Raw genomic sequence first — 288,358 nt, forward strand, 5'->3', positions numbered from 1 at the left:
TTGAAATAATTCATAATTTCTGCCTTTTTAACTCAAAAATGAGCCACAATTTCATTTAAATAAGTTCTATTAACCATCATTTTCAAATATATGACTACAATTTGTGGTAAAAAGTTGGAATGAAGTGGAATGTTTAACACAGAATTGGGTGATAATTTATATCGTTGCTTTATAAATAGTGAAACCATATAAAATTGACCCAGTAGGACAAATATTACACGGTCGAATGGGAAGACAACAGGAAGGTTAAAGGAAAGTGGAGATTATGTCATTATCAGTGTTATGTGACTGATTGAAAATGACAATAAACAATAAAATGTGATTTTTGCTGGAAAAAAAATTAAAGGGTAAAATAACAGATGTTTTCAATGAGTGGAGAAAGTTGTTTATCCTTTTTAATGATCAGACCTACAGTTAACACAGATCCACTATTTTTAACTGGTTGGTGAATCAGGGAAGAAAAATATAGAATTTGCGGGAGTAACAGCCCACACTTGAGTTGAATCTATGATTTGTCTGTCCGCTCTGATATGAAACTGCAGAGATGTTGTGATGCAGTATCAGAGCAGTATGATTAACTGCAGCGTCCAATCACTGACAGATTTCCAGAAAAGTCATGTGTCAGCAGGTCAAAGATTTCTGCAAAGGCTGGTCCCATATACCCTCAATCAAGTCTCCTCAGGGGACCCTTCCTCGCTCCTCCAGACAGAAATAAGTGTGATGGATCAGCATTTATGACGGCAGACCGGAACCGTTCTGAGTGGATCAAGTGAGGAGGTGATAGAGGAGTGAGGAACGATCGAGTTAGGGAACTGGCGTTTACCCCCAGAGCTCTCTCTTTTCTATATTGGTTCTACCCACCGCTGATCATGCCACACTTTCTCCTCAAGGCTTATGTAACACTTCTTTTTACACTTTCTAAAAAACACTGAAATATTCATGTCTATGTTTGGGAAAAGTTTACTATAGCAACCTTGTCTCAGTGGCACAGCAGCTCCTAGGTTTAGTTGCACGCGAGGAACAAAACTTTGCCATTACGAGGAAAAGAAATGTTAGAAAAACTTCCTTTGTACATCTCTCTTTCTTCCAGTTAATGTCCAAATGTCTTTATATAATCTTTTTTTGTTGATGTTAATATTTAAGTAGATTTTTTTAAGTATAATGCTTTAATTGCTGTTGTATTTTATGAAATTTAGTTTTTTCTGTAGCTGCATTTTATAGATGGATGGATGGATAGATATATGGATGGATAGATAGATAGATAGATAGATAGATAGATAGATAGATACATACATGGATGGATGGACTTTATTCATCCCCATAGAAATCCATGTACCCAATGGCTCATACACACATATGCATAAATAAATATAAGAACAAATAATATATACAAAAAAACGCCTAAAAGTAAAAAACAACAAAGTAAAATATGTAAGAAAATGATGTTAAGAGGAGGAAATATGGTTAATCTTATTGCAGTGCCATGTCACTGTCTGTGATGTAATCATTGTAAAGTCTAATGGAAATTGTATTGCTAAATTATATATAATCATTTTTTCATTTTGGATAAGGATATATTATGTTTGTCTTTCATGTTTCTTTTATTTTGTTATATCTCATGTGTTAATAGAATGAAATCAAATCACTCAAATCAACATTTTTGCACCTTCGGGCCTCCAAATACATATTTAGTCACACTGAATAGAAAGCATAGTATTTTTTCAGTACATCAGATATCTTATAAAACTGAGAAAGTGATGGTCATTCAGCACTGAGTGTAGATGTTCATGGTCGATCGCTCACAGAAATGGAAAGCCCAATCATCTGTTGTACTGCTGTGGACAGCAGCTCAGCCTCGCTCTGGCTCAGCCCATCATTGATTAGGTTGTTGACTGCTGACAGTCCCTGCAGATGATGCTCTTAAACAATATACTGTCTCACGTTAACACTGGAGTTATTCTTGTGCATGAAAACAATCCAAACCTTAAAAGCACCCACAGTAAAACGGGTGTATAGTGGAGTATGTTGGAGCTCTAATCTGAGAATAGATGAAATCTGCCTCAGGATTGGAAATGATGCAGCATATGTTCCCTCTGACCTTTCCCTCCTCTGACATTCTCCATTTAATATAAGATAAGATAATCCTTTATTAGTCCCACGATGGGGAAATCTACAGCATTACAGCAGCAGAAATGGATGGTGAAAATAGAAAGAGCGTCAATAAAAAATAAAAAAAGCAATTAATAATAAGTAAATAAACAAGCAATATGAGCAATATGAGCAACAAACTATAGTAAATATAAGAATAGAGACAATTAAACAGAGGGAATGCAAGATCAGAATGATAATAATATATCTCAGTGTGATGTTATCAATTATGAGTTAGGGCTGTGTGTGGTCTAATGTGAGCAGTGCTTATTTTATATTTGCCATAGACACAGCTTAAGTTGATAGGGTTACAGAGCATCTCATCATGTTTGTGTGATAATAAAAATAATAAAACTACATTCTTATTTATAGAGCACCTTTAACAATACTCAAAGACGCTTTACAGAATCAAAGACAATTAAAACAATAAAACCATACAGAATAAATGGATCTTGAGAAGTGATTTTAATTTGAAGAGGTCGATGCAGTCATGGAGAGATTTGGGGAGTGAGTTCCAAAGGGTGGGGGGCAGAAACTGAGAAGGCTCTGCCCCCCTAGATCCGGTGTCTGGTCCTGAGAGGGGGGGAAAAGTAGGTGCTTGCAAGGGTTTCTTCCGTAGACTGTATAAAAGAAATGGACGTAACATCCGTGACATCACCATTGGTTTGTGGACCGCCGCTTGGAAGCCAATAGTTTCGAATCTGGGCAGCGCCATCTTGAACATTTCAGGTGCATGCTGGGAAAAATAAAAACATGGGTTCTACTTATATGGGCATGAGGCGGGGCCATGGGCGGAGCGGGGAGGTTGCTATGGTTGCGAAGGCTGGATCTCAAGGACATTGGGCAATCAACCTGTCAATCATGCTTTATCGTCAAATATAAAATCAGGGAGGCCAAAATGTCACAAATGAACATCATACTGCATTGAAGAAGGCTTTAAACTAGCGATTGAGACCATAAACACATTTTGAAAACGTTTACTGAGGTTAGAAATCAAGTGAGAAGTTGGTGAATTCTCCATTGACTTGTATAGAGACGGAAGTCTGTTTGACACCAAAACGATTGCCTCCTGGTGGCCTTTTGATAGAATGCAGTTCTAAGTTACTTCCGCGTTGGCCTCATTTCAGAGGACTGGAACTCCCCGCCTGGTTTCTTCCCATTATCAAAAAACATGTATGATAGGTTAATTCTCTCTTGTGAGTGCCTATTATGAAGGCACTGACATAGATCTGGAGTTGGTCCAGGCGCTGCACAATGGTGGCCCACAGTACTTGGGATGGGTTAAATACAGATACTGAATTTGTGTGACTAATAAAGTGCCTTTGCACAAAGACGGAAAGAATAATGCTGAAATTCAATATCGCTTCAGAAACCCCAAAAATACTTGTTTGTTTTTAAATTGACATATGAAGACATGGAGTTATTGACAATAAAAAGAGGCTTGAGGGCTATTGTGATCTGGTGCTTCGACCTGTTATTTATCTGCTCTGCACTGTTTCATTCTGTTTACAGTATCTATTAGTCGTGAGCTTCTCAATCTCGTGGTTATGTGAAATTTCCTGCATGGAAGGTTTCCTGACATGGAGTTAATATCAGTAGCTTCAAATGAAATATTTAACCTCTCTGGTACAGTTGTTTAATAAAATCTGTGCTACAATGTTTCTAACACTGGAGTACAACTGTGGGTATTTTTTTATTATCTCATTGTGTCTGTCAATCACTAGCAGTTGAAGGACAGTGCTGCTCATGTTTTTTCTTTTTCTATTTTTCCAACATTTTAAATAATTGGTAAACTGCTAAAATATGCATGACTGAAGTGTATGTGATTAGCTAATTAGTTAAAGAATTCAGAGTTTGACTATGAGGACCAGCTGCATTACTGAAGATAGGTTTGGTTTTGGAGATCAATGTATATTTAAGACACACAGTTAAGCTTTAAGTAATGTATTATAATAATGGCAGCGCAAAACATACAAAACAGGACCTTCAACTTTTGGTGCTTTGGTTCCAAAGTGTGGACTTTTTGGTGAAGGTTCAGAAAAGTTCAGTTCATCCTATCACACTGCAGGCGATACAGACTATGATTCAATTAATTACAGTTCAACATAGAGGTTTGGAGGAACCATCAAAGCAAGAAGGTTGTTCTGAGTTCAAATCCATGTAGGAATAAAACCCAACAGAAAAAAAACAGACCAATAAAGGTCACGAGGAATAATTTCAATCATCTCAAAAGTTTGTAACTCAGTTTATTTTTCCACATAATTCCTTTCTTTCAAAGTAGTCGGTCAAACAAAACTATATTTTTACAGTCTTACCGACCACTCGAATTGATTTACAACACATGCCAACGTTCGCTCATCCACATACTGTACACTGATGGCAGAAGCAGCCATGTAAGGTGCCAAGCTGCTCATCAGGAGCGATACTGGGCTTCCTATCCAAAGCAGCCCACCATGTTTCTATCCTTATCCATTCACACACACACACACACACACACACACACACACACACACACACACACACACTGGAGCAATTTGGGGTTTAATGTCTTGCCCAAGGACAATTTGACATGCGGTCTGGAGCAGCCGGGCATCAAACCACTGACCCTCTGATTAGTGGATGACCTGCTCTACATCCTGAGCCTCCTGCCTCCTGCCCGGCTGATAATAACAGATAATTATTAACCCTCCTGTTGTCCTCAGGTCAAGGAAGGAAGGAAGGAATGAAGGAAGGGAGTAAAGCAGGATGGAAAGGAGGGAGGGAGGGAGGGAGGAAGGAAAGGAAGGAGGAAGAAAAGGAGGAAGGAAAGAAGCAAGGAAGGATGGAAGGAAGTGAAGAAAGAAGTATGGAAGGAGGGGAAAAACAAAGGAAAAATTAAAGAAAAAGGAAGGAAGGAAGGAAGGAAGGAAAGAAGGAAGGAACAGTCAAAGGAGAGGTGGGGTCAATTTGACCCAGGAGGATTAAGCACATAAATCAAAAATAAATACACAGACTGCATTACATGTTATCAACAGTTTATTTTCTTAAAGTATTTCCAGAAAGACTCCTCAAATCATCTGTATCCTATAAGAAGTATAAAAACTGTTAATACACTATAATGTAATTGTGAGCATATAGTGTTGCTGGAGTATAAACAGATAAAGGGTGATAATACAGTTGTTATAACAATTATTGTCAAATAAAGCTCATTAATAGACACTCAATGTACTTATATCTACTTTAAATTGTAATATAATGTTGTAAACCATTTATAACATGTCTATATACTGATTATAAATGCTAATGTGATTTCTTTTTCATCCAGATGGTTAGAGGAGATTCTGGATATGCCTCCAGTATAGCACTTTGTTATTTATGGTGCAGACAAACAGATGCTAAGCTCTCTGATTGAAAGTCCCAAACAATAAAACATTTGATTCATGGGTGTAGCAGAATATCTTCAAACATCTCAATATCGCAAGGTCTTCATAAGTGGGTGGTGTGTGCTCAGTTGTCATGGAGATAGACATGAACGCTTAGTAGCGTTTAGGATGTAATTCACAACTTCTCCTTCTGCTCTACATTGGCTTAAAGTTAGTTGGCAATAAGAAATTCCAATTATAGGTTACAACAGTTCTCTTCTGAACGTGAGTGTTACTGCATGTGTGAAAAGGCTGAAAACCCATTTCTCCTCCAGGGGGATTTTTTAAGGGAATAATATAAAACATAGAATTAGAGATCTGAGACTTAGTGACTCAGTTAAATAGAAAATTAAATAAAAATACATACTACTACTACTACTACTACTACTACTACTACTACTATAGTACTACTATTACTACTACTAATACTACTACAACTACTATTACTACTTTTACTATTACTACTACTACTACCAATACTGATAATAATAATGATAATATAATAATAATAATGATAAAAATACTATTACTACTACTACTACTACTACTACTACTACTACTACTACTACTACTACTACTACTACTACTACTACTACTACTACTACTACTACTAATAATAATAATAATAATAATAATAATAATAGGAAATAATGAAAGTAGATTTCTGTTATCCTATTCACATTGAATCAATTACTTCTCTCTTTTTGTAAAATGTCACTTAAAATAATTAATATACTGCTTTTCATAGACATTAGTCACAAAGTGCTTTATATAGGCAAGATAAAACATACAAAAAGACCATATAATATACATATATTCGGCTATATAAGTAATACAATAGATAAAATGCTGAAGCTTGGTGCCTACAGGTTACCCAATACCCAAACGCCTGTCTAAACAAATGTATTCTTAGCTGTTATTTTGTGTTTTTGCAGGCAGAACATCCCATAGTTTAAGTGCAGCGGCCTCAAAACCTCGATCACCACGGGTCCTAAGGCGAGTGCGTGGACCAGAAAGAAAATTTAGCATGTCTGACCTTAGAGAGTGAGCTGATGTGTAGCGGTATATAAGGTCTGCCACATATGCAGAAGCCTGAACGTGTAGTGCTTTTAAAGTAAGAATGAGAATTTTGAACTTAACCTTGTTTTATAATGGTTTTTCCAGATAGATAACTATTTTGCAGCTACTCACAACACAAACTACAAGAGCAGAGTTCCCATGAGAGACAGTATAAATGTTATTGGATGTAGTACTTCAGGACTGAAAGCCTGAAGTCAGTCATTCATTGGGGCTGAATCTGGCTGCGGTAAATTCCTTCTTGCTGTGTGGGGGGACGGGGAGTGAATTACATGTTAGTGTGGATACCATGAAATGGCTTATTGATTGCACTGAGGTGGGGTGATTAAAATTCATCAGTGGGGAAAAAGACACACAACAGCATCCACAGCAGACGTGGCGACAAAATGCTCGACCTGACCTTCCAGACGGTACATAAACTGTACATTTCAATCAATTGTTGTGGCAGTACTCATCTGTCAGTGGCAGCACCCAGGCTTGCATGATACCTGACAAAGAGACGGCCAGTGTGTGTGTGTGTGTATTGGATTTACGTGTGTGTGTATGTGTGTGTGGACGGGTGGATACATGCTGTGAGAACCCTGCCATGCTGAGATAAGACCTCTCTGCCTCAGCTATGGTAATGCCCCACTGATACCTATCTATTACCGTTGTGCAGTCCATCATCAATAACTTCCCATCTGGACTCAGATGTCAGATCCTGCAGATTCGGATAATGGATAATTTTGAATAACGATTTGAATTGTAATACACACTGGCCGAAGAAAGATACTGTCAAAACCTTAAGCCTCTTATCTTCTGTTTGTCCCCCAAACAATTCTTCACTTCTGGTGAAGAAGATATGGAGTTCATAGTTACTTTTAAGGTTAAAGGTACCTTTTGAAGTTTTGGAACAGTAGAAGAACTGTGGACAATGCTTTTAAGTTCTGGATGGAAAAAAAAACCCTGATTCATATAAGAATGGTGAATCTTATCTTCTACATTTCTGAATCGACTCACATATGGTAAAAATCGATTTTTGTAACGTTATTGAATGTAACTGAGAGAGCAGTGCAGCACCTGGACAGGCTGCATTCATCTTGTAGTTCATCTTCAAAAAAAAGGGCAATGGGCACATTTTGGATTCATTAGCCTCATATTTTGCTCTTGCAAGACAGAGGTGAAGTATTTTGTGAATACTTCATACACCATCTCCCTCAGACTAATGTTAGCGGGACACTGGACTCCAGGACTAACCAATGAGACTGGCTGACTTTTATGTTATTTCTGCAGACCTGTGCCCATACAGCGTTTTTTTTTTTTTCATCAGGACAGCTTTCCCTGATACTAACTGTGTAGCAGAGAGACTACTCTCCACTGCTGGAGTCATAACATCAATAACAACATAGTGGAGAGCTCTGCTTTATTTTAGATGTGAGATTCTAAAAATGATGCTCCCTTTTTATTTATTCAATTTTAGAATCGGTTTTGAATTGAGAATCTAATCTGAATTGAGTCATTAATTTGTACATTTTGTGAGCAGCTGACTGTTGAATATTAAAGTTTAAGTAGTAAACATAGGGGGAAAAAATAGAAAAACTATGAAATATAGCAATGAAGCAGTAGACAACATTTGATGTAGAGAAAATCTGAGTACAGATACAAATACAGACATTGTTGCCTCACAGCAAGTGATGGATAAGATACAGTATTTACTCTAGTATAAGACAGCCTTAAATGCAACTGTTGCTGTGGATGGTGTAAATTATACTGTCATGTTAGAATAATATGTTTTCCTTTAATGAAATATTATTTTCTTTTTAAAAATTGATTAATTCTATAGATGTGACAGAAGCTGTCCTCCCAAGAAAAAAACGACAAAATCAGATGTTTGAGCAAGTGCCCCAAAGTGACATGTTCACCTTCAACTGACAGAAGCCGCCTACAGCTGTCAAAGCAGTAATAACGTTAGCAAAGCAGAAAATCAGATGACGTTATTAAAAAGCAACAAAGTCCACAAATGGAGGAGATCGGGGTGATGGATGGGTCAACAAAACATAGGGCTTTCACATAGAGGATGGTCAATGCTTTCTGGTTTGCAACCACAAAACAACCTTGTCATGTTGTCAACACTGTTAAAAGATGACCATGATTTTCCCTTAGTGTCAACCACATTATCATTACTGTAACCATGATGATTGCAGTCTCCTAACCTAAAGGAAGTAGTCATTTGAACCCAAACCACAATGTCTCAATAAATGAGAAAAAAGAAAGGTTGCTGGTTTTTGTGTCTAACCAAACCGTAACCATAGCGCCATCACATCATGAAACATTTAGTTTTTAAAAGGGATTTGTAATGGTTTTGGATTGACATTTGCATCTGGAAGTGCTTTCATGTGTTCTGCAGCTTATGGATCAACAACATATTTTGTCATTTAAATTGGTGGACTGGTCAATATAGTATAGTGTAGATACACACCATCTCAAATCACATTTCACATCAGTCAAAGACTTGAATCTCCTTTTAATGTTGACTGACTAGAAAGCTGAAAGCGTGAATTCTTAACATGGCTTTCAACACCATGGGCAAAATATGTTTTTCACTCTCTTCTCTGCTGAGCAAAGAGAGGAATCCCCATCTGCCCCAGTGAAGCTGTTAAGTGGCCAGATGCTCTGTAACTGGGGTGATACTGGGCAGCTCTCCTCGTGTCTGCATGTGAATGAGTTTATTTGATACTGCTGCTTGAACTGAGCTAAAAATATCATTTTTGAGTCTGTTTGAGGCTCTAAGTAAGGGGGTAGAGTAACATGCCCCTATCCACCCACACATCTACACAAATCCACACAATATAAGAGACCTATGCGACCAGGCATTACTATGAGTCGTACTGTATGATGCATACTGTATGTGGTAGTAATTGATGAAGTGATTTTCATTCACTCAGCTTTGATAAACACTGACACATGTTGAAACATATTCTACGTCTTCTCTGAGGCTACAGCTGTCTTCGGTAATTCCCCTCTGGTCAAGGTGAAACACAACTACACAGACCTGCAGAAATTGATCAGTCTCTAGTCGTTGTATTTACTGTGCTGCTTTTTGACAATTTGATTGTCATTGATCAATCTGTCTGCACCTCAGTTGAGGTCGCAGCATTTGGGCATGTGACTGTATTGTGGCCAAATGGATCTGAAATTGATATTGATCTCCTGGTTTGCCCAAGAGTAGACATTATTCATTCGATAAGAAAGCAGAAAATATAGAGAAGGGTGAACAGAAGGTGAGGAGAGGTGAGTTATGCCATGGCAGTTTATTCTTTTTTTTTTTTGTCTATATGAATTTAATGATAAAGGACGGAAAGATACACAAACAAATGCAGACAAATAAAATTGCTTTTGTCACTGAAGATGACATTGCATTGACTTCAGATGTTACCCTGCGGAGTTTCTGACCTCTGATGGCACTTTGGAGAAGTTTCTTATGAGTGGAACCAGTTTTGCATAGTTTTTGATTCATATTTCAGCTCTGGATTCCCTTGATATCACCCCTGCAGCACTAATAGGGTATATTATATGTAGATCAGGCCCTATTGTACTTTATTTATATTTATATTCTAAGGTATTTCATTAACTTTGTGATGGAAGGAGGGTTGGCTGAATAGAAGACTATGACTCTGGCTGTCATGCAACTCTCTATGAATGATGATGACTGAGCAGAACCTTTATCATGGCTTTGTTAGATATGTTACAGAAAATCAGCAGATTACTGAGACTTTTTTCACCCTACTTAAAGTAACGATACCTGACATTCTGCCACTAGATGTCGCACTAAAGCACCAACATCTATGACCAAAACAAATGTGTGTTGTTAACTCAATGAAGTTACTCAATAAAATCTGACAACTCACGAGTTCGGATCAAAATTCTGTTACTGCATTGCCTATTTCTCCCCTCAAATGTTATTTTACATATTTTAGTGTACAGTTTAGCTGTTTTTTGAGAAAGTTTGCTGTCCTCGAGTCCTTGACTCGAGGACAACAGGAGGGTTAAATCTCTGCTCCATTCACCTTTACGACTCTATATCTTTACATAGCAAATTGTTGTTTGTTTGCTGATGTCCAGTGAGGCTCAGTGTCTTTTATTGCATCTATAATGTTGTTTTCACACTCAACAATCTCTACCAGCATCAGCAACCTGTAGCAGGAAACCCAAGCAGACAAAGCTGCTCCCATGTAGTATCTCTGTATTCACCAACTATAAATCCACCTTTATCCTAATCCCATTCCATCCCATTACCTCAACCAAAGACTACATCTTTACATTTTGTTGTGACATCTGTAAAATATGTTATTTGACATCTCTATCTGCAGAACTTATTGTTTGCCAGTATGATTACATATCCTTGTTTTAGCCATGACAATGACTTTTGTTGCCATGGTTAAAAGGAGGATGAGTTGGTCATATCTAACAATAACTGTTGGTAGGAAATAAGAAACAAACAGTTTGATGACTCACATATTCTCCCTTACCTCCACCCTGCAGCTGTCTTGAGGTGCTGCTAACATCACTTCCACCTCTTGCTGCTAGAGGTTGTGTAAGGCATAATGACAAATATTAAAAAGAACAATATATCTAAATATACCTAGCTATTAGATTTAGATTTAAATGTAATAAAATATAATCATATAAGATTTGTCTTATTCTTACATTCATTACACCTTGTAATAACCTTACAGATGCCCTCATACAGCTTCTTTTATCGCTGGCCCAGTTTGACCTGTCATAAATATGCACCTTGGCTGATTATATAACAAGTGGACAGGTCTAAGTACGTCAGTTCACACCTGGCTTTAGAATTTGTCTCCACTCTCGTCTCGAGTGACCACTTGTGCTCAGTTCCCTGCTCTATATGCAAATAAAAAACGTACATCATTTCCGTTTGCAAAGACCAAATATGGTGCAGAGGAGAGCAGGTGGGACTCAGCAGCCAGCCATTTATCTGTTAGGAGCAGATAAGGTCATCATTAAAATGAGAATAGTTGGTCCACCTTAATTGAGCCTGGTCCAGTTAGGCTAACTAACTTTGGAGATAACCCCCTTCACTTTAATCAGCAGGTGGCAATCAAGACACAATAACATGGCTTGGGTCTTGAGGAGCCACTACGTCATCATTGCACTGAAAAGTATGGTACTTAAATTAATGTCATTCCACCTCTGGTTGGTCCCTTAAGATGTTTAAGTAGACAAAACAGAGGTATAACCAAGTTAAATGATTGCATCCATGGCAATCAATAACCTCTTTAATACCAATAAGATTTTCAATTAGAGGGGTGAGGATAAGGCATAAGGGAGGCCCCATCACCATCACCCTTGACACACAGTCACACTGCCTCTTGTAAAATCAGAGCACAGTGTATTGGTTTGTGTACGGCCAGTAATACAGTGCATCAAGCTTTGGCCTTATAGAAAGAAGTTGTCCTGAAAGTCTTGTACACTGTCCTCTCGGCAGACAGCAGTTGTAATTAAAGGATCCATTTTTAACTCAAGTGCTTCACCGAGCAGCAAGAAGAAGTCATTGTCCTCTCAGCCTCATGCATTAACAATGAACGTCATCTGAGCGATAGGGAAGAAATGGGTGGCATCCTGAAGAATAAAATATCCAACCTATTTCTGTTGCAGTCAGCTGAAGCTCCTCTCTCTGTGCAAAGTCTACATGGACTTGTTTGTGCTCATAGACTTGTTCTCTACAGGATGCAAATGCTGAAATTATAGTATTTTCAAGTGCATAGATGCATATTTATGAACGATTAGGAAACAATAAACTTTGATGACACGGAAAATGTTTGTAACCCACATGCTGTGCTTTCTGTTTTCAACTTATTATATTTTTATTCTCCAGCACACCAATCACCTTTGACCAAAGTACAACCATTTAATATACTTTTCTCACCACAGAATGAGCAACAAAATAATGACAAATTATGTGTTTTGGGGGTTTTGGGGTAATTCCCGTAGTATAGCTGTGGAGGGATTTTGGTCAGAATTGAGCTTTCTCATGAAATAATAATCAGCCTGTCCTCCAAAAGAAAACAAGAGAGAGTTTAGTCTATATTAGGTGACAAATTTCAATATTAGGAGGTGGCAGTTTGGGTGAACCCCTTGGTCATTCGACTGATGATAATTTAGCTTCTTGAGGCAACAGTCAATATTTTGTGGTTTCCAGTGTAGCTAGCAGATATCTGGATAAGGGATATCTGGCCTAAGACTTCCTCTTTCCTGCACCTGTCATTGCTTATAGTCCCATTAGCAACTTGAGATGGCCCATACAGCATTATAAACTATAAACAGATTTTATACGCATATAAATTCAGATAGATAAATAAAAGAAGCTATTAAAAAGCTAAATCGCTGACAGGCATTATCTGCATGCAATCAAAGCCCAGTCAAAAGTGATCAAGTGATCATTTTAACCCAAACCATGATCTTTCGTGACTTTTATGCCTTAAAACTAACCAGACCTTAACCAGAACTCCACACCATTATTTTTTAACAGTGATTTCTAACAGTTTTGGACAGCTGCCCATAAAGGAAGCATGTTAGAAAATGCTCTTCTGGGTCATTCTGAAGTGCAAGGCACAATTGACCTATTTAGTAATTTAATTATGACAATGTGTTGAGAATGATGGCAATTAAAAGGTTGGAAATGATCTGACAAATGTTAAATGTTAAGAAGGTTAACAGGTCTCCCCTATTCCTCTGAGACAAATTTCCTGTCTGGCATGTACTCCCCTTCTATTTGTTTAATGGTTTGATGATATCAGAAAAAATAAAACCTGATTTTAACTGTGTCCTGTATGTGCATATGCTTTAGCAAGTATAAGAACAATCCACTTATTGCCAGTGTTTTCAGACCATTAGCATATGTCTTACTTTGCTTGTGTTTCTCCTTTTGGTCGCACTGAAATTGCACAATGACAAATAGTGTCTCCTTGGCACAATATTAAGCGTGTCTGCTCTAATTGCGAGATCTCAAGTGGCGAATGCCCCCATGATGATGGACTGTCTCGACTCCAAACCACTTGTCATCCATCCACATCCTGAAATGTAGTTTGGTAAATGTCTCCCGGCATTGCTGCTACGCTGCCAAGCTGTGTGCAGCAAAGATGATGTGCAAGCCATTGCTTTATCTGTTTAAATAAGAAACATTTGAATGGATTGAAAAGTACCTCAGTGACATTGCAGGGACATGAAAACCTATCAGCGTTTTCTAACACTGGACATTCTTCTTATACACATGCTATAGGAGGATGTGCAAAGGATAAGACAAAACACTACAGGAAACTGGACAAAACAAATCACTGCAAGCGTAAAGGACATCCAGTACAGAATTCCATCACAATGTTCACTCAGGCTGCATGATGTACAATAAGACTGTATAAGGCATGGTGAGCTGCCAGTAGTGCAATGAACCACAGCACAATAGTATGCTTGTAATAAGGTACAGAATGAATTGTAACCACATCCACAACATATACACACACTGACTGGATGCACTGACCAAAATATCCACCGGATACCAACAGCAGTACAGTACCATAGGGGTATAATGACGAGTCTGTGTCTGCACCCCTTAGCTTAAAAATATAATGTCTGTGCACCAGGGTGATGCTGGAGCTTGTGTTGCCAAACACCAGCGTGCCATTATCACTGCTTCCAGAGTGGCAGCGAGGCGGAGACATTTAGCAGGGTGTCAAACTCACTGGAGTCCTCCATCAAACAGCAGCGACCAGAATAAAGGCTCTGTCAGAAATACTGACAGCTGTAATATTTCACCTGGGCCTGGAAGCCATTCCATCAGCCAAAACACAGACGGAGAGAAATATTTCTTCTCTTTGCTCTCTCCCCTCCCCCCCACATGAATATATATGAATATTTTTGGGTTATTGCCTACACTGTTGTTTTCATTGTGTGTAATGTGGAGAAAGTTTGGAAAGCAATTTTCTTTTATGCTGCCTTTGAGGATGTCTGCAGTCTGGTGGCAGCAGAATAGATATATTTTCTCATTAGGTTGAGTGTTTTTTCTCTCCCATTTTAAATCATTATATTGATAAATAATAAAGTAATTTCAATTTTAGCTAATTGTGTCTGGCAAGAGAGGAAAGCATCTTCAGTGTATCACTCCACCTTCAGGATGTGGATGTTATCATTTTTCTATAAAGTTGTAGAAGGGCAGTTTTACAATTGCACAATAAAGAAAAGTATAGGAAGAACTTTTTAACATAATTTATTGCATCTGCTCAGAAGTAAGGGCACAACTGAATTTTTTAATCAATGCAAGTATATTCACATTAATGTCACGTTTCTTTTTCCATTGAATAGATTTATGATGGAGTTAATTGCTGCACCCGGTTACTCTTCACTGGACAGTTGCTCTCTAGGCATCACCCTCTCTAATTTCTGGTTTGAATATCACCTCTCAGCACCTTTTAATTGCGTGCACACTTCAGAAGAACAGTCTGAGGCAGCGTGACACTGGTGTCATGGCAGGAGCGAGATGCCACGGCTAAGGTCATAGATCATTCTTAATTGATGTCACAATCGCTGTACTTGATGTCACTCCTCGGCTCCTAACACCGTATCGCACATTTCTCCATAGTTGTCCACTGCAGTGAGTGTTTTATGATTATATGATTGTAATACACATCGACTGTATACGTCAATACAAATGCATGCAGCATGCCTCCTACCAATCTGTCAGTATCTTGTCAATATTTATAGCTCAATGGAGCCCTCTGTCATCAAAATGCAATGAAGACTGAAACCGTAATCTGTCATTTAGTACTGTCATTCTGATGGCAGGCTAATGGCTGCTGAAGACCTGCCACTGACCGAGAGGACCGGGAGAATACTAGCCTTATTTATATATGTCACTTAACCTTTAAATGACATTATAGGAGAGGCAGGTTTAGTTGCTTAGCACCTTTCAACAGTAAGGGAATTCAGGTCTTTACATCAAATATAAAATAAATTTGAATCTAATCTAATCTGAAATAAAAGCAAAAGGCCAAGCAGGCACCAGCAGCCATTAATCATAGAGTGTAGGCGGGAGTGAGCAGTTAAGATCTGTTGCACACCGCCTGTTTCTAGCCAGCATGTACACTGTGATACAAATGACTAAGAGAGGTTAATTTACATGAAACGTTATCATTCTCTCCTGGACATTTGTATCACAATACACCTGATGGCCACCTCCATTTATTTCCCCAGCATACTGATGGTGGACAGGTCCAGATGGAAAGCAGGAAACCTTTAGCCTCTTTCACACATAGCTCCTGGTAAATGACTTGGGTAACCTTTCAGGCAGTGATTTTCACCGTCTTAGGCCTTTTCACACATGCCTTGGGGTGCGGAGTGGAAGGGGGAGGTGCTGTCAAGAGAGAGAGAGAAAGAGAGAGAGAGGAAGTGGTTGTGTGACAGTGAGGCTGCCTTTATTTTATGATACAGATAAAAAGTGGTTTATGGATAGATAAAAGTCGAAATAATATGTTTTTTTTATTGGACAGTAAACAAACACAGTTATATCCTAATTCAACATCATACACCTAATTTATGCTGTGATTAGAAAGCAAATAGCTGAGGGGTACATGTCCCACAGGTTATAATCACACTGCCAAAAATCTACTGTGGTTGCAAATGATGTCGCACAAGATAGATAGCAGTTCCCACAGACACAAGATATTTCCACTTCACTCCACTTTTGCATAGTGGCAGGAAGTGGAGACACACCCTCCGACTTTATATATAGTGTATAGTCAGTACAGTAAAATTAATCAGACACCTATATGGTATAAAATTTGAGTATTAGACTAAAACAGACTTAAAAAAGGTGACGATATAAAATAGAATTCCCGTAATTATTAGTCATCACTGATTTGTTACCTTATTAGAGACTTTTTTCTGTCTTTCTCCTGTTCTCTCCACTAAATGAAGGACCTTTCATCCATCACAGCAGCAGCTTGGCAGAGTATTACTGCTCTACCTCCGGCTGCCTTTACTAATTAAAGAGCCTCGGTAATTGAACTTCCTTCTGACCCGGTCTCTTCATATGTTGGCATTGGCATGAGTTGAAGGGTAAAATAAAACAACACACATTTCCCACAGTAATAAGGTCACAAGAACTTACCCTCCTTGTACTTTTGATAGCTGCTGAAAGCCGAGCTTATTAGCAACTGTTGTCTCTTTGTCAGCGGTCGTCCCGTATGTTAGAGACAATGAAAGAGGCAGAGGGTGGAGGTGTGTGTTACTATGTTATGGATGTCTTTGTGTTACCTCGTCTGTACGTGTACAGACACGGTGAGACATCTCCGCCTGTTTCCTCACATTGTTTCCATCACAGCTAAGTGATAGTCAGGTCAGCATGTGAAGAGATGCCATCAACTGCTGGGCTCATACATATTCCCACTCACCTGACTGATGCACAGTAAGGCAGGCTGGATATTTGCAGGCCACATGCAGACACAGAGAGACTATCCCCAGTTTAGGAGGATAATTGCATTAGAAAAAGATTAATTTAGTTCCATCTCTATTGTGTCCCTAGAAAAAGACAAAAAAAACAAAAAACAAATCATTGATCCTCCCAAGAGCAAAGAGGAGAAGCTCATTCTTTAGGAATTTTGTCTGAGAAATGGCAAATTATTCTCTGGCAGAAGAGTAACCAATTCATAAGTGCATGGTTTATTAAACGTGTGAAATCCTGCTCTGCTTCTGACAAATACACACAACAATCACACTCTTGCATGTACATTATTGTGTCTGTGTCTGTGTGTGTCTTTCTGTGTGTGTGTGTGTGATGGATGAGTGGTTGTGTGTGTGAGAAAGTGCATAATTGAGTTTCACTTTGCCCTTGTTTGTCTTTTCATGATATAGGATCATTGGTTAAAATATCGAGAGCATCATTTCCCACATGGTAGCAAAGCCGTGCTGCGCTGTTTTAGGGCAAAGGCACCTTCAACAGGATTTGTATTCTGCATTCAAAGAGATTGACTCTAATCAAATGACATCATTGAGACATTTTTGTCCTCTCTTGGCCTTGACTAACTCTCCAAACATCATTTCATCCCATCAATGTCTACCATGTTTTATTGGGTAAAAGGTGGTGCCTCTGTTCAAAATGTAAGTGCAGAACAATATTCAATTATTTTTAAGCAATCTGTTCCCATACGTGTGCATAGACTAATATAATAATGTATTGTTCCACCTACCTGCTCAGGGACTACGGGCGGAAAATAGAAACTTACTAAAACCTGGTGCAATGCATTTCTCCATGTTTTATACAAGGTTAATGTTTTATTGTCCCTGTCTATTCTACAGAGGTTTAATGATTTAGAGTTTGTTTTTATTTACCACCTGCTAAACTAATAGAAATCAAAATCTAAAATCTACTTAAAATTACTCACCAATTCTGTGAAAAGGTGTTTTCAGAGAAAGTGCTACCTAGTTGAGATTCTTGGTGAGTTTAATTTTTAGTTAGGGATGGCTGTGGCTGTAACCTGTCACTCACTAATCAGAAGATCCGCAGTTCGATGGCCGGTTCCCCTAATTGCTCCCAAAGGCTGTACCATTGGGGTGTGTGTGTGTGTGTGTGTGTGTGTGTAATGAGCAGGTTGGCGCCTTGCATAGTAGCCTCTGCCATCAGTGTGTGAATGTGTATATGAATGGGTGAGTGTTGGCATGTTCTATAAAAGCAGTTGGAAGACTAGAGATTGGCTGTATAAAAGCAGCAGCATGTACTGTTAATTATCAGTTCCCAAATATATTGGTGTATATATATATATATGTATAGGTATTTTGTGTGATTTCTGTGTTTGCGCTGCCATGTTTGTGCCATATATTGCAGTATTGCTGCTCTGACATTTTAATTCTCCCCTCAGGGATTAATAAAGTAAATCTATCTATCTATTAATTTTCATACAAATGAAAAAATTCAAACTGAGCTGATAAAATGCAGTAAAAGCAGTACTCTCTACAGAATAGTTTAAAAAAAATCCCTGAGACAGACAGATGAATCAACGCACAGATGACTTTATTTATCCCAGAAGGGCAGCTTACCCACAAAACCTCAGGCAAGCAGCAACATGTCAGACAACAGATCGGCACATGGGCAACAAAGGAACATGGACAGCAAACACATTCTGGGCTGCCCTGTATATATATGCAGGCTACCCATATAGGCAGATACACTATGAAATGGGAATATGTTGCTCCAAACTGGATTTAAGTCATGCGTCTTTGCAGAAAAACAGTAGGTAACAGCAGCTGCAATCATTTTTGTGGATGGGGGTGAAGAATTTACTCACACACGCTCAGTGGACTGGATTGAAATAACTGTTCAGCACAGGGAATGTTAAAATCACCCCACCTACCCTAGAGAAATAAATCTAATCCAAGCAGGGTTTTGGTATGTGTGAAATAGTAAAAGTCACTTCAGACTACTGTACATCAGGAAACTCAAATTCTACCTCTTAAAAGCTGCACAAATGTTCTTTTAGGTGACTTAGGCAAAATCTGTGGCTGTTTCAGGGGGGCTAGAGGAACAATAATTCTCATTTTATGCTAAGAGACAGGAAAGCATGACCTTCACCATTAAGTTTCAATAAATGAATAAATGGAGCAACCCAATGGAGCCAACAAAATGATGAATTATTGAATTAGGAGTTTGGATCTTGGAGGTTTAAACCAAAAGCCTTATGAACATCACACACTGACAATGAACTATGTCTAAAATAGATATGTACAGCGAGACAGCTGAGTGAGTAGGCAATGGACAGAATCACAGGCAGCTAAATTTGCATGGTCCAAAGTGGATTAAATTCAGCAAGACTCACGCCAGACTCATGATTAAGCACATGCCAGAATCAGCTAGTGGATTCTGCAGCAGTGTGTAGCGTGGATGTAGTCTGGACGCACCACAAAACACAGCTGTGTGCTTAATGAGGTGTTTTATTCATGTAGAAATTTCAAAATTAGTTTTTATCTTCTCATTTTTTCTACTTTCACTTAAGCCAAAAGCTACTGTTGTTGTCTGCAGATGTGCTTTTTTATTGTAGTGTGGTGTGTAGTGCCACTAGATTTGAAATCCACAACACACTAGTGCTATATGACATGCATTAAGATCATACCTGTATTATATTCGGTATAAATCCACAATGGGTTGAACAGTGAATCAGTGTAAATCTTTGCATGTCAGGTGATTATCCTCCATTGTGGTCTTGTAGCCATCATAAAAAAGAATAAAAGACAAATACATTGACATTTATGACGTACAACCCTACCTATGCAATTATACTTTAAAAGGAAAATGCCTGGCAAATAGAATAGAGGTAAGCAATTTAGTGAAAACACTGCACTTTAAAGTCAAATTATATATTACTTAATATGCTCTGCAGTTGAAATGGTGGAGGACTGTGCTTCCTGTTTGTATTAGAAACATCAAATTTCACTTATAGTCAAATGTGTTTTACTATGAGTACTGTAAATACTGTACGTGACGGTCTGGATTATACGTTGTTCTTGTGCATTGTGTCATTTGTCATCCTCTGTAGGTTCATTAAAGTAACATTGCCACCACTAATATTTACAGGCCAATATTAAAACAAGCACCTTTTTTGATGAGCTTTAGGTCTCTGCTAGATTTCCTGTGGGAGTGAAGTATAATTCATTTAATTCAGGCAACCAGTCACTAGAACAATAACAATGAACTTAATGAACTGCTCCATATAATTAACCCTTACATACAGTTCATATTCTGACTCATAATTAGGCTCTATACGCTAATTCACTTTCATAAATTGCCTGTCACTAATTTATAGTCCAGAAGAACATTATATAGAATGAGATGAATTCAACAACATGTTTGGATGCTTAACCCTCCTGTTGTCCTTGAGTCAAGGAAGGAAGGGAGGAAGGAGGACGGAAAGGAGGGAGGAAGGAAGGAGGGAAGGAATGAAGGAAGTAAGGACAGGAGGGAGGAAGGAAGGGAGGAAGGAAGGACAGAGGAAAGAAGGAAGGAGGGAAGGAGATAGGAAAAGAAAGAGGAAGGAAGGAAGGGAGGAAGGTGGGGGGAGGAAAGAAAGAGTGAAGGAGGGATGGAGGAATGAGGGAAGGAAGGGAGGATGGAGGGACGGAGGAAGACAGGACAGAAGGAAGGAAGAAAGGGGAATGGAGGAAGGAAAGAAAGAGAGAAGAAGGGAGGGAGGAAGGACAGATGGAATGAAGGAAGGAAGGAAGGAAGGAAGGGATGAAGGGAGGAACAGTCAAAACAGACGGGGTCAGTTTGACCCGGGAGGACGACATGAAGGTTAATGAACAGGTCAAACTTGTACATTCACATATATATAAAAATGTATATCAGCTACACAAACATAAATGTATGTAATTGTAGTCTGAACAGTTTATAAGGTTCAAAGAACAAACACTTGATAGCAGTCATCATAATAAGTACATCATATGTTTTGCATTATATACAGTGTTGTCTCTCCTGATTCTCGTCTCTTTAACCTCTTTTTGATGAAGGTTAAGCAGCATACTGTGTGACGGAGATGAGTTACTGGTTATCAAACACTGTTATTATGTCCTATAATAATCCTCTTATCCGTCTGATATCATATTCCATCTCTTTGTCCTCTCCGTCAACACAAACTTTCAAACGCAGACTTTGATGGTGGTGTCAGTGCTCGATGCTTGATGCTGAATATAAACTTTGCTATACAGTATGTAGGAAGATATTTGGAGCAATGACTCATGTTACTTGTTTGGCGCACAGTTTGTCACAAGTGTGAAATGTAGGCACACAGACACACAGAGCGATATATAGAGCGGGGTTGATGTTTCAAAGGTTTACTGAGACAGACCAGCAGATTGTCACAACAGCACTGACAGTCCAACTCCACATAATAACTACACTGTCTGGCAGACTGAAATATCAGGAGACGTTTCCTATCATACCTCTTGCCACTTCATTGTTAGGTGGGCTTTCTGTTTTAAACTTGTAGTGTCTGTTCCCATCTAAAAATTTACTTTAGTGAGGCTGTGTAAATTTTTATGCTTTTGTCATTTTTAACAAATCCCATGAAAGCACCAAAGCAAAACGACAGCTGGGCTTTGCAGGGTTTTTTTTATGTTCAAACAGGAGTAAATAGTGCATTTCTTGGCTACTATTTTTAGCAGTGGATTAAAACACATTTGTTGCTCTAGTGAGTATTTACAGCGGCAGGGCCAGAGGCGTCATGCTGACTCAACTTGAGGGGGTACATGACCTCTCAAATGTTTGAGACTGGATGGCTTGAGAGACTGTTACATTCTGCTTTCATCGGCCTATATACTAATAATACAGTACATAAAATTGCCTTTCTGTATATTTTTATTCCACTAGTGTAGGCAGAAATCACTGTGTGTGTGTGTGTGTGTGTGTGTGTGTGTGTGTGTGTGTGTGTGTGTGTGTGTGTGTGTGTGTGTGTGCGCAGACTAAATCAGATGGGCCTATCCTGTCCAAGCACCAATCATATTAAATAGGTTTTGAAATGCATACTGTATGTTAACCAAAATAGACCTGAATGCACCACAGTTTAATAATCTGTTACCCCTATTCAAGCAACTGGAACATAGTGCTGGTGCTTGTGTTAGTTCACAGTCAGTTTAACTTGAGAAACAACCAAGATTTGCTTTTCCATGGCTTGAGATAGTTAGAGAGCCACATCATCAAAGTAACAACAATGAGGGACTACGTGTTTGTACAGCTGTTGCTCTTTTTAAAAAAATGACGGTTTGCATGGTTTTGTTATTTTGGTTGGTCGCGATAATCCTGCCCCCAGATTCTGACGTAAGCGGTTGGTTCTTCTACTCCAGGAAAGACTTGGTGCCACTCTGGAAAAAGTTTTTGTCTGTCGAAACCAGGCGGGGAGTTCTGGTCCTCTGAAATGAGGCCAACTTGGAAGTAACTTAGAACTGCATTCTATCAAAAGGCCACCAGGGGGCGACCGTCTCTATGCAAGTCAATGGAGGATTCACCAACTTCTCACTTGATTTCTAACCTCAGTAAACGTTTTCAAAATGTGTTTATGGTCTCAATCGCTAGTTTAAAGCCTTCTTCAATGCAGTATGATGTTCATTTGGGACATTTTGGCCTCCCTGATTTTATATTTGACGATAAAGCAGGGTATGCATTAGGGCGTGGCTACATCGTAATTGACAGGTTGATTGCCCAATGTCCTCGAGATCCAGCCCTCACAACCATAGCAACCTCCCCGCTCCGCCCATGGCCCCGCCTCATGCCCATATAAGTAGAATCCGTGTTTTTATTTTACCCAGCATGCACCTGAAATTTTCAAGATGGCGCTGCCCAGATTCGAAACTATTGGCTTCCGAGCAGCAGTCCACAAACCAATAGGTGATTTTACGGATGTAATGTCCATTTCTTTTATACAGTCTATGGTCGAAACAGGAAAACTTAAAAAATAAGCATTGGCCCCGAACCAGCACTGGAACTGCCTTGGTTATTGTTGTTGTTACAGGCACCATGACGAGTATTAACAGCATTGCAAACCCTTGCAAGGCAGCCACATATGCACAGCATACAAAGCTGACAGACGCAACAGTGTTGTTAAATGTTAAAATGTTAAAATTACATCTCAATATAACCTCCCCACACACACACACACACACAGATGGCAGACGCAGCAACATCAGCATAAAATCCAATTGTGCACCCAACAAAAACTACACCAGCTAGAAAACACTATCAGCATGCTAGCAGAACGGCTCAGCTGCGGCCGCAGAAGTCGTGTAGAATCACTGCAAGTTATGTCAAGTCAAGTCAAGTTTATTTATAAAGCACATTTAAAAACAATCTCAGTTGAACCAAAGTGCTGTACAGATTATGGCTGAGTTAACCACTGTGTGAGGTATGAAAACCCATCTCAGCTCACACCAGAAAGCAGTACGACTTTGAACGAGTTGTAAATTACTTAAAGCTTCAGAATCCCTCTGTTTAAAGTAACTATAGCATCTGTGACTTTAACTATAACCCAGAAGTCTTTTGCTATTATTAGCTGCTATATCATTGTTTTTGTATAAATTAATTTGCAGCACTGAACAGGAGATGGACATATAATATTACACATAATCAAGAGCTAATTAGTGTGAGTAAAAACAGCAGCTACATGTTTGTGGATTATCTTTATTCCATGTCAAATAATCAGTGGTGCTGCCTAGCTAACGTTACCCTGAGGTGAAAAGCATATTTGCCAACTTTTTCTTATTCAACATTGCTACTAAATAGAAAATCGTGTTAATAAGTGTCAATAGTTTGTTAATTAGTGACTGATAGGGGGCAATTTGATCTGAAACATAGATGGTAAAGTAACAACAAAGTAAATAACTACTTTATTTGATGTGAGTGTTTTATGCAGCCACAGAGCAGGATGGTGTATGTGTGACTGGCTCCAAATAAACCATAGCGTGTGTGTGTTCATGCTGATAAAGAAACATGTGACCCAGTGCAGCAGTGTGTCTCATTGATGTGGTTTTAGTAGTTTGGACAATAATGAAGCTTTAAAGCGGAAAGGAATAAGCTGTATCTAAGACTTCCATTATTGGGTTTAGAAACATATAGAGCATAGCTAGAGTTATCCTTCAACTTATGTCATTTGTAAGTGATCATGTATTTTCCATAACAACTGTCATGTGACTCAGACTTTTAAACTGTGTGTAAAATCAGCAAACTTCCCCTTTTTAGAGACCATTGTTTCTAATCTGCACTCAAATAGCAGCAGGAAAATAATTCATGCAAATTAATGCAACAAGATAAATACTGATGTTGACAATCGTTACTATTTGTGTGTGTGTGTGTGTGTGTGTGTGTGTGTGTGTGTGTGTGTGTGTAGGTAAGTTAAACAGAACAATGATGATTGATTGATTATTTAGGCTCCAGAAAATGACAATGACATCATACTTTATTTCACCCGACTGGTTAGTTTTGCTAGTTTGTGGAAACACAGGTGTCGACAGCATCAGTCTTTACATGCTGCACACCAGTACTTTGCCTCCTGCAGTGTGTGTTATGTCACAACAGCCCTCCAGACACCTGTTCTTTGTCTCCGATCAAAACAACACCGAGCTCCCATCAATAGATAGTTGTTGCACAGCCAGCTCCCCCAGAGAATTACCTGCTGAGTTTCCTATAAACACAGAGTCATGTACAGGTGAGGTCAGAGAGCAGATCTCACATACAGAGCTATAGCTTTATCCTACCGGGTAACTCCATTATGTAACACACATGCACACACACACACACACACATACACAGACTTCTGCTTCGATGTGGCTCAGCATCCAAGTCTGAACTCCCCCCTCCCCTTCAATCCCTCTCTTCACAGCCTCCAACGTAATTGTATTTATTAAATGTCAAGCAGTGAAATCACTCTTTTTTCCCGGCTGTAAAGAGGTCTCTCCGAATAGGACGTTCGGGGTTGCAACAGTGAGTCGGGGCAGCTCTAACCTCGATGGATGAGCGCCCAGGACACAGCCTGTAATTTAGATTTCATTACGATAGTGGTACAGGTACAGTAAGAAGGCAAGAAGGAGGTTTGGTGAAGGGAAAGATGGTGGTGGAAGATGGTAGAGGGGAAACCATGATGGATCACCTGGGGGAAAGCAATGCATGGTGGCGGCGGCGGCGAAGAGAGGGACCTAAAAAGAGGAGATGGTGGTAGCAGATAGTAACTGACAAGACTGGAATACAAAAAAGCAGGTGATAATGCAATGCAATACAGGTGAATGGGTTTGTCGAAGAGCCTCAGCAAAGGTGACTTGTTGAAGCTGACGTTAAGTACCGAAAATACCCCGAATGAACGGTTAGAGAAAATTAAAGGATATAGATGCTGGTGAAAATGGACAGCGAGCAGATGGCTGGAGAGGTTTCTGGGAAGGGTGCTGGTGAAGACCATTAGAGAGGCCAGTCGTCTGCTTTTAAAAAGAAAGTCCTTGCAAGAATAAGAATTACATAATCTTTTCTGTTCTGTGTCTCTTTGGCTTGTGACAGAGCTTTTAAAGAACAAGAGCAGTGGGATAGTAGGCATAACTGAACTGGTCAAAGTGTGTTAATATTCCAAATGGGTATTTAATAAGCTATGCAAAATAAGTCAAGAGAACAGTGAGGAGCATACGTTGAAATCCTATTAAAACTTTACCACTTCTTATCCCCTTTCCCTCTGATCTGTCAATCTGCACATCCTTACGCCTACTCCTCCATGTAATTTTTTTTTTTTTCAGATGCTAAAGGTCTTGGTGTCATCTCCCGCAGTCAGCTGTTAATTAGATGTTGTTAAGCTGTCCACTCTGCTGCCGCCTTATCAGCTAAATTGTCTTATTAATGAGCTTCAGCTTTTTAAATGATTTAGTTGTGACATTTTAAAGTTTTTTTTTTTTTTTTTGGATAAATTCCCACAGGAACGGTGGACAGTTTCCAACATCATAAGCTCACCCAGAATTAACAGTTTTAAGCCTATTGAATAGTCGTAATCACAAATCTGTTGCAAATAATTATATATATATATGGGAAGATAGAGTATTATTCTAGTAGTTTCAGGATCCTCTTATCACACATTTGTTTCAGTGAGCTACTATTGGTTTAGCCCAGTAGGTGCAGAAGGCTCTAAAATGGGTGGAAATGCAAGGTTTTAAAATTAAATTACATTTTGGCAACATTCCTATTAAGAAATATGTATTTTACTCTCATAATCATCATTCTGTAACTGTATATGATTTTTAGTTTGTTAGTTATTAAAGAGATAATTTCCAGCTTTGTATGGTTGCTAGGGTTAAGGTTGTCGTTGCTATGGTGGTTGCTATTTACGATGCTGTTGCTGAAACCAGTTTGAATCATTGTCTTTGTGTTGTGTAATTACCTGAGCTGTTATGCTATTCATGTTATTGTATGTTACTGTTTTAATGATATTCGTGTAGGTTTTAGAGCTTCAGAGATTAATTGGATTTGAGATCAATAATTGAAGCTTTGCAATTGCCTGACGAGGGAACCATTCATATTATTTTCTTTACTGTCACCATATTAAGGTTTTCTTTTAATAATATGTTTAACATTTCTCAATACAAAAACACACAACTGTCCTTGATAAATCAACAGTACTGTACCTTAGGTTCATGTTAAAGTTGTCAGTCTTAATTATTTCTCTTTCGATTTTGAAAAATAATTAATATATGTTATTTTGTTGAACTGGAAACTGGAAAAAACTACCATCCTAAAATCCCACTTCCGGAATAATAATGAAAATGTCTGAAAAAAATAAACTTCAGATAATTACTAATTTGGTTGTACTAAATATTTGATATATTCAGTAGATATATCTTATTATGATCCTATTTTACAACCCTACTTTGCAAACCAGAACTACAACTCTAGTGCTGATTTGTATCAAGCTGTTTGATGCGGCTGTAGGGATTTGTAGTTTTTCCTAGAATTGGAAGATATAATAATATAAAACTGAATTAAGAGTACATTTGAGAGTTTAAGGGGATAGTAAACATATCTGTGTATCAAATCTTATAAATATCTAATTGTTAAATGAGTGAAAAGTAATTTTAACCTTATTTTACACATAATTGATAGCACCCTCAGTGGTTGACTCTACTCACATGATAGCTGAGATCAAAAGCTCTCTGTAACAGTTGGTCTCATATCTGTTGCTCTTTTTGTCGCTGAATTTGAAGCCTTCAAACATACACTGAGGTCATGATTCAAAAGATCAGTACTTCAAAGCAGGAAGTAGACTGTTCATACTGACATATGTTAGTCTGCAGGGTGAGACCTTTCCAACGACTCAAACTTTAGAAACATTTAAATTTTCTCTTTTTTTAATGGACACAACAAACCTACCCCAGGCTTAGTTTCAGAGAGCACTTTGAATGCCCAGTATATAAAATAAGGCTTTTTTTGTTTGTTTGTTTGTTTGTTTGTTCGCTTGTTTTCCTTTTTTTAATTTTTTTTAAACATCTGTTTATTACATTTTGTTAGTTTTATAGAGAACAATACAGAACAAGTCACATATAGGTAATTATAATAGCAATAATAATGATCAAACAGAAATACAGTAGATATAAATAAATACAATTAACTGTGAGAAAAATAATAATAATAAAAAATAAATAAATAAAATTAACAAAACCAAAAAAAAAGATGAAAAAGAAAAAAAAACATAAATAAAAATAAAAAGAAACACAATTTGTTTTTCCTTTTACTGAAAATAGTGACCATACATTTATAAAAAATACATGAAAATGACAGAGATTGAATGAGGGTTGTGAAATATAAAGTCCAGTTTGATAACCCTGTCTTCATTCCAGCCATATGGCTATGGTACAAGATACACACACACACACACACTGCTGAAGGCACTGTGCCACAAATGTGCCTTCAGCAGCTACTTTGTAAGAAATGCGGCAGAAGAGCAGCTGGTATATATATATGTGTTTACATACATATACCTCAGCATGGGATATAATACCCTCGCTGAGCCGTGCATCATGCTATGCACACAGTATGCTTTGTTTACCTGGATGTGATGGAGGTGTGCTGGTGCTGAGCCTCTCATCTACAGAAAAGCTCTTTGTGTTTTTTTCTTTTGTATCCTTGCACCACTCCTTCCTTCCCTACAACACTGAAATCTCATCCAGCTGACAAAGGTAATGAAAAGTTCAAATCTAGTTGTGTAAAATTTTAAGTGCTGTTAACAAAGCATCACTAACCTCAGCGATGATGAATACAATGCATTTTCTTTGGCAGTTTCCCAATAAAAGCCACCCCATGGTTCAAGGCCTTTTAATGTGAAACAGTGGGAAATATTTTGGTTGTATTAGCAGCAACTTGTATTAGCATACCACTCTGCTAGAGGAGTCAGTGAACAGTGGGGTTAATATCAATTATGGGTAGATGTGTCTATGAATCCCCTTTGTGTGGGAGGGCTGTTTGAATCCCACACAGGAAAAGGTGACACTACTTGTAACTAGTATTAAACAACTCACTTGGAAACTGAAAACAATTACTGATAATAACACCTTCCTCATTATCATCATTATGTTACTTTCATTAGTTAACTCAGCTGTCAGCTCCATCAAAGTTCTTAATAACGCAACGCTGCATGTTTTCATTATTATAAAACAAAAACAACATATAAACATAGTATTAATGACAGTCTGTTAACTACATGCAGAGACCATACTGACTGACTATACTGATGTAAGGCGCTACATTTTGGCTTTGAAAATAAGATTTGTCCTGAACTGAAAAAGGACACATTGACATTGAAACACTTATATTGGAGAAAAAAAAAGCTGCACTGGCACTGAAACAAGTATTGGCAAGTTTAGCAACTGACCCTTTTGGCAATGGACAAGTATTTCAATATTTTCTATGATGATTTTCAATGTCAATCTTCAGATGTTTTCTTCTCAGTAAGACACGAGCACGGTGGCACCCTACTGTGTCTCTGATGTTCATATTATAATCCCCTTTTTTCCCCACTAGTTGTTTTCAAATACTGTAATAATGAAATTCACTTATAGACTCTGAAAGAAGATGCTACAATGAAAATGGTAGTTCTGGTTATTAAAAGCAGCTACAAGAGAAGAGTCATATGTCATGTGAGGTATATGCATCACTTATAGGCCATTTTTAAAATACATGAATAATTTCCATGTACTATTATCTGTTAAGTGCTTAATCTCATGTATGTTGAAGCCACACCACACACACATATACACAAACACATATTCTAACCCAACACACACACACACACACACACACACCACTCTCCTTCGATTTCTTCAACCTGTGATTATGTGTGCTGCTCTACCGCTCCGCTGCCCTCCAGTGCAGAACATGGGCCTTACCCCTCCCAAACAATGGCTGAGAATGTAAATCAACCAGTGTGCTGTTTCCTCTCCTAAAATCTGAACAATGATTACAATACACACTTGTTATTTACTTTTAAAACCCTGACAAGCAGTGAGACCCCCCCCCCCCCCCAGACACACACACACACACAAAAAACACCCCCAAAACACTTGAAATGCTGAATCTCACATGTCTGATACAGAGGTGTCTGTTTTGTGGGATGGATGTCATCATTAGGCTGACTCTGATTAAGTGACTCTTTTACCGTAATTACTGTAGTAACCACTTAGAGTATACAGTGAATTTTCCAATCATTTGTCCATGCTGAAAGGAAAACAGCTCCACCATTCACATACAGTACCCCCATCAAAGGTTTGGACAAGCTTTCCTATTGAAGTGAATGGAGAGGTGTGTCCAAACAGTTTGACTGGCGTTGTATGATTCAGATCAAACTGTCAGGTATCTCACAAGCACATTTAAAAGCTTTTTATATCAAATGAGGATGAATGAATGATTCATGGGCTGGATTCAAGGTTGCAATGCAGCGTTTTAACTGACATCAGACAATGTTTTTAATTCTCTTTTTTTTGTTGCAGTGATGCTTAAAAACATGACAGCTGCTAGAATATTAAATGTTGTGCCTCAGAAGTCTCCCGGGCCGTGCCATGCTGCATCCTTTCCTCATTGCTCACGTCAGGAAACGATCCGATTGAAGGCAAACGGATCAATATAACAATCCTTTACTACCTTTTTTTCCCAACAATCTTCTGATAGACCTCAATGGGTGAGAGGTGATAGCATCTAACAAGTAGCTAACAATACTGACTTTCTGAGACACTGCAGCTCTGCCCTGCAGTCAACTGAACGGCTATCCATCAGGAAGGGCTGTTTTCTCAGCTATGTTGTATATGCTGCTTTACTCCTACACAATGCTGCAAGACATTTGGATGTATAGCATGTAGTCTCCTTTTTCTCTTTTCTTCCTGTTCATCTCTTTTATTGTCTCCTCTCCTTTTCCTCATGTCTTTTTTTTTAAATTACAAAAACACTGACAGCGATTCCCCTCATTTCTTCCTTAACCTTTACATACTACTCAGGTTAAATTTGATCTATTTTGACATTTGAAAGCAATTGAAAAAAAACATAAATTACATTATTTAAGCCTGGAATGTATGACTTTTCATACAGTGGCTCAAAATTATTTATTTTGAACATAGAGGGTGTTAAAGGTTATCATAAAGCCAACCATCCTTCACATTCAGATAGCAGAGGATCATAATATAGTGTGATTATAATACAGTAGTGTCAAATCTAAAGAAAACAGGAAGAGAAAATACATTTGTAGTTCAAAATTTGGTATGACTAGTGTGTAAGAGTCCCATGTTTTTTGTTTTAACCTTCCTGTTGTCCTCAAGGAAGGACAGGAGGAAGGAAGAAAAGAAGGAAGGAGGAAAAGAGGAAGGAAGGATGGAGGAAAGGAAAGAAAGGAAGGAAGGAAGGAGGAAAAGAGGAAGGAATTTAGGAGAGAAGGAAAGGAGGAAGGAAAGGAGTAAAGGAATTTAAAGGAATTTAGGAGAGAAGGAAAGGAGGAAGGAAAGGAGTAAAGGAGTAAGGACGAAAAGAGGAAGGAATTTAGGAGAGAAGCAAGGGAGGAAGGAAGGAAGGAAGGAAGGAAAGAAGGAAAGGAGTAGGGAGGCAGGAAGGAAGGAAGGAAGGAAGGAAAGGAGTAGGGAGGGAGGAAGGAAGGAAGGAAGGAATGAAGGAAGGAAAGAAGGAAGGAAGGAAGCAAGGAAGGATGGACAGAGGAGGGAGCAAAGAAAGAGGGAGCAAAGAAAGAGGGAAGAAGGGAGGAAAGAAGGAACAGTCAAAACAGACGGTGTCAGTTTGACCCGGGAGGACGACACAAGGGTTAACATAACTGGCTGAATGTGATATTATACAATGATGATCTGCTAAAGCAAACAATCACTCACAAATCAGCTGATTAATCTTCATCTTCCTGGCGCTCTTGACATTTCCCACCGACCCGGACTGACATGTAAACTAAATTAGAAGCCATACCTGTACTGTAAGCCTCACACCGCAGCCTTATGAGGATAGGGATCTAAGAAGATGAAATTAAAAGAAGAATTGGAAGAAACCCGGCATGTGACCTTGAATAAATAAGCTCATTCTAAATATCGTCACTCGGAGGGCTGATATTCCCTCTGAAGGGTCTGGTAAAGGGTTTCTGCAGCTGCTGCTTCAGACACTGGCCCACTTAATGGCCACTGGTGACTTTCTATCTGGGCTATCATTGATCCCAAGGCAGTTGCAAGTTAATGTTTGAGCTAGCTTGGGGTAGCTTAAAGTCAGCTGTCTCTGGTTACTCTGATCTTCATCTGCAGTTTCTCTTTCTCTCTGTATCCCAAGGGCGGGAAAAGTTAGCAACTTTAATACATTCTGTGCTTGAGAAGAACATGCACACTTCTATATGCTCAAACTACTAATTCCTTAGAGGGATGTGTGTGTGTGTATGTGTGTGTGTGGAGGATTGTGGATTATGTCTATGGTTTTTAAAGACCAGGATTTTTGCAGTGGATAGGAGTCTTGAGTATAGTCTTGAATTTTGAATGTGAATATAGTCAGTCATCCAGGTCATGGTATATCCAGAGGGGCTAAGGCTGTGTTCAGTATCATGTTGAATTCCCACTAAGTCAAGGTCAGCTGCTTTTTCCGTGTCTTACATTACATCTACAATGAAAGTGTTTCCGCTGTTTTTCCAGTAGTTAGTCACATCCATCAGATCTGGTTTTTCTTTCTTTTTTGGGGGATACCAGTTTGAGTTTTGAGGCTAAGGGCTTTAAGGGCTTCTTGTTTGTGCTCACTTTTGTGTCGACTGTTTGCATGTGAGTGTACAGCATGCACCTTTAACCTTCGTGTTGTCCTCCCGGGTCAAATTGACCCACGTCTGTTTTGACTTTTCCTTCTTTCCTCCCTTCCTCCCTTCTTTCCCTTATTCCTTCCTTCTTTCCCTCATTCCTTCCTTCTTTCCTTCCTTCCTTCCTTACTCCATCCCCCTTTCTTCCTTCCTTCTTTCCTTCCCTCATTCCTCCCGTCCTTCTTTCCTTCCCTAATTCCTTCCTTCTGTCCTTGCTTCTGTCCTTCCCTTATTCCTTTCTTCCTTTCCTTCCTCCCTTCCTGCCTCCCTCCCTCCTTGCCTTCCTCCTACCTTCCTTCCTTTCCTTCCTCCTTTCCTTCCTTCTTCCTCCCTCCTTTCCTTCCTTTTTCCATCCTCCCTCCCTTCTTTCCTTCCTTCCTTCCTTCCTTCCTTCCTTCCTTCCTTTCCTTCCTTCCTTCCCTCCTTCCTTCCTTCCTTCATCCCTCCTTTCCTCCCTTCCTTCCTTGACTCCAGGACAACAGGAGGGTTAATTATACTCCTATTGAATTCCAATTGTCATTTTCAGACAGTTATATTGACCCGTTAATGCTGATTGTGTAGGATGTGTTTCATCCATCAAAAGCTGTCCTTGCACGCAGATCGAAAAAAAAATGATGCAATCTCGTGATTTTGATGCTAATGGTTATAGATGTCAAATGTTGAGCATAAAAAAACACAGATTGTGTGCAGTATGAGAAAAAAGCTGCAGCTTGTAGCCTGACAGTGTAATATTGTACAAAAGTAGATATTAGCATCCTTGTTTCCATTGGTCAGTGAGAACAATAGTGAACTCTGACCCCTGGATTTTGTGTCAGGTGATCATAATGAAACAGGAAATACATGATTGAATATTTGCAGGACCAAAAAGTGATGGTATCCTGCATTCATATCCATTTATTTACATATTTACAGCCGGTATTCCAAAGGCATCCCATCGTGCCATCACACTGTATGAATCAGGTTTTTGCTAATCACCTCAGAGACCACCAGCGTAGATACAATAACATACCCTCATGCTCTGCATAAGTCGTGTAGGATGACTTTACACAGTGCATGCTGCCTCGGCTTTTCTATAGTGGGAATGAAACATTGCCCCCAATGTCGAAGAACGCCTGGGGGCTTTCAGAGCCTTTTACTCCATAGCCAAACTCTTGCCTGGCTCTGTTGATCCATGACGCACAGAATGCAGAAACAAGCTTTTGAAAAGTGAGAATACTGAGTGTTTCAGCCTTGCTACATGAACGGATGAGACCGACAGTCTTTGATCAGAGAGGGAGGGCTGCAGCTTCTCGTTCCCCTCTCAATGAGCAAAGACCCACAGGCTGTATTGATTTTGAATAATGCTTTGTGTCTCCTCTAGCTGCATACATGCATAATTTGTCTTCATTATGTCTTGGGAAGAAGCATGTCTGTGTTTTTTTGCTTATATTTCCAGAGCAGGTTTGTTTTCAGAGGAAAAGGTCAGGATTACTGCAAGAAAGAAGGGAAATGTATTCAGTAAACTGCATTGCATAGTCGTTGGGATAGAGGTCTTGTTCTGTGTATCATTGTTGGCTCAAGCATTTAGATTGTTTCATTAATAATTTCACTGGAGGATATGATAGTAAATCTTTTGTTGGGAATTATTTAGCAAAATATTTACGAAGGTCGAGTCATGTCTCCTGTGTAAAGTTTAGTTTTAAGTGCTTGGCAACATTGACAGAAATATATCATCCAGACAGTTGTAGCTAATAAAATTTACCTGCAAAAATAAATGGCTGGTTTATTCTATATTTTTCTATATTGTTAAAAAAACGTCTGTTCTTTCTGACTTCCCTTTCCTCTCTGTGGCACTCAGCGCTGAGCCCATTGGTTCTTATTGATGTAACCCACATAGAGTTCACAGAGGACTCAAATATATTTTGGGCCAAGATCTAAGTTTGTAGGAGTGTTTGAAAGAGAGAAGGACACTCAATAAGAAACTGTAGGCACACAAGTATCTTTATCTTAAAATATATGGAAGACTATATGTAAGTTTCCTCTCTAAACCAACATAAACTCTGTTACTTACAATCATGGTTGTCCAGTTTCTATTTAGTAAACTCTTAACTATCACATATCTTATCCACTGATGTTAACTTTTTAGAAAGAGGCTTCAGAGTTTCTTAGAATGGAGAAAAACACTTCTTACTGTAAAAACTGTAATTTCTCGATGGACTTGACACCAGAATATATGGTATTGTGTTGAAATAGCTTGTATGAACCAATTGTGTTTGGACTTTATATCAAGACATTGATTCAAAGTCTAAAAAAACCTGACTCGCTCAACTCCTTTCTTTGTCACATCATTGTTGTCGTGTTTTGCTCTGTAGCACTGATCTGAACAGGTTTGATCATTAAATGTATCTGAAGCAACTTACTTTGTGGACCTTGAATTAAGGCATTCAACAACACTTCAGGTCACTTTTCAATACTTACTACACATTTCACTTGCAATGGAAGAAAATGTATCTGAAGTGGAACAGACTTCAGGATTCATTTAGTTCCTCTGGTTTAGCTTTTTAAAACATGGATTATGAATCTTAAACCTTGTAACCATGACAATGACTTGTTTCTCTTTAAATCAACAGTATAACAATATTATATCTCACATGATTATAATCAAGGTTATAGTTGAGCAGCATATACAGTGGTGCAATTGAAGTGCATAACATGACAGTACAAAAGTGCAAAAGGAAAGGAATCCAGCATCAAGGAATTGAGTTACAGCTCATATTTTATTGTTATCGTTGCAGAAATATGCTGCTTGAACTTGAGTTTTAACGCTTGCAGTATCACAGAAGTACATACAAGTTCAGAAGTTCATGTCAGCAAGGAAAATACAAGCTTTCTGTGTGGACAGATAACACTGACGCTAATATAGTTAGCCGCACTAGCCCAACTCACTTAGACACACCAAGACGCTGCCAAAAGAGATTAACTGCTGGTGCATAGGTCCTTCCTTGGATTTTGTTCTTTCATTTCACATAAGTGTTGTCTAAGGGTATGCTTAGCAACCATGCCAAAAATGATCTACTACCACTTGTTTTAGTTGAAGTAGTTTCTAACTCTAGCAGCACTTGTTTTACTTCCTGGAGGTGTGGGATTTATTTGCCCTACGCAATCCCAAGTCTGCGTTGCCTGATATAAACAATAATTACCAAGTTTGAGCAAAATAACTCTGACACAAACAGAAAATATTGGAAATAAAATAATATAATAGAGACCAACTCTCTACTGGGTAGCACTGAAGATGTGATTGGTAAGTTTCTCAGCTGAGATTAAAGTTGTAAATTCATGAGAAAAAAAACTTGGATATTCTCGGAGATTATAAAGTTGCATCTGTATCTCCTTATTCCTAAACCTGACTGAAAAGTACAATTTGATCAGTTCTTCCACAGCAGGCATAATGCATGACAAGGGGCAACTCTCCTGTGTTGCAAAGTGAAGCCATGTGATTGCTTGCTTGAAACTTTTAGGGTTTTTTTTGTTTTTTTTGTCGTGCATGTAACCCTCCTGTTGTCCTTGAGTCAAGGAAGGAAGGGAGAAAGAAGGAAAGAAAAGAGGGAGGAAGGGAGGAAGGGAGGGAGGGAGGAAGGAAGGGCTGAAGGAAGAAGGAAGGAAAGGAAGAAGGAAGGGAGGAAAGAAGGACGGAGGAAAGAAGGAAGGAAAAGAGGGAGGAAGGAAGGGAGGAAGGGCTGAAGGAAGAAGGAAGGAAAGGAGAGAAGGGAGGAAGGAAAGGAAAGATGGAGGGAAGGAAAGAAGGTAGGAAGGAAAGGAAGGAAGGAAGGCGGGAAAGGAGGGAGGAAGGAAGGAACAGTCAAAACAGACGGGGTCAATTTGACCCGGGAGGATGACACAAAGGTACATACATGGCTCTAACACATTGTCGTAACAAGGAGTTCTACAGCAAAGAGGAACAATAAATAGTATATCAGGCTCTGGATAAACACAACACTTCATGCTGTTGGTTTAAGTGTTTCAATAAGAAAAAACATGTTGATGTTGATATCCTCATGCCTGTCTAACAAGCGTGACTAATCTGTTACTCATCAGACAACTCCTTCAGATAATTTGAACCTGCTTGAGGGTTCAATCAGCTCAGTGCTGGTTAAAAATGGAAGATGAAGCCGAACCCATAACAGCTGATGCACCACTAGGACTTGGTACAACAGTATATTGTTATAATGAACTGTGAAATACTGGACTTTATTGATCCCTGTGGGTATAACTCTTGCTTTTCACTTCACCAGACAATCATAGTGTGTTGAGCTGTTTTGTGTAATAACGTGCTTCAGGATGAATGCCTGTAGGTCCGTTACTTGAATGTGCTCCTATGAGAACATGCTCCGGGCCTTAAATACACGGTTCTTACTGTACATCGATCATAGATAGCAGTGGCAGGAAATTGTGAGTATTTGAAATCTATACAGCATATGTTTGTGAACTAACAGCTTAATTTTGGATTATGGCATGAATCCCTTGGCTGCTGCTGTGTCTATAACCCTAAATAATAATAATATAGTAAAATACTTTGTCAGTGAAAATTAATAAAAAAAATAGATACGTAATAAACATTTTAAAAAGAAAATTATCAAATGTATCAAAAAAGTTAACAGCAATATAAAAGTCTAACAGATGTATTATGTGTATGATAATTACTGATTGAGTGAAAAGTCTTATTCAATGACCCACATGATTTATGTAATTATAAACTAAATAATCTGATTAGTAAAACAAACCTACAATAGTTTGTTTATTATCAGAAACTGATTTAGCTGTTGAAATGAACAACATTTCATTAACATTATGTCTTGGAGGTTAATCATTCCTGAAGGTTAAAAATGTAACAGATTTATTCAATAATTCACAACAATGACAAAATAATTGTAGCGGCTCCAAAGGCGAGTTTCCGCCATCAGCTAGCATGCTCTCTCAACACACACACACCTCACAGTTCGGAGCTCGTTCCTCTGACGATGTGTGAGCCCAACATTGAGAAGAGAGAGTAGCAGGAAGTGTAACATCACCAAAAAACCACAAGGTGGCACTGTAGGATTACAATGTCTTGTTAACACATAAAAACAACACTGTGTAGGAGAATATTAATGCAATTTATCAGACATTTAAAATAATAACATGAAAACATGTAGGCCAACATGCTGACATTTATTTTAAAAGTAAGCTAATCTAGCTCATGTTATAAAAATAACTTAACGTGAATATAACATCAACATTAAAGCTTTCACTAGATGTTTGCTAAATCTTATTGTGGTAATATTATCTGATGTTTAACCTGCTCGTCTCAAACTAAACCAGGTGAAAACTATTTTAGTGCATGAATGAGTGGATACAGCTTCAATAACGCCGATGCTAACGCTAACTATATGACAATTTGATTTACTGAGGAAAGTAAGGCAAGGCAGTTTTATTTATATAGAGCATTTCATACACAATGGCAACTCAATGTGAAAAATGAAAAACATACAATTTGAGAAACATTAAAACATGCAATTAACCCCCCCCCTTAATAAAAACAAAGTACAGAAAAATAGAAAGAGAGAAATAAAATGCTAGAATAGAGCATTAAATATAAGATTGCAGCATAAAATAATGATTAGCTTTAAAATCATTAAAAGGACATAGAGTGCAAATGAAAGATTAAAATGTAAAGTGCTTTAAAATAAAGAGCTCAATCATAAGCACAGGAGAAGAGAAGTGTTTTTAACCTGGATTTAAAAATGATTTCAGTTCTGCTGGTAGTTTGTTCCAGTTGTGTAAAAGCTGCTTCATCATGTTTAGTTTGAACTCTGGGCTCAACTATCTGACCTGAGTCAGTAGATCTCAGAGCTCTACTGGGTTTATATTCTACTAACATGTCATTCATGTATTCTGGACCTAAACCATTCAGTGATTTGTAGACCAGTAGCAGAACTTTAAAATCTATTCTATAGCTGACTGGGAGCCAGTGTAAAGACTTAAGAACTGGAGTAATGTGCTCTGATCTCTTTGTTCTGGTTCAAACTCGAGCTGCAGCGTTCTGAATGAAAGTAAGTCTGTTATTACAACAGAGGGATATTAGAGCAGTGTGTGAACGACTCCACTGTGATATAAACATGAAATCAATGCATCATGAAGCTTATATTTAATGAGAGAGATCTGAAATGTGTCCTAAGCAGACTGTAGATTTACAATAGCCAGATTAAGAGAAGAGTCTGTGGTGTATAATATAATATCATCTGCATACAAATGTACTGTGCATTACACTGTAGTGTGTCAGAGCTGATATTGTTTATATGTATTTAAATGGATGTAATCTCAGAAAGCTTATTAGACATACTAGCTGAAAATACAACAACCAAACTTTCATTTCTTTACTTCTTGTTGAATAAATCTAATTAAAATCAAAATGACTAAAAAGTGACAGAAACCAATATGCATCTATCAAAGACTACGGTGTGATTAATTCTAATATATAAACACGAGTAGTCCAACCTGGTGTGATCTTTGTCAGCTAAAATAAATAATTATTATTCATAACCGCATCTGAGAGTCTGAACTGGTGTCTCCTTCCTCCCCGTCTGGGAGACTCCCTCATTAAGGATGTAATTCAGCTCATCTGACACACCTCTTGATACCAACAAGCATAGTGGGATAACAGAAGAGTAATAAATGAATTACATTGACGGCAAAATGAATGACGTTGCAATGTCAGCAGTGGGGGGGCTTGTGTGCTGTGTAATGTGAGCTCTGGCGCGTAGCATTGAATTAATGAATTCATTTTCACTAGATAAAGCACAGCATGTTGCCTGGCGATGATTTAAGCTCGGAGCAGCTCAGTATGATGACATTCACCCTTAATCGAGTCAACTCTCTGCATTTATCCTTTACTAAATGATACAATCACACTTACTACTTTGATTCATGGTTTTAGATTCAAACATGTTAGACAAATTGTTTTATCTTAGTTCAGCTTGTCTTAACCTTCGTGTCATCCTCCTGGGTCAAATTGATGCCAACTGTTCCTTCTTTCCTTCCCTCCTTTCCTTCCTTCCTTCTTTCCTCTGTCCTTCTTTCTTGCTTTTCTCCCTTCCTCTTTTCCTTCCTCCCCCCTCCTCCCTTGTTTTCCTTTCCTTTCCTTTCCTTTCCTTCCTTCCTTCCTCCCTCATTTCCTTCCTTCTTCCTCCCTTCCTTCCTTCTTTCCTTCTTTCTTCCTCCATTCCTTCCTTCCTCCTTTCCTCCCTTCCTTCTTTCCTCTGTCCTTCTTTCCTTCCTTCCTTTCCTTTCTTCCTCTTTTCCTTCCTCCCTCCCTCCTTCCTTGTTTCTTCCCTCCGTCCCTCCCTCCCTGCTCCCTCCCGCCTTTCCTTCCTTCTTCCCCCCTTCCTTCCTCCCTTCCTTCCTCCTTTCCTTCCTTCTTCCTCCCTTCCTTCCTTCCTTCCTCCTCCTTTCTCCTTTCCTTCCTTCTTCCTGCTTCCCTTCCTTCTTCCTCCCTCTCTTCCTTCCTTCTTCCTCCTTTCCTTCCTTCTTCCTTCCTCCCTCCCTTCCGTCCTCCCTCCCTCCTTCCTTTCCTTCTTTCTTCCTCCCTTCCGTCCTTGACTCAAGGACAACAGGAGGGTTAAAGGAGTCATACAACAGTAATTATCAGCATGCACGTTCAATTGAACTTTACTTCAAGGCACTTATATGAGTTTATTTATATAGAACCTCTCATACAGGTTAATGTGATGTTCAAAGTGCTGATAATGAGACAGACAACATGTAGAAAAGGAATAAATATGATGCTTGTGTTGTCTCAACTCTCAGATGAATGTCGCTTTAGATCAAAGTGAAAAAGCTAAATGAAATTGTCAATTGTAAAAAATATTTGCATATTCATAGATTCTAAATTGTGTCAATGAGTGAGAGGGGAGAGAAGTTATTTTAAGGATTTTAACCCTCCTGTTGTTGAGGCAATGAAGGAAAGGAGGAAGAAGGAAGGAAAGGAGGGAGGAAAGAAGGAAGGACAGAGGAAAGAAGGAAGGAGGGAGGGTGAAAGGAAGAGAGGAAGGTAGGGGGGAGGAAAGAAAGAGTGAAGGAGGGAGGGAGGAAGGAAGGAAGGAAGGAATAAAGGGGGATGGAGGAAGGAAATGAGGAAGGGAGGAAAGAGAGGAAGGAAATGAAGAGAGAAGGAGGGAGGGAGGAAGGACAGATGGAAGGAAGGAAGGAAGGAAGGAAGGAAGGGAGGAAAGAAGGAACAGTCAAAACAGACTAGGTCAATTTGACCCGGGAGGACGACAGGAAGGTTAACAAAGTAATGGAACTTTTTTGGTGAAAGAAAAGGTTGCATCTGAACAACATGTCTTGGGGCGGACCTTTTATTTTAGTTTTTTTCATCTATTGGTGATTACGATGTAAAACACAGAAATGCCCTTTCTTCTTCTTTTGTTTCTTCTTCTTTTGTTTCTTCTTCTGTTTGTTCCGCTGTGTGATCAGTATTTTACTTAAGGTGATTGTGAAATATTCAGTAAAAATGATCCTTATTCTCACTGCGTTGTGTGATGAAAGTGGCTTCTGCTGGTCATTTTGTGTGTCTGATGTTTATGCACCTCAGGCAGATTGTTTGAAAAATTCAAATTGCAGAGAAAATCAATCATATTGAAGTCAGTATTCATACCAGTGGGATCCTCAAATTGGTGCTGATATGAAACTACTGACGACAAAAAAAGAACTGCGGCAAGAATTCAAAACAGGACCTCGCCTCTGTCTGCTTGAGCCAAACACACCATAAGATCAATAGATGCTTGGTTAATGCATATAATAAAGAAAATCATCTATTTCTAACAGCGAATACATCATCAGTGTAGCTGCAGTTTCTTTGTTTTTATCTGAAATAGATCACACTTGCTAAATGTAAATGTATAAGGGAGCTTTCAAATCCTTTCATGTAATGTTTTGGACTTTAATGAGGCTTCAGAGATCAATCAAAGAAATCAGCAAGTGTGAGCAGTATGTGTGCAGTATGGCTCGGAGGGAAGAAAAAAAACCCCAAAATACATTCACTATTTTCTATCAACATGATCTAGATTTATGAGTTATGATGGCTTTACTCTGCTTGTGATGTAAGAACTCAAACCTTTTAGTCAACATTGAAGGTTCAGCCTTGGAAAGATAAGACGGAGGTCCAATCAGACAGTAATAGTCATTTCCGAGTGACTTTGGCAGCCTGTCCTTATCAGAAAAACAACAATATAGGTCTGTAAATTGAGGCGGGCAGAAACAACCCCTACTTGGTAAGATGATTTTTGGCTCATTATGAGGACGTGGGTTGGGTGGATGGTGACATAGTTAGCTGGACTTTGCTGCAGGAGACTGCTGTTTGTTCCCTGTTTCCTACCGTGAGTGTCATGTTTCCAACCTCAAATTAACATTTTGGGTTTTTTTTTAAACCCTGTTATGTTGTGGTATTTACTGTTCACATGGACAACTTTAAGGAAGCAAATACTATATTTAAAGTGATTTAACCCAAACCATAACCTTTCTCGAACCTTAACCAAGTAGTTTTTGTGCCTAAACCTAACCAGAACTTAACCACACTTCTGGTTCGTCACACCATAAAACATTAGTATTATTTAGCAGTGATTTGTAACAGTTTTGGGAAGAGACATATTACTATGGGTCAATATGGAGTTCAGGTTACAAACAATCAAGACCGATTTACACCGGGTCCGTCAGCGGCGCTGATAGGAGCCACTATAATCAATGTGAGTGTTTCCACTGGGAGCGTCCCAGCAGCAGCTCTCTTCGCGCCGCAGCGCTATCAATCCGCATTTCTATTTTTGACGGAGCTCTTTCTAACTCAGGACAAGCTCAACAGAGCAGATTGCACCAGACAGGAAGTCAGACACAGAGTCGGCATAATAAAACTTCCATCTTTCAAAATAAAACAACCCGTGCAGCCTCCCAATCGTATTTCAGCAACAAACAGGAATAAAACAGATAAAGACTCCATCTAGCTACGTAGCTACTGACACATGACATAAGCACAAAAATCAAAGAAAATTACCAAATCAACTAAATATGAGCAAGTTAATCAAATCGGGCCATTTAGTTGTGCTGCTACTACAGTAATTATGGTAGACTAAAGGCACTCGTTTGGATTTGTTGGGCTGCCATAATTACTGTATTAACAGTGCAACTTCATTTTAAAAGGCAGCTTTCTCTCCCAGAGCTTCGCTGCCGTAACGCAGAGGACGGAGCTAAACCGTGGAGCAGCCGTTCCACGTCGCTGACAGACCCGGTGGAAATCCCCAGTCAGGGTTGGGAAGGTTATTTTGGAACAGATTATGAGTTACCATATTTAAAATGTAGTAACTATTTCAATTACTTAAAGTAATGTAATTTATTTGTGACATTACATATGATTACTTTTCTAATTTTCTAATGAATGTTTTCAGCTGTTAGGGTAAGTGTTCTCATTAAGCATCAAAAATCATGATTTATGATTTATAAGGGAGATCATTTCTTATAAAGCAACATTTATCTCTCATTGTAAAATGATGTTTGATGTTTGATGAATAAAGTGGGTTTAATTGGTACTGTGACTCCTTTTAAGCCCACATCATGATTTATTTACTAAATATTTAAAAAATATTGATTTTAAAGAATTAAAAACATGTTAAATATTAAAAAAAGAGGAAAAAAAACCCTCCTGAGTAAATCTTAAAGGTCTGACCTCCTTTGACCTCATCAGTAAGTGTAATGGATTACACTGACATTTATTTTGTAATTAAATTATATTACGCTGTTTCCTGTAAATGTGGTCTGTGCCCCATCTGTCCTAAATAAGACCCTGAAAACACTCATATATGCTGCATGGGGAATTCAAATAGACCTGTTAGACTGTAGTGTTTGTGAGTTGCTTTACATCAAGTGTGAAGCCTGTTGCACGAGTGAAATAAAGGAAGTATGTGTGAGACAGATGAGACACATCAGACCAGCCAAGGGAGGGGGGGGGGGGGTTGACTCGGCTATTTATTTATAATCCTGGGTGGTAATATTGCTCCTAGTCAGAAGTGGAAGCATTTGCTGTAATAATGTGATAGGCTGAATGCAGAGTTTCTCCAGCTAAGCCACAGTGGCACACAGTGGAGTTTGGTCATGAAACTTTCATCAGCAGCCCGGTGGCGTGGAGTTCCTGAATGTCTGCACTAAATTGCCCCAGGGTCATAAATACTTTATCAACAGCAGACACCTCAGCAAAACAACTCCCCAAGGCTCTCTTCCCCTCTCACTCTCTTTGTCCCTAGCTCTCTCCCACCTCTCCTCTCTCGCTCTCTTCCTCTCTTCCTCTCCTCCTCTCCACCCCCACACACTCTTTCACTGGCACTCCACAACTCTGCTTAGGTACTTTAAAGTATTTGACCCTCTCAAATGCACTATTTCTCTATAACTCACACATCACCTTACCAATACTACCTTAAATTGGGCTCTCATGTACAGTAATGTAGAGGCACATGCGTTTATGGCACTTCATTTTTAATGCGGTATATTCACCTACTATAAAACAAGGATCTTGTCTCCTTTTCTTTGACAATTTATTGAAAAAAAAACTAACATCAAAAGCTCCAAACCCTCACAAAACTCTACCTTGTATCTTGTAAAGCACCGTCTTTGATCTGGTGCCAGCGATTCAGTCTAGTCTGCTTAGTTTTAATACCGCAGCCTTTCTCACAGTACCATGCACGGTTGAGTTTGAAGCAGAACACCGAGAGTGGTATTCATTCAAAGAACCTCAGCAAGACCTTCAACAAGCTGGAGAACAAGTACACCTCTGAAAGCGTGAACGCCTGATGTGAATAGAAGAGAAATAATGTTCAGATCCTGCAGCTATCCTGCAATCACTGAAACTGGAAGTCTGCTGTAAAAGTAGAGACATGAAACCAGCTGTGAATATGCAGTAGATCATCATTTAACCCTCCTGTTGTCCTCGAGTCAAAGAAGGAAGGGAGGGAAGGAGGGAGGAAGGGAGGGAGGGAGGGAGGGAGGGAGGAAGGGAGGAAGGAAGGAAGGAAGGAAGGAAGGAAGGAAGGAAGGAAGGAAGGAAGGAAGGAAGGAATGAAGGAAAGAAGGAAGGAGGGAAGGAAGGAAGATGGAAGGAAAGGAGGAAGAAGGATGAAAAGGAGGAAGGAAGGAAGGAAAGGAGGAAGAAAGGGAGGAAGAAGGAAGGAAAGGAGGGAGGGAGGAAGGAAAAGAAAGGCGAAGGAAGGAAGGTAGGAGGGAGGGAGGGAGGAAGGAAGGAAGGAAAGAAGGAACAGTCAAAACAGATTTAATTTCTAGTTTTTTATGTGGGGGAAGCTACTGTATATGAAAACACTAAATAATGGTCCAATGTTTCATAAGACAATAGAAACTATTTCAACAAATAATATTAAATGTGAAGAATGAATATTTCTGACATATTGGATGAATATGTGTTGGATATATTTCCTTCATTGTATGTTAAGTTGATCAAATTTCGGCCTTTACTGATCTCAGGTATGAAAATGGGTGAAATTTGACCCTGAACAGTATATAAGAGTTACTTGATGTTACTTCTTGAGGCACAAAAACATCTTCTTTGTTTCTTTGGTGCATTAAAGCCACCAACTGTCTATCAGTGTGTGAAACTGTCATTAGGAATGTGTTCAGATGTGTGAGGTACAAATAAAACTGGAACCAACTCATAAAAGCATCACTCTATAAGCACTACGGAGGGATGTAGTGATGCGAGTACTGCACATAAATTCCCTGAGGTCCCTTTAACACCAACTAAAAGTACTGTTTTCTAAAAAAAAAAAAGTAGTTCAACTTCTCACCTTGTTGAGATGTAGAAGTGTACTCAACGGCTTGGATACACTCTGAAAACACTGTTTACAAGAGTAACAGTAACACATGAAGCTTTCTGTTAGCAATGAAACATTACTTTTCAGTCTGGTGTTACCTTTGAACCATTAAGACAAACTCATGGAGGCTATTTGAATGTCTCTCTATATATATATTTACCAGTAGCTTAGTTGAGTTATTTGCTGTGTACTGGGTGAGTGTCTCCAACAGGGAGTGTACAGTTCATTATCCAATGTTGGAAATGAGTAAATGTGTTGAACTGGATGACTCTCACTATTTAAAATATCTTCAAACTCTCCACAAAAATATACAAAAGCCCATGATGAGGTTATCTCACTTTGGATGAATAGCCAGAATCAGAAATCAGAAAAAACTCAGGACATAAAATGCCAGTTTCCTTCTTAAAGTAGGCTTAAGATGTAAAAAGTGAGTCAGGACACTCTGTGATGAGATGGATGATCATGCCAGGTGTGAAGGAACTGAAACTTTAACCTTCCTGTCGTTCTCCCGGGTCAAATTGACCCCCGTCTGTTTTGACTGTCCTCTCTTCCTTCCTTCTTTCCCTCATTCCTTCCTTCCTTCCTTCCTTCTTTCCTTACTCTATCCCTCTTTCTTCCTTCCTTCTTCCTCCTTTCCTTCCTTCCTCCTTTCCTTCCATCTTCCTTCCTTCCTTCCTCCTTTCCTTCCTTCCTTCCTCCTTTCCTTCCTTCTTCCTCCCTTCCTTCCTTGACTCAAGGACAACAGGAGGGTTAAGGATTAATCTCACATGTATCTGTGACTGATGAGGTATTTATAAATGATTTGTGCTTCAGAAGTTTGTTATTGAGATTCATTGTGAGGAAATTCTGTGACGGATCAGAATATGAACAGTATGTGAGGGTTAAATAAGTTAAAAGGGTAAAAACTTCATATGTGGTAACTTAATGTTTATCTTTATGTAGAGAACAATTCATGCTTTACATAGTCCAGCTTTTACTGCTAAATATGCATGTGAACAAAACTAAATGATGTAGGTCAAAGGTTAAAAGCAATGTCATGATATATTCTACACTCTTGTTGAAACAGGGGTTTGTAGCGTTGACCTTTTTAAACATGGACTGAAAGTATCACCATGTGTAAAAGTGCCAGCTAGAACAACGTATGCAACTTTTAAAGATGCTCCTGCAGTCTTAACCAACGTAGATATAACCTTTACCTTTTAGATGAAACAATCCACTCGAGGATATCAGATATATTCATCATCTAAGCCCATCCAATGCATCTATCACTCTCACTTCCAAATAGCCAAACTCCATTAGTCTCTCTCAAAAAGTGGTGCTCAGAAGCAAAGGTTAAGAGGAATTTATGCTAATGTGAGCTCCACTAATGCACTCACCACACCCACAAAGAATGAAACAGATTTTTTCTCTCTCTTTTTCTCTTTTTCACCTCAATATTCTGTCAGAACCAACTATTTCTTTTCTTTTAGACCACTCAATAGGTTTACTTTACAGTAATTTCACATATCTGACATTCGAAGGGTAGAAACAGGTCAAACATAAGATGTCCATATTTGAGATGAGAGAGAGATGTTTAAGTCTGACCTCAATATCAGTACCAAGGTCTTTAGCTGGCGTTTCTCCCAGTCCCCCTGATATATTTGACAGAGGATTGACTCTGTTGTGACTGTGTGGTGGAGAGTCAGAGTTATGCTTTATGGAGAGCTGATGTCTCATTTCAGGTTTTTAAAATGGTTATTAATATCAAGGCTGTGTTACAGAAAGAGCAACTGCCCCATGAACCCAGAGTGCCAGGGGCAAAGACTTTATGCTAATTAGTTTTGATGATCAGAGTCAAATATCTTAGAGAATTGCACAATATCTGCTGAGGCTGACCCTGCAGGATTAACTAATGTGGCCCTGTTTAGTAGATGTGACAAACTCCAGCATTTTAGACCTTATCATTTCGGTCGTTATGGTAATTTTAAACAATGCTATGGCATATGGGGGTACAGATTATGTTTAACCCTCCTGTTGTCCTCAGGTCAAGGAAGGACTTAAGGAGGAAAAGAGGAAGGAAGTAAGGAGAGAAGGAAGGGAGGAAAGAAGTAAGGAGGGAGGAAAGGAAGGAAGGAAGGAAAGGAGTAAGGATGAAAAGAGGAAGGAATTTAAGAGAGAAGGAAGGGAGGAAGGAAGGAAGCAAGGAATGAAGGAAGGAAAGGAATAAAGAGGGAGGGAAGGAAGGAAGGAAGGAAGGAAGGAAGAAAGGAAGGAAGGACGAAAGGAAGGAGCGAAAGGATTAATGAGGAAAAGATGAAGGAAGTAAGGAGAGAAGGAAGGAAGGAAGGAAGGAAGGAAGGAAGGAAGGAAGGAAAGAAAGAAAGAAAGGAGTAAGGAGGGAAGGAGGAAGGAAAGGAGAAAGGAGTAAGGATGGAAGGAGGAGGGAGCAAAGAAAGAGGGGAGGAGGGGAAGAAGGAAGGACAAATTAAACAAAGAGGGAAGAAGGAAAGAAAGAAGGAACAGTCAAAAGAGACGAGGTCAATTTGACCCGGGAGGACGACAGGAGGGTTAAAAAAAAAGGCCTGCTCATCACTCTCATACCCAGTGTGTAGTATTTCCCTTGCATGCAGAAGCTGGATGATATCAGACTTCAGGGTAATGTTAGCAGCTCCGGCTCCTTATTGGATTTGGGGAAGTTTAGACTCCAGCAACCTCAGCCAGTGTTATATGAGATAACGTTTTGCCCAACACTCCAGTGAGTCTTCGTCCTATACAAAACATTTCTCTTGTAATGTTAAAAGTGGAGACATTATCTTTGAAGTATGAACACATATGTAAGTTGGGACAATCTGATCTTATTTTTTCCTTATATTTCCAGGACTAACTAGCTATACAAGAACAATTATGTCTTGTCAATTATTGCTGTGTCTTTATCCAACTTTTCTTTTCTTTTTTTACCTAAGCAGCTTTAGCTCCAATCTTTTAGCACTACAGTATATAATGTATGTAGCCATCAAGTTAATATATAAGGTCCATTTTGCAGGATTCTCATTTTGATATTAGTATAATGGAAGCATTAAAAGGTCAGCTGGTCATGGCATTTTCAGCCAACTCTAACATTAGCTTAATTAGCATTCTAGCTACAACTTATATGATGTACTAGAACATTTAGCTTGGTTTTTGTTTGTCGTTGGCTAGACGTGATAAACCTTTTTTTCTGTCTTTGTCTGTATGAAATGAGTGACCCATTCTTTCACTCTTGTAAGTTTGCCAATGTTGTACTCTGTCTATCAGCCAGAAGTGAAAGCTTGACAGGTGTAACTTAGAGGATGCAGCTTAGCCACGGTCACTTACTTGTTTAATAGCATGTAGTTTGTCATAGTGAAAGACAACTGAACAACAGATTAGCATATATTAAAATATCACTATTTATTCTCTTGCCTCACTCAGGCTCAAAGGAACATAAAACACTTTCCTGGCCTTAACTGTAAACACGGTGAATGTTGTTTCTATTAATTTGAGTGAACCTGTAATCATTCAGTAGGAGCACAGAGGCTAAACTGCACTTCTTTCCTCTGGGACTTGTTCGAGGTTAATTTGGTTGTATTTGATATATAAAAACAGAAGCTCCAAGAATAAATGCTTTAACCTTCCTGTCATCCTCCCGGGTCAAATTGACCCCGTCTATTCTGACTGTTCCTTCCTTCCTTCCTTCCTTCCTTCCTTCCTTCCTTCCTTCTTTCCTTCCTTCCTTCATCCCTCCTTCTCTCTTTCTTCTCTGCCTTCTTTCCTTCCTCTCTCTTTCCTCACTTCCTTCCTCCAACCCCCTTCCTTCCTTCCTCCCCCTTCCTTCCTTCCTTCCTTCCTTCCTTCCTTCCTTCCTTCATCCTTTCCTTTCCTTCCCTCCCTTCCTTCCTTCCCCCCTTCTTTCCTTCCTCCCTGCTTTCCTTCCTTACTTCTTTCCTCCCTCCTTTCCTTCCTTCCATCTTCCTCCCTTCCTTCCTCCCTCCTTTCCTTCCTTCTTCCTCCCTTCCTTCCTTGACACGAGGACAACAGGAGGGTTAAAAACAGAACATGATATTCAGATATACATCCTAAATATATACAATACAAGAAAAAAAGAAGAACATCTCAGAGCAAGTATTTCTATTAGAGAAAAGTTGCTGTGGTAACTAAATTATGGGGTCTGCTTCTCATAATAATGCAGATGCAATAGCAGCGCTGAGTGGAGCCATAGGCAGACTTGGACAAACTTACTTCTCAAAGTGGATTGATTACTCTTGTCTACAAAATGGAGCACACAGATCAATTTGTGCCTTTATTATAATACACACTAGTTTTTCAGCACTGCTATGTTCTACTCATTTCAAATGTGATCTCCTCTCTCCCCCAAAGACAGGTGACAAATGAAAGAAATGTGAGTGCAGATGCTTCTAAACAGGGCAGGAGAGGCTCGCTGAAGGATTTAACAAGTATGGAAATGAAGTGATTCATATGCTGTATGTCCTTCACAGTCACCACATCACAACCCAAGGCTTTGGAGTGACATGTTTTAACCCTCCTGTCGTCCTCGAGAAGGGAGGAAGGAAGGAAGGAAGGAGGGAGGAAGTAAAGAAGGCAGGAGGAAGGGAGGAAAGGAAAGAAGGAAGGAAGGAAAGACGGACGGATGAAGGAAGGAAGGAGGGAGGAAGAAGGAAGGAAAATAATGAGGGAGGAAGGAAGGGAGGAAGTAGGGAGAAGGAAGGGGGAAGGAAGAAAGGAAGGAAATGAGGGAAGAAGGAAGGGGGGAAAGGAAGGAAAATAGGGAAGAAAGGAGGGAGGGAGGAAGGAAGGGAGGAAAGGAAAGAAGGAATCGAGGAAGGAAGGAAGGTAGGAGGGAGGAAGGAAAGAAGGCAGGAGGAAGGAAGGGAGGAAGTAGGGAGAAGGAAGGAGGGAAGAAGAAAGGAAGGAAATGAGGGAGGAAGGAAGGGAGGAAAGGAAGGAAAGACGGACGGACGGAGGAAAGAAGGAAGGAAGGAGGGAGGAAGAAGGAAGGCAGGAAAGGAGGGAGGGAGGGAGGGAGGAAGAAGGAAGGAAATTAGGGAAGAAGAAAGAAAGGAGGGAGGAGGGAAGGGAGGAAAGGAAAGAAGGCAGGAGGAAGGGAGGAAAGGAAATAAGGGAGGAAGGAAGGAAGGCAGGAGGGAGAGAGGAAGGGAGGAAAGGAAAGAAGGAAGGAAGGCAGGAGGGAGGAAGGGAGAGAGGGAGGAAGGAACAGTAAAAACAGACTGGGTCAATTTGACCCGGGAGGACGACACTAGGGTTAAACAATGCCCTCCACCTTTATCATCAAGACACCAAGTAGAGGGAATAGATTCACACTTGTCTTTGTTTGTATACACTGAATTCTGAAGTCTGGTTTGAAGTGTAATCAATATATTAGAGCTGATTTCAGAGAGTCATTTTCAGCAAATCTAAATAATGTTTGTGGTGAGTCCTTGAAGTGAGAAGTGAGCGCCTCCAGTGAAGACAGTATTAGTATAAAATGAAAATCATGCACTGCTGTCTTCTTCTTCTCTGTTTCAGCATAGATATGAGTAAGCATTGTATGCAAAAGCTGCTTTTCAATCCATCCTACATACTAAATCTAAACAAGTTTCTCAGTAGTCTGTTCACACTGGAAACAAGCCAAAATAAAGTGTACTCAAAACATTCAGGATGCATTCAATGTAGTTGAAAAGTTCAAATGTAGTTGTGTTAAAGCAGAATATATATGAATGGTCCAAGCAAACAAAATAGAATGAATAGCTATAGCCATAATAGTTGTCATTATAATAATATATATATATATATATTTAAGACTGAGGCTGTCGTCCTCCCGGGTCAAATTGACCCCGTCTCTTTTGACTGTTCCTTCTTTCCTCCCTTCCTTCCTCTTTCTTTAATTTTTCTTTCGTTCTTCCCCTCCTTCCATACTTCTTTCCTCCCTTCCTTCCTCCCTTCCTTCCATCCTTCCTTCCTCCTTTCCTCCCTCCCTCCCTACTCCTTTCCTCCCTCCCTTCCTTCCTTCCTTCCTTCCTTCCTTCCTTCCTTCCTCCCTTTCTCCCTCCCTCCCTGCCTCCTTCCTCTCTTCCTTCCTTCCTTCCTTCCTTCCTTCTCTCCTTCCTTCCTTCCTTCCTTCCTCCTTTCCTTGACCTGAGGACAACAGGAGGGTTAAAGCAGAAAATATATGAATGGTCCGAGTAAAAAAAATAGAATGAATAGCTATAGCCATAATGGTTGTCATTATAATACTATATATATATATATATATATATATATTATATATTTAAGACTGAGGCTGGTCTGTTTAATCCCAGGAACATTACTTTTATATAGGAATTTCTGTATATTGTAGATTTATATAATGAGATTGTTTATTGTATATTTTATTTTGTATTACTTCATCATTAAGGCTACTGGATCAATAAAGTTTACCTTATCTTACCTTAACTTATATTCATATATAATAAGATTAAATAAGTCGTCATCAGTGTAATGCAGTCTGCCTGGGATAAAATGGGTCCACCATGAACAGGAGCACAGCATATTAGTTATGTTAAGATGCCTGTGATGTGATTGTACCTGCTCACATGCATGCATACACAGTCAAGTGACATCTGAATATCTAAACCTCCTACCAGCCCCCCCTGGTCCTCCATGACCTGAACCCCCACAGCGCTGTGTTAACAGAGGGCAGGAAAAGGGGGGGCACGTTGCATTTCTAATTCCCAACCTTCCTCAGGGCTAAGTTGTTCCCATCCCTTAGAGGAATTTCCTTTCTTTAAAATGTTAATCTTTCTATCATCCAGTGTGTTTTAAGATAAGCTTTGAAATCTGAGATATTAAACCGTGTGCATATTTTCTGCTTTGCTATAAATGGATTACTATGTTACTGATGTTTGAATTCTTGCTACTTAAGTCTCAACTGTATATATTTATTATATAGTTTGGTGTCCAATATTGTAACTAATCCCAAAATAAAGCAACAATGGGGCAACACCACATCAAATACAGGATAGATTCCTCATCGTAATTGTATGGGTACATCTAGGGTTGAATTATATATCATATTACACATTTTCATGAAATATATATTAATTGAGTCTTCCCACTCATTTAATGTTTTTTCATGATCTTCTCTTTAATTATATTATATCTATACAATATTTCCTTTCATCCATGATAGGTCTCTGCTGTGTGGGCGGCATGCTAGTTGTTTTCTTGATGTTTTAGCTTTAGATAAGAAAACATTTTGCTTTGCTTTGTTTTTTTGTCACAGCTTGATTGCCACTACATGCCACACAAACTGCATGATTAAAACAGAAGAAGCAAGAAAACACTATAACATACAATAAAGAAGAGCATGCATTGCACACAGTTCATTTAGTTGCCTATTAAAAAAAAAAGTATTTGGAACTGGGACTCAACCACTTGTTCCTCTGATAGCCCACATGCTACTTGTTGATGCTTTGATGATAGTGTGTCCTCCTGTGTGGATGTGGTCAGCATGTGTGTTTAAGTTATTACATCTGAAATCCCGAAGAAGCTCTGTAATTCACCGCAAAAGTCAAACGCAGTTATAAAATATCGATCCTTGTCTGGCAGAGGTATTACACATTGAGACTTAATATGACAGCCTCCCATTTTGCTCCTGTGTTGACAATGTTGGCTTCAGTATGTGGGCTACCTCCTCCATAAAGTGACTCTGACCACAGAAAACATTGCTTTCTCATAAGCCCGCCGGTAAGTTTGATATAGCGTTTGGTTCACAGGTGTCATTTCACTGCTAAGCACTCCAAAGACCGATGCAATTGCATCCTTGCCCTGCACGTATTTAACAACCCACAGCGAACTGTGGTGAGCCGCGTTGAATCTCTTTTTATTGACCATTTAAGCTCCTCGCTTGAGGCCAAGTAAAAGCTCCTGTATAACAAAACAACAAGATTTTCTCCTAGAAAGCAGACGCCTCGCTGAGACTGTGGCCAGTGCTAAGAGGGTGATTAAAAAAAAAAGGCAGAGGTGGCTTGGTGTGTGTGTGTGTGTGTGTGTGTGTGTGTGTGTGTGTGTGTGTGTGTGTGCTCCTACGCAAGAAATTAAGATGAATGTGCAGCGGCGACTCTGAGTTTTCAGCACCGCGGACAGCTCCTGCAGGGCTCCAGGCTCAGAGACTGGTCGTGATGCAGGATTTCTGCGCATATATTAGAGAAAGTGTCACATTGTGCCTCTGACAGACTGCTGAGGCATACTGTAGAGACAATACACCTCATACTTCATCGGGTTCCCTTTTTTTTCTTTTTCTTGTCTTGATCCTGCAAACGCAACCCCCCACCCTCTTGGGAAACCATCACAAGACCACTTTAACACCCCTCCTCCTCCTCTTCCTCCTCTTCCTCTTCCTCCTCTTCCTCCCTGTTTTATATCCCAGCACTCTCTAAAATACAAGCATCACTGAGAGTACATGGGGAGAGAGTTATCTTGTCCACCACTTCCTCACCCAAAACCTACACGAGAAGTGGCGGGGTGGTAAAATGCGAGAGCACTTCGGCTTCTTCGGTTCAATAACGAGCATGTCCGAAACTCTCCTCCCTTTCCTCGGGGTGATGTGAACGCACAGGCTGCGTTGGCTTCTCGTCAGACGCTCCCCAAGACCTCGCAGAATTCAATCGTGACGGATTCGTCCCTCCGCTCCCACTCCTGTTTAAGATTCCGCAGTTGACAAGACGGAGCTTTTCCCAGCGCCGCATCCTCCCGTCTTCTGACTTATTTCACGGAAAACTGGAATCTGGTCGTTTTACCGGCGGAATCAACCAAGTTTATCATACGAGGAGTTTACAATGACCGCTACCAAGGAGCAGCCGAATCAGAGACAGAATCAGCCGCAGCAGGATGAGGTGGGCAATTGGCTTTTCTTTAGACTTGATCTGCAGGTTTCTTGCACTTTATCCATGTGAATTACGTCAAACTCTACGTGATAGAGGTCAGTTTATATGTCAATCACATGTAGCGTTATTCCCTTTGCTTAAAATGACTCTGGGAGGCATTTGTGGACACATACATGAAGTGAAATGTGTAAAACCACATTAGTTGCTTGGGTGTTTTGTGTTGCTTCTTGTTTCCATCAGCATCGGGGTTTCTGTACAGATGATGATGATGATGAGGCGGTGACTGTGGCGAAGGGGGCTGATTCAAGTTAGGCTGCACATGCCAATATTAAAACAATTACGCCGTCGCCAGCTGTACCTGGGAGCCCATTGTCAGCTGTCAAGACTGGGACACAGAAATCTTGAACGCCGTGGGCACATGCACTGTCAGTGGAGAGGAGAGAGGGGAGACTGCGCAGGGCACATTGTAATTCAGCCGTTGCCTCCTGTCAGCTGCCCTCGACACCTTGAAAGAGAACAGTCGTGGAAAATCACTTTGTAAGGGGGTGAAGAGGGGGGAGAAGGGGGGCACAGTGTATGCAGTTTCCCTACCCAGATACACTCTCCATGTCTTCATGACTGCACTCTGTCTCAAATACAGTCACCTTCAAACGCTCTCATTAGACTGTAGGGGTTAAATGTTCAGGTTTTTGGGGCACCTTTACACAGGTGGCGTTGCTCACTGCAATGTTCTCTTAAAGGATTCAGTAGAATGAGATCAGGGTCTTTTTCAGGACTGGTTTGTGTATCTTGACAACCATGCACTTGTGTCTGCACCAAACCCTTGAGCCTCGATCATCACTATCAATTATTAATTCCTCTTCTCTAAATGTTCTCACGGTTCCTTCAGGCACATGTAACCTCTGCTCAGTCAATGTGCTTTTCTGTTAGACCAAGACTCTAACTCTGTGAATGATAGAAATTGCATCTGTTTCACTCTGGGTCTTCCTCTGAGACATTGCCAAATATACTCTGGGTGCTCCTAATTGAATTCAGGCTTGTAGCCCTATTATTCTAAGAAATCAAAACCTCTGCCTCATAATTGAGTTTCTGTGCCTGAAATACTAGAAGGCCTCATGAGATGTGGCTGAAATATTATAGCTTGCAGTGTTCAATACCCTCTCCTCTATATTTAAAGCTCAGTGGACACTAATCAGTGGCCCTCGGGCCATTCTCAAGTCATGTTGTTGGTATTATGTGTGAGCAGTGTTCACTGATTTAATTAGTGATTATACTGTGTGATCAAAGCTGTGAGGAGCTGTTGATGCTGCCCGCTGTTGTTTCAGATATCTTGGATGTTTTTTATTTGTTTATTAAGCTGTTGGATGCCCTTTAAGCTGGAAAACAGCTCCAAAATAGTGTGAAAATAGTCTTCCAAACACACACACACACACACACACACACACACACACACACACACAAACACACATACACACTATATATACTGTATTCTGTAAAAGCCTTGGTGAATTTTTGATCATTTAATGTTGAGCAGTCAGTTAAAGTTATTGCGTAAGATTCACGTGGGGTGAGAGTGGTGCCTTAGCAGAGCCCGAGCTATTACTGTCCCAGGCTCAGTCAACCCACAGTCTGTATACATAGCTTTTTGGCAGGCTCTTAACTGACTTACTCTTCATCAAAGTTGCATGGCCATGCTAAGGGGAATTACAAAAGTGAAAAACAGTCACGGATCTTTAAATAATAGGTGAAGGAGAAAAGCGAACCCTGCACTGTTTGATTAACTGCGTGGTGGAGGACCAGTCCTTCTCTTTTACTAGTGTTGTTGCTTTGAATGTCTTTTTGTTTGTGCTGCAGTCAGTGAGGAAAGAAATGTGCGTGTCTTCCATAACTTTAAGGCAAAAATCCATAATTCTTCAGCTTTTAAGAAACTTTTGTCTAGTTAAGAATATTGTGGTTTGGTTGTTTGGTTTGCAGCTACCAGAAACATGCATTAAACATAACCTCCTATGGGTGGAACCAGTGGTAGTAAAGGATTACATCTGATTAATCTACTCCACAAAGATATTGTTTTTAATTTGTAACTAATAGCTTTATTAATTAGATATCTTATTAATAATATATACACCAGTTATTAACTATTGACATATGTATAACCCTTTGGTTGCCAGAATGTGAAAAATCTGTATCAGACACACTTTAGAGTATGTTTATGCATCCTAAAACATGTCTGGGAGAGATCTTTAATACATTGTTCATTAATAAGTGGACTGTGATCTAGATGCTTTATAGAAGAAGGAAGGTAAGCCAAAGGGAGGTTTATTTAATAATGGTTGATAACTGATATATAAGTCAACTATTTAACCATTTGTTACAACTTAGAAACTCTTTACCAAGGTGGACTCATTAGAAAGGGGTACCAGATATTCAATATTTAACCCTCCTGTTGTCCTCGAGTCAAGGAAGGAAGGGAAGGAGGGAGGGAGGGAGGAAGGAAGGGAGGGAGGAAGAAGGAAGGAAGGAAGAAAAGGAGGAAGGAAAGGAGGAAAGAAGTAAAGATGGAATGTCAGAGGGAGGGAGGAAACAAGGAAGGAGGGAGGGAGGGAGAAAGGAAAAGAGGAAGGGAGGAAAGAAGGACAGAGGAAAGAAGGAAGGAAGGAGGGAAGGAAAGAAGGAGGGAGGGAGGAAGGGAGGACACAAGGAAGGGAGAAAAGAGAGAGGAAGTAACGAAAGAGAGAAGGAGGGAGGAAAGAAGGAACAGTCAAAACAGACGGGGTCAATTTGACCCGGGAGGACGATACGAAGGTTAAATATATGATAAAAATATTCACATTTATCGACAATAGTATAGAAACATTGGCGGGCTGGAGGTTTCTGGGACAACTTTAGCTGCTTCTAAGGTGCATGGAGAAGGACACAAAGTCTGAAGGAAGTCAAAGCTCCAGCAACACTAGTGTAGAAGAACTTCAGTAGGAAAGGGAAAAAAGGAATAAAGGAAGATGCTGGCCAACATAACAAAACCCTTGAAAACAAGTAGATAAATATCTTTAATGTGACAACTCAGCACACTTTAATTATTACAACCCAGATGTAAATACACAGAAGTTTTCTTTGTCTCTATCGACAGTTGAAGAGTGTTTTTGTAACTTAAGTCAGCCACCTCTGAATGGGAGCGCTGATGCACTTTTGACAGTGAAACAGCACATTGGGGCCAATCCCTCTTTAGTTTCACTGAAAGAAAAACCTGAAAGCAAACTGACTCATTTGACATTGGCTGATCTCAAGCTGTGTCACTGCCTCCTGTAACCACAGACATAATACAAGCTGACTGAGACGTTGACCTCTCTGCGTTGACCTCGCGGCCGGCCCAGGCTCTGTGCAGTCAGTGGGGTGTATAGACTTACCACCTGGCCTGACAGAGTGTCCTCCTTTCGCTTTGTTAATGGAGCTGTTGTTATCTGTGCTTGGGACAAAAAAGGCAAAGCATTATAGGAGAAATGGATGCCTTCCTTATTTGTGAGTAAGGGTAGGTTTTCACAGGCTGTGATCCTCGGGCTCAGGAAACTGTAAATCACACTAGTGGAGAAAACGTCCATGCATGCTACTACTGCTGCTGCTGCTGCTATTGCTGCTGTTTCACATCGGCCTCATAGTGAGTTCAACAAAAGGGGATGAAGAAGGACAAGGAGACAGAAGAAAGGAAGGAGATTGTGAAGGAGAGATGAGATGAGTTGGAAATAAAAAGAGAGGGATCAGAGGTTGGTAGAAGTGGATGATTTAAAAATATGAAGGGAGAACCATGTGGGGGAACAAAAGCTTAATAGAGGTGGAGAACAGGTGAGGAGGAGGAGGGGAAAGGTGGGGAGACAGGAAGCACTAAAGTGTAAATGACCAATTGATTTAAAGAGGAACCAGAGGAAGAGGACATTGGAAGGGACAAAATAAAGTGAGAGGAAGATGTGTTAAGGTGAAGATGGATTCCAGTGATTCACAGATTGGGGAAGTGTGACGTAAATGACAAAACATAGAGGCAAACAGCTTTTTGTGGCTTCAATACTAAAGTCATTACTCTGCCAACAATGACTCATATGAGCATTTTCTGATCCACTCCCACCATGGTTAAGGTATCTTAGGTTTTAGAATGAGAAATATAAAAGTTCATTGGTATCCTGCACTGCTCTGTCGCTGCACTGTTTTGTCTCATTTAAATTTTATATGTTGTGAGGATGCCTTTTTATGTCTTATGTAAATAATTGAAAGAAACAACCAGTGCTCTTGGTTTTTTCCAGCTCAGTATCCTCAGCAATTACCTCCATATTGCACAACTCTGCACCTCACCTTTTTATATACACTTCTAACATTCAGTGTATATAGAGATAGACACAAAATAAGTTCCATTATTATGCTTCACAAAAAGTTCACAAACAGCAGTGCCTCGCCCAGATGGATGAAACATACTGAATGTGATCAATCTCAGTTCTCTAGGAGGTGATATAAGCAAGTTTAAAGCCAATCAGAGTGTTTCTATTACTGCAGTAGTAATCAAACATGTGCAACCTTTAATTTGCTCATGCAGGAAGGATGAAGAGAAAAGGTGACAAAGTTCAGCTGGAGCTTTGTTCAACTGGTCATTGTGATTGTTTTGAGGGAAACTGAACTCAAACCAAAGGGCTCAGCTTTCTCTTGTCATTTTATGTTATAGTGACCCTTGCTGAAATGCTCAGGTTAGGTCTGATTCCACTGCAAAACATACTGCTTTGGGGTATGTACAGTACTCTGTGTGGCCTCAAAAAATTCCTGGGTGGGGTTTGAGGTTGACATGGTGGAGATTGGGTATAGTTGCATTGCCTTGGTGACGTCACAGTCAAAACTGTTGCATAATGATTACACGATGATCAAAGCTGTTGCAGAATGATTACAGCACCTCCAGAGTTTGGTGGGTCCTATCAAGACCCGACTCTGTAATGGAGACAGAGGACCTAGTGAGAGGATGTTCCTGTAAATTTGACCCAAAACGTCCTTAAAGCTGCAGTTGGTAATTCTTATAAAAGTAACTTTTTGTCATATTTGCTAAGACTGTCACTATATAAAGACAGCATTACATGAAACTAGTAATCTGTAAAAAAAAAACAGGCTCATTTAGCCCCGCCTACTGCTCCTACTGCAAATTGCCAGAATTCACCGCGACCGGACAAAAAGAACCAATCGGAGCCAGAATTGTGTCTGATGGAGTGTCTGACAGCTGTCAATCACTGCTCACGCACACATGACCATCCCCCTTGCTCCTCACATGCCCCTCCCCCTTCCTCCTCAGCTCGGTCAAGCTCATATCTCTGAGTTTCTAGGTAAGGTATAGCCATGTGAAAGTCACTGTAAAGCGTTTTATATCTAGCTGTGTGGAGTGTAGTTCATGTATTACCGATCGCGTGCACATGGTCAAATGCACGTCAGCCTCCTCTGGGGGAGGGACTTTGGAGGCAGGGCAGGAGTGCAGCGGAGAGGGAGGGGAGGGATCTGAAAGTTGTACTTCTTCAAATTTGATGCTAAGTCCTCTCTCTCCTCAAAGTTACCAACTGCAGCTTTAATAGAAACAGGACTATTACTTGTATTGTGTTAAAGGGCATCATATCATCATGCTTTTTATGATTTTGTTACTTTCATTCTGTTAGGATGTTGGATGTTGTATATTAAACATGATCAAGACCTAAAACTCGAGGTGGACGTATACTTCCTACAAGTTGAAAGCTTAGTTTTAAAACCTCTATTTCCTCTTCGTGATGACATCAGATCTGTTCAGTCGTCTTTGTTTGAGATTATTTGATGATTTTTCACGTTGTCCACTTGTGTATTTCAGATTAGATTCTGGCTCAAATGTTAATGGATATATTTGAAAGGTTTCTATTTCGAATTAAGACTGAGAAAAATAAGTGAAATCCCACTACTATTGTTTCTTTATATAGCCTCCGGAGGCACCTGAGGTCTGAGACGCAGCTTGCAGAAACTGATCCATCAGAACAGAGTGGACTAATTGGGAGCGGGGGGCCTTTAAAAAGACAGGTGGACTGTTTTAGAAAGTGGCTGAACTGAGGGACTGCATAAAGGGCCACTATAAGATAATGAGTTTTTTTTCAAGTGTGAGTCATGCAAAGATATTCCAGTCGAGCCCCAGAATAAAAATACAGACCTGTAAATGTGCATAATGCTTCCCCTTGGAGAGATTTTGGGTGGCACACTTCATCATCCTACAGCAAAACATATTTTAAAATGTTGACCAAGGATTTTTTTTTTTTTTTTAAAAGAGATGTAATCCAATGTCACTATGCTTTTCTGATGGCAGGGTTGTGTTTTGTCTCATCAGGACAGTCTAAAGCCATGGCCGGTTGTGAATGAGAGTATTGATAATAGTGTTTTTTTATTTCCCTTTATTTATTGTGCGATTGAACTCATTGATTCCAGGCAGCGAGACAGATAAATATTTTATGAAAGAAAGGGCATGAGATGATTGGAATTTCAGGAGACAGAGCTGAAAACTGGCTGTAGGCTGGATGTTTGTTGTAAATACTCTAGCTGTCCATTTGAATGCAGGATTTGTTTGTATGAATGTGGCTTAAGGTCGTCCTAATAAACGTTCAGCCCACATCTGCACTCATCTCTGCCTGAATACTGAGGACACAGAGAAGAATATTGTTTCCTTATAACACAGTGAAATATCATTTGTACTCTGTGGACATGGAGCTCATATTTAGCTGTGGTTTGGATTTAGATATTTTAAAAATGCGTTGTCAGTCTCAACATTGAGTCAACTCCTTGTGCTTTCCGATTAAGCTGTACAAATCTTAGTTAAATGCATTGCTCAGAAAGTTCTCAACAGCACATTACTGACGGAGAGGAGATTGCTACTCGTCCACGTTGACTTTTCTGTCCAAATGATCCCAGCCTGGGTGGTGATTCACACTGGCGACCTTTGTGTCATAAGCTTTCCTCTGTATCCTGAGGCGAACGCTGCCCCAAATTAACCGACTCTGACACATGTTCTATCCTGGAAAGGATTAAAAGGCAATTACAAAGTTTGAGTCATCAGGTGTGACACAGACAGGGGACAGACTGCAGCCAGAGCTAAGAGATAACAGGAATTAGGAAGGAAGGAACAGTCAGTCTTTGTGTGTGTGTGTGTGTGTGTGTGTGTGAGAGAGTGTGTGTGTGTGTGTGTATGTGTGATAACAGTGGATAGCTTGTAAGTACATGTGCATGTGAAGAGAAAACATACAGCTCAGCTACTTTAATCCACTCACATTTCATAGTTTTAGTAGTAACCCCATGATATCTTCTATTGAGAACCATCTTCAGGACTTTTTGTACATGTACGCTCTCTGTAGATGTATTTTTTTTTTGTCTCAAAGTTGCTTCAGGCATCTTTCCTCAGCAAAAACATCAGCTCTAATTCTAATTGAGATGCCATAAATTTGCCTCAATTGCTCAGTTTGAAATTCAGGATGGATGGACTCTGGGACTCTGTCAGTGTGAACCTCTAAATGATCTCCTGGACATCAGCAACAACAAAGAAGAACAACACATTTCCCGAGAGGCTCCAGACTCACTGATGCATATCCTCCTTTTCTTGCATATTATTTTGGTATAGAACATCACAGACATGCAGACTGAAAATGAGCTTCCAGTTTACACCTTACATGTTACAATCCTCAACTTATGAAATTCAGATTTTTTCCGTTTGTACAGATACAGCGCATGACTACCGGCAAGTTTGAAGACACATGCTGTGCATATTTTATGATGGTGTTGAGCAAAGCGGACTAATTACCGTCAGCTCCTGTTGGTCTCATATTTACACAGTTATACTTTATATCCCATGTACTGTAGGCTACGGGCACGCAGTCTCCCAAATGTTGAACTGTTTTTAGTTTTTTAGGTATCATTAATATTGACAGGATAGCTCATGCCAGGGTTTTAATCACTGCTATAGTTCATCAGCTCGGTTCAGATGAAGTGCACGAGTGTTTCTGGCAAACAAGCTTTTCTGCACTTACAGGACTTATTGTAAGCAGTGAGAGCAGGAGGAGATCGATTTCACTCCCAGAGGGTTAGATAATCAAAGACTCATCTATCTATCTGTCTATCCATCCATCCATCCATCCATCCATTGTTCTATCTATCGTTCTATCTATCTATCTGTCTATCCATCTATCCATCCATCCATTCATCCATCTATCGTTCTATCTATTGTTCTATCTATCGTTCTATCTATCTATCGTCCTATATATCATTCTATCTATCGTTCTATCATTCTATCTATCTGTCTATCGCTCTATCTATCTGTCGTTCTTTCTATCTATCTATCTATCTATCTATCTATCTATCTATCTATCTATCTATCTATCTATCTATCTATCTATCTATCTATCTATCTATCTATCTATCTATCTATCTATCTATCTATCTATCTATCTATCTATCTATCTATCATTGTTCTTACAGTAGTTACTGTATGAACACATTACTTTTTTTATGTTCTTCTTTTTACGAACATTTCAAGTGGATTCACTTTTGCTTTTACCTCTAAATAAAATGCTTTAATCTGATGAACTGCTGGCTTGTTGACAGTCTGTCTGATTGTCTGACTGCTCGTGTTTCTTGACCCATTCCTCTTCACTGGAGCAATATCGCTCCGTTCTCAGATCTGCAGTTTCTTCAGTTTGATCATACTTTAATGCACGCTATCATGACATAAACCACAGAAACATCATCACTTAATGCTTGTGTAAGAATTTGTGCTCATGTTACTAATTCTGCTCTAGTGTCAGTATTAAGCTGTTCCAGGAGTTCAGTGCTGTGACATGTTAGGAACGATGTCAGAGATTTAAGACAATAAGCCACTTTCCTGCGACCTTGCAAACACTAACACTAAAATAAACAAGTGTTCTTCAATACAGAGAGTTTTTTTCATTTTGTTCAATTTCATTTCTCTATTCTGTTTATTATTTGACATTAAATCTAAATAATCACATCAGGTATCGGACACTTTTCTATTATATGTTTCTACATCAGTATCAGGAACTTATAAAACCAAAAAAATGTTTGCACCCACATAACACTTTAACAACTTAAGTAATGTTATTTAATCTAATGCTTCAAAACACTAGTGCAACATTCACCAGTGCTCATCGTGCAATCGATAACAGCTAATGCTAACAGCTCCTCTCAGCACCTACACATCTACCCACCCAGATGCTTCAAGACCATTACACTTTTTTTGACCATTTTTACCACTGACTACTGAGTCTATTCTGAACGCATTTTATTCACTAAAAGTTGTTTCGATTTCAAAATCCATTTGTCCTTACAGCCCATGTTCCACTCTGTCCTCTGGAAGCCATTTACATGAAATCAGCATTGTCAATGACCAGCTATTGGGGTTAAAGGTGAAGGCCACATTTCCAACCAATCAGAATATTACCTATCCTTAACATGGGTTAAAACTGCAGTTGGAGATATAAGATAGTGATTCAAGATTCAACATTCAAGATGCTTTATTTGTCAGTCATCATGTCAGACATGTGAGCGAGATATAGTAGTCAGGTCTCAGATACTAAAATAATTTAAATCTAATTTAAAAACAAGCTAAAACAGGCTAAAACATTATATACAGTGGTAAAGTGGTCAATGAAGTGGAGTGTGATCTTTAATGGGAAGCAGATGAACCAGCTGTTTCATAATTCAGACTTCAACAGGATCTGATAATGATGAATGAATAAGTTTCTTAACAAAGAAAATGAATTTCAAAATTTCAAATTTCAAATAACTTGAAAAGAAAAGAAAAAATACAAAAAAAGAGAGATGCTCATATGTCTTCCTGTTTTCCACCATACCCCAGCCCTTCAACCACAACAAACCACAACACCATCAAATCCATACTAATCAATGGAATTCCTCACTAATTACTATAACTCACAATATTATCACTAATGATGATGACACACCACTTTTTTTCTATTCACTCTCACATTGCCCTGAATCTTGTCATCCATAATATTTTAATTACCCAGACTAACACGCTTTTGTTGGTTTATTTTTCCATCCGCTATTCCACGAAGTCTATTCATCAGTCTGAAAACACTAACAGGTGAAGTACATCAGGCACGTAAGCGGGTTTTTCTACCTGCTACACAAAGTCCGTCTCAATCACTGCATGCATGTTGAGTTTTTACCAAGTGATAATGCAGTTGGTTATGCAGTATGTGGAAGCGTATGGTACATTGACTGTTACTGAATTAGCTACAATCATGGATACACATTGATGTGATTCATTTATTTTAATTAGTAATCAGAGAAAAAAACAGAGGGTTGGACTGCTATTTATTTTAATCAGTTTGTACTATGTAGTTTTTTACCTGTTGGAGGGCAGTATGTGTAGCTGCATGGAGAGAAAAAAAAAAACAATAGCCATGCAAAAATAGAGCTGAGCCGCATGACGCTTGCACGTGGCGGTGTAGCAGTTTCAGTTGATTATAATGGACGCGCTCTCTGCTGTGGCCATGCTGCGACAGACGTGACGCATCAGTGCTTGGTGTACTTTGGCCTCCAAATCATTTTATACCCTACAAACAACACTTCATTTGTCCTGAAAATGGCCGTGACTCACTCGAGATTGTGAGTGGAAGTAACTTAATCTCCTGACTAAATAACAATCTATTTTATATATAGCGCTAGATCACAACACAAGTTATCTCAAGGCTCTTTACACATAGAGCAAAGTCGAGATCATACTGTGTCATTTTATGAACTGGTATCCCTTTACTTAAGTCAAACCAGTCATTTATCATAGAGTAACCCAATAATTAAGTCAAATATCTTCTTTTTTTTTTTTAGAAATATGTTTATTGATTTTCAATGTAGAGAAAAAAGGAAAAAAAAAAGAAAAAGAAGAATACAGTACATCAAGCATTACAACGATATTTCATGGTCATAAAATGAGTATCTACTATAGACAGAATATAAAAGCAGAGAAAAATAAATAAATAACAATAATAATAGTAAAATAAATAGGTCAAGATCATACTCTTGTGAGGCTTTGTACAATAGCCAGTGTCTACGGGCTCACATTTTTAAGGTAATTCAGTACTGGGGGGTCCCATGTTTTATCAAACATACCCCCTCTGTCTTCATTGTAGAATTGTTTGACAATTCTCCCAACCATAAGTCATAAGTAGGCACAGAGTCCGTTTTCCACACTCGCAAAATCAACTTTTTAGCAGTCAAATATCTTTTACAACTGAATGATATCATGTCATTAAAACAAACACCCGTTTCCACAGTATTCTACATGATTTGATGTGTGGATGTATTAGATTAGATTAGATTATTTTAATTTGAATGTGTGAAAGAAAACAAAAACAACATATAAAATAGAAAGCACAATGTTCTCACTGAAAACAGAAAACATGATGCAACGCACTGTCAACCACATCCGAAAGGGAGTGGGAGGAAGTCAACACGTATTGAATCCCACCCCTATTTCTTAAATCCATGCTTGCTAGCTCCTAATTTAATTATTAATTCATAACATCCTCCAATTTCTTACTAATATATATTATATGTAATGTCAATAATTACATCTATATTTACTGTTATCAATATATAAATCATTGCTACATTTTTCCATTCATATATTCATATATACACATGCCCATATATACTAGGGCTGGGCCGATATGCTTTTGTGCCGATTCGATACTCTAACGATTTTTGGGTCCCGATTCGCGATTTTATATTTCAATTATTGTGATTTTCTTTCCTTAAACAAGAACAGGTTGAACCAAACACTTGATAATACATCATAAGTCATATTTACAAAAAACAATACACACATCATCATCATCAGTTTGTGAGATTTATTTTGTGCACCTGCCCTCACAAAAACCATTCTCATCCACCAACATCTTACAATAAACTAAACTGATACATTTAGCTGGTCTTTAGAAAAATAAATAAATAAATTAAAAAAATCACGATTAATATAAAAATCTAATTTTTGGCCCAGCCCTAATATATACATACACATTCACATATGTACACATACCTACTGTACATACATACAACATATATACAACATACATAACCACACATACAAACAACGGGCACCTGAGTCAGTTAAACACCTCCATCCCTGTACCTCATAAAAATCATTTCTTTATACCTCTTTTTAACCCAGCAAGTCGATGTCATACTGTGTAATATTATGAACTCGTGTCCCTGTACTTAAGTCAAACCAGTCATTTATCATAGAGTAACCCAATAATTAAGTCAAATATTCAACTGAATGATATTATGTCATAAAAAACACCTGTATTCTACATGATTTATTGATGTGTGGATGTATCAACGTGATGTTTTAGATCTGTGATCCAATACATCTCATCCGTGACTGTGGTCAGGACACAACAGGTGGACATGAACGCTGTGCTAACTGATTCATTAATGGCAATAAAGACTTCGCCCCTGGGTATGTAAGAGTCATGGTCTATCAGTTTAATTAAGACCTTTAAAAAAAAAAAGGTAATAGTTGTATTAACCTGTCTATGCACTTAAGTCATTATCTTTTTTTAATTTTTAATTTTTTTATTGAGACTCAGAGTTAATTTTTGCCCTTTCTATATTCTGTTGTCAAGACACCAACCTTCATAATCACCAAGGGGAAAGCCACTGTCAACATCACTGATGGAGAGACGATCAAATCAATTGCTGAGGCACACCTCTTCATCCGACTTCCAACTGTGCTGTCCTTCCCTCTCCACCTCTCCATCCCCACTAATTCCCTCTCAACTAGCAATTTTATAGCTCAGTGCCTGCTGAATCCTCCAATGTCACCCTATAGGTATAAGAAGCACACAGCACCACTTTTCAACCACACAGAGACAGACAATTTCCTGCCTTTCACACAGACTCATTCAACTCTGTGTCGATGAGCTCTTCTTTTTCAATAGCTGCTGTAGTCAGGTTCCCCCCCTTTTCCACTTTATTTCTCTTGATAAATAAGATGCATTTTTTGAATTGGGAGGAAATGGCTAGAATCTTATCCACAGCCTGCAGTGTAATTTGCCAGAGCGCATTCAACTGTGTCTAATTGCATTCAAATCAGAGATTTCACTGCAGGGGGAAAGACAAAGAGTTTGGCGCCCACCATGTAAATCATTTAAAACTGCATATAAATGTGCAGAGAGAATTCAGGTAAAAGCTGATTATCAGAATTCACTTTATTGTCTCATGTCCTTCACAGACTGTAGGTGGTTTGAGCTTAGACTTATCCACTATATAATTGTGTAATGTAGATAAATACATGTCATTAAATTCTATCTCGCTCTTTGTTTGTATAATAAAATCACACATTACTCCCTTATTCCACATCAGGGATTTCACCGTGGCGCCCATTAACATGCTTTAATACAAGAAATAATATTAAAATCTCTTTATGCAGCATTTAAACAATGTAACAATTGACAATATCTCTCTTTTATGGACTGCTTTTAGGATATTTTAAGACCACAGCTGTATAAAGTCCCTATATGAGCATTTGCATCATAGATTTTTGTCCACCTGTAATTCCCTGCTACTGATACACATTTAAAACTGATGTTTACTAAATCATCTCTTCCTCATGCTTCATATTTTTTCTTTCCCCGAGCAAGTCAACCTCACGGATACATTTGCATATTTTTTTTTTTTTTTTACCGAATGCAAATCCCACATCTGGGAAAAAGAATATAAAGTAATATTTCAATCAGGAGAGACTCAATTGAAGGAGAGAGGCTTAAAGAGTAATTAAGTTAAAAAATGTATTGGATGTAGTGTGCACAATAGGAAAAGCAGAAGAAATATATATGAGGAGTCTTTTGGGGATTAGACCCCATCCCATCGTGACATCTGAGGGGAGCGAGGTCGTGCCATGAAGCTGTGCAGGAATATTCCTCTGATGGAGTCTAGACACACTGGTGGTGAGGAAGATGTGAGAGCAGCTCAGTCGAAGGATTGCCCGCTGAATGCCCTCAGTCAGCTGATGAAGTTGGATGTAGGAGAGAAAGGAAAAAGAGGGCAAGAGAGTGTGAGATTGTAAATAAAGCATGAAGATAACCTTTCTGATTGGCTTAACTTCATAACTGCTTCCTCATGCACGTTTACGGACACTAAAACAGCCTCGATGTGAATCAATGCAACATTTACATGACGAGAAATATAAAAGCATCGGCATGTCTTGTAAAGTGCTGAATGTGTAAAGTATGAATGTTTCTGTCACCTCAGCTTAACCCTTACATACTGTTCAGGGTCACATTTGATCAATTTTTTACATTTAAGCGCTGTAAAAACACCATATACAAGTTTCTTTAAAGTGGACCTTTCCTATTGTGAGCCATAGTGTACAAAAACAGACATAAAATGCATCTTTTTTTAAATGTTTGTGCATCTGATACACATTTTTATATATGTAAAGTTTCACATTTGAGCTGTGTTTATTTAAAATAATTCAAAAATCAGCATTAAAACATGTTATATTCATCATATTGTATGAAATGTTCTCCTGGACCATAAAATAGTGATTATGAATGTATTTTTTTCCCATAATATTAATCAAACAAACCTTTATTAATAACTGATGGGGAATTTATAAATGTGAATTGATATAGAGACTAATTATGAGTTAGAATATAAACAGTATGTAAAGGGTTAATGTAAATAATGACATAAAGAGCTTGTATATAGCATATAGCAGCATATAAATAAGTGAATATATATGATTCACACATATAGGAGACATGCTTAACTCTACTTTGTTTATTTCATCTTTTCACATTATTTCTGAAGTTTGGTTAAAATGTTTACTGCTTTACATTTCGCTTCTTTGTTAGTTTGAGCTATTTAAATTTGTTCATCACAGGTGAAGACTGAACCAGCTCAGGGACATAGTGACTGATGGTTCAGGAGTATTTGTTTGATATGCAGAGATGCTTTTTTTATTTAATATGCCAGAAAATGTTACATGCATATCCCCAAGTAAGCGTACATGGCTATGGTTTTATCTAATACAACAAGGTGTATTTGTTTTTTTTCACCAGTATGTCCCCTAACAATTTTACTTCAAAAACAGATAAGAAGTGCTTTAGAGCTGCAGTTCTTTCCATGCACATTGCAATTTCCACTACTGAAAAAACTAATTTCTCTGACTAAAAGGACTGAAGGCTACAGTCCTTATGTTAGACTTTGTAACATATATAATGTGCAGAATCAGAAAGGCAGCAGGTAGAGATAATCTGAAGTTTTCCCTAAGCTTTTGTATGTGTGGATAATAACATGACCTTTATATATTTAAAAGGCTTGCAGTATCAAAATAAACTATGAAGTAAACATAAAAGCATTTTGTATTGAGATGTCCTCAATTCAAACTGAAGAGGTTAGTCGTCTCACACAGGGATCATTCAGGCTTTTGTACATTGAAGGCATCAGTGTCAAATATTAAGTTAAACAAGTCTGCATGTGTTAAAATAAGTGCTTCAACTTTCCATGCAGCTGTGGGTGAGAGTTTGCACATAATTAGGGATTTTTCTTTGTGAATATGTTTTTTAAAATGTGTGAAGCCATGGAGAGAAGAGATAAAGAAACCAGACAATTGGTGTATTTAGCAGTCTGCTCATTAAAAAACAGATTTCTTTACCTTTACTTTCTTTATTTATACCAGTCTTTCATTGGCAGCTTATGAAGTTGGAAGACATGAAGTATATGAAATATAAGGGATCCATCCCCAGCGACATCCCTCCCACCTCTTCCACCAACCCTGTATTGCTAATCTCAGCATGCATATTATTAAACGGTAATACCATTACTCTCGCTATGTGAGTCAACAACCTCGAGTATCTGAAACCAATATGGCAAGGACAGTGACTAATTGAAAATTATCTCACATGGACCAAAGGCCAATGGCGGTGTCCTTCAGGGCAAGGCTGATAATGCTAAATACAATAAGATGACAACATGTAGCTAAGCTTGCCATTTCCTATTAGCCAGTGGATCAATTTCAGATGTTAAGCCTCCAGACCGCAGCGTGGCTTTGGCTGTGGCTGTCAATGAATCACGAGGCAGAGAGAAATGGTATTTCATGGGTAAACAAAAATAAGCTCACACAGATGGCATTATTTTCTCTCTCTCTCTCTCTCTCTCTCTCCGACCTGCTGTCATTGTTAAAATGGCTCGGCTTCTGCTGAAATGCTGCTTGTCATTTGTCACGCTCTGTCCAAGGTCAGAGTCCAGGTGAGGGGTAAGCTCACAGCTCTATAAATAGCTTGACTCCACCGACGGTAGGCTTACTACACACACACACACACACACACACGCACAGTGCACAGTATGGGGGTAAGGTATAAGCTTATTAGCTGAGGTTTGATGAAGACGGCGGGTCTTAATCAAACATCTCAGAGGCACCATTAGCATGCTAATTTTACATAACGCCTCATCCTTCTCACTCTCTGCCTCTTTCAAATTAAATGTATGCCAGTATGTGTTTAGGCTTTAGATCATGCAGAGGCGGCATATTAAAGGCTAAAAATATGGATTATTTTTAACATTATACTAACAATAGATGTACTTTATCAGTCTATTTGTGTCACTCGACTGTATACGCATGCCTTCAAGTAAGCCTCCGCATTCCATAGATGATTATTGGGATCACCTGTAGCTTTCAAGCCGAGGGAAGTCGGAAACAAAGATAACATTCGGCAACAGTTGAAAGCACTGTGAAGATTAACGTGCAGCAGACAAGAGCTGTTTGAAACCACACTGAACATCTGTGGTGCTTTTTTTTATTACCGGCTGGGCTCGTTCATTGTCTCCAGCTGAGGGGGAAGGAGGAGGGAGAAGGGGGTGGCGGGGACTAACGGTGCACTTCCTTCAAAAGTAAAAAAAAAAAAAAAGTGTCATTTTGCTTGGAAATTTTTGTTACAGTGCCAGACAGCATCCACATTCCCAAACACGCTGTTAGTCAGGGAATTCAAACCTTTAATAAATGCTCACAGTAACGCTGCACAATGCCACACAATTACAACACAGTAGACGTCTCTCCTCGTGGGAAAGCGGTCTCACACTTTTGGACTCAACTGTATATACATGAGCCTATAATTATATACTATAAATATACATTTTCATTCTGAGCAATCAAGCAGAAATCAGCCCCCCACCTCCTGTTTCTCTCCACTTCTGCTTCCTCTGCGCTCTCATTATAGTCATCCTGTAATATTTTTTTTTTTTTACATTACATTGTTTTCTCTTTGTTTTGTGGGGCGTTCTTGCTATTTCAAAGACAGATGACGTGATTATAGAAAATGAGTTCTGTTGGCTTACAGCTAAGCCCTATGATTGCAGAGGGACCGATTTGCAGCAATCAGGGAAATTTTTCTCTATTGTCCTGTCGTCTGCTTTACTGCTTTATTCCTTCTAGACATTGATTATTGAAAATGTTATTGAGTCATTACTGTACTGCTATACTGTTAACACAAATAGTAGATAAATAGATTTCATGTGAGCAAATCATGCTTAATGGGCTGCTCTTCCAGTTTTAGTCATGGGGAGTAATATTCATCCTAAAATAACATCATGTAACCCTAATAATGTAATTAATCACCAGTTTATAACCATAGACTGTATAAAAGAAATGGACGTAACATCCGTGACATCACCCATTGGTTTGTGGACTGCTGCTCGGAAGCCAATAGTTTCGAATCTGGGCAGCGCCATCTTGAAAATTTCAGGTGCATGCTGGGAAAAATGAAAACACGGATTCTACTTGTATGGGCAAGAGGTGGGGCCATTGGCGGAGCGGGCAGGTTGCTATGGTTGCGAGGGCTGGATCTCGAGGACATTGGTCAATCAACCTGTCAATCACGACGTAGCCACGCCCTAATGCATACCCTGCTTTATCATCACATATAAAATCAGGGAGGCCAAAATTTCACAAATGAACATCATACTGCATTGAAGAAGGCTTTAAACTAGCGATTGAGACCATAAACACATTTTGAAGAATATGAAGAATAGAGCAACATGTTTGAATGATCGTTTTTGAATTTTGAACATTTACATATGCAAAACTGTTCATCAGCTGCACAATAATTTAAACATTTTTGTAAACCTTGGGTCACATTAGGAACTGTCTGGCTAAAAGAAATGTATATATGGCGTTTTTGCAACTCTCAAATGTAAAAAAAATGGTCATATTTGACCCTGAACAGTATGTTAGGGTTTAAATCTATCCATCCCAAGTCCCCTAACTTTATGGAAGTACCCTACTAATATTTCAGGACTATCTTTTTAAATGATCCATTCTTGTTCCAGAGAGATGCAATTAAACCAATTCAGAAGAGAAACTGTGCTTATTTCCTAAAATGCTAATCTGCTTTTGTGCACACCCTGAATATTCCTTTGTTCCCAGCAGTGGTGCCAGTCATGTGCTGCTAGTATTCACAGATCCACACCATCATCACATTTCACTGCCCCTCAATACTCTGCTCACACAAATGTGTCCTGCTATTTTCTGTGGTCTCCTGGACCTGATAAATAATTGATTCAGCTGATGGAGTGTGATAGTATTTGTTCCAGTGAGAGCCAGGTTAACATTACAGCCAGAATGAGTCAGTCTAATTAAAAGAAGGCTCTAATAGGCTGGTTTAAATGAATAAGTGATGAAATGGTTTATTTATGCAGGGGTGTAGTATTTCTTGAATGTCTTGCTGAGATTTAACAGAAGTATGATGTCCATTGATGCAATTCACACAAACGTTGTCCTCCGTGATGGTGACACTGTCCTCAGAATCAGCTGCACCTCAGAGAGCAGCCGAGCGGAGATCTATCACAAATTTACTGGACAAAAAAGTCGTTGTTTTCAAGTAATGGGGGAAAAAACATTGTGCACTGTAACTCTGTGTGTGAAAAATGGTCAAACTGGAGGCCTTGATCAATAAGACAACAAAACATATAGACACAGGGAGATTTTTATGATTTGAACAGCTGCTTGTGGGCATTATAATTCACTTTACCAGTGAAAACAAAAGGTTTTGGGGCACATGCCTCTCAGGGTCGGTACAGAGCGTTACATCAAACTAAATGGAAGCATCTTTCTTCCATAAAACGAATAAAAATCCCTTTGCAATACAACAATAATGCTTTTCAAAGTTGGTGGGCTTTAACAATATAGTAGTAGAAAGCTACTCAGTTATTAACCCTTTCATGCACAGTGGGCAGCTATACAGTATATGCATGGATTGTGATGGCATAGTTAGACACTAGTGCATCATCTCATACTACCTCACCTGCAGTAAAGTACCTTTTGGTTGTAAATCAGTTGATTATGTTATTATAATGGGATGTAATGTCATTTGATGCCTATAGAGAAATGAAATCATGCATGAAAGGGTTAATGTCATTTAAGAAATGACTGAAAATGCTTATCAGAAATCTATTTAAAGTGATAATTCTTAATTTTTGAAAATCTGTTTGTTTGCTGGCTTACAGAAAGTTAATTTAGAGACTTACTAGTTCCATCCCTGTGTGTTCATGTTTATCCCAGTTCAGCCTTTGAACAACTCATTAACCAGCAAGCTAGTCAAACAAGATTCAGCTGGATTTTCTTCAAAGTAATGAAAGTGTGCAAATTGTAGCAGAGTCACAGGGCTGTTGGTCTCCAGTAAGTAGCTCCAATGTATGACGACTTCTCATTGAACCACAATTTCTCATTTATGTAAGCCTAATGGTTTGACCTTGTTTCCAGTATTTGTCCTTATGTAAAATAAACACAGCGTTTCCTGAACTGAACCCACAGAGATAAAACGTATATCAATTATCCTGTCGAATTCCACTAACCAACATGTTTGAGTATTTTAACTTAAAACAGAATATTTTATTTTAAATATATCTGTTTTCTATGTGTTAATGTTTTAATTCACCACAGTTATCTTTTACTTTGGCAACCAGTGGGGATGGAAATTAGCTGTAACTATATCTGATACAATACATGTTTTGGACGTTGTCCCATTAAATAAACAATAGAATAAAAAAATAAATAATTATATAATAATTTTAATAAATATATATATATTAAACCAATTTGCCAATAATTTGCTACTTGTGCTCAGTCAGTGGATTGGTCCAGCTGGGTGAACCAGTTTGCTTTCCGGACCTTTTCTTACATTGACATTTCACTCTGACATTTAGATTAACGCAATTATGCAATCATTGACATGGTAACCTAGCACCTTTTAACAAAGACTGTTTGTCATGTGTCCAGCAGACATTATACATAGAGTGATGTGGTTGACAGCTGATCATTTCCACACATACTTACATTAGAATAACTGCTCAGATATCTACAGGTCTCCATTGTGTGATCTTGAATTATGCTAAAAAATCAGAAAGGATAATTTGTATTTAAAGATGCTTTACAATAGATCTTTTGTGCTTTTACTTTCACATACAAAAGAGTAAATGCTCTGGCTTTCTTGTTCCTGCTGTTGAAGCTGTCAGGAGTTTATTTATAACCCTGTGTGTCCCTTTGTGGCACAGACTTGCACCTTTTATGTGAAGTGAATTAACACATTTTGAAAATGAATGACATGTTGACATAAAATCAAAGGCAACCCCCCCCCCCAAAAAAAAACAAAACAAAAAACAACACAGTAGAGGAAAGAAAAAGTATGCTCTTACGGAACCAATTTCAGCAACACATCCTCATAATTAAATAACCACATAGGTCGATTGTACCAGGCACTCCAGGATGACCCACAGGAGTGTTTTCTAATATGCCGCATAATTAAACAACCACATAGATCGATTGTACTATGCACCCCTGCGCAACCCATACAGTGTTGTCTAATATGCTGCCATGCACTGCAGGATGACCTACAGTAAAGGAACATTCCCTAATTTGCTGCCTCTGTGGGTGCTTTTGGGAACTGTTACGAATCCCTGTTAAAAAAAAACACACACAGTGGAGGGAAATAAGTATTGAACACACAACATTTTTTTCAGTAAATATATTTCCAATGAGACTATTAACATAAAATGTTCACCAGACTTTGGTATTAACTAAAGAAATCCACACATATAAAGAAATCAAAACATTTGCACATTAATATAACATCATGCAAATTCATATAAGCTGGTTTAGTATATATTGAAAAGCTATAAAAAAGTTTTTTGTTACCAAGGTGTCACATAAGAGACATATGATAGAGCTCTCCCAAGACCTTGTAAAACATATCAATAGATCTGTTTAAAAGAATGAGCCGAAATCACAGCTGAGCACTACAGTCTTGAGTCGGCTGCTAGCTCGACGGCTAACTCGGCTGCTAGCTCGACGGCTAACTCAGCTAACTGGCTAACTGTATACTGTAGTACTTAGTAGTAGTAGTGTGCACTGAATGTATTTATACCTCTACAGCAGCAGGGGCGGGTCTATGCTAATCACGGCAACAGTGAATGCCACGGCAACCGTAGTTTTAGCTTTTAAAAACTCATGGTTGGAAACAGGAAGTGAACAGCAGTCTCTATCTATCACACCATTCACCCAACCTGCCTTCCCCAGTTATGGAAATTTGCCCCTCTGTATCAGCTTAACTGCACCCCTTCTTGCGGTCATAATTACTACACCTGTTAGATGGTATCTGTCACTCAAATGTAACTATAGGTTGTTTTTGCTCGCTGAAATTTTGACCCATATTGTGGTATTTCTGTTGTGGATGGGCTTAGTGTATGTTGTTATGTTGGATTTGGTCATACTAGTTGAGATAACATAATCATATTCATCATTTTTTGACTCTTTAAAGATTAAAATGTGCCTGAGGAAATAATGTTAATGTGAGATAGTAAAGGTTTTGGCTGTACTTTGTCTTTTTGTTTTGGTCTGTCATTGTGATTTAATGATTTTTGACTGAAATAATGCCTTCAGCACTTAGTGATTCAATTTAATAAAAGGCGTCAGAAAAAAGGCCATAGCCTGTCCTCTAGTCTACACAGAGTTAGTGAGAAATGTGCTGTATTTGCTCTGATGAGGGTCTAATGATTGTGATAAAACCCAGTTGCTGTCTCATTTCTTCTGATAGGCTATCCGTTTATCAGGGCCTTTTCTATGCTTTGACAGTCCTAATGATGGAAATGGAATAGACTCGGCGGGTCAAAATTCTCTTACTGATTCTATTATTGCACATAACCGAGTTAATAAATTTGAGGATGATTATTCAAAAGTGGCTAAATAGGAAATTGAGGGACAAAATTAGATTGAGAGAAAGCGGAAAAGAGAGAGGGAGAAAGAATCTCATGCATGGAGGCACAAGGGCAATTTAGAGTTTGCCGTCAGTTTTCAAGGACACGTCAGCCTTTTGTGGTATTAATGAAATGAGCAGCGGTCCAAGTCCTGATAACAGATCAGTCTTATGAGTCCAATGGGGGCCGTAGATGATGTAACGCTGCATCTGTGTAATGTGAGTCCACGGTCATGAGGACACGGAGCTTCTTTAATGTGTTTGAGAAGGTCCATATATTTCGAGGCATAATACTTGAGTTGTACTCTCATGTCGACTAGATAATTAATATTAAAAAAGCTAAAAGTCTGGTAGATTTGGGTTGTAGCTCAGGAACGTGCTCAGAAAATTTAAAGGAACGGAGACTTTTTAAGAAGGGCGTCCTTACACCAACTGTATAGACCTGATGTCTCCTGATGTTGGAAAGCGATATGATTTGCCCGATCACACAAATACACATAGTACACCTAGAATAACAATATCCAGTTTAATTAGGTTGTTAAAAGTGTATCTCTTTTTCATTAATGTAGAACTGCTTCAAGCTACTACTAGCACCTGCTTCAACACAAATCTAAGAACTAGATGTTGAGTATTTCAATAATGATTCACCTGTTTACTGAGTGCAGCCTTGAAGAACTATTTCCCATTGCTGCCTCTTTCAGCATTGTCACTGTAATATGCAACGCTCAATAAGATCATTATATCATTTACAAGACCGTTAACTTCTTTCCATGTGAATCAGATATAAACTACACTTGGAAAGGTCATACAGCTGCACAGTGGAAGAAAAGTAGTAGATAATAACTGACTACATTATACTTGAAGCTATAAGTCAATGTCATTTATTGCTGTGGATGTCTACATCATTGATTTTTGCATTATGATCTCTACCAATGCCACAAAACCACAAATTTGACCTAAAAAAAACTCCAAAACATGTACGTGTGTTTCATGATTTTCGTCAAGGCTAGTACTGGATGAGAAAAAAAGTCTACTTTCCAGCTGGATAGGTACTTACACAAGCTTTGACAAGATTGTGTGGTGTATGAATCCACTCTGGATGGTCTGTCAAACACACAAGAAGACTGACTGCTCCATTAACGTAGCATTAAGGCTTTAAGACGGCTCTCGGCTTTGGGAAATCACAGGAGTTCATAGGCAGAACATGTCACCCACATGAATGAACTGCAGTTGAAATTGAGAAAACACCGAAAAATGAGCAGTTACGATGACAACAGCAGTGTGTGACAGCGACAGTTTAGGTACCTAAAACAATAGCAGTAATCTGATAATTGGATTTCTTCATGTTCTGGAGGGGCGCTTCAGCCAAAAAGGGTAAAGGGGTAGCGTCTTGAGCTGCTTTACCCACTATGTGTGCATGTCCCATTTGCGGCTTTGTGGTATATGAGAAATAACTGGAGGTACTCTGGTCATAAAGAGCTCATCAGTCAGTAGATATGACATTTCTAGTCATATCTGTCAAATGATAAAAGTCAGCTAAACTGCTTTTAAACCACCACGTCAAGTGCTTAGCAAATGGTTTTCTGAATGTGAAAAATCGTAATGGGAAGTGATGACGGCTTCATTTTAAAAGCAGAAGCTAGCTCTAATTAGCTCATTTAGTCTCTCCTCACCCTCCAGCCAATCAAGGTATAGTAGTGGCCAGTAATCACTGCATTTCACCTGCAGGGTTTTGTGGGTAATTGAGGCCAGGAGGAGCTGCAGAAAGAAGAAATTTATAGGGGGGAGGCTTAATTCACCTTATCAGTGCCAGCAGATGTGGTGGAAGACCCAGTTTAAGACCCTCTAATACCCAGACTCAGAGATGAAGTTACAGCCCAAAGCTTCACAAACTCTCCTGGATAGCTATTTCACTGTTGATAATATCACACACAGTATTAGATAGCTCAAACCAAGCCTTTTTTGCAGCCAGTTTGACCGATTGAGCCCTTGAATGCAAATGCCTACTGTATTCCTTATCCTCTAAACATATAGCGGCATCTCTGTTTGAGGGTCATAACAAGCAGCACCTAACTCAGCTGCAGAAAAGTGTGGCTTCTCGCCCCCACGGAGAGTATGTGTTTTCCACAGGTCAGAAGGTATAATATGAAGGAAAGGTTGACCAAGCTGGCCAAGTTATGATTGAACCGAGCAAACACATTTCAGCTCCGAAACACAAACTTTTTTTTCCGAGCTTGCAGTGTGGCTCATGCAAAGCCTCTTCATTCCTTTTTTGTTGTGGGGGATTGAATTCAAAGCCTCTGTGCTGACCCATGTTAATACACACTGTGAGTAACAACACTGTATGTGTTTGAGCTGTGTACAGTATGTGAGCATCTGGATTGAGCTGCATTGTCATGTCTAAATATAAAGGATTCCTCACTTATATTTAGCTCTGGACAATCACAAACACTAGACATCTAGCTTCTTACATTTGATGTCAGCTATCATTGCATACATTCTCTACTTGCAGGGTGTTGGCAGCGTAATGGGTATCCTTCTGGAAGATGCTGTGAAATGGGAATATCTTCATGGTTGATCTTAGTTTATTCTGACAGTGACAAATAGTAAAGCAGAACCACTATGTAAATAAAACTGTCCGCTCCAGCTCCTCTCCCACAGGGAAACTGTACAAAAGGGGTGACAGTGGTCAAATGTTCAACATGGAATAAAACCACATATACAGCAAAACATGCCTGACAGTAACAAATAGTGAAGCAGAACATCCGTGTAAAAAAAAATGCTCCTGCCTACTCCAGCTCTTACATATACAAGAAAAGTAGTCAACTGTTATAAATAACTTGAAATCTATACATTGACAGGTAATAAAAGACAGAATTATATTGTTGGGAACACAAATTATGAGTAATTAAAAGTAATTGGATTAATTATGATAAAGTTACCCAACTCAAAATTGAATTGTACAAAAGTGGATTTTCTCTCTTGGAGGCCTTGCTAGTATGATATTAACTATAATCTGATCTGATTTTGTGTCATTAAATACACAAGAGGTTATTGTACACATGACCGGTTTGCAGTATTATAACCACAGACTGTATAAAAGAAATGGATGTAACATCCGTGACATCACCCATTGGTTTGTGGACTGCTGCTCAGAAGCCAATAGTTTCGAATCTAGAAAGCGCCATCTTGAAAATTTCAGGTGCATGCTGGGAAAAATAAAAACACGGATTCTATTTATATGGGCATGTGGCGGGGCTAACGGTGGAGCGGGGGAGGTTGCGATTGGTTACAAGGGCTGGATCTCGAGTACATTGGGCAATCAACCTGTCAATCACGACGTAGCCACGCCCTAATGCATACCCTGCTTTATCGTCAAATATAAAATCAGAGAGGCCAAAATTTCACAAATGAACATCATACTGCATTGAAGAAGGCTTTAAACTAGCGATTGAGACCATAAACACATTTTGAAAACAAGTGAGAAGTTGGTGAATTCTCCATTGACTTGTATAGAGACGGAAGTCCTTTTGACACCAAAACGGTCGCCCCCTGGTGGCCTTTTGCTAGAATGCAGTTCTAAGTTACTTCCACGTTGGCTTCATTTCAGAGGACCAGAACTCCCCGCCTGATTATAACTAATAGTTTGACAGCATTGTGTCTGTCAAACCCGGCCCTTATATAATTTTCTTATTCAGTTTGAAATGGATCATTTTGTTCCATCCTGTGTATCCTTTCATAATTAGTCTCTATTCCCGAATTTAAAACTACAAATGTATTTGGCAATCATGAACACAATAGCAGTGATTCTTAAACGGGTGATTAATCCTTCATTAATGTTTCAGAGAGCAGGCAGAGTGTATTGTTTAGGTTTGTTTATTGAGAAGAAACAGTCACAATCACGCTCTATTGTGGTCTCATATTACCTGATGAATTTCATTGAATATGGAGTGTGGAACCAGCTTTTTGAATGTGTCGGTAAAAACATACAGTATGCACTCTTTTTTCTTTATCCATCAAACTGCACAGTCATTACAGTCTTGTAGGTCCTGGCGTCGTCTCCAAAACATTTTCTGCTGCCATCCAGCCTGCAGACATGCTACTGGAGATCAACAGATTGTGTTGGCATCCTAACTCGCTGTCTCCTTACTCCACCAAATCACTTCATCCACTCTATCCACACCCTCAATGTAAAAAAATGGGGGAAATAATTTCTTTTTACACACTTTCAGTTGTCAAAATGTGTCAAATGACTACTACCAGTATCATGTACATCTAGCCCAGACTGGCCCTTTGTGTGATTTTATTCTTCATGAAAATATATCAGGCGAATATTTTTCTGCCCCCCTGTTCCCCTCTGATGTCCATGTTTCTCTTTCTCTACAGGACCTTGGTGGGGTCAGTCCTCCTCAGAGGAACTGGAAGGGCATTGCCATCGCTCTGCTGGTCATCCTGGTGGTTTGCTCCCTCATCACCATGTCAGTCATCCTCCTCACGCCAGGTAACACTCAGCTGTGATTGTGCTTTTTTATTTTAGTGTTTTAGTTTTGTTTGATTTAGTTTAGGAGTCACTGTTTTTAAAACCGTCTCCAACCCTGCAACAAAAACTACTAAATGTACAATGTGATTGATAAACAACCTCTATTAACATTTTTATATTATTCAATGGATGAAATAACTGTGAAGTAAAAGATGAAGCTCTTGTAGATTGTGTAACTTCCTCTGCCAGTTTGCTGCTCCCAGGTAACCAAGAAATAAATGAATGAAGTTGTAAGGATTTAGCAGCTCACCTCAACAAGAATAACACTGACAGTCTGAACATGTTGCAATTCTTAATTTCCTGGGGATGAAAAGATTATCCTTCACCTGAACTGGGTATATTGCAGCCTTCCTCTGAAATATTTGAAAAATATTGAAAGCTGAGGATGAGTAATATGCCAATTTGAGTTTTCAACTCTGCAAACAAAGAGATGTGGCTTTCCTCTACTACCTCTCTACAACAGAGGAATATGCCAAATTGAGTTTTCAACTCACTAAACAAAGAGCGGAGGCTTTTCTTCACCACCTCTCTCCACTGCTGATGTCTGGCTGGTGTCCAACTTAAAGCTACTCTAATCAATATTGTTAAATGTGCAATGGATCAAGTGACTGTGTAATGTGAAACGGGCCATTCATAGTGATGAACCCACCAAGAATTATCACAGAATCTGCAGTTTGCCTCAGCTCTGCATGTTATGGTTTATTGTTGATGGTTGATCGCTCTCATGAACCCTTTTTCTAGCTGGTGAATTCTCATTACCTGCCTAGCACAAAATAGTAGACAGTTAGAAAGCGCTAAAGACTCAGTAAATTTCCCTCGGGTGACCAAAACAGAGCAAAAAGTAAAGTGAATATTGGATTTGTACATTGGCAGATTGGCAGAAACTCCAAATGTCCACTCCTACTGGATGTGTGAATAAATGATCGTTCGCAAGCATGTTTGTTATATCATCTTTCCAGTTTTTCTCAGTTGCTTTGACTCAGTACTCGAGTGACAGTTGAAGTTGTCAAAACATGTTAAGGTTAAGTTTTTATAAGAGAAAGCATTCCTCATTCTGTCTTAACATTGATCAATGTTTTAGCACATTTATATAAATGATTTAATACAAATGTCTACAGTTTGAACAATTATTGCTGGTATATGTCTTGATCAAAATAGATTATGTATGTGTTTTACTCTCAAAAATATGTCAGAATTTGTCTTTGTGTAAGTAATGGCATTGCAGAATAGTCTATCTAATTGTAAAAATCTGTGGAGCCCAAGTGTCGTAAATTACTTTGATATGGAGTGGTCGTAAAGTCTGTTTAACTAATAAATTTGTTGCTGGGTGAAAGTCTAATTTCACTTATGAATGGGGTGTTTCTCACATCATAGATCAACCAATGACACGTGCTGTCCAGTTAGCTTACAGGTGTATGTCATGAGTAGAGGAATCGTAAAACACATTTATAGAGCTTGAGCACAATTTGTGATCATGGAGGCGCCTGTTCAGATAAACATTGGCTGGGGGCAACAGCTTGCCCATTGAAAGGGGAAAATAAAGGAGTAAGGATGTGTGGTGGAGTAGCGAAGGGAAGACAGCAGAATAGAGGAAGATGGAGAAGAGTGCAAAGACACAGATGTGTACCAGATGAAATGTGGCATCAATCATGACTTTACAACGGTAGAAGCTGATCACCAGATGCAATGCAGATGATTCACTTTGATACACAGTAGCAGTCAGTAATCATAACTGCAGTATAACACCTATACTCACTGTTTTACCAGCGATACAACACTCAAAACAATTTCTCGGACCTGTTAGACCCTGCTGACCTTTCACTTGGTGTCCCTATATCTTACAATATTGTTCAGTCCAGTTAATCGATCAGTATTCTTTGGCTCTTTTAATACTATGATATCCTCTGCACTTGCTTACAAAATTATGATAAAACACCCAGTGTTACTCAGTTGTAGGATCATCACAATCCACTGCCCATGCAGCCACACTCTCCCCTGGTGTATTCCACGGTTGGTTAGACTTTCATTGCCTCTATAAACAAACATGCTGTGTGGAGTTATCAAGGAAAGCCAATATGGCTGACATTCAAAATGACTTGGCCCTCATATTCTGCTCACGATCAGCAGCTGTCCTATTTAGAAGCAGCTTACAATTGGCTCGTTCTCTGTCTGCTAAAGGCATAACATTTCATAATTAAAAAAGAAACATTTCTAGGGGCAACATTGGGATAGCTTAAGGATTTTCTTGCCCAGTAATGATCATCTTAATGAATATGTGAAATGCCATTGTGGAAAAAATGCATTCTCATTCACATGTCTTTATGTGTCAGTGCAAGTGTCTTTATGTGGTGTTATTGTAGTTTGCCCCAATAGTTCATTTTAGTTATGCACAGGCTTTAGTAAATAATGAGCTGTATTAGTATGTTGTGACCACTAGGGGGAATTAATTTATTATTTTCTTACAAAATGGCTAATATATTGGCAACAATTGCTTATTTACATTACCATCTGCTTTGGATTCCACCAACTACAGAGAAAGTATAGTTAGTTTACTATAAGTCACTCTAAGGGGGGCATATATCTTTGTACCAAATGTCATGACCATCCAACCAAGACGAAACCGAGACATTTCATTCAACACCACACATGTCAACCTCATGGTGGAGCTGAATGTTGGGGAATAGCCAAAGTTAATTGGAGTCGCTCTATGGGAAACATGAGGGTCTGTACAAAATTTCATGGCAGTCTATCCGATAGAGATATAACAGTCTGGGCCAAAGCTGTGATCCAACAGACGGGTGGATAGAGCCACACCACAGGGTTAGGGTTAGACATAGCTAAAACTGTGTTTTTCATTTTCTGCACCACTTGTCCTGAGAACTGCACCTGCACTTACCAATCTGTGTTTTATGCATGGTCACATATCACCAGGATACTTTCTGTGACAGGGTTCAAACTCTTAAGGACTGACTTTATGTTTTTTTTGCTTTTTAAATGTTGTGCAGGCTAGAGGCAAATTGGTTTTCTAGATGACATTTTACTGTTTCACTAAAATATATATATTGCACAGCTTAATAATTCACGGTTTGTGTTTACAGCTGACAACCAAGCTGGAAGTGACACCAAACTGACTGTTGAAGACCTCTTTAAACCTGACTTCAAGGTCCATGACCCGGAGGCTAATTGGATCAATGGTGAGTTATTCACAACATCTACTGTTCCTGCTGGTTGGGTTTCTGTTAATCCCTCTATCAATACATGAGACTGTGTCTGGTACTGAAATAGTTTATATATACTTAAGAAAGCTAGATTTTTGTGATTCTATTTGCTAAGGAAGGTATTACAAGTAAATTGTTCTTATAAAGCTTATAAAGCTTCATTTCCTTTTATTAATCACATAGCTTTTACAAGGCTGTATTGTCTCTTCATTATTTTGAATGTTTCATGGAATGACAGAAATAGCTTAAATTAGGCATAGTCTTCATTACATTTGAATTAAACACTAATTCAAGTGACAGTATGGCAAACTGCCTACATTACCCGACCCCTACTTCTTGATGCTGTACATATATTTATATAAAATGCACCCTATTCTCTTACTTGACATTAATGACATCTCTATGAGTTTGGTGGCAAACAACAGCACATCTTTTGTTCGGTAAAAGGAAGGATGACATCTCTCTCTCTGCTATGTCTCCTGCTTTGTAAGTGAGGCTGACTATAACAGCCAGCAGACAGTGCTGTTTTAAACTAGGCTAGCTGATGTTTCACCCTAACCTTACCTTGCATCTAGTTATGCAAATTCAGATGGTGGGATTCATTTCCTCTCTCCTTATTTACATTGTATTGATTCCTTATTTGCCAGAAGGGGATCATATGTTAAGCCTGGGAGGCCTTGGTTTTGAAATAAGCCACATCAAGTGAAGTGCTAGTGAATCTGATTATGATTTGCTTATAGAAGGAGGGAGAAGATAGCATTACCTAGGAGGGGAAGGATGGGCAGTATTGTGGTATTCCCGTGTTCCTCTCTGTTGGTTTCCTTTCCTGCGGATTAGTGTATTTGTTTTGGCTTTCCTCTTGGTTGCCCATCGACTGCGTGACTCTCACTCCACGCCCGAGGGCAAGGGGGAGAGGCAAGGCCTTTCTGCCCATCAATATTTAATTCCCGGGTGACATTTTTCCACTATCTGCAAAACACCATCTCATTCCCTGAGTTGACCTCAGGCTAGACAGTGAGAGCACCAATGTTGTGCGATGAGGCAGTCAGAAAAGTCAGCTTTATAGGGTGGTTTGAGGATGGATGGGGCAAAATAGACCCCAGACAAATGGGAGAAGATAACAGACAGACAGGCGAGAGGAAAGATTGATCTGTAGGATTTAGAGCAAAAATTAGATTTTTTTCCCCCTAAATTTGAGGCTTTGGAGGATTTGGCTCGAAAGTGCTCAGTCTCTGTCTACACAGAGATAATCTGAACGGGTATATCATGTATTCTAATGAATAAATAAGTGCAAATGGGATGCAGGAGGATGTAATTTATCTCACACAGAGACATTTTAACAACTCATTCTCAAGATTACATTAGTTTTGTGACTGCAAAAAAAATGACAGCAAGTAAATACAATCCCAGATGTCACAACGATCTCTTATAATTACTTTATATTGCAGGTTGTGTGTGTATATATAATGTTTAATTTGTGTATTTTTGCAAAATATGTGTTTATCATTCAAATAATAACCAGATAGAATCCAATCATATATACCTGGAGATAAAAAAAATACGATAAAAAAGAAAAATAATTGATTATTGAATTATCTACTAATTTTATGAATGAGGGAAAACAAAATAATAAAAGGGAAACAAAAAATAATAAAATGATAATGAAAAACATGAAAATGAAAACTGTTGAATGTTATTCTCAGTGGGCTTATGGTCTGATTAAATATAAAAATGAGATCTGCTAGGAAAGCGCTCCTGTATTCAGCCTTAATTTTAAAAAAAGCACTTGCATCATAATGAGTTTGAACTAATTGATTTGAGTAGTCTAACTTTTCTACTGTGGTATCAATCAAATAACCAGACAGAAAATGAGCTTTTCCCTTCTTATTACTTAAATGTATGATGCTGGTAAATGTGCAATTTTAGCAAGAATTCAAAAGCAAAACTATTAATTTTACTCTGTCCATGTGCTCATTAAGTGGGTCATGAGTTCATATTTAAGGTCAATTGGTAACCATGTTAACTGTAATATCAGCACCCCTGTCTTCCTCCAAAATCTGAAAATCAAATAGCTAAAAATTGACTAATATACATTTTTGTTAAAAAGTCTGAGACTAAAGCTAGATCAAAATTAGGTGCCAACATGAACACTGCCATAGAACAATAAAATAGTAAATTGGTGACTTCAATTCATGCCTCGGTTAAACGAGCGCCAATTTAAAGTTCCACATGGACGGGTTGCTACAATCTGACATTACAACTAGACACTTAGTCAAATTGAGTGCATCATTACAGATTAAATTTGCTGCTAAAGAGCACCGTGATTCATCAGGTAAACACCTCAATTTCTCTGGTAATGGATCCAGCTTTTCACAAGACATTGTGTTTTTGCACCACCTCATCTCATCTTGAACACGGTGATGATGATGATGATGATGATGATGATGATGATGATGATGATGATGATGATGATGATGATGATGATGATGATGAGTATAACCTCCAATTATCTGTAGTTTTGGGGGTATGAATATGCATCTGTTGATTTGGCACATGCATCATTATATCAGTAATATCAGTCAGCTTTGCTACTAGACTATGAATGGAATTCGCATCTGCTCTGCCTTTTTGGGTTTGTGATATAATTTCTCACATACACAAATCTGCATAATTATTATCATTCTAATGTACATTAAAGGCATCAATTTACTGAATGTCACTCGCCCTGTAGGCCTGTCTGACATTTCTGCAGTATTGCATTGAAATTCATTGTTATTCTGATGTGGATATAGTTGTTATTGATGAGGATGTGTATGGAAATTATAGGAAGACATCTGTTTAATGTCAGGCACATGTGAAAAAAATGACATATATAGTCACTCCAGCTGTTGTGTGTGAGTGCAAGTGTGTGTGTGTGTGTGTGTGTGTGTGTGTGTGTGTGCAAGCTGGATTTGTGGGTGCGTGTGATAGAGAAAGTCACATTCAGCTGCTGCCGCATGTGATTCAAAGAGAGTCACTCTTCATCAGTATTGTTGCAGGCTCCCCTCGCAGGCTAGGCACACTCACTTTGTCAATGACAATCTGGTGAGAGACAGGCATCATATTGTGTTCACTCTGCCACATTTTGGGCAAAACAGCTCACTGTTTTTACTCTGCACTCAAGACAACATACAGTATAATCAGCTGTGACGGACTGAGTTATGAAGTAGGGGGGGGGGGGGGGGGGTGTCCAGCCTCAGATGATGTAATAGTCAGGACTCTAATGCAGCTTATCTCACCTAGTAAATGGTCGCATCGCTTAGTGATTAATGTTACACAACTGAATTTGCACTGCAATGTGTTCGAAGAATTAAACATTAGATGCTACTTTTACTAAAAAGAAAGCTGCAAAAGAAGCTAAGATGAGTCCTGGTAACCTGAACATGAACAGGTAGAATATCAAGTTGGACCCGACCAGCCTGGTGTGTGTGTGTGTGTGTGTGTGTGTGTGCATGTGTTTGTGTGTGTGTGTGTGTGTGTGTGTGTCGTGATTCTCCAGAGGCCTGGTGTTATTTTGAGCTAATTTAATGAAGGTAGACATAGTGAACAGCTGTGTATAATGGCACTTCTTCAGAGGCTGCAGATTTATCAACATATCAGTCCTGCTGCCTTAAAATGCTGCAGGGATTCTATTAACTAAAGGAGAAGTTTCTCATATAATATAAAGCAGCTGTGGACAGCAGACACTGTAAAATCATCCACATTCATTTATATATATTTTAAACATATTAAACCTATTGTTTCTGAGCTTATTTTGATTGGAGAGTGTTAACAGATAGTATTTAGTTTGCTCAATAAAGTGACAGTGGAGTGACTTTGCTCCAGAGACAGACCAACAACTCGCTTTGCACTGTCTATTTGTGCCTTTCCTTCTGGCAGTTGACTATGTATGCAGAGCTGTGCACCACAATACCACACAGACGGGCAAAGCAAACTTCAAGGTCAGGAAAATACCAAACTGTCCATGTGCTGTTTGCGCTGGTCGGTACACGATCATGAAAAATAAGCCCTAATGTTGTATATGGAGGTCAAATTATTTAAACTAGTCTGAACTGGCAGCTAAAATTGCCCTCTGCATTCTGATTATGATTGAATTTAAAAGTCTAACATGTCATAGTAGGCTTAGATATTATTGCTGAGACGTTACTACTTAATTACCACCTGAAAATGGAAGGACAAAATCTCATTGTTCCCTTTCTATTGCAGCGCCAGTAAGTATAATTAAAATGCAACATATCCAGTGAAACATAATCTTATCTTCCACCTCCCACCCACACCTGGGTACAGTACCTTTCATAACCAGTTTTAATATAAATGAACGACTAACATATCACACTGTAGATACATCACATTTCCTCTCCCATTTCTGATGCTGAAGCCTTAAACTGTGTTTAAAAAGCAGAAAGTGAACTCTAAAGAAAAGGTGATGGTGTGTAAGGTCAATACAAATATAAAGGTGGATGCTAACTTGAATTAAAAAAAGAGCTTAACACAAGGTTGCAGGATTCTTTATAAATGTATAGAGACAATAGGAAAAAGAGAAGAGTTATTGGTAAATGCTGAGATCAATGAGAGGTCAATCTGTCACACAAACACACAGTCAGACACGTTACACAAACACGGCTGGTGTGTACATTTCTTGGTAGATTGTACACAATGGGTGCAGAGGAGCATTGGTTTGTGGACTGCTGCTCGGAAGCCAATAGTTTCGAATCTGGGCAGCGCCATCTTGAAAATTTCAGGTGCATGCTGGGAAAAAAAACACAAATTCTACTTATAAGGGCATGAGGCGGAGCCATCAGCGGAGCAGGGAGGTTGCGATAGGTTGCGAGGGCTGGATCTCAAGGACATTGGGCAATCAACCTGTCAATCAGGACGTAGCCACGCCCCTAATGCATACCCTGCTTTATCGTCAAATATAAAATCAGGGAGGCCAAAATGTCACAAATGAACATCATACTGCATTGAAGAAGGCTTTAAACTAGCGATTGAGACCATAAACACATTTTGAAAACGTTTACTGAGGTTAGAAATCAAGTGAGAAGTTGGTGAATTCTCCATTGACTTGTATAGAGACGGAAGTCCTTTTGACACCAAAACGGTCGCCCCCTGGTGGCCTTTTGGTAGAATGCAGTTCCCCGCTTGGAAAAAACACGAACAAATCAGTGAATAAGGCAAGGCAAAATTTGCTTCATGTTCTGTCTGAACACAAATTCAGCCTTGTAAAGATCTGGCGGTGGACATTTGTGTTATTATTATTATTTAAAACTCATAAAGATTATTCAACAGGAGGCTTTTGCACTGTAGCATCCAGTAGAGTGTCAGCAGAACAAGCGCTACCTGAAATGATGATGATTGGTGATTTGTTTTTTAAGCTAAATATATTTCACCATGTCTATTCATTTATGAACCTATTCTTTAAGCAAATATATCTTGACATGTGAGGCCCAGACTATACAAATCATTGCATCACCTCAATAAATAGGCAGTCTCTGTAAATGTATTATAGAGCCTTTACTTGTTAATACTGTTTACCTCATACAAATGAACACTCAGCTTCATCAAATTGCCAGACAGCAGCATGGCCTGTCAATCCTCTTCATTCACTGCAATCAAATTCATCTTTTCATTTTTTATTACTACCTGAAAAACAGGCTTGTGTCTGACAGATTAATAAATCCCTGCCGGACACTGTATGAAATTATGCGAAAATGAAACTGCTGCCGTGAAGCTGCATCATGTAAATTAAGTGTTTGGGGAAAAAATGCTGTGCATCAACATGAGACATGAGGATTTTCATAATAGATAAACAACTACTATAATATCTCCCTAACACTATCTATTTCACAGTTAATGACTTTCTTAATGAAATATGCACTATTTTGCTAATAATTCTGAAATTATGTTTATTTGTTTTTGTACCTGCTGTTAAATAGTAAAGCTGCTTGCTTCCCATTGGGACTCATGTATTAAAGCAAGATAGTTGGTCAGTCTGTTAATGCATGTGTAAATATAGGAATTTATCTCATAGTACTACAGAATAATTCAACATACATTCAGGTGAAATAGATAAAGGTGAAATTCCAGTAGCAAAATGAAGTTGTTGATGATGCTTAGAGGTGTGAAAGCAGTAATGGGTGGCAACATCTGCTGAAGGACAGGCATGTCTTTAGCGAAGTGTTCATTATGATGATCAATGCATTCCTGTTATGGCCTAATTACTGACATTAAAGCCGACTAATGCTGGTTCAATTAATGGAAAAATCACAATTTTCATGTAACACATTATCTACTTCTACTCCCACATTCATGACCTGCAACATACCTGCTCATACTCTACAATACATGTTTAGTATTTGATCATTTTACTAATGTGCAGGTCTTCTACAAATACTGTTAATACATGTGAGAGTAAATGTCTTTTATAAATCCTGTGCCATGGAAACTGCCTCAATATCTAACATTACTTAACCCTCAGATACTGTTCATATTCTGACTAATAATTAGTCTCTACACCAATTCATATTCACAAATCCACAATCAGTCATTAATACATGTTTGATTAATCCTTTGGTTTGATTAAAAGACATTCACAATCACTATGTTATGGTCCAGGAGAGCATTTTATAGAATATGATAAATTTGCATATATAAAAAATGTGCAACAGCTGTACAAAAAATAAAAAATAAAAATATTTCCATTTTTGAATACTGTGGCTAAAATTGGGACACATCTGGCTAATGAAGAAATGGGAACAGTATGTAAGGGTTAACTGTCTCAAATATAAAAATGTAACTGGTTCCACTAGACTGAGATAATACTATACAATGAGATAAATAAATAAAGCATGCAGACTGAAATATATCAATCATTGTCTCAGAAACACTGTATTTTTACACATTACCAACTATTGATCAAAATTTTGTTCTGAATAGAGTCTGCATAGCTTCATGTCACGATGTATATGGCCCCAACAACTTCCACCAATCACAGGGTGGGAATATACGGCCTGACAGGTGAAACCCAGGACAAAAAATAGATGCTAGATACTCTTCATAAAAGCTTTCATTGTAAGAGAATGGAAAGAGTTGAAGTCGATTCAGATGAATATATCAACATTTTTATCAGCTCAGAACTTCTCTCATTTGGATTTTGGAGATGAAATCCAGCTGAAACTATACATATATCATTATGTGAGAAGTGAGGGTGACATATCTCCCGCATGAATAGTAGAAAATTATGCCCTTGAAATGAACCGTGCAGGTCTGCCGGGGCACAGGAAATGAGAACCATTCTCTCTGATGCTCATTTGTATCTGCACTAGAGACACGGCATGTAACGTCAAGATGAACTTTGCCACCAATGTTCCCCTCGGGTGAGCCACTTACCTTGGCTCACATGAGTGCACTGACACATCCCATTACTTTCTCTGTGGGGCAGTATTTGGTGAATCACTCTTTTTTTTTTCTCCAACGTCTTTTATGCTAAATTAAGAATTTGGCATGCCATATGAGGCTCCTGGTGAGGCTGCTAAGCTGCAGTAGGACGGAGTGTGGATACACTGTCACACTTGAAGAGAAGTTGCATGCTTGAGGGTATATTTCACGGATGTATGGACTAAAGATAGCATGCATATTTTCTTAATAAGTGTAATTGCGTGCCAACGCCAATAAACATGGTCTGATTTCAAGTTGATGTTTGTGTGCCAGCAGACTTGTTTTCTTCACCAGATGACTAATCACTGTGCTACTCAGTTCAGTAGGTCGTTTTGCGTTGTGCCATCAACCCACCTTGATTTTCTTTCATTTTCCTAATTAGTTACACGATCAAGCCAATTAGTCCCTATTCCCCTGCCACTCAGCATGGTGGCAATAGGAATAAAAGATCAGCTATGCTGAAGTCAGCTGACAATGATCTGCAAAGTGCTTTCCACATATGGATCGGTAGCAGGAAAACAGGGTCTTGAAAAACTAAATTATGTTCTTTTTAGACTGTTTTTCCACTTGCATGCCTTTTCAGCATCATTCTCAGAGGTTAATTAGGAATTGCAGGCTCTGGTGCCTCCCATTAATTAACATTAGAGACTCCCCAAGCTGTGCTGGGAACTGCTGCTGAAGCATCAGTGCAGTGAAAATGGTGTGTATACACATGCACGTGTGTGTTTGTTTCTGCAGACATGTAAATGTATGTGCATGCAGCACATACACACGTCTGTTAGAGCATGAAGGTTGTTAATAGCTGAATGCTGATGCTTGAAAGCAGCTGGACAGCTCTGGATACACAGACAGATGGACACACACTTGTAAATACTCTGTCTAGTCCTCCTCTTAAAGACAAAATATTCTGGTTGGCTCATTTATGTGATTTCTAGTGCCACCCAGCACTAAGTTGAGCCCTCAGCTAAGCCTTCCATATCTCACACTCTTCTCCATCTTCCATTAAGCTCCTGTTAGGCCATCTTATTTTTTGTAGCTTCTGACATGCCCATTATCACTGTTCTGAGCTGTGAGGGTCACTGATTAAAAGGAAGAGATTGAATTCCCCATTGATCTCCCTGTGCCCCAGCTCAATGTGTGATTTTCAAGAGAGACAGTAAGACATGAGCTAAGCCATTAGTGCACCAGAAGTCTAGTGCTTTGGGGCTGTTATCAAAACTACTAATTCTCAAATGCATTTACATAATAACCCACCATAAAAAAGTCTTACAAATAGCTACCAAAATAGAGCAATGCCCTGCCATTAAAACAGGTCTATCAGTGAGCTGTCATGTCACACTACCTGATGTTAAGGCTGGGGGAAAAAAAGTTGTCAGTTAAGTGGAGAAATTAAATGTCTGTCACACTCTGTGGAAAGAGCCCTTCTTGTCCTCTGTGTGAGTGAGGCAGGGTGAGTATATGACAGCTGAAAAAATAGTCCTTATCCATTGATTTCTCTCTAACAGAAAATGATACCATCAGTGTCAATCAACAACAGGAATCTTAACGTTGGGAGGAAAGTCAAACTCCCCCAGATTCTTTTTTTTATTATGTTGAACCATAAAGATAAACCACAGGCCACTTTCAATACACAGTGATATCTGTCTAACTCCATTTGGGTGATACTGAAATGTTGTATCAGCAGCCAAACAATACATAAAATGTGTTCAATAATCATTATATTGTAGTAATACATTATAAATCTGATGTGCACTATATGTGTCCATTGTGTCTCTTCTATCTATCTAAAGTAGCGACCCATGTGGTTTATCAGATTACACAAAATAACACTTAATTAACAAGCTTCATTTCAATATAACTGGAAAAAACTACTCTAAAAAACCTACTAGACCAATAATTGAAATGCTTTCACATTTCATATCATCAATCAGATTCCATTTGAATCTACTGGCTGCTATAGTGAGTGCTATGTAGTATATTTTACAAAATTAACCATAAATAACTGTTATGCTCTATTTGACATTAATCAATAAATACTGACCAATGTGGTTTGTCAGATTACAATTACAATTTTGGTACTTGCAAGAAGAGAAAAATATCAGCTCAGACTGACCCAATGATTTTCCTACATAATCATATATGCTGTACACAATCTCTCTTGTATCTCGGTGCTCTCTATTTTAGATCTCCAAATCACATTTTTAGCAATTATGTTGATGTCTTGTACTTGTTTTTATGTTTCCTTTTAAAAAAGAGCATCAGATGTATTTATTTATGTGAAAGGCTCTGTACATAATTTTTAAAAATCACCTGTGTGGGTGTATAACAGATGTGCACGGTGTTTGATATTAAAACATCACAAAATACCGAAATGCATTACAAGTCAAGTAGATTTTTTATTATATAGTATAGTCCAATATCATATATCACAAATATTCAGCATACAACACTCTCTATCTTTAGACCCTCGATTAAAAGGGAAAAACCTTTTTAATGAGGAAAGAAAAGATTACAACCATCTATTAAAGAAGTCAATTTCTTTCTGTATCCTACAACACTAAATTGTGCTTTTCTTATTAGATATCATCCTGACCCAACTGTTCTCTGAGCATAATCACCAAATTTAACACACCAATGAAACACACTGAAGCCCAGCACCCTTTTTTTCTTTTATGAAGGCTTTATGAAGATGGTTGTAACTGCTGTAAATCACTACATCTTGATACGTGCTCTGTAGTGCTGCTGTACATGGATAATAAGGCAGGGTATGTCTGGCCTAATGACGATGCAGTGTAATCGTTAACAGCCAGTCAGTGGGATTCCAGCGAGACAGAGTATTGATTGGCTCACACCTGGCCGTGGAGGGAAGACAGTGATGTATTGGTTGAAGGAGAGTAGCTGACAGATCTCAGCGGCAGGCCTGCAGTGGGTTAAAACCACCAGCCACAGCCCATTCACGCTGAGAGAGTACACAGCTCATTTAATGGCAACAAAAGAGGATTTCACATCCTAAAAAACTGCATGGTTACATATAACATATATTTCTGTTAATGTTAAAGGAGTGTTTATCAACTGAAAATACACAAGCTTTATTTTTATAATATTAACCCTCCTGTTGTCATCAGGTCAAGGAAGGAGAGAAGGAAGGAAAGGAGTAAGGAGGAAAAGAGGAAGGGAGTAAGGGGGGAAGGAAGGGAGGAAGGAAAGGAGGAAGGAGGGAAGGAGGGAAGGAAGGAAGGAAGGAAGGAAAGAAGGAAAGAAATAAAGTAGTAAGGAGGGAGGGAGGAAGGAAGGAGGAAGGATGAAAAGAGGAAGTAATTTAGGAGAGAAGGAAGGAAGGAAGGAAAGGAGTAAGGAGGGTGGGAGGGAAGAAAGGAGGAAGGAAGGAAGGAAGGAAGGAAAGAAAGGAGTACGAATGACAAGAGGAAGGAATTTATGAGAGAAGGAAGGAAGTAAGGAAGGAAGGAAGGAAGAAAGGAGGAAGGAAGGAAGGAAGGAAGGAAGGAAGGAAAGAAAGGAGTAAGGATGAAAAGAGGAAGTAATTTAGGAGAGAAGGAAAGAAAGGAGTAAGGAAAGAAAGGAGTAAGGAGGGAGGGAGGAAGGAAGGAGGAGAGAGCAAAGAAAGGAGGAAGGAGGGAAAATTAAAGAAGGAGGGAAGAAGGAAGGAAAGAAGGAACAGTCAAAAGAGACCGGGTCAATTTGACCCAGGAGGACGACAGGAGGGTTAAAACAATGAAATGAGAGTAATGGAGGAGCTTTATATACTTTTTCTTACTTTGTGGGTTGTTGTTTTTGTGGCTCGCTGCAGTGAAATGGATTCATGGCTCCAGGTTTGCTGCCTCTTAGTTGAGTGTAGGCCAGTTAAAAGCTATTTGTGGTGGGTAAGTACAGTGTCAAGCATTTTGTCTGATGGTGGAGAAAAGTACTGAGTTTATGTTCCTTTTTATTCTGATTTCCATCCAAAAAGTAGATGGGAGGCTTAAAAATTGCAGGTGCATCACAAATTAAAGTAAAACACAGTTTGCATCCAAATGCCAAATGATTTGGAGAGGAATAAATTAGACTTGGATGAATAAAACTGTCTCAAAAACACACATACCGCGTGGCCTTGATGGATTTTTCCATTCTGTCCCCAGTCACGAGGCATATTTAAAAATAATTTGACTGTGTCTCCTGAATAGATGATAAAGACTTGGGTACAGTATGTAGCAGAACTATTGAACAACTTTGTGATGAGTAATTTAAATTCCACTCTTTGACAAATTGGTTTGGCATCAGCTCCTTGTCCTTAGACACATTTTTATGAATAGAGAGAAATGTTACTTGCTGTTCATGTGATGCATACTGTATGTCTCTGCTGTGTTTCTGGCTGCTGTGAAGTACATCCATTGATTTTCTTACACAATTGTTGGCAGTTTGCGTTAGCTTGGCAGTCTTTGAGCTGTTTTATGTTTCTATGCATTTTGATAGACAGGTTTATTTTACTGTTGCTTACAATTGCTTAACCTTTGTGTCGTCCTCCCGGGTCAAATTGACCCCTTCTGTTTTGACTGTTCCTTCTTTCCTTCCTTCCTCCCTCCCTCCCTCCCTTCTTTCCTTCCTTCATTCTTTCCTTCCTCCATCCCCCTTTCTTCCTCCTTCCTTCCTTCCTTCCTTCCTTCTTTGCTTCCTTCATTCTTTCCTTCCTCCATCCCCCTTTCTTACTCCTTTATTCCTCTTTCCTTCCTTCATTCCTTCCTTCCTTCCTTCCTTCCTTCCTTCCTTCCTTCCTGCCTTCCTTCCTTTCTTCCTCCCTTCCTCTTTTCCTTTCTCCCTCCCTACTTCCTTCCTTCCTTCCTTCTTTCCTCCGTCCTTCCTTACTCCCTCCTTCCTACCATCCTTCCTTCCTCCTTTCCTTCCTTCCTTCCTTCCTTCCTTCCTTCCTTCCTTTCTCCCTTCCTTCCTTCCTTCCGCCTTTCCTTCCTTCTTTGTCCCTTCCATCCTTCCTACCTCCCTCCCTTCCTTCCTTCTTCCTCCCTTCCTTCCTTGACCCGAGGACAACAGTAGGGTTAAAAAAAAAAAGAGAAAAGACAGTGAACAGTGTTTGTGGAGGAAGAAAAGGAATTCCCAAAGCTGAGCATAATATTTTACAGGTTTCACAGAAGCTTTATGGAAATATACAACAGTAATGGACTTTTTTTTTTAAATATACACTGTTATACAATAAATAATAGTATATTTGTATCAGTGTAGCATTATACTGTATTTTATACTTAAGTATAGTATAGGTCTAATAAAAATAAATAAATAATTAATAGAATGAATAGAAACCAGTACATTTATACAAGTACAGTAATTGTATTTTCATTTATACAACATATCACACAGTCCATTATATAATATAGTATTACACAGAGCTGAAATAATTAGTCGATCAATTAATTATTTATATTTATGTAATTTATCAAGCAAAAACATCAAAACTCACTTAATTTACTGATCTTTGATGTTTTACATGAGTGTAAATTTAAATTCCTCTGATTGTGGACTGTGGAAATATTTAATTGGCATTTTTCACTATTTTTTGATACTTTATAGACTAAATAGAAATTTAATTAAAAAACAGTACACAGATGAAAAGAAAGATCATCATTAGTTGCAGCCCTAATATAAACTAGCATAGCACATTATCAAGTATTTCATGGTACTAATTTGACATTTGGTTCTTCTAGCTGTATTCTGTTGCGGTGTTAATGATCATTTTAGTGGATTACAACTTTGATTTAATTTGCATGGGTATGGCCGTCATTCCTATCGGATAAAATAACATTTCATTCACCAGGTCACTTGCTCAGATCTCGAAATGCAGCAGCCTCTGTAAAAATAAAGTCAGACTTGGCAAGAAACACAAACGATTAGGACCTGTCCATCGTAAACATCCATTACTTTTTACAGGATGACTTCCCATTTCAGCTTTGACCCGACACACTAGTTGTGCAATAAGGAATTATTGTTGACGTTACAGGTGCACTTACTTTCAGTTTTACATCAAAATATATTGGTCCCTTTGACTTTCTTGTTTCTGTGTTCTCTCATGCTATCAGAATAAATAACAGTAATGGAAACATTGAGGAAAAATAAGATGAAATAAACCAGAAATATCCTTAACCCTCCTTTTGTCCTCGAGTCAAGGGAGGAAGGAAAGGGAAAGGAGGGAGGGAAGAAAGAAGGAAGGAAAGGAGGGAGGAAGGAAGGGAGGAAAGGAAAGAAGGAAACGAGGAAGGACAGAGGAAAGAAGGAAGGAGGGAGGGAGGAAAGAAGGAAAGGAGGGAGGAAGGAAAGGAAGAAAGGAAAGAAGGAAGGGAGGAAGGACAGAAGAAACAAGGAAGGGGGAGGAAAGAAGGAGGGAGGGAGGAGAGAAGGACAGAAGGAAGGAAGAAAAGGGGATGGAGAGAGGAAAGAAGGAGGGAGGAAGGACAGAGGAAATAAGGAAGGTAGGAGGGAGGAAGGAAAGAAGGATGAAGGGAGGGAGAAAGGAAAAGAGGAAGGAAGAAAAGGGGATGGAGGAAAGAAGGAAGGGAAGGGAGGAAAGAAGGAACAGTCAAAACAGACGGGGTCAATTTGACCCCGGAGGACGACAGGAAGGTTAAAATGCTGAAAAAGGGTCTGAATAAGAATAAACATCGGGACACTGCTGAATCAACCAGCAGATATAGTTCTGACTCACCAGCCCTACACTTCCTGTCCCTGGTGTTCAAGTGTGTTGTCGACATACTGCAGTTGAAATCAGAGGCTGTAATAGAAGGACCATTAGACGGCCATTAACACATTCACAACAGTCCTTAACTTTACAAGCCACACTTGAACCAGTACTAGGCTTTGTGTTTGGTTGAGGTGTCTGTAAATGTGTTGTTTATTTCTTCCTGCTCTATCACACACTCTGTCCGTACATGTTTATTACATTTATTACATTTGATAGAGAGGAATATGTTTAAGTAGCATTGTTTTGTTCCTGCAAGGTTGTAAAAATAATAAGGGAGGGAAGGAAGGAAGGAAGGAAGGAAGGAAGGAAGGAAGGAAGGAAGGAAGGTTGACAAGAGGAAGGAATTTAGGAGAGAAGGAAGGAAGGAAGGAAGGAAAGAAGGAAGGAAAGGAGTAAGGATGACAAGAGGAAGGAATTTAAGAGAGAAGGAAGGAAGGAAGGAAGGACAGAAAGGAGTAAGGATGACAAGAGGAAGGAATTTAGGAGAGAAGGAAGGAAAGGAGTAAGGAGTGAGGGAGGGAGGGAGGAAAGGAGGAAGGAAGAAAGGAAGTAAGGAAAGGAGTAAGGTTGATAAGAGGAAGGAATTTAGGAGAGAAGGAAGGAAGGAAGGAAGGGAGGAAGAACAGAAGGAATGAAGGAAGCAAAGGAGTGAGGAGGGAGGGAGGGAGGGAGGGAGGGAAGGAGGGAGGGAGGAAGGAAGGAAAGGAGGAAGGAAGAAAGGAAGGAAGGAAAGGAGTAAGGTTGACATGAGGAAGGAATTTAGGAGAGAAGGAAGGAAGGAAGAAAGGAAGGAAGGAAGGAAGGAAAGGAGTACACACACACACACTCTGTCCATGTCCATTTTTATTACATTTGATAGAGAGGAATATGTAAGGTGGTGGTTTATAGTTGTGTCCCTGCAAGGTTGTAAACATAAAAGCTAATAACACTAATGTTATAAAATCACAAGTTTTCTAAAGACTGGGGAACCATTCATCATATTATTAATCTTCCGAGCTGATTATTCACCAATTTTACTTCCTTTTAAGATCCAATTTGAATCATTCATGCACACATCCGCTACCCACACACTCTCACATACAGTATATAGCAGAGCACATACTGTACATCACATTCAGAAAGAAATCAAAGAGTTTCACTTATTGAACTGCAAAAAATCTGCTTTTATATGCTTATATTCTTCTCTATTGTGAGGCAACATTGAGATTTGACTCTATAGAAAGAAGTCAGAGGCAGAAAATGAGAATGAGTACCTCTTTCTTTCTCCTTGTGCACAACTTTGTCCTTGAACAAGACACCGAGCCACCGACTATTTCAATGGAGATGCTTATTGCAGGCGTCGGCAGACAAATGTGGCAGTAATGGGAAACTCATTGTAAATGTGTATAAGTGTGTTGGTAAGGATTGTTCATAAACTGTGAGAATTACATTACGGCTCTTTCTACACAGCAAAGGAAAGAAATGTTTAGATATTTTTATGTTTCCTGCGTTTGTTAGCTTGAGTTTCATAAAGACAGTCAACACTGGTTTCTTTTAATTGTATGACGGTGATGTTTTCTAACCTTAATCACAATATTTCTCTCATGAAAGGTTGTTTTAGTTACGTAAATTTAACCACGCAGTAAAGATTATGTAACGCAACTTTAAAACTGAGAGCTTTTCTCTTTCCTCCCTCCCTCCCTCCCTCCCTCCCTCCTTCCTTCCTTCCTTCCTTCCTTCCTTCCTTCCTTCCTCTTTTCCTTTCTCCCTCCCTCCTCCCTTCCTTCCTTCCTCTTTTCCTTTCTCCCTCCCTCCTTCCTTCCTTCCTTCCTTCTTTCTTTCCTTCCTTCATCCCCCTTTCCCACTCCTTCCTTCCTTCCTTCCTTCCTTCCTTCCTTCCTTCCTTCCTTCCTTCCTTCCTTCCTTCCTTCTTTCCTTCATCCCCCTTTCTTCCTCCTTCCTTCCTTCCTTCCTACCGTATGACGGTGATGTTTTCTAACCTTAATCATAATATTTCTCTCATGAAAACTTGTTTTAGTTGCGTGAATTCAACCACGCAGTAAAGATCACACATGTCGAATTGTAAAATTATTTAACACAACTTTAAAACTGAGAGCTTTCTTGACTTTCTCCGTTGTCTCTAACAGCCTGTGGACTGATTTCTATGTGAAGGATCTGAGCTGGATGTGATATTTTTCCCTGAGTGCCTTCCCTCTCTCATGCTAACATCAACAAACAGCAACCAGCATAAGACACAACAAAACAAAAAAAGTGCTATCTGAATAGAAACACCCTGCAGATATTAGCTTTCCAGCTAATGAGACGGCTAGCTGCCTCCGTCTACCACAACACATTGCATAACAAAACACCCCCGCAATGACAAATTGCACACTCCTAAACAGACACACACACAGTTAAACATTATTTTCTGAACAAAGGATCAGAAAAAGAGCTCCAGACAGCAGAACATAACATAACTAAACCTCAGCCTGTTGCTCCCCGACCATAGTGTGTTGCTCCCTGGCTACAGCTCACTAAGCCTTATGCTGACCATACCAGTTGGTAAAAGTTGTCTTCTGGGTCAGGTCAGGTTAGGGCTGATTGATTAATGCGTATTTTTGCTAGTTGGGCACCAGGCAGCGGCCGCAGCGCAGCAGGAGCTTCTGTGTGTGTTTGTTTATGAGCGAGTACAGGCGCAAACATTCAGCGGGGGGGAAAGGGAGAGCTGACTGACTGAGTGAGAGATGATCTGCTCAAACATCATGCAAAACACAACATTAAAGATCTTTTTTTATGTAATTGTGAGAAGTGTAAATAAGGAAAAAGACACAATCTGCAATAGCCTTGTGCTGCAACAGAATGCTAACTACTGTCTATTTAACAGGCATCGCTGTCACTAATGGGAAATAATGTCTTATTATTTAATTCTCAGGTTGGAATACACTATAGTATTCACTTTTGTAACAGTCAACAGTGGGTCATTTTATATGGCGTTGTTTAGCTTTAGAGCACCCACTCCATCCGCACGGCAGGTGACCCCGGTTCGAATCCCGCACCGAGCAGTCCTATCCTGTGTGTCATTGCCCCTCTCTCTGCCTCCCATTTCCTGTCTCTCTCTACTAACCTGTACAATAAAGGGAACAAGGCCCAGAAATATACTTTAAAAAAAGCAATGTGTCATTTTATAAGGCACTGGCATTTCTTCCTTTAGTTGAATTAATTTCCTAATTTTTTTCAATATTTTGTTTTACATTTCCTGAACAAATCAAACCTTGCTTGACATTGACCACAATATACTCAATATACTCAATCCATGTCCCAGAGAGTCTTGGCCATGTTTTTTAGGTATTTTTCCTGGCTTGTTGGGGTCAAGTGATTGACAGCAAGCTAATCCTCATGTAATCCTCCAGGGATGCCAGCAATAAGAAATCCCATGTTCACACTGTGACATGCATGCTCTTTGCTCTTGCTCTCTCTCACAAAGTGTGAAATGCTTTCTTGTCTTATCAAAGGTCTTTGTATGGCAGAGGGGAACTCTCTGGATCTCAAGGTATTCTGAGAAATGAAAAGAAAGAAAAAATGAGAGAAATAATTTTTGTATTCCTGTTCCTGTAAATATCTTATTTTACTTTCACTGAAATAATAGTAATAATTTCTAGATCATCATAGAAAACGTGGACTAATATGTCTTGGTAAAGATAATGGAACAATTTATTCTCTGATGTTATCTGATGTGACTTCCCCTGCCAGCGCCTTTAGTATTTGTAATGAATATCTGTGTAATTCATGTCAATGTGGGCATGAATTTTGACGGTGGTCTTATATAAACACATTGTTTTTGAGTGAAAATGTTTTCGCACTGAAAGCAAAAAAATTATATATTTGAGAGTTAAAAAAAGTATTTTGAGAGATTTTTTTTTCTCAGAAATAATTTTTAAAATTTAAAATTTATATATTTTTATTTTCTATGATAAAATAAAAGTTTTCTCTGAAAACTTTTTTTAGTCTCAATTCAAATATTATTTTTTGGTGTTGGTTATTTTTATAATATTAACCCTCCTGTTGTCCTCAGGTCAAGGAAGGACAGAAGGAAGGAAGGAAAGGAGTAAGGAGGAAAAGAGGAAGTAATTTAGGAGAGAAGGAAGGAAGGAAGGAAGGAAGGAAAGAAAGCAGGAAGGAGGGGAAGAAGGAAGGAAAAATCTCTCAGATCATTTATTTTCTCGCATGTAATAAAGACACAAATCTAACTCTATAGTCTTACACATTAATATTTTGTTAAGTTGTGGGTCGGACAATATCCCAATATCTTCCAGGCATTCACAAGTTAATTCATTCATTCATTCAAGTTTTCTTTAAACTACTAAAGTAAAGTAGTTAAACTCATTTACAATGTTGTCGAGTAATATATAATAATCAAAGATCACGGTTTTGTGGTGGCCTGTTTGCTCAAAATGGTCCTACATCGACCCATAGACACCAGAGTATCTAGTTTTAGTGTATCCTGCAGTGTGTTCCATAAATCAGGGGCACAAAAGCCGAAGCCAGATCTGCCAAGTCTAGTCTGATCTCTAGGCACTCTGAGTGTAAGCCAGTCATTGGATCTTGTTCGATAAGGTCCAGAGGTCCATTCCAATAATGAAGTGATGTAATTTGGACAGTCTCCAATTATGTCTTTATATAGAAACAGATGCCAATGCAACTCACGTCCCTCTTCTGTAGAAGACCACCCGACCTTATTATATGAAATACAATGCTCAGTACCAGAACTGTCACTGGTGATAAATTTAATAGCTGAATGATAAACGGAGTCCAAGGGTTTAAGAGTGGAATCAGCCGCATGTCTATAATTACATATCCATAATACTACATAGACAAGAGCACTGCTTCAATGATATGATAGTTTCACTTGCCATAAGGAAGCAAGAAGTCCAGTTCAGGGCCGCTGTTCACCATTGGTGTATGCTGTATTTTGATATATGTCGTCTGAAATCCGTCTCGGTGACATAACTGCAAGGTAGATAAAAAAAAAAAAAAACTTGGCAAAACCCAATGAAGGTTTCATATTTAGTGTGATTTATTCCAGTTCAGTCAATTTTCAAGTCAGTGAAAGGTCATACTTAACAACAATTTGTCTGAAGGGAGTAAAAAAAAGTGCTGGAATCTCAGACTTCCAAGATTGATATTAAGGACTTACCATTAACATTATTCCTGTGGTTCAAAACAAATATGAAAATAAAGTAGTTAATGTCCTAAAAGTGTCCTTGGAGAAGACATTGTACCACTTAGTATGGATCTGTGGAGTATCAGTCGTGTGATTGTTGTGAATATCCTCTGTGCACACAAGCTGCACCCTCGTGTCATAAGGGCCAATGCATTATGGAGTGACATTCATATCCCATCTATAACCTCTACAACCCTGCCATAGGCCTGTGACATTTCACTTCATTAAGTCTCCAGTACTTATGATGCTCCGCCTCAGATACAGAGAGTCAGGGCCAGTGTGAAAGGACGACGGTTGATGATGAATTAAACATGGCATTCATGTTTAAATATAGATTCCTTGGGATAAAGACAGCTGTATGGTATCTCATCTCATTCCCCGACTGTCTTACATCCTCTGATATCATCACATGACTAATGACGGCTGGCGACCCACTGTACATTTTTAAGTTGATTGACAAGGCAAATATCTTCTAGGATAAGGCTGGCAATGTTCTCTCCATGTCTCTCGGTACTTTCTGTGCTGTCTGTGGCTATTAGCTCATCGGAAAGTACTGAGAGACAGACAGGCACATTGCTGGCTTTGATCTTTTCTTGGTATTTGTTGACAAAATGAAAGGCATACAGTTACATAAGCCCCAAAGCAATTAATGCTGAAGCTGCATTAATAGTTTTTGGCCACTTGGAGGAGAAGTATGAATAACATTGTCATATTATCACATTAGAAAGATAATATGGTGCTCCCCCACGAAATTTAGGGGGTCTTGATAGCATTTCTAATCTGTCATTGGGGATTTTAAACTCTGCCCTGATGAGTGTGGCTGACTTTAACTTTGTGATTATTGTGCGTGGATTTGATGTCAGATCAGCTGGTTGTACATTGTAGGTAACGCTTAACCCTCCTGTTGTCCTTGAGTCAAGGAAGAAAGGGAGGGAGGAAGGAGGGAGGGAAGAAGGAAAGGAGGGAGGAAAGATGAAAGGAGGGAGGAAAGAAGAAAGGATGGAGGAAGGAAAGAAGGAATGAAGGAGGGAGGAAGGAAAGGAGAGAGGAAGGAAAGGAGAGAGGAAAAAAGAAAGGAGGGAGGAAAGAAAGAGAGAAGGAGAGAAGGAAAGGAGGGAGGAAGAAAGAGAGCGAAGAAAGAGAGCGAAGAAAGAGAGCGACGTCCTCATAAAAAGAAAGAGAGAAGGAGGGAAGGAAGGAAAGGAGGGAAGGAGGAAGGAAAGGAGGGAGGGAGGAAGGGAAGGAGGGAGGAAAGAAGGAAGGAAAGGAGGGAGGGAGGGAGGAGAGAAGGAAAGAGGGAGAAAGGAAAGAGAGAAGGAAGAAAAGAGGAAGGAAAGAAGGAAAGAATGAACAGTCAAAATGGACGGGGTCAATTTGACCGAGGAGGACGACACAAGGGTTAAACAATGAGCTAAAATACATTCAAATGATACAAAGCTACTGCAGGAAGTAGGAAGTGTATTATCTTTTACAACTGCGATTTTTTAAAATATGGGGTAAAATATATTCTAGTGCGTGTTAATTCAAAGAACTGTCATAATGCCAGTCACACACACACAAACACACACACACATACACACACATTTGAGAGAAAGATGCCATCTAGTGACAGCATATTAAAAGAGATGCAGTGTGTGTGTGTGTGTTTGTGTGTGTTTGTGTATTTTGGGTTTTTTTTCTTACATGCTGACATCAAGTTTAGCGATCACATCTAGCAGTAATATTAGATGTGTTTACTGTCCTGGTTGCAGCTACAGGATTAACTGTAATATTGGCCCGCAAAATAACATATGTCATAAAATTAGAAGTGAAGAAAAAAAATGGGCTCCTGGAACTCCTTCCCTTATAAACATGGTTGTTTTTTTAATTAGGACATAATTAACACATTCAATAATGTGCACCATGGCAGTGACATTTGCTTTGCAATGCAAATGAGATGTGGATCATATTAGACTTGCCTGCAGAGCAGTCAATGAAAAGAAATTAATAAGAGGAGTCAATGAGCTGCATTAACTCAGGTCCATCTTTCAGCAGACTTTAAAATACGCTCACTCAGACCATACAAGATGTAGGCTGAAAACAGGACTCTAACTCATTATGTACTATAAAGCATGTCTGAGAAACCTTTAAGCACCCACTCTGCCACTTTAAGAAATAAATGGCAGTGCTTGCTACAAAATACAGAGGATGCTGGTTGAAGTGAGTCTGTGATGCGTGTCAATTACACCTGTCCGTCTGAAGAAAGTGGCTGCCATCGTTCTTGTTAAGTAAAACAGACGTTCAGAGTTCAGACTATACTACTACTTGTGTTTCTCACAATTCACTGGAAGAGAACAATAGCTGCAAAGATACTTACACGTGTAAGGCTTTTCTCAATTCTGCACCTCAGTGAGAACTGTTTCACTCTAATGATGGGTCAAGGATTATAATGATACTGAAATAAACACCAAACAGCATACTAATTAAAAAACAAAACGTTAAAGGCTGCTGGGTCTTACCTGAATTTAATGAGTCCCTTTCAAAACACTGCATGAGGTACAGTGAAAAAATATAACAATGCTACAGATAATACTAATTATTATTAATTATTATTATTCATTCTAGTAGTCTATGCTTTTTAATAGTTAGTTTTTTGTTTCTGCATTCTTACTGTTCTAATTTTGTTCTACTAATCATACAATTTGTGATTAATAGCATTGACATCGAGTGACATCTCATATTGCTCATAAGGTAGCAACTCCTACCTTTCTTGCATTTCACACAGCACTTTGAAAAAACTTGAGCAACAACCCCTCCTCCCTCCTATGCCCCCCCCCCCCCCCCCCCCCGCCACTCCCCCTCCGAAAACACGCATTACAATAAAATGTTCTGATATAGTTGTCTTTTTCCCCATGGGAGCGGCTGGTGGAAGCCGTGGCTCGCTTTTGTCGGTCATTGTCAGTCGATACTGTCTGTTTACGGGTCGGGGTGCGAGCACGATTACGTAATGCGGAAGGTCGCTTGGCCAATCATATCATTCGGACCGGATGATATAATTGGTCAGAGTTTTCATAGAATATTATGAGAATGGAATAATGATGAGTTTCTATGCCTGGTGGATCTCTCTAACATTTTAGAGTGCCATTACCTTATTAATAGTATTTTAACCTAAACAAAAAAATGTGTAAACATGTAACAAAGGTAAGGGTAGCTTTAACAGTTTATTTTGTATGAACCATTCCCTCAAGGTTGAGTCTATACTGAAATTCTTTAAGTGTAGTTTTGCATTTCATCATCTTGAATTACTGTCTTGTCGTCATTTAGCACAAAGCTTTTTGCTGCACACATGATGTTACACATGATGTAGTGAGTCCCGATGAGATGACCTAGTGATGAAAGACCTTGAGATAATGGAAATGTTCCTGTTAGAGCCACAGGGGAAGTGCAGGTTACAGACATAACTGCTGACTGTACAGAACAATGCAGCATCCAGGTGCAGACTGGGAGCCTGGAAAGGCACCTTTGAAGAGGACTGTGATTGTTCCCTAAAGTATAGCTTCAAGGGAAGGACTGGAACTGGTTTAGAAACATACATCTCAGGAGAATCCTGTGTGTTGTTCACTTGCTTTTCTTGTTGACAGTATTTCAGATGATGGTAATGATGAGGAAAAGATTAAGAGGTTCATGTGATGAGGAGGGAATGCATAGCAGGTTCCTCTTTCACATACCAGCATGTTTCATGAGCATATGCACCCAAGACTGTAGTTCATGCATTGCTCAATGGAGAGAAATTCCTGCTGCATCTCATTTTTAGCTTGCATGTCCAGTAGTGTAAGTGTCAGAAACTTGATGGGGTTGAAGTAGCTGCTCAGCACAGAGAAGAGGAGGCTCTAGAAACCAGGCATCCGTGTTCTTGCACTCATAAATTATCTGCAGTTCTGATAAAAATGAAGCATGTCATCATTAGCGTGTGGTGTGGGTGGACAGTTGAAATGAAATGGGCATATTAATCGTAATGGACAAGGCTAATGCAGTATCCTTCTGCATGAAAACCCCATGCAGCGCAAGAGTGTCTCATTTAACGTGTGCTGTACTGTATCTATCACTGAAGCAGAACTGAACTGTTTTAATACCAAAATAAATCCAAACCCACTGGCACATGACCCTTGGACAGTGTATACAACCCCAACAAGCTAATTACAATGATTCACATTGGCTTGTTAAATAATGCTCAGTAATTAATTAAATCTCCTTATTGATGATGTCTAAAAGGTTCCTGTTGTACAGAAGGTGTCGTGTTAATCTATCTCTTAATCTTCTAATCTAATCACATAATGTTGCCCATTTGTTTCTCTGTCAGGGGAAAAAAATTAGTTAGAGGCTGGAGGGATTGCAGGGGTGTGCTCTAATTTAAGGCACTTGTCTGTTTTTATTTTGTCAATCAAAGCACAATGGTGGATTCAGAGCAACATGAGGACATTATTGAATGCAGCTTGAGCTATCAGTGATCTCAGATATCATGATAGCTTAAGTAAAAATGGCAATGCCCTTCCTTTGTACTGTAATATACCACCTATTTTATAGATGAACCACTTCAAAGTACATAAATATGAGCTCTGAGCTTAATATTGTTAATAAATTGAAGTACAGAGAAGGAAAAGTCCCTTTTTTAATCAAAAGGTTCCAGGTCCTAAGGAACCACAGGAACATAACTCATCTACGGAACTACAAATTAAAAGTCCTTTATGTATGTCCGTGTTTGTGTAACCACCAGATATGAAGTTGTTTGATACAAATTAAGTGCTAGTAGTTGTAATTTGTGGTTATCAAAGTCTTATGTGTGATTGGGTGCAATGACTGGATACAAAGAGAAACAGCCAATTCTGGCAACCGAAAACTTTATAGCACCTGTCTCCCTAGTAGACAATCTGTTAAGCTGTCAAAACAATCTCACCATAAGTTTTGATGAACAGCTTTTCTGAAGCCTTTGATTGTTTCACATGATCTTCCTCAGCAGATGGAGCTTGTCCTGTTGTTACACTCACTCATTTGCATGTGTTTTACCCTTGAGGGGTCACATTGCATAGCTTAGACAGATAGTTAACACAAGACCCAGTCGGCTGTACTTCATTTTTATTTACTTTTGAAAATACTGTTATGTCAATTTTGAATTTCCCCCTCTGGGGATCAATAACCCTAAACCCTATATATCCTATGTCGAGCCTGATTTACTGGGGTTAGGCTGTATGATTGCAAGCACAAACACAATAATTCATGTTACACCGTTACAGTGAAATATCTGCAATAATATTACAACTCTTTTCTTCATCACAAGTTTCCAAATGAGGTAATTAACAGTTATCTTACGTAATTTATGAAGACCAACTAACATAAATAACTCTGGGGTTGCACTTAGCTTGCATGTGCACTGCTTGGCTGTGCTTTGTAGACAACAAAAAATAACATGGACATTAAAGCAATTTTGGGAGAATTTTTTAAGGGTGCAGTACTCAAATCTGCCTGTAGGTGTCACTAATTTACAGAGCAGCTTGTACTGTCTTTCTGGTGATTTCTCTTCATCTTGCTCTTTTGAGACTAGTTGGGTTAAAGTAAATCAATTGATATATTACAAGAAACAAGAACAGTACATTATACTGTACATAATGCTGTGCATCAGTATGTTGTGTAAATGACCATTTTTTTTTTTTTTTAAGTATATTTTTTGGGGCTTTTTGCCTTTATTGTACAGGTTAGTAGAGAGAGACAGGAAGTGGGAGGCAGAGAGGGGGGCAATGACATGCAGGATAGGAACGCTCGGTGCGGGATTCAAACCGAGGTCGCCTGCAGTGAGGACTGTAGCCTCAACACATGGGGCGGGGTGCTCTACCCACTGAGCTAAACACTGCCACGTGTAAATGACCATTAAGCGAAACTCTACACAATAGAACAATCTCCAGAACAGGGACTTTATGAGTTTAGAAACTATGGCAGAAAAACTAAATGTAAACCCTGGTTCCTCTGGTGGAGCCACATATAAGGGTCCTATAGGTTCCTGAAAAGGTTCCTTCAGTGAATAAAATATATTCTAGCCATTACCATCACTGACAATAGATTATACTTTTAAAAATGTAAAATGATGTCAAAAATGTTCAAAGTTTTAAGATGGGCATCAAAGTAGAGAGGTCATCTTGGTGTAACTTTATGTGAATTTGCTAATGTCACAGTGGAGTCAAAACTCCATTCAAACCATAATTATTATACTTTCTTTATCAGACAACACAAATCTAGCAAGAACATGGAAAAATGTGTTAAACTGAAATGTAAACTCTCCACATCACCACATGAAAACCTTGCGGGCCACAGGTGACTGATGCTCCATTTGAATGTGCAAACACTCCTTCCTCAAATGTGAGCTTGTTTGCCTTATTAACAGCTATCGCACCAAGTGGTTGTTGTATTTATAATGTTGTTGACACACAGCTCTAAATGAGCTCTTCATGTCATTAATGGTGTCATTAATCTTCTTTAGCAATTGGCCCCCCAGGGTTTCTTTATTCCACCAGTATTAGTAAAAATCTTCAACAGCCCAAACTATAATCCTACTAAGTTATCTTCTCATGTTATTTTACTGTTTGTCCTCATATACAGTGATCTCATAATTCTGTAGATTTGCTTATTTATGTTATGATGGAAACTCTGATTAGGTCATGTTTAAGTAACTCAATTGTGAATACATACATCAAGTTTCTAAATATTCATTATTTTCAAGTTATATTTTGACATCCATATTATGCCATCTGCTTTACATAATCATGTTTTTGTTATTGAGGTTTATATTAATAGGTAGATTCTTGATGTGTTGATGAAGAAGGAAACCACCGCTGACATGTCTCACTTGTACATTTGAAAGGTTTTATTACAAAAGAGAACAGTGTCAAACATCCAATCTTGAGAGACTCCTGGTCCCAATCTGAATCTCTCTCCCTACTCCAATTCTTACAACACTATATATAGTTCCTAAAAAACTCCACCTTCTAAACAAATGTCCAATCTGGAAAAACAGCCCCTGTCCCATCATTCATGACTTGTTTTAACACATGGTCAGTCTAAGGAAATAGCCTTTGTCCCGTCCTTTATGGCTAGCTGTAAACTTTAACTTAAGTAAACGTCTGTTCAAGTGACACAGGATGTCTTAAAATGTCACAGAACTGACGACCAAGGCAGAACAGACACCTCATTATACTTACCCTAACTCTACCCCAACAAAAGGCAGACAATATATTTATTCCTCTACATATAATGCAAGTGCTGATTCAAATTATTCTGATTTTTGCTCATCAACAAGAAACCTTAAATGTAGAAGCAGTGAACCACTGGTGCCATTTTTAATTAAACAGTGTGGTGCTAGCTGTAGCTGGCACTGAATCCTTACACTCCAGCAGATGTTACCATATTTACTCTCAGCATCTGCAGAACCAAGCACTTATGTTCTATCTTTAACAAGTTGGCTTTGAGCTTGACCAGCTGTGACATTTGGTGGAACCTTAGGGGCCACAGACACAGCGTTCAAGCATTACGCAACCTTGGCTAAATAATTTAGTATGTTCCATGCATATTACATTGTGCCCAGAGTTCCCATTTGCCCCCCAGACTTTCAGTTAGGCTAAAATTTGCTTCTCCCTGTTTTAAACCCCCACCTGCCTGTATTTAACAAACAGCAGGCAATACAGTCTGCTAAAATGGCTTAGGATTGTACACGCAATACCTTAAATATTGTAGTGAAGTTCATTTAGGATACATTTGTAGAAGAAGAACACAGAAGACATACTTGGATACACTATTTGAAAAGTAATATAAACAGGATTTAGTTGAAGGATTTGTCCAGATGACACTACACATTGTCGATTCTCTGCTATGGAATTCTAGATATACTGTATATGGTTTGCTATATGCTTAAAATTATGTTCACACGCAAACATACAACCCTTAAGTGATTATTGGAGATCTCAAGTCATGGGCATTAATATGCTGCTATATCAGCCTACACTTCTCTGAGAAGGGTTTCAGAACCTGACTCCAGGGATTTGCACCAGGTCTGCTCAGCTTAGAGTCTCTAGTAGTCACATCGATCTTGGATTATTCTGCAACTCTCAATTTATGTCCAATGTCAACATTTAGTGCAAGTATGTATTTCACAGAGGAGATTTAAATAAAATATATACATATATATATTGGCATTGGATGGAAATTATTAATTTAGGGTTCTGCAGATTTGCCAGTGGGTTCCGATAGGTTGCAAGGGCTGGATCTCGAGGACATTGGGCAATCAATCTGTCAATCAGGACGTAGCCACGCCCTAATGCATACCCTGCTTTATCCTCAAATATAAAATCAGTGAGGCCAAAATTTCACAAATGAACATCATACTGCATTGAAGAAGGCTTTAAACTAGCGATTGAATCCATAAACACATTTTGAAAACGTTTACTGAGGTTAGAAATGAAGTTACTTCCGCGTTGGCCTCATTTCAGAGGACTGGAACTCCCCGCCTGGTTGAAACAGGATTGTACCTTGTCTGATCTACTGCTACAAATTTGAAAGCATTGTTGTCTCAAATATCATTGAATGGTGCAGCATAAATATTTCCTTTGATTGGAACTAATAGGCCTGGTGCAAATCATGAAAACAGACATCAACATCAGTGTCCATTTCTCTTACCTGCAAAGAATTACAGTAAATACTAATGCAGCAATAGCAGTGACAATTTAAATCTCATATCTGCTGCCATAATCATCTCCTCAAGTGATCAAAAATAGGCATATGATTACAAAATGTATCACACTATTACTGGCTTCTATAGTTAGCATCGAATGCTGTTATTCTTTATTGCCGCCTCCAGCCAGTGGGCAGAATTAATCTTTTTATTTCCTGACAGTCATTGCAGTAATGTGGGCAGTAGACTCTGGAGCTGGACAGTTATAACCCAAGTAAATCGGGCATTTTCAAAGCAAAATTACAATGTGTCACATGGCTCACTAAGTACAAACACTGGATGGGAGATATCATTACCCCAGCTCCTTCAGGGAGTCCAGCATATGGCTGTTTACCAATTGATTGGGTATAAATACTCACTGGCAGAGAATTTCAAGGGATTAATGGTATTGGGGGTCTTACAGTTGCAGTGAAGTGGCAGATTTTTCAAAGCGTAAATGTTTTCCTCACCTTTTGGTATCCTTATGACAAGCTATGAGCTATTAGTGGCAATCACGCTGTGGAATGCCATTTTTGTGCCAATTGCTTGGCAACCCTCTTTGTAGACATGTTGGTGACATTTCTCCCCCCAAGCAAAATCTATAAAACATGTTCTTACATTGTTCATTACAATGGCAGCATATCCACATGTGACTGCCATGTGAATTATTTTCAGTAAACAGAGAGCTGTCACTGTACTGTGTGAGGTAAGCAGGGGGGGATAGTGGAGCAGCTCTAGCTTCGATATATGTTATGAGCAGCTAAACTGTCCGTGAAGCTTGCTACCAGTTCAATTAGGACCAGGGCAACAGACTAAGGAAATACAAAGTGTCCTCTCAAGCTGAAATAATGCTGTATATTAAGTGATTGTGTACCTCTCACATAAGGACCTAGCCTTTTCATTCACTGTACAACTCAACTGTCAGAGTGAGTGCAATCACAGATTTTTAAAGAGAAGAGGAAGGGCTGATCTCATCGGTCGACTCGTGACTAATGCCACCCTCAGCCACAAACACTGATAATGTATTCCTGGTAATTCCAACAAAAAAACTGTTTTGTCCACAATGTTCATGATGTGTCCATAGTGGTACCATCTTCAAAGAAGATCATCTTAAAAGGAGCTTTAATAGCCTTTAACTGCAGGGTTATCTCATATTTTTTGTGTCATATAATCAAGCGTTGTTAGGCCACCACAAAAGCTGCAGTGGTAAGCATGTGGCATGGACAGTGGCCATTATTTAATCTGCACACACCTAAATTTCAGAGTTAAGCCTGGCAGAAAAAAAGCAGAGACATTTCATTATTCATGGTGTTACAGAGGTAGGACATTACTTATACATTAGTCTTAGCTTGTTCTTTTTTAGCTGCAGACGTTCCATTATTTAAGGAGACAAGTGCAGAGCAGTGCAGAGACCCATGGTAATGTTCATGAATGAGTCCCCTTTGATCAGCTCTAAATATTAATCTTTCTCTCATAGGCACGAGCTGACTTGAGCTTTAGCACCACTGGACATTAGATGAAATGAAAGTTATTTTGATGCTTGCTTATAAAAGGACTTAATTGGAAACGCAACTTTTAGAGGCATGCTAGTCCTGTCAGTGATACCTCTTAGTGTTATTTACTTCTTTTATTATGAGTGGGCTATTTTACGTTATTACAACACAGCACATAATGAAAGTGATTAGCTCTCTACAGTATATCAAATTCTCTCAAACTCCCATTATTTGTCCATGTAGAAACTCGGAAATGAGAAGCTCAACAACAATTTAAGTGTCCCCAGGAAACTGTGCTTTGATAAAGATACCCTCAAATGAATGGAAACCTGCATGAAAGGAAAATCACAGTAAAACATGACAACATTAGCTCAACAAATGTAAAGATGCTTCTTCAGAAAATTATTATTTGGTTTGATGATTTGATTGATTTGATAGTTTTGTCCAAAGCATCACAATGACGATAAAAAGGAATTAATTATAAATGTTGATGATTGCATCAATCCAATGCTAATGCAAATTTAATTCTACTGTATTTCACATTGTTAACATTATAATTGATGTGACAGCAGCCTTTGCACATGTTTTTACAAGGACAATGACTGTGTGTACAGACAGTGAGTTCTGGCACGGCACTTCAGATTTATCATACATTCAATATACATCCTGCTGCCTTCACATGGCAGTAATGATTTACTCCCACCTGTGCGCTGTGCATATTGCACTCAACACCAAAACACCACAGAGACGGGCAAAGCAAATTTCAAGGTCAGTAAAATACCCAACTGTTACAGCACTGCTTTCGCTGGACATTGCCTTGCCATAAAAATAGGGCCCAAAATGTGTTTTTTCGTTGATAAGCATCTGTGTTTTTTTTGCTTCTATCACTTAGTTCTTTTTCAATAACCAAACCACAGCAGCAGCAACATTTGATAACGCCAAAAGAAACTTTGTGAATCATGGTGGAAGCAAGGGAAACCTATTCCTCAGGGTGCAGCGTGCCATCCAAACGCAACATTGCCAGCTGTTTGGGATTAGCCAGAGGATTTCTATAAATACAGCTGTGTTTACTTGTAAAGCTGTTCATCACTATATAACTCCCAGTGACACTGGATAAACCCAGAGAACCAGACATGACCCTCAAACCGCCTCTTATGTGGACCAAACATTAATGTCAAGCTGCTAGCATCCATTGCCTGCCTCCACTTTACCAGAAATCTCAATAAATAAAGAAGGACAGGGTTGTTGGGGTCTGTCTAACCACAGACCCTTGTTCCATTTCACCTCCCTCTCAATCACCACAGTGACAGATAAATAGACCACAGGATACAAATCTGAAGAAATGCTTGACTGAAATGTCTTCTTAACTGGGGAGCAGCAACTGAGTACCATAATGGATTCGAGTTACTGTTGCTCCAGTCTTATCACCTCCTCTTCAATATTTCATATACTGGTAGAACATACAATGATTGACAATTTATGTTCAGATATTTCTCCTGCAGACATTCACTAAAGACAACTTTGTTGAGATAAAGAGCTTATTAGAGCATCTGGTGCTTCGTTCATGCTTCCCAATCGCTGACTCATTATTTATGCTTGGTTCCCCCAAACAGCAGTGCCTTTTCTGCTTGATGTAATGGTATAATACTCTGCCATAAATAAGCAATTTTCTGATAAGTGTCTTCGACTGATCTATAGAAACATATGAATACAAGAGGACACAGTATACAGTATTTCCATTTTATAAACTCTGAAGAGCTGAATTCAAAAGTGCAGACATAAGTGTGACCTTATCTTTTGTACTCAATACATGCACTCTACAGTAAATATACACATATATACTCACATCTCTAGTGCATGGTTCTTGCTGTGGTATGATGTGTGAGAGTCAGATCCCTTATAGTACTAAATGAAACATTAGAACAAATGTGATAATACAAATAAAAAGTGTGAGATCAGGAGTTCTGGCTAATAATTTTGTTCCTTGGCAATATATTTATACCCACTGTCAGTCTGATATGATGACATCTATTACTGTGGCAGGTGCACACAGTCAGAAAGAATCTATCTATCTATCTATCTATCTATCTATCTATCTATCTATCTATCTATCTATCTATCTATCTATCTATCTATCTATCTATCTATCTATCTATCTATCTATCTATCTATCTATCTATCTATCTATCTATCTATCTATCTATCTATCTATCTATCTATCTATCTATCTATCTATCGCTAGATTTTTAAAAAATCATTTATCATCCTCATTTAATTTATATATTTAATTTAAAATAACTCATACAGTACAGCAACAATAAAAGAACAGTATGTATGATGTTGACATGTTCACTATCTTTCTTCAGAGTGTCAGCATGCTAACTTCAGCAAAGTCAACAGGACTGGGAAGTGGGAACCATAAGTACTTCTATGACATTTTAAAGAAGCCCATCCAATAATTGTTGAGGACCAGGAAATGGAGCAAAAATGCAAAGTGAAGGGAAAGCTGAACTTTAAAACTTTAAAAGAAAATCCCTCCTCTTGTAGAAGATAACACTGTTATTCATGCTCTGTAGCCAAAAGTCCTCCTATGTCCATTCTTGTCCTTATCAGTTTGTATTTTTGGTTGAAGCAGTGATTCATGCATGCTTGGCATTTTATTTCACTGTGGTTGTCATTGTGACCAAACTTGGTCAATGCTTCATTGTGGTTGCTTTTTTTGTAAAAGCTGCATTTTGCTCAAGCAGAACATGAAAATCTATATAAATAAATATTGATAGAAAAAGTAGTTTTATTGCACAATGTGAAACATGAGTAACACAAATAAGAAGACCTATAATTTGTGTGCATTTTCTACATTTTCTATATTTTTCTTCGAACCTGCTTTACACACACAGGACACAATGACAACAATAACTAAATAGCTCCAGAGCAGAGGTGGAGAATTAAGTACATTGCTCTAAGGAATATTGAGCATTAAGGGTCTGATTTACTAAAGGTCTGCGTGTGTAAAAACGTGTGCAAACTTGACATCACCTGCAAAAAAATGTGCAAGCTGATCTACTAACGCAGCGCACTGAGGTTTGCGTCTTTCAAATGTGCAAGATAATACACGCTGTTCATTTAGTATGTTTGCCATAATGAATGTAATATTAGTAGTTTACCGCAATGAATATTTAATATGGGTCGTTTCAACCCCAGTGTGCAAAATACAGGGAGGAGAAAATGCAAATATGTTATTTAGCACACGCATTGTGATTTACCAAACCTGAAGGTATTATTTCTGACGAAAACTGCGCCTATAAATTATACCTTTGAAGGGCAGGTATTAACCGGCTGTTACTATGGAGATGAGGAGACGGAGACACAATGACAGAATACGCACAGGACGGAGTTTTTCCACCTGTGTTAATAATTTTGGAGTGGAATATTCAGCATTGACTTCATCACTAATAATCTCCCATATGTGTTGTTTTTTTCTGGTAATATTAGTTTTTGTTATAACTCAATATATTAGTTAACCTCTTCCACTAGAACCTGATCACATCTCATTTTGCGCTTGCAGCTTTCTGCTCGTCCAAACTCTCCATTCAGACATATAACCCTAATTTAAATACTGCTGTCTCCACCCTGTTGCTCCTGTTTTCATTTACACAGTTATTCTTAGTAGATCACCTGCAAAATCTTAGTATTCTTCGATCTTAGTAAATCAGGCCCTAAGATTGTTAACTTGTATTAGTTGGACAGATTTTCTATGGTCTATCTTAATGGCTGCTATTTTGCTGTCCTTTTACTTGTGTGTACATGAATGTTTTTATGTATGCATGTATAATTTTTTCTGTACACTCTACACAAAGATACTGTTTTCTGTGATTATCCCCCTTTTCCATGGGAGGTGGGCTACGTCTCTTAATGTTTGACAACAACAACAAAGTCACACCAAGCCAATTCAACTTGGTACAAAAGATGTTTTCCTGGCTGTGCCACGCAATGCTCTTACCATCAAAACAGAACATGCAATGTTACCTAGAAGATGAAAAATGTAGGTCTTCTCTTTGTGTTTGTCTGGCTGTGAAACCTCACTTTTTATTCTCACAGTCTTGAGGCTTCCGAAATTCAATTTCCTTCTTACAGATGTTTTTTCTCTTTGTTCCCTCTGTTTCTATACACAGACTCTGAAGTTATCTACAGAAACACTGATGGCCACGTCATCAAGTTCAATATCCTCACAAACGAAACAGAGATTGTCTTGAAAAACACAACATTTGTAAGTAGATATAAGTCTTGCATAGTGTATCGTAATTTATCTCAATATAAATGCTGTCATAATAGTTATCATTGCAGACGGGCATTACCCCCTTACTGTCTGTCTGTTTATCTCTTTTCTTCTCTCTAGGTAAATTTCAATGTGGCCAAGTATTCTGTCTCCCCTGACCTGAAATATGTGCTCTTCGCCTATGATGTGAAACAGGTATGTTCCTGCATCATGAATGATTGTTCCTGCAGTAAGAAAAGACAGACCTTGTAATAACTTTTCATATCTCTGTTGTAGTAAGCCTGTCCACTATATACAATATACAGAAAATGTAATGGAGTGCACATATAGTCCTTAGAGACCCATGAATGAAATGTCACCATACGACTCTCTTTGTTTCTGTCTGTTTAGTTGGTTTTCATTTATAGTGGAAACCGCTCATAATGCTCATGTCTGTTTGGGTCAAATTGATCTCTATAAGAGTATAAGATTATCATAACCACCTTTAAAAAAAAATCTTTATCCTTCATGCAGATTACAATCTAGTTGACATTTATATTTTTATTACTTGAATATAAAGTAATTAAATGTGCACCTTTGTTATTTACTTAATTTTATTGACAGTTTCAAAATACACTACAGCTGTTTCAGACGCTTGTTTCATTGCTGCATCTACTTGGCTCATTCTTGGCAGTTTCTCATAAGATTCAAGGAGACTATGTTTTCCAAGTGAGAGAAAACAGCTTCATTTTTCTTCTTTTGTCTGTCATGATTTAAGTGTACACACAGCACCAGCCTATAGGCAGCAGGAGGCAGACTGGTTTCTGCAAGGCAATAATGGTGCTGCAGCCGCTAAGTATATGTTATACATATATCATTTTCCACATGTTGCAGACCTAAAATGCTGTAAGTGGACTACATTCTTACTGTAAGCACATTGTTTAACAGCATTTGTATAGGAGTGATTTTGTCGTCCATATAAGCCGTTGATCCTTGTACCCATGATCACTCTTAATGGTTTCCACGGTGGCTTCATTCTCGTTACTTAAATTTGCAAAGGTTGGACACTGTTGATGTGGACTATTCAAGTGTGAGCGGACAGTGAGGACAGAGAGCTTGGAGTGGAGTGATTGGTTTGCCAGTTCAAAAGAGGTACTTCTGCAGGGTAGCTTAATCTACAACTATGCATCATATTTTATTTGTTTGTTCTATCCACTACTTCTATAAGTAAGTAAAAAGTACAATTTTCCCTATGAATTTAGTGGAGTAAATATAGATATAAGCATTTAAATGGAGATGATCAAGTAAGGTAAAACATGATGCTTACTTGAGTAAATGTGTATGATTTTTATGATTTGATATCTACAGTTTTTGAATGCCTATCAATAAATCAAATTCAAAGCACATTCAAAAACAATATCAAGAATTCCATCAGAAGCATTGTTCCAGATCTGTGAATCACCACCATCATCCATCTCTTGATATAAATAGATATGGAGTTGTGAAGGCTGTTACCCTGCTGGAGAAGCAACTGATTCAATTAGAGCATTGCAAGCAAAATTAACAATCAGGATGTTATCTTCTTGTGCCAGAGGCAGAATCCATCAAAAATGGCAACAACGTGTGAACGAGATTGATGCAGCTATATATTGTGCCCCTATCTACAAGTTTACAATGCTTTGGGTATGGTAATTACCTTTAAAACAGAGGAAATAGTGAGGGGAGGAAAGGGAAGGATGAAGAGTGTACTGAATGAGGAAGAGGAGGGCAATTTCCCATACTGGCACCACACTGGCATTATATAGATTAAAAACTAATAATGGGTTAGCTTTTTGTTCACAGTGAACAGTAATGGCATAGGAAAAACAATAAGATAAAAATATATCTACAAGTTTACATTGCTTTGGGTATGGTAATTACATTAAAACAGAGGAAATAGTGACTGAGGAGAGGAAAGGGAAGGATGAAGAGTGTACTGAGTGAGGAAGAGGAGTGCTATTATGATTACAATGAAATTATAAATCAAACAGGGGGATGGGGGGGTCCACATCTTGAATTGACACATACTGTATCACTTTGATATACATAAAACAACAGAAATGTACTTTTAGCAACCACTACTGTGTCAATTAAAAATGTGTTTGCCCGGATGGAAATGTGACTATTGGCATGTTAACCCTTTCATGCATAATGGACAGCTATTTAAAAAGCTGTTTTCTCATATATGCAAGGACTTTGATGGCATTTTTGCACTTTAGTCACCACAGTGGACACAAGCACGTCATCCAATACACTACCAATTAATATACAGTCAACTTTTTGGGTTGTCATTCAGCTGATGTTATGTTAATCTGATGTAATGTAATTTGATGGGGGAAACAAATAAGCTAAAATTAGTCTTTCATGCATCCAAACTTTTTGGAAAGGGTTAGGGTTATGACAAGTCTGATTATCAAGCATATTCAGTTTCTTTCAGTATTCTTAGGGTTTCTTTCCATATCTTTCATCGTCAGTGATTAAATTTAATACACTAAAGTATGCTATTATGTTGTAAATGCCATACCATATTAAAATTTGGCACCAGCCAGAGTGTAAAATGATTTGAATAGCCTTTAGAAACTCATATCTGTCAAATTATATAGAATACGTCTCACCTCAGCTCACTGTGATACATGTACAGGTTACAAGGCTGTTCTGACACCTACGTCACTCACAGTACAGGGAGGTATGAGATCTGAGACCAAGCATACGTTTTGAGAGGAGCTATGAAGATGATTTTTCCATTTTTCCTCAATACTAACCCTTCCAACTTTCACTCAAATCTTATATTTGGTTGTAAGAAAAGACATCCCATGGATATTAAAACAAATCTACAGTGAAATGTATTGTCATGGTTGAGTAAATATCTACAGTCTACTAGTCCTTGTGTGCTTAATATAGTTTGATGAGGGCCTGGGTCAGAGGGTGATTAAAATTCCATTGTGGCCCATGTGCGACTGGCAGGTCACATTCATTCACTAATAGAGCACAGGGCAGGCGAGAACTATAATTACCAGCTTTCCATCAGAAAAGATTAGATGCAAAGGGAGATATGCAAATTGGACCCTCCACTCTGGAAGGGATCAACTGTGGGGATTAGTGGCGGGGCGATTAATCAGATCTGATTTGCATATTTTGCATGAAGGGTTAGACTTATAATTTGGAACAATGCAGCCAATAGCCACATGCTCAGTCCATTTTTAGCACAAGGTTATGTTAAAGGATGAATGGTATAGAAATTGTCCTGTTGATATGTTGGAAATTTTTAAACATATTTTTTCCTGCCGATGAACAAATCATTTTTGATGCGCAAACTCTTTATTTATATGCAGTTGTCTCATTCAGGCTCCTCCCTCTACTGCAGGGGTGGGGAACCTTTTTCATATCAAAGGCCATTTCAATTTTTATACAGTCCTCTGAGGGCCATACTATTATGAACACATAACTAGGGATGTGTTACTAAGCCTCATGATTGCTGTATTTCTAGACTCAACTAATTACGATGGCTGGAACTGTTTTTCTTTAGCGAGGCGTCTGCTGGCAGTGGCGATGATGCTACTCAAAGCTGGTTTTCCAAGTTTGAGTAAGTCAGTTTTTTGAGTGGAAGCAAGTCTTTGTAGAGTCAGTTTTGAAAAGAACTGCTCACAGCGATACGTTGTCCCAAACAGATATGCACACTTGTCATCCATGTCAATTATTCCGGCCCAATGCAATGACACATACATCACATGCTGTATTCACTGACCCTGACGTTGACTCGGACATAGGACATAGCCGTCTGTTTTTTCTCAGAAAACTAATGACTGGCGATATTTTTTTCCCCTGATTTTTTATTTATTCATATATGCATGTATGAAGATATGAAATATAAAAAATGCTCTACTGGACTGTATTGTGAACACTCTCCTCCATTCACATGCAATTAAATTAAATTTGGATGTACATACAGTAACAGACCAATTCAGACAATCAGGCCTATCGATTACATGAGCCTCTCACAGTATAAAAGGCAGCCTCATCCTTCCCTCAATGGCTAATTCTGGTCACTCACATTTCACTACCAAGGGCCACACCATTGACAAGATGCATTTAAATGATTTATTAAGGAAAGGAACAGTTGATGAGAAAGCTTCTTCTACCTGCTGACTGCATTGCAGGGAAGCAAAATCCAAGAGTGGAAGAGGAGGAGAGGGTTAGGCAGTACTGTATTTAAGGGATTACCAGAGGTGGAGCAGTTGTGGTTCGGTCCTGCTACTGAAACTTTGCCAAATAAGCTTCAATTAAACCTTTTAAACTGAACTAGACATTCAATGCACTGCTTCCACTATACAAGAAATGGTTTGTGTGATTTTGCTCCAAGGAAGATTGTAGTTGACTCTTTAGTATGGATGGAGATGAAAGACATGCACTTTGGCTTGTGAATCTTGTTTCAACAACATATGACTTGACTAAGATTTCATACAGTGAAACACAATGTTACCCACTCTTCCTGTAAATAACCAAACAATCAACCATCTCTGTCATTCACCAGATAGCACGACATGAAACAAGCAATCTTGAGCTTGACACCTGCACAACAAAGTACAATAATAACAGTTATTTTTAGGAAAAGAAATTACTTTTCTAATAGCTTCATGAGCTGAATGAAATAAACCTCCCCTGACACTTAGAGCCCAGTTTCAGCACCTTGCTGGAGATGAGACAGTGTTTTTTTTTTACTTATCTGTTTTTGGTTGTTTTGGTTCAAATATTACAATGTGTTTTTCTATTTTTCTATCAAGATATGAAGATATAGCAGTACACAATGTTCTGGACGTGTAGCCCGAAAGTGTTTTGTTTTCAGCAGCGATAATATTGTGTTTTGCTTAAACTTACTTCTTGAGAAATGGAAGAGAAGTATACTTTTTCATATAACATCAGGGTTTTAGCGCATCACTGAACCCACAGTAAATATATGACATTACAATACACTGTGGAAAACCCTGAATGTGTTGACTGCTGGCCTTAAACAGAGGATTGGAATAGCTACACAGCCATGGTCCTTGTCCAAAATAAAGAGACACATCCCCCCTTGGCAAGTTCAGCTGATCTAGCAGTGGAGGCAGAGAATCATCTGGAAGGCAAAAGGCTCGATTACTCTCAGGCCTCGAGCAGGAAGAAAAACAGTGTCAGGAGGAGACAGAGACAGAAAGTACATCACCTCTTTTGTGGCTGTGTCTCGTGATGTCTGCTGTCAGCTCCCATAAAATATGGATGTAGGAACAGGAAAGCGACGCACGTGAGCTGAAAGTATGAGAATCCCCTTTCACATTTCAAAGGCATTCAGGTCAGGTAGATTAGACATGAAGAGGATACGTAAACTTCTTCTACATTGTACTTACTGTCAACAAAGACCTAAACTAACAATGTGCTGTTATTTTTAGACTGAGCAGAGTGTTTTGTTGCCAGACAATCAGAGAAGACTACATGAAATTAGTGCAGTCAGCTAAGGGCGCTTTCACACGCACTAAACAATCCATTTGGACCAAAAGCTCTTCGTTCGGTTCATTTTCGTTGGTGTGAAAGCATCAATGGCACTCGGGTGTGCACTGAATCAAGCGGACCGAGACCCCCAAAAAGAGGTGGTCTTGATCCGCTTGACTCCGCACCAAATGCCGACCCACCGGAAGATGAGGGGAATGTCAGTCGGACCAATCTTGAGGTGTGAACAAGGACCACACGGCAGCCTGTATGCTACATAGTAATAATAATAATACATTTTATTTATAACACGCTTTTACAAGTGCTCAAAGACGCTTTACAAAGGACACAATTAAAATATAGAACAATGTGGAGTAACACACCACCAAACAATGTAGAAGGTTAAAAAAAGACATAAAATGAAAAGAACAAACAACGTAGAAGGTTAAAAAAAGAGGATAAAAGAACAGTTTACAGGTTAAACGACAGGTTAAAAAGGTGTGTTTTTAGGAGTGATTTGAAGGTATGGGGGTCTGTACAGTCTCTGATGGGTTTGGGGAGTGAATCCCAGAGGGTGGGGGCGGCAGCGGAGAAGGCTCTGTCCCCCCAAGTTCGATAGTAACAATTTTACTGCCTGGTGCGGACCAAATAATCGAACTAGTGGTGTGAAAGTGCCCTAAGAAATCATTTGGCACTTAGCCCCCCCCCCCCTACAACCACAAATTCTTGTTTTAAAGGTGTTAACATGGGTTTCTGAACTATTCTGCACCTACTCCAGATTTAGGTCTCTTAGATCCTAAGATCAGTTGCTTTTACCTGTTCCATTGAGGCTAGGCGGATAAAGCCAGGTTTATAGTAATGCATCAACTCAACTCCACGCTGTAGCCCCTCAGAGCCCTACGCCTCCGAAACACTGTAACTGCACGTCAAGGTGATGCAGACTACACACACTACAACATTCATGGCTTAAAGGAGGTCATGGCTTTGTAATCGCTGCCCCAAAGCTTCGGACTATTCTTCTGCTTTCAATCATTCCCCATTGATTCAAGGTGAAACTCAAGAATTGCATGTTTTCAGTTTTAAAAAAACATCATCATCAAGGGAGTTACAGTATTTCATCCATAAAGGCATTGATTTTATAATTCCATGCTTATGTGTCAGTAGTATTGAAGGAAACTAAAGTGCAGCTTCAAAATATGCTTAGCAGAACTGCTTCGTTAAATATTGGTTCAGTCAATTAAGTTCCATCATCAAGGCTATCAACCCTGCCAGCTTCCACCAAATGTTTCACAGCCAAGAAGCTTTTGTCCATCTCTCGAGTTACTCTGAAGGGATTAAATGTTCAGCACATTTTGCCATCATTTGTATCTCTGACTACATTTTGGTCATAAATAAAATACACACATTTGTCAGCTATTTCCAGCACTGTCAGCATCTACCACACAGGCTCCACTGAAACATCATAAATTATACAGACAAAATTAACAATTTACTACTTTACTTGTGTCATAAGAAAACTCAATTAACTGTTCTCTGATTTAATGAAAAACAAACTGTACTCATTGAGGACTGTTTACTTTGCTGCTAATGTTCTTAATCTTATCAACATTAGCGAGAGAGCTATGATTAAACTTGAAACCACTTATTCTCAGAGGGGACTGGAATCCATCCCGCTCAGCGAGGGGTGAAGCAGGGAACCATGTTCAACAAGTAGTGAGTCAGAGGGTTGTGAATTAAGTTTTGAGACAGAGATATTAAAGGAATACTTAGACATATCTGTGCAAATATGATGAAAATGAAGCAGCCAGCCTGAAATGACAAAATAGGCAAAACACAAACTACATTAATTAAGTCAAATGAAGTTCAGAGAGCACATTTAAAAAGAACTGGGGATGACAAGCATAGATAAAATGACATCAGTAGTAAAAGGCACAAACAATGACAGGCAATGATGAAAACACAAGGCAGTATCAAAGTATATGCACAAATGTCACAAATAAAACAGACTAACAGTTGTAAGACAAATGTTTAAATACGTAAATCAAATATTATAAAAAGGATTAAAGCCTTTAACCCTCGTGTCATCCTTCCGGGTCAAATTGACCCCGTCTGTTTTGACTCTTCCGTCCTTCCTTCCTTCCTTCCCTTTCTTTCCTTCCTCTCTCTTTCCCCCCTTCCTTCTTTCCTTCCTCCATCCCCCCTCCTTCCTTCCTTCCCCCTTCCCTCTTTCTTCTGTCCTTCTTTCCTTCCTTCCTCTTTTGCTTTCTCCCTCCCTCCTTCCTTCCTTCCTTCCTTGACTCGAGGACAACAGGAGGGTTAATCAAGATGGAGCTGTTAAACTCAACTATTACATGCAAACATCCTATTTAACCCTGAATGACCTTAACTTATTATACTGTTTAGATTTTTTTAAATGATTTTTTTTTTTTTTTTTTTTTTTGTAGAATGGATTATCCGTCTTTTGGAAAATGTGGTTATACATAAAAGAATGTGCTTATCTTCCCTTTGAATAACTTTAATTAATCCAGTCTTAGATGTCTTGATTTCCTAAAGAGAAGCAATTATCTGTTAGCTGTTTACTGTACGTTCATGTTGTATGGAAGTATCTGTCATAAGAGTCTTTACCTGTTGGCTAAAATTAGCAAAACGTATTAAAACTAAACTGAAAAGTGAAAACTATGTAAGTGTAACTGTCAAGGCTTCAAAGTAGATTTGAAGAATATGGTTAATATAAAATCATTTTTGGGGCCCTTATAGTGTTTATACACTGGCAGCATTTCCTTTCCTTCCTTCTTCCTTCCTTCCTCCCTCCTTTCCTTCCTTCCTTCCTCCCTCCTTTGCTTCCTTCATTCCTCCCACCTTCCTTCCTTCCTCCCTCCCTCCCTCCTTTTCTTTCCTTCCTTCCTCCCTCCCTCCTTTTCTTTCCTTCCTTCTTCCTTCCTTCCTCCCTCCTTTCCTTCCTTCCTTCCTTCCTCCCTCTCTCCTTTCCTTTCCTTCCTTCTTCCTTCCTTCCTCCCTCCTTTCCTTCCTTCCTTCCTTCCTCCCTCCCTCCTTCTTTCCTTCCTTCCTCCCTCCCTCCTTTCCTTCCTTCCCTCCTTCCTTCCTCCCTCTCATCCTTCCTTGACTCGAGGACAACAGGAGGGTTAAACCTACTGAAACATTCATTCTTGTGACTATGTTTAAACCTATCACACATGGGAGTCAGGGTGCGAACCTCAGTCTCCGTGCCAAGCTCCACCAATTTTATATATGCATGTCCCACCATCCACCCTGATCATGTCCTTACAACAGTATAAATGTAGCGCTTCATATATTAATTTGAAGACATAAACAAACATCGCCTGTGAACATAATCCAGACAGCAATTTTGTACTATGTACACATAGTAGACAAGGTTGCTTTAACTCATCTACAATACAATATGAACCAGGTCTCATGTCTCCTTCCATGGTTGTTATTACACCACTAAACAGCTTTTACTGTCTCCATTACACCTCACTTTTAGTATTTAATGTTTGATTTAGAAAGTCCTTACATCGTCTTTGTTTCTCTGTCTTTATTGAACGTATCATGCTTGTTCTCATCTTTTAATGTGCTTGAGGATTCGCTAAATGTTTAACAGCTCATGTGAATCCTTTTTGTCAGTCGGATGCCAAAACCTGTTGACGCTGCACAGTAATGTGTCATCAGCATGGGATATATCAGGATCCTGTATAGCATCAGAATATATCATGCATCACTGTGTTTTATGTAATTTAATAAGCATACTAAAGATTTTTATTTTTTATTATTATAGGCATTTTTTGACTGTGATCTAGGCCCTTATCCTTTGTTTAGACTTCAAGCAGGGCTTTAATGTGGGTATGTTGCAAACCCGAGCTTTGATCTGTGAATTGTACCATGAAGTCTGTGCTCGCAGTTAATCATAACCTGGAATGAAAAGAATAACAAAAGGACCTGGATATGCTCTCAAATGAGTAAACAAGTCTGCAGTTAATAACACACTTTGATCCCATGCAGGCTTTGAACCGATAAATTGTTTTATGTAACTCTGTACTTTATAGTTCATAACCTATACCAGTTATATTTAGTCGCTGTGTGTTTTAACTGGAGTGGAAGAGCATCCTGTTACAAGATGTTGGGGAAAGTTCTTGTGGCTTTACCTATCTGTAGGATTACATCTGGCTACATCTGTATCTAGGAGTGATTAAGCTTGATAACAGCTCATAATCTCTGTGACCACAGGCTTGTGTTTTTTAGCCTTGTAGACATCTTGTAATGCTCTTGTCAGTACAAATCCTTTCTGCCTGGTGACTGTTTTGTTTTCCCCGTGTATTTTATCATCCTTTACTCGTCATCTTTAGACATCTTTGTAGACCGTTAAATGTTACCTATTTGTTTTAACTTTTGTGTCGTCCTCCCCGGGTAAAATTGACCCCATCTGTTTTGACTGTTCCTTCTTTCCTCCCTATCTTCCTTCCTTCTGTCCTTCCTTCCTCCCTCCCTCCTTCTTTCTTTCCTTTCTTCCTTCCTCATGTCCTTTCCTTCCCCCTTCCTTCTTTCCTCCCTTTCTTTCTTCCTCCCTTCCTTCTTTTCTCCCTCCCTCCTTCTCTCTTCCTTTCCTCCCCCTACCTTCCACCCTTCCTTCTTTCCTCCCTCCCTCCTTCTTTCCTTCTTTATTTCCTCCATCTTTCCTCCCTCCTTTCCTTCCTTCTTCCTTCCTCACATCCTTCCCTCCTTCCCTTCCTACCTTCCATCCTTCCTTCTTCCATCCCTTCCTTCCTTCTTCCCTCCCTTCCTTCCTTCCTTCTTCCTTCTTCCCTCCGTCCCATCCTTCTTTCTTCCCTCCCTTCCTTCCTTCTTCCTCCTTTCCTTCCTTCCTTGACTCGAGGAACAACAGGAGGGTTAAATGCATATGTTCCTGTTCCATTTCCACTCAAGGGAAAAATAAAACATTTAAAAAGACAAAAAAAATAAAAATAAAATAGTGATTCACTTTGAGCTGTAAAGGCACAGAGGTGTGTGGGTTTGAAGTTGACTGATTTATCAGATTTTGAGTGACAACCTCCACTGTTTGCTTGTCAAGGCATACATGGATGGTTTGCTTGCACTTGTTCTGTATTTTTCTGCTGTGATGGCACACAAGCTTGTGTCTGTCTGTCAATACAGATATTGAAAAGCCCTTTTATTCTCCAGCTTTGTCTTGAAAAATTCTCAGAATAATGCCAATGGGGTAGAAATAAATAATTCAATATTCATATGTGATGAGTTCAGATTCCACAGTCCCACCTCCAACCTCAAATGCTTATTAAAGAACAAATGAGCAAAGTGAATGCGAGTGGGGAGTCACAGATGTAAGCATTGAAAACAAAAGGAAAAGCAGAGACAAAGCTATCTCTGCTGTCTCAGATGAGCTCACCTGGTATTTTAGAAAAAATACTGAATATCAAACTAATGTATGATTTTATGATGGAAAAACAGCACCTGCATCCGTAAACAGCACATTTGTATTCTGTATGTAAATACATTAAAGATGGGTCGTTTGAATGGTGGCTGTAGCAGCAGTGAATGATGACACCTGCTATTATAAATCAACATTTTTCCCATCATGCCAGCAGAGAACAAACAATATACTTTTGTGATTTTGCTGTTAAATTACAACACCTGTGTCCCTGACAGCTGCTGAATCCTCTTGGACATGTTTATTGCACTCCCACTGTAAAGTACATGCTGAATGTTATGAGACATATAAACAGCGGGGGAACAGCAAGGGTATAGTCAACACATCAGATGGAATTTGAAATCACACAGAAGTAAAACAAGCATTAAAAATATTACCTTTACATCCAGGAACTTCATATTAAAAAGCATAACGTATCATTTGAATATCAGTGTTTTTATTAGACCGTCATAGGAAGTGTTTCAAATAAGATATTTCAATATTAGAGGATTATGTATCAATGTAATTAAGTACCTTGACTTTTGGGGAATTTAAAACAATCCCTATGTGTTTGACACTGTGATTTGATCTTCCCAAAAACTTATAGTATGATAATATTAATAGATAATGTAATATTTAGTTACATATAGGTTGCGTTCAGACTGCAGGCAAATCTGATTCCTTCTCAAATCAGATTTTTAGGCCTGACTGTCCACACTGTTTTTAGCAAGTGTCCAAATCGGATTTGGCTCTGTTCAGACCAGGTTGCTGTGGCAACGTTGTCAGAGCGGAGGTGTTATCTAGCGTGTATTGTGTGATGTCATATAATTGCGACAGCGACAGGAACAACAAACTCTCGAGCTTCACTTGAACCGAGCCATCTCCTCAAAGATTAAGAATATGGTTTGGTTCTCTGTCCATGGACTGATGTTTACGTCCTCCGTCGCCTCCAGTGATATCACCTAGCAACAACAACTGGAATAAGCGCGGGTCGGGCATAGAGTGACGTAGCGTAGAGACGTAGAGAGACGTCACGGACAGTCAAATCCGATATGAGTGTTTGGACCTGTTCAGACTCAGACACATCTGTCCAAACTTCCTCCCAAAGGTGGTTTCAATCTAGTTTGCAAAAATCGGATTTCATGTGATTTATGACTGTTCAGACTTCATAAGAGACATCTGGTTCCAATCTAGATGGGCTAAAATTGGATTTTGGCTTGCAGTGTGAACGCAGCCATAGTTATATTTATATATTGTAATGAACAGTTTTATTAATTTCACACCCCGTTATGACATTTTGAAAGACCTCTGATAGTAGAAAAATAAAACATATACAATCTTCTGAAAGGACATTTTAAAGCATAGAGTTAGTTTACTATGCACCACCATTTTCATAGAAAGCCCAAAGTTGAACCAAGGAGTCGATGTCAAGAACAAGGGGCACATTAGTTGAGCCCCACAGTATTGGACGCCTGTCAATTAAGCCATCATGCATCCAAATGTTTAATCCTTTAAAGCCTTAATACCTTTTTAATGTGCAGCAACAATCATTTTCAAGATGGTCACAAACACATTAATAGACAAGTAGTGTACAGCGAGGTTGTTTGAGCTCATGAGCTGCCACCAGTTTCCTGAAGAGAAATCACAGTATTACATTTTCACATTACCTAGGTGCAAGACAGCATTAATGACAAAACTAGGAATGTTTGTACACTTACTCCAAAAATATGAAATCAGTGTAAACCACTGGGATGGAAACATTCGGTGTTGGTTCTCAGTGGGATCAGCAGTATTATCTCTTCAATAAATTCTCTTTTATAATGAAAAGTGTGATTTGTTACAGCTTGTTTTTGGGTTGTTTTTGTTTTTTTGGTATGTTTGGCCACCAGTTCTATCAATTGTGATGACATTGTGCTCACCAGAGTAATTACAGCAATCTCGAACAAGAGGATGACAAATACAAGTGGTCACATAATAGTTTTAAACAAACTAGCACTTTAGAAAGATTATTGAAGCCACTTTATTTTGAGGTTATATTTTTATTGAGTGCCTTGAAAATCTCCCAGTGCACGTAACTATGGCAGGTATGATTAGTGAAAGTTGATAAAAGAGGTTAGTCCCAAACTGTGATGGATGTTTACAGGAGACAAGTTATCATTTTATCATTTTCTCTTAGAATAAACTCAACTAACCTCGGGGTTCGCTTAAAACATCTATGATTGTCTGAGCATTTGTGTTTCTTCCCTCCCTCCTTTTTTCTTTCCTTTCTTTCTTCCTTCCTCCCTTCCTTCTTTTCTCACTCCCTCCCGCCTTCTCTCTTCCTTTCCTCCCCCTATCTCCCTCCCTTCCTTCTTTCCTCCCTCCCTCCTTCCTTCTGTCTTTCTTTCCTCCATCTTTCCTCCCTCCTTTCCTTCCTTCTTCCTTCCTTCCTTCCTTTCCTTCCTCCCTTCCATCCTTCCTTCTTCCCTCCCTTCCTTCTTTCTTCCTCCCTCCCTCCTTTCCTTCCTTCTTCCTTCCTTCCTTCCTTTCCTTCCTCCCTTCCATCCTTCCTTCTTCCCTCCCTTCTTTCCTTCTTCCCTCCCTTCCTTCCTTCTTCCCTCCCTTCCTTCCTTCTTCCTGTTTCTTGCAATTACTTTTATGAGTTTAGTGTGAAAACACAAACCAATGACCAGTGAAAATTGTAATAAACCATATTTTATGACGACTGGTTACAAATAGTATAGAGAATAGTTTGACCTCAATGGTACTCCAGAGGCTAATTAGATTAATATTTTTAGTTCTTAGGCAGAGTGTCAGATTTAATTATATTCTATGTATACGCTTTGCTTTGACAGGCTCTTTGACACAGGTATTTTTGTCTTCATCCTCCTACCCACGAGGAGCTGTGTGAGGGAGTAGCCTCGTCCATCCAGTGGTGTATTTCTGTACTCCGACAGGGCGATGTGTGGGTCTCTGAGTGGCTGGACTATTAACCATCAGGGGCTAAACCCAGATTCTCCTCCATAAAAAAAACCCCTGTATGAACATATTTCTAAATAGTGATTTTAATTATCCAGCCCATAACGTCATTGGAGAGAGTAGACAGGAGTCCAGGATGTCTTGTATTGAAAAGGTTTATTTATTTGATCAAGGAGAAGTGAATGAATGATCAGTACACGTTATGTTCGGATGCTTCCTTCAATTCTGAAGTTTCTGTCCTCCAGGGAAAGACTTTAAACCTCACAGATAATGCCACAGGTTGAGTCATGCCCAAATAAGGGCAGATCCATGGAGTCAGATGGCCCCCCACTCTGACCCTGGTTCTGAGGTTTCTTCCTGTTAAAAGGGAGTTTTTTCTTGCCACTGTTGCTCATGTGGGAATGTTGGGTCTCTTTAAAGTTAAAACCTGAAGAGTTCGATTTAGACCTGCTCTATGTGTAAAGTGCCTTGAGATAACTTTGTTATAATTTGGCGCTATACAAATACAGATTGATTGATTGATTGATCTACAGTACAATATACAGAATTTAGTCATTTGTCCTCCCTCCAACACTTTATCAAACCTCTGACTCCAGTTACCTCTACCCCATTCAGGGAAAACAGTCAAACACATATCTGACCTTGGCTGCTATAGCAACACTATCACAATGCCTCCTGTTTTCCCCAAAAGGATCAGACCCACTGCTTACCACTATCTCAAGGGGAGACAGTGTCTAAACCCAACATTTGGTGTGGCCTTGCTATGACCACAAAGCCTAGTTTGACCCAGTGCATATTAATGATGGAAAATTCCTTAACACATGTGAGGCCAACACATTACTTAAAAATGGAAGGAAGGGTTTGGATTTGATTTACAGTACAGTAATCTGCACATACTTACTACCATTATTACTGGGCCTACATGATGGACAAATCTAAGAACCAGTGAAACATGATACAATGGAAATTTGACAAAGGAATTGAAAGTGGCGAACTTCTCAATGTGACCGGGCAAACTGTCCATAATTTAATTGCAAAATCATTCGTGGTGGACCTTCTTGATACTTGACACCAACATTTATTTCCTAGTTAAATCTGACACCTCTCCTGTTTTGTTTGATAAGACAAAATATAGATTGGACATAAAACTGGCCTCAGGTGCTACAGTATCACTGTTTGTCGGACTACCAGATCAATAAAATATAAAACTTTTTGACTTTCTATCATGAAACTAAGCTAGTTTGGTATTGCTAGCCAAGTGGAGGCACAACTGCAAATGTTTTAGCTGAACACAGTACAATGCAAAGTAACCCTAACCCATGTTCATATAAATTGGAGCTCATACAGACATTTCAGCATGAGAGGATGTTTATGCCACTGCTTCACCTTAAACTCCTTTACTAGTAAAAAAAAAACTGTTTAGCATAGTAACCCCATCAGTTGATTGACAGAGACATGTCAGCCAATTAGACAGGTGTCTCCACGTATTTTCCCATAAACCCCCCCTCTCTCTCTGATTGCTCTTGGATCCCAGTGGTTTCTCTTTGGGCTTGAGGGTGTCGGTTTTAACTCCCAGCTGGTTGTGAATCTCTGCATTTCTGCACTTATCAGTTGTCTTCCATCGTCTGAATAGAGTTCATCAGGTACTACATGTCATGCATAAATCAACTTCAAAGCTGTAATGATGCTTTGCTCGTAGCACCACTTGACTTTGAAATCTCTTGATACTTAGAGTAGTAGTCCGCACACAGAAGATATTCTGCATTATTGAAATGGAGCAAATCCATTAAAACTTTTGATAACTCTGTCTCAGTGACTGCTGCGATGTTAAGGGCTCTCTTGGATTGTTATTTTCTGCACATTTCTGCACAATTTGTTTTGCCATTCCTCTGCCAAAACAGGATATATCTGGCTTGTTCATTACTATTCTCATATATGCTTCATAATTTTTCTCGAGCATCTCTTCTCTCCTCTTTGTAGGTACTACCAGTTTTGAATTTTTGAACTACGGTCCTTCAGATTATGTCACATCCTTTCTAAAAGTCCAGTACTTTTGTATTGACTTTTGTACTCCACTCTGCGACTCAAGCCATCCATCCTGTACTGCCTCTCTGACCAGTCTCACTCCCTCATCCTGTTCTGTTACATTTTTGAACTGCTGAAGCCTCTTTTCTGAATCAGGTAACTGAACTATCGATCACATCCTCTCACATCCTCCTGTCTGCTATTTGAGTGATCCTTCAGTATGGCTCTGCTTAATTCATCTGCAGTGTACTTTTTTTTCTTTTTTTTTTTTACCAGGCTTGTATCTGTAGGCTGTATTTTTGTAGTCTCATTAACATCTTCTGCAGCCTAGCTGGAGCTTTATGGAGTGAATTTGAAAACTGCCTCCAACAGTTTGTGATCCGACTTAACTTGAACATGTCTCACTTACAAGTATTGGTGAAAAATGTCATAGCCATATACAGTTGCTAGTAGCTCTTTTTTCAATGTCTGCATATCTTTCTTCATTGTCTGTTAGTGACCATGAGCTGTATGCCACTTATTGTCCTTCTTCCAAACCACCTGAGCCCGCATCCACTGACCGTGTGACAGGCTTTTCAACATCATAATACTTTAACACTGTTGTCTTATTCACAAGCTCTTTCAATCATGTGAAGCTCCTCAGTTGTTCACACTCCAAATGCCAGATGGTTTCTCCTTCCAGTGGCTTTCTGAGTAGTGCAGACACTTCTGAGAGATTTGGGATGAATTTTGCTCAGTACTGCAGCATCCTCCTGAATCTCTGTAGTGCTGATTTGTCCTTTGGCTCTGGCATTTCTTGTATTGCTGGCACTTTTCCCATGTCAGATTTCAATCCTTCGATGCTCAGCACAAGCCCTAAGTAGCTGATTTTACTGAGTCCAATTTTGCATTTGTCTCTGTTTAGTTTCAGGTTTATACATCTCAGTCAATCTAATAGCTTTGTCAACCTGTTTTCATGTGACTCTCTCAGTACGTTTACATGCAGCAAAGAATTCGAATTTCTGATCGTATCAGATAAAGACATGCATAAGACCGGATCACTTGTCTGAGTATACATGCCGTTCAGAGAATCAGATAAATGACCGGAGCATGGCTGACTCTGTTACACTATGTGACGCTGTAGCCCTCTCAACAAAGAGCCACTTCCCGTTGACCTCTACTTAACAGCAACAACAAACTATCTGACGGCATTCAAACAACGATGGCGTACGAGGAGATGGACGATGCTGCAGTAGTGTACATTTCGTGCATTATTTTCCTTCTAATAAAGCATATAAAAAGAACCCAACACCACTATTTAATACGACGTCTCCTTTCACTTCCAGGTGAAAGCTCCAGCAGAAATTCTCGAGCATGCGCAGAATGCAAAATCGGATTTAGATATGATCGCTGAGTATACATGGCGTTAAAATGCCGACTATGAACAAATTATCTAGGTGTTCTTATCCGATTTTGCTGCATGTTAACGTCCTATCTGTCTTTGCCCCACACAAGTATGCCATCCATCACATTCACAACTCCTTCCAGTCCTTCCAGATGCTGGGACAGTCACCTCTGAAACACATCTGGTGCTGATGAAATCCCTAAAGGAAGCTTTTTAAATGTGTACCTGTACCTTGGCTTGCATCTATAGCTGAAAACACATTTGCTTTTTAGCATCTCTGCAACAACTTCCTCCATTGTTTTCCAGAGTATAGTGCTCTCTCTCTTTGAATTGCTTTGTTTAAATCCTTTGAATCAAGGCATATCCTGAAGTGACCCACTCTATGGGACCTGTCTGGACCTAGGCTTTAGTTCTTTATCTGTCTCCTTGCAGGGCCACAGGGACCTTTTTGTTGGATGGATGAATCACTGCTACAATGTCTGGGTGTACTTGAATAAGGCGAACTCCATGAACACAGTGCAGTCATGTGAATAAATCCTCATATTCACTCAAAACGTTTTTTAGTCTAGACATCCTCTTAACCATCCTTAATTCAGCACTAGACATGCCTTTGCATCTTCCTTTATTACTTGGAAGTCCAAATCATTTCCTTTGTTCTTATATTGGCATTTAATATTGGTCTTCTGTTCTACAGGTTTCTCTTTTTGCCCAAAAAGCCCAATAATTTAAAGCATGATTTGTGATTATTTTATTCAGTTGGTCTCTCTTGAATATGACATTACAGTCAGCACTTGTATCAATCAATATTGTTGAGTTTCTGGTTGTTTATTTTCAGTTTTTCTTTCCACTTAACTTTGAGTGTTTACACATCCACTTTGTCCAGCTTGGTAATTTGATGCATTTCTATTTCTTGTTAAGTTCAATTGTGAATGAAAATGTCATGGCCACTTACTCTGTCACATATTATTCTTTGTATTTTCTGTCAGTTTTTTGTCTGCCGGTGGTTTGTGCTCATTTTTTGGCATTGTGGTTCTTTCAGTGACAATAGTTACAAGTTTGGACTTATGCAAGGCACTTTCTCCTATTCATACCCACATCTGCCACAGTCTGCTCTGGTTTCTCTTTCTTTGATGGTGCTTGTGGTCTCTAGAGAGTGAAAACACTGAATTACAGAAGATAGTGTCTAGCAGCTATAGCCTGGAGTTGATATCAGGAGTTTTGCTCTCTGAGTTAGTTTTGGTTTGTTTTTGACAAATTCCACTGACAGCCTCATATTTAATTTTTACTGCAGTAACAACAAGGTCCCTAGATAGCAAGTCTGAGTCAAAATACTACAAAATTAAGACAATAACAACATCTTGAGACCACTGCCTAGAATTAAGTCAGTGGTTTATGTAAACTTAAAACATTACAGAACTGGTAAAGCATTAACTGAATCATGTGACACCTACAGGCTATATTAATCAAGATAGTAACTAAATAAGGATTGTCACTTCGGTTTGCTTCCATTTGGCCAAAAATCTATTTTATATATTGCAATGCTAACAAATCTCTTATCAAAACCTTTTCTCCTCCTACTGTTTTTATTTTCTGGAGCCACATACTGTAGAAAACACTGAGATATAGCAGACTTTAATTTTAGTCAGTGCTTACCGCCCTTTTTCCCCCCCGACAGATTATCCCAGCTGCACCTAATTAACGTTAATCCTGTGATTGCGAAGGTGCTCTTTACAATGTTTCTCATCTGATTATCAGGTTGTATCTACAGGTTTAGTTTGGGCATTAATTAGACTGCTTGTCAAGACTTCTCAGCCAACAAAAGCTGAATACAGATTTAAATGAAATCATTACACATTCTTAATTTTTAACTTGTGGTGTTAAAAACTAAACCTAATGACATAGTGCAAGGGATTCAAATGTCAGTGGGGGTCAATATGTGCTATCAAAGATTTGTTATTATTATTTTTTTATATTAACCTTCAAAACCATAATTGTATTGTAATGTTTAAAATGTCAACCTTTTTTGTTTTATCATTGAGCCAACGACAAAGGTCAACATACCTGCGTGAGCTCTACACCTCATTTAATGGAGCATAGCTGAAAAGTTCATTTAAGGCCTGTGGAGAGTTTTTTTTTCTTTTCTATTTCATGGCCTAAAATCGGGAAGTTTCAACATGTCAGATTTTGAGAAATGCATCTCGATCACCTTGGGGAATTAGTTTTTTTTTACTCCCAGGCACAATAACACCTACAAATTTATATTGAGCACACTCAACCTCTGTGTCAACTGCAGTACATTCAGCATGCACTGAGAAGTTAGACTCTGCATAAAGTCGATATGAGTCACTTAGAGCTCTGTGGATCCCGTTCTCTCTAAACAGTAATTTACTCTCACTATCAACAAGAGTCTGTGATATTGATGTGCCAGTTATTGTTATGGGTCATGCGTGGATGCTCAGGCTGAAATCCAAAGTCTTAACCTTGTATTTGTATATTGTCTTTATAACTGCCATAAGCCTCTTTAACATGTTTTATTTCTTAGAATTATCTGTGGAGAAAAGAATAATAATATTATCTGTAAGGTTTTTAGATTCTACTTACAGTGGGACATAAACCTAGTAGTGCATGTAATATTTCACATTTAATGAATATGGCAGGAAATTTTTTGTTATTCTATTTATCTTATTGTCAACAAATCTCATGTGCAGAGCCAAACCAACAGTGAACTAAACCTACTTACAGGTATTGTGCTTTGTATCCAGACCCATCCAATTTCCATCCTCTATACACTTGTTTTATGCAAAGTGTTAAAATAAGGAAAATACAAGTATGTGACACCTTTACCGTGCCTACTCATGAGTTTACTGGCAGCTCAGTTTTGCAACATCTGGATTTAATGAAAAAAACTAACTAAACTAAACTAAATGAGCATTTCTTCTCATCCACATAGTCCAGATTTATCCCACACAATGAGGGTTGCCTGTTTATTTAGTAAAGAATGTGATTAATTTCAAAATATACCACATCCTCTTGTTAGAATGATAACATGGCTTGAATGTAAAAAGTCACCGGTCAAACTCAATGTTCATTCAGCACATGAATAAGAACCTGTTAAGTTAAAGACCATGTAAAGTGAATTCAGACATTTTCTTCTGAACACATTAAATAGGTCATAAATGTATTTCTAAAAAAGGTGTAAAAAGCATTTCAACCATTTAGATTTGAATTGTGGAGCTAGGCTTCACAAACTGTTTTTCAAGATTTCTGTGTTCAGGATTTAGTGGGTGGGTCTGAAAATCACTGCTGCATTACATAACAGGGCGGTGATTATCATAAACCCGCCCCTGCTGCTGTAGAGGTATAAATACATTCAGCACACACCACTAGTACTACAGTCTACAGTTAGCTGAACTAGCCGCTGAGTTAGCCGCCGAGCTAGCAGCTGAGTTAGCCGCTGAGCTAACAGCCGAGTTAGCAGCAGAAAGCTCTCAGATGTAGCGTCCATGTTTCGGATAGAGGTGGTGACTTTGATTGACAGGTGACACTTGGTAGGGGGCGGGGTTTCAAACGAACTCAGTGGCCACGCCCACAGCGTTTGGGAGCAGAGAAAGAGGCTGATTTTTACACAACTTTGAAGCCTAATTTCATATATTTGGCGATTTTTTGAATCATTCAAATTTGGCAGGGTGGTTAACAACACACTTTTCTGTGGTATGTCAAACTCAGAACACGTATTTATTCTTACTTTACATGGACTTTAATGAACTGAGTCGCCTGTGTCCTGAATCATTGCACTACACTTTGCTTATGTTTGTTTGTTTCTCAAACAAGGTCCACAGCAAAAAATCATTAATAACATGTTCTCTACAAAGCCTTGTGCACTCCAGGTGGCCCCAGGTTTTGCCGCAATAATGCTCAGTTTTATCCTCCACAAAGATGTTACAGACTGAGATTATCTATAAATCCTGTGATGTTTATATAAAGGATATGATGAAATATAACTCTGGGTTTTATACCTCTTCTGTTTGTACTTGTTCTTCTGTTCTTTACACAATGTGTGCCCAGCATGGTTAAAATATATTTTTCAGAAGACGTGATGAGTTCTGTTTTTTGTAAGATGTACAGCATTAACCGAGTGCAACAAGTTAAAGATGAAGTTTAGCCATGTTCTCTGCAGTTATGTGCAAAGACACCAGCAGGCACAACACAACTCATAAAAAGAGAAAGAAAAAGAAAAAGGCTTAGTCTCAGTTAGGCTGGAACACCTAAAAGGATGGTCCGAAAAACCCCATCTTGGACAGCACCTTCCAAAAATGATGCAGAGCACTTGTAGCCTTCAGTTTACCCCTTTAAGGTAGACCAGGGAGCACTTAAAACTCTCAATTGTTCCATTGGGGTGCCCAAAACTTATTGCTGTCATAGCCTGAGTAAAATGAAAAGGTGCTGCTGAAAGCCATTTATCCAGACTGTTTTTTTTCTGTACCTGTTTGGTGGGACACACATTGCTTTTTCTAGGGCAGCTTGTTTCTGAGAACATGCTTGGAGGTTTTAGATCATTTTTGAGCATATCTTGTGTGGCATACACTTAGGTAAAAGACCTCATACTGACCTTTCATGCTGAATGCACCAAAGTAGTCAGCTGTCAACATTTGTAGTCTGTGATGGATGTGATTTCAACAAAAGACTTGAGCAAATATGCTTCTTCTTCTTCTTCTTCATCTGCCTTTGAAAATCATCATTCTACACAGTACAAACATTTTCGCTGTGATTTTGTGCCCGTTCCTCTTCCGTTGATACCCACTTGATATACAGGGTAAGATCTTTTCCCAGCTTGGGAGATCAATCATGTTGGCTTGTTACTGTCGCTACTTTGGTGAAAGTGACAGTTATTCATCAATCTACGACTGATGTGTCTACAGCTCATTTTAACTCCTGTACAATCCATATCTCCTCTGGATATTTTGCAGCATTAAATCTACTTTTGTACACTTTTGATCATGGGTTTTGTACCACATTCAGCATTCATACGGTGGGACGGCAATTTGTGTCCTGTCATACAAGAGTTATGTTCACTTGTTCTTACATTAACCTCCTGAGATCTGAGGTTTTGTTTGGTACGCATTTTTAATCTCTCCTAGATATTCGGGATTAGTATGACCTGATGAGTACCGAAACTAAGCATCGCCTTTGAACAGGAAGTAGTTTTTGAACAAAAAATTATGTCCTGATATGGAGACAATGGATTTATTTTGCTGTATGAAACAATTCACCAGTGTATAAATGGGGCTGAGGTTCGAAATCAAGTGAGAAGTTGGTGAATTCTCCATTGACTTGTATTGAGACGGCAGAACTCCCTGCCTGGTAGAAACAAGCAGAAAAGTCAAAGTTAAACAAAGTGAAGTATAAGGTCCAGCAAACCCAAGATGTAATGTCGTCATTTGAGGATGCTGGGTTGCAGGAGGTACATTTTGATGATCACAACAAGTGTTTGACCCCACTGTTGCTCTTTTGGTCGAATTATTCTTCTGCCAAAAAAACTGCTTCAGGGAAAAATGTCAATAGGAAATTCTCATAATGACAGAACTCAAGTGCAAATTTGAGAAATCTTAATATTATCAGTACAGAATGCCATTGCAGGGAATTACCTTACAATAGATTCTTAGGCTCAGTACTATAGCCAAGTGTCATTTTCATGATGAAATGCTAAAATATGGCCTGTTTCTGTGCCCTCTCATCAACCACAGTCAGAGGTCTATTATCATGTCAGGCACAGCTTCTCCGGAGGGGGGTTCAGAAAGCTTTACATGCACCCCTCTGTCACTTTGAATGCCTCTCTCTCTGTCTCTGTGTCTCGTTCTCTCCTGGGCTTTCGGCACAGAGGCACTCGGCGATGATGGGTTTCTCAGATGGAATTAAAATGTCTCGTCCCACAGCTGTCACCCATGGAAATTGCATTGTCTACAGATTTTATCATTGAGAACAGCCAGCAGTCTGTTTTGTTTGATGCCTTTTTTCCTTTTTTGTCATGATGTCATTATCTGTGGTGCTGCTGCTTCTCTCGTTAATGTTTCAGTCATTTTTTAATCTTTCTCCCTGTGTCTTTATTTTGCTCCAGGTTTACCGCCACTCCTACATGGCCTCCTACAGTATCTACAATATTCACACACGGTAAGTCATTTTTGTCTTCTTCAGTAGTTGCTGTGAGGCAACCAGTGTGTGGTAAAAACATGTCATCTAGGAACAATCAAAACTGTGAGACAACCTGTTTTGCAGTTTTGTACAAGAAAGGGTAAAGCAGTAAAGGCCAAGTGTGATGAATGTAGTATTTTATCATTAATTTACATGTTGTGACATGCGTGGAGAACTGTGCTTTTCATTTCTTTTCCTTCCTCCAGATGTTAGCTGTCATGGATTATTGTAACACGCAGGCTAACCAAAGCTGTAGCCTCAGGGTCCCACATATGCAGAAGCCCCAGATTGGTTAGATCCTTTAAAAATGATCCATTTAGAGGATGCATTTATGGAAAATGGTAGGGCCTGATATCTGATATGGGGAAATGCCATCAGTTATAATGTGAATCCACTTTTAATTTGGAGATCAATTTATCTAGAAACTGCAAGGGGAAAAAATGTGTCTGCACCACTATTGAAACACCTTTTTCCAGCAGCAGCAGGGAGCTCACAGGGAGCAATCTGGAATATGACTTTCATAGTTAGGAAATTAACCTCTACGTTTCATGCACACATGCACACATCACATGCCTGCTGCTTTCACATCCCAAACATATAGGGAAAAAAGTACTTTCACAGTTGTTATTTCTAATGCACACAAATGAAATTTGCTAAGCACAATTAGAAACAACCTGAACAAAAGACAGTGATGCACATCATAACAAAAGGAAAATGCTCCAGAAAGGATTAGAGTTTTTTTCAACACTCTACTATAATGGCTGCATTATTTTAATTTGAATGGTGGGTCTGCGTCTGTATTAAAAGGCTATGTTCTGTTTATTTCACAGAAGGTAATTGCATGTGGGTTTATGTGTTTGCTATCTTTATTTGTGTGTTTCACTTCTGTGTGTATAGTGTGTGCCTTGTAAACAGTATTTCCAGCAGGATTGAGACCGGTCTGTGAATTACAATTATTATATGTGATGGAATTGGGCTCTACAAACCTGTTGTCATTTTTCTAGGGAGGTTTGGGAGCTGGACCCCCCTGAGGTGGCGAACTCTGTCCTGCAGTATGCTGCCTGGGGAGTGCAAGGCCAACAACTGGTGAGAACACACATGGATAAACAAAAATCAAACCTTCAGCCAACCTTTCTGCACAGACTTGGTTTGCCTACATCAGCTTTATTGCACTTCAGTGAAGGATACATTTGTTCATGCATTTAGTCATTTATCTCTTAAATGCTGAAACTAACCACAAGTAATTGTAAAAGCATTATTTTTCAAGGATGCAATAGTGACTGTTTTGAAAAACATTCAATTCATTGGCAACACATTGAATCAGGAGTAAACAATCCAAAGGTCACATTGTTTTCTTTCTTTTAATTAAATTGGTTTGCACACAAAACATTCAGCATCTCTATAATTTACCTCCAGCACATCTGATGTTATGGCCTTCAGTTTTTATGTTCAACAAACACTCTATAGAAAATACTGTCATTTGAAGGCTTTGTGATTGTGGAGCAAAGAAAATAAGAATTTATCTTCAGTTCCAGGACCTTGGATGAAATTATGTATGAAAACAAATACCATGGCACTTTTCATAATGTTGGAGATGTGTGTGTGTGTGTTTCTGCTTTTACTGCATGTGTGTATTTGAACTCTGAAGACACACTAAAACAATGCCCTGTTATGTGCTGTTTTCCATTGTAGTTTCCAGGTGTTTATAATTCAGAATTTCATGCTCAAATAATAATATACTCAGGTTTCACTTTTTAAGGCACCTAATTCGATGCTAATTCTTTCCCATCATACCTTTTTTTTTTATCTTCACTGAGCAGAAAGGGAGACTTCTTTGTTGACAGCTAAAACGCTAAAGCATAAGAGCTCCTTTGTCTATATTTGCAAATTTCAGCGTGGAATATTTGAGTATAAATCAAACACGACTCCATTAGGATGTCATTATGGTGATAAGGAGGTGTGCACTAGACAGATGTGAAGGCTTTCTAGTTCTCGAGTGGCATGCACAGTATCATTAGCCAGAAGTGCATCTTTTGAAACAATGACATTACGTGTGTTATGCAAATAAGGCTGTAAGTGAGCCTCATAGTAATTATTTGGGAATTTGTGTATTCTAATTAGGAAAATGCCAGAAAGTTGTGACTATAATGTGAAAAAATAGTTCTTCGTTCATCAACCACAAACTCTTAAGCAAAGCACTAGACACACATAGTAACATTTAATAGATCTAGCTGATCAGGATAACAACCTTTCCCAGTTCACAAAGTGGTCTTATTAGACCTTGTTTGAACTTCTTTGATCAGGAAAGTTCTGGTTATAGTTAACCCTTCTGTTGTCCTCGAGTCAAGGAAGGAAGGGATGAAGAAGGAAGGAAAGGAGGGAGGAAGGAAGGATGGAAGGGAGGGAGGAAGAAGGAAGGAAGGAAGCAGGAAGGAAAAGAGGGAGGGAGAAAGGAAAAGAGGAAGAGAGGAAGGAAGGAAGGAAGGAAAGAAGGACAGAGGAAGGTAGGGGGGGGGGAGAAAGAGAGAAGGAGGGGGGAAGGAGGAAGGAGAAGGAAGGAAGGAGGGAAGGAAAGAAGGGAGGAGGGAAGGAAAGAAGGGAAGAGGGAAGGAAAGAAGGAGGGAGGGAGGGAGGAAGGAAGGAAGGAAGGAAGGAAGGACAGAAGCTAGGAAGAAAGATGGATGGAGGAAGGAAAGAAGGAAGGAAGGAAAGAAAGAGAAAAGGAGGGAGGGAGGACAGATGGAAGGAAGGAAGGAAGGAAGGGAGGAAGGGAGGAAAGAAGGAACAGTCTAAATAGACGGGGTCAATTTGACCTTGGAAGATGACACGAAGGTTAATGTTTCACCAAGTGTGAATACTCCTTTATCTTTTTAATGCATTTATACTTCCAGTAACATTTAACTAGACATTTTTCATAGATATCCTACATTTGGATACTGTATGCATCTGTCTTATAAAGCACCTCACATATTACACAAGCATTAAATGAGGAATGTTATAATTATGTTGATTAATAAAGGCTGGTAATAGATACTATTTTATTCTTATTGTCAACATATCCCCATATCAGAACCACCAACAGACAAATTGATCGGACTAATGACTATTGCCTGTTTTCCTGAACATGGGCATTGTAGTTTATTCTGGGTCATTTCCACAAACATCATTTTCTAATTGCTATGTGGGTTTAAAAGATAAGCGTTAAGTAAAAGTTGTATTATTTTAAAACAAACTTGACAGGAGGAGATATGCACCTGTGCTGAATCTCTGACCCAGGTTTCCTAACAGCTGCTTTTCCTATCATCCTAGCTATCATCAACTGTGAAAATGAGAGAGAGGCTGGAGTAAAATATGGTGTTCATATATAGCAGTTGCTCAGTGAATGTGTCATCTCATCAGCCATGCAGGTGTCTGTATAGGTTCTTATCTAATATCAGGAGGTGAGCTCCAGTAGTCATGCAGCACTGTGCTTCATAGCATCCACCTCCATGTCTGACCACTGTGTTTAATTACAGGAATTATTGGATGAGTTGAGTTGTCTGTATAGCTGCTGCAGTGATAACCATCGCAAACTTTCTGTTGTTTGTGATACGGTTACCATTCCTCCAATGAATAGTACGGTTCCCGCTATTGTTTTTCATTGACCCTTAATGAATAATTGAGTGAGATGTGAGATTTTTCCAGGCACACACATTTTCAACTGAATCGCATTTCATGAAGGGAAAATTGAATGCAGGTGTGCATGCATGTGCACAGTTGTATAAATGAGTATAAAGTGTTTGGCGTTTGTCCATTTTGGCATAGATCTTGCACAGATTTTAAAATGTTGTTGCAAATACTCATGCACCAAATGTGTAATAGTCTGACTGAAAAATAGTGCTCCATCAAATGCACCATTTATCCTAGTTTGAGTAGCAATTTCTAAAAAGTACCCGGCTCTTTTTAGGAAAAGAGGTGCGACAGGAAAAGAGTTGTTTTTAAATGACATAAATGATGACTATTTGTGACCCGTTAAAGATTACAATCTTCAGTAGGAATCACTGGGCTTGGAGCTGAGTGACACAGACATGGTAGGAAAGTCAGACTGCATCAGAGACACACATTGATCCTTATATTGGATTTTTTCACAATTACAGAACCATACGAGCTTCTTAAATAACCATAAAAAATAAGAAAAATAATTAAACTGCTTTTATTTGAGAGTAGTTTTGTTTTAATACAGTTTTACGTTAAAGAAATGTCACAAAAAGGAAATGTAATTACTTTAGATAATTGAATCTTTGTCTTTGTAGTCATGAATCTTTGTAGTGGTATCGTGAAGAAATCAACAGCAATATTGATATTTTATATTAACACTGTCTGAATTTCTTATTTTCCTAGTCCACATTTCTATATTTTGATCAAACTTGGAATAATAAAACATCAAACGACTGATTTTTCTCATCTACATTTGTACTAAAGAGACAAACCATTTCACAAACTTCCTACTTGCAGATGGTGAAACTGAAATAAGTCGGCTGAAACTGTAAATAATTGTTTCTCTGAACGTTTTAGTACATGCACAAACTGCCTTCTGCACTGATGATATCTTGATGGCTTGAAGCCAGACAGCAGAAGGTCTTACTGACTGTGAGGTTGCGTGTGAGCATTCATAAATTAATGTTTTATATAAGATCACATGAGGCTACAGATTTCTGCCTTTTAGTAAGACGATCCATCTCAGACAGACGTTGCTCTGCGTAACACTAAGAGAAGAAGTCTGATGTTAGTTTGACCAGTTAAATTATAAGTTCAGCAATGTTTGTTTTTCTACAGCTAAATGTTGGTACTGTAGCACTACTTCCAATGAAAACTACCCACTTCCTCAGTTTGGTTTTTGATAACTCTGTAAGGTTTTCATGAACATTTATTAAATCACTACTGATAGTGATTTTAATTATCCAGCCCATACATCAATGGAGAGAGTAGACAGGAGTCCAGGATGTCTTACATTGAAAAGGTTTATTTACTTGATCAAGGAGAAGTGAATGAATGATCAATACACGTTATGTTCTGATGCTTCCTTCAATTCTGAAGCTTCTCTCCTCCGGGGAAAGACTTTAAACCACACAGATAATGCCACAGGTTGAGCCATGCCCAAATATGGGCAGATCCAACACATCTATAATATACAGAATTTAGTCTACTGGTCTACAGACATAACATTGCTTAGACCTCACTCAGGACCTTTGTCCTCCATCCAACACTATATCAAACCTCTGACTCCAGTTACCTTTACCCCATTCAGGGTAAACAGTCAAACACATATCTGACCTCAGCTGCTATAGCAACACTATCAGAGACATCGGAGGGAGTGTCTAAACCTATCATTTGGTGTGGCCTTGCTATGACCACAAAGCCTATATGACCCAGTGCATATTAATGATGGAAAATTTCCTAACAACTACTGTGCTATTTCTATCTTGTTTAACACACAGCAATGACCTGCACTTTGGATTTGCCTATTAAAGTATATCTAAATGTTTATCAGTGATCAAAGTGAGTAGAGCATTCAGTTTTGGGGATTTTAACTGACTGATCAGGTCTGAATTTGAAGAAGTGACAGATTTACTCCTACAAATACAGTTTATACTACAATAGAGTTAATCACCTGATCATTTACAGACACTGAGTTGCTCCTTTAATCCTAAAAGAACAGTTTGGATGTTTGAACAGATGTGTATTTTATATTGACAGTAGTAATCCAGTGGATGTCTGCTAAAGTTGTGAAGCTGGAAATCTGGGGTTATACTTCTTCATCATTTCTCTATAGCTTGCCATAACATTTAAGTCTTTGTGTGCTTTGTCCTGACAGATCTACATATTTGAAAATAACATCTACTACCAGTCAGATGTCAAGAGCAACTCCCTCAGGCTGACGTCCTCAGGGAAGGAAGGGGTCATCTTCAATGGGATTGCTGACTGGCTCTATGAAGGTACATATCAGCTTGTTAAAATATATATTTTCATATTGAGTCAAAGGGTAAAACTAGCCAAGTCTCGCATTTCTGACCTTTTCTTTTTAGCTGACCGTGCAGAAATCAACTCTGACAAACAGGAAGTCAATGTCAGATTACGAGCTGTGGGGAATCTGCATTATCGCTGTAGGTTTTAACCCTCCTGTTGTCCTCAAGTCAAGGAAGGAAGGGAGGGAGGAAGAAGGAAAGGAGGAAGGAAGGGAGGATGGATGGATGGATGGATGGAATGAAGGGAGGGAGGAAGAAGGAAGGAAAGGAGGAAGAAGGAAGGGAGGAAGGATGAAAAAGAGGGAGGAAGGATGGGAGGAAAGGAAAGGGAGGAAGGAAGGAAGGAAAGAAGGACAGAGGAAAGAAGGAAGGGAGGAAGGTAGGGGGGAGGAAAGAGAGAGAAGGAAGGACAGAAGGAAGGAAGAAAGGGAGATGGAAGGAAGAAAGGGGGATGGAGGAAGGAAAGAAGGAAGGATATAAGGAGGGAGGAAGGAAGGAAAGAAGGAAGGGAGGAAACAAGGAACAGTCAAAACAGACGGAGTCAATTTGGGGGAGAGGAAAGAAAGAGAGAGGAATGAAGGAAGGAAGGAAGGAACAAATGAAGGGAAGAAGGAGGGAGGAAGGAAGGACAGAAGGAAGGAAGAAAGAGGGATGAAGGAAGGAAAGAAGGAAGGGAGGAAAGAAGGGACAGTCAAAACAGACAGACGGGAGTAAATTTGACTCGGGAGGCCGACACAAAGCTTAAACACTGCAGAGGAACAATAATAATATCTAAGTTGATTTCAAAGCACTGACAGACTGTCTCATTAAAGTGAAAATGCCTGTTTATGTAATGTTTAGAAACATTACCTCATAAATGTCAGTGATTAAATATTCACTATGTGTGTTTTAGTACAGCTATCTTCCCACTGGGTGTGCTTTGAGTAAATACATGCTGTGTACATTTTGTAACTCTGGCCCATCTCTCAGGAGAAAAGATTATGTAAATCTCATAAAAAGGCAAGCAACCATAATAACTGCATGCTTGATGTGTCTTTTTTTTCTCTCTTTATCCTTAACTATACTTGTGAAGTACAATAATATAGCTATCACTGATGGTTGACCCCAAAATTAGAACATTTAAAACCTCTTTTGTAATATCAGCTCTTTTTTTTCTCTCATTTTTGTGTTTCATTCTGTATCTGAAGAGTGTTTTAACCATTAACATAGGAATACATTTTCTATGAAATTACAAATTGAATACATTTAAATATCTATTATCACTTACATTCAATGTGATATAAGCCGTAACCCATTTTAAACCCAGAATGAGACAGATCAGTATCATTAGCTGAATATGATATAATGTTAAAGATGTTATTAATGCCAATTCAGAAGATTGAGCTTTTTATAGTCAGTGTTATCACAAAAATGGAGATATATCTGAGAGTATTAAGGCAGATGAACTGCAATTTTACTGAGTTTCAAGCTTTTAGTGCAATTCACCATCTTTATTGTTTAAAACAACCCTAACCCTCTAATCAGTTTCTTTGTTCCTGTATATCATCTATATTTACCTCCAATACTAAGCTTAATTCATACTGCTGTATATCATACTAAATGTACTAAAGGTAACGCAGAGTAAAGCATGTGATCTTTGGTTTAATGCACAGTGTACACAGATAAAGTATACTGTGATTTAAAGGTGACATATCATGCTTTTTGTGATTTTCTTTTTCTTTTCTTTTATACTTTTATGTCCGAGATCTACGGTAAATATGGTCAAAGGTCCAACATTTTAGACCTCACTCCTAGTTGAATAAATGTAAATTGTAAAAATTACCTCTATGTACTTCCTTGTGATGACATCAGATTGTTTGCACATGCCCACAAATGACAAATCTGTTTCCTTTATTGCTAAAATTGTTGCTTATTCTGAAACTAATACAGGCTTATACATGTACAGAAGTATTTAAGAAGTTTCCATGTTGTTCTACTCTTGTGTGTTTATGTAGCATAATGAACTGCCGGACGCCGGGGCTTAAAGAGACAGGTGCTAAAACAACGTGTTACAGACATAGGCTGAACTGAGGGTCTGCATAAAGGGCTAGTATGATAAATCAGGAGTCTTTTTTTTACATATATAACAGTGGAGCCAAAGAATAAAAGCATTGACCTGGACATGTGCATATAATGTCCCTTTAAATCTGTTATGAGTAGAATTTGACAATATGTAAGTTTGGCGCTGTCCTAATGTTAGTGTCAAGAAAGGCATAATCTCAGCAAAAATGTACACATACTGCAGAATGACTGCATATGTTATGTTATGAGTCAGTAAAATTCCTGTTTATAGATTCTTACATCACATTAATGGTTCCTCACAAAAGAATGAAGCTAATTGTGTGTCTTCTTCTAATCAGAGGAGATCCTTCAGGCCCATGTGGCTCACTGGTGGTCACCTGACGGAGAGAGGTTGGCCTTCCTGGTGCTTAATGACAGTCTGGTGCCCAACATGGCTTTACCCCGCTTCACTGGCATGACATACCCCAAAGGAAAGCAGTACCCATACCCCAAGGTAAGTATTAGAAGATATACTGTACATCCTGTAAGATCTATGGCTGTATTTCCTGGCAAATATTAAGAGTAAATTGTTGTTTGACTTTTAGAAAAAGAAGAAACTCACAATAGGCGCTTTTCCACTACACAGTTCCAGCACGACTCGACTCGACTCAACTCGGTATTTTTTGCGTTTCCACTAGGGATAGTACCTGGTACCTGCTACTTTTTTAGTACCTGCTCTGCTGAGGTTCCAAGCGAGCCGAGCCGATACTAAATGTGACGTCAACAGACTGCCGGCCACTGATTGGTCAGAAGAGTTGTCGCTGGAAGAGTCATTAGCCGTCCCACACAAGAATCAAACCCACCATTTTTAAATACTGGCAACAGCGTTACAGCCATACGGCTCAGTGTTCTTGCTTTGTGTGTGACAGAAAGCCACATACCGCAGCAAGTACACCATCGCCTCCATGTCCTCCATTGTTTATGTGTTTGTGTCGCGTATAAAACAAAGTCACAGCAGTTTCGCGGAGCCGTTGCTATGACGACCCCACCCACGTTGAGTAGGTAACTTCTTGTAAAGGAAAAGGTCGTTCCTGGAACCGAGCCGAGTAGTGCTGGAACTGTGTAGTGGAAAAGCACCAAATAAACCAGTTAAATGGTTTTAATTGTTAAAGGGTTAGAAAGAGAGATCACCATTTCTCATGTTTGCTTAGCTTAGCATAAATACTGGAAGCAAGGTAAGACTAGCTAGCATGGCTCCATCCATATAGTGAAATAAAAAAACACCTTCTAAAGCTCATTATTTAACACTTGGTTTTTCTCAATTTATACCAGGCAAGTTATGGTTTTACATACATGCTGGAAGTAATTCTTGACAAATAAAGGGAGCTCCCTCAAGGCTTGTCTTCAGAGTGAGGTTTGATTTCATTCTGGTAATCTACACTGAGAAGTGCTGGGCATATAGACAATGTGTTGTTTGTCAAGAAATCGTTCCTGTACATAACGTCCACTGAAACCATATTGCTGTTTTTACACAACAACAACATACAAAGAAAATCTCCCAACAAAACTTTCAAAGAATAATCCAAAGGCAAATACTAATAGTGGAGAGGACAGTTACTTGTTCTCTGCTATATGTATTCTCACAGCATGGAGTATTGCACTTTTTATATTGTATTTTTCTTATTGCCCCATACTGTATGGTAACAATTTGATGTGAAGCAGAAAGCTGGAAAACAAACAGAACAGCCTCCCGGGTTTGTGTTAAGTATATATTGTATATCTTTATATGTAGTGGTTGGTGTAGAGCCATCTCTATCCACCGACGCCCGTTCTGAGAGACAGTACAGAAAAGGGAGGGAACCAATTTTCCCCCACTGACAGCAAAAATGTTGGCTAGCAGAAATAGCTCTTTCTGTTCTCTCTGTAGATCTTTGTATAGATCTCTCCTGCTGAATTATCATTTTAGGAAGCACACAGGAAATCAAAGTAGAATGAGCGGTTGTTGGTGAAAATGGCTTCACGACAAAAGGACATTACAACACAGAATAACAAACTTCATGAATGCAAGTCTCTAAAGCGCCTTTCACACATGCAGTCCATCCCGACAATGTAAAGAGATGGCAAACTGATTTGTACTGTAATTAAGGATTTGAAATTCACTCATCACTCCTGTTGATTAATGGGGCTCAGCAGGTGGACATGCTGCTCCATCTCTACAGTACGAGCATTTATTCACTGACAAATAGCTTAAACTGTACATACATTACTAGGGCCCTATAAAATCTGTCATATTTTTTCCCAAATTCCGTTTTTTCCATTTAAATTTTTGTGAATCCTGTTTTTTTTACCTTTTACTCTTATTTTACTAACACAAACAACAGTTCACCTGACACATAGAAGTCCTTCGGGTACTGCTCGGCTCTGTACTGAGGGGTTAGTCTCGAGTTTTCGAAGTTTTTTTCACCGATGAAGACAGAGCCGTGTTCAGCTGCTTTGCCATGCTTACATTGTTTTGAAGGGGGATGGCTCAGTGTGTGGAGGGGGCTTGTTGTGCCACCCAGATTTGCTTCCCTCTGTGCAGTTTTCCCCAGACATAGGTTCCTCTTCCACACGAAAACAGCATTTCAGTCAAATTATGTCAAATTCCGCGTTAAAAATAAATTCTGTTTTAATCTGCCAATTCTGCGATTCCGTGATTGTGGAAATCATAGGGCCCTATATTACACTTCACAGCTGGCTTTATACTGCATACATTCAATCTGGCAGTCACCATCACACACCTGCTTTCTCTTTCTTCACCACACTCCCTATGAACACCACCTTAACCTAACCTCCCCTGATCTCCACATACTCTGACTTCGCCATGATGAGTGTGAAAAGGTACAAGACTGAATGTTCCTGATTGTAGCTGCATGTGTGAATAGTGAAAATCACTATCACAGCCTGTTTGAAAGAGGTTGATCAGTGTAATTATATCTAAGGGAAAGGTGTCTTCTCAATTTATATGCAGAAAAATATTCAAATGAGACTCATGCCTGTTCTTTATGATAGTAACTTACAGTTGCTTCAGTGAAGTGTTTGTTTTATGCATCATGTTTAATCATCGCTCTTTTTCATGTCTGCTGAGTTTAGTTAAGGGGGAGAAAAAAATCCAGTTTCTGCATTACAATACGTGCATAATTGTCTAATTCTGTGTGCATTTTAAAGAGTTTAGAGAACCGCTTTCAATGAATTATTCATTCCAATTCAATTCATCGTTATGCAGCACTTAATAAGTCACACTTGCCATTTTTAGATTGTGTTTCATGAAGCATTTTCCACTGAAATGATTTGGAGCTTTTGTCTAAAGTCTGGACTGTTGATTCTGCATGCAGGCCGGCCAACCCAACCCAATGGTGAAGCTCTATGTAGTCAATCTTTACGGGCCGACGCACACGCTAGAGCTCATGCCTCCAGAGACCCTTAAACTACGGTGAGAAGAGCTGCTCTGCCGCTTGTTTTTCTAGGCTCTATTTTCACTGGTGTTTATTCTTATTCAACCATGTCCGTGTGCTACTAATCTACTCATTAAACTTGTTTAGTGACACACAGCACACTTGGATATTGTGTGCTATGGTAATTTCCGCCCCCACTATGTGATCTTCAATTTGTGCACATTTTCTTTTCAATAACTTGAGTGTTTTTATATATAATACTACATATTATATATTATAATCAACCTGCATGTGCTAGACTGATATAATATTAATCTACCGTCTTTGATGATAATGAAACTTGGAATAATGATTGTAATCATAATGTTTTTTCATAGGGAACATTATGTGACGATGGTGAAGTGGATCAGCAAGACAAAGACATGCGTCAGGTGGCTGAACCGAGCCCAAAATATCTCCATCCTGACTGTGTGTGACACCACCACTGGAGCCTGCGTCACGGTGTGTGTGTTAACCTCTCAACAACCAGTTTTCTCCTTTTATGTCTTTATAGTTGTTAAAAGCTGACAGCATTATATATATTCTTTATCAGCTTGTTACAGCTACAATGAAAAGCTTTTTATAGCTCCACTATTCTCAAATAACTGGACCTAATCCCTCTGACCACAACAACCATAGACACATTTCTAAGCTTCCCTTCATATAAAAAAAAAAAATAGAAAATATATTATAAATTGTTGGAAGTCTTGATCAATATTAACATTTTTGAGAAATGTCATTCAGCTTTCTAACAGGGGTGTAAAATATACATTGATCGACATTGATAAATTCATTCAATGAGCCAATAACATGGATGCAAAATGAAAACATTGATCAGACATCGATGCATGCGATCATCTTTAAGAGGTGCTTTTATTTTGAAATTCCCCTGGCATCTCTGTTACCTTTTTTACCTTGTTTTTAAAGAGAAGCAGAAATCCAGCTTCAATGTATAAAAACTTAATGTAATGTTTTCTTTTATTGGATTTGAACATTTTAAGGCTCAACATATCAAAATGTGGCTAGTTAACAGGAGGTCTGGTTTTATCAAAAACTAAGAGATAGTTTTATCATTTAAACATCTGGTTGAGCTAAAAAAAAAACCAAAGTGTGTTGCTTTTTGAGATTTGATATAAATGGAGGTCATTGTGTTAAATTAGCTTTGATATCGTCTAATATTGACCGCTGCCTCTTGAATTGAATCAAATAAAAATCATATCATGGCAGACTTTGTGATATTTCCATTTAATTAATATAATATCTTTTTGTGAAGAAATTTACCCTAGTTTCTAATGGCAACAAAGCACAGAGACCGCACCTGTTAGAGTTATCTGTGATATCTTGATGAAGTATATGGTGTGCCACAGGGCTCAATTCTAGGACCAATGTTATTTTATCTTTATTTACTCCCATTGGACTCCTAATTAACTACTATTAATAACTTAATTTTTTTGGCTTAAATAAAACTTGTAACTGATATTGGAACAAATTTTCCTGTGGTGTGCTCTTTCCATATTTGGAAGACACACAGAGCAGTGTCAACCCAGTAGTTGAACTGTGGGATTCAACAGGCCACTTTCCAGTTTTGTGGCTTCTGATTTGGTATGATTTGCATGAACAAACACGTCACCCAGCCAAGAGACAGCTTAGCTCAGGCCTGGACACAGATCCACTGCCAAAACTCTGGCTCTCGCTTATGCTTATCAGTTTGAAATGAGGGCTCAGACTAGGAATGCAGTCCCTAGTGACGTGTTAAAATAAACTGCAAAATAAGGGCTCCAATATGTGACAGATGATGAAAGATTGTGTTTGGAAAATATACCACAGAAGTGTTATCACAGAAAGATGGTTTACAAAATGTGAACAATATGAAACTTTTTGGAATATTTTGCTGACATAAAAGCAAACTTATGTTGTGAGAGATTGTGATTATACTGCATCTTATAATACTGCTCTGTTGCTCATTATTTTAAAGCCTCTGTATACCAACTAGAAGTAGAAGGTAGAACCAAGAAAGAAGAGGCTATAAAAGACTGGGAGGATTTTGATGAGTCACACAAATATCACATTTTTCTCTATCTGACTTTTTTTTCAGAGACTTGAAGAAAGCTCCGAGCTCTGGCTTTCCAAGCAGGTAAAGTTCTCTCCTCTCCACATGTCCAAATCTCCACTGTGATGTATTTACACTTGTTAATCCTCTCTATTTTTCAATATCTATCAAATAGGGGTGTGATGATACACTCAGCTCACGAGACGAGACACAATATTGGGTTCACGAGATTGAGACAAGATTTTAACTTTATTTTTAAGAAAACTTCAATGAAGAAATAAATGACTGTTCTATTATTTGAAATTCACAAAATGAAAATAATCCAGATGCATTTTGAATTTTTTTAATTAATCATCTTGTAATGAATCACTTCAGTTCTACTTTCTAAATATATAATTATCATATGCAGTATGCAGCACTGTAAGAGGTTTCCCCATATAGATAGATATTTTATAGATGGATAATTTTGGTATTAATGGAAATAACATAAATACGAAAGTTAGATACAATCACAAATCACAAAAAAGTACATTATAAAGAGTAGAAAAAATTCTAATATATATAAATATTGCTAATAAAAAACACAGAAATACAAGTAAATTGCACAAATCCTGTATCACATAAATACACAAGTAGAACAAAATATAAATAGTGTTATAATTTGGTGTGACTCATTTTACTTTTGGCATCATTAGGCTTCCATAGATGCGCTAGATTCCTCCACTGCTACTACCTCAGGCTCTCAGTGTAGAGACCTGAGGTTAACTTACTGCTGCTCCTCTCCTCATCTCATACTACTGTGAGATCTCCTCAGCAGGTAGAAGCTGTAACAAGCTTAATGATCCACACGTGACCTTATAAAATGAAGACATGACGTGCAAATGAGAGATAGAAAACCGATCGTCTTTTTTTTTCTTCTCTTATATATTATATATTATAGCTTCGCGAGACAACATTCACTTCATCGAGAAATATCGGCACGTTTTAGTCTCGCGAGATCTCGTCAAACCCTTACTATCAAATGATGTGACATGAGGCACAACTTCACCCATTTTCACTCTCTATATTTTGAGGGAATGATCTGTTCATCCCTCAAAATCCTGATGATGCAAACATCGACTGAACAGCAGCAAGAAGGACTCCTCCATGTCAACTCCTCAGATCAGTCTCCCCAGCAGATGTAACAGTATTTCCTGCTACTGCCTGGTCTCTATGTCGCCATCAATTAGAAGCAAACAACTAGAGCCTTCCTCTGACTTACAGAGAGAACTGATGAGTATATTGGGTGTGCAGCATATGACAAAATGCACAAAGAGAAACTGTCAGAGAAAAGGCCATTTAACGCCTTCTTCTGTCACAATATCTGATATGATTATTATTCCTTCAGCTGGATGTTTGCATATACGTCATTTTCACATTCATCTGCTGAAAGAGGAACATTTCTCTGTGCTTCGCATACATCTAAGTTTAAAGAAGTTAAGGATCTAAAGATGAAAAAAATCATACTCCACACTCCTAACCAATTAGAGGCAGCATATCACCAGAAAGTTGGGGTGTCCATTACGTTAGCAGCAAATCAATAGTGCTCTGATAGCTAGAAAACCAAGTAACAGGAACTTTGACAGCATACCAGAGCAATATTATTTCAATCCTAATGTTGAGCTAACATTTACTTTGAAATCTAACTTAGAAGAAGTAGTGTTACTTTTACAGTGACTCACCATCAACTTTAGATGTACAAAGTGGTAATACGAGACGAGACAGGACATCATGCTAACTCCAGTAGATATCTCTGCAACACAATACATATATGTCTATGAAATAAAGTCAAAACTCTTAGGCTGCGTTCACACTGCAAGCCAAAATCCGATTTTTAGCCCATCTAGATTGGAACCAGATGGCTCTTATGAAGTCTGAACAGTCATAAATCATATGAGATCCGATTTTTGCAAACCAGATTGAAACCACCTTTGGGAGGAAGTTTCAAATCACATTTGGACAGATGTGTCTGAGTCTGAACAGCTCCTCCGCTCTGACAACGTTACCACAGCAACCTGTCAGATTGGTCATTAATGTGGCCCAGTCTGAACAGAGCCAAATCTGATTTGGACACTTGCTAAATACAGTGTGGACAGTCAGGCCTAAAAGTCAGATTTGAGAAGGAATCAGATTTGAATCAGATTTGCCTGCAGTGTGAACACAGCCATATTTCTTCACATTCTGTTTATAATTTTAGTTATTTTTTAAATGATTTAATATAAAAGTCTTAAGGCGTACTCTGTGAGCATGATCTGTGATGTCATAACGTGTTTGGAGTCAATCACAGTCCAGTATGCAAATTACACATGTGTGATGAGGAAACTCAAAGCATAGATGTCTTTAAAATAACATAAAAAAATATATGTGAGTATGATTTGTGACGTTTCAACTAGTTTGGAGCCAAATATGGTCTATGATGCAAACTACACACATGTGATGTGGAAATTTGAAGGCTCCAGTGCACAAACACTGACATTTTTTAAATGAAAACTATTTGCATATTCATAGATTTGGCTTGAGGGAGAAAAAGGTAATTGAGCATTTTTCTGGAAAAACTCTATCAAAAGCCTATTATGAATCCAAGCAGGTTAAAAAAACACATCTTTTCATCAAGAAACTAATATTTTCTTCAGAACATCAGAAAAAAGTATATTATTAGCTTTGTCTAATGTTTACTTGCTAAGATTGAGTGTACTGTAGAATTTACTTGTTTGGTCAGCAGCCTCTTTTTTTGTGTAGAAATGTCAAGAGCGGCATGCACAATCAATATCCTGGCATCAGAGAAAGAACATAAGAGAAACAACACTGTACCACTTGTTCCATATATATATATTTTTTTATTTGTTTTCCAAAGGACAGAGTGTGGTTTACTGAGCTTTAGCATTTACTTAGAGAGTTGGAAAGTCTTGTAGGAGGCAGACGAGAGAAAGTTCTGGCAGGATTTGATCGTATAGCCCTGCAGCCGTACATGCTTGGCTGTATAGCGGTGGATAATGTGACAGTCTTGGCACATAGAAGCTTGCTGTCTTTGTTAAGGTGGTAATCTGCAAGATGCTCATTTACTGACAGAGACATTGTGATAGAGCAAGGAAAAAGGCCTTTTCTACAGGACTTTAATGTAAGATCCTCACATAAGACAGCAGAGATCTCAGAGGAAGGATGTACAGTATTACAGTGTGAGATATTTACTGTTTTACTGGTCATATATACTCACAAAATAAAGCTTTGCCTCATTCCACAGCAGGAATATGTGCCAATAGGATTTAAAATATTGAATGAGGTTATCCAAGATTTTTCGTTTCATTTGCAAGAGATCACGATGATTATCTGTTGATCAAGTTGTGGTGTTTAGATCCTTTACTTAAAGGATAAAGCTGGCCACTTTCTGTATTTTTCTTACTATCAACTGATCTCATGTTCAAAGCCAAGTCAACAATGAACAAGTATTGTATGTAGCCAAAATCTGTTATATTTTACTCCTCTGTGCCCTAGAGTGATCACGATAACTAGTCTAGAAATGGCTCCAAAGAGTAATAACAATAATAAAAATTAACTGTTGGTTGGTTCTGCACGTGAGATCTGTTGTAGGCTTTGTATCATTGAGGAGGGAAAGGAGGGAGGGAGGAAGGAAGGAAGGAAGGAAAGGAGGAAAGAAGGAAGGAATTAAAGGAATGAGGCAGGAAGGAAGGAAGGAAGGGAAGGACAGAGGAAAGAAGGAAGGAAGGTAGGAGGGAGGAAAGAAGGAAAGGAGGGATGAAGGAAGGAGGAAAGGAAAAGAGGAAGGAAGGAAGGAAGGAAAGAAGAAAGGGGGGAAGGCAAGAAGGAGGGAGGGAGGAAGGGTGGACAGAAGGAAGGAAGGAAAAAAGGGGGATGGAGGAAGGAAAGAAGGAAGGAAAGAAAGAGAGGAAGGGAGGAAAGAAGGAACAGTCAAAACAGATGGGGTCCATTTGACCCGGGAGGATGACACAAAGGTTAACTGCATAATATACTAATTAGTTTAATCTGTAATAATATCATATAGTTTATAAGATGATCATACTGTGTTTATGTTTGCTACAAAAGACAAACAACTGGCTTCACACAGGCTGAGTATTATTCCCTATCACAAGCAAACTGAGCCTTTATGTTAAAATCTTTGGAGTGAACCTTTAAGTACAGCGTTAGTTTCAGGTGTATTTGTGTCTCTTCTGACTATGTTAGAACTACACATTCCTCTTCCTGTAAAAGGGTTCAATCACCTCTACTGTCACATCAATCAGTATTCTTGACAATGGAGAAAATTGGTAGTTATTCATATGAAAATGTTGAAGATGAAAAACTGGCTCCACTGTGAAAGCTGTTTGAAACGTCTCTCATCCTCATTGTGAAACAGTTAAACATACAGCTTGTTTATGTTAACTGTATTCATATGTTGAGTCTCTGAAATACAACAGTAGGATACATAAAATCATACTTCACACCTTTTTTCACAGATGTTGTTTTTTAACCTTTGTGTCGTCCTCCCGGGTCAAATTGACCCTATCGGTTTTAACTGTTCTTTCTTGACTTCCTTCCTTCCTTCCTTCCTTCCTTCCTTCCTTCCTTCCTTCCTCCCTCCCTCCTTCTCTCTTTCTTTCCTTCATCTCTTTTTCCTCCCTTCTTTCTTTCCTTCCTCCATCCCCCTTTCTTCCTTCTTTCTGTTCTCCTTCCCTCCCTCCCTCCCTCCTTCTTTCCTTCCTTCCTTCCTTCCTTCCTTCCTTCCTTCCTCCCACCTTCCTCCCTTCCTTATTTCCTCTGTCCTTCTTTCCTTCCTTCCTCCCTCCTTTCATTCCTCTGTCCCTTCTTCCCTTCCCTCCTTCCTTCCTTCCTTCCTCCCTTCCTTCCCTCTTCCTCCCTCCCTTCCTTCCTTCTTCCTCCCTTCCTTCCTTGACTCGAGGACAACAGGAGGGTTAAATCAATGTTTATGTCCAGTGTCATTGGAGTTGATGCATCTTTGTTTTATTTCCTGCAGAACCAAGAACCTGTGTTCTCCAAAGACAGCAGCAGATTCTTCCTGACTGTCCCCGTCAAACAAGGAGGACGTGGAGAGTTTCATCACATCGCTATGTTCACCACACAGGTAAAGATCGAGTTCATAATCAAACCTTTTCTAAGCAAAATGAGTCAAGTTAAGTCTTTTATTCTTTATTCCTCTTTAGATAAATTCTGTGAATGGCCACAGCTTAATTAGAGCTGCTTTATTCAATGTGCAGCCAAGTGTATGCTGCTCTCAAATAATTTCACCAAAAAAAGGAGGAAATTATTCACAGCAGTCATTATTTGTCTTGCCGTTGTGTAATTAAAGTGTTGTCATATTCAGGAAGCATCTGATTTATAATACTTTCCTCCACACCAGTATAGACACAAAATACAATATTAACACCCTCCTGTCGTCCTCGTGAAGGAAGGAAGGGAGGGAGGGAGGGAGAGAGGAAGGAAAGAAGAAAGGAAGGAAGGAAGGAAAGGAGGGAGGAAGGGAGGAAAGGAAAGAAGGAAGGGATGAAGGAAGGAAGGACGGAGGAAAGAAGGAAGAAAGGTAGGAGGGAGGAAGGATGGACAGAAGGAAGGAAGAAAGGGGGAAGGGAGGAAGAAGGAAGGAAGGAAGGAAAGGAGGGAGGAAAGGAAAGAAGGAAGGAAGAAAAGGAGGGAGGAAAGGAACGGAGGGAGGGAGGAAAGGAAAGAAGGAAGGGAGGAAAGGAAAGAAATGAAAGAAGGAAGGGAGGAAACAAAAGGAGGAAGGAAAGGAAGGACGGAGTGAGGAAAGAAGGAAGGAGGAAGGAAGGAAAGGAGGGAGGAAAGGAAAGAAGGCAGGTAGGGAGGGAGGAAAGGAAAGAAGGCAGGGAGGAAAGGAAAGGAAGGAAGGAAGGAGGGAGGAAAGAAGGAAGGAGCGAGGAAGGAAGGAAGGAAAGGAGGAAGGAAAGAAAGAAGGAACAGTCAAAACAGACGGGGTCAATTTGACCCGGGAAGACGACACAAAGGTTAAAAAAAGAGCCTGTTTTCATCAACACAGATGATTCTGAACTTTCCCGCCTACATCCAAAGAAATCCACAAGTTGGATGTTGGTGAGATATGAAAATGAGAGAGTGGAGGCAGAGTGAGAACAATAAGTCTGACAGGTCAGAGTATGTTAGCTCCTACTCAAACCTGGCAGTGCTGTTTACCATCTGAAAGCAGCCACAGTAAGACATCTCATAACTAACAGCTTTAGGAGGTTCATTCAGAGATGCTGCTGTTTGTAGGCATTTCCTTTAGTCCCCAGCTGTGCTGCTTGTTGCTTGAGATGTGAGCTGTGTTGCTTTTCTTTTCTTTTGCTTGTGGCTTATGAATGTTTCTACACCTAACTGTTTTAGATCCTATCTACTACTCATTTCAGACTGCTGGATATTATCCTTACTTTTTCATAAAGGCTGATTGTCTTTTTTTTTATTGTTTTGAATAATCAGATGTGTTTATCAAAGGCATATGATACATAAAATTGACTCTGAAATGAAACACATCTGCACCTTGCCTTGTTTATTTGTGCATTTACTACAAATTCTGTAACCACAGCAATAAATAATTAAACACTATATACACTAGACCAGCCACCCTGACTTCCTCCCTAAAGGTGTATTCAGACTGAATACAAACCGCATTTGGTCCGTATAGTGATAATTTGTCCCAAACAGCCAATGTAACATCTGGCGCCATGGCAACAATCATACTGTATGTGTGGGTGAGGAATGTGTTTGTATGACGGTTTTGTGTAACAGCTCATGCTCCTTGTCACTGCTGTTAATGCTAATAGATAAAGATAAGGGTTCATTGTCTGTTTAAACATTTTCAATTTAAACCCTCAATACAAATTATTGAGATTTGTCAATAAGAGAATATCACTGATTGTCTTTGTGCAATCACACTGCATCTAAAACTTTCAGTCTGTATAAACCTGAAGAGTTTTTGCTGTTTATATCACAGTAAAGCTACTTCCATGTGTATTTACACATTACAAGAGGTTATATATAGTAAAACATACACATAGTCCCAGATATCTGAACAAATAACCAATAAAGTTGCTGATTTTTAAGTTAAAAAAAGCAAAAAGGTTATTAGAGCTGACCAAGTTCAAATAAATGACCCATATTTATCTTTTTTCTGTTCATCTCAGTTCAGAGCAGATCAAAACGAAGTCCGACATCTAACATCGGGGAACTGGGAGGTGACGAAGATCATTGCCTACGATGAAAACACTGACAACCTGTGAGTCTGCCGTCGTAAACAAGTTTTATGTTTCTAAATGAAAAACATGTTGCATCAGTTAGATTCCATCATTGGTAACTAGCTTTTTAATCCCTTTCTTTTTAATTTGCTGCGATAATACCACATTCACACTGTGTTACCAAAGAGTGTGATTTTGCTAATTTGAATGTGTAAATTTAACTAAAGCAAGAAAAGCAAAGACACGATGAAGATCAGCTTTTTTAATTTTTGCACATCCGTTTGATCTTGTTGTCTTGGTTTCTTCCCGACAGATATTTTCTCAGCACAGAAGGTTCATCACGAAGGCGGCAACTTTTCAGGTTTGTTTTGCCTTCAGTTATTATGCAGTATTTGATGTTGACAGCTGTTGTTCTTGTACTGCTTATATTGTAAAAGAAAAAAAAGACTTAATTAACTTTTCTGTTTTTGTTTTTGACCTTTTGTGTTTTTTGCAATATTCTCACAAGATAGTCTGTTATCTCTTTGATTTCATTATCAGTAGTCACGCCATGCTTGCTCAATATTTCTTTTGAGGGAAAATATCAGTGTATACATTTTAAACATACGCACATAAATGGATGGACTGGTATTAATTTATTAATATGAATTATTAACAATGCTAACATGTATTACCTATGTAGCCAAAGCCTGATGTTGCTTTATTTACAACATTGAACTCTATTTTCATCTAAAAAGTTATTAATATTAATGCATTTTGTGACAGATTCATTATAATTAACACAGCCATGTAGTTTATTCAATCAATTTGTAACCTGTTATCAGTCACACAACTTCCTGTTTACACTGATTTGCTACTTTGACAAGATGAAGGGAATAAAATACCATTTATTTTTTATTTTTTTAAAGATTTTGTTGGCATAGACGCCTTTATTAAGCAGTAGACAGACAAGAAACATGGGAGAGAGGGGGGGGGGGGGTGACATGCAGCAAAGGACCGCCGATCAGGATCTGAACCGGGGTCGGCTGGGTATATGGCATGCGCTCTAACCACTCGACCACCTGTGCGCCCTAAAATACCATTTATTATAGGCTTTTAATAGTTTTTGACAATTTGAAGAGTTTGGCTCAGAGGTGTAGCTTCTATCAGGCTGCAACTTCACAGGTGATACTTGTTAGTTGGACATTTTTATTGTTGGTTTTGGTCTCTTCAGGGACTTAAAATATAGGCAGCATTACTCTTCACAGCTCTGTTTTTACTTGGGAGGTTTGTTACGGCACTTTCCTAATTTATTATCTTCTCTCCTCAGTGTCAAAACTGTGGGTCTGTTCCCACGACGGTGTTTAACGTGTGAGCTAAACAAAGCTCACTGTCTCTACTTTGATGCTGCCATCAGCCCCACAAACCAGCACATTATTCTCCACTGTAAAGGTAGGTCATCAAATATCCACATTTAACTTCCAGGTTACAGCGGTGAGAGTATTTTAAGCTTATGTAATGTGACGTATATACCAAGTGAAATGGAATTTGAGGACAGGGTATAATTATGAGAGTGATTTCATAAAATGATTCAGGCGTTTCATTCGGTTGCTCAAAGGAAGGCATAATGTAGAAAAACTACAGCAGTTTGGAGGAGGAGACCACCCACTGTATAATTGTAGAGAACTTCACCAACACATCACTCACAATAATACATACATCAGGGAGAGATGAGTGCATCAGATTGCAGCCCCAGTCATTATTTCACTCTTTTAGCTGCTGAAACTGACAAGCTTTACATGAATAAGTCTATTAAGGCTGAATAAGGCTATTCTGTGTGCGGGATGAGTCATCAAAAGTATTCCATGGAGCATTTTTTTATCAAGACTTTCTTTGGAATGACCTACCTGAAGTTGGCACGCTGCTGACTTCCTCTTCATACTCAAGTTCCTCTATATAACTCATTTTCAGTGACTTGCTTTTAAACAATTATCTTTCTTTTTCCTTTCTTTGGTTAATAACATACATTGCATAGATTAGTGCTGACTGACAGTTGTAGAAGTGACGTCTTTCCAGAGGAATGCACTTTCTGTAGGCAATAAATGAATTTAAAACAAATCTATTTTGTCATGCAAAGGTTACACCTGCATCGAATTGCTTTCCTCTGTGAGATCCAGAAAATATGCAGATTTAAACATATATTCATATTGATGTGCACTAAACTTAACCCTTTGTAGGTGTGCTCAACCATTTGGGTCATGATATCTGGTCAAAAACAAAAACTATTTAACCCATTTAACTTTTTGGCCAATCTTTACCATTTGTATGAGGTATGTACTGCACAAAGAGACCATCAGATTGCTTTATGGTTGTTATAGATACAGGTTGTTCTATGGTTGTTATAGATACAGGTTGTTCTATGGTTGCTATAGATACAGGCCGTGCTTGTGTATAAATCAGGCGGGGAGTTCCGGTCCTCTGAAATGAGGCCAATGCGGAAGTAACTTAGAACTGCATTCTATCAAAAGGCCACCAAGGGGCGACCGTTTTGGTGTCAAAAGGACTTCCGTCTCTATACAAGTCAATGGAGAATTCACCAACTTCTCACTTGATTTCTAACCTCAGTAAACGTTTTCAAAATGTGTTTATGGTCTCAATCGCTAGTTTAAAGCCTTCTTCAATGCAGTATGATGTTCATTTGGGACATTTTGGCCTCCCTGATTTTATATTTGACGATAAAGCAGGGTATGCTTTAGGGCGTGGCTACGTCCTGATTGACAGGTTGATTGCCCAATGTCCTTGAGATCCAGCCCTCGCAACCATAGCAACCTCCCCGCTCCGCCAATGGCTCCGCCTCATGCCCATATAAGTAGAATCGTTTTTATTTTTCCCCGCATGCACCTGAAATTTTCAAGATGGCGCTGCCTAGATTCGAAACTATTGGCTTCCGAGCAGCAGTCCACAAACCAATAGGTTACGTCACGGATGTTACGTCCATTTCTTTTATACAGTCTATGCTTTAAACAAAGAACACAAATCGCTGCTGACATAAGTTTTGAAGTTGTACACGAACAGAATGAGTCTCTAACATGTTTTTTAAAAAGTTTTGAAGGGAAGTTATGAGGACTGTAAAACATCACATTTAGGGTCAATGAGAAAAAAAATCCATGTTTTATGCTATCATGGCCTCAATGCGGTAGGGAAGGCAAAACAACATTTTTTAAATAGCAATTCTTGGTGTGACCTACAAAGGGTTAAGATCAACTTAACTTTTACCTTTAAGTAAAAAAGGCCTTTACAATCAAAGACAACAAAACATCAAAAATTAGGATTATATTCACTTTTATGTTCCTGTTTTCTCTTTATTCAGCCATTGTCTTTGTTGTGGAGTCGAGGTCAATTGGCAGATGTCAGGGTTTGCCCGTCATAATTGGTCACCCTCTAACTATTCAATTCAATCAACCTTTAATCAGTTCCCAATGAGAGGCAAACAATTAGCCACTCTGTTTTGTATAATTACTTTTAGGTTGTATGATTGGGCAACGAGTAGCATATTTAATCGAGGGTAACTTCATATTGTTTGTGTTTTCAATTTATTTTGAGCAGATGAGAGTGCTTCATGCTCAGAGCTGCTTCAGCATTGGCGTGATGATTTATTGGACAATAACACTGTTCCCTTTCCCAAAAGCAATAAAAAGAAAAGAGAAAGCTTGTTGTCTTCAGAGGGTCCAAGTTCACATAACCTTGGCACGCTTATCCCGACACCTGTTTTCATCAAGAGCAACACAAGCCTTTTAATTCTACTCGTAAAATGCTTCTGAGTGGTTTAGTTTTCAAGCAGGTATACGTGCACATAATGAAACCATTTCTCTATGTGACACAAGCCATTGTTGTAAGGAACGCAAAGGTCAGAGCTAATACAGACAAACAGATAAGTGCGACAAAAGAAGTAAAGAAAGAGAGCTATGGTTTGTGTTTTAGTGTAAAGAAAGTGGAGTAGGTGGAATAGAGGTGGTGAGGTGAGTTTTGCATTTACAGTGGGAGTGATTCACTGAGCAAACCTGCCTTCCTATTAACCTCTCAGTAGGTATTTTGCCAAACGACATTCAAAAGATCTGACTTAATTTGACAATATGAAGCAATTAGGAGGGCAAAGTGAATAACCTTTAACCCCTAGTTGATACAGGTCTGATAGGGTAGGTGACAAGCTAAATGAAGAAAACTCTGCTGCTTGTATTTAACTTTTTCTTTTTGAGCTGCAGCCTCACATACATACTGTGTCTTATTATTATTTAATTTTAAAATGCCTCAGTTTCCACATGGTAATGTGTTAAATTATCCCTCAGTATTTATGCACAGCACACATAAGGATTACAGGATAATGTTGAAATTATACTTACAAGCTCCCCTTTTTTTCTCCCCTTTCAGGTCCTGGAGCACCCACTGTGATCTTACACAGCCTGAATAATTCAAGTAAGGACTCCATTTAGTCTCGTAGGAATGATGACTATGTGATGACCATTTTTTATCATTGTTGGCAGGGTGGCCTAGTTGTTAGCGAGTGTGTGTACAGACTGCGGCAGCACAGATGTCATAAACCACATGGTCCACCTGCTTCAGAGTGTTTGATCAAGACACTGCGGCCCACTCAGCTTTACAAAAACAAGCAGGAGAAATAAAAATCCTCGTTTACTGATTTTGCACTGCAGAGGTTGCAGAGAGTCACGTTAGTAGCAAGTTCTGACTTTATAAAAGGACTGTACTGTACTTGTATAGCGCTTTTCTAGTCTCTTTGACCACTCAAATCGCTTGTACACTGCACATCTCATTCACACACATTCATACACTGATGACAGGAGCCGCCAACCTGCTCATCAGGAGAGCAGACTAACCATTCATACGCATTCACACACCGTTGGCACAGCAACGGGAGCAATTTGGGGTTAAGTATCTTGCCCAAGGACACATCGACATGTGGACTGAAGGAGCCGCCAATCTTTGAAGAGGTGGACGACTGCTCTACCTCCACTACAAAAACTGAAAAAAATGTTCACATAAGGAAAACATGCACATATATAACATGTAGGAAAGGGACTCATACTGTACTTTTTGTGATTTTCTGTTATTTATATACTGTTATGATGTCAGATATTAATGATAAACATAGTCAAAGCCCCAAGATGTAAGGGTTAACATATGTAGAAATGTAGTTTTTCTTTTCATGGTTTGGTCTCAAGTGACCTGAAGTTGCCTGTGACACAGTTTCCGAAAGCTAGCCGGGCTTTAAAGAGACAGGGACTAATACAGCCTGTTTCAGACAGAGGCTGAACTGAGGAGCTGCATAAACAGCCAGTAAAAGATAAATAGTAATTTCAACTTTTTAAGCTGTAAATCAGATATTCAAGATATTCTAGTAGAACAGCAGAATAAAAATGTAGACTTAGAAATGTGCAGAATATAGTGCCTTTTATCTTGAGGTGTAACCTGCTACAGACACCACTTGCAGGAAAAGGCTGAGGTAACTTAAGGCAAAGCTAGAAAAATGTCTTTATACAGCAGTAGTCTCTCTTAAATTGCCGCCTGGTCTGTGACAGAGCCCATCCAGATCCGTGGTGGATCCTTAGTCTGTACTTGGTTGGTATTGATCCCTCTAAGTGATAGTGAGTGCTGCTATAATACCACTCAAAAGTTTTGACACAACTTCCAATTCCCTTGAATGAGAAAATGTGTCCAGACTTTAGACTGGACCTTTATATTGTGCTTTAATGCAGCCAAGTTTAAGATATTGCTGCTGACATTTACATATTTTTCTGTTTCTGTTATGAGACAATAAATGAAATACACTTAAAAACGTTGCTGCCACGGTGTTGATCAAATCACCAGCTTTATAATCCTGAAGTTTTTTAAAATCAGCATAAATAGATTAATGACAGCCATCGACTGGATCGACATTTTAATGAGTTTTTTGCAGAAATGACAGAAAGGTTGTCTTCTTAACTTCACAGCCACACAGTGACGACAGGCAGGCAGCCTATTAAACCTCTGTCACGTCCCCTCCTGCTCTCTGTAATCACGTACAGACATGCTGCGCTTTAACGACCTTTCAGATATGTGGGCTATTTAAATTAAGTGAGAAGACGTCTTTTTTAACTGTACATCATGTTTAATATTTCCACCACTTGGGCCACATTGTCAATAAAATACAAAAACTGTGTTAATCCAGTTTATAAAAAGGCAGTAAGCCTCTGATTCATTTGAAAAACAGAAAGACAGTTATATTAACACGGTGCAAAGTTGGTTTTCACTGAATATTCATCATTAATATTATTATATTTTTTTCATTTTTAATGAAATGAACACTGTGTTGGCAGGTCCAGACAAAAAATAATTTACCCTGCTGGAGATGAAGGCATAAAAGAGCTTCTCTAAATCCTGCTTGCACGTGAAATCTCTATTCTTGCTATTTAGAGCATTACTGTTAAATGAATGATTGCCTCAGTCTGATTGTTGAGTTTTTCTTTTTGAAACTCTCCAGCAGTGTTTAATGAAAAGACCTTATGAGCTATTCCTCATTCTAGGTTGTTTCTGGACAACAGGGGGGCTTACAAACTCACATTTCTTCCATCTGTTCTTTTCATCTTCCTCTTGCTATGAATATGGAGACACATGCTGTACAAACACACACACACACACACACACACTCACATGGTTGCTTTCACTCTTAGCACACACGTACACCTACCATGCAACACATGCCTCCTCTTGTTATCCATGCCTAGATGTCTATCAGTAGTTTTTTTTTTCCTCCCTCCAAAAAAAGTTAACAGCTGTGCCGCAGAAAAGCAAGCAATTTACCCAGGGTTATTTGGATAGACCCTCCATCCACAGCTGGGAACCCGAGCCCCCTGGCGGTTTCATAATGAGACGTCTATTGATTTTGGGGTTCCCATTAGAAATGCTGGATGAATTCCATTTCATTTAGTTGGTTTCTGAAATGGCTCGAATGGCAAAATGGCCAAATCAGAGAGCCATTGTTTATTGCGTGTGGAGAAAATAGCAGGACTCCTGTTTTTTGAGGCCAGGATGAACAAAACCGCTGTGTTTAAAAATGCCTTTTGTCAAACGAAACCTTTTCACTGTAACATTTTCATTCATCCAAAATTTAACAGTGCACCAAATTATTATTATTTTTCATTAAAAGGTCAGAAAACAAACTATATCCAGCATTTGTATTATTTTTTGTCAGTAAGGTGCTTTAAGGCCCATTTATACTCAACGTATTTCTGCACCAAACGGAGCAGTACCACCGGAAACCATGTGGGGGCAGTGTTGCTGTCACTACTCGATACGTAGCTCTAGTGAGAAACGAAGAAGAAATAACAAAGGTGGAACTTTTTGAGGAAAGGTTTTGCGAGTTAGTTAGAAACTTTAAACATATCGTTTATGTCTTTTATGCAAGAGGAACATTATTAATATCTCCTCCACAGTTGCCATGTTTGTTTTTTGAAGTTGTTGTTGTCATAAACTTTTGACTCTGCGCTGCCCCCTGGTGGATGTATTGGTTAACATCCATGCCAACGTAAAGGACGCATGGAAGTATGAGTGCAGTGACGGTAACATCGTTCGAGCATAAATGGGCCCTTATAAATCATTTTTTAAGTTATTTGGTTTCTGTATTACAATATAAACATTTATACCTGTTTTATTTATTTCCTGATGTAAAGTTTAATCATAAATAGATTAAATTTAGGAATGTGTTGAGCTCTGTAGCCATTAAATTGACCACAAAATGAGACAACCATAATCCATCTGACTCAAATCATATCCATCACACCTACACTTCCCATCTCATCTCATTATATCACTGGCTTGAAAAGACAAAGCCTCGTGTTATCACAAGTCATTTATATGCAGCAAACTTATTGTGGCGCTAATTTTCGGGACTCTTTCAACCTTTAACTGCATCTCCTTCATCTTTACAGATTACTACATCCTTGAGAACAACTCTTTGCTGAAGGCAGCTTTGAAGTATAAAAGGATCCAGCTGACTGACTTCAGAACTGTTGCGATGGAACATTTTGGTGAGAATAAAGTGTTGCTTTCTGTGCTGTTACTGTATATCAGGGATGAATTGATGATACATTTGCTTTTCTTTTGACAGATTTACCTTTGAAGATCTCCTACCCACCGGACTTCTCTGAGTCACGTCACTATGGACTACTGATGGTGGTGTATGTACCATTTTTATACATCAGTGATGAACATCGATACAGTGGATTATGTGTTTTGGAACCGACATAAAGTTGTTTATTTTGTACCATTCTTCTCCAAAAAGCAATTCAGGACAGATGATAGATGCCTTTTTAATGTGTGAGGCATGAAACTCTTAACATTTTGTCAATAGTGATATTTGCATGCAGAGCAACCATTTCCAGGCACCCTGTGGTTGACTCTTCCTCACTTGCATTTGAATAATAAACCACTTAAAGAAATTGAAAACGGAAAGAAAAATGTGTCTTTGTGGCACAATAACACATTTAAAAAGGATAAAGCTGGTGATATTCTGTAGATATTAACACAATATAGTTTATTTTTACTCAATTTTGCATACATCCTGCTGCTAGAATAGTCACTAGAACACTAAATGTGTATTAATCCACACAAGAAAATAGTTCCTTACAAGGCAATATTTCCTTCTGTATAAGTGACATTTCCTAAAAAGCTACAGGACCCAGATGTTTAAGAAATGTCTATGTATTTATTCAGCAAGAACCATTGGGCTTGGGGCTGAGTGCTACATGCAGAGTAGGGAAGATGGAAAGTATTACGGGTCAGATCAAGTCAAGTCGATATTTATTTGTACAGCCCATATCACAAATCACAAATTAGCCTCAGGGTTATTCAAAATCTCTACAGCAATACAACATCCTCTATATTTATATTCATGATTCAAATGGAAAAACAAGATGACACAAATGTCTAGATAAATTGAAAACAACATGAAGAATGCAATCAGAAGGGCATCAAGCAATGTCCAGGTACCGCCAAACAGATGTGACCTCCATCACCATGGAGACCTAAAACGAGGAAAGGCTAGAGGGGAGACAAAGAAGTTCGGAGCCACATTGTTGGTTTTGATATTTTCAAGGGATTCATGAGAAAAGGAAAATATTAAATAAAGCCAAACTTAGCCTTTAACCTTTGTGTCGTCCTCCCGGGTCAAATTGACCCCGTCTGTTTTGACTGTTCTTTCTTTCCTCCCTTTCTTCTTTCCTTCCTCCATCCCCCTTTCTTCCTTGCGTCTGACCTTCCTTCCTCTCGCCTTCTCTCTTTCCTCTCTTCCTCCCTCCCTCCTTCTTTCCTTCCCTCCTTCCTTCCTTCCTTCCTTCCTCCCTTCGTCTTTTCCCTTCTCCCTCCCTCTTTCCTTCTTCCTCCCTTCCTTCCTTGACTCGAGGACAACAGGAGGGTTAAAATGTAAAAACTAATCACTTATAACTTATGATATTTGCCCCTTTTTAACCTAAAACCAGGCCTCAGTAAGCCATTAAAAGGATTACTACATAAAACAACTACAAAACTTACAAGATCTGCAGTCATTGAAAATCACTTCCTTATTTTCCCTATCTCCTCTGTTGTGTTCAGTGACGGTTTCCCCGGTGATCAGGCTGTGAGTGACCACTACGCTGTCAGCTGGGACTCTGTGCTGGTCAGCTCTGATAACATCATCGTGGCTCGTCTGGACGGCCGAGGCAGCGGCTTCCAGGGTCAGAGGATCCTGCATGAGGTCCACCAGAGACTGGGGACTGTGGATGTTCAGGACCAGATCGCAGCAGTAGAGTACGTTGTCGGATTTTCCTAAACTTGTTTTTACCAGCTTGAACATTCAACATTGATTCAATCCTTTTTCTAAAACATATTCATATCACTTAAATAAGAGTTGATAACTATCACAGAATATCTACCTCGTCTTAATAAACAGCACACAGCCTGTGAAGCAGTTTGTTATTAAGTGAAAGTTAAAAGTAAAAATAATTGACGTTTACTACTGAAGCACTGTGTAGTTTTAGACTCTGTGGACACTTTGCTGGAAGTTAAAGTGAGTCATTTCATACATTTAACCTTTGTGTCGTCCTCCTGGGTCAAATTGACGCGTTCTGTTTTGACTGTTCCTTCTTTCCTTCCTCTCTCTTTCCTTCCTTCCTTCCTTCCTTCTTTCCTTCCTTCCCTCCCTCCTTCTCTCTTTCCTCCCCCCTTCCTCACTTCCTTCTTTCCTCTGTCCTTCTTTCCTTTGTCCTTCTTTCCTTCCTCCCTTCCTCTTTTCTTTTCTCCCTCACTCCTTCCTTCCTTCCTTCCTTCCTCCCTCCCTCCTACCTTCCTTCGTTGCTTCCTTCTTTCCTCTGTCCTTCTTTCTTTTCCTTCCTCCCTTCCTCCCTTCCTTCCTTCCTCCCTCCCTCCCCCCCTTCTTCCTTCCTTCCTTCCTTGACTCGAGGACAACAGGAGGGTTAATCTTATTTTTGACCTTAAACTAAAGACTTTTTACTTTCCTAAAGTGGCTCTTTGGATCATTCTGCTGTGTAATTCTCTTTCTCATGCTCACTAAACTTCAGCTCATCTGGAGATTACATCAACCTAAAACCGAATGTGCCTCATCAAACTACATGTGCTCATTACTTTGCGTTAATTAACAAATATTACTGAAATGATTAAAAGTTAGAGCCTCATCACAACAATCTTTGGCGTAATTTCTCTTCTCTTGCCAGATGATTTGCACACAAGCAGCTCTCCACTGATCCTCTTTAATGCCATCAGATGTAATTAGTGAAAGATTTCTGACACCACTGCTCCACTGCAAATATATATTAGAAAACAGAAGGGTGATATTAGGATGGAAATGTCACTCTTGCAATATTAAAATGCCCAGCTGTTTTGCAGCCATGTTTCAGATGTTATACACAAGTTTTTCTTCTGTAATATATGTATGTTTTTATTTTCCAGATACATGATGAAATTACCATATATTGATCAGACACGGATAGCAGTGTTTGGAAAGGTGAGTCTGTGTTCTCCTCTATAATTTGATGGGAAATTAATTCAATCTTGTGGTCAGAAAAAAATGCATCAATGCAGTCACAAATAAAAAGCTGGTTTCCTTCTTGCTGAATTGTTAAAAGCATGTAACGTATTGTTTTTATTCGTATTTTACTAAAGCGGTTCATTTGAGAGTTTCACCATATACTTTAGTTTAGTTTAGTTTATTTCCACATTAAAAGGAAAAAATATATATAATGCAAGAAAAGTAATGAGATTAACCCTCCTGTTGTCCTCAGGTCAAGGAAGGAAGGAAGGAAGGAAGGAAGGAAGGAAAGGAGTGGGGGGGGGGTAAGGAGAGAAGGAAAGGAGGAATGAGGAAGGAAGGAGGGAGGGAGGGAGGGAGGAAAAGAGGAAGTAAGTAAGGAGAGAAGGCAGGGAGGAAGGAAGTGAGGAAAGAAGTATGGAAGGAGGAGGGAGCAAAGAAAGAGGGAAGGAGGGGAAGAATTAAGGAAAAATTAAAGAAAGAGGGAGGAAGGAAAGAAGGAACAGTCAAAAGAGATGCATCAGCATTTGTTAAGTGGCTCTTCTATTGTAAAACATACAACATAAAAACAGTGGAATAAATGTATAATTAATGTACTTTGTGTTGTTTTTTTACGCAGGGTTACGGAGCCTACCTAACATTAATGATGCTCAAATCTACAGACAGTCTGTTCAAATGTGCATGTGCAATGTCACCAGTTACAGACTGGAAACTTTATGGTAAGTACAAAATCTGGCTATAAATCCAACATCATGCTGAATTTACATATGAATCTATCTTACATCAGTTACAGCTAAAACTTTGCTCTTTTCATATTTTCCATCTGGCAAGTCAAGTACAAGCAAAACACTGCAGTATAACATTTGATAGCATGTTTGTGTGGAGGCAGAGAGTGTAACTAAACATAGAAGTTTGCTCTCTGCTTTAATGTCAGTCTGTAAAAGTCTGTTTAGCTCTAACACAAATGTTGACTGTAAAGTGAAATAGGCTTTTTGGCAATAGAAAACCGTATTTGTCAGTAAGTACGAAACATCCTTTACACTCTTAAGATGACACTGAGGACCATTTCACCCGCACAAGGTGTTATTTCCTCTTCACTGAAAGCATTTCATCTGGGCTCAGGATGACAGGAGAGGCCACTTTGTTTAGGTACTTAGCTGCAGCTGAAGCTCCGTCTACCAGCGGCTCTGTTAAAGAATGTATCACTTCTCATTTGCACAGCATCAGCATTCTCTGAGAGATACCTTGGCATGCCATTACGGGATGACAGCAGATATCAGGTGCGTGTTTACCACCTCCCCTTGCTTGTTTGTCGTTGATCTTTGAAAGCCGCTTGCTGTAACATCACTGACACACCTACAGTTAAGCTCCCACAGTTACTGAATGTCGCTGCTATCAAAGTCAGAGGCAGCGATGCTTTGCCTTTTCTTGTGTTTTTTCATGCTCTGTAGGATTTTGTCACTCATCTTTCTTTGGTAACTGTGTGCACTGGTGTGTCAGATCACATGCCGGAGGTTTTTTTTTTTTTTTTTTAATATAAACTGCAGCAAAAGGGCTGCCAGGCTGTCTCAGACCTCCTGCACAGACAGGATTTTTAGCTATCAGAAGTGTTTTCCACAGTTCTGGCAAAGAGGCAGTGGGAATAAAACTGTTTTTTGAAAGCACAATTGTACACAACAAAATAAAGAAAAAAATGAGTCCTGAACAAGCAATTTAATATCTGGGTTTGATACACTGTGACTTTCCATGCTCTGTATACAGGCTTGATTTTTACATCATTTTCCTCACAATTAGTACAGATGATGATATTTTATCTTGAGGAAATCACTAATTGGATTGAATGACTGAGTGTGTGCATGTGTGAGTATGACTTAAGTCACATTTAGGGACACAAACTGGAATTAAGGCCAGTTAATTGGGGACACCTTGTGCAATTGGGGACAAAACACTGATTTTTGGGTCAGTGGTTAAGGTTTAGGGTTCGGTAAGTCTCCAGGAAATGAATGGACGTCTATGTAAATACCCCGATATGTGACTTAAGCAAACCTGTGTGTGTGTAATCAGGATATAAAGTCATTCATCTGATCACATTTGGTATCTTTTCATGGCCTTCCTCAATGCCAGTTGGCATATCTATTAATCTTTTATCTCTCCACTTATTTCTGATTTCCTCACAGTTTTCCAGTGTGCTGCAAAATGTTCACGCACTTAGGGAGCAGACACTGATGCTGGTGCACGGCACAGCAGATGGTAAGAGAAAATAAATTGTGATAAAATGAATATACTGTATCTGTGGTGCATCACTGCAGAGCACAAAGAAGCACACAATCCCAGAAGGTAATGAGCCAAATGGTTTTTAATCAAAAGATAAAAAGAAAGTGGGTTATCTAAATTGATGCAGGTGATGCATGTCGAATTTGTTGAGGTATTTCCATCCAGCCAAAACCTGATTGCCTCTTCTTTTTCCGGTACGGATTCAGGCTGCGTTTTGCTGACATGTTTCATTTCTTTATTCCCAGCCAATATCCACTTTCAGCATACTGCTGAGCTCGTCAAGAACCTTGTGAAAGTTGGAGCAAACTATTCAATGCAGGTGTGTATTATAGAGACAACAGCATGGCAAATACTCTATACTGTAATTGTAATTTGTAATGTATTTAAATTGTATGTACATTTTAAGTGCATTCCACTGCAACATATATAACATGATGTAAATAATTCAGATTTTGCTCCCAAATGCATTGTATCAGCTCAAACCTTCTGTTGAAACCAGACATTGCTTCATTTCCAGCAGTTCTTTAATTACTAATACTGCTTTTCACAGCACTGATCACATCATATAGAACTTGATCAGTATCCGTATCACAGTGTGCAAACATCTGCAGGCAGCAGGTGAGACGTGTTGATTGATCTGTAGCCTAAAAACTAGGAACTAAATTGAGTCCTCTGATCAATATGGAGGTTTAGTTCCCCGAGTTCCTCCAGCGGTCCTTGTTCCCCTGGGTTCCTGCAGTGGAAACACCTCACATGATTTCCATAATTCCTCCTGACCTTTTTAATAATTGCAGTGATATTTAAATGTGAGATGGTAACTTATTCCAGTTCTTTTTACACCGCAGAATGTACAGCAACACATATCCATCTTTTTGAACCATGTTGGCATTTCCATTACTCACCCATCCTAAAGGTGTGCTCAGACAGAAAGGAAAGCTATTTTTTTTTCTTTTTTTTTATATTTGCCTTGCCTCAGTCCTGTGAGTTTGTCTGCAGGATGTTTGTGTTTATTTGCCCCAAACAGCTGAAATACCAACTGTCCATTTGCTGTAAGCTAGCAACAGATGCACTGACGTGGGACACAAACTAGAATTAATTCCTCTGACTGAACCAAACTGAACCAGACTTTGTTTCTTTCTGTTATTTCCCTCCATTCTTCTCTCCATTTTCCTTTTGTGTCTGTACTTTATGAAGTAAGCTAGCTTCATAAGGCTCTGGGATACATGCTATTTTTTTCCCACTGCATTGACGTGTTGCATCACTTCACAAACGGCCAAATTAGAGCTGAATTGTGTCTTTCCTTTGACTTTTGACTTTGTATGAAGCTGCGCCATGTCAAAAAAATGTGCTTCATGTTCTGTCTGAACACAATGTAAAGATGTGAGCTGGAAACACTGCAGGAAAATAACCATCCTGATAAAAACTGGTGCAGTTCATCTCAAATAACTAAAGCCATTAGAATATTGCAAAAGATGCCGTCATCAAACAGACTCCTGCTGAAGCTGAAAGCTAGACGGATGGTTGACTCTTGTACCGAAAGTAAGTTGAATCATTAAAAGGTGCAGTATGTAGAATTTTAAAGGTGCAGTACGTACAGTTTTTTGGCATCTAATGGAATGAACTAGGCAGAAATGGAAAATAATTTTCATTAGTATGTTTAAATAGAGAATAAATACCTGAAACTAAGAATCCTGTTTTTGTTACCTTAGAATGAGCCCTTTATATCTACATAGGGAGTGGGTCCCTTTCCACGAAGGCGCCATGTTTCTACAATAAAGAGACGACAAACCAAAACACTGCCCTTCCTTGTTTTCTGCCAATTTTATATTAGACCATATGTTCTCCTACAGCCTTTGAAGAGAAGGGTGAGGGAGGCATATTTAAGGGTTCAACCTCACTACTAGATACCAGTAAATCCTACACACTGCACCTTTAAGTCCTATGGATGTTATGGGCACAGATGTGTATATCACACACCCCCATATATCTGCAAATAATAAAAACTTTCAAAACAGTTGGTACAAAATTCTTCACAGAGTATAGGAAGGCAAAAAAATTAAAAGCAAAACAACAAGTGACAAGAAATAAAATCACTGAAGCATCTAAGTAAAAAGTTATAAATAATTGCAGGCTATAACTTGAGGGCAGGAAAAGCCTTTTAGTACTAATGTGTTTTAAGAGGAGACCTGAATGTCTCTGGCAAAACCTGTACACTAATATCCATCCATTTTCCTTTGACCCACCAGATCTACCCAGATGAGGGTCATTTCCTGTCTCAGCAGAGCCGCCAGCATCTCTACGCCACACTGACCAGCTTCTACAGAGAGTGTCTGAAGGAGGAGTTACTACCGCTGCCTGACGACGAGGAGGAAGAGGAGGAGTAGGCTGGAGGCTTTGAGGGTCAGATCTTTGGCAGAGCTTGAAGAATTTTGCTCAAATCCGTCAAGGCCTTTAGCGTTTGGACCAAGTGTTTAGCCAGACATGGACACTGGGATAGAGCTGCTAATGCTCTTAAGATTGAGTGTGTGTGTATGTGTGTGTGTGTGAGAGAGAGAGAGAGCACTACAATGAGTGACTGTGTATGCTGGTGTATAAATGTGTTGAAAAGATAAGTAAAAAGGACACAGTTGACGACAGTGACACTTGCATTGCCGGGACTTGAGGCAGGAGTCGCCCTCTAGCATAAAGTCATTTCAGTTTTGGGACGCTCCGTTTCTCGGCAAAGCACACGGAAGACTGCCTCCATCTTTCGCCGGCTCTTTGGGCTGTAGTCATCCACACTTACCAAGTGCATGGTTCTTTTTTCCTTCCCCGCCCCCCCTCCCCCTCCCTTCTCGGCTTCACTCATAATGCCATGTTAGTCTCTTTTGTGGTAGCACTTGGGAAGAGAAGAAACACCGATGTATACTTTTGATCTCACCTCTACTTTGGTTGTTGTATTGTTGCACAAGAAAAATGCTCCGACCACCCGATTTAAAAAAAAAACAAACAAAAAAAAAAAACAACAATTACGTCACGCAAGTTCACCCCAACCAAGCCGATTCTGAATAAGTGCAATTCCTGCTGAAACCCTCTGCCATCACCCACCCTGAATGGAATAAAAAAAAAAGAAGTCTTTCTAGGGTAGACTTTGTTGTACAGGGGTCTTGTGTAGACATGTACAATGCCTTATGAGGTTCAACAATACTGTATTATTACTTGCTGGCAGTGGTAGTCATCCATTAGCAGTGTCATGTAAACCTATGTCAACTCAGGTCCTTCGAGACACAGCATTGCAGTCAGTTTAGTATCTGAACCAGTACAATACTATGTCAGCTGTATGGTCATGAATAAGTTATGAATTCTATATGAAGATTATGGATATTGGCCATACAGTCATTTCCGTTTCAGGCTACACTGCAAAAATTCTCCATCTTAATAGGTCATTTAACCTTGTTTTATAAAACATAATTAATGATGAAATCTGCAAAAATGCTGTGAGATCATTTTTAAAGGCATCTCCCTCTGATTCAAGAGCTTTCTAGAAGTCAAGAGAGATTCAGGATATCCTTGAATTTCAAGTAAAGAATAATTTAGCTGTATTGGAACTAAATGAAACTATAGATGTGTTAAGATGGACATTTTTACAGTGTCAGTAAGGTATTTGCATGTCTACAGGGAATGTGTCAAGTGTTGCCACATTTTGTACAGTACAATACAGCAGAGTGTGTACATAAATATATTTTTGAGATGTCAGATCTCATAGAAAGTTTAGTCTATGGGGATGGATTGATTTGACCTGGATGTCTTGTACTTTTTTTTTTTGTTGTTTTGTTTTTTTTTGTTTCTTTTCGGTTTTCCTTTCACCTGTTGATTTTCTTCTTAGGATGGATTTTGTAATGCTTGTTCTTGTTCTTTTTTCTTGCTGTTTTAAAAAAAAAGGGACAGGGCAGGGTTGGGGTGTTGGGGTTATTGTGATTGTCCTCTAGTGATGATTATAAATAAATAAAAAAAATATGAAAAACAATGTGTTATACTGATATATTATAAAACACACATTATAGCAGAGAACCAAATCTAGCACATTTCCCTACAGGATTAATTGTTTTACAGGATGAGTGATCCGATCATCTTAACACTTCAATTTAATGTTTCATTTGTTTCTTCACCTTGGGACTCACATTAAAGAGAGGAGGTAGTCTGTCATTGGCTTAGGACACCTATGTTAATGACTTAGCAGCCAGTTTAGTGTCGATCATCGCTGCACCAACACTGCGTGTCTGTGTGCATTAGTCACGGATGAGCAGATGTCTATTCTGCTGCCAGAGTTGATTCTGGTGTTTTTCATTAGCGCAGATGAGCCACTTATTCACATTTTCATCCTATGAAAAGTTTTTGTCTTGTGAAAAATATCAGGAGGAAAGAGAAAACTAATGAAAAGAAGATTAATGATGCTGAGGTTTTGTTACACAGCCATATACAGCATACAGTGAAATGATTGGTAGTGTGCTCCACTTACAGTACAACTACATTTGAATTTTCCTGTATATAGTGTATGTATGTGTATGAATGCATGCAGGTGACGTGATGGTTTCAATCAATCAGTCAATCAATTTATATAGCGACAAATCACAACAAAAGTCCATTCCACTATTCCACTGATCTACACATGTGGCTGAAATGCAGCAATACACCAACAAAATGTGTAGAAAAATCAGCTTTGCAATTCTTTATGGAGAAGGAAATGGGTTTGACATATTTATGAGACCTCAGGGATCCATATTGAGTTATAGGAGGCTGTTGTCAAAGCATTTATTTCAGTGATATGTTGGTGGTTGGAGCTCAGCAGGTGCAAGAAGTTTTGTTGTTATCAGGCAGGACTCTCAAGTTTCTATCTGCAAATACACAAAAAGGAAAAAGGGCTGATATTCCTTTTCTTCTCAGTGGAAACACAATATTTTAATAGAATTTCAGAATTAAGAAATGAGAAATTTATGCACTTGGTTCAAAGTTCAGAGATGAAAATTTCAAAAAAGGAGCCAGACTGACATGATGTTACTCTGCAAGTTGAGACCTTTCTAATGATTCATTTGGTTTACGACAAAGTTTGCCTAAACATAGCGTCATAGAAATGTGTGACATTATATAAGTACGGTCCATTTACATTATCATCTCTAAAAAAATCCCCCTACTTATTCACACTTTGAACCAAGTAGATAAATCCAAAAGTTTTCGGTTGACACTTGCCTAATGGGTCTGCTTAACCAAGACCTGGCCTAAAAGAGAGTTATTATTAGAATTATGTGTCAGCTGGTGTATTGCAAATTATTTTTTTTAAATTGAATGTTCGGGAGACCAAAGAGTTATTTATTTCAGAAAGAAGGAGGGCGTCTTCCCATTGATTTTTGAGGGTCAGCCTGCATGGACAGTAAATTAAACTGATAAAAGAACAGAGGGATTGTATTCAAGAAGGCTCTGTTTAGGCTATTCTTCTTGGATCCTTTGATATCAGCAAGAAGCTTCATGTTTTATATTTTTATATCAGGTAATCTTTAGCTACTGTCCTCTTCTATGTTGTGCTCTGCGGGGGCAGCAGCATCACTGCGGATGATAAAAACAGGATCAATAAGATGATCAGAAAGACCGGCTCAGTGATTGGCTTTACCCCAAAACTCACTTGAGGTCACCGAAAAAAAGAAGAAGGGCCAAACTAAATAACAATTCTGTGTTTGGAAAACTGGCTCAGAGGCTCATTCAGTGATGCTCAGTGTTCAGCTGTCTTTTGTCCAGCAGCAGTCAGATTTTTTAATAAACCCTTTTAGATGGGGTCTAGATCCATAGCACCTTTCAGCTGTTAGTTATGTCTCAAATTGCTTTTCAGAGCGTTATTTATTTGTTGTGTACTGTCTATATTGCTTGTTGTCTGTATGAGTTGATTTAGTGGTAGATATATTTCCCAACTGGATATTAATAAAACTGTCTAATAATCTAATGAATAATCTCAATTCATCTAATGAGAGAGTCCCTGTGGAAGTATGCAAAATGGTCTTTTGCCACTAGATGGTGCTGCGGTTAATTCAAATTATCAAATTTAGTTTAGTATAAACTAATTTAATTTAATTTTAATTTAATTTACACTTCAATTTCCAAGTATGGTGTCAATAAATAGTTCAATTACAAATGATGTTTATAGTGTGTATTGAGATACATGAACGTGACAAATGCCGTGATTGAATGAGGCAAAAGAATTGTAAAGTCTAGTTTGCTAACCCCGTCTTCGTCCCGTTTATAAGGCCATGGTACAACATTTGATGCAACTAACACTCCTGTTGTCTTACTGTCGACCATGCAACTTTTGTCTGTGCCAACTTCATTCCAACCTTATTTCCAGAAAACCCTAACCTTCACCCTTAAATGAAAGTATACCTACTTTTTGGGTTAAAATTGACCCAAGGACAACAGGAGGGTTAAGTGCAAATGCAGTAGGATTACTCTGTGTATTCAGGTGACTGGCACCAAAGCAACAGGCTACAAGTTATTTTCAGTGAAAGCTGGCGACATCATAGCTACAAAGTAATGCTCAAGACTTGTGACGCACTACAAATCAAAGCTCAGCTGGCCTCAACTTCAACTCAACTTCAGCGCTCCAATGATGCACTGAAGCGTCAACTAATCATTTTCACTCCTCCACTCTCTCTCTTTCTCCACAATTCCTCCAAGATTTCTGACACACAGCAGTATAGCTTTACTGCTACACTGTGGCACTTAAAGGAATAGTTCAACATTTTGGGAAATATGCCTAGCCTATTAGTTTTAATTGAGAGAGTTGAGTAGATCAGTATAATCTAGTATCTGTGTATAGAGTATGGAGCTGGAGTCAGGATGTGTTTAGCATAGCTTCTTTAAGTATTGTCATCACAGTGGACATAGATGAACAAAACTTGGTATATATATGTATCGTGTAAAGACGCACAAAAAAGTCTCTTGGACCCATATCCTCACAAGACAATATGGCTCAATAGCGCCCCCTATAAAATTTTAAAAAATTGAGCCCCTCTCTCTAGATTGACGTAGATGAACGAAATTTGGTACATATATGTATCATGTAAACGCACAAAAAAGTCTCTTGGACCCATATCCTCATTCCAACAGGAAGTCGGCCATTTTGAATTGAATTTGCAATTTTGGCACTGTTTGTTTCCATTTGACTTAGAAGATGCGTCGTGGCAAGTCTCGCTCAGTCGTGGCGGGGCGGGGGAGCTTGGGCCCGGTCATCGCTGCTTGCAGCTTTTATTTTATTTTATTTTTTCAAAGTTGGCATGTAGTACGAAATACACAGAGCAGACACTCATTGAGGTCTTCTCTTGGTGCATTGGGATCTATGCATAGGGCATGTAAATATGGTTAACCACAGCAAATAAGCATACTGTATATTCCTATATATTAAGTGTATGTGAATTTTCCAAAAGAGCCTCATCTAAATAACATGTGGCAGAGGTGGCCTGAAGGTTGGAGAAGCAAGCTTGTGACCCAAGGGTCGCCAGTTCAATCCCCCAGACTGGCAGGATGAATCGGATTGGGTAAAGTGAGGAAGCAGCACTTGCCCCTCCCTCATTATCACCGCTGAGATGCCCTTGAGCAAAGCCCTTAACCCCACCTGCTCCAGTGGAGCTGCTCAGTGGCCGGCAGATCAGACTGTGGATGTACTGGGCAGCTTCCAGATGTGAATATGTGAATATGATCAGGGCTCTAAAAGAGAGAACATTGCTCTCAGTAAATTTCCTCTGAATAAATAAAGGATAAAAATAAATGTTGCAGCAGTTTACAGCTTCAACGTGACAGAAATGACAAGACAATACCTTTTGAATGTGCTGTCCGTCACTGCTGCTTCGTCTAAACAGTTCACCATCAGCATGTACAAATCAAAATGTATGTGTTTCCAGATGACTTAACCCTCCTGTTGTCCTCAAGTCAAGGAAGGAAGGGAGGAAGAAGGAAGGAAGGAAAAGAGGGAGGAAGAAGAAAGGAAAGGAGGGAGGAAGAAGGAAGGAAAGAAGGGAGGAAGAAGGAAGGAAAGAAGGGAGAGAGGAAGGAAGGAAGGAAGGAAGGAAGGAAAAGAGGGAGGAAACGAAAGAAAGAAGGGAGGAAGGAAAGGAAGGAATGATGGAGGAAAGAAGGAAGGAAGGTAGGAGGGAGGAAGGAAGGAAAGAAAGAAGGACAGAGGAAAGAAAGAAGGGGGGATGAAAGAAAGAGAGAAGGAGGGAGAGAGGAAGGGAGGAAGGAAGGAAGGACAGAAGGAAGGAAGAAACGGGGATGGAGGGAGGAAAGACAAAAGAGAGGAAAGAGAGAAGGAGGGAGGACAGACGGAAGGAAGGAAAGAAGGAACAGCCAAAACAGACATGGTCATTTTGACCCGGGAGGACGACACAAAGGTTAATTTTATTGCTTCACCTTCTAATAACACCAAACAATGCACAACACAAATGTAAGGTTGAATTGTTCAATAATTTATTTCAGTTTACAAATTTAATAAATATACAAATGTCATCTACTGAGGATATAACGGACAATGTATATTATATATGTATGTGACCGAATCAGTTACAGTTTGAGTGCAGAAGTGTAAGCAGTAAGAGTGTTATGGTTGTTACTGTACAGCTTATTCAAGAAAAGGGGTTTGGTGATTAAACAGTAGCTATTACAGGAGTCTAGTTATGGACAAAGCACACTGTACAGCAAAGCCTGTAAATAATACAAAGTTTGTGTCTCCAGGTTGGGTTATTACAATGCTACACAAAACAGTTAAGAATCAGTTTGGTCATAAAACATTTAAAAAGAAACAAATCTGTGAAAAATGCATTCAACTAATCACGAAATACATAATTCAGTATTCAAAGTTTTTAGAAAGGTATCATTATATTGCTCTGAAACAATTACACAATAACTTCTGTTTTCTGTTGACTGAAATCTAATATTTTGTAATCATAAAAATATCATTCAATCCAGCATACAGTGGTATATTTGTGCCCCAAACAGGGTAGTTGCAGTTATTTAGAGCTCACAAAATAGCCCCTAATCACACTAAACACAAAGAAAAGAAAAATACAAGTTGTTTTGTTCCACATCAATAACCCTCAATGTATTTTTTTTTCTTACACCAAAAAAGGTTCACATTAATAGATTTCTTCACCCTCACCTGAATGTGAGTTTGATCACAAATTGGTCTGTGTAAGATGAGGACTCACTCAACCATTATAGAAGATTCACATGCATTCAAGTCCTGACAATGCTCTTCATCATCATCATCATCATTTCTTTTGGCATTTTGACAATGTTATGGACACTATGTTGACTCTTCATTTGGAATATAATGACTGTTATGAGGTAAAGGCACGTGCAAAAAAATGATTTGTGATATGACCCCCAAACATTTGCTATTGGGCGAATTTGTTTTGCTTGCAAGTAAATAGAATATTTCACAGTAGTTTACAGCCATCAGCAAAAATTATACTCTAAAAATGGAAAAATACAAGTCTCTTTGATTCCCTGACAGTTGTACTCTGTTCATGATACAAACATTACAATCCGACGCATTAGATTACAACAACAATACTACCATCTTTTCAAATTTGACATCTCAATCGTCACAATCTTGAAACCATCACGATTACTTGTAATTCCAAGCAGATGTAGTGCTACTTATCTTACATACTGTAGATTTTCACTAATGCTCTTGGGGGTGCTCTTACAAATAGCAGCCTTTGAGGAAAGCCTCTCTTTCTTGGCTCATGACAGCAGTTGCTACACTCTTTACAAAAAAACGGTCTCACTGCAGGAAGTTCGGCAGGCTAATCGTCGTCATCGTCGTCTTCAGAAGCCTCTGGATCGACAACCATCTCCTCCTGGAAGCAGAGCTTGAAGAAGGTGATCAATGAGTTTAGCATGTAGCGTTGGCTCTTGACAGAAGCGATATTGTGTCCTTCATCTGGGAAAATCTAGGCAAAGGAAAATATAAAACAAAGTTGAAATGCCACATTAAAAGGGGATGTACCATGTATATTTCAAGGTCTATGTTCAAGTTTTGGAAGTCTACTGTCATGTATATATGCATGATTTACAAAAAGCTCCTTATCCTTAGCTTTGGTCTCTTTGAACCCCTCTGAACTCTTATCTGAACAGACTAGAATTTCTGTCTCCCAATATTTCTTCAACTTAGATCTACAGTAAGTCAAGAAAAAGACCAGACTGTCCTGAGTGTGAAGTTTTCCACCTCTCTTAAACTCCACAAAAAGAAAACCATCACACCCTGATTGGCCAAGAGGAGAATGCACCCAGCTGCTCTTAATAACTATTCAGGAGCCAGTCCCCAAATCCTGCGCAACAGGTGATCTGAATAATCCTTCAATCAACTCAGAGGGATTTTGGCATTCAGCTACACGAATTTTGGAAAAGGGGAATGGTAGCAAGACCCAAGAATTGGTGACAGTTACAAGTAATGCACATTGCTACACTATAGTTTTTAGAAATAATGGTATTGACTCATTCATGATGGTGGTACGCCTACAGTAGAAGGCATACTGTACAATCATGACCTCCTCAACAAAATGAAACTATCTAATAACACTGTATTAAAGTTTGTACACTTCACTACTTCATAATTGGAGAAATGCATTAAAACTTTGAAACATTTGTGAACAAAATGATCCAGTTAATCAAAAAGTGCTCTTCAGACCCAGCTTTGTGAAAAGGTCTTAAGAGGCAATTCTTGGTTAGGAATGTTTAGTGCCATTAGGAGGACTGTTTGTGGTAAGATAAGACTCTCAGTGAATACAGCTTCAGATCTGTAAGGGTTGGGTTAAGGCCCATTTATGCTCAACGTTATGGGGGGGCAGTGTTGCTGTCACTACTCGATACGTAGCTCTAGTGAGACACGAAGAAGAAATAACAATGGAGGAACTTTTTGAGGAAAGGTTGTGCGAGTTGGTTAGAAACTTTAAACATATTGTTTTTGTCTTTTATGCAAGAGGAACATTATCAATATCTCTACGTATCGAGTAGTGACAGCAACACTGCCCCCCATGGTTTCCAGTGGTACTGCTCTGTTTGGTCCATATCCGTAAGCTTCATGGAAACGTGCAGAAATACGGACGAAATGAACGCAGAGCACGGACAGAAGGCTCCGTCCGTATCTGTATCCGTATTTAATGTTGAGCATAAATGGGCCTTTAGGGTTGTCAGGGGTTACGGTGGAATTCTTTCTTTTCAATGACTTTCAGCGGTTTAAGTTTTCACTTTGCTGCATTAATGTAGTCGATTAATAAAATTAAAATAAAATTAATTAATAGTTGTCGATCCTGACTTTATAGCTAAGATTATGTAGTGGTGCTACATGGCAAATGTTACCACCATGTATAAGTGATGCTTGGTGGGGGTTTTTTCCCTTAGGGGACAATAAAAGCAACTGAACTGAACTGAACTCAGACGTGCAGCAAACTTGAAACCTTCAACAAGGAAAAAGTCAGTGAAAGGATGCTTTTCAGCTCTGTCCTTTTTAATTATTTAAGCCAAAAGGGTAAGGAGGCTGTCTGTTTCAGCTACAGTATAAACACAACACCAAGGTCTCCTCTTATCAGGAAGGTTAAACGAATGGGCTTTCAGAGAAGAAATGGCAGCAGTCACCTGGAGAGTGTAGTTAACATTTGATGCGGACAGCAGTTTGACCAACTCAGCAGAGTGCTGGAAGTGAACAGTGGCTGAAAAAAGAAGAGATAATTAAAATGGATTCATCACACCCTAATTAACACAATAGCTACTCAGTCCATTACACTCACACAGTTGTAAATTCAATGAAACTTAATTGGTACCAATTGTTACCAACAGTACCGGGACATTGATATTTAGCAAGATGTAATATTGTGGCCTGTAATATAGTACAGGGAAGAGAGTGAAGACCAAGGCTGTGTTCGAAACTGCATACTACATACTACATACTTCTATACTACACACTACACACTAAACGACCATATAGTAAGCAGAGCGTTTACACTGTAGTAAACTACACGATAATCCACAATGCATTTCGTCCCTACCCGAGCTGAAATCATCAGGCTGAAGCTGATTTCATTTTAGCTCTAACTCTGTAAATAAACCACTTTATCCACATTTCTAACCTTTTCAGGAAGAAAGTAAAGTAGCCCTTTAGATTCACAATGTGACGCTAATTTGTCCAAATAACACCTGTTTAAAGTTTTGTTCCTGAGAATTCGGAGCCACTCAAGTTAGCCGTAGCGAGTAACACACTTCCTGTCATTTTCACAAAATAAAACATCCGTTACCTTTTATTATTAAGAAAACCATAACGATAGAATTGGTGCTTTTATTTTGAAAACAGGAAGCGAACATACCCTCGCTGTAGCTAACTTGAAACCTGCGAGGTGGGGATCTGTGACGTTTGTATTTTGGGTTTTTTTCAGAAGTTACATTGCATCTTGGGTAATGTGAGTGTGAGTAGTCAGCTCTTGATGCATACTCTGCATTTCTGGAGAATCTAGTAAACCATCCAGGAACTTCTCACATACTCTAAATCACATACTACGCAGTTGAAACACACTACATACTTCAAATGACGTCAGCGTTAGTACGAGTAGTAGGAAAGTATGTGGTTTCCAACAGACCCCAAGTGAAGATTTAAAACACCACCTTCAAATAGTACTGAAAATACTAACAAGTACAGAATCCTATAAATGCAGTAAATCCTTTACTATACATTGGCAGAGTGAAGAAAAATAGCAGCAATTCTATACAGATAATGGCTTTTTTTAATGCACATAGATTAAAAGTTACAATTTAGTGCTTCAGACCAGTCCTCTTATATGTTTTCAGTGTTTGGTTTGCAAATAAACCCTATTGCACACCTACATATCTGCCTTACTGTCTGTACCTATACTCACCATCTGCTGTGCCGTGGATAATAAGGAATTTCAGCGGAGTTGGTCCTGAGATGTTACGGAGCAGGCTGGAAATCTGGAGACATTAAAGAATTACCCTCCATAGAGAGAAACAGCAGCACATTTAATATCCCCCTTTACACACATACTTAAATAATGTGGGCTCTTATGTTCATGGGGATGAACAGAGAAAATCACATCTTTTTTCTTAACAAGATAATTTCCTATGGGTTCTTATAGTAGTTATTTTCAGTTATAGCCACAGAGGGAATTAAGTAACAGTACAGTAAGTGCTGTTGGTGCTAATGCAGTAAGTAGTAAAAATGAGGTGATTTATGTGGACATAGTAGAAACATTACAGGCTCTGTTTTTCTTGCAGAGTTATGGCTTTTGGGTATTTTCATGTGTTATGACTGGTCATTTGTTTTGGTCTGTTGTTTGTGTGCCCTGTGTTTTTCTTTTGATTTTTCCTGACAGGCAAATAGGGGTGTGCCATAACGTGACTAGGATTGGTGGGAAAGGTTCATGTCCTGGCCTGTGACTGGCTACAGCTGGGAGGCACCTGCTATAAAACAGCCAAGATGGCGGCCGTCTGGTGGCAGCCGGCAATTTCCCCGTCCTCCTCCTCCTCCTCTCCCAAACAGCCACGCTTTTGTTCTGTCTTGGTTTTTGAAAGTAGATATAGTTTAGATAGTTTATGTTGAGTGGTAGGGTGGACTGCCAGTTTTGTTAATCTTGTTTTCTCTTGTTTACTTAGTTAGGGAGTTAAGTTCTTGTCATTTGTTTCTTAGAGCAAGTTTCTTATTTTCTAGATAGGATTGTTTTATTTGTTATTTTGGCCTTGGTCCACCCTGAAGTTTCAGTTTTGTATTTCATGTAAATCTATAAATTTATTTATTGATTTGTGTAAATAAATTTTCCTTATACACACACTAATTTCGATTGTGGCTACTTGGGAATTGGGGAAGATTCTATTCAGGTTATACCTTAGGCACCCCTAGACTGGGGCATAATGCATGACTTTGAAATATATTTTGCCTTTCTGTTTTATTATTTGTATCCAACACTGAACACACCATGCACAGGTAGGAAGAAATGTGTAAATAGATGTAAAACTTGTTAATTTCAAATAAGGCAGCACAAAGTGAGTTTCTGATGCAAAGTCAATAGCCTAACACTTTGGTAATTCTTTCAAGTGCTAACTAATATCTAACAGTAACAAATGTATAGAGCATTGTGAAAGACCGACTGATTTCAGAGGTTTTTTGGCCATTGTAAATTCCCATTAACATCTTCCATAACGGTTTTATAGATATATATTATGGCCATGATTGATTTATTTTTAATTATTTCTACTTTGTTGCAGAGAAAGAGCAGATGACTCTTTTTTCCCATCAAAATGCATTGTTATGGCAATAACTTGTTATACCAGGAAAGGCAGAGGTATAATTAATCATATCAACAATTATGTATATGTCACAACTTGGGCCCTGGAGCAGTCAAACCTAAGTACAATGCAGCCATCATTAATATCATAATTAACAACTCTGCTTTTCCTGCTGAGACACGTCTAAATATTTGCTGTGAAAAAGGTTTGTTGGGGACTAAACATCATACCAGTTTCATATAAACTAACATTTCTAATAACTATTTATGGTTTTATTATTTATTTCTATTTTTTATTCTATTGTGTTTATATTCTATTCTAACAGTGAGCAACAGCATGTGACAGTTATGTATTCAGATTGTTGTGTTGCAGCATAAAATCAGCAATATTGGGGAATGACATGACTGAACTTTCAATATCTCTGCAAACATAAACCATAAAAGAAACCATCTGCCTCTAACTGCAGATTTGTGTGTGTGCGTGTGTGTGTGTGTGTGTGTGTGTGTGTGTGTGTGTTCAGATCTTGCCAATAGGCCCCATTCAGATGACAATAGTCTATTATAGTCTGGAAGAGATTTTGGATTGTTTTTTTTTACATGTCCAACTGCAATTGGCATAGCTGTTTCAGAGGTGGGAGGCCATTTTTCTAATTTAGATTCCACAGCATGCAGCCTTTTTGAACATGGCAACAAAGGGTCCATATAAAGATTGAAACTCCCAATTTATACACTACCTAATACTTTGTATTGATCATCGCACTGTCAATAAAATATGCCCACTTTATCTCATTTATATGTTGAATGTCATAATAAACTGTTTCATGTGTCAGGTCAGGAGTATAAACTGGATGAGTTCTGAACACTTTCAGATCAAACAGACAGAGTAATGAGACTGTACAGTAAGTGCTTTCTTCATATGAATAGATAATGTGAAAATAAAGGCATGTTCAAAGAGTTTTCATTCCAAATTGACCCCAGAAACCTTATAATAAACCACTGATATCAAGTCCTACTTGATATTTTTGATCCTCCTTCACTGGAGAGCCAAAGTATTTCTCACTGAAGGCAGACCCTTTATGAAAGATGAAAAGAAAACAGTTAATGGTGACATATTGTTCATGGTAAAAGTGCCACTGCCTTTTAACATTACTCCTTCAATTAACATTCCACATTGTGACAAATAGATATCGTTTGTTGCCTTCTTAGGTATGCGTTGTTGGATTAACCGGCTGGCAGAATGTCCTTGTCATGTTTTGAATGAGCTACAACTTCACAACCCTGTTATATTGTACTCATGTGTGATATTTCATTGCTGTGTGATTCTTGGTATCTTACCATATAGTCTCCAGTTTGTTATAGGAGCAACAGCAACGCCACATTTGAAAACAGAGCTGTAGGAGAGGACTAGGAGCGAGGTAAGGAAGCCTCCATATGCCTAAGGGGGAAAAATGCTTTAAAATAATGTTTATAAAAAATGTATCTGGTTATTTCTGTATTAGATACAAAGCCTAACTTACCTTTCCATAAACTCCAATTCTGTTGACATCAATATAAGGTAGTCTGATCAGGTGCCTGAAAAATTACAGTGAGTTACTTGACAAGTCATGTGAGAAATCTATATATACACATATATATATATTGCTAATTTAAGTAATTTGTGACATTGTTACACATAATTTGGTACTCAGACCAACTCCAACAAATGCCTTGTCAACTTGCCCTCCAATAACAAGCAGCAGGGCTAAAGTTTGAAGGGGTTTACAGGCCAGCAGCTAGTTAAGACTTAGAGCAGCACTTCAGAAATCCCATCCTCACATGAGGCTTATCAGTGGCTGGCTAGGCAGCTAACAAGATACAGGCTAAAGTCACAGGAATACAGTACAGAAATGCCTTGGTGACCCACAAGGTATACAGTTTTTAACCCTAGTATGATACAATAAACTCAATCATTTCCAGAAAACCTACTCCAGAACTGTGATCTGGTCCTGAACATCAACAGTCCCCAGTCTGTGGTGAACATCTTGCAGGATCGTCTGGCCCTGAAAGCCGCTGCCTCGGCCGTCCAGACGAGCCACGATAACGCTGTCAGCACTGACCAGCACAGAGTCCCAGGTGAGACCAAAGCGGTCATTCACCATCTGACCACCGGGGGTGCTGTCACTATAAAGAAATTACAATGAGTTTAGTCTATTTAGAAAACCAAGGATTCACACACACACACACACAAAACCAAAGCTACAACAACTACTAACTGATTATTTGCTTGCGTAATTTACAAAACCAAAAGTAAAGGTCAAACAGGAGTCATAAAAAATAAGCACATATATGTATTTGTATTTTATGACCGTTATCTGTAGAGGTTCCTAGCCAAAAACAGGAACATCTGGTTTAAGGCACAAATATTCTGTTTCATTCCTAAGAAATAGTCTCTTAGGTGTTTTCATTTAATAAATTGTTGAATCAAGGTCAAGGTCACTTTTATTGTCTCTCTCAGGAGAAGATTAACTTGGACAAAAGGAACTGCTGCAACAAGAACATTGCAATAAGAAAAATCATTTAAAAAACACAATAAATTAAAAAAAACACATGCGGAGATCTCAAACACACACACACACACACACACACACACACACACATACATACACAAACATACTGGAAATCATTCTGCATTGTTTAAAGCTACAGTATGAAGGTTTATTTCATATATATATATATCTTTAATTGAAATATGCCCCAAAGCGTATATTACTGTGAAGGCCTCTGTGACCCAGGCACATTGAACAGCCTTCAGTACAGAGATATGTCTTTCCTTAGTTTCATGCAATTATCACACTTCCAACCAATCAGGGGAGGTCAAAGTCAAGAGTGAGATCTCACAGCTGTCAATCAAAATATAAAAGAACTTCTAACCTACGACTTCTCTTGTATTAAAGCTCGAAACTAGTATTAGGTCTCATAATGGTTTGCTTTTGAGTCAAATTTTACAGAATTTGCATATGAAACAACATAACATGCATTAAGAAGTGCTCCTTTAACCCTCCTGTTGTCCTCGAGTCAAGGAAGGAAAGGTGAAAGGAAGGAGGAAGAAGGAAGGAAAGGAGGGAGGAAGGAAGGAAGGAAGGAAGGAAGGAAGGAAGGAAGGAAGGAAGGAAGGAAGGAAGGAAGGGAGGAAGAAAGAAGGAAAGAAGGAAAGAAAGGAGGAAGGAAGGGAGGAAGAAAGAAGGAAAGGAGGGAAGAAAGAAGGAAGGAGGGGGGGAAGGAAGGAAGGAAGAAAGGAAGGAAGGAAGGAAAGAGGAAAGGAGGAAGGAAGGAAAGGAGGAAGGAAGGAAGGAAGGAAGGAAGGAAGGAACGAACGAACGAAGGAAAGGAGGAAGGAAGAAAAGGAGGAAGGAAGGGAGAAAGGACGAAGGAAGAAAAGGAGGAAGGAAAGGAAGGAAGGAGGGAGGAAAGAAGGAATAGTCAAAACAGACGGGGTCAATTTGACCCGGGAGGACGACACAAAGGTTAAACTGAAAATGCATTTGAATATACATACAGCATCAGTAAAAGCGGGTACTCCTTGGTTTCATCAAAATCTATTGGCACCGTTAATTCCAGATGAAGTTCTGCAAAAAACAAGTCAACAGAATCTGCAGTCAGTAATACATTTCCTGCAACTTTAGTTTTTCCACAGTAACTCCTACACTTTAACATTCAGTTCACAGGCAGCATGTACATCTATCCTTCTGACTACATCAAAGCTCAACAGTGCAGCACAGCACCTTCATAAAAAACAAATGGCTGTGTTAATGAGTCATATCAAACAGACTGGAGAGGTAACACAGAGAACTGCTATTTTTTAGTTACTGGTTATAATACTTTTGCTTTGCTTTAGATCTTTAAATGCTTTCATATATCTCAGTAGAGAGCCAAAGACAACTGGACTTGCTGTGCAGTCTTGGAAAAATATTTTTGAGGATTCACCTAAGAAGCCCTAGTTTTGGGTTGATTTTTCTTCTTCTTTGTTTTTTAAGCCAATGTGAGTGATTCACCGTGATGTGATGTGAGAGTCATGAGATCACTGTGAGAGGTGTTAAGCACTGTCATTAGAGGATAAGTGAAAGTATCACTTATCAGTTCAATAAAGAGGTATGAGAAGTGAAGATGAAACCTTTTAAATGAGTGTCAGAATGTCTTTAAGGCTACAATGCAAGTCCAGTTGCCCTTGACTACGACTACAAGTGTACTATAACCTGAATGACCAGGCTGAAAAGGCAGCTTACATGAAAATAATGAAGTAAACATTGAGTTTTATGTGAAAATTAAGCCTGCAATTTCATTTATGTTTAACTTTGGATAAAAATGTGACTTTGTCCTTGCTTAAGAGGCCTTAAATATGTATCACATTGTCTCTCGTCTAGATCACAGTAGGGAAGTCATATTTTGAGCCATCCCCTCTAATTGAAAATGGACATACCGCATTTCTGATTCCAGGGCTTTCACCTCAAAAAGCTCTGCACCTGTTCACTCAGTTGTGTTCATGCTGAATTTCCAAGTCTGGTTTTTAGCACGCTTGACTGTCCTGTTCACATGCATATATAATGCTGCAGATGTTTTATGTAGAAAGTTGCACAACTGAATGTTAACCATCAACTCCCTGACTGCTACTCATTAACCTTCATGTCGTCCTCCCGAGTCAAATTGACCCCGTCCGTTTTGACTGTTCCTTCTTTCCTTCCTTCCTTCTTCTTTCCTCCCTCCTTCCTTTCCATCCTTCTTCCTTCCTTCTTCTTTCCCTCCTTCTCTCTTTCTTTCCTCCCTCCCTCCTTTCCTTCCTCCATCATTCCTTCCTCTTTTCCTTCCTTCCTTTCTTCCTTCCTTCCTCCCTCCCTCCTTTCGTTCCTTCTTTCCTTCTCTCTTTCTTCCCTCCCTCCTTTCCTTCCTTCTTCCCTCCTTCCTTCTTCCTTCCTCCCTCTCTCCTTTCCTTCCATCTTCCTTCCCTCCTTCCTCCCTCCTTTCCTTCCTTCCTTCCTTGACTCAAGGACAACAGGAGGGTTAACAAAGCAAAGAGACAATGAATTGGAATAAGTGGTGAACAATGAAGTCGATATAAGACAACTCTTAGTTATAACCCATAAGATTTTCAGTATTTATGGTAATGTTTGTGGTCTACATTATTCAGTATATTTATATCCAGTAACTACCTTTCTGTAAAGTAATTTCTTAGTGGTGTTTCTTAGAGTCCGCCATTCCTGCAGTAGTTTCTATGTGCAGCATGTAATCCAGCTGTAGTGTTTTATATTTCATCCTCACTGTTTAAATGTTCATTCCCCACCAGCCAAAACACAAGCTTTTATTGTGAAGTAGTTACAAGAAGTTTGGCTGCACTGTAAACAAACCTATGCTCCTCTATTTATATTTTATATTTCTGATGAAATAGATGCTCAAGGTGTTAAAATGTTGAAGAGAGACTTTGAAAATTGGAGTAACAGATTGATGCATTTAAAGTTTTATAATACTCACAGAGAGGATTTTTATGAGTCAGAAAAGTTATGGCACCAGCTTTTTTTTCACAACAATTGTAGTGTAAACAGTACAAATACAGTGTTGATGTTTGATTGGCCAATGCTGCACTCCTGCTGCAACAATGGACTGTGATCACGCTATGTCTGATTGATGGGAAGGACTTGTAAATGTTCATGTCTGACTAGTCAGGAAGGTTGTATAATAACTGAGTTGGTTGCATGAAGGTATATTAATAGATGGAGTTAAATTATATCCATTACATTTGGGTTAAATTACATTGGACGATGTACTTTGTCTGATGTGAAGTGTCCGTCTTTGCTCGGTTTTCAGGCACTTCCATATTATTAAGCGTCTAGTCTGATCTGACCTTTCACGAATGCCATTTACAAGTTGGAAACTCATAATAACGACAACTCCAATGTGACATGAACGTGGTCTTAAACCCTACTTATAGTGTTTCTACCATAGACTGTATAAAAGAAATGGACGTAACATGGACGTAACATGGACGTAACATGGACGTAACGTGGACTGCTGCTCGGAAGCCAATAGTTAGTTCTAGGCAGCAGCATCTTGAAAATTTCAGGTGTATGCTGGGAAAAATAAAAACACAGATTCTACTTATATGGGCATGAGGCGGAGCCATGGGCGGGGAGGTTGCTATGGTTGCAAGGGCTAGATCTCAAGGACATTGGGCAATCAACCTGTCAATCAGGACGTAGCCACGTCCTAATGCATACCCTGCTTTATCATCAAATATAAAATCAGGGAGGCCTAAATGTCCCAAATGAACATCATACTGCATTGAAGAAGGCTTTAAACTAGCGATTGAGACCATAAACACATTTTGAAAACGTTTACTGAGGTTAGAAATCAAGTGAGAAGTTGGTGAATTCTCCATTGACTTGTATAGAGACGGAAGTCCTTTTGACACCAAAACGGTTGCCCCCTGGTGGCCTTTTGATAGAATGCAGTCCTAAGTTACTTCTGCGTTGGCCTCATTTCAGAGGACCAGAACTCCCCGCCTGGTTTCTACAAGTAATTACAGGTATCGCCAAATTAAGCAGGATTAGAAAGATCATCACAAAACATAACTAAATATGTTGCATATTAATAGAGATGATTGCAATGTCATACCAAAGTTGTTGATTTGCAGAGTCCTTTTTTCCCATTTGGGTATTTTCCTGGTAATCAGAGCAAGTCTTAATACTGTGTTCTTCTCCAGAATCTTGTAGTCTGTTTGATGACAGAGGAAAAACAATTAGTTGAATAAAAGCAAAATTCACTCTAGCAACAAATACACATCACATAAACTTCATAAAATCCTGCATAGCTAATACATTTCAATGTTCTGAGAATTTATCATAATTAACAATAGTCATATTTGTTAGTTCCACAAGTCAATAGACCGTAAGTGCACTTAGATGTTTTGCCCAATCGAGGTCAAATTGTATGATGAGTAAAAATGTAAGAGAGGATTAATCAGCACACATCAGTCTGCAGACCTCGGGGAGTAGAGAATATGATCATTTACCTACTGCAGTGTCCCCAGACTCTGCTCTAAGTGCCTCAGATGCACACTCGACAACATGTTGAGCACTTAAAGCTTTAACCTTAATTGTATCCTCAGGTTCAGCTTTTTACAGTCTTAAGTAAAGCTCTGAATTTTACCTGAATGATTTAATTATACTGACTCAATCTCCAAACATTAGTGCACTTTTCATTGACTTTTCAGGTACTGGGGGCACACTCACACTCTAGAGAATTTAACTTCTACCCAAATGATAATAACACTCAACTGATGCAATTGGGCGAGATGAGGTAAAAAAAAAAAAAAAAAAAAAGTACATTTGTTTGTCTGTGGAAGTACTTACTATTCAAATCATTTAGTTTGTGAAGAGTAGTTTTGGGTATTCCAGGACCTGGTGGGAAAAAAGTGTAAAGCACATTTTACACACAGGGAAACTCAAGAGGCATCGCACCTAAAGAAGCTAAAGAAGAAAAAAGAGAAGGTGCAAAAAATACAATTTGTAATGGCAAACACAGTGGATATTTGTATTGTATCCTTTATTTGATGGCGCTTTTCCACTACACAGTTCCAGCACGACTCGACTTGACTTTTTTTTGCGTTTCCACTAGGGATAGTACCTGGTACCTGGTACTTTTTTAGTACCTGCTCTGCTGAGGTTCCAAGCGAGCCAAGCTGATACTAAATGTGACGTCATCAGACTGCCGGCCACTGATTGGTCAGAAGAGTTGTCGCTGGAAGAGTCATGAGCCGTCCCACGCAAGAATCAAACCTGCAATTTTTAAATACCGGCAACAGCGTTACAGCCATACGGCTCAATGTTGTTGCTTTGTGTGTGACAGAAAGCCACATACAGCAGCAAGTACACCATCGCCTCCATGTCCTCCATTGTTTGTGTGTTTGTGTCGCGTATAAAAAGAAGTCACGGCAGTTTCGAGGAGCGTTGCTATGACGACCCCGCCCACGTTGAGTAGGTACCCTTTTGTAATGGAAAAGGTCGATCCTGGAACCGTGTCGAGCCGAGTAGTGCTGGAACTGTGTAGTGGAAAAGCGCCATAAGTGATAAATGGCTGATTGCACCAGCTGTGTTTCCTTTTTATTTAAAGCTTAAATAAAAGCTTATCAAAAAAAAGTCTAGGGATTAGTATTGTAAATCTTATACACAAATGATCTCATTCTTGTTACAGTCAATGTGATAATAGACTGGAAACTATAGTCTGATTTCTGAGTTTTCTTCTGGTTCTGTTTTTCCTGTCAGATCTTTCCCTTGTGAGTTAAATACACTGTACGCTAGACTCTTATTCTGAAAAATAAATATTTCAGTGTGTAGTAGCCGTTGTTTTTCACATTCAATACTTTGACTCGACTCATCAAACATGAAGAAGAAGATCAAGATTGAGACCTCTCAAAGTAAAAATCATTACGATACAAAAGGTTATTAAATACTAAAATTATATTTCTAATAGCTGTTTAGAGACGATATGGTGTCTAAAATAACTATGAGCCAAGATTTTAAAAATAGAGCTGTGAAAAAGGGTGTGAAGGCAATTGAACTTTCGCAGCTCCTCAACATTTTGTGTTACTGGTGTGTCAAAGTGATCACATCATTTTTAGGAAGCCCTGCCATGAAGCACTCAGTCACGATGCTGCTGCCTTGGGTCGTAATGAGATGTTACCTCTGCAGTTGAGAAGGACGTGTTGATAGTTTGGGCTGAGCGTAGCGTCATAGTAGCTGCACTGTGATTTGAAGAGGGAGCAGGTGAGGCATTCTTTATGAAATGGATCCACAGTCGAGACCCTTTGTGAGAAGAACAACAAAAGGTTTCTGAAGACTACAGAAATTGCTTTGAGATCATTTCCAATATTTGAGATACAATGTGTTTCTAGCCTGAAGGCAATAGAAAAAAGAAAAAGAAAAAATGTGCCAAAATACAAAATAATAAAAGTATCAAGACTAACTCTGGTTTGCTTACAATATATTTGGTCATTAGTTATATTGATGTTATCATTACACAAGGTCAATATGGCATTAATGAAACATTCTCTACTCTAATACAGACATAAAAGATATATTTTAATATTTTTCAAAGACTGGTTTGACTATTTTAACCTTTATTCATAACAAAAAACAAAATTCAAACATGTTGCTTTTTCTTAATATTCTATAAATGAATGTCTCTTTACCATAAATAAATATAATACACTCTTCATTAAGGATTAACCCTCCTGTTGTCCTCAGGTCAAGAAAGAAAGGAAGGAAGGAAGGAAGGAAGGAAGGAAGGAAGGAAGGAAGGCAGGAGAGAAGGAAGGAAGTAAGGAGGAAGGGAGGGAGGGAGGGAGGAAGGAAGGAAGGAGAGAAGGAAGGGAAGAAGGAAGGAAGGAAGGAAGGAGAAAAGGAAGGAAGGAAGGAATAAGGAGGGAGGAAGGAAGGAAGTCAAGAAGCAAGGAAGGATGGAAGGAAGTGAGGAAAGAAGTTTGGAAGGAGGGGAAGAACGAAGGAATAATTAAAGAAAGAGGAAGGAAGGAAGGAAAGAAGGAACAGTCAAAAGAGATGGGGTCAATTTGACCCGGGAGGACGACAGGAGGGTTAATCAAACATTTATTAACGACTGATGGGGAGTTTATGAATGTGAATATGAATATAAACAGTATGTAAAGGGTTAAGAAATAAGCTTATTTCCTTTCTTGCTGACACTTAGATGAGAAGATTGAAAGCATCCTGATGTGTGTAGAGTTAATATGATGCTTACAGCCAGCAGGAAGTTAGTCTAGCTAATTAAATGCTCTGCTGAGGAGAAACAGGAGTGAAACAAATCTACCTAGCAGCACCTCTAATGCTAATTTATTGACACATTACATCGAGTTTGTTTAATGCATACAAAAACAAAAGTGTGAAAATGAGATGTCACGGTTCTAACACAAAGGGTTATGTGCTGGACTGTTGCCAGGCAACCAGTGGAGACTCTAGGAAATCACTATTTACTGCCCTGTCCTTCAGTCTGAAACGCTTAGTTAATTGGAATATTAACAGCTGATTATCTATAAATCCTTTTAGTTATTTTTTCAGTAAAAATGCATTTTCTGGTTCTGGCTTCTGAAATGTGATGATTTGCTGCTCTCAGTTGTAAATTAAATATATTTTATAATGAAAAAACTAACAAAACAAGTCATTTAAAGATATCACTTCAAAGAGGAGTTTTCACTATTATCTACTATTATTATATTTTATAGACTATCCAATTCATATATAATAATAATGATGATCACTATTACATATCTTATTACACATTTTCCTTCTTAAAACAGTTCCTTTAACCTTCCTGTCGTCCTCCCGGGTCAAATTGACCCCATCTCTTTTGACTGTTCCTTCTTTCCTTCCTTCCTTCTTTCCTTTCCTTCCTCTCTCCTTCTCTCTTTCTTTCCTTCCCCTACCTTCCTTCTTTCCTTCCTTCCTCCCTTCCTCTTTTCTTTTCTCCCTCCCTCCCGCCTACCTTCCTTCCTTCTTTCCTCCATCCATCCATCCTCCCTTCCTTCCTTCTTCCATCCTACCTTCCCTCCTTCCTTCCTTCCTCCCTCCTTTCCTTCCTTTCCTTTCCTCCTTTCCTTTCTTCTGCCTCCCTTCTTTCCTTCCTTCCTCCCTCCCTTGCTCTTTTCCTTTCTCCTTCCTACCTTCCTTCCTTCTTTCCTCCATGCATCCATCCTCCCTTCATTCCTCCCTCCCTCCTTTCCTTCCTTCTTCCATCCTCCCTTCCTTCCTTCTTCCTGTCCTTCCTTTCCTTTCCTTCCTTCTTCCTCCCTTCTTTCCTTCCTTGACTCAAAGACAACAGGAGGGTTAATACATGATGAAGCTTTTTTCCATATGTTACCTGTACAGTTGCCGTTGTGTTGCATCATCCTCTGTGCTCAGGAAATAACTGGAAAATATCGAATTATTATTTAGTCATTCCAGAGCTTTTTTAATTTATTCCATCATATTGTACGGCGTCAATACTTTAAAGTAAGTCAAACTTACATTGAGTTTGTGCTCTCATCATACGCCAGAATTTGAGAAACCTCCCAGCTTCCTGAGGTCAGGTGGCGGAGGTTGACCTCTTGACCGTCGGACTGAGAAGCACGAGACACAACAAGCGTGAAAACATGACCTCACATGACCTCACATGACCTCACAGTGTCTTAAAAGGGGTTTTGTAAACTTTTGTTCAATGTATTATCTTCTGCAGAAAGGGAATGAATGTGGTACTGTACAACACTGTACTCTCCTTAATGTATTCAATGTATTCTTAATTCTCCAGTGTTTTAGAGAATGGAGTAAGGATATAACTCAAAATGATGAGATTTTAAAATGGAATCGCAGCGGCAGTGTGAATAATTGGAAGCAATCTATTGAAGGCAGGACAGATGAAATGAAAGGACTAACTAAAAGACACACACACACACACACACACACACACACACACACACACACAAAAGAAGAATTTCGATAAAAGTCTGTAATAGTTTTACTTGGTTGGAGATCACGGTGATGTGGTTGAATGTCCCGCGGCCTCCTTGTTGTAAAGGCATAGTGATGAACAATGTTGTGCAATCCTTGGAAAACACTGGTTCTTCATTCTAGGAAAAAAAAAACAGAAACAGAAAAGATTGCCATAAACATTGCCATAAAACTGCTTAGACACAAGTAGTAGAAATACATAAAATTAAGTTATTAACATTGATAGCACTGTTAGGATGAATGAGAAATGGATCTGAGGCATTATTCTAATAGTTTCCAATGCAAAAGTATTTTAGGTATTTTAATGTGCCTTATATATATATATTTCACTTATTTTTTATTGATTTTAAGATTAATACACAGAAACAAGGTATAAACTTTTTCTTCACAAACATCTAAACACCAAAAGAAAAAAATATACCAATAACCAAGAATAAATTAGAAGAAAAAATATATATATAATAAAATAAAATAAAATAAATAAAAATAATAATAATAAAAAATAAGTAAATAAATAATAAATAAATAACTAAGAATAAATTAGAAGAAAAAATAAAATAAAATAAAATAAATAAAAATAATAATAATAATGAAGTAAATAAATAATAAATAAATAACCAAGAAGAAATTAAAAAAAATAAATAAATAAAAATAATAATTAAAAAAAGTAAATAAATAAGTCAATTTAAAAAAAGAATACATAAAAAAGAAAAAAGAAAAGAAAAAGTGGATAGGCAACAAAAACCAACTAACACAATGTCAAACAGACTATTAGATACAAGCCCTCATTTCAATTTTCCCTTGTTTCATTAATAAAGTATATTATTTAACAAGACGCTTCACTGTTTTCTGATCTAGTCCAGCTTTAAATTGCTACTGATGTTGTCTCTTTAAAGAAACTCAGCTTCATCCATATTTACTAGTTTTTTTAAATAATAAATTGAGTGTAATGTGTAATTCAAAAGCACTGATTCAAACAACACTCATGTCATACTCACCACTTTGCAGGCGGTGGCTGTTGTTTGAGTTTTTTTTATTCATTAATCACTTCCTATCACTTCTACTTTGCTACGTTTTTCTTTGTTGAGCGAGCATGAATGCAATTCAAAACTCTTCCTGCATTGATGTTTCACAATCAAAGCCTTCTAGTAGCTCAAAGAGTAGCCTATAATCCATCCCCTTTCTTCTTCTTTTTAATGCTTTTAATTAAAAAAACATTAGCAGGAAGTGTTGGGTTTCATTGACGGTAGCATAGCAGTGATCAAAATAAAATAAAAAAAGTCAAAGTGGAAGTGATTAGAGGTTAGAAAGAGAAAGTCAGAGCTGCAGATTAGTGACTGATTCGGTTTTATTTGGCATTAATAGGTGTCGTGCTTTTGAAATATACATGGTGCTGAGTTTCCTGTGTGAACCTTTGGAGCAGCAGGTAATTCCACCCAATTAATACTTTGTGGCTGCCTTATATTAGCTTCTCTCTACTTATGTGGATATTATTTGTGATTGGATTATTATTTCATTACCAGCTTTTTATATGAAGATTATGAACACACTGGCCTTTAAGACATAATGAAGCACTCACCTGCCGATCAAGCCACTTCTCTGATGTCATCACATGTTTCTAAATTGGAGAGAGCGAGTCAGTCCACATAACATATTAAAATGAATACATTTATTTCATTACATTCACTTGAAAAACAATGAAAACAGCCCTGTTTTTTTAAATTAAGACAAATTTCCCTGTTTTTCTGAATATTTTTTCTTGTTTTTCTGAGTTAACAAGATCATTTAAAACAGCAGACACTTTTCATTCCCTTCTTGAGAGCTTGATTTAATGGCCCGCTTGTTTAGTTTAATCTAGTTTTACTTTGTTTTGGGTTTACTTTGTTTTTATTAATAGTGTGGTGGGGGTGGGGGGTTAATTGTATGTTTTAATGTTTTAATGTGTTTTTCTGTTTTATGTAAAGCACATTGAGTTTCCATTGTGTATGAAATGCGCTATATAAATAAAACTGCCTTGCCTTGCCTTGAGACACTGAGAGATGCCCCAGTCTTTAAGTCATATAGATGGCATTGGCATTAGTTTATCTCATTCATTCAGGAAAACAGAGCTTTTCTTTTTTTTTTCAAGTGAATGCAATATGTTACCATGACGACACGTTTCTTACCTTTGTGCAGGTATCCGTGGTGACGTCACACAGTGAAAGAATCGACATATTCTGAGCTCGATTCACCCAACGCACAGTCAGCTTCTCCTGAGTCACCCATTTCACCAAAGTGATGTAATACTCACTAAGGAAACCAAAGCAGAGAGCAATTAACCAATACAGGCAGCCTGAATCAATATCATATCATTATTATTATCCAAAATTACTTTAAATGTTACCTCTTTTCAAAACTATCAGGAGGTCTCAGTTCAGTCGTTAGGGAGCTGCCATCCAGAGTGACCACATGGAGTCTGACGGTGGGATTAATTTGACCCATCTGGATCAAAGACAATACAGATAATCAATTAAATTCAATGAACAAGTAAACACGCTACACTTGTTTTCTATTTTTATATAATACCATCATCCTGAACATTAACAATAAGACTTAAGCAGAGAATATAATGAGAATATAAAACAAGCAGAGAGCAAACTATGATGCAGCCTCGGGGCAAGTCAGGCACTTTCCTCCGCTTAAGCCTAAGAATATAGAGCTCATTAGTCTTCATGACAGGGGAAATCTCAAAAATACAGCATGACCTATCACAAAGATGACAGCATCTATTCTGCACTTATGCTTGTTTAAATATATATATATATATAAATACTTCATTTTCTGATCTTTTGAAGTTAAAATAGCTTATTGGAAAAAGTCAATACTGCATCTTACATGACGGGAGCAATCTGATGGTGAAACACATGAAACTGCCAAATAAGGGACTGGTATACTATATAGCATTATCATTTCCTTGGCATTATTATATATTCAGCAATCAGTAATTAACCCTCCTGTCGTCCTCCTGGGTCAAATTGACCCTGTCTCTTTTTGACTGTTCCTTCTTCCCTCTTTCTTTAAATTTTTTCTTCCTTCTTCCCCTCCTCCCCTCTTTCTTTGCTCCCTCCTCCTTCCTTCCTTCCTTCCTTCCTTCCTCCTTTCTTCCCTCTCTTCTTACTCCTTTCTTTCCTTTCTTCTTTCCTTCCTCCTTTCCTTCCTTCCTCACTTCCTCCTTTCCTTCCTCCCTTCCTTCTTCCTCTCCTAAATTCCTTCCTCTTTTGTCCTTACTCCTTTCTTTCCTTCCTACCTTCCTTCCTTCCTTTCTTTCCTCCTTACTCTTTTCCTTCCTTCCCCCTTCCTTGACCTGAGGACATAATCCTACTTATTTACAAGCTGCTCTGCAACAATACAGCAGCCAAACTGTATCAAACATCTCCGATAAATGACTGTCGATCAGCTACCACAAAAAAAAGAACTTTTCCAAATAAATTCAAGAATTTATTTTGTTTCATGTTTCTAACCAAATTTAGTTAAGATTTGTAGAAATCAAGCAAAAACATACATTCATAATAATGATTCACTGATTAAATCTGAAAAATCTGTTAAATAAATCAGACTTTTTAGCTGTGGGTGATTTCAGATGGACTATGATAGAAATATTGAACCTCAGAATACATTTTCTAGTTAATGAGAAGTAGTCAAGCAATCATGTACCAAGAAGATTCTGGCTTATCACATACAGTGCTGACATACATATTAGTAGATAGTAGACAGTGCAGAAAATTGCAGTTCTCTAATTCATTTAATATATAACTTCAATTTATTGGCTATTATCTATAATTACATTTCTTAATTAAATAGTGTTCTATTTAATGTTCAAAATATCTCTGAATTATTGCTGCCTCCTTGAATTTGAGAGACATTTCCCCCGAAAATGCTTTCTTCATTAATGTGTTTTATTTGATATCTCAACAATTATCGGCCGGTTTGGCATGCAGATATTAATTTCTCCTCTCATCAGGTCAAAACTAATGTCATTACCAGCATCAACTGTACTTTAGGTTTCATGCTAATTAGCAGATTGCTAAACTAAGATGGTGAAAAATGGAAAACCTTAACCTCACATACAGTAGCTGCTAGTGTGACTGTAGATCCTGCAGAGGCATTAATATTAGCACAGTTTCTCCCTCTGAATCTGGATATTGCAGTGATGGTAAAACTAAGGGTGTATTCTCTAGTCTAGGGTATTCTCTTTACTGCATATTGACTCACAGATGACACATCCACTCAAATTTATCCCCATGACACCCAATATGTATCTCATAAAGCAATTAAATCCCTGCTTCATTCAGAGGTTGTAGTGTTACATCGCTGACCCCAATCAGTGATATAAGCAACATAATCAGTGTGTGTATGTGTGTGTATAGATTTTGCTGTGTAGGCAAGGCTACGATCAAGCACAGCTTCATTAATTTTATTATTTCCTATGAAGCCCCAACCCCCTCCCATCTATAAGTCTGAACCACCAAATGACCCTCCTACCACTAATTTTCATACAAACCCATCTTCCATCTAAGAGGTATTTGGTGCTCTAAAATATTCAATGGATGGGAACTAAAGCACGTCACATTTTCCTTTTTCCCTCCCAGTGCCACAGATATTTAAAAACTCTCCCTCTTCAAAAGGGAGCAAGTCAGCGTTAACATGAATTAAACAAGAAAAAGATTCACTAACCTTCGTGGTTAAGCTACAGCTGCAGATGTATTATTCATAGCACTGGTTTGATATAATAAAGCTGCAATAAAGGGAGGTGCATCCCATTGCAGGTGACAATAGATTCAGGTAGTAAGAAGTGTTGTGCATTATCAAGATGTTAGGAATAGACTTATTTCAACAGGAGAAGTGATTTTTTGTCAATGTTGTAGTGAGACAGCTCTTTATGGGATCCGTGATTGAGCTAAGCTGACCGGAAGATTACTGGATAATGATTTAGGGTTCAAAGTGCATTATTAAGGTTAAGATTATTAATATCCAAGAGGGAAATTGTGCACAAAAATATAACATACACAATAGAGAAAAACACACAGAAAGAAAGAGAAACAACATGATAGACACAAACTACACAGCACAGTACTGCAATGCTTATGATGTAAAAAGATTCAAAGTTCAATTTTTGAGAGGGCATAATGTTTTGTAATAGTACTTTTAATCAGCAAATCTTTAACTATCTGTAAATGCCACGCTAGTCAGCTTAGCTAATGAACGTTTACCCCGCTAGTCTGCTGATATACGTCAAGCCCGCTGGTCTGCTAATAAACGTTAGCCTCGCTAGCCGGATAATAAACGTTAGCCCCGCTAGCCGGCTAATAAACGCTAACCCCCGCTAGCCGGCTAATAAACGTTAGCCCCGCCCCCAGTCTGCAGACGTAATCGGTTCTTGCTTTAGACCAACAAAGAGTTGGTGCTTGCCCTGGCTCCCGTTCTGAGGCTCGGGGCTGGAGCTTTGGCCATGGAAAAGCAAAGAACTGGTGCTTAGTCAGGCTGTGGCTCCGAACCAGCACCAGCTCCAGCTCGGTGGAAAAGGGGTATAAGATTATCTTTCTTAGTGCCTATTATTTCATTGGCAAAATTCACAACACCTCTGAGCACTTTCAGCATCACCATGCCAACAGAAGAAGCAGAATGTCAATAAAAGTCTCAATAAAAGACTGACCTAAAATTAGAAAATCACAATTTTTGCATGTTATTTTCAGCTTAATATTTGAGCTTGTTTTGGGTCAAATTAATTCATTATCATTAAAATCACCAAATCCCACCTTTGGATAAGGGTACTCCGTCCCCCGGGGGTAGAGAGAGCCTGTGAAGCGGGGCAGGAACATGTTAGGGACCAGGGAGTCATTGATGGTGAGGTAGGCAAGTCTGGAGCTGTCAGGTGACCACCAGTGAGCCACTTGAGTGTTCAACACTTCCTCTGGAAAACCAGGAGAGGACAAATCAGAAAATATGGACTCAAGCTCATTAATTGCAATATGTATTTACATTGTTATTGTCAAATGCATTTCAGTTTGTAGTTAGGACATATGAAGAGTCAATATGTAAAGTAATGGCTGGTTAAATAATGAACTAAGTGAATAATGGATGGATGGGTTGTTGGATGTTTAGCTGGTTGATTGATTTATGAAAATAATATGTACTGCTCAGAATGTGTCAGTGTGAAAACATGACCTATAATGAACCTAAAATACAACAACCATCACAAAATACACTTTTAAATGATAAATTACAAGAGCTAGTATGAACATATAAAGGTAATGTACCAAACTTTTATATATTAGTACAATGATTATGAGTAGATAGTATGAATCATATCATATATAATATAGTATAATAGTGTAATCTGTATGTACAATCTGTACAGTGACATAAGTTCTATATAGACAAAACTGACTACAGAGCAAGGACACTGCTTTTTAAATGCTACATTTTCAGGTCTGACATGCATTGACTCAAGTAGAGCATTTCTTCCAAAGACTGTTAAATGTGATTCATGACCTACCACCTCCTCAGTTAATGTTTGCTTAGGTCAGGCAAACTCAAACTACTTGGTAAAGCTCACAGGCAAGTAATAGTCAAAGCCAGGGCTGCTAGATGTCCTTGTCAAGTAAACATACATTTAGCTTGTAGAATGCCAAATGTCTCATGCTTTGTTTCTTTGCAGGATGTCAGATACTGAATACTTCTTTTCAACCTCATCTATTCTGGGAGCTTTTTCTTACCCTCATACAGCCAATCTGCGATGCCATTGAAAATGATTCCCTCCTGTCCAGAAGATGTGAGCCTCCATGAGCTGCTCTGAACATCCGTTTGGTAGTAAATGTTGTTTTCAAATATGTATATCTGTGATGTGAAAGAAAATAAAGTCACCAATCATAATAAGTATTATACTATAAGTGTATACAGTTACTTCTATAAGAACATGTTCACGTCTACACACTTATATACATAATTGAAAAGAAATATACAATGCAACACTGATAGATAATATTAGCATGTTCTCACATTTCCATTTGTATTATAAGTGCAAGTGTGTTTAAAGATTGCATGTAGAAATTTGCATTTTCTGCAACCTACAAGGCTTTTGACACTGCTCTTGAAATGACAGCACTAGTATTATTATTAAATGACTGAGGTTATACAAATTGAGAAATCCTTGCCAACAGGTTGCACATGCTAACATGATAGTTGATAAAATATACTGTGGAGTGGCTCCTCTCTAATGACAACACGGACACGTATGCAGAAAGTGCTCCTGGGTAATGAACACTGCTACTGTCAGTGATGGTGTGAAACTCTGCTGTAGGGCTTCAGGGAGAACAGGTTCCTCCGAGGAAACATATAAATACTGAGGAAATGAGATAAATATGCTATCAAATGGTTAATTACTTTCAGTGTCTACACTGGAGGAAATAATGTACTAATTATTCAGAGCAATTATTCAGAGAGGATGCTATGAATTCAATGAATTATACATAACATAATGATATTAAATTAAATATTGATTGTCACCTTTCTGCATGCAGCAGATCCTCTCCATTGTAAATGACAAAACTCATAATTGAATTTAAGCTGCAGTTCATTAGGGCTGCAAATAATTATTTTTTTATTGATCTGATAATCTGCTTTTTATTCATCCCCCCCCCCCCCCCCCCCCCCAATAAACAACAGCCCAAAACTACGGATGCAAATTAGCAGCTTTGCTATAATACGGCATATTTACAGAGATGTTTTAATATCGATATCGATGTTCATCAATATGCACTGTCCCTATCCAAAAGTAAAGTATTTATTATTATTATTATTTATTATTATTAAATCTGCAGATGTTCATTTACAGTTATGTACGACAGAGAAAAGCACAGCTGGGCCCAGATACTTTTTGTCATTTTTACAGAAAAAATTAGTTACTCAATTATTAAAATTGTTGCAAATTATTATTTTTTAATCAACCAACAAACTGAACAAACAGAACCATTATAAATAAGTTCTGCATGTATGCACAATTAATGCGAATCAAAGTTTTTAAATCTGTGACATGACTGACCTTTAAAACCTTTACAACTTTTCTTTTGAGTGAGTTGTGCATTTTCATTATTTGAAACTGTGCCCATATTATTAATACATACACAGACAGTATATTATATATAAAGCATCTTCTTGTGTGATTGTTATTCATATTTATTTCAACCCAGTGCTGTAGCTGTAGAAAATATAATATTTATTGAGTCAAGAATTATTTCCAAGCTGTTTATTGCATGTGTTGATGAAGAGATGCATATTAGTGTTGTTGATTTTCTCGGTGGAATCGCCCACTGCAGACTGTGAGTATAATAAAGACTCAGTAGGTAATAGACTGTGGTAAGTTGCATTCAAGTCATTATGTTATTGTTTACTGGCTTGCTTGGGTAATTAAGAGAAAATATTTAAATAAAATCAACTCACTCATAACACAATACAACATTTTATTCCAGTGTTAAATTATTCACAACTGTTTAATAGAGTAAATGAAAGAAAATACATCCCAACCCTCTACTGTTCTTACCAGCTGCTGACCATGAACGCCCCATGAAGCAAACTGAAGGACTGAATCTGACACCTCTGGAGGATTCAGCTCTCGAACCTCTCTGATGCAAGAACATTGAAAAAGTAAAACACATCAGACCAGCAAGCTTTACATTAGCTTTCAAATCTCAGAACAGACACAAAAACTGTAAATAAGTGAGTAAGTATGCCAATAACAAGTCATTCTTATAGTTAACCCTCCTGTTGTCCTCGAGAAAGGAAGGTAACAAAAAGGGAGGAAGGAAGGTAACAAAGAGGGAGGGAGGGAGGAAGGAAGGAAGAAAGGGGGATGGAGGAAGGAAAGGAGGGAGGAAGGAAGGAAGGAAAGAAAGAAGGACAGAGAAAAGAAGGAAGGAAGGAAGGACAGAGGAAGGAAGGAAGGAAAGAAGGAAGGAAAGAAGGAAGGAGGGAAGGAAGGAAGGACAGAGGAAGGAAGGAAAGAAGGACAGAGGAAGGAAGGAAGGAAGGAAGGAAGGAAGGAAGGAAGGAACAGTCAAAGACGGGTTCAATTTGACGCGGGAGGACGACATGAAGGTTAAGTGCCCTTTAATCTTAAGTGCCTTTAACTGCAAACGCTTTGAACTCTTTGACATCTTTTTTATTGTAATTTGACTAAACTGTAATAGATATGATGCAAATCTTAAAATATTTTGTTCAAGTCTCATGTCACAGATCTGGTTACAGGACCATGAAATTAAAAAAGAAGCAGTTTCATCAGGAAAGGTTTTTTTTTTATTATCAATTTTTATTTTTGTTTACTCACCTTGTGTACAAGTTGTAGATCAGATATGATGCCAAGAAAGAGTGCTGGTAGACCTAAAAAGCAAAACAAAAGGAAAACAAGATCATGTTAACCTTTAATGAATACATTAATTATCAGTGCTTGTACAATACACAAAACATACAAATCCAACATTGTTAGAGTTAGTGATTATATTTTGTAATACATTTCATAGATGTGGAGAAAAAAAGATAATCAGAGTCATATTTTCCAAAATGTCTGTGAGTAAATGAGTATTCTAGTCCTGAGATGCTGTGAGTATAGTAGTATCATGTTATATTATGTGCTGGAGCAGCAGGTTGAGAGAAGCGAACGCCAACAGGTCAACAAACTGATCCCCGAGCTCTGTGACATTGTGGGGGAGGAACTGGACTCTCTGGTGTTCCTGTCAGAGAAGAGGATGCTCTCCAAGTTATAAATGTCATCTTGGATAATATCAAACAAAGAAGTGTATTCAGTGATGACTCATTCCACCAAGATGCACCACAGGAAGTCATTCCTGCCTGTGGCCATCAAATGTTGGACTTATTTCACCTCTCTCAGTAGCTTCATAACTCAACAATTTATTAGAATTTATATTTTTAACTGTGTAATAATGACTTAACAGTACAATAATATGTGCAATAATTCAATGTGCAATACTTGGGTGTATGTTTATACTGCATTAATACTATTTATACTGTATAGATCCCATTTCTCATAATAACAATGATAATTATTGTTATTTTTATCATTGCTATTATTAGTGTTATACAGTATGATGCATGTATTTTACATATCAATGTTATTAGCGCAAAACCCTATTTTATCTGTAAACCGACATGCATGGGGTGGCGAGGGCCCATTCATCGCTGCTTGCAGCTTTAATTTTCCTTATTTTTCTATTGCAATTATAGGTAACGTAACACTTTACAAAAAGTATTTACCAGGGAACAAATGAGGAATGAATGAGTTAGTTCTTCATTCATTCCTTTGTTACTACTCAACATTCAACCATTTATATATTGTGGAATAATACACATATATTTTTACATATTTATCATAAAGTCTCTATACTTATATTCTTATAAGCCTGTGTATTTCTATTCTGGAGTTTGAGCAACTGTTATTTGACCCAATTTCCCCTCAGAGATCCATAAAGTTTTTATCATTCTGAGAAAAGAATATAAACATACACATAGTGAGTGCTTAGTAACATCCCCTCAGGCACATATCACAGCTTGCAAACACTTTTTGTAGCCAGCTAAAAGTCTTTCGGTTCTTCTTGTATTTGGGATTTTCAGCCATCAATCCTGGCAAATGGCTTCTAGTTCTGCAATATTCTTGGGTCGCGTTGCATGCATAGCTCGTTTAGGATCTTCCCACAGATGTTCAATTATGTTTAAGTCTGGAGGACTGTGAAGGCCATTCCAAAACCTTCAGCTTGTGTCTCTTGAGGTAGTCTATGGTGGATTTTGAGGTATGCTTAGAATCATTATCCCGTTGTAGAAGTCATCCTCTTTTCAGCTTCAGTTTTTTTAACAGATGGCATATTGTTTGCTGGTATTCAGCTGAATCCATTCTTCCCTTCACCAGTGCAGTGTTGCCCGTGTCACTGGCTGCAACACAATCCCAAAGAATAATAGATCCACCCACATGTTTTAAAGTTGGCAAGGTGCTCTGTTCATAAAATGCTGCTCAATTCTTTTTTTCTTCAAACATACCTTTGCTGATGTTGGCCAAACAGTTCTATGTTAAATTCATCAGTCCATAATATTTGTTCCCAAAACACATCAGGCTTCTATAGACATTGGAATTTTTGATGAGGACACGGATACGGTTTTCTTCTACTGACTCTTCCATGAGGTATTTTGTACTCCTGCACATTATTTGTAGTTTTTGCTTTGCCTTTCTGACCAGCATTCAAGCAGTTCTGAGAGTTCTCTTGATCCTCCAGACCTCCACAGGTGCCCTAAACTGCCATCTCTTAATTACATTTCACAGCGTGGAAACTGCAAGATGACAATGCTTGTCTGTCATCTTGTAGCTTTCCTATGCATCGCAGGCATCGATAACTTTCATTTTCAGAGTCTTAGAGGAACCCATGGTTGCTGAGCGTTCGTAGAAGGATTGACGAGTCAGAGTGTTTGTAAAGCTTTGAAATTGACACCAGCTGATTTCCTAATGATAATTGCTGACATGCCTCAGGACTAATGAGCTGATTAAGGCCTGAGACGTTGTAAAAAGAATCTGAGACATTCATGTGTGTGTGTGTGTTCATAAAGTCTTGATAAAGTTCTGATGGCTGGCAGATAGAAGATGTTGCAAGATTGCAAATTGCTCCCGTTGCTGTGCCAAGGGTGTATGAATGAGCATGAATGATTAACTTCCTCCTGATGTGCAGGTTGGCACATTGGTAGTAGGTATGAATGTGTGTGAATGGGTGAGTGAGATGTAATGTAAATGGTAAATACTTTGAGTGGTTGTAAAGACTAGAAAGGTGTTATATACTGTAAGTACAGCCCATTTACCATTTAAAAGCAAGAGTATCCCCCTGTCCATTTGGAACCTCTTCAGTCTACTCAGGAAGAAGACTTTGCATCCTCAATACAGATTTAGTATGAGTTGACAACTTCAGGTACTCTGATGTGGACCCTGAAGAACTTGAATCTGTTGACAGTATGATTATGATAAAGCTCTTGTAGCCTCCTGAAATCTAACACCATCTACTCGGTCTTGCAGACGTTCAGATGGAGGATTTTGCTCTGATACCATGATGTCAGTTCTTATCTCCACTCTGTGACTCATCACTGATGGCGATGACGGTGTTGATGATGAAGAGAGCAACAAACAAGTGAATTGTCGTGTTAAAATGAAATGTTAACAATTTCCACTCTGTGATGCTACATAATAAACTACACTTCCCCACTTTTGAGCTTCCAATAATTTCCTTTGCTGGAAGAGTGATGCAATGATCACATAATATCCACTCACAAAGCTTCTGTTGTATGATTCATTGAGATTATGGTTCAATACCTGAGTGTCTCTGCATGCCAAACAGCTGGCGTATTAGCATAACAATATTACAGTAAGCTCACTCCAGATAAACACTGCAGGGCCACTTCAGTCCCCTAAACAAAAGATCAATTGTGCATGATATGCACTGCCTGGCTGATGTACTCTGCACGCTGCCTTCACTCCTAATTTGGACTTTCCTCTTCACCACACAATGGAAAATTCTCCAGCAAGGAAACAATGAAATGAAATAGTGACCTGACTCCTCTCCTTCCACCCCTTCAAAAAATATGTCAATAGTATTCAGCAGACACCACTCACAGGTGACAGCTTCGTGATGACTCCTTGATAAAGCTGTCAGTGATGGGTGACACATTTGAAGGGAGGGTGTTTGGTGATGTGGAGAGAGTAACAGACTATTTTAAAACAGCAGGGGTATGCTTGACTGTGGCATTCTCAGCAGACTGCATTACACAGCACTTATAAATAATCCCTCAATTTTGTTTTATCCATTTTAAAATACCAAATGGGTGGTATTTGCCACATTCTCACAATAGTACCAGATGGCATTTAAATTTAAATACAAAATTATACTTGGTGCTTTTCTCACATCCTTATGCTGTTAACCTCACTTATCAGATACATGACAGTTAAAACAAATACTAAGACAATGTGACTGTGGTTGAAACATGGCGTTGGAAGACTGAGAAAGTAGATGCGAGTAAAACATTGAAATATATGTCAGGGAAATGAAAAAACCCTGCATGGATTATGTTCTAAATGTCACAAACTATAGAGGAGTGCAGTGATATTTCCCTTAATATTGTAGGCATTGAAACTTGGAATGAGCTTTAAGAAACAGACATACTGTTTATTAGAAATGTCAAGTATGATTGCAGAACTGTAGAAAAACAAATTAAAACCCCTCAAAAATGCGTTTTGATATTTTAGCTTCACTGTGCAGAATGAAGTATATGCTGAGTTTGTTTCACACTCATCTACTAAAAAAAGAAAGTTTTAGTTTGGAGCCGATCAAGGTCCAATATTCAACTGGAAACTTGAAGCCTCCAGTGCACAAACACTGAGAGTGAATTTGAAATAAAATACATTTCCATTGCATGCATTGATTCTGTTAATTTTAATTTGGAGAATGAATAAAAGAAAAAAGGAAAAAGGGCATTTTAAGACAGTTTGTTTGTTACAGAAACAAAAAGGCAAAGAGGCTCAGGTCAAGCACTCTTAAAATGCTCAGTCTAAATTTGTTCCAGTGTTTTGTCTGTTGCTCTCAGTAAAACACACAGTTAAAGGAAAATACTGTTCCTTAAAGGTGAAATCATGAAGTATAACCATCTGAAAAGTACTGCATAGAAGCTTTTTTGGATTCGATACCATAGATGGAAAAATATGGATCAAGGTAAGGCTGTTTTCTGTCTTTTAAATATGACTGGCCTGGATATTACCTCAACTAGAGATCTGATGTCAAGGGTTTCATTTTAACTTTAGGTTGAAATGAAGGGACATTTTCTGTCAGCTGGTCAAAATAAACACTATGTATGTGCATTAGCTGCTTTTCTCTCTTTTCTTTTTCATATATAAGAAAAACAAACAAAAAAATAACTATATTGATTATGAATTAGCTAACATAACTTGTCTAAAACAGGACTTGCATCACAATGTTCTCTGACTTTAAACTGATATTTACATTTATTTTTTATTAATGAGAAATTGAGAGAAAAACTTGTAGGCACACATGTAGGCAACGTGCTGCTTAGTTAAACATCTTCAAACTTCACCTGAGAGTCTGTACCTATGTTTCTAATGTGTGTTCAGACTAGCGGTCACAAAGCATCAACAGTCTATAAGTCATTTCCGATGGGAGACGGTGACATGAAGCTACAAGCTGACAGCCAACACTTGCCACTGTGTGATGCGCTACAAATCAAATTTGAGGTGGCCTCAACCTTTTTTCTTTTTTTTTACCGCTCCAGTGATGCAGTGAAGTGTCAACCAGTCACAGGGTTTTTATTTCACCATTTCCTTTCCCCTTCCCACTTCCTCCACAATTCCTGTTCCTTTCCATCTAACAAAAAAGGAAGAAAAGATGACTCTTAATGTTATTGAGTTCCTTGTGCAATTTAACCTTTTTCACTTACACTTAAATGCAGTTGATGTCAGTGTGTGGCAGTCAGTTTATGTTATTTAACCCTCCTGTTGTCCTTGATTCAAGGAAGGAAGGGAGGGAGGAAGAAGGAAGGAAAAAAAGGAGGGAGGAAGGAAGGAGGGAGGAAGGAAAGTAGGAAGGAGGGAGGAAGGAAGGAAAGTAGGGAGGGAAGAAAGAGAGAAGGAGGGAAGGAAGAAGGAAGAAAAGGAGGGAGGAAAGAAAGAGAGAAGGAGGGAAGGAAGAAGGAAAGAAGAAGGAAGGACAGAAGGAAGGAAGGAAGGAAGGAAGGACAGAAGGAAGGACAGAAGGAAGGACAGAAGGAAGGAAGGAAGAGTCAAAACGGAAAGGGTCAATTTGACCCAGGAGGACGACACAAGGGTTAAGAATTTATACAGGAAGCTCTTTTAGATTTTATACCAACGAGCACAACACAGCTTTAAAATTGATCTTGAGTGTGAGGGAATTTACCTGTGCTTCCATACAGTGTGCTTATGTTTTGTGATGTTATGCCTACAGTATGAGGTTTATATAAGATTTATATAACATGTTTCAGAGGGCATGGAATGAACAAACCTTGTCCTTGGTTTTGAGCATTAGCGTTTTGAAAAGAGATGGGAGACACTTTCAAGGTTCCCCAATGCCAGTCTTTGATATGAAAGTAGACAGAGGCATAAAAGATGTCACCCTGACCTGCTTTTCTCCATGGCAGCATGCTAGTAATAAAGAAGTGCTCATATAAACAAATCTGAGAGCAAGAGTTTGTTACCTCATTTATTCATCAATCGGTTTGTAAAGTCCTGAGATGTTTTAGAGTCTTCAATTGACCATAAAATCATTTCAAATCAAGAAAAATGTGAATACAGCTGCAATAATCAGCAGCTCCTTTTGAGATCTGCAGAGATGGCTATACCAACTATAAAAAAAACCCAGAATAAGACCTATGAAAACCTTTGACGCAGAGGCAGTATGATTATGATAAATTCATAAGACAACGTGAGACAGTGGTGCAGGGGAAGGCCATTACTCTCCATAGATTCAGGTTGTCACTTTGATGATGAACACATCTGCTCTGTCCATCTAGGGAGGAGATAGCACCTCTAAAGTCTTGCTGTCTCAATCCCATCACAGAGCTTATTATCAAACCTGCTTAGTTCACTGCTGGCACCCACAGGTTCCCGCCGCCACGAAATTATAAAATGTACCAGCGGGGGAAGACGTGTAGCGTGCTCTGCAAAAAGAAATGTCTGTGATATGGGACATAAGAGCAGCAAATGGGTTTCCAGTGTGATAAATGAACAGTGTTACATTCCCTGTTATAACTACTTGCATGAAGCATAAAAAGGCCTCATGCAGTTTTTTTTCTTCTGCACAACAAAGTCACAGCTGCTAGTCTCTTTTCTCACAAAACCAGTAGGGAGTTGTGGAGAACAGGGCTCATGGGATGAATGTATACTTATGTGACAAACACTAAATATCATTTACTGCATCATGCTCTTGTTTCTACATGAAGTCTGCATACTGTAGACCTCCAGGGCTGAAGTTGAACTGGGCAGATGGGAGTGACAACACTTTATCAGGGTCATTTATATATGAAAATCAAGTCATTTTATTCAATGAGTTGTCTCTAATAGATAACATAGGGAAGCTAATTACTACACAAATCATCAATTAAGCAGCGATTGTCTATTTTTTTAATGTAATTGTGATTTTAAACTCTGATAATCCTCCTTGAAGCACATTAATGCATTCATTCATCTGCATTAATTTGCTCATTAAGAGGATTATCACAGAATGCACCTCTGGGTGTATTATTTCTCACAGGCTGTCCCAATTATGTTAAGTACAGAAATATTGATACTGCCAAATCAATGTGCTGTCTGTTATTTTTCTTTTAAATCATAGCTATGTAATAATTGCTTTAATGTACACACACACACACAAAATGTTACAAAGTTTGGTGCTAATTTGCAGAGCTGACTAACAAAGTGAACTGCAGCAATGTTTCTGTATTTCCTACAGATGATATTGAGGAAGCCCAAGAGCTGAGATCGCATTAAAATAAAGTGATGATTAATTAGGTCTACAGTATATGTCATCACCCTAAATGCTCGGTGGGACTGTGCAGAATACATTATTTAAAGCTGATTCAGAGCTCCACTGATGCAAGAAGTTGCTCAATTATTAAGTTGCTGCTGGCTTAGTCTCCAGGAATGTTGTTAACCTGATTATTTGAAGTAACCTAGTTTTTGGGTTGTTAACAGTAGGTGGTAGCAACATGGACAGTCCACCTGATTCAAACATGAATAACAACAGACTCACTTTGGGACCGGAGCCTAATCTGCCTTCCTACTTCTTCTTTTTTGATGCTGTATCCTCCATACTTTCTCATCTAAGCTCATACTGTTGCTTAACCCTCCTGTTGTCCTCAGGTCAAGGAAAAAAGGAAGGAAGGAAGGAAAGGAGTAAGGAGGGAGGGATGGAGGAAAAGAGGAAGGAAGGGAGGAGAGAAGGAAGGGATGAAGGAAAGGAGGAAGTGAGGAAGGAAGGAAGGAAGGAAGGAAGGAAGGAAGGAAGGAAGGAAGGAAGGAAGGAAGGAAGGAAGGAAGGAAGGAAGGAAGGAACAGTCAAAAGAGATGGGGTCAATTTGACCCGGTAGGACGACAGGAAGGTTAATATTGCAGTTATGTCCTGAATCCTGAATGTATCTTTAAAATGTACATTGGCAATTTATTTACTTAGTTTTCTCTAAAATAATTAACATTTTTATTGTTATGTTGAGAAAACTCAAATCTATGCTTACAAGTGACGACTCGTTTCATTTTCAATTAATCTGCAGGGTTTTTTTTCCTTAATTAGTTGATGAGTTGTTTTATTCATGAGATATCAATATATACGGAAAAATTGCTGTTATAATTTTCCCACAGCCCGAGGTGATGCCATCAAATATCTATTATTGTCCAATCAACACAAATATATTTCATTTACTATCATGTAAAACAAACAAACTAAAGCATCTCATTCTTACATTTGAGAAGCTTTAACCAGAAAATTTTGCTTTAAACAATTATAAAAAATACTATTTGATTAATTTGAGCACATTTATTCAAACCGCTTGTTTAAGGTTAGAGAAAGACTGCTCTCTTTCTTAAATATTGAAAGAATCAATTGTGACTTGAATCTCAAGAGAGTACCAGTTTACATTTTCAATATTTAATTAAAATCTCACTCTCTCTTAACCAAAGTGCTTTGGTAGCCTAAATTTAACAAATGATCACACTCCACTTTACAGATGGTAGCTGACAAACGCCCTCTCTATTCTGCAGTGTTAATGAGTTTTCCAGGATTGTGTGCACCGCTTGTTTCTATCTTTAGATCCACACCTTACAGGCCACAGTCCCTTATCTGCGCTCTGTGGCTGGATCACATATTTCAGCTGTGATGAGATTAACACAAAGGACAGAAAGAGTCAGCGATAGGCTTGATATAGGTTATAAAATAGTGGATATTTTTAGATACGGCTGCAGTGTTGCAGTATTCAAACAGAACATCATTAAATATGCACAAAAAGCTAAATTGTATCATGTAAAATGTACTGATGTGTTTCTTATATGTGGTTACACCTCAGTCTTGAATACAGAAACAACCAGTGGGGTTTGCTTTGTTATTAATTGTACAGTAATTAATGTTTTTATATTCAAAGGCTGTATGAAGTACATGAATAGTCAAACTTAAGTATATACAAAAAAAGGTCACAGCTCTAAAAACAAGCTTTCAATCACCATCAGAGCTTGAACAAGCCATTGTTAACTTAACATTTAGTTAAATGTGTCTTGTCAACTCCTGCTTTTTGATAATGTCATAAGAACTATAACAACACTGTCAGTAGTAGAGTTCAGTACAGCAGTTCACACACACACATCACAATAATTATGAGTTAAAGAAACTTAAAATTGCAGATATGATTGTTACAGGAGTAAAAAACTATTTTACTTCAAACTAGAAATTGTTTTTTTCTTCAACAAAATAAATCAGTGAATATCAACTAAATTACATTTTCCTCATTTATGAGCTGTCACAGTCCTAAATCAAATCACTGAATATTACGCATTGTGTGTAAAAGAAATTGCTAAATAAAAAAAAGCACCTGGAATAATTAAGCAAGGAAATTGTAAGCACAGGAGATGTCAGATGTGTGATGAATGCTGCTACATTATTTATTCAAATATTGTCGCTGTGCAGAAACAAGAAGAATATGAGGAGTAGAATCATTACGCATTTGTATTGTACTTGTCAAATTTTCATATTGGAATTGGTTCCCACACATAGATATATTTTAGGCAAAGATATTGAAAAACAGACAAAGAACAAAATTATTCCACAGGCTGAATCTTCTCACAACAACAGAAACGCTGAAATAGTGAAAATGTAAAGTGCTGTGGATCAGCAGTTGAGCACCAGCTTATATAGAGCTGATCGCTCTGATAATCTTGGTTGAGCGCACTCCCTCAACACACACAAACAATCCTCCATCGCGTTCCTCAACACTCTGTAAACACCATTTAAATGGTGAAGCTATTGTGGAGTGGCTGGACCACAACACAAAGCTCAGTGTTTGTTTCCTGATATTGTCATTATATAGTAAAACGTGCTGGGACTGTTGGGGGCTCCCAGTGCAAATCCCAAGCTAGGCCACCATGGAGATGTCCTAAATGGGCTACATGGATATTTTTTATCATTATTATACACATTATAATAGACAATATACATTAACATAATTGTTTCTGGATGTGGGAATGTAACCAGAAATGTACCATTCACTAAACTCCTCTGAACAATGATTATTTAATCACAGCGGAGCAACTACAACGAGGCACAACAGGCCTGTCAACCTTAGGATTTCTTCATATGCTGAAGCAGTGTGCAGGAGGCAGTAGTAAGAAAACACAAGAGCAAAAGTAAAAGTAATGGATTGAACTGTGCATTTGGCTGCTCTAATGCAAACTGCAAACATATGCATGTACAGCAGCTACAGTAGTAACCCAGTATCATGACCAAAGCCTGTAGCCTTGAGGTTTAAAACATTATATAGTGCTTTTAAAGGTTAGGTTAAAAAAATCTACATCACATTTAAGGCTAACAGTAGTAGGGTCTGTGTACATTCAAGCAAAACTCTACTTGCTTGCCAAACTTGTTAGCATCATATGCATGTTAGCACTGAGTGAGACAGTGTTAAGAACAACACAAACACATAAAATCAGTCAATTAAAAAAGTGTCTTTCAGTAGTAAGCATGCAAAAGAGCATCCTGATTTATAATACCTGGGCTAGCTAGCTATCATGCTACATCTACATCTTCCACATGGATCATCAGCTGCTGACTTTTTGCCAGGGACATACAACTTTAACCTTGATATTTTAGCATTATATCATATATGTATCAATTGAGTACATATTTAAAAATCCTCTGCAGAGTCCTCATTTTAAAATGACTCAGCTGGAGATGACGCTTTCAGCCAAGGCATTTATTAATTAGCTTGTTGGCTACAGCCGATAAAATCTGCTGGTGACAGTCATCATGTCAGCTGGCAAAAAAAACAACATTTGTCGGCCACTGATCCAAATATTACCAAACATTTCGAGTGGGGAAATATTCCACCGTTATTATTGTAACCTACATCTGTTCAGTGCTAGAACTGAAAGCTTGATAGGGTTAGAGAAGGTCAGGAGCAATAGGGGGCAGCAGGGAGTGATGACGACCCATGATGATCTGCCAATGAGCAGATTCAGAAAGTAAATGTGGTATGGCTAAATTAGGTGTCTGTTGTCTAGTGGGCTCTTGGCTTTGGCTGCAGGGAGTCAAGAGTAGCAGCCAACCCAATCCACGACACTTGGGTGCAGTGATGCAGTCATTTTTATTCTGTTGCCAACTCGTATCACAAGCCAGCCGAACCTCACCCATGAGACTTGGCTGGCTTGAAGGGCCAGTTCAAGAGTCTTGTGCTCTGGTGGTTGCAGCTGTGTATCGCAGCAGGGAGGATTAAAAGCTAAAAGTTTCTTCAAGGATAACCAGAAAGAAACAACCTGTACCAAGAGCAGTTGTGCAGTTGTGCAGTGGCAGCATTTAAAAAGTTAGCAGAGCAGAAAAAAGGTGTTCATAGTTTTGACTGGTTCACATTGTTTTTTCTAACGGTGTAAATATGTATAAATCAACTATTTTTGTCATTTTTTTTTACAATATATTCATGTGGGTATGTTATATATTTTAAACAGGAAGATCGTTTCAAATGAAAATATGTTTTTCTTCACTCTGTGTTTGTATTTTGCATTTACAGAATTAATATCCAACAAATGCTCCAAATTTCAACAACAAAAGGGCCCATTGTAATCCCCTTTGTAATCAGGTGCCTCTATCAGCAATAATTGGCAATAAAAACATAATTCGTCTGTGCTTTCCAAATTACTACTGTTAAAATATAATTATGTTTTATGGTGTGAGAACTTTGTGTTAAGGTCTTGGTTAGATTTAGGCTCCAATAAATAAATAAAACACTTGGTTAGTGTTTTGAAAAAAAATATGGTTTGGGTTAAAATCATCCCATAAAAAAGTGGTGTGGGTAAAGTCATCACTTCCTTAAAGTTAGTCATCCTTCATCGTCATGGCAACAGAGATTCACGATTGGAACTCATGATTGGAATCTAGGATCTAACTGGCAACCCAACCAGCCGCCTCTGATATCTGATATAGATGTCAAAAGAACTGCTATTAAGTGAAGTGGAGCAGGTGGACCTCAGTGCAGGAGGCCAAAGGCAGAGCAAGGCTGAAGAATAACTTGTGTATTTAAGCTTGAGTGCAGGCAGCAGAGCTAAACTACAACTGAACAAACAGAGCAGAACAACACAGAACAAAGGACTCAACCAGACTGAACCTGAAAAACAGGACTTAAACACAAACTCAATTAATGGAAAAACAAGACACAAGGGCAGGCTAGGAGTTGATTGGCTGGGGAAGACACAGGGAGCAGGGCAGGGTTAACGAGACTGATGCAGGGCAGGTCAAGATGGAAAAGCATGCAGAGGACACTGGAGGAAAAACTATGAGCAAACAGAAAACCAAAAACACAATCCCCTTATATAACCAATAAACCCATCTAAGAATATAGATACATAAATTTAAATACACAAGTACACTATAACCTGGAAACTCTTATTTACAATTTTATAATCATGCAGTTCTTCTCACATGGCACACAGAGGCTCTACATGCAAATAATTCAGATTTACATAAACAAATATTAACAAACTCGTTTTTTCATGACATATTGAGGTTGAGTTAAGGAGAGTCCAGCCATTGAACAAACAGCTGTCAGTCTCTGGATAAGAGCGTCTGCTAAATGTAAACACTGAAGACGTGTGAAATGAAGTGCCTGGTGTATAAATGGCTGCATCAAATTTCATGAGTAGTGTGAAGTAGGTCCTTCGACTACTGTCACTCAGTCCAGGGAAAAGGTCCAAAAGCATCTGGTGGGCTGGTGGAGGGACACAGAGCCAGACTTGGACAGACTGGGACAGGCCCATTAACTGTATCACTTCTCCAGGTCACAATTACAACGGCCACTAGATGGCGTTGACACCAGCTCAGGCAGACTGTGGGTTGTAATGTAATATACAATATAAAACCTTTTGCATTTGGTTAGTGATCATCATGATCAAGCTAACACATGCGTTAGTCTCATTTTATCCTTTAGTATATTAAACTGCCAAATTACAACCAAAACGCTCCTTAAACCATTGGCCTGATTGACTTCTGTGACAAGTGTTTTGTAGTGTAATTGCTAATGCACTAGCACGATGTCTTCAATAAACCAGGGTTGGGGTTATTCAACTGAGTCAATCTGCTGGATAAAGCTCTTAATTTTTAAGGTGACAAGTGAGATATAGAGTAGGATTGAACATAGAATCAGACCACACCAAAACACAGGAAAAAAACACTGATAATAATGATAATAACAATAATAAGAAGAATAATGATAAATATTATATTTCAAAGTAAGTAAATCCTGAGACATCTGAGTAACCTGTTTTATGAATATCATCTTAAATAGTTTAGAGTTTGTATTGTGGCTGACTGGAAACACAAGGATCACCAAATGCTTTGAGCTTGAAATATAAAAGAAACAAAGGCAGAAATGGCCATCTTTAATCCAAAATATTAAAAAGTTGGTGTAACCAGACGAAGAGCATTACTTGTAAGTCAGCACTCCTGTTTTCCCACCATTAAACTGTATGCTACAACTTATGAACATAGTATTAGTGACTGTGAGAGTAGAGTTCAACATTTTTATGCATAAATTCCCAGTTGCAACTCTGTACTCAGCTGGTTGGCATCCACAAGTCCTAGAAAGATGTATTTCTATCTACAGCACAAGGTTTCATTTAAAACAGTATTTTTCACCCAGCAACCTTATCTAAGAACTTGATAAAAATATTGAGGGGAGAGAAGAACATCTGACAAAAGTGTCATAATTTTGGCTTCCTATTGAATTGCTTTGAATTGTACAGGTGTTACATTCACCCCTGTGCCATCTGTCATTGTGCTATATTCTATTGAGAATTATTTTCTCTCACAGTGAAACATTCAATGCTCTCCAATGACTGAATAACTCTCATGTCTCTCATCTTAAATTGATAAAAAAGTGTTTTCACTTACTGGCAAGTGTTTTGCATTGATGGTTAAATAATGTGGAGCTCTCAAAAACCATGGCCATTAGGTTTCTCCTTTCACTGTTGGTTTTATTCTTCATTTTAGGAATCAAGTATAATTGTGTGTGCATATAAACACTCTTTTCAAGCATTCACCTTCGGAAATTAAATGCACTAGCACGCCCGCTCCCTATAGCTTTGCTTTTGATTCTGCTCAGTGTGCTTCAGTGAAATCATCAAGCAGAACAGATGTGTGTTTTAATTTGAGAGGCTGCTGCTTGTTGATGAAATGAAATGCAAGCCAAAGAAAAAGTTGAGCTAACTTGCACAATAATGAGGATACAAATACAAATAATTGAAGTGACACTAATTACAGTGCAGGGAAGGAAAGAAGCCTAATAAGCTTATTCAGACCCTTTTGTTTAAATAAATAAATTAATTAATACAATAAAATGGCATTTTTACTCATCAAAATGTATCAGAATAAGCAAACACACAGCACGAACACTATCTATGTTCAAAAATGTACAAATAACACATTTCATCATAGTTTATGGAGATACACTGAGATACATTACTCCATACACTTCACAGATACCTCGATCCCTTCTTCCTCTTTTTCTTGATCTTTCTTTTAATCTCTATCTCTTCACTTTACATGATATTTAAACATTGATATTACTAAATTTATATATCCATCCCAACATCATCTCATTGGGACAATTGGACATCCAGCATCATAGCAGTATGTGTTAACCCTCCTGTTGTCCTCAAGTCAAGGAAGGAAGGAAGGAAGGAAGGAAGGAAGGGAGGAAGGAGGGAAGGAAGGAAGGAAGGAAGGAAGGAAGGAAGGAAGGAAGGAAGGAAAGGACGAAGGAACGAAGGAAAGGAGTAAGGAGGAAAAGAGGAAAGAAGTAAGGAGAGAAGGAAGGAAAGGAGTAAGGAGGAAAAGAGGAAGAGAGTAAGAAGAGAAGGAAGGATAGAAAGGAGTAAGGAGGAAAAGAGGAAGAAAGTAAGGAGAGAAGTAAGGAAAGGAGTAAAGAGGAAAAGAGGAAGGGAGTAAGGAGAGAAGGAGGGAAGAAAGGAAGGAAGGAAGGAAGGAAGGAAGGAAGGAAGGAAGGAAGGAAGGAGCAAAGAATCAATGAATCAAAGAAAGAGGGGAAGGAGGGGAAGAACGAAGGAAAAAATAAAGAAAACGGAAGGGGTCAATTTGCCCCGGGAGGACGACAGGAGGGTTAAAGGGGAAAACATTCAAGACATTATTCTGCTCAAATGAATCATGTAGCTGAATTTAGTGTAGTTTTCATTTCTTTTGTTCACGATTAAGAGAGTGTGAGGTTATTATTTATCAGGCTGACAGATCCAGATGTTGCTAATATCAAGTGAGGTTGCGTGCAGAGATGAGCTTCTATTTTTAGACATGTAAACACCACAGCAACGACACTGTAGGCATCACATACATACAGTCCCTTTTATTTTTTACCATTACATCTCTGTGGCTCTGGAACTAAAGATGAGACAAGTGGTGGGTGGAAACCAACTCCATTTAATAACTGATTACCCCCAAAAAATACTACCCATTTTTGGCTGTGAAGTCAGCACATTGCTTATTCCCTTTCATTATGGCGCTCTGTGTGAGATAGAGGTGTCACTGCAGGACCTCCAGTGATTGATTTTCATCCCCATTGGCGGTAACCACTATCCACCTCAAAGAGTATTTCTTCATGTGAATCCATGTAAAAAGGTACAAAACTGTACTGCTACTTCCCTGCCTATGTGGAGGGCATGAAAGCAGAGCGTTTATTATATTGAGCTTATTATAGCAAAACTAGAAGCCTTGATCAGTCATTATATCATCTATAAGTTCACAGCATGTGGAACGCTACAGAAAGTATACTACAGTAGTTTAAATGAAAGTGACTTGAAGTGCAGGTGACATTCACGTGTGCTTGTCTCTGAGTCTGTGAAGATTGTTACATTTGTTTAACATTGAAGTGTATTTGTTCCATGAGAGGTTTGAGTGACAGACATCAAAAACACTCTCTAGGTGGATTTCCCTTTAGGCTCAGCCCAGGGCTAAACGCACTGGTAGAACTTCTAAAAAATAATAAGCAGACTGAGTGATAATAATGGGCTGTCAGACTGCACAAATAGCTCCTGTGATGCTCTGATACAATAAGTCCTCCAAATTAAACAACCAAATGTTGCAGGAACATCATTTGCCTGTGCTTTCCAAAGCTCTGTTAAATGATAATTATGTTTATGGTGTGTTATAACACTGTGGTTAAGGTCTGATTAGGTTTAAGCACAAAAAAACTAAGATCGTGATTTGGATTAAAATGATGATTTTATTAATGTTACAGAAGCAGGTGTGAGTTAAAGTTACTATGTCCTTAAGCTTCCTTCCTCCCTCCCTCCTTCCTTCTTTCCTCCGTCCTTCCTTCTTTCTTTTCTCCGTCCTTCCTTCCTTCCTTCCTTCTTTTCTCCCTCCTTCCTTGTTTCCTCTGTCCTTCCTTCCTTCTTTCTTCCGTCCTTCCTTCCTTCCTCCCTCCCTCCTTCCTTCTTTCTTCCGTCCTTCCTTCCTTCTTTCCTCCGTTCTTCCTTCCTTCCTTTCTCCCTCCCTCCCTCCCTCCCTCCCTCCTTCCTTCCTTCCTTTCCTTCCTTCTTTCCTTTCTCCCTCCTTTCCTTCCTTCCTCCCTCCTTCTTTCCTTCCCTCCTCTTTTCCTTTCTCCCTCCCTCTTCTTTCCTTCCCTCCTACCTTATTTCCTTCATCCTTCCTTTCCTTCCTCCCTTCCTTCTTTCCTTTCCTCTTTTCCTCCCTTCCTCCCTTCCTTGACTCGAGGACAACAGGAGGGTTAAAGTTAGGTGACCTTTGTTGCCATGGCTACAATAATAAGCACAGGGTAAAGCTTAGGGGACCATTGTAGTTACGTTTTTTAGAAAATTTGTCTCTGGAAATGGGAAATGAACAATGGTCCATTGTTGGATTTATGCCTCCTTCCCTCTACATGTGGAAAATTGTCCACTTTCATATACAGTACATCATCTGAACAGCACCACTGCTCCTGGTCATAATTATTATGACTCTTAGGTGGCATTCATCACTCAAACTTAACTACATGTCATTTTTGGGCAACTGACTTTACAACCCATTGTGCTTTGCTTCTTGGGAGGAAATACTCTCCAATAGAAAGACTATTAAGAGTTCAAACATCCCTTTTGACTGAAAAAGGGCACTTATGTTTCTCCGTGCACCTGCAAAGCCTTGTGGCACTTTTGTCAGGTGAAGGCATTTATTCTCAAAGGTTTCTCCTTGATCTACTGTATGTTAGATTGTTCCTCATTTGTCCGTCGCTTAGGGCAAAAAAACGTCTGCAAAATGAATAAATGTAAAATAAATTAAACAAAGAGACTTAACCTTACAATAGTCCTCAGACAAATGGCGGTCAAAGCAGTTCAAGTGCAAAGTCTTTAGCTTTAGTTGCATTTTTCATAACCCAGAGTATGCATTGTTTAGTGTTTGTTAAATTCACCCCTGTATCCTCTTGCTAGATCACTATTGACTTAAACTCACTCACTCAGAGCTGAAAGATTTCCGTATGTTAGTCACATCTCCATTTTAGTCCATGAACTCCAAAACTCCAGTATTAACAGCCCCAAGTCAAACACCACTTTCAGAATATATCCAACTTGAATATATTAAGAGGTTCTCACCTGCTTGACATCATATCCCAGAAGAACAAAGTTCAGATCTGGAGAAACTGCAAACTTTGAAGCCTTAAAAGTTGCCTGTGGGAAGAGAAAGAAATATGTTTTCATTAAACTCACTAAAGCTTCCAGTGTGTCTGAGATATTATGCTTGTCTAACAATCTTTGTCGAGATGCAAAACCCAAAAGTGTTTTCACAAAGCGATCAGTGTCAAAAGTTCCAGTGAAACTTGAGTAAACCTTAGCAGGGTCAGAATACCTGCCGATGGCAAAATGGGTTGCCATAGTAACAAACAGATATCCAAAAAAAAGCAAAAATTTCAATCTTATCAAATCTACCAAGGCTTATTGCAATACAATATCTTAAACTATTTTAATTATTAAAGCTGGTGTCATTTTATTGATACTAGCATGCTGATTTTTGAATTATTGAAATCATCCAAACAACCAAGCACTTACAAAAGTTGTGTTTTTCAGCAGGAGGTCTGTCTCGTTGTTCTGTATGTTGATCTTCAAAACGTCTCCATCCCAGGTCCGATAGATGATTTCCTCCTCTGGGACAGAAAATATACATTTAAGGGGATTAAGTCAGTCGATGATTGGATTCCCAGTATTACCTTTTTTAAATAAAACACTGTGAAATTTGAAAACAGTGAAAGGAAATGAGTTAATAATCATGTCAGGGCTTATTTCCCTTACTTATTTCTAAACCAATAGAGTGTAATTAATTTTTGCTGGATTTATTGAACACACATGATGAGCAGACCGGACCGCAGTCGCTTCCATTAACTTACACAGCAGTGCACGTGTTTCCATAGCAACCTCTGTGTGATGCTCAAAGTTTGCATCATTTACGTGGCCACTTAATTTGCATATAATTGAAATGCTCGACCTTTGCTAGTATCTGGACCTCCATGGCAGACACATGATGGGTTTAACCTGAACAGTTGATGTTATGTGTAAATTCAATAAATCATATTTATATGTTTATAGTTTCTTATAGATTTAAATGTAAGCATAGATTTTACAGCGTGTTTGAGCACATTGTGACATCACTGCTGGAGGTTGGCGAATAAACTATTATTAACCTTCCTGTCGTCCTCCTGGGTCAAATTGACCCCTTCTGTTTTGACTCCTTCTCTCTTTCTTTCCTCCCCCTACCGTCCTCCCTCCCTTCCTCCCTCCCTACCTTCCTTCCTTCCTTCCTTCCTTACTTCCTTCCTTCATCCCCCCTCTGTCCTTCTTTCCTTCCTTCCTCTTTTCCTTTCTCCCTTCCTTCCTTCCTTCCTTCCTCCCTCCTTCTCTCTTTCTTTCCTCCCCCACCTTCCTCCCTTCCTTCTTTCCTTCCTCCTTCCTCCTTTCTTCCTTCCTTCGGTCCTTCCTCCATCCCCCTTTCTTCCTTCCTTCCTTCTTCCTTCCTCCCTTCCTTCCTTGACTCGAGGACAACTGGAGGGTTAAGATACACAGCAGAATGTATTGTTAGTGTGATATGCTGAGCACACTCCACCACCCTGACCTCCATACCTCACTACATAAAGCAGAACACAACTTTCTGCACCGGTGCTTCATTCTGAATGTAAATTATGAGCTGCAGAATCATCCAATGTGAACATTATTCATCATTCATTAAGGATAGCAGATATCATTGATACCATTAAAAACATGGGGTCAAACTGGCACAAAAAACACTTTGCACTAATTATGTGAACACTGCATAAGTCTTAGATACTTGGAAGATGTTAAATAGGGTCAAAATTGTAAGTCTTTTGGTATTAAGATTGACTCTCATTAGAAACAAACAACTTATTAGGTGAACGATGGATCCCCTGATGAGACAAATTGAAGGGAGAGAAGAAAACAACAACGTCAAAGAGTAATTTAGGATGATTTGTCTAAGGGAACTCGGCACAGTGAGATTACACTTCCACTTTTAACAGTGGAAACATTGACAGGCGAGCTTGCTATAACTCCAGTCTAATCCCAAACCGACAATCCAGTCCAGGGAGATCTGAATTTCATTAATGTATTTGGCAGATCTAAATCATTGCAGGTCCCCATCTCATGTAAATGTCAATGACTAAGCTCTGAGGCATCAATCTCTAGCAAGAGGGCTGTGGACTGACAAATACTCAAAACACTTTTGAGCATAATGACAGAAAAATAAATATGAAATACAGAGGGACTGCTTGTTTTGAAGTGACAAGGAAATCCTCAAAAGAGCTCTTGTCATTTAGTTACCCAAAGTAAAATAATACACAGTTGTTTTTGAATATTTTATATGCCTTACATAAAAAATCAATCATATAAAAATATTTTAAAGCAAAAGTAATTGGAAAATGGGGATACAATCCTCCTGAGTTGACAACAGCTTCATCAAAAAAGATAAAGGTGACAAGCAATCTCAACCGTGATTAAAACCGTCCCAGCTATCTGGTGACTTGAAAGCACCCCACTGATTTTGATTGACTGCTTGTTTGGATGCATAGTGAGGCAACTGTTGAGGGTAAAGCAGAAACCGACTGGTAATTGAGCCCAATTATGCTTGTTGCATAGCTGCCGTCCAACACAAGAACTTTCCCAAAGGATCAAGAAGCTTTTGGGGAACTTTGTAAAGACAGCCTCTGTTCTGGAAGTAGTACTTTCTGATAGTTCAGGAGCTACATTATGGGGGCAGATTTGTGTACTGGGTGCAACTTGTGCCGATATTAATATGAGGGATGGACATTTCTTGATGTTTATTATGTTAAAAATGAGAGCAAAGGGAAACAAGAATGAGAGAGGGAGTGTCGTCCTCCCGGGTCAAATTGACCCTGTCTGTTTTGACTGTTTTTTCTTTCCTCCCTCCCTCCTTCCTCCCTCCCTCCCTTTTTTCCTTGTGTCTTCCTTCCTCCCTTCCTCCTTTCCTCCTTTCCTTACTTCCTTCCTTCCCTCCTATCTTCCATCTTCCTTCCTCCCTTTCTCCTTTCCTTCCGTCTTCCTTCCACCCTTCCTCTTTCCTTCCTTCTTCCTCCCTTCCTTCCTCCCTCCTTTCCTCCCTTCCTTCTTTCCTTCCTTCCTTCCTTCCTTCCTTCCTTCCTTCCTTCCTTCCTTCCTCCCTCCCTCCCTCCCTCCCTCCCTCCTTTCCTTCCCTCTTCCTCCCTTCCTTCCTTTCTCCCTCCCTCCTTTCCTTCCTTTCCTTTCCTTTCCTCCTTTCCTTCCTTCTTCCTCCCTTCCTTCCTTCCTTCCTTGACTCGAGGACAACAGGAGGGTTAAGGAAGAAACAGAGACGATGAGATATATAAAACAATTTTGCTAACACATTTAAATCAGATATAAATAACCATCAAACATTCAGCAGCTTGTGTGCTGTTCAGACAGGTACTCTGGAGTTTTTACCGTCCTTTTCACCTCAGCATGTCTACTTTTATTCAATCAATACAGCCACTCAGAAATCAGACTCCACAGTGAGCTAGAACAACAGGACGACTCTGTGTAGTTGTTTAATCTGCCATCGATCTAATTTGCCAAACAGTCACAGCTCTACAGATGAGTTGGGAACACAAACAGCAGTTCCTAGTTTAGTTCCTAAGTGCAGTTCTTCTGGTTCTTATAACATTTTGGTCAAAAAAGTACTTAAAGGTGCTCACAACCTATTTTACACATACAAATCAGTTTATTTTGGTTATAGGGGCTTGGAGGTTACATTGTTTATCTTGCAAACAAGGGGTGTGGAGTTTGAAAGACACGTGTGATGGTATAAAGAAAGGCACTATTGAGTCACTCTATGGGAAATGTTGTTTTTTACTTGCCCCATACTTGTAGGACTAAAAGTCAGGATATCTTTGCCTATACTGCTTTTGACCAAAATCAATTGCTTTTACAGAAAATACTGTCAGTTGTTAGTGTACATGAGACTTAAGGCCCCATTTATGCTCAAAGTTAAATACGGATCCGGATACGGACGGAGCTTTCTGTCCGTGCTCTGCGTTAATTTCGTCCGTATTTCTGCACGTTTCCATAAAGCTTACGGATACGGACCAAACGGAGCAGTACCACCGGAAACCATGGGGGGGGGGGGGGGGCAGTTTTGCTGTCACTACTCGATACGTAGCTCTAGTGAGACACGAAGAAGAAATAACAATGCCAGAACTTTTTGAGGAAACGTTTTGCAAGTTGTTTAGAAACTTTAAACATATCATTTTTGTCTTTTATGCAAGAGGAACATTATCAATATCTCCTCCACAGTCGCCATGTTTGTTTTTGAGTTTGTTGTTGTCATAAACTTTTGACTCTGTGCTGCCCCCTGGTGGATGTATTGGTTAACATCCATGCCAACGTAAAGGACTCATGGAAGTATGTGAGCAGCGGTAACATAGTTTGAAATGGACCTATACATTTTCGTACGTCCATTGAGCATAAATGGGCCCTTATTAGTTAGGAGCTGTGGCCATCAGACTCTTGAGCCTGAATAAACCTAAAAAGTCATCCTATTGATCCATGAAAGCTCCTAGTTTATGACTTTATAATTGTAACAGCATGGATGCAATGCTCTCATCCCATCTCATACTGTGTATAACAATTAACAAACAGTGGGCCAATAATACCTGACACTCGTATCACTGTCTGCCAAAAACTGTGAAAAAGTATGAGTTGCTTGGTTGAATGTTGGTGGCAACACTGCAAGGTCTCAAAGATAAAGATCTACAGTAAGCCCCTGGCCAAGTAAAGCTGATTCATCTGTATTGAATAATAGCCCTGTCAACACCTTGCAGATGCAATATGATCAATTTGTGCTTTGGAGCAATAAAAGTTTGACTTGTTGCACCTTTGTGCCCCAAACAAACCTGGTAATGACAAAGCAGGGACTTTAAGGGCACCAGGCTCGTAAAGAGGAGATTTTGAATAAGCAGTCTGCTGCACAAAATGTTCATGTAATAATTTAAGAAGAGTGAGGTAACTAGAAACAGACACAATAACTACATCAATCTATCAAGCTTGTTGGTGTTATAATGAAAATATGCATCTCAATGGAAAATATTTAGCTTGTAGTATTTTCTCATTTAGCTGAACATAATGGAGCATTTGGCAGATGATAGCTAAAAGTGAACATTGGACCTGCATTCATCATGTGACCAGAAACAACTCCAAATGAATGCTAATGTTTCTCAGTGTCTGCTGGATGCATGAATTAGCAATTGTTTGCTAGTGCTTAAAACAAATTCCACACCACCTGTGGACTACGCCTAGAAGGCAAACGTGAGCACTAATTGGCTAATTATCTGCTGCATTATCAAAGGATAATTAAGTCACCAGACACAAATTGAATGAGTCTGCAGGGTGAATTTGCACTGTAAAGATAATCTACAACCATCCCCACACCAATTACAATAATGACAGAAATAACAAGGTACGGACATTGCTGTGTGACTCTTTTGTGCTAAATGTTTTCAGAGTTTCTGTGTCCTTCATTTATTTCAAGTACAACTTAACAGCAATGGAGATATATTTTTTTGATAAAGCTTACCTTTTTTTGCAGGATTACTATGCCAAGAAATTACACAACTGTTCTAAAGATTATTTGGTGATTTAATAGTTGGTAGATTTTAAAGGTCGAGCTTTCAGAAATGGAAAACTGAGTGTTACTGAGAGGAGCTACTTGATGTGTTATTCATGGATTCTGCATGAAAAGCGTCTCTTGAATGAGTTGTTAAAGAGAAACAAATAAAACAGAACAATGGTTAGACAAACTTCTGTCCCAGCATCCTTTAAGGTATAGATTTTAATTTTCAGGAGCCAAAACAACACTGACATAGATTTTTGCTGCTGTAATGATTCCTTCTGTTCATAGTGGCCATTAACAGATCTTTTCGAAATGCACTGTCAATGAAGAGATGTGGGACAAAAGCCTCAGTCTTTATTTTGGAAAATATGTTCATCATAACAGATATTATTTTTAAATGGCAAGAGTATTGCTGTAACACAGGCTAATACAGAAGCTGTTGCATTATGGGTAGTTTATACCTTTACTGTTGTTCGGCTAACAAGTCTTTTAGTTTGTAATCCCTATTTTCTTTTTTTTTTAGTCCAGTTTAACCTGCAAGAGTTTCTGAAGGCTTATGTAATGTTTTTCTTTCTGTCATGGAGGTATGATGAGCAAAAACAAGTCCAAAGCAAATTCTGATTTCTTTACAGGCGAAACAGAACGACTGACTTCTGTCAACGATGAGGAGGAGCTCAAACAGACAGCGTTAAATGATGGAGAAAATCATTTTGACCCCTTTGAAGAGCCTGACAGTAGAGTGTATGTGAGAGTATGTATGTGAGGCAGCAAGACATGATACACAAATGCAGGATTTACGCTTTGCTTTGATGGATGTATTTCACTTTTAATGGCAGAAAAGGCTTCAAGGATGAAGACCCTCTTCTGTTTAGGTTTATAGTCTCTCAGGAAAACTTTCCCACTAGAACAATTGTGTGTGTCTTCCAATAACAGGTATTGGAAATCGGGGTAATCTTGTAAGCAGGGTTGTTTTATACTCAAGCATAACACTTTATATTTCAATTTTAGCAAAGGACAACAACTTTTTAACTTATATCATTTCAAAACCATTTTATGCATCAAGTTTAAAGATATTGAAATAGGCGAACCCTTTGATATACATACCACTGATCCACTTTGCATCAGGATCGTGTATTTGAAAGTCTCTTTGAAAGAGGTCATCCACTGTCAGCTGTGAACCAGAGTGTTTACCACCATCATCTAAAGGGAGAAAAAGAAATACATTTAATATACCAACATCAATCAGATGTCAATTTAATATCACATTTTATAGGGTACAGCCTCTCACAGGATACATCCAAACTGTAGACTTTTAAAGAGGAACCAGCTGTACACAACAAAGTCTGATGTTTACAGATATTGGAAGGACTGCTGCGTATGTGAAAAAGTAGAAAACTGTTTGTTGCACCAGAGGGAGCTATGATAAATCTGATAAATTACTCAAATGATTTCACTTTGAGTCAGCACTGTTGGGAGCCGAAGACAAGTTTGAAAATTAGAAAAAGTAAATTATGTGGAGTTAGAAAAAACTACCAGAGCTACTAGAGCTCTGCAACCTGCTCCGCATCCCTGCTGGAGGCTAGCTCCAGGCTACATTAGCCACTACTACAGGAGCATAACACAACCAAATCTTTAACTTAACAGTCAGTTGAGTGAGTTACACTGTGGGTAATGCAGGCACCAGGTTTTAACAAGGAAAACAATTGCATGGAATAAAAACGATGATATCTCAAGTTATGCTGCATCAATTATCTCTCTCTTTTTTTCTTTTTTTTTTTTGGTCTGACTGTCCATTGTGAGTCCAATTATGTTATACAAGTGAAAGGCTACATCGGTGGAATGATATAACCCTCCTGTTGTCCTCGAGTGAAGGAAAAAAGGGAGGAAGAAGGAAGGAAAGGAAGAAAGAAGGAAGGATGGAAGGGAAGGGAAGAAGGAAGGAAGGAAGGAGGGAAGGAAAGAAGGAGGGAGGAAGGACAGAAGGAGGGAAGAAAGGTGGATGGAGGAAGGAAAGTGTGAAGGAGGAAAGAAGGAACAGTCAAAACAGATGGGGTCAATTTGACCCGGGAGGACGACACAAAGGTTAAATCAATTCTAAAATAGACATGAAGCTAGTGGAGTGATGCCAAAACCAGGGTTATGTGATGTAATCTGTTAAAACCTGTTAAAAGAAAATCATTTCTGGAGGATTCCTGCAAGTAATGAGTCACAGTAATCTGTAGTCTGGAGAAGATAAGTGTGTTGATAACTTGTGCCAAGAGTTTCAGGTGCTAGTCAAATATTTATCAAGATATCTGTGTTCCTATATCAGTATGTGTTTCCTCCTATGTGTATGCAGTGTTAGTATGTGAAGATTGAATAAGAGAGAACATAACATAATTGAAACGTTCAGAATGGCACAGCTCATATTATAAAAATCATTTGGAGTATAGAAGGAGTCTTCAGCATGTATCTTGAGGCCCATCAAATATCTCTTGATAATTGTTCTGGATAATTAAGATAATATTTTGTTGATATGATGTAACTAGAATAAAGAGTAATTCCCAGTTTGTCCACTTACATGAATCATATAGTCAGACTTCCTCGGGCTTCTCTTAATTTATAAGTGCTGCTGTGAGAATTAACGGCAGGTTTAAACTAAGAAGCAGCTCCAGGCAGTTAAATAGAGTGCCCTCATGTTTAATTGGATAATTTAATATATATAAGATGTGCAACTGTGATGCACACAAATAAAAGAAAGCATAGCTAGCTGGTTTTGAGATGATTTGAATGAGGTGTTCCTGCTGGTGCCACACTGCTATATCTTACAAAATGCAAGTCATGGTATGTTGCATGGACATTTCTTAAAACCTAAATTAAAACTTCCTGGGCATTAAAATAAGAATGGATCCTAAACGGTGTATTCTTGGTATCAGCCCCATGCCCTTGCCTGGTCAAACTGTAAAATTGTTAAATATCATTTTGTATGCTGCATGCCTTTCCATCCTGCAGGTTTGGCTGGAGGTATACAGTATCCTCCTACGATATCAATGTGGTACGATAAATTACTATCAATTCTTCCTTTTGAACGGTTATGTCAAGTGCTGCAAGCAACCCTGAAGGACCCTTGGAAGAGTGTGCCCCCCCCCCTTAGTATTTATTTTGGTAGTGAGTGGCCAGCAATAACAAGTATTGGAGTAAATTAAGATCCAGCATTAGCATTCACTGATATCCCACCCACAGTGTGCTTTTTTTTTTATGTGTGTATGGTCTTGTATTATGTTTGTTTATTTGTTGTTGGGGTTTTTTGTGACAGCAGAAAAAAAAAACTAAATATGTTTCTTTTATCATTTTGGTAAGTAGATCTGTGGGGAGTCTCACCTTTTGACAGAAGAACAATTGACAGGCCGATCAGGGAAAGCACCAGAGCAATAACCAGGATAGAGATGCCAATGCCCTTCCAGTTCCTGTCTGGTCCAATAGGCCCTATGTCCTACAAAACAGGGGAAACGAATCATGTAAATATTTATGAATAAGGTAAATAATATCCCAAGATAGCAATGCACAGTGAGTGTCTTCCCTCATACCAGCAATTCGATGAAGTGACCTTGAGCGAGATGGAATATTTGAGCCATTTGTGCACAGGAGGCTTTGCAGGAGTTGGCTTTGCCTATGCATAAATCTGATGGCTCTAGGAGAAATGTCCCATTTTGGGATTAATAATGTATATAAAACTAAAAGCTTCAACTGTGCTTTGTAGGTATGTTGAATTTAAGTTGGTATAGCAAAATAGTGTTTGTCCCTATAACTCACAGTTTTGTGCAGTAGCTCTGAGAACACAAATGAAACACTAAATAAGGAAATCTCTGGTTTTATAGTGTATGTACAGTATGCATTTATACATATTTATTCGTTGGTTTTCATTATGCAGAGAAAAAAATTTTTTTTTTTTATTACGTATTTTATTTAGTGTTTACAGAGACTGTCCTCCCGAAAGGACAGATAAATTATGTCCTGCTGATTACTGCTGATAGGAACACCAGATTAGAAAAAAGCTATATTATTTGTAGTCCTTTGCAAAGTAAACTGGAACTTAGTAAAAATTGGAACATGAACAGACAGATGAAAAAAAAAAAAAAAATTGATAATGCCCTCTGGAAATCGAAAATAAACAGAGAGGTTCCAGAGTAAATCGCATTTGCGAATTGGTCTGGTGATGCCAGCCTAAGTAAATCCGCCTCTTGGAACAAACCCAAAGCGTTGAGCTGCTATTACTGTGTTGAACTTGATGAAAGCTTCACTCTGTAAACGAGACAGAACAATACTCTGAAGACCAAGCCCATTTTTAGATGTATCTCAAACTCTTTATCTTCTTGACATCAATTATACAGCCTTATTTCATTTCCAATGACAGAGCACTGTTATAAATAAATCTATCTCGCTCACAGAGCCCGAAGCAATCGAAAAATCCGTCTGCGTATTTATGGATCTATTTGCTTTTCAAGTCTTTTAATTGGGAGCATGATTCAAAGATAAATATCCTGGAGCCATGCCAACTTCCTAGTTCGTCTCTACAGCTTTAGCGTAAGTCTCTGTGGCTTCTGGATATTAAAATTCTGGATCAGTCACAAGAGAAAAGTAATTTTCCACGGTAAAGACTTTTCCTCCAGTCTAGATTCAACATCATTTTGTTTGTGTTGTCATTGTTTTTCTCTGTTTTCTTTAGCCTCATTAACTGGAGCAACCCTCATTACACGTCAGGGAAAATTATTTGCCATTGTGATTTCTCCATCGTATCATTATTCATAGACTTCCAATGATACACAGAGCTGTCAGGCCGTTATCTTCTTGATGGTGAACATTTTCATTTGCTGAGAATTCAGTGAATCTCATCTCCTGCTGTGAAAATGTGCTACGAAGACTTGTTCAAAATAATCTTGCATTTAAATATCTGTATAAAAAACAAACAAGAGAGGATATTAAAGATACATTTATTTATTTTAACCCTCCTGTTGTCCTCGAGTCAAGGAAGGAAGGAGGGAAGGAAGGAAAAGAGGGAGGTAGGAAGGGAGGAAGGAAGGAAAGAAGGGAGGAAGGAAGGAAGGAAGGAAGGAAAGGAGGGAGGAATGAAGGAAGGAAAGGAGGGAGGGAAGAAGGAAGGATAGGAGGGAGGATAGAAGGAAGGAAAGGAGGGAAGAATGAAGGAAGGAAAGGAGGGAGGAAGGAAAGGAAAGGAAAGGAGGGAGGGAGGGAGGAAGGAATGAAGGAAGGAGGGAGGAATGAAGGAAAGAGGGAGGAATGAAGGAAGGAAGGAAAGGAGGGAGGATGGAAGGAAGGAAAGGAGGGGGGAAGGAAGGCAAAAGGAAGGAAGGAAAGGAGGGAGGAAGGAAGAAGAAAGGAATTGCCAACCTCAAAGAGGAGAAGTCACCAGACACCTAAAACAAGAGTATCCCATTGACCACAAATCAGTAAAAAGTAAATGGACTGCAGTTATTTAACGCCTTCCTAGTCTTCCGACCGCTCATTACGCTACTAGTCACACTCACACATTCACACACACACACACACACACACATTAATACGCTGATGGCAGAGGCAGAGACACGCAGGGTGCCAAACTACTCATCAGGAGCAACTAACTATTCACACACCACTGGCGCAGCCATCAGGAGTAATTTGGGGTTCAGTATCTTGCCCGAGGATATTTTGACATGCGGACTGGAGGAGCTGGGAATCGACAACCCTCTCTACCTCACGAGCAACAGCCGCCTCTGATATCATAACTAATCAGTTTTCAGTTGACACACGGGCTACTATTTTTACTACTTGGGGTCAGCAGGACAAGTTGTAAACATTTGATTGGATATCATTTTGACTACACCCCTGAGTTTAAGGTGAGTCATCAAACATGTAAAAACATTGTGAAGAAAGAGAACATGTTTTTATATAAATACTCAAAAACACATTTGGCAAATAACAAGAAGTAACACAAGAGTTAACACAGGGACAAAGGATTACAACTGAGAAATATATCTTTATTTTATTGTGCCTTTAACCTTTGTGTCGTCCTCCCGGGTCAAATTGACCCCATCTGTTTTGACTGTTCCTTCTTTCCTCCCTTCCTTCCTTCCTTCCTCCCTCCTTCTTTCCTTCCTTCTTTCCTTCCTCCCTTCCTTCTTCCTTCCTCCCTCCATTCCTTCCTTCCTTCTCCATTCCTTTCTTCCTCCCTCCTTTCCTTCCTTCCATTCACCCACCTTTCCTTCCTTCATTCCTCCCTCCTTTCCTTCCTTCAGTCCTGCCTCCTTCCTTCCTTCCTCCCTCCCTCCTTTCCTTTCCTTTCCTTTCATTTCCTTTCCTTTCCTTCCTTCTTCCTTTCCTTCCTTCATTCCTCCCTCCTTTCCTTCCTTCAGTCCTGCCTCCTTCCTTCCTTCCTCCCTCCCTCCTTTCCTTTCCTTTCCTTTCATTTCCTTTCCTTTCCTTCCTTCTTCCTTTCCTTCCTTCATTCCACCCTCCTTTCCTTCATTCAGTCCTCCCTCCTTCCTTCCTTCCTCCCTCCTTTCCTTTCCTTCCTTCTTCCTTCCTTCCCTCCTTCCTTCCTACTTCTCATCCTTCTTTGACTCGAGGACAACAGGAGGGTTAAGTAAAAATACTTTATCTCGAAATACTGAAAGTAAAGCATGCCAGAGGCCCCATGCCCAAATCACTAAGTCCACCCCTGTCAGTACTCCAAGACTAAATGTAGAGGGGATTTTTTTGGGTACACTAGAGGAATGACAACTCCTGTTGGCCTTTCAGAAATCTTGCTTTCTGTTTGTCAGCACCATGCTACAGGGCTTACAAAGCAGCACTATAAATACAACAGATACCAAACATAATGATACTGTATCTCACCTGCTAACCTGTCAGACAAGCCTACCATTTCCCAGAAGCTGAAGTGCACATGATATCTGACACTTCTTTTGTGACCCATGTGATTTTACTTTTGGTGAAATGCAACCCACTATCTGCAGCATCATGCCAGGTGCTGTTTTGAAGATATACCGTGGCAGAAATTGAGCTGCACAGAAAAGAGGGCAATGGGTGGCAGAGTGTACTGTGTTATGGAGCACTTAATCTCTGTCAGAATCTTTATTTGAAATGAAGAATCCCATTCCCACTGTTAGCTTAGGATGCTTCAAGGGTGGGACCAGTGTACAGTATCCTGACAGTCAAATGCTGTCCAGTTGGCAGATCAGCGGGATTCAACAGGAATATTCACAAAGTATGCTCTGGATAACACACATCATAGAAAAACAAGAGAAGATCCAAACCAGCTGGGAGACAGAAACACTGAAACTGAATAAACTTCCAACAGGAGTCATGTTTATGTACTGTAATTGTGAGTTCTTGCATGTCCTTCAGGTTTAAAACCCTGCTGGTTTCCTGGCCATATAAACCCATCACATGGGGCATGGAGTAGTAGTTGTTACCTAGTTTGAGGAACAGTCCATTTAGTTGTAATGTTAGGACAATTATCTGCACTCAGTGTCCTTTTACTCTACACTGTGATTTGGTGAAGGTCTTGTATGCTCAATTAAGCCACTTCTTGAACTGCCTGCATAGTTTTTATATATTGTGCAGTTGACTTGTTTTTGTTGTTTAGAGTAACTGTTCTCGGTTACTCTAAACAATAATTTGCTACATGGCTGAACTGTAAGGTGCCAATTTAGCATGGAAAATAATTGGAAGAAAAACAAATGCAGTTGAAAAGCTGATCCAGTTACATCAATCTAATAACGGCATTCCTCTGTGGCTTAAATGAGGTTTGAAGAAGTTGTTTTTGGGTCAGTACATTCAATAAGACATACAGATGCAAAATGATTCACATCCACAAAAAACACTTGGTAAATGGACTGCTTTTCTAGTCTTCTGACGACTCAAAGAGCTATACTATGCAACTGCTTCATCTGCAGAAATTTGGGTTTTGTAGAGCATGTGGACTGGTGGACAAAAGTATCGTACTGCTGAATTTCTGATTAGTGGACAACCCACTCTACCTCTAAGCTGCAGCCATGCTAAGAAAAGATTATTGTAGGAGTTAAAATTAGTTTTTCATCATAGCATTAGCAATCTGGAGATATGGCTAAAATTGAACAAATGGCCAGCTGGTCAAACAGACTCTAAAAAGAGAAAACCAAGACAGAGAGCAACAAGAGGCAATATTAAGAGGATTACATCATGTTCGGATTTACTTCAACTGATGCTGATCCACCACAACCTTCCTGCCAAACAGCCTACTAAGCACCAGACAACAGTCATCTGTGGACAAGTCTGCAGATTTCTTTAAAAGCACACTGTCCGAGAACAGGGGAGGAACTACAAGCCAGATGTCAACAACTTCCTCTGCACGCATCATACTAGCATTGCTGCTAAAGCTAAAAAGCCATATTCAATAGCAGAGGAGCTAACTGCCCCAGCAGCAGCTGTACTAGATGAAACCATGGCGGATAAAAAAGCAGAGGATGAATCAGTGTCGCTGTCCAACTACATGATATGGCACAGGGTGGATTAGATGGCTGGTGACATAGTTTAATAGGTGGTCAATAAAGGGTTGATTCTTTTGCAATACAGTTAGACACAATTAAGTAGATTACACACATGATACAATATGTGTGTAAATGACTCTAATCAATAACACACAATAGAATATTTGTATTTGTATCATTAGCAAAGGAATATACAATACACAAAGAGTAGACTTTTTTTAAATACTGCATTTTGACATGCATTTCTATGCAACAGTAAGTTAACTTTCCCATGTAACTTAGCTTAACTAACAAGTAGGGATAAAAATATCATTTTAATGAACTGTACTTGTGTGTTTTCCCAGATAATTTTAAATACAAACTATAATGAATAAGTTCAGAGGGAAGACATATTGTGGTCTGCTTTAACAAAATAATATTAACATTTGGGAACATCTTTGATATATAAAAATTCTACTTTCAAAATGTACTACAGGAGAGCAAAGGCTGGCAACACTGACTGATTGATTGTCTGTGAGCTTCAGAAACATATTATATTTTGATCTCCAATGGTTCAGAGTTACTGCTATATACTGCATACTTCAATGAAAGCATTCAGTCTTCTGACCAGAATTGTGAGGTAAGTGAAAACAAGTCTACTCTTGTCGACAGCTCTTCTTATATTCAAGCTTATCTCAGTGTATTTCTGCTAGTGTACACTGTGGTATATAGAGTATATATCTACTAATATGCTGTAAAATATATAGTGTACATCCTTATTGCTGACACTGTGTTCATCTTTGAAGAATTCAAGTTCTCCCTGTCTTACACAATATCTTATACAGTACAATATCTTAAGTACTGAACTTAAATAACTTGACTTGACTTCATAGGACTTTGGTGTCTCAGTATCTTAAAGACACTCTCTTCTATCCTTCACCTGATGATGCAAACTCAGGCCAACACGCAACAAGAAAGACATATTGTAAGGCACAGAGTCATCCTCTTCAGTTATAAAATAGTGACAACCATGAAAACTAAAGTCACACTTTGCAGCAGGGAAGAAAAAAAGTCTGACTTACTGTGAAAAACATTTTGCTACTACTTGATATATGGCAGCATTGTAAGAGGTAGAATACAGCCAGCATTGACAGGGCAATACTGTAACAATATAAGGTTGTATATACTATATACGAAGTGCATACAGGCAAGGCTGAAAGTTGTGCTTTATTATAAATGTATTATTGATGCATTGACATTGAACTGTTTTCACTATGTTGTCCAAGTCAATGTGAGCTCTGAGGAGAATTCTATGAGTTCGCTCTCATGTTAAATTTCTTTTCCTCTATTTACTACCCATTCGAGAATGTTGTAGATTGATGTGAGTCTGATGGATCCTGTCAAAATCTGGGTCAGCTATGCTTGATCTCCAATACTGAAGTATATGGATGGTGATTTTCTTTATTTTTCTCATTGTAAATACATTTCATGTGCAGAGCCAAACTAACAATGAACACATACAAGTATTGTGTGTTTATTGTGACCCGGCGCAGCGATGTAACTCATTGACATGGGTTTAATCATTTTTGGACAAAAAGGTCTGATATATCAGACTTTGAATACGCACACACACACACACACAATACTTGTTAGTAAATTGAGATCATTGTTGGCTTGGCTGACAAAAAAAGGAGTTCATATTCATCCTCAATTCAATATTTTACTGTGGACTTTGGCAGACAGGAACAACATTTATATGATGAATTGGCAGGCCAAAATATTCTAATAAATATCCCAAAGGCTGAATTTGAGAGATAATATATCACCTAGCGTTGAGTGTGGAGCCAGGACCACTTGACATTTCTGTCATATAAAAGCAGGGAAGAATGCTGTGCTTCAGCGGTTATTCAGGACACTGAATATTAAGAGGAAGCAGGAGCAGGGGATGTCCTTTGGTTGCATGGAGAGGCTTGCGAGGCTTCTCTATGAGCACTGTAATCTTTGCAAACAAATCGGGGGGAGATTAAGCAGTCTGAACAACAATAGGTCATTGTAGGTTACAGATTCATTTCAGACAGGAACACGGTGAGCTCATGCATAAAGTTAGAGACGCAACATAATGTTCTAAATCCACAGCTGTATTATAATTATTAACTGCACAAATATAAAAGCCATGATGTGCTGGTTCTTTATTGTGTCCTACGTTATGCTCCAGTATGTTTCTACTCTTCCTACACTACCATTACTGTTATACAATTAGTTGTTCCTAAAGAGAGTGTTATGACTGATGACGTTTTTCCAAAAATAAATGCATACACGGCTCTTTAGCTGTTCTGAAAAGAGTCACTGTTCAAGTTGAAATCTGCTCCCCACTGAGTGCTTCCTACCTGCAAACCCTAGCTTGCCACATTATTATCACAATTGTCCAGGTCACATACTGTATCGGCCTGATTACAGAGACCCTAACAAGTCACGGCATTCTGCTGTGGCCATTGTAGAGACTGATTGCTACTGTACCTGCTAACTCATCATGAGCAGTGGGTACCTGTGTGTGCTCCTAATATAATGTATTCCTCTGTTTCACACCTCTACTGTTGTTCAGAAACCATTAAAAAAGAAATCAAAAACTGAACAACAAAGATGCATGTACTGCTTCCACATACAATGCACCATCCTGCTGTCGTCAATATTCAATATCACACCTATAATTTAAATGTGTTTAAATCCACAGCTGAAAATAGTCCCCATAACGTTTCCTAATTAAGTCTAGTGGTTTTGGTCTTTTCATTAGATTTATTTTCTAATACTCTAATGGCGCTTTTCCACTACACAGTTCCAGCATGACTCGACTCGGCTCGACATGGTTCCAGGAACGACCTTTTCCATTACAAAAAGGTACTCAACGTGGGCAGGGTCGTCATAGCACAGCTTCGCGAAACTGCTGTGACTTTGTTTTATACGCGACACAAGACATAAACAATGGAGGACATGGAGGCGATGGTGTACTTGCTGCTGTATGTGGCTTTCTGTCACACACAAAGCAACAAAATTGAGCCGTATGGCTGTAACGCTGTTTCCGGTATTTAAAAATGGCGGGTTTGATTCTTGTGTGGGGCGGGGCGGATCATGACTCTTTGAGCGACAACTCTTCTCACCAATCAGTGGCCGACAGTCTGTTGACGTCACATTTAGTATCAGCTCGGCTAGCTTGGAAACTCAGCAGAGCAGGTACTAAAAAAGTAGTAGGTACCAGGTACTATCCCTAGTGGAAACACATAAAAACAGAGTCGAGTCGTGCTGGAACTGCGTAGTGGAAAAGCGCCACAAGGATAAAATCCCTGATTTTCTGTTTTTTGTTTGTTTCAAATGAGTGCATCCAGTATTGTTTCACCTCACTATTGTTAGTATGTAGTGGAAATGCAACGGTCAGAACTGGTGAAGTGAATGTGAATTTATTGTGTGATTTATTGTTGTAATAAAATTAAGTGCCACTGGACTTGTTGAGTGGATGAACCCAATCAACCTCCCTAGCTGAGTATGAAGAGCATCTGCAACTACAGTACCGTAAAATAGAAACATATCCCAGATCTATGAAGGATACTGCACATGATAAACACTGGAGGTTGCAGGTTTATATTTAGGTGGGATCCTCAAGCCTGTTTCACCTTTCTTATAATATCCAAAACATTATGTTATAGTAATAAACTCGATCCAAGAATTCTACAGTCTAGATAACAAGTTCAAAGTTGGGAGCATCACATTGGCACTGGTGGCTCTGAGTTATCAAGCAAGTGCAGTTTGCCTGTTTTGTAAGCTGGTGGGTGTTGGTGGTGGGCAGTGCATGTGTGAGGAAGACCATATGGGAAGTAGGACGAGGAGCTAAAGTGCATCACAGTAATACAGCAACGGTGAAGACTATTTTCCACACACTCCTGCTCTTCCTCTGCTATGGTGAAGGCTGCAGAGAGACTCTTTAATGTACCGGCCACCGTGCCATTGTGAATGTCCCTGAGCAGGCAACGTGGAGGGAATATCACCATATGTGCAGCTCTTAGCCAGCAAGGTGTCCTCCATCATCATGCCAACTTTAGTCCCATACAACACAGACCTAACATCACATCACATTCCAGCCGAGCAGAGGAGTGGGATAAAGTAGACGAGGTATATTATCCTTGGTCCACAAATGATTCTTTGACCAATCACAATGTATTGTTCTTTGCCTCCGTTTATATTCCCGATTCCTAAATCCAAATAAAGAGGTTTTTTTGTTTTGTTTTGTTTGTTTTCAGCATGGTGATAGAAGGTGTGTGGCTGCTATCTCCTCAAAAGCATGTGTCTTTTCCAGGCAATGGAGAATGCATGTGGTGACACTGATGTGAGGGTTTCGGTTTCAATCCTTCCCCCGCTGTTTAACTAGGGTGAACATCGCTTGGGATGTAGATGAGGTACTGTGGCCAGACCAAAATAGGAGGCAGAGGGCAGCCTAGTTTCTTTTTTATGAAATTTTGCATTTGTTTTTTGTATTTAGAGTTTTGAAAAAGGAGCCACTTTTATTTATTTATTATATTATATATATATATATATTTATAGAGAAAAACCTTAATCTTAACCACTGTTCTTCTTGGTGTTCCAAATTATTAATAATATTAATAATAAAAAATAACAATCTTTTACAACCTACTGATAAACACTGATAAGATACTCATAATAGTGTTTTGTGTTGAACCTCCATGCAGTATTGATTGGTAGAAAAATCTATTCATATGATGACATGTGTGTAATTTTGATGCATGCAGTGCTTGCTTTTACTAGACTTGTACTTGTTTTTACAGTTTTGCATTTTATGTTTATGGTGTTTAGAATTTGGAGAAGATTACCTGTGTTGTGTACAATTAAAATGCCAATCTCTGTATCCATGCTGTAATATTCAAGATTTCAAGTGCTCCTATGAATTAAAATGCATGTAGAACCATAGACTGTATAAAAGAAATGGACGTAACATCTGTGACATCACCCATTGGTTTGTGGACTGCAATAGTTTCAAATCTGGGCAGCGCCATCTTGAAAATTTCAGGTGCATGCTGGGAAAAATGAAAATACTTATATGGGCATGAGGCAGGGCCATGGGTGGAGCCAACGGTGGAGCGGGGAGGTTGCTATGGTTGCGAGGGCTGGATTTCGAGGACATTGGTCAATCAACATGTCAATCACGACATAGCCACGCCCTAATGCATACCCTGCTTTATCGTCAAATATAAAATCAGGCAGGCCAAAATGTTCACAAATGAACATCATACTGCATTGAAGGCGGCTTTAAACTAGCGATTGAGACCATAAACACATTTTGAAAACGTTTACTGAGGTTAGAAATCAAATGAGAATTCTCCATTGACTTGTATAGAGACAGTCGCCCCCTGGTGGCCTTTTGCTAGAATGCAGTTCTAAGTTACTTCCACGTTGGCTTCATTAGGAGAGGACACATAAATACTCGTTACCAATTAATTTTTTTACATTAATACTATATATCTACTTTTACCTGTAAAACCCCAGTGCCTATAACTGTAATATCTGCTTTTACAGATCAGCTTTCATCACTTTTATCACTCACCAATGGCCCATGTCCATTAGCCTACACTGACCACTGTCATTGCACCCTAGGATCCACCTTGAATAATTCAGAACATTAAGGAAGGAAAACTCTCAGCCGGATTTAATGAATTAATCTGACAGGTTATAACAAAGTGAGTTTTCATGCGCAGACAGGTTCTCCAGGCTCATTTGCAGAGGTGAGCAGAGCCAAATTGAGGTCAGGAAAAAGGTAGTGTTGTTATCAGCCAATTCATCTTCTTTCAATGAGCTTTTTAATTAAAAGAAAGAAAAGTCAGTTAAAGGTAGTCTTCCCATCCTGGATACTTGCTGAGACAGGAAAGGACTGCCATTTTAATGAAAATCAATCAATTGATTTATCTGCATTAACAATTAAGTACAATTTGTTTTATGAAAATAAGGTCAGACATTTTATCAGTAAGGAGGATTTTGACAGGCAGTCGGATTAATTTATTGCCTGCAGATTTATGTTTGCTGTTTCTATACAGCTTTGGTAAAGTGAGGCAGATAAATGTTAGAATTCTTCCTCTTGCAGGATAATGAGTTTTAAAATAAGTCCAGAAGTTTCTGCTAGATTTGGGTTTTTTTTTCTGTCAGTAAGCAGAGCCATAATTAGTTTCAAATTATTAAATATATCTTATGGAGTTTCCCTTTAAACACATGGTTATGTGTCCATCTAGTGATTCCCACCAAAATGCCTTGTGTGCTTCAAACATGCTGAATACATTTTTTCAAAGCTTTATTGTTTACATCCATATCTGTGAATTAGTAGCCTGTTTACGACTTTATGACTGCATTGTGTTTCTTTCCCTATCTGACTTTTCTTTAGTGATGATGCTGTCTTATCATTAACTTTGCTGAGTGCACTCTTATCTGTACTGCTGGCCAAAGATACAACATTGAGCTCCTAGCTGTAAAGAACCAGAATTACCCTTTAACAAAAGAAATAATGTGTTATGAGATAATGCTACTGCTGCAATGTGTATTACGTCAATACATGCCTTGTGGGTTATATCATAACCTTGTGTGTAATGCAACATTTTACATCAACCTAAACCAAACCTGAAAGTTCACATTTATTTTGATACATACATATTGATCCTTGCATTGATCATTTTAATCCTTTCCATGACCCCAGTGATGTTTGCTCATTCTGGTGTAATGCTGACAATTACAGTGTCTAAACTCTGTTCAGTCAACTTGTCCACACTGTTACTAAGCCTTTAGCTCATCATCTTACTGTAACACCCCTGTTGTCTTTGAGTCAAGGAAGGAAGGGTGGAAGGGAGGAAGAAGGAAGGAAAGGAGGGAGGGAGGAAGGAAAGGAGGGAGGAAGGAAGGAGGGAAGGAAAGAAGGAAGGAAAGGAGGGAGGGAGGAAGGAAGAAGGAAGGAAAGGAGGGAAGGAAAGAAGGAAGGAAGGAAAGGAGCGAGGGAAGGGAAGGAGGGAGGAAAGGAAGGAAGGAAGGACGGAGGAAAGATGGAAGGAAAGTAGGAGGGAGGGAGAGAGAAAGTAAAAGAGGAAGGAAGGAAGGAAAGAAGGACAGAGGAAAGAAGGAAGGGAGGAAGTTAGGGGGGAGGAAAGAAAGAGAGAAGGAGGAAGGAAAGGAAGGAAGAAGGGAGGAAGGAAGGACAGAAGGAAGGAAGAAAGGGGGATGGAGGAAGGAAAGAAGGAAGGGAGGAAAGAGAGAGGAATGAAAGAAAGAGAATAGGAGGGAGGGAGGTAGGACAGACGGAAGGACGGAAGGAAGGAAGGGAGGAAAGAAGGAAAAGTCAAAACAGACGGGGTCAATTTGACCCGGGAGGATGACATGAAGGTTAAGTTTTCTCTTTTTTTCTCTTAGGCAAACAGAAGATGTTTAATAAATGCACCTGTTATAAATACAAAGAAAGCTCAATAATACTATCAGGTAATAGTACTGAACTGTAATTGTAAACTCTCATGGAGTGTCTTTATCACCACAATGTGCATAATGATTTCTATATGTTGTTCATTGGGAGAAACACTGACAGAGTATTGCACTCCATAAGACAACAAAAAGGAATGTTTAAGTATGAGGAACCATGAGCTATTAGATTTCATTTTTTCATCTCCCTATATATAAAAATCCTTGTCTGTTGTCATAATCTATTGAATGTATTCATCTTGAGCTGAGATATCTGTGCTGTTTTTTTACAGTGAAAATTCAGCATTTTGGAGTCAAGCTACTAATGTCTCCCAGTTGTCCCAGCAACCTCTGAACACATCCTGGTTAATGTCCTTGCTCCAGATGTTGCAAAGGGTTGTTATTACCATAGAGACGTTCGTTCAGGTCTTGACTTTGAAAATGTCACCTAGGACAGACACACAATTTATCAAGCTTGAAAACTATTGAACTGTCATCTTAACCTTAAGGAACTCAACCATTGAGGCCTTGAAAGATGTTTTTGAGGACATTTGATGGAAAGTGTCTTTTCAAATCAAACAAAAATGAAAAATAAATAAATAAATACATGAATTATTATATTATTAAAGTATTACCAATGAGGTAACCAAATGTTCCTGTATTCAAACTGTATATTCTCCCAGACATACAGTATAATCACAGAGAATTGACTTAATGGGTCGTGTTATAAACACATACACAGTACCAGTCAAATGTTTGTGAATGAGAACGTGTCCTAACTTTTGACTGGAATTGTATCAATGGATATTTATTCTTCACAAAGATTGTTTGGTCAAATGCTGTTTCCAAGGTCAAGAATAAAGTCTCTTTGCCAATGTTAGATTAATAAAATACTTAGCACATACTGGGCAGTAGAAGAGGGATATTAGAGTTGAATCACATTAGGAGGAATGGGTCAATAAAATGCTCAGGTCAAGATAAAATATCTAAGAAATATACTTGGCGCCATCTTCCATATTGAATTTAATTTAAAATTCATGTTTCTGTTGTATTGAAGTTGGGATTTCACCACAGCATGGTACACTGTGATGACAAAACTTGTTTTATAAGTAAGCTGGTGTATTTTGGCCAACAGAATAAAGAAAAATCCCCAATTTTACTCACATTAGTACAAAGAAATATTGATAGTGAAACCTGGCAAACAGTCTTAGTCTAGGTGAAAGTTTGGACTTACCAAGGGATAAACCAATCATGCATCACAAAACTAAATCAAATGAAATCTCTTGATGCATGGTTTGTACCTTTATAATTAAGTTTAGGGTTGCAGCTAATAAATGTGTTCATGCTCAATTACTCTGCTGATTACTTTCACAATTGGTTCGGTCCACATGATGTTAAAATGTAGTAAGGAAAGCCTGTTGTAGCTTCTCACAGCCCATGATGATGTCTTTAGGTGTCTTGCTCTGTTTAACTATCCAAAGCCCAACAATATTTGATTTGTCCATCACAACGTCTAATCATGTGTTCTGACAGAAGGGAAAGCAGATTTTTAAGAGGGGGCACAATTGCATGTAATGATGTGAGGAGAACGTTTTCTTAGATTGCTGTCTGAACACACCATAAGAATACTAGTGAGTATTCACACTTGCAGGGCTGAAGCTCAATAACGTTTGGCATTTCTGCTTTTGAGAGTGACCTTTAAGATTATTGGCTTTCAAAAATTTGACAATTGGTTTACCAAGCAAAAAAGGAACAAAGCAGCCACAAAGGGAAAAGAGAGGCTGTCTGTTGGCTGAAGCTGGAGCCTGCAAATTTTCATGCATGACCAGCTTCTAAGTTTTTGTTTTTTTACATCTGAGTCAACTAGATGTTCTAATTTTATTTAAAATTATGATTACGGATGTATTTAATTAAGGCTGCATTCACACTGCAGGCAAATCTGATTCAAATCTGATTCCTTCTCAAATCTAATTCTTAGGCCTGACTGACCACACTGTTTTTAACAAGTGTCCTCTGTTCAGACTGGGCCACATTAATGACCAATCTGACAGGTTGCCGTGGCAACGTTGTCAGAGCGGAGGCGTCATCTAGCGTGTATTGTGTGATGTCATATAATTGCGACAGCGACAACAACAACAAACCCTTGAGCTTCACTTGAACCGAGCCATCTCCCCAAAGATTAAGAATATGGTTTGGTCCTCTATCCATGGACTGATGTTTTTGACATCCTCCGTTGCCTCCAGTGATATCACCTAGCAACAACAACTGGAATAAGCGCAGGTCTGGTGTCACATAGAGTGACGTAGCGTAGAGACGGGGTTAGGGTTAGAGAGACGACACGGACAGTCAAATCCAATTTGAGTGTTTGGAGCTGTTCAGACTCAGACACATCTGTCCAAATGTGATTTGAAACTGCCCCCCAAAGGTGGTGTCAATCCAGTTTGCAAAAATCGGATCTCATGTGATTTATGACTGTTCAGACGTCATAAGAGCATCCGGTTCCAATCTAGATTGGCTAAAAATCGGATTTTGGCTTGCAGTGTGAACGCAGCCTAAATTAACTCAAGTTAAGTTGAGTTAAGTCAACATGATAACTTAGTGATGCTACAAACGTGACGTTTTTTATATTGTCATGTCGTGTTTTTATTTTAAAAAAAAATCAATATATGTGGATGAACTGCAAAGCTCTATATATAACGTTTTAATGTTTCCACATGCATCAGTGCTGTCTTCTATCAGCCATGAAAGACACATTTTAACACAAGAGAAAACCTTCACCCATAATAAAATGAGGGGTTTTAAAAGCCCTTATATAGGATAACATGGAGAGAAGGGGCATTCAAAATCATTACAATGAAAAACATCAAATACAGTGTACACAATAGACCCAGTCTTTCAAGCTTTCATACAGAGGATTTGGTATTTAGGGGATATTGAAGGATAAGGACAACAGCTTTTATAAGGAGGCAATTTAATGGCTGTGTTTGTAAAAATAATTTCTCAAAATCATTTTTTCCAGGAGCGACATTATTACAGTTCCCTTTCATCTCCTTCCCAAATAACAATGAGCACACTACTTAAAAGACAGAAACAGCATGACAACACTAAAAGTCTGTCAGAACTAAAATGCAGCTATAGCACTCCACAAACATCATTAGAGGCTTGTTACTATGTTGTCCATCCGTGTGTTTACTGGCAGGCATATATCCTGCCTCTCCTCACCATCTGCTGTCATCGTAGACATTATGCGAGAGTGGACCTTTTTGCAGAGTGGCACAGAGATAAGATAGGATACTGTATGTGACAGGCAGGAAAACAATGCAGCGCCTATCCGCCATGTAGCACATCTCATTACCCTGGCCTCCCTGTTGACGGGATCATTATTAATCATCATTGAGCCACTGGGCTGTCCAGCTGACAGGCTAAATGATTGGGGCGGAAGAGAAGCTGGATAACAACGTCCTCCAATGTGGCGTTAAAATGGGATTCAGCGGAGTCTGATAGCAGATTGAGGAAAAATGTTGCTTACAGCGACTGTTGACTCTTAAAGAAAGTACAAAGCAGAGCGACAACGAAGGGTTCAGTGGTTTGACTCCCTTGAGCATTACCTAAATAAGGATGTATTACTATAATGATATGCAATAGATAAACACCATCTCAGAGCAATTTAATTTAATGTAATGAAAGTTCAAATTTGCCTCCAGTGAGTCACTACCCTCTGATGTGCTGAGAAGTTTTCTATCTCCCAAAAAGGTGTAGGCATGGCAACCCACTGATTTGATTTAAATATACAATAATTTATTTCAGCTTGTATCTCTCCTGACAAAAAAAAAGATTCAGGGATTTGTTTACATCCTGGCAGTAGCCAGAGGGTGATCAATTCACCAAATCGATTCTAACTCCTTTTGAGCTCATTGCTTTATTGCATCGCAAAACAGCCTGAAGAAAAACAATTTATTCCACCAGTAATGGCATGCATGCATACATATGCCGTGATTTCAGCACAACTCATATCCACTGAAGCTTTCAGACTGTTTGACAGACCTTCAAAAAAAAGAAGCTGTTGAATGAAAGGTTTAAACTGCAATCGCCTTCAAAGTGCCAGATGCATGAAAATCTGAGCGCATGAAAAAAAAAAAAAAATCAGCCTTTAGCTTAGCTGTGCATGTGATGTTTACACATTGTTCTATTTCATTAATTACAATCATTATGAAACTGTCAGTGTACAAAAGCCTAATGCTCAGTCCTGAAGCCATTAATAGATGTCACAGATAGCTATTTAACCTGGCTTTAGTGCAATTGTCATCATGGGCTGGAAAGTCTGACTTGTTGGCTTCTATTATGTGCAGTATATTGTGAACAGTAATAGCTTATTTGATCGTACTTGCAATCAAAAAAGCTATTATATAAAGGTCTTGTGATAGAGAGGATAGAAAAAGGGAGGTGCAGCATGTCTTGGCACTGCAGGACAACAGGTTCAAGGTGTGGATGATAAGAATCACACCCTGACTTCACACAGGGACCATCACTGCTAACTACTACAAGCATAGCCATTTAATACCTTAGTGTCTCTTTTGGTTGACAGAATCCAGTTGAGGAAATTTAGAGTGATGTTTGGGTTTGTTCTGTCATCAAACAACATACATATCCACATTTAAACACATATTCACTGGAGAAACAGCAACATCAACTGTACAAGTGCACAAATCACCATAATATCAGATAGAAAAAAGGCAACAATCTCTAGAAACATCTCAAAATGTGTTTCACCGCAGTAGTGAAATGACAAGGAGCCTGAACGAAAGACTAAATGAACATCAGAAACAACATCAGCTGTCTGCAAACACCATGCAGACCAAAGCAGAATCTACTGGGAAAGGTTCAAAGGTCCTTCATGAAGAGTCAATGTACATCCCAATTCAATGATTTATTCATCCAATGCTTTCCAGTCCTCGTGTGACCCGGAAATCAATCCAGACCATGAAGGACATTCCAGTGCTCATACTTCTGCCTGTATATGGAGGAAGAGTCCCCGTGGAGGCCTTAGCAAGGATATACGATTCTCTCACCGATACAGGTTAAAGGTCTACTGTGTAATAATTAGTGACATCTAGTGTTGACATTGTAGATTGCAACAATGTAATTCCCCTCCCCTTCTTTTCCCCTTGCAAGTCTGTAGGAGAGCCTCACAAAAAAATGCGAGTGTAATGACTCAGAAAGTGGTAAACCCAAAAGCATGAATTCGGAGGCAAAAATCAAGTGTCCAAACCAGGCGGGGAGTTCTGGTCTTCTGAAATGAGGCCAATGCAGAAGTAACTTAGAACTGTATTCTATCAAAAGGCCACCAGGGGGCGACCGTTTTGGTGTCAAAAGGACTTCCGTCTCTATACAAGTCAATGGAGAATTCACCAACTTCTCACTTGATTTCTAACCTCAGTAAACGTTTTCAAAATGTGTTTATGGTCTCAATCGTTAGTTTAAAGCCTTCTTCAATGCAGTATGATGTTCATTTGGGACATTTTGGCCTCCCTGATTTTATATTTGACGATAAAGCAGGGTATGCATTAGGGCGTGGCTACGTCCTTATTGACTGGTTGTTCGCCCTATGTCCTCGAGATGCAGCCCTCGCAACCTATCGTAACCTCTCCGCCCCGCCTCATGGCCCCGCCTCATGCCTATATAAGTAGAATCTGTCTTTTTATTTTTCCCAGCATGCACCTGAAATTTTCAAGATGGCGCTGCCCAGATTCGAAAATATTGGCTTCCGAGCAACAGTCCACAAACCAATGGGTGACATCACGGATGTTACGTCCATTTCTTTTATACAGACTATGGTCCAAAAATAAACCAGGCTTCAAACTAAAGAATCTAACTAAACTAAAAGAGAGAGGTCCAACAAAAACCTCTAGCAAAATACTGGGAATTGTCAGGCAGAAGGAGAGCAGGGCATGTGACTTTACAATCTGATGGACAGTAAATGAGAAAGGGCTGTATATATATAAGGGAGACTGAGTAGGAGGCTGATGAAGATGGTGAGGGTCAACTGTGGATGAGGGTGGGGAAGATCAGGTGAGAGGAATGAGGTGATTGCAGGGCAGAAGGGGGCAGGATCTGCGATGACAGGAGAGTGAGTGATAAAATGAAAGAGATTAAACAAAAATAGTCCTAAACAGATGATCCCATGACAGCGAGAGGCCGATAGATATAAAGGTAGATATAAAGGGCTCATTCTAAGGTGTCTTTAAAAAATAGTGGACAAAAATACTTTCATCATTCATTAGGAAAATCTTTCTATTCTATATAACATTATAGTCATTACTATTCACAGTAAACATATTTTAACTATAAGATGGTGTCGTTTCCATTCAGTCAAGTAACACTGAAAATCCTTGTCGTCGCTTAGAAACTACATTTTTTTCATGAGATATATCTACATAATTTCAATTTGGTGTGAAATATTTAGGGTACAAAACTTTATCATCAAAACTTTATGTATATTATTTAAAAATACATTTCAAACAGAATGTCAAACAGCTCCTTTAAAGGGAAAACATGCAGATGCTGTTCTGGCATGTAGACATAAAAAAGTGACAGTGATAAACTGTGTGTAATTACTATACTATACATAATATGTGCAAATACAAATTCTAAGCCTTCAAAAGTTTACAGAGACGTCTTATTTCTTTAAAAACATGTTTTCTTTCTTCTTGTCTCACATCGTTTTCTGCATCTCTTCCACATGAGAAGCAAAGAAAAGATGCAAGTATGGAAAATATTGATGCAGTTAATGAGAATGAGATGCACTCAGTGAATGTTTGGAGAGAGAGGCTGCTCACATCCCCAACCTTTTCTTATCAGGACTGAAATCCCATACTTAGGTCACTCATGTTACTGATGAAAATCACAAGATCTTTGAGTATGCATACATTATTATTAGCAGTGCAATCAAGTAATTTATGCAATCAGTTGCTTATTAAATCACATGCTCTTGCTGTTGTGTTCCTGTGAAGCAAGGCAAGTTAATTTGTATAGCACATTTCAACAACTAGATAACTCAGTGCTTTACATTAAACATAAAATTTATCAAGAGAGAATGTAAAACACAAGGCAATATGAAAGGCATTTAAATCAAATAAAAAATATTACATTTGGACATTAAAATAAGAGTAAAAGTTACAGTGCAGTGTAAGATATTGATCAAAAGCCTCAAATAGGATTTTTTTAAAAAGCAGCAGCAAACAGAAAAAGTCTTCAGCCTTGATTTAAATCAATTGAGAGATGCAGCAGGAATTTGTTCCAGATACAGTATGAGTCAAAAGTTTGGACACATTAATGAGAAAGTGTGTCTAAACGTTTACTGGTACTGTATGTGGAACATAAACAAAAGTTACATGGAACATTGTTCATCGTATGTGATATTAACCCTCCTGTTGTCCTCGAGTCAAGGAAGGATGAGAGGGAGGAAGGAAGGAGGGAAGGAAGGAAGGAAGGAAAGGAGGGAAGGAAGGAAGGAAGGAAAGGAGGGAGGGAGGAAGGAAGGAAGGAAGAAGGAAGGAAAGGAAAGGAGGGAGGAAGGAGGGAAGGAGGGAGGATGGAAGAAAGGAAAGGAGGGAGGATGGAAGGAAGGAAAGGATGGAGGAAGGAAGAAGGAAGGAACGAAGGAAGGGAGGAAAGAAGGAGGGAGGGAGGAAGGAACAAAGGAGGGAGGGAGGAAGGAAGGAAAGGAAGGAAGGAAAAAAGGAGGAAGGAAAGAAGGAAGGAAGGAAGGAAGGAAGGAAGGAAGAAACAGTCAAAACAGACGGGGTCAATTTGACCCGAGAGGACGACACAAAGCTTAAACTTAATGAATAAATCCGACAAACAAAACAAAAACACATTTTATTACTAAATGAACACATTATTGTAGTAATTTTTATATCACAACTATATGAAACAAGTGCTACTATGTATGCAGAATAGATTTAGTGTCCGTAAGTAAAAAATACTTGAAAGCATGTAACTCTAAGAATATGTCTCTATCTGAATAAGCATAACAAATTCATGGAGGTATACAGTGTGCACATTTTTTTTGCATGTTATTTTTTATGAATACCAATTCCTGTGAGCAATGTTCTGTGTGCATTCCTTTTACGTATCTAGCCCCAGGACTTATAGTGTGTTATGAACACAACTCCGATATGACACTAATGGTTTGTTTGTCCTTGACTAATTCATAGTAAGCTTATACATATTTAGCAAAAAAAAGCAATATACACCCTGTCTCTTTCTTTACATTTGGTTTGATGCATGAAAGTGTGATGCAGCGTCAGTCCTGCAGAAGAAGAAGAATGAACACAGCAGGATTTAAGTTGTTTAAAAGATGGCTTAAAAAATGACTACCCACAAGCAAAATAACACACTCAACTTCTTCACTATACTCTGAAGGAGACAAAAATCTGATCCAAAGCAGTTCAACACGCTACATTAAACACAAAGAGAAAATGTTCAATTGTGGGAACTTCCAGAGCTGTTCATACACAACCTGGTTTTGTTATGTTATTACAATATAATGAAAAAGAAACCAAAAAGAAACCCCTATTTCAACAACCGCCAATCTACTGAACTGATTAAATATTCCCTGGGTCAAATGGTCATGCATTAAATAAGTAAGTAAAATGATCCTGTATAAGGTATGAATTGTTTGACGTATGGCTTTTTTAACGCTCCTGTTGTCCTCAAGTCAAGGAAGGAAGGAAGGAAAGGAGGGAAAGAAAGGAAGGAAAGGAGGGAGGGAGGAAGGGAGGGAGGAAAGGAGGAAGGACAGAGGAAAGAAGGAAGAAGGAAGGGAAGAAGGAAAGGAAGGAAGGAAGGATGGAGGAAAGAAGGAAGAAGGAAGGGAGGAAGGAAGGATGGAGGAAAGAAGGAAGAAGGAAGGGAGGAAGGAAAGGAAGGAAGGAAGGACGGAGGAAAGAAGGAAGGAAGGAAGGATGGAGGAAAGAAGGAAGGAAGGTAGGAGGGAGGAAAGAAGGAAGGAAGAAGGAAGGGAGGGAGGAAGGAAAGGAAGGAGGGAGGGAGGGAGAGAGGGAGGAAAGAAGGAAGGAAGGAAGGAAGAAAAGAAGGAAGGAAGGTAGGCGGGATGAAAGAAAGAGAGAAGGAGGGAGGGAGGAAGGAAGGAAAGAGGTAAGAAAAGAAGGAGGGAGGGAGGAAGGAAGGACAGAAGGAAGGAAGAAAGGGGGATAGAGGGAGGAAAGAGAGAGGAAGGAAAGAAAGAGAGAAGGAAGGAAGGTGGGAAAGAAACAACAGTCAAAACAGACAGGGTCAATTTGACCCGGGAGGACGACACAAAGGTTAAAATCTGATTGTTATTATTTTATAGAATACACACTTCTGAGGTGGTTTCAATAACATCAGCTGTGATATAAATGAGAGGGCTGAAAATATTCTGTCATTCAAAACAAGGTTGGTTTTTTGAGACTGGGAACACCTGCATGTTTGTAATCAGTTTTCAGGGTGAGCTTCATATTCAGGCGAGTTTAATTAAGCTCAATTCCCTTGTTAATTTACTCAATGAATGAAAGTTATGTCTCCATGAATCAGTAATGCAGTCAGACATCATCAAGCTCAAACACAAATATTTCTCTCCAAAACTGAACCTATTAATCCGTCATGCCACCAAATGTTCTGCCTCTCTGCTTCTCAGACACTAAGCGTCATGAATTAGCTGCACGCTTATTGTATTATCTGCCATCTGAATGGTGACAAACAATCCTTTAACGGTGCTTTACACTGTATATTTTAATCAGAGGTTATGCAGGCTGTTTCCATTAACAACACATCAACACACAACAACATCCTGAAGTTGTTTGTGCAAAATTAAATGGCACCACGAACGCACCATAACATTTCCATTGAATCGGTAAATGGAATAGTCCATCATTACTGTAAAGCACTTGAAATATTCAATACAGATAGCTTTCATTGTGTAGAGCACATGCTTATCTTTCATATCCTACTGCAATGGCGTCTGTACCTGATGAAAAGCCTTTTCTGGCTTAACCTTGTACTCTTTTTAAAGGCAATCAAGAAAAGTATTTTTTAAAAGGAGCATTTTACAGCGCTAGTGTTGTGTGGAAGCTGAAAGTCATATGTCAGCTACATGGATTGAAAATCAGTTTCTGATCTGAGACCGCTATTGTTAAGGTTTGTTTCTCTTTTGTTAAAGTTGTTAGGGAAAACTGTTGGTATGTGATGAGCCACAATCTCCAATATCAAAGTGACACATTGTGTACACCCAGTCCTCTATATCTACATCCAAATATCACACACACCTTTCCAGTGTTTGAATTTGTCTGCTTTGTACAACAATCTGGCATATTATTACTGAGTTAGTAGCAATATGGGAGAAAATGAAGGGAAAGAGAGGGGGGAAATGACATGCTACTAAGACTTGAAGCAGGGACATTGTGGTTTATAGTTGGCACCTTAAACCACCAGGAAATGCTTTGATTGGCCAGGTTTGACCCAGGCGGGGGGTTCTGGCCCTCTGAAATGAGGCCAACGCGGAAGTAACTTAGAACTGCATTCTATCAAAAGGCCACCAGGGGGCGACCGTTTTGGTGTCAAAAGGACTTCTGTCTCTATACAAGTCAATGGAGAATTCACCAACTTCTCACTTGATTTCTAACCTCCCTTCTTCCTTCCTTCCTTCCTTCCTTCCTCCCGTCTTTCTTCCTCTCTTCCATCATTCCCTCCTTCCTTCCTTCCTCCCTTCCTTCCGTCCTTCCATTTTTCCTTCCGTCCTTCCATCTTTCCTTCCCTTCCTTCTGTCTTTCCATCTTTCCTTCCTTCCTCCCTTTCATCATTCCTTCCCTTCTTCCCTCCTTCCTTCCTTCCTTCCTTCTGTCTTTCCATCTTTCCTCCCTTCCTCCCTCCCTCCCTTCCATCCTTCCTTCCCTTCTTCCTTCCTTCCTTCCTTGACTCAAGGACAACAGGAGGGTTAAGAATCTTTAAGGATTTTCAATAACTAAAAGATAAACCTTTTTTGAGAAAAAGCGATAACAGAAAAGATATTATTCAAAAGACTATTTTTATGTGTCTGAAAACATGTCTGGAGGTTTTTTTTAAGAGTCTTTTTTTCATTTATTAGCAATCTAACAACACTGCGTCACACTTCTGTTGCTGAGACAGGACACCCATTCTTTGCATGGCTGCACACCAGGCACATTCAAACATTGGTTGTTTAGTGTTTGAACAAATGACCCTGCTGTTGTTTTTCTTTTCTAATGAGAGCAGTTTTTCTCCTAGTCTGTCAGTCAACATTGGTGCCTTTTTGCTTGCTTGTTCCTTGCAGCACTGCCAAGCACCACTTACTATTCCCCAATTATCATTTCAAGAATCTCTATTAACACTATTGCCGGTAAAGCCACTGGGACCGGCTCTCTTTCTTCCAAGGCCATTAAACCTTTCATCTTTTTCATGAACAATTTCCATGCATGTGCTGTACTTCATGATGTGGGTGTTGGCTCTAGGGCTATATTCATTTAAATGCAATTTTTCTTCTCCATTTCCATCGTTTCAACAGTGATTTGTCTTGACAAAATCTTGGTCGTATATTATTTCTTTTTCTTCAGCCATATGTCTCGAGCATGCCTTCGTCACCTCCACTACCATGCCTGCACTCTAAACCACTCATGCTTGAATCTACAAGGTAAATGCTTAATGATGCAACACAAATATAAAAGGAACTACATTGTGACAAATATCTGAGAAAATATTAGATAACAAAGTACCCTGGACTTCATACTGAAAAGATACTGTGATAAATAAAGTAAACTGAGACTGTGGAAAATGATTTAGACCCCATTCAGACATGATTAGTACAACAGTGGGATGTTGGTTATAAAATGCTTGCTGTGATCCTCAAGAATTAAACCGATTATTCTGGATTTTTTGCATTTTAGCTATTGGTGATTTGGTGGAGATAATTTTGTTTACAGGGAGATTCTGCTGGAAAATCATGTGCTTGTCATCACCAGTGGGATATCCAAATTATTTTGCCTGTATGTAATATAAAAAGGACTCACTCATACAAATGATCCTGATTTTAACTCTAACATTATTTCTTTTGTGCCTTTCAGCTCATTTCAGCATCTGTTTGGTTGAATCACACTTCCTTCATTTATACTGTTTCCAGTTTCCAATAGAGAGGCTCTAATAAACACACTTTACACTACTTACTTGAACAAAAAGGCAGACAGACAAAGTTAATGAGCGCTAATTTAGCAGAAAAAGAGTCACATATTTTTTTTTGGAGAGTTGGAGACCAAGAGCTGAAAGGAGAGTGAAAATTGGATTTAAGTTCATCATTTGGACAAACACAATTCTACTCATTTCTGCTGCTAACTAAATTACATTCAAATATACTACTGATTTGCAATAGCACATCTATTTTGAGTGAAAAAATAATGCCTCCCAGATAATGCTTTAAATATAGGAACATTTTTAATGAACATAAATGCAAATTTGCATGTTTAATGTCATTTGTTTGCCCTACAATACGAGCTTGTAGCAACTAAAGCATGATTAACTGGTTATATTGTGTTTTTGGCTCAAAGAACATGGTTAATTACATGAAAAGATGGTGGTGTGTTTTAGTGACCACATCTAAATCTAACCACATGTGTATGTCAGGATAGAACACTGGACCCTTTTCTCCAATTCCAAATCTTTCTTCCTTGACTTTATAAACTGCATATAGTTAACATCAACATATCATCCTGGCAAATACATTTCTTTCAACTTGTTCCTTGCTAAAGAAAGTGAGAATTGTTATCAATTTCTAGGTGAGAAGGTTGCTGAGGGATGTATTATCAGGATCATGAGGTCAAAATGTGTCAGTGTTGTTTTTACGGCTTCTGCTGCTTAAAATGGCTCTTACTTACTAACTTATGGCGCTTTTCCATTACAAAAAGGTACCTACTCAACGTGGGCGGGGTCGTCATAGCATGTCTCCGCGAAACTGCCGTGACTTTGTTTTATACGCGACACAAACACATAAACAATGGAGGACATGGAGGCAGTGGTGTACTTGCTGCTGTATGTGGCTTTCTGTCACACACAAAGCAACAACACTGAGCCGTATGGCTGTAACGCTGTTACCGGTATTTAAAAATGCCGGGTTTGATTCTTGTGTGGGACGGATCATGACTCTTCCAGCGACAACTCTTCTGACCAATCAGTGGCCGGCAGTCTGTTGACGTCACATTTAGTATCGGCTCGGCTCGCTTGGAACCTCAGCAGAGCAGGTACTAAAATATAACCAGGTACCAGGTACTATCCCTAGTGGAAACGCAAAAAAAAGCGAGGCAAGTCGAGCCGAGTCGAGCTGGAACTGTGTGGAAAAGCGCCATTACTTACTTTTACAGTGACATTACAACAACCCATTTGATGAGCTCTCCTAGTTCTGGTTTGTTATCATTTTCTTTTCCTCCCTACTTCGTATGAGTGGACTGAATATTGGTATTAACGAACTGGCATCTATCACACTAGCAAAATCCCTTTCTACTTCTATAACTGTCACACAGAACTTTGAATTGTACGTTAAAGTGATGACACTGAGAGAAACGCTGCTCTGTGTGCAAAGTATCAGAGATGCAAAGCTTCTCTCTGGACAGGACTTACCGTAAATTATGGACAACCAGGCAAAAATCAGTGTCCATGTAATATTAAAATCATCCAACCACCCATGGAGAAATAAATCCTTTTTTTAAATGGGGCTTTAGAAAGGTATATGACGGCAAGAAATCACAAAAAGGAAAAACTTATATTACATTGGACTTATTTTAGACAGTTAATGATTAAGTATGATTATGTTTTAATACTCACTGCCGTGTTTGCCGAGCACTTTAAATCTTGGTTTTCAGATGTATTCAAGTCATTCACAGCCTCTAATCCAAGTTTAACGACTGCAGACTTTGTGTCAGCTACTGAAAGTTTGCAGTTGAATGAAACAGTTGTCAGTATGCAACTATACATTGAATTATGAAGGTATATTCAAAGCGGAAAGCAGAAATATATTTCCCACACACTTTCTTTCGTCTTTTTATTTATAATGAATGTCATTGGAGATATGTTTTTGATCCTTAGACCTTCATCAACCATCCTACCTTATGAATTCAAAAGTTCTCTCTTCTTGTATTATTTATATTATATAAGTTATGTCACCTTGCACTTTGTTCCTCAGAAAAACATTCTTTCATTCCGCCTTAAATAGGTTTAATTAGATTTTGCTCAGAGGCATTTATTTCAATGCACCTGTCTACAGAAACTAAATGTGTGCATGTGCTTGTACACTCAGTATTCATAGTAGTAAAAGGTAAGAAGAAATACTGTTGGGATGCAGCTAATGACAGATTATGATTCGATCTGCTATGAATGATTATGCAGGACAGCTCAATATGTGCTTTTTTTAATACCTTCACACTGCAGTTCATACCAGTAGCTGTATTTTAAAATGTAAAATGTATAATCATGAAGGACATGACCTTACTGGGAATATCTATTATGATTCTGTGACATTCTTGGTTATTTATGAGCAGACACATTCTAAATAACGTTTATCTTACAGGAGGAAACTGATGCAATAAATGTCTTATCAGTTTACCTCCACCTAAACACATGGTGATATGCTGCATGTCTGACTCTATGAGCTGTAAAGAATGTGGTTTATATGAATCTTTTATCAAAACAATCCCTTTCATGCTAAGTTAAGATGATAATAATAATGTCTGTATTAAATGTTGTAAACTGTATTTCAATAATAGCTCACTTTTATTTGAATGCCTGTGATAAACCAACCAACAGGGGACATATTTATTCTGTATACTTGATGTCTGTAAAGACTCTGTGATAGTTGTCTCATGTTATTTACTACTCACCAGAATGAATTTCATCTCAGCAACTATTAGACAAATTATGACATTTCAGACATTAATATTGCTCACAGGACAAATACCTCTGACTTTTTTTATTGACTGATGGAAGGAAGGAAGGAAGGAAGGAAGGAAGGAAGGAAGGAAAGATGGAAGGAAGGAAGGAAGGAGGGAAGAAGGGAAGGAATGATGAAAGGGAGGAAGGAAGGAAGGAATGATGGAAGGGAGGAAGGAAAGATGGAAGGAAGGAAGGAAGGAAGGAAGGAAGGAAGGAAGGAAGGAATCTATTGCCATCATCAAGCCAAACTTTGAATGTCAAATATAGAGTAGTACCAAATCCCTGCAAAATTCACATTCCCATCATCCTCAATTATAATTTGTTTATTGGTAATTAGCACCTGTTAGCATCCAAACAGGCTAAACACGGTATTTTAGCATGTTGACGTTAGCATTTAGATCAAAGCCTCAGTGCTGTGCCTGAGTACAGCTTTACAGAGCCAGTGGCACTGGTTGTACACTCTTCAAAGAGGTATCAAAAATCTACCTCTGCCAGCAGTAGTTAGGATGAGAAACACGTTCATTGTATCTTATATATTTGACAGACTTAAAAATGAACGTGATAACACAATTGATATACCTTTGTACCCTCTCTTCCTTTGTTAGATATTTATAGCCGATGGTCTGTGCAGTTAGATTTTCTGTCAGCAGACTGTCAACTAATGTGTAACACACTTGAACCTAGATGCAATTTGTTCAACAACAATCCACAATCTTTACATCACCTGCCAAGAGACTCACAGTCAACAAGCTATATCTGGCTTTCACTTCACTCTTCACACTTTTTTTAGAGTTTAGTTTCTCTAAATGATGTAAAAGGTTTGTTTCAGTCTGTATTACATAGAAATCACCTAGAAATTGTACTACAGGCCATGCAGAATTCATCATTTCCTGAAAACAGTGTGTCGTGTCTGTTTACCCCAAAAGTCCATTAGAATTAATAAATTGCTGAAAAACACTAAAAAGCTCCACATTTGCTTTGTATTGCATCAGCGTTTGAACTGACTGAAATTGCTTTGGGTCGACAGTATACACAATATACTGCCGCTTGTAAAACACAATGTGTTACTCTGGATGATGTAAATGGGGTAAATTATTTGAGTACATACAGCAGTATGTTCTCGTGCCAGTGGCAGAACTGCTCACTGGGAAATAAATTGCTTTCATGGATGACATTGGAAGTTTTAAAACCTTCTGTATATTGGGTGACAAGCCTGTAAAATCCAGGGAATATTGAATATAGTTGTAGTAACAGCCTCACAGACCCTTTTCAATGTCTTAATAGCATGAACAATCTAGTTTCCAAGCCTTAAATTTTGCTGTGTAATTATGTTGAAATAGCATAGGAGCCACTTACTTAGCTCAGCTGCCTTACATTTCATGCCTTGATTTATCTCTGGGGATACTGCTCAGGTCTAACTAAGGCTGGGTGATACAATTAACTGTGTGGAAGGTAGTGTTATTGTACTGTAGGTGCTGTAATTCTTTTACAATGTCATTATACCCCAGAATTACCAGATCAGGAGGGTGTCTAGAAAATCTTAAAAGTGGTTCAGTGAGGGCGGAACAGGCTCAAAAGAGCTGGTAACCAACCTGCATGATGGAAAAGAGAAAACAATCTTTTTTTTTATTATTTAATCTGTATCAACCACTTTTTGGACACTAGGGGGCAGAATATCGCCAAAGCAAGCTGTATACACTCACTGGTCACTCTTATAGGTACACCTGTGCAATCTAATGCAAACTAATATAACAGCCCTTCCACTTTTGCTATTTTTACAATGCATGGTAAGTCAATTTTGTCCACCCCATAAATATAAAGTAGAATTGTCACCTTTGTGCCTTGCAATAAAATTAATTCTGGGTGATCAGTTTGTAATGGGATCTTGCTTGACCACATGAAAGTACAGGTGTAAATGCACCCAATAGACATTTAGGATGGATTGTGATCTGGTTAACCAAACCATCTCTGGAGGTGGTCGGGGGCAAATTTATGACCACATGGAACATATGAATAAATGCAACTGTATGGCACAACTTTCATATAAGGAAATTGTGAATGGTGATGTAATTATTGAAGCTGGCCTAACTGTTTAATGCTTAATATTACAGTTTGAGGAAAAATACTAAAGGCAGTGGCTGATAACAAACTGTAAGGTATTATTTTTTAATATTTCTTCTATTGCAAATAAAAGTATAAACTGCTCTATACCGTTCGACCTCAAATGCTTTCCACTGCTGCCAGAGGAGCACCTGTGGCATCAGACTGATCTATCACAGACCTGCATGAACAGATGGGCTCCACTATATCATTAGTACCCACAATCCACAGGGGCGTCTGTGGCATCATCAGTTTCTGATTCAGCTCAGATCATGAATATTCATGACTCATCTTTTCTCCCAGACAATGTGATGAAAGCTAAGGCCAAAGTTCCATTGAGCATATGTGGCTGGATATGGATCAAATTATCATCCTCACTCTGATTTATCACTGGATATTTTTGGGGATATGACCATGAGGATGAGAGTACATAATGCACAGTCATTTTTCAAGGTGACTATCCCAAGAAAAAATATAATACTGATGTAGGACACACCTTTGTGTAAATAAGACTTTTAATTCACACACAGGGAAGTGGATCTTATCCCAGATGTTGCCCACTGTCTGTCATCTCAGCTGGTGGGACCGCAGCTAATTTTGAACCTGAATGGGACAAGGAGGTGATGGACTCCTCTATTAACCAACTTGTCACTCATCATCTGTTGACCCACCTTAGCAAACAGAGGGAAACATGCTGCTTTCACTGTTTTGGTAGTCTGCACCTTCCTTATTTTGTTTGCTGTCGCACATTTTAATCTGCTCCACTGATTGCTTTTTGCTGCCTAGGCTGACAGCCTTGTAGAGCCGATTCACGGGGCCAGAGTTTTATGTCTCTGCTGCCCAAACACAATCAACTGGACAGATTATGCTAATGCATTCGCATCCGAAGAGCAGTGTGAGCCTCGGTACTCCAATAGGACCACAACAATCCCAGTCAAAGGCATATGACAGACAATTCATTTTCTCCAAGGACTGGCTATCTTTACTCCATCATTGAAATGTACAGTGTGAGTGCTTTAGTAAACCATATTCTATTTTCTTTGCCTTCACTCACTGTGTGTCTTAAAGGACGTTTAGGTCACAAGTTGGCACATTAGAGCAGTGCTTTCTAAATGCCAAACTGCAGTGCGTCTTTGCTCCACAACAAAGTGGTGAATGGATTAGTGGCATTGGTCCTATTTCATTTCAGTCGTTGTCTTGCTTGACAGGCATTGACCTACAGATATAAAAATTGTCACATATTTCTTTAGCCTTTGCAGCATTCATATGGTCTCATGAACAAGCAGAGAACCTGAAAGGAATTTACCTCAGTTATGCAATTTCTCACAAAGATATATAAAAAAGAATTCTTTTGACATTGTAAAGAGTAGCTTTCCATTCACATTTTATTCAGTCAGCAGAAGCCTATACTGTCAAATCCATATGAAAAAGTCAAATCACTGCCAACAGAACTATTTCCTTTAAAATGTAAAAGATAGTTTAACATGTATTTGTGCAATGCTTTGTGGTACGAGGGTTAAACACAGCCCATATGTCACTCTTTGTAATGAAACCAGTGGCAGCTGATGCACACTGTACAATTGGCAGTACACAATTTTGTTATTCATCCCCTGACTGTTTTCATAAAAATTAAATGCACGTAAATGTGTTTTCCTTTAAGAATATTTTGCATGAAAACTGGCAGTTCAGCTTAGAAAAAAAAAAGACATGCAGCCACAGATTTAACTGTAAAACCACATTGTGATTTGTTGTATAGAAGGAATGCAAAGTAGCAGTGTGCACGTGGAGGAAATTTAAATTATCATAATCTCTAAAGTAACACCTTTACTGTGTGTCACTTTACTTTAGTAATTTAGCTGTTTTAGTGCATTGAAGTAAGGCAACGAGCCATAATAGAAACGGTAAAGTCACTAAGAGGAGAGCACTGTGAAAACCATAAGAAGACACAAGAATACAGAATGAAATGATGTTTTTCTTTTGTCATTCAAGACACTGTTATGTGAAACATGTCTGAGTTTCAATCAGTGGCGTACCAAAGATGCTGTTCAATGAGCAGGATGTGGCAGAGGGATTGTCATTGTAGCACTTTGCGTAAGGAACATTTCCACAGGGATATGTAATGATATGTGCTGAATATGAAGAGGAGGAAAGAAAGCTCTCAGTGCAAGGTAAAATGGGGTGATGATAACCGGCCCTGAAATCAAGACCATCACAGGGCTGAATCAGTAATGGAAACTAGTCATCTGCATGGAAGCTACAGCTAAAAAGTTCATTTTATCTATATCAGTGAACTGTACTGTAGATATCTGACAAGAATCTTTAGTGTGTAAATTATGATGTTAGTCAGGAACATGGGTTGAAGTAACGTAACACTGTTGTGGTGCTGCAAATCCCTTCAGGGAGGAGGTCTGCATGGATAATTGCTTCATCAAAGCATGTGACTTTGGCCAAGGAGACAGCTGGTTAAACCCCAACAGTTGACGTTGTTTTCTTTTTACTATGGCCGTGATATGTACTTTTACTGTATGTTATGACTTCTACAGCTGGACATTTTTAACAGTTTTGGAAGACACTGGGAAAAAAATGCATTTACCCCTCAAGATTAGGCAAGGCCCTTTTTTTTATTTATATAGCACATTTCGTCACAGGTAAACTTAATGTGCTTTACATTAAACAGCAACATGTGATGAGAGAATAAATGAAATAAGAGAACAAATAACACTGATATTCACCCATCCTTCCAAAATATATTGACAAACCATTCCTGGGGACTTACCCCAGCTTTAACCTAGAATAATTCATGTCACTATAGACCATAGACTATAAAAGAAATGGACGTAACATCCGTGACGTCACCCATTGGTTTGTGGACTGCTGCTCGGAAGCCAATAGTTTTGAATTCGGGCAGCGCCATCTTGAAAATTTCAGGTGCAATGCTGGGAAAAATAAAAACACGGATTCTACTTATATGGGCATGATTTCACAAATGAACGTCATACTGCATTGAAGAAGGCTTTAAACTAGCGATTGAGACCATAAACACATTTTGAAAACGTTTACTGAGGTTAGAAATCAAGTGAGAAGTTGGTGAATTCTCCATTGGCTTGTATTGAGACGGAAGTCCTTTTGACACCAAAACGGTCGCCCCCTGGTGGGCTTTTGATAGAATGCAGTTCTAAGTTACTTCCGCGTTGGCCTCATTTCAGAGGACACATAAATACTTGTTACCAATTAATTTTTTCTCCCCGCCTCCTATAGACATACACAAAACAAATACTCATAACAAAAACAAAAACAAAAGTTTCAGTTCACTTTTGAATGTGGACACAGTTGTGACATCTCTCAGTCCATCAGACAGTTTTAGGACCAAAGAAGCTAAAAGTACTTTCATTCTATGAGCACTTAGAAAATCCCCATCTGATGACCTGCGAGGTCTGACTGGACTGTCGTTATTAAATGCTTTAATGACAGTAAGTGGAATTTTGAAGTCAATACTGTCTTGCACTTGGAGCCATTGGCAGATATTACTGTAGATAGAGGCTATTTATGTAAAATTGCGAACCAAAACATATTACCCTGCAGCACAACTAGGCTTATCATGGCCTTATACAGTTGAATATATCCAATATATCAAACCTCTAAAAACTAAATCTCCATCTAAAATCATTCATTCTTTCATTTTCTCTAGACCAGATTCCAAAGCCGTCAGCTTAAGAACGACTTGCCTGAGGAAATAAGGTTTGCAGAATGCGAAACTCCTTCTACATCACTTCTTAAAACAAATTTCTACAGGCTTTCTTTTATATAATGTCATCTGTTTATTATCTTTTAGCACTGTTTAATCTTTTTTATGAACTCCTTATTGTGTCTCATTGTCTTCTGCTGTCATCTTCTTAATGTTGGCCTTGTTCCTGCTTTCAGTGTTGTGTGTCTTTGCTTTGTATTGTACTGCTTTGCTTTGTCTGTCAAAGTTGTTTGTATAGACTCTACTTATACAAGCACCTTTAAAAACAAAGTTATTATTAATGTCATCCACAAACTCTACCAGTTGCTCAAAGTGGCTACATCCCAGTCTCAGTGTTCATTAGACTTTAGCTGAAAGTTATTTGGGCTCTGGGGTTTCGGCTGAATTGGAATTCTGCTCCTGTACTGACCGACTGGCTTTGATGTTGCTTCACAATTTCATGGCTTGCACAGATCCATATTATTCCCTCAGACTTTCTAATTGTATTTGACTCTGTGTTCCTCATCCAGAGCTCAAACTAAAATCGCACTAACATGCTGATTTGCATTTCAAGCAAGTCAAGGATATACTGTATGTATAAGACAGGTTGCACAGCATGGGAGCTGGGAAGGAAGTGCTTTTAAAATTATGGAAATATGAAATGAACATGCTGGACATGAGATTAATAATGAATTCAGCTTAGACTGACAATTTCTAGGTTCCTGATTTTTTTTTTTCCTTTCACTAATCCAAACTCAAACTGGAGTTTTACTTTTTTGGCACTCACCAAAACATGAATGTCCTTCTAAATCAATGATATAAATTTAAAATATTTTATACCTGGTGCTCTGGCCACGTTTTTAAAAAATATATTTGAATGCACTGTTGTTTGGCTGACTATTTTTGGCTTGGGTATTTTTTTCTTTTGTGAGCCATATAGCCCAAAGCTTTATCTGAATTAGTATCCAGGCTGCATACTTGCAGAGACAGAAGAGTAGGCAGGCAGAGACCTTGAGTCGCGTGAGTAGCCTTGCTTCGCTTGCTCATTAGAAACATGAAGAAAGGAGGTGGGACAATACACTGCCAGCACTCAACTACAGTACGTGCCTCTCGCTCTCTTCAAAACAGTGGCTCACATATGGCTATGAGATGAATTATAGATCCCCCACATCAAAGAAGGGACTCTCTCTGCAGTTCTCCATGCTCATTGCCCAGGGCTCGAGTGGACCAGTCCTGCACATTTCTCCCTCTCAGTCCCTGCCCAGCCAAGGCTCTCAAACTCTTCTGGTCTTTTTGCTCTCAGCACTGTCCAGCCATGATACAATGTGTGTCCGTATGCATAAATGTTTCATAAGGAACAGACATATGAAGCATGAATATGAGCAGTAGACTTCTGGCTTTGCACGCAAACATCTGTGCGTTATATTTACCTGCCTATGTAAGTGGACGCAGGTGTGTTTGTGAGTGCACATTGCATCTTGGAGCTACATGTTTAAAGGACCAAAACTGCATAGTTCCCATGTAGTTAACACAACAACCATTTGGCAATTTCTTTCGACATAATTCTGTGATTTTTTGACAATGTCCGACAGACACTAGTCCTTACAGAATCCCACCAGCCTCACCACCAACAACCTGGAAGTTTGAATGAAAAGGATCTGTGCTGGTTTCCATGTTTCCTCTAGCTCACATTAGCTACATCTCTGGTGACTTGTTGTTGGATATGTGCGTAGATATAACGTGTCTGAAATGCAGAGCTGGCAAGTATAAATGTCTGAGTCGTGGAGTGAATCCACATTATATCACATCACTCACAGGGATGCACTTCAAAGTGGCTGAAAATGAGCTGTGAGCTGTGGTCGGCAAAAAATCAAAGCCTATATGCTCCTCATTTCAACCTACCTATGACTTTGATTTAGATTGTGGCATTGATATGAAAGCACCACTTGTTGTGAAATGAAAAGAAGTAAACTATATTTAAAGCCACTCCAATCAATACTTTTGCATCAACAATGGATGAGTGTATAATGTTTAAGAGCCTGCTTGTAATGACAAACCCTCAATCTCTCAGTCTCAGACTATAATCACCTGACTGCACTCCGATCTATGGTATGTTTTAGAGTCAGCTGTAAAAAGGCAGCTGATTTCAAGAAATAAAGATGTGATTAACTTATAGACCAAATAGTAATAAAAGCAGAGTGACTTACATTTATTAGGTGGTCAAATAAATTGCACTGCTTAGTTAATGCAAAGCTAGGTATTCATTAAATAGGCATTACATATTGATTAATTTTGGCTAGCTGGCTTTACATGACCCAGTGACACTCCAAATGAATAAGTGGAAGCAGCATGTCCACTAAACTCATTTTTACCAGAGTTGTCCCATTGATTTCTGTTTATTTTATTGGAATGTCCCAACCAACTGTGAGCATTGCACTGGTTTGTTTATATTACATAACAGAAGTGCATATTTAATGGATTCAGTGTAGACAAAAAGGGTCCAATGTTATGCAATGCAACATGATAGCCGGATGCTCACATGCTGTTACAACATGGTGTCAGATTTTCTAATAAATATCAGATCCAAATGTGCTCAAAATGAAACAACTTTATTATCAGAATCACTCCAATGGTGATTTTTACTATATTAAATGCAATTTTCACATTTTTTTTACATTTCACTTCACATTAGTCTTTGTTTAGACCACCAACTCCAACGGAAAATAACAGAGTTTGACCCCTTACTTTTTTCTTTACCTCTACTTCATTCTAGGCTGAGTAGCACACAGTAGAGTTGGCTTATGTTAGCTTGTCCATAGTTTTAGAGAAGAAAAGTTGGAGAGTTGGTGGATGGAGTCAATGAGAGCCTTTGGGAATTAATCACACTGACCAACAATCCAAAACAATGAGCTGATAGCAACTTAAACCTGACGAGAGCTGCAGAGTGTGTTGTTGATTCCCAGTGGGACCGGCAGTACTTTCAATTTACTGGGAAAAGAGCAAATTGCTCAAAGATACTGCATTATGGGGATTTAATAGGAACGGCTAATGTGACATATGATGGTAAAACCACAGGGAGCTAATTTTCCAAGATTGTCCACTGACCATCTCTCAAACCAAATTAGAGCAGGAAGATGACAGGATACTTGTGAGTGAGAGTGAGAGAAAATGATCAAAACTACAGATTGGCAAGAAGTAAGATGGAACCAAGAGAGGAAAAGTCATTATAAAGCACAGTGGTTGAGTTTGTTTGAAGTGTAATGATATACTCCTACCTGACAATCAGGTCTTGGTGTTATTGTGCCAAGCAGAATAACTACAACTGCAAGAAATAGCACACTTTTGTAACTGAAACCCATACACACTCAAAAACTATAACCACTGCATGCTATATGTACTAGTATTAGAAGGTGATTTGTCACTATATAATGATAATAAAAAGTTAATTGAATGTGTGAATGAGGACATATCACCAATCAAGACTGCATTCATCTATCTATCTTTTGTTTCTTCAAGTGATTACAAATATCACTACATTCTCTAAAGTAAGAATAAATATGTGTTCTGAGTTTGACATACCACAGAAAAGTGTGTTGTTAACCACCCTGCCAAATTTGAATGATTAAAAAAATCTCCAAATATATGAAATTAGGCTTCAAAGTTGTGTAAAACTCAGTCTCTTTCTCTGCTCCCAAACGCTTTGGGAGTGCCCTCCGAGTTCGCTGAAACCCCGCCCCCTACCAAGTGTCACCTGTCAATCAAAGTCACCACCTCTACCCAAAACATGGACGCTATATGTCTGAGAGCTTTCTGCTGCTAACTCAGCTGCTAACTCGGCGGCTAACTCGGTGGCTAACTCGGCTAACTGGCTAACTGCAGACTGTAGTAGTAGTAGTGTGTGCTGAATGTATTTATACCTCTACAGCCGTAGGGGCGGGTTTATGCTAATCACGTGGCGGTGCTTTTCAGACCCGCCCACTAAATCCTGAACACAGAAATCTTGAAACACAGTTTGTGAAGTGTAGCTCCACAATTCAAATCTAAATCGTTGAAATGCTTTTTACACCTTTTTTTTAGAAAAACTGTCACTCACATTTCAGTTCAATCTGCACATGCTTGACAGTTTAGTACCTCAGCCATGTGTGTTCACGATGGAGCTAGATGTCACTTACAAACATAAAAAGATCAGATTTTCCAAAAAGTTGGAGTCACTCATTCTGGAGAAAGATTGTTTATATTTGAACTAAACAACCAAAACAAAACCTCATCTCCCTTCATGCCACTGTAGAAGCTCTGCCACCTAAATTCATGAATGTACATTGCCAAGGCAACAACCAACAGAGAAATATGGTGAAATATGGCACCAGAAGCGATGAATCATCCACAGAGTCACTTCTGTTCTTCTCACATTTTATAATGAGCAGAAAAAAAGAAAAACAATGTCTCATGTGAGCACAACAGTCCATCCACACTCTCTGCGGTCTATCCACTTCTCACTCTACCTGCATCAGCAGCAACAGTGTTTGTATTCATTGATATGGTTAATAATTTTAGAACACATATGCAGGAGGATATTTGTGTGATTTAAATAGCTGAGTGCTCAGATTACACTTTACTAAACCCTGTTCTGTGCATGAGCGCCCCCTGCTGCTGATTGACCAGAGTAGTGTCCTCTGAGCCACTGTGTTTACATGTCTATTTATAGGGAAACTGAAGTGTATGATAAAAACTGTATAAGATTAGAATTTCTGACTCTATCTTTAGGGCATATACCATTAACATAGACGTGGTCATTTTAAAAGTGCTGTTGTTCCCTAAATCTGTGATGATAATTTGTAATTTCTTGTTTTTGCTGTTCAGTCAGTACTTCCTGCATATGCTTTACAATACAAATTATTCAATAATGACTTTGGATGACCCCTGTTCAGAAGTAGCACCAAGAAAGGTTCAATTTGCAACTTAACATCGGACACACATAGTGAAATGCCTATATTTTTCAAAATCATATGTTATTCCAAGCTGCTCCAAAGCAGTAAAATGACTGTCCTGGTGCATTTGAATTTAAAATCAGACATGAAGAAATGTTGCAGGAGGTCTCTGTTGTTAGAAATAGAAGATAGTTTAAGCAGTTTAACACATATGTGGACTGTGGCTGCAGTATAAACACCATAGAACAAAACAACAACAACAATCCAGTGACAGACAGATAGACATTTTCTTTTCTTTTTAATAGAAAAGATAGTTCCCTCTAAACCTCCGAGGAAGCAAAATGGGATGTCATAGCTCATTTTAATACACAAAAGGTTCTGTCTCAGTGACATTGCTTTGGCTTCCGGGTAAATTAGACAGTAGAGGAAGTGACTGTCAGGCAGAAAGCTTGACTGCAGAAAACATAAATTTCCATAGATATGAGACAAAGCTCTAGTGGTGCCTTTGATATTTCATGGAGTATTTCTTTGCCCATTTGATTTTGATAAGGTTAGAGATCAGATGGTGTGGCAGCCCGAGTAAATATACCTTTTCCTGTCACGGATTCAATTATGGGCAGCATATGACTAACCTCATATGCAAGCTGGAAATAAATATGTCAGAGATCATCCAGATGAGGTCTGAATAATAGACTGGTGAAAAGAAAGGGCAAATAATCACCCAAAAGGCAGATGAAAACAACTGGCTGCTGTGGTGCTCCTTTGAGGTGTTGTGTGTAGTAGGCTACTGGTTTCAATCACTACCTCAAGATCAAAGGCTGATAGCCCGTGTCAGTGATCCAACTGAAAAGGCTTTTGATTACAGTTTGTTAGGTTGAGTCCTTCGCTTCTAGTTTCAGGAGGCAGATGATGAAGAGCTGCTGACAACTATTGTAAGGCTGTCCTGAGACATAGATTGCATGATGAGATTGACAGGATTAAAGGACATCTAATTTCAATATTTTACAGTTTACTTTTAATTTAATTTAATCAAGATTATACCTATCCTCGCAAGAACTGTATTGTGTGTGGATAAAAACATCCCAAAAAACAAACTATTATTTTGTCCTTGTTATTGGTTAATGTGATTTGTTCATAAAGCGAATCCACCTGCTTCACATATTTGCTTTAATCAAGTGATATTATCTTGAAGAAAGCTCTCAATATAATATAACTTGATTTTATACATTAGTTCAAGTCTAAGTTTATTATTTATCTCAAATGAGCAATTTGTGCTGCAGCAAACATGAAACCACATAGCAAAACATTAGAAATATCCAAAACCGTAATTCCTCAAGACATCGGCATTCTACGCAAATGATCACTACAAATAAAATGTACTTCCCTTTAATATTAATAATTGTCAGAGTCTCTGTATCATCATCATCGTCATCATCACCAAGCTAGTGGACAAGAGCAGCAACCTCCTCCTGCCACCAGCATTCGAGATTGGGATGGAGGTTTTTTTCTTACCTGTTTTTGTGGACTCATGGGCACTTAAATGAAAGCCAGATGGTGACAGCTTGTACTGTGAGTGAAGAGGATGCACACTTCCTGACCAAATGGTCACAGCTTACTTACTGAGCAGCTGCTTGTTGAATATGTGATTCAAACTACCGAACTTTTCTCCTGCTATCTCCCTTACCACCTTCACAATCTTATCAAGGGTATTCTCTTTGGTATTAAGGTTGAGATAAAAGTCTCAATAAAATAACTAAAGAACAGTGTCATTAGAGCAAAAAAATGTGTAGCTGGCCTTTCTTACACAACAGTTTAATGTTTAAATCAAATTTTGGGTGATTGTCAATCATGGTGCCTGGTTGGGGAAAAGCATTTTCACACCAAGAACCAAAATCCTCCACAAATGAGCCATGACCAACTTCATCATCGCAATTACAGAGTCATCAACTAATTTTAACAATGTGTCTGTTGGCATAATGGCACGCCATCTCTCCCCCCCCCCCCATGTCCTAATCCCTAACTTGCAGTGTGGTCCGCCAGTAAAGTCCCATAAGCCATTAGTCTGACGTTGGTCCAAGTTGAGCAATTTAAGGTCTACCGGGGGGGTTGTTGGATGTATTCCATTGGAGAAGGTGCTCTCTACTGTACTGGATCCAGGTACGGTGGTTGGGAGTCAGAAAAATGTGGCCAAATTGTGGGCTAGATGAAATGCCAGCCGCACCAGTAGGAAAGTGAAGGGATAGTTAAATAGTACTCAGTGCCATAATTACTGTATCTAAATTAAAAATGTTAAAAACATTGTTGCCCATTTCACATCTCAATACATAAAGCCAGTTATTGGTGGATGCTTATTGCTTGCTTATTCCCCCCTCCCTCTATCAGGCCAACCTGTCAAAGCAGATGGCTGCCCACCCACAGTCCACTTTTACTCAAGGTTTCTTCCTGAGCCTGAGTTTTGCCTTGCTGCTGTCGCCAAGTGCTTGTAAATGGGAGACACAGTGTAGACCTGCTCTCAGTGAAAAGTGCCCTGAGATAACTTCTGTTATTATTTGGTGGAATATATATGATTTAGATGGTGATGATGATGATGATGATGATGGTTTAGTTGGCTGAAATAGTGAATTATTTTAGCAGCTGTTTCTAACTAGCAAATCAAGCCAATGTAGTTTGAGGCTGAGAGAAAGGGTCGTCGCCCACTGACTTTTTATAATGTTGCCATTTGACAAGAAGCCTTTTAAAAATGGTATAATATATGCCCTTTATGGCGACATAACATTACATAATATCGTGCTGAAAGACTTTAACTTACATTAAAGCTGTATGTCAAAAGAAAAAAAGAAAAACAGCATCCTCCCCAGCTGGTGATGTTGAAGGCATGGGCTGTGTCCTTATTTAACTATATATAGTGCACAATATTTATCCTGCACCATTTTAATTGGGTGTCCATCAGTGAACTGAAAAGAGAAGTGTTCAATAGATGAACAAATTACTGTAAATAGCTAGTTAGTGACTGCAATTCTTTGAACAGAACTGGATAAAATTAATCAAATCAGCTAAGTGATCTGTAATTCATACCTCTACTCTTGTGTTTTTGGTTTTGGCAAGGCTAAAAAGAAGAGACACCATCCTCCAAACTCTGAATCCAAAGAAACAGTCTTACTGTGGAGACGTGGATAAATGAAAACTTATTATGTACGCTCAGCTATGATTGGACAAATCACTGTTTGGGGGAGTGGCTTAGTGAACCATGAAATACCAGTGTTGACAAATTATTTCAAACAATTTGCAGGAAAAAGTGAACTTAACATTGCTGGTGAAGAACGTAGTATAGTGGTTGTGTACAGGAGGCGTATTGGCAGCCTTGTTATCATCATAACTGTACAATCAACAGGAAATGTTTGAACCAAAACACAAAAAATGGAAGAAGCATTCCTCCCATTTAATACAACATCTCAGGGCAAGAGGAGTGTAAAACATAGTAAGTGTCATCATCCCGGCTTGGTGATGCTCCGCAGTATAGACATGGATGGCTAAACATGTCTGAGGAGTGCAGTAAATAGATAAATAAATCGAGCATGGACAAGCCTCCAAGTGTCAGAGATGTGCTCAGAAACACACCAGTCCGTGAAAGGCTAGACAGATGCAAAGCTGCAAGACATCCCATGGTATTCCTCTGGAAAAAAAAAAGAAAACCCTTTTTTTTTTCTAGCAGTGAACTTTTTTTTTATAAAAGATGTCATGCTCTCAGAGGGTAAGTAAATATCAACATTTCTCCTTTGGGAAACTGTGGCATTAACACTGTCAGAGAGTAGGGCAATGTCTGAGTTATTATATGAATGCTGCATGAAGTCATTACGAGAAGAGAAGAGAAGACAGACGGATGTTTTCTGTTCTGATTCACATGTAAATAAAAGTGTAGCTCTACTATCAACGTTCAGAACTACTACTTCCACACTGACTGACAGGCTTTTACATAGACTACGCGATTTAAATTGCAATAATAATACATTTTTGTGATGGCTTTCAAATTGTTTCAACACATATGTAGTTTATATGGTACTGACTGTGCCTTAATAGAAGTTAGCCTTCTATAGGGCAGAAGTATTCTTCGCAGATGCACTAACAGCCTTTATATATTTTATTTTCTTAGTTAATTGATCAAATGACTTTCTGTAACATTAAAGAAGTCACTTGGAAAAACTCACTGATATTTACCATCCTCCTCACCTCAGCTTTATGGCTTTTTCAGTTCACAGTTACTGCCTTCAGGAAGCTATTTACAGTGCTTACTAAATGGTAGATGAATAAAGTCAGCAACAAGCTTGTGACTCTTAGCAGATTAAGATATTTCCCTCGAAAGTCAGTGAAGACCAAACCAAGGCATCAATTAGCCTGTCAGGATCATGTTAGAGTATTTATTAAAAATACAAAAAGGTATTGTTGTAAAGGAAGTGTCAGACTGAGCAGACAACTCGACAAAGACTGAACAGAAAACAGGACTGAACATCTACAAACTGACCACAGGTGAGTGAAACAAGACACATGAGGCAATCAGCAAAGGTGGGAAAACACAGGAATGAACAGTAACAAAACACAAGAAGAGGACATATTGTAATAAAGCAGGAACTACACTAAAAGTCGGAACACAAACATAGAAAGTCTTGGCGGGACCTGACAGAAACACAACTCTAAATAAATGAATAAATGCAGATGTTGCTTGGTGTTTGCTTCATTTATAAGCATCTGTTTGCTAGCGTGTTCAACCATATAATATATGTTTATATCATGACCATCAGTTTCAATTATTTCTACTTTATTTCTGAGGAATCGCATTTTGTCCATTATTTTGACAGAAGGTCAAAAATACTACAATATTCATGAGATTCAGCCACTGTTGCTATGAAGAAGAAGCCAGTCATTTTCTCAGTAAAATATTGAAAAAAGGTGGGAGGAGGCGGAGGGATTCCCTTCTGGGAACGCATGACGTCATTGGGAATGCCCACTGCTGTCTTTTTTCTGATTTATTTTTTTCACAGCCTTATTATTATTATCCTCATAGTATGTATCTGATCTGCAGAGGCTGTAGAAGACTATGAGCAGAAGATTTGAGACACAAGCCCATGTAGCCAGTCTCGCTATTGTCCAAAGCAACAAAAAGAAAAACATATTTCTCACAATCAAAGGTGAAATAATTCAAGCCAATGGTCATAACATTCAGCCAGCATTTCATTAAATTATCATGGACACTTTCTCGTTGTTGTGCTAAGAAATGTTAAGGATTTAAGTAAAATCATCAGTGAACTATCCAGTCTTCCCAGGACTGATAAAGACACAACAGGGGTAAAATCTCCTGGTTAAATGTTGAGTAATATAGCAATTATATTTTCAAAGTACTCTATAATATTTGTTGATTCATGGACATAAATCAATAGATTAAATTTTGGGGGTATTTCAAGAACTGTCGTATTTAAATTTGTATGATATCGTATGTAAAGTAGTGCACAACCTTTTCGTACAATGTCATATGAATAGATAATGAGAATACATTATTAGATAAATGACTCTCCAATCCTCACGTACTTCAGCTCTATATGTTACATGTCTTTTTAAATTGCACTGCATCTGTGAAATGTACACTGCCATGATAGTCAGTCTCTATTAAGATTCATTCTTGCATTCTTGACATTTTCTCTGCCACTAACTCATTCCAGATGCTGCCACTCCGACTTGTCCCGAAATAATCTCTGTGCTGCTGCCATTCCAATCACCTGACTTCCCCACCCAGCTGCACACCTGTTCCCCATTCTCTCATCACCGCCCCAGTATTTATGCAGTCCCTTTTCCCTTCAGTCGTTTGCCAGATCGTCTCGTGTACTATACTCAGTCTTAACGATCTAGCAATCTGTTCAATGTTTTGCCTGCCAGTCGCGACCCTTTCCTGTTCCTGTTTCTGGCCTGCGTGATCCTTACCTGTCTTGTGTGCCTCCACTGGCAAATCACCTGTTGCTGAACCTGGCCATTGACCTGAGTATAAAACACCAGCTTGCATATCACAGTGATATTGAACATAATTGTGTGTATATTTATATATACATAATTATATCCTCCGTCTACATGCATTAAAGTTAGTTATTTCTTCATTGTCATATTTGATGATCTACTTTTTTTGCTTATTTGGTCATTTAAGTCTATTCTAATTCAAAATATTTTACCTTCTCATATTTTTTTTTAATCTGTGTAGTGTGGAGGGGGCTACAACTACACTTAATCCTGTATTATATAATGACAGTAATGCTGAACCCTCGAACAATTGAAATTAATAAGCACTGTGCCCAGTGTTCTCCACTGGGGTCCCGTTCTTGCCCATTACGGATTTGACTTAACATAAAAAAGGATGAAGAAACAATAGCAGAGGGATGTTCCTACAATTCCTGGAAGCCTTTTTTACAGCTATAAACACCAGGGCTGGACATGTTTCTATCATTATTCGAACGTCTTTATTTCTGTCTTAGCAAAAGGAAAAAGACCAAACAAAACAAACAGTGCAAAGCATGATTGATTCATCCTTTTACTGTATTTAAACTTTGTCTCCCCTCTATGCAAGCTACCATGTCTACGTTTGCATTGCTGGCAGATATTGCAAGAATATGATATGCATGAAGCCAATGTGATTGAGCTGGAGAACTCCCAGCCCTCTGGGGGGTGGTGGTGGGGGCATCGGATGAATTTATAGATAGCCTATCTCCTGAATGCAGCCTTTGATATCTCTGCCAATGAATTTAAGCTCTCCAGAAAGAGATATGAGAGAGTAGGGCGAGTAAGGGGAAATCGAGGCCCAAGTGCACAAACTCATTCTTCCAACTGACAAGCTGCTGATATCCTTCTTTGAGCATGGCATGCTTCATGTGTGAGCTGATCACTATTAAAGTCTGTGTCCATCTTCTACTGTTTTCTACTTATTTTAGTATCACTGTCTCTACATCTCTCCAAAACAGCAATCAAGAGGTTGGAAGACCAACACAAGTTTTATGAGGCTGAGATCTATCACTGGATGATCATAACAAAGTAGGTCAACAGATAAACTCAGAGTTTGATAACACCCGGTTATAGATTGAATCTTTACCTGATGCATCCATTAAATTACAAATTGGATTCAGTGGCATCTAATCACAAGGTTATACCGCCTGAGAATCTGCAGCTGGAAAAAACAAGAAATCGTGACCGTAATCAAGCAACATTGTGGTTGGACTTCCCAAGGCTATACATGTATGCCATTCTTGAGGAAAGGATAAAATCAGCTCTGTGTGCCCAAAGAAACAGACTGAGGGTCATATGAAGAGGCAGCTGATACATGGATATTTTTCCCAACTGAGGCTTTATTATGATGTGTGCAGTTCTCATATACACAGTACTGCAACAAATCTCTCATACACAAAGGGATCAGACAGTTCCCATTCTTCTTTTTCCCATCTATTACACTGATTTGCACTCAGTGATCTTCCATTGTACCGATCAGCTTTTGTTCAATGTGACACTGCTCCCTACTGGTAATGCTTAGTCATTACAATTATTTCTCCTGCAGGTCTAAATTACAGTGAACAATTTCTGCCTCTGTTCATGGGGTACAAAAGAGACAGACATTGAAGGGGACATATGCTTTAGTGATTTTTAATTATTTCTATACTGTTTTGATGTTGGATGAGATGTTAAACATGGTTTAACGTTCAAAACATAAGGTAAGCATATGTAAAAATGCTCCCTGAATGTCAAAAACCAGGGCTTCAGTGTGCTCTGAATGCTCCATTTACCTTTTACTTCCTCCTCATGATGACATGCATTATGTTAGCATTTGTTGCTAATGTTGTTCCATGGGTTTTTAACATAGTCCACACATATTTCTGATTGAATTTGGGCTTGAACATGTGTGGATGTATCGGAGAGGTAGTAGTAAAGAACGAGATAAAGAAAGAAATCCTCCTCCTACTACTACTACTACTACTACTACTACTACCGTTGTTTGTTTTTTAAATCTCAAGCCTCCAGAAGTCAGCTGAGATGCAGCTTGCAGGAACTAACCAATCAGAACCGAGTGGGCTCCTGGGGAGAAGATCCTTCAAAAGACAGGAGATAAAACAGCCTGTTTCAGATAGAAGCATAACTGAGGTCCTGCATAAATGTATATGTATAGGCCAGTAGAAATATAGACTGGGAAATGTGCCTGCTTCCTACCCTTCAACATAGCAAACAATCTATATAGACTACTGAGACAGTGGTACGTTATTGAAAAGATATGTGATCACATTACAATCGCAATACAGTAATTTAAACTAATTAGTGTAAAGTAGTATGTAGTAAGATGATCTAATAAGTCCATTATCCTCACATTAAATTAATATTAGACTAGAAGAGAATATGGTCCCTTTTGGATCGTAACTTTTAAGCCCACAGATACAAGAATGTCTTAAAGTGCTCAGAAAAAATAGTAAAATCTACAATTTTCATCATGATTGAAAGCTCCTGAATGGTTACTTAATGGACCTGAAGGTGAGATTTTGTCACCTGCAGTTTCAAGACCATGAACATAAACTAGAATAGACACTATAGTCATGAGGCTCACTTCTTCTAACAGCAAACTGTCTCATACACTCTGGAATAACCAAATTATAGCTGACGAAAAGAGAAAGCACATCTAGCATTATAAATCAATATCAATATCAAGTGGAAGATTATCTGGACAATGTGAGCAACTAGAAATTGAGAGACTAATTAAATATAGACAGAGATCACTGGCTATGTGTATTGGCACTGAGCCTTCGTTAGAGTGATTTACAGAATGTGTAAAAGACACAGCCTATATATATATATATATATATATATATATATATATATATATATATATATACACTCTATAAGTAGGCTGAATCCTTATCTGTTATACCATGAGAGCTTGGCAAATGTATGGCGATCCTCCTAATGATAATGGACCTCTAGCATATAAATTTCAATATTAATGTCAATATATTTTTTCTTTCATTTAAATATAATGTGTAGACCTTTTTTTTCTTTTCTTAAATATTGTAATCAGTGTGATCCTTCTACAAACTGTTTTAACCTGCAATTAATTACAAACATCAAGCAACAGACTTGACAACAGATAAAAATAATATTTCTATGTATTAATAAAACATGGTTTTGCATTAAAAATGTATGTATGAAAGAGGCCAACATGTGTTTATACTCTGAGTTTGCTTTTGAATCTACAAATCACTTTAAAGCCTATGTAAAGAATATTGGATTGCAGTAAGAATGATTCCTTTGTCACCGTTAATGATTTAAGACCTGCTAATGCATTGAGCGCAATACAAACATAACCAGTGTATAGCAGACATCCCCCACCCTCCGACTGTCCTCCAACACAGCTCCCATCATACAAGGTCTGAATCTATTAAGCAGCATTGACTGTATATGCCCTGAGGCAAAGCTTTTATTTGACACTCCAGAAATGACATCATAGATCCTTCAGGTATAAAATGACCCCTCCATCGTGAAGCTGCATGTGATTCATAAATTTGCAAGCACAGCTCAGTTTAATGGGTTTCTCATGGTATGCTGTGCACTAGTAAACTGGTCCCCTGTCTTTGATGGGTTAAGGAAGTCCAGAGCAGCTAACAAATAGACAATGCCTATAAATTGGTAAATCTGCAGCATATTATGGAAAATTCATCTTTTGGTGAAAACTGAATTGAAAGTAAGCTAATTGAAATGCTGCAGGGAAGCCAACTGTTGTAACTTCTGTCTCAAGTTCATTCAACAAGGAAATTATACTAATGGTGAGATACGTGTGAGGTTTCTACTGCTTAGCAGGAGCATCTCAGGGTAAGACATTTAAGAAATGTAAAAAAAAAAAGAAAGTAAACCAACCACAAAGTTTGGATTGTTCTCCCATGACTATGATGTTGTTGTTGAAAGCCAAACAAACCAACATGTACAGCAAAGAAGTCAGTGGAAGTAACACAATCAGAAAAACAATCAGTACTTATTTAAAGGACAGGAACTATTTTTTTGGCCTATAATTACACATCTGAGCAGGCAAAAATGACCCGTGGCGCTCCCCAAGGCTCAATCCTGGATCCTCTTCTGTTCAACATCTTAATGCTACCACTGACTCAGACATTGGAAAACAAAAACATACGTTACCATAATTATGCAGATGACACATTTACATAACTATATCACCATGGGACTATAATCCAATACAAGCACTGAACAAATAAATAATTGAATGTCCCAGCATTTCCTTCAATTAAACAAATATAAAACTGAATTATTGTTTTTAAAGTAAAGGAAGAATTATTTAACATTAACCATGGACTCAGTCAGTGCACATTAAGATAATTTAAGATAATTGCAAAGACCGACTAGTATAACCTAACCTAAGAATATATTAAGAATTAAAGGGTTTATTACACAGCAAGATTAATCTTCAGTCAACTTGACTACAGTGTATTTACAGGCCTCCCTAAAACATGAATCAGACCAGTGCAGTCAATTCAGAACGCTGCTGCTCAAGTCTCAATTAAGACCAAAGAAGTGGATTACATAACACTCTTGTCCCACTTCCTGTCCCCTGGACTCAATGCCATCCAATCTTCTACAGACCATTACCCTGCATTTAACCATGCAGTCACACAAATCATCATCTCCTTGCTTACAAAGTGTGTGTTTCCCCACCACATTTAAGCTCAGGTCTTTCTAATGATCAAAAGACTTACACTCAACCCAGGCCAGGTTGAAAATTACTGTCAGGTTTTACTCCAGCCCTTCCAATCAAAACCACTTGAGTGCACAGTCTTTAACCAAGTCTTTGAATTCCTTTCTGAGATCCACCTGTACAATCTCAATCAGTCTGGCAGTCATCAGTGGGATCACTCTACCGAGACTGCACTCCTGTCAGTAATGGAAACACTGTGTTCAGCTAGAGCTGCTGGTCAGCTCTATTGCTGCTAGATCTATCAGCTGCCTTGGACATGGTTAATCACCCAATCCTCCTTTCCAATCTCACTGGACTTTGTATCTCAGGATCCGCCCTACACTGGTTCATGCCTTCCTCTCAGGAAGATCTTTTAGTATCTTGGAGGGGAGAAGTGTCCATATCACATTGGACTCCTCAAGGGTTATTGCCCCATGCCCTTCTCTTCTCAATATACACCACCTCACTTGGTGCACTCATCTGCTCCCATGGTTTCTCATACCATAACTATGCTGATGATATCTAGCTCTTCCTATCATTTCAGCCACATAATCTCAGTTTGGATCTATTCATGCCTTGCAGATATCTGCCGATGACTCTTTCATGAACACCTCCACACTTGATGGTCTGAAGAAAAAAAAATCCGCCTCTATGTATTCTACGCACTCCTGTTGGCACCTACACCCTATCAGACTCAAGCTTAGCTTCATGGCACTTAATCTTGTTCTTTTCTCTTGACTAGATCCTTGCTGGTGTTTTATCAACTCTCAGATGTACATCACTTTAAATAACAGCTTGTAACATTACAAATAAACAAACTGTAACATCTCTGCCTGCCCTTCATTAATATAACTTTCCACTCCTGCTCTGTCACATTCATCTATCCATTCATCCACTTTCTAAAGTGCAAATCCTTTGCAGGGTCATAGAGAGATGGACTGTATCCCACCTGACATTGGGAAAATACAGCCTCAATATACCCTTGAAAGATAACCAGTCTATCACAGCAACTACACACTTGCTTCATCTGCTGGGGTATAGAAAGATATTCTGGGAATTGGAGAAAACCGTGAAATAAAGTACTGTAGAACAAGACAAGGTACAACACATACACAAAGATAAAAATCCCCATTGCACAATTAACTCTATTTTAGGAATGCTTTTAACATGTAGAAGGGATATGTGATAATGTTTCAACACACAACAGCTGGTCAGTTCATTGTAGCTACACTGGAGTCCTCTATTGAGCCAGTTTCACAGCAAGATATTGTGTAGGCATGTCAAAACCATTGATATACATACACCATCACTCTCATTTTGAGTTTAACATACAGGTTTCTTTCACAGGATGGACCACATACAGTATATCTACAGTATTTCCTGTTATGTCACACCTTTAGTTTTGCTGTATAACACATCTAATCCTGCATTCTTCAAAAACGGAGAGAGAGAGAGAGAGAGGTGGTGAAAGAGAGGCACGCTGCATAGATATATAGTTATTCTCATGCATGCACATGTAAACAGAAAGGGAAACACAGCCCCTTGTGGATTTATTCCTTGAGCAGGTTCTGTTCATCAAAGCCATTTCAAGCTCATGTGTGTCTGCATCCTGGAGGCTCTCTTCAGAAGGATTAACATAATGAGGCAGAGCCGCAGTGCATTAAACAGCTGTTTCTCCAGCCCTTCCTTTACCTACACCTCAGATCTTGTCTTTTTAACTGACCGCCACTGTCCTCACACTCTGTTGG

General features: G+C 38.7%; 2 protein-coding genes across 5 annotated transcripts; one reads left to right on the top strand and one right to left on the bottom strand.

Annotated features, from left to right (window-relative positions):
* The first annotated feature begins 81,010 nt into the window (after positions 1 to 81,010).
* Positions 81,011 to 178,234, top strand: LOC128367582 (inactive dipeptidyl peptidase 10-like). Of its 4 annotated transcripts, XM_053328183.1 has the most exons (26): positions 81,011 to 81,050; positions 84,188 to 84,283; positions 118,122 to 118,216; positions 118,346 to 118,424; positions 120,885 to 120,895; positions 141,584 to 141,678; positions 142,704 to 142,785; positions 147,554 to 147,674; positions 150,104 to 150,258; positions 153,119 to 153,216; positions 153,556 to 153,679; positions 155,313 to 155,351; positions 160,297 to 160,404; positions 162,473 to 162,564; positions 162,837 to 162,884; positions 163,833 to 163,954; positions 166,931 to 166,975; positions 170,485 to 170,583; positions 170,664 to 170,733; positions 172,145 to 172,339; positions 173,498 to 173,552; positions 174,196 to 174,295; positions 174,798 to 174,856; positions 175,754 to 175,826; positions 176,096 to 176,169; positions 178,097 to 178,234. In XM_053328183.1, the coding sequence occupies exons 1-26, from the start codon at positions 81,026 to 81,028 to the stop codon at positions 178,232 to 178,234; spliced, it is 2,298 nt and encodes a 765-aa protein (XP_053184158.1). In that variant the 5' UTR covers positions 81,011 to 81,025. The 4 variants fall into 4 exon arrangements, with proteins under 4 accessions (XP_053184158.1, XP_053184157.1, XP_053184159.1 ...); XM_053328182.1 differs by lacking the exon at positions 120,885 to 120,895 and having other exon boundaries at positions 118,346 to 118,420; positions 141,626 to 141,678; XM_053328184.1 differs by lacking the exons at positions 120,885 to 120,895; positions 155,313 to 155,351 and having other exon boundaries at positions 118,346 to 118,420; positions 141,626 to 141,678.
* Positions 178,235 to 185,677: 7,443 nt separating this feature from the next.
* Positions 185,678 to 237,781, bottom strand: LOC128368313 (inactive dipeptidyl peptidase 10-like). Its single transcript, XM_053329103.1, has 26 exons — positions 237,734 to 237,781; positions 237,528 to 237,639; positions 235,272 to 235,367; positions 229,088 to 229,182; positions 228,635 to 228,709; positions 211,049 to 211,101; positions 210,266 to 210,347; positions 208,443 to 208,563; positions 207,483 to 207,637; positions 204,071 to 204,168; positions 203,853 to 203,976; positions 203,267 to 203,305; positions 201,699 to 201,806; positions 201,208 to 201,299; positions 201,062 to 201,109; positions 198,872 to 198,993; positions 197,542 to 197,589; positions 196,805 to 196,903; positions 193,698 to 193,767; positions 192,128 to 192,322; positions 191,680 to 191,734; positions 191,498 to 191,597; positions 191,176 to 191,234; positions 188,780 to 188,852; positions 187,509 to 187,582; positions 185,678 to 185,824 (listed from the first exon to the last, which is right to left on the bottom strand). Exons 1-26 carry the CDS (start codon positions 237,779 to 237,781, stop codon positions 185,678 to 185,680), a joined length of 2,388 nt encoding a protein of 795 aa, XP_053185078.1.
* Positions 237,782 to 288,358: the final 50,577 nt, after the last annotated feature.

Source organism: Scomber japonicus, chromosome 11 (genome assembly GCF_027409825.1).
Source record: "Scomber japonicus isolate fScoJap1 chromosome 11, fScoJap1.pri, whole genome shotgun sequence".
Lineage (NCBI taxonomy): Eukaryota > Metazoa > Chordata > Actinopteri > Scombriformes > Scombridae > Scomber > Scomber japonicus.

What these genes read in the sequence shown, in the direction of transcription:
- LOC128368313 (XM_053329103.1), bottom strand. Translation starts at nt 237,781, where the DNA reads ATGGCTCAAATATTCCATCTCGCTCAAGGTCACTTCATCGAATTGCTG. An exon ending in CGTCCTTCTCAACTGCAGAG is followed by an intron (nt 197,590 to 198,871) that starts GTAACATCTCAT and finishes TTTTCCCACCAG; the next exon opens with GTCCTGGAATACCCAAAACT. An exon ending in TCTGCAAATCAACAACTTTG is followed by an intron (nt 193,768 to 196,804) that starts GTATGACATTGC and finishes TGTTTTTTGCAG; the next exon opens with AACTTCATCTGGAATTAACG.
- LOC128367582 (XM_053328183.1), top strand. Translation starts at nt 81,026, where the DNA reads ATGTCAGTCATCCTCCTCACGCCAG. An exon ending in TGTTGCGATGGAACATTTTG is followed by an intron (nt 170,584 to 170,663) that starts GTGAGAATAAAG and finishes TTCTTTTGACAG; the next exon opens with ATTTACCTTTGAAGATCTCC. An exon ending in GGTGCACGGCACAGCAGATG is followed by an intron (nt 175,827 to 176,095) that starts GTAAGAGAAAAT and finishes CTTTATTCCCAG; the next exon opens with CCAATATCCACTTTCAGCAT.